This window comes from Acomys russatus, chromosome 10, assembly GCF_903995435.1.
Source record: "Acomys russatus chromosome 10, mAcoRus1.1, whole genome shotgun sequence".
NCBI lineage: Eukaryota > Metazoa > Chordata > Mammalia > Rodentia > Muridae > Acomys > Acomys russatus.
The window spans coordinates 74,739,551-74,967,050 of NC_067146.1; the positions used below are offsets into that span (position 1 = coordinate 74,739,551).

At 43.5% G+C, this 227,500-nt stretch overlaps 2 protein-coding genes and 1 pseudogene across 5 annotated transcripts; 2 read left to right on the plus strand and 1 right to left on the minus strand.

The window, feature by feature from the left end:
- The first annotated feature begins 61,159 nt into the window (after nt 1–61,159).
- Nucleotides 61,160–61,458, plus strand: LOC127194315 (60S ribosomal protein L37-like; annotated as a pseudogene).
- Nucleotides 61,459–64,692: 3,234 nt separating this feature from the next.
- Ezh2 (enhancer of zeste 2 polycomb repressive complex 2 subunit) lies at nt 64,693–127,899 on the plus strand. The gene is made up of 20 exons (XM_051152454.1): nt 64,693–64,739; nt 82,829–82,952; nt 83,819–83,947; nt 100,833–100,949; nt 102,793–102,913; nt 104,065–104,205; nt 105,885–105,987; nt 106,449–106,612; nt 111,612–111,703; nt 113,130–113,370; nt 114,379–114,548; nt 116,231–116,325; nt 117,348–117,388; nt 117,800–117,925; nt 118,903–119,081; nt 123,491–123,586; nt 124,367–124,448; nt 126,106–126,186; nt 126,351–126,435; nt 127,567–127,899. Exons 2-20 carry the CDS (start codon nt 82,836–82,838, stop codon nt 127,625–127,627), a joined length of 2,241 nt encoding a protein of 746 aa, XP_051008411.1. The 5' UTR covers nt 64,693–64,739; nt 82,829–82,835; the 3' UTR covers nt 127,628–127,899.
- Nucleotides 127,900–132,254: 4,355 nt separating this feature from the next.
- Cul1 (cullin 1) lies at nt 132,255–202,711 on the minus strand. Of its 4 annotated transcripts, none has more exons than XM_051152457.1 (22): nt 202,440–202,711; nt 175,156–175,456; nt 161,335–161,509; nt 160,527–160,694; nt 156,586–156,636; nt 155,958–156,048; nt 155,198–155,361; nt 150,552–150,714; nt 149,863–149,993; nt 145,373–145,480; nt 145,186–145,292; nt 142,537–142,585; nt 141,809–141,940; nt 140,689–140,806; nt 139,998–140,074; nt 139,425–139,556; nt 138,250–138,342; nt 135,528–135,575; nt 135,366–135,448; nt 134,797–134,902; nt 133,633–133,746; nt 132,255–132,668 (listed from the first exon to the last, which is right to left on the minus strand). In XM_051152457.1, the coding sequence occupies exons 2-22, from the start codon at nt 175,293–175,295 to the stop codon at nt 132,588–132,590; spliced, it is 2,331 nt and encodes a 776-aa protein (XP_051008414.1). In that variant the 5' UTR covers nt 175,296–175,456; nt 202,440–202,711; the 3' UTR covers nt 132,255–132,587. The 4 variants fall into 4 exon arrangements, with proteins under 4 accessions (XP_051008414.1, XP_051008412.1, XP_051008417.1 ...); XM_051152455.1 differs by lacking the exon at nt 202,440–202,711 and adding an exon at nt 201,943–202,106; XM_051152460.1 differs by lacking the exon at nt 202,440–202,711 and adding an exon at nt 179,529–179,551.
- Between the last annotated feature and the right edge of the window lie 24,789 nt (nt 202,712–227,500).

Here is a 227,500-nt window from a genome sequence, read left to right on the forward strand (position 1 = left end):
AGCAGTCCTCAGTGGGGATGATTACTTGCTTTGGCGCAGTGATTATCAAGAACAGTGTATTCAGACCGCCGCATGTAAAGCAGCGGCTGGGTTCCACAGAGGAATGTGGATATGTTAGCAGGCATGGGTTTGTATACTGAACTTAGTGCCCAGATACAATATGACCCAGCTGTGTATGCGCAGATTGCAACTTGCGCCCGAGGGCTTGGAAGTCCTTGCCTAATAAGGGGGCAGGAGAACAGCTGTCTAAAGTGGTCCAGGGACCCTCGAAGCCCTTCCAGGAATTTGTTGATCGCCTTATCCAATTTGGAACTCTGGGAATGAGCTATAATAAACCCCTGCTGCGGCTGCTGCTGTGGCAGCTGCTCTCTTAGCAGGAAGGACCCGCTGTGTTACTGTGTGTGTGTGAGTTAAATCCGCAGTCCCTCGCCCTCGACTCGGTATCGCGTTGGCGCGGGCACCACAGGATCCACTCAAGGCTTAGGAGCATTTGTTCCCTCTCTCCCTTGGAGAGCCTGGCCCTGGCCCTGGCACATCCCAAATGCTTGGTGCAAGGAAAGGGCCTAGTAGAAGGCCAAGGGATGCCGTAAAGTAAGGGTGTGAAATGTGGAGTACGCACAGAAACACAGACACACACACATAGACACACAGACAGACAGACACACACACACACGCCTGGACATGCCCCTGCCTTCCTTTCCTTAGAAAGTCCCTTAGCATGTCACCTAGCTCCCTCTTTGGGGACATGGAGGGTCCCAAGCAAGCCCTTTACTTCACTCAGCTGGGCAGTTCTGCTGAGCTGAGCTGGCCATCAGCAGGATGGGCAGGTGAAGGAGCGTTCCCCTCCCCCATAAGTGTGTATTGGGTCCCGGCTAGCGGTGGCGGCGGGCAACCTGTCTGTCCTCTGCAGAGGGGGTCTGCTCGCTGACGACGGAGTTACCCCGTGCGCCCGAATCGCCCTTCTGCTAGGACGGACGGACGGACGGACGGACGGACGGACGGACCGACGTCTCCTTGATCTCCAGGTCGCTCTCTCTTCCTGACTCGCCCAAGCAAAGCTGGGGTGCTGGTCGTCTAGGGCGACCGCTGGAAGCCCGGTCTCGTCGGGTCTTCAGCTCCGGCTCCGGGGCTGGCCTCGGCTCTTCGCCCCGCGGAGCTGAGGGGTCTCGCGGAGTGTGGAAGACACGTGGGCTGCTGAAACCAAAAAGAGTCCTGCTTTCTCAAGGCCACATGGAGCCTCGTCCTAGGCCCGCTCCCTCTCCGGCTCCTGGGCTGCTCGGGCCCACTGGTCTTCTGCCGCTGCCCCTCTGCTCTCCTGCAGACCTGTCGGGACCAACAGGGCTGGGCGGGCACCCTTTCTGCTCCCTGCGTTGGGGTCCTTGAGGCCCGATCTTCTTGCTCACGGATCCCTGCGTCCTCCCAACGTCGGCAGTCCTGTTGGATAGATAGGAGATCCTCCATGCCTTTCTTGGCTTTTCTGCTTCTTGCCCTCTCCACAGGCTGGGCCACATTGCTCTTGCCAGCAGCTGGCAGGGCAAACTTCTACCAGCTTCGAGTCCACTCCAGGCTTAGGAGCATCTGTTCCCTCTCTCCCTCAGAGAGCCGGCCCTGGCCCTGGCACATCCCAAAAGCTCGGTGCAAGGAAAGGGCCTAGTAGAAGGCCAAGGGATGCCCTAAAGTAAGCGTGTGAAATGTGGAGCACACACAGACACACACACTCACACACATGCCTGGAGAGTATGCCAAACACCTTCGAAGGCACAACCCTGTTGCTTGAGTTCTATCTGTCTTGTTCAAACCTCCTAGGTTATGCCTTGGGAAAGCCAAGGCAGAAGACCGGAATTGTATGGGTAGGGAAAGACACCTTCACAACCACAAGCTTTTCCATGAAGAAAGCATGGGAACAGCTTTCAACCGAAAGATGGGTGGATGGATGGATGGATGGATGGATGGATGGATGGATGGATAGATGGATGGGTTTATGTGTGTGTGTGTGTGTGTGTGTGTGTGTGTGTGTGTGTGTGTGTCAGGGTGGATGATGAGTAGATGGGAGGAGCCAATGAGGAGGTTAGGTCAGTCAAGATGTCAGTCAACGGGCTGCTGTTGCAGTCCAGCGTAGGGGCCTCCGTGGGTCTTGGTGGACGGCTTGCCAAAGTTTAGGTACTGGCTCCTGGCTCTTGGCCCCAGACACTGGCTGTGCCGAGGGTGGTCTTGTGGCCGACGGCCCGGGGCTTCTTGCAGGAGGGGAAGAGAGAAAAGCAGAGCTGATGGGTGCTTTCAGGCCGCCATTCTCTGAGCGGGAGCAGACTAGGCAAGAGGCAGGGAGTGGCCATCCTAGTGCCCAAGCTCTCTGTCCCTCTGCTTTTCCTTTTCTCCTTCCTCCTCTTCCTCCTCTCCCATCTCCTGGTCCTTTGGATTGGGGTTTGGTTTTGACTGAAGGTCCCAGTGGGTCCTGTTGGCCGGACTGGATCTTGACGGCACACCGTGTAGACCCAGTAGGGACGGAAAGTGAGCGGATCCTCCAGCCTCTGCCCGGACTCGTGCCTGCGGGGATGACAGGTGTGAGACATCCGCCCGCCCGCTCCCCCTTTCTCTCCTTGGGGCCTCTCTCTGTCTGTCTCTCAGTCCCTGTGTGCCCTTCCTCTGCCCGTCGGTCGGTCGGTCGCCCTCCCTCTGCCTTTCCTTTCGTGTGTTTCCTGACTTTCCCTGGCCTTCTGTTGACTTTTCTTGTCGAGATGGCCATCCCATCTGGCCCAAGGTGTCCTCAGGCAAAGTCGGCGGTCACGGGTGAGCAGAAATGAATAGAGGGCTTCGGCCAAGACAGGCATGGCGCCAGGGACGACACGTCGGTTGGGCTAAGGTGCAGCAGGTGTGCTCCGGTGCAGACAGGGCTTGGAGCCTGCTGTTGAAAGTCCCTGCCTGCCCTGTGCCAGGGGGTCTTGAGCCTTGGGCCACGGGTCAGGTGTCCGGTGGAGAAGAAGGCCAGCTTTTCATTTGAGGGTCAGTCGCCAAGTGAAGGAAGGGCCAAGGAGGTCGCTGTGCAGCTGCAGCAGCAGCAGCAGCAGCAGCAGCAGCAGCAGCATTGCAGAGGGGCAAGAGCTTCTCCTGAACCGTCCCCAAAGGTGGCTTGCGAAGTGGATATGGAGAGCGGCGACCGAGCAGGGCCGGGGGAGCATCGAGTGGAGCCAGGCGCCAGCCTAGGGTGCTTGGTGGCCAAGAGTTGGGAGCAGAGTGGGCTCCCGGAGGGAGTGAAGGGAGGCCAGCCAGAGCCCGGGTGGCGGGCGGCCGGCGGCGGCGAGTGTCATTTCCCGTTGCGACCGCCAGGGGGCAGGCGCGCGCCGGGGTCCCGAGCGTCCCAGGCAGCGAGCGAGTGAGTGGGTGAGGGAGTGAGTGAAGAGGGTTCGCGGGGCGTAGGGCGTTGTTCTTTGTTGTTTCGGGCTGTCGGTGTGTGTTTGGAAGTGTGTGTAGGGAGGCGCGTGTGCGTGTGTGAAGTGGAAGCGGCGAGTGTTGTGCTGTGTTGTGTTGTTGCGGAGTGTGTGTGTGTGTGTTGTCGTGCGTGTTGAGAGGAGGCGGTGGGTTGTTTTGTGTGCGCGGTGGAGCGGGCGAGGGTGAGGGTGGGTGAGCGGTGGTGTGTGGAGTGGAGGGAGCGAGCGGAGGAGGAGTGTGTCGTCATCGCTGGGTAGGTTGGAATAGGTCCGGGTCGCGCCGAGCCAGCGCCGGTAGTGGTGGCACACGCCGGTAGGATTTGCTGAAGGAGGCAGAGGCAGGAGGATCACGAGTTCGAGGCCAGCCTGGGCTACACAGTTTTTTTTCCCCCTCCTCTCCCGCCTTCTTCCCGCTTACACTCTCCCCACACCACCCTCCTTCCTTGCCCACTCCTACACACACCCAGGCCCTCATCACACACCATGCGCGACAACACAACAACAACAACAACAACAACAACAGCAACAACGCTCCCCACACCTCAACTACCACCTCAACAACTCTCACACACCCCACCTTTTACAATCACCACCTGACCTCCTACGCGCCTAGCCACCTGCAGCCTAATGCACACACAAAAAAACACGACACGGATCGAAAACTCAATACCACAACACGCCTCTCTTTACACCCCTCACTTCGAACACACACTCCTTTCACTTTCACACCCTCCCCTCACCTTTGCCTGCCTGCCTGCCTGCCTGCCTGCCTGCCTTCCTATTTTTCTTTTGACAAAATGAACACTTTCAATGTCGGCTTTACTGCCAGGAAGGGCCTGTCAACCTTGCCTTGTCTGCTTACTTCCCCTCGGCCTGTCTGTCTGTCGGAGGACTGACAGACACACCCACCAACAGCGGGGAGTTGGCAGAACGGGCCAGCCTGTCTACAAGGAAGCTAGCTCACCACTGCGGCTCACAGGCATGGAGCTAGGCTGCCAACCTATGGAGCGTCTGGTAGCTTTTGGAGACCAGGCTCAACTCTGATGGGTGTCTGCTTCTATCCTCGTTTCTTTGTCTCCTTTCCTTCGCCACACAACGCCTTTGGCTTGAATTCCCGGCTTGAACTTTCAGTTCAGCCTGTCACCAAGAGTCCTTGGCAGTGCTGAGGCGGACAGGCAGGCGAAGAAGCCTTCGGTGTGTCCCCTGCTCTGCACTAGCCTTGCCTCGCCTCGCCTCCTCTGGCCCAGCTGTGGTACCCTTGTTCTGTGTTCCTGCCCGCTGCCTGGCCTGGAGGAATCCTGGCACTGGAAGGCTGGCAGGGGTTTGGGCGTGGGGCATGCGAGTGGCTCCGGGTGAGATCTTGGCCAGCCAAAGACAGAGCCACTTGCCACCTACCCTCTGAGCCAGGCCCATTCTTGCCTTTTTATCCTGCCGCTCCATGGCCTGCATGATGAGGACTGCCTGAGGGGCTGGCGGGGGGTGGGGGGGGGAGGGGGAGGGAAGCAGGGGTGGATGGCACCTGGTGTCACCCTTCTTGGACCAAGTTTATTTACTTCAGGGTGTGGCGGGGGCGAAGGGTGGGGAGGAGGCAGCAGAGGCCATTGCTGCTGGTGATGGGTGGAGTGGTTGCCTGGATGGGTGGGTGGACGGATGGATGGACAGCTGGGTGAGTGTGTGGGTCAAGGGCCAGTTGATCGACGCACCAAACCAGGAGGCTCGGGTCAGAGGAGAGGCGAGCCTTTCCAGAAGTCCAGGCTCATGGTCGTTGAGATCCCAAGAGCAGCACTCCTCCTCCTCCTCCTCCTCTTCCTCCTCCTCTTCCTTCCTCCTCCTCCTTCTCTCTCCTCCTCTTCCTCCTCCCCCTCCTCCCCTTCCTCCTCCTCTTCCTTCTCTTCGTCCTCTTCCTCCTCCCCTCCTCCTCCTCTCCTAGTCTTCCTCTTCCTCCTGCTGCTGCTGCTGCTGCCTCTGCTCCTGAGCACACTCCAGCTCCTCTTGCTCCTGCACATGCCCCTGCCTTCGTTTCTTAGAAAGTCCCTTAGCATGTCACCTAGCTCCCTCTTTGGGGACATGGAGGGTCCCAAGCAAGCCCTTTACTTCACTCAGCTGGGCAGTTCTGCTGAGCTGAGCTGGCCATCAGCAGGATGGGCAGGTGAAGGAGCGTTCCCCTCCCCCATAAGTGTGTATTGGGTCCCGGCTAGCGGTGGCGGCGGGCAACCTGTCTGTCCTCTGCAGAGGGGGTCTGCTCGCTGACGACGGAGTTACCCCGTGCGCCCGAATCGCCCTTCTGCTAGGACGGACGGACGGACGGACGGACGGACCGACGTCTCCTTGATCTCCAGGTCGCTCTCTCTTCCTGACTCGCCCAAGCAAAGCTGGGGTGCTGGTCGTCTAGGGCGACCGCTGGAAGCCCGGTCTCGTCGGGTCTTCAGCTCCGGCTCCGGGGCTGGCCTCGGCTCTTCGCCCCGCGGAGCTGAGGGGTCTCGCGGAGTGTGGAAGACACGTGGGCTGCTGAAACCAAAAAGAGTCCTGCTTTCTCAAGGCCACATGGAGCCTCGTCCTAGGCCCGCTCCCTCTCCGGCTCCTGGGCTGCTCGGGCCCACTGGTCTTCTGCCGCTGCCCCTCTGCTCTCCTGCAGACCTGTCGGGACCAACAGGGCTGGGCGGGCACCCTTTCTGCTCCCTGCGTTGGGGTCCTTGAGGCCCGATCTTCTTGCTCACGGATCCCTGCGTCCTCCCAACGTCGGCAGTCCTGTTGGATAGATAGGAGATCCTCCATGCCTTTCTTGGCTTTTCTGCTTCTTGCCCCCTCCACAGGCTGGGCCACATTGCTCTTGCCAGCAGCTGGCAGGACAAATTCTACCAGCTTCGAGTCCACTCCAGGCTTAGGAGCATCTGTTCCCTCTCTCCCTCAGAGAGCCGGCCCTGGCCCTGGCACATCCCAAAAGCTCGGTGCAAGGAAAGGGCCTAGTAGAAGGCCAAGGGATGCCCTAAAGTAAGCGTGTGAAATGTGGAGCACACACAGACACACACACTCACACACATGCCTGGAGAGTATGCCAAACACCTTCGAAGGCACAACCCTGTTGCTTGAGTTCTATCTGTCTTGTTCAAACCTCCTAGGTTATGCCTTGGGAAAGCCAAGGCAGAAGACCGGAATTGTATGGGTAGGGAAAGACACCTTCACAACCACAAGCTTTTCCATGAAGAAAGCATGGGAACAGCTTTCAACCGAAAGATGGGTGGATGGATGGATGGATGGATGGATGGATGGATGGATGGATAGATGGATGGGTTTATGTGTGTGTGTGTGTGTGTGTGTGTGTGTGTGTGTGTGTGTGTGTGTCAGGGTGGATGATGAGTAGATGGGAGGAGCCAATGAGGAGGTTAGGTCAGTCAAGATGTCAGTCAACGGGCTGCTGTTGCAGTCCAGCGTAGGGGCCTCCGTGGGTCTTGGTGGACGGCTTGCCAAAGTTTAGGTACTGGCTCCTGGCTCTTGGCCCCAGACACTGGCTGTGCCGAGGGTGGTCTTGTGGCCGACGGCCCGGGGCTTCTTGCAGGAGGGGAAGAGAGAAAAGCAGAGCTGATGGGTGCTTTCAGGCCGCCATTCTCTGAGCGGGAGCAGACTAGGCAAGAGGCAGGGAGTGGCCATCCTAGTGCCCAAGCTCTCTGTCCCTCTGCTTTTCCTTTTCTCCTTCCTCCTCTTCCTCCTCTCCCATCTCCTGGTCCTTTGGATTGGGGTTTGGTTTTGACTGAAGGTCCCAGTGGGTCCTGTTGGCCGGACTGGATCTTGACGGCACACCGTGTAGACCCAGTAGGGACGGAAAGTGAGCGGATCCTCCAGCCTCTGCCCGGACTCCTGCCTGCGGGGATCACAGGTGTGAGACACCCGCCCGCCCGCTCCCCCTTTCTCTCCTTGGGGCCTCTCTCTGTCTGTCTCTCAGTCCCTGTGTGCCCTTCCTCTGCCCGTCGGTCGGTCGGTCGCCCTCCCTCTGCCTTTCCTTTCGTGTGTTTCCTGACTTTCCCTGGCCTTCTGTTGACTTTTCTTGTCGAGATGGCCATCCCATCTGGCCCAAGGTGTCCTCAGGCAAAGTCGGCGGTCACGGGTGAGCAGAAATGAATAGAGGGCTTCGGCCAAGACAGGCATGGCGCCAGGGACGACACGTCGGTTGGGCTAAGGTGCAGCAGGTGTGCTCCGGTGCAGACAGGGCTTGGAGCCTGCTGTTGAAAGTCCCTGCCTGCCCTGTGCCAGGGGGTCTTGAGCCTTGGGCCACGGGTCAGGTGTCCGGTGGAGAAGAAGGCCAGCTTTTCATTTGAGGGTCAGTCGCCAAGTGAAGGAAGGGCCAAGGAGGTCGCTGTGCAGCTGCAGCTGCAGCAGCAGCAGCAGCGGCAGCAGCAGCAGCAGCAGCATTGCGGAGGGGCAAGAGCTTCTCCTGAAGCTTCCCCAAAGGTGGCTTGCGAAGTGGATATGGAGAGCGGCGACAGAGCAGGGCCGGGGGGAGCATCGAGTGGAGCCAGGCGCCAGCCTAGGGTGCTTGGTGGCCAAGAGTTGGGAGCAGAGTGGGCTCCCGGAGGGAGTGAAGGGAGGCCAGCCAGAGCCCGGGTGGCGGGCGGCCGGCGGCGGCGAGTGTCATTTCCCGTTGCGACCGCCAGGGGGCAGGCGCGCGCCGGGGTCCCGAGCGTCCCAGGCAGCGAGCGAGTGAGTGGGTGAGGGAGTGAGTGAAGAGGGTTCGCGGGGCGTAGGGCGTTGTTCTTTGTTGTTTCGGGCTGTCGGCGTGTGTGTTTGGAAGTGTGTGTAGGGAGGCGCGTGTGCGTGTGTGAAGTGGAAGCGGCGAGTGTTGTGCTGTGTTGTGTTGTTGCGGAGTGTGTGTGTGTGTGTTGTCGTGCGTGTTGAGAGGAGGCGGTGGGTTGTTTTGTGTGCGCGGTGGAGCGGGCGAGGGTGAGGGTGGGTGAGCGGTGGTGTGTGGAGTGGAGGGAGCGAGCGGAGGAGGAGTGTGTCGTCATCGCTGGGTAGGTTGGAATAGGTCCGGGTCGCGCCGAGCCAGCGCCGGTAGTGGTGGCACACGCCGGTAGGATTTGCTGAAGGAGGCAGAGGCAGGAGGATCACGAGTTCGAGGCCAGCCTGGGCTACACAGTTTTTTTTCCCCCTCCTCTCCCGCCTTCTTCCCGCTTACACTCTCCCCACACCACCCTCCTTCCTTGCCCACTCCTACACACACCCAGGCCCTCATCACACACCATGCGCGACAACACAACAACAACAACAACAGCAACAACGCTCCCCACACCTCAACTACCACCTCAACAACTCTCACACACCCCACCTTTTACAATCACCACCTGACCTCCTACGCGCCTAGCCACCTGCAGCCTAATGCACACACAAAAAAACACGACACGGATCGAAAACTCAATACCACAACACGCCTCTCTTTACACCCCTCACTTCGAACACACACTCCTTTCACTTTCACACCCTCCCCTCACCTTTGCCTGCCTGCCTGCCTGCCTGCCTGCCTGCCTGCCTTCCTATTTTTCTTTTGACAAAATGAACACTTTCAATGTCGGCTTTACTGCCAGGAAGGGCCTGTCAACCTTGCCTTGTCTGCTTACTTCCCCTCGGCCTGTCTGTCTGTCGGAGGACTGACAGACACACCCACCAACAGCGGGGAGTTGGCAGAACGGGCCAGCCTGTCTACAAGGAAGCTAGCTCACCACTTCGGCTCACAGGCATGGAGCTAGGCTGCCAACCTATGGAGCGTCTGGTAGCTTTTGGAGACCAGGCTCAACTCTGATGGGTGTCTGCTTCTATCCTCGTTTCTTTGTCTCCTTTCCTTCGCCACACAACGGCTTTGGCTTGAATTCCCGGCTTGAACTTTCAGTTCAGCCTGTCACCAAGAGTCCTTGGCAGTGCTGAGGCGGACAGGCAGGCGAAGAAGCCTTCGGTGTGTCCCCTGCTCTGCACTAGCCTTGCCTCGCCTCGCCTCCTCTGGCCCAGCTGTGGTACCCTTGTTCTGTGTTCCTGCCCGCTGCCTGGCCTGGAGGAATCCTGGCACTGGAAGGCTGGCAGGGGTTTGGGCGTGGGGCATGCGAGTGGCTCCGGGTGAGATCTTGGCCAGCCAAAGACAGAGCCACTTGCCACCTACCCTCTGAGCCAGGCCCATTCTTGCCTTTTTATCCTGCCGCTCCATGGCCTGCATGATGAGGACTGCCTGACGGTCTGGCGGGGGGGGGGGGGGGGGGAGGGGGAGGGAAGCAGGGGTGGATGGCACCTGGTGTCACCCTTCTTGGACCAAGTTTATTTACTTCAGGGTGTGGCGGGGGCGAAGGGTGGGGAGGAGGCAGCAGAGGCCATTGCTGCTGGTGATGGGTGGAGTGGTTGCCTGGATGGGTGGGTGGACGGATGGATGGACAGCTGGGTGAGTGTGTGGGTCAAGGGCCAGTTGATCGACGCACCAAACCAGGAGGCTCGGGTCAGAGGAGAGGCGAGCCTTTCCAGAAGTCCAGGCTCATGGTCGTTGAGATCCCAAGAGCAGCACTCCTCCTCCTCCTCCTCCTCTTCCTCCTCCTCTTCCTCCTCCTCTTCCTTCCTCCTCCTCCTTCTCTCTCCTCCTCTTCCTCCTCCCCCTCCTCCCCTTCCTCCTCCTCTTCCTTCTCTTCGTCCTCTTCCTCCTCCTCCTCCTCCTCCTCCTCCTCCTAGTCTTCCTCTTCCTCCTGCTGCTGCTGCTGCTGCCTCTGCTCCTGAGCACACTCCAGCTCCTCTTGCTCCTGCACATGCCCCTGCCTTCCTTTCCTTAGAAAGTCCCTTAGCATGTCACCTAGCTCCCTCTTTGGGGACATGGAGGGTCCCAAGCAAGCCCTTTACTTCACTCAGCTGGGCAGTTCTGCTGAGCTGAGCTGGCCATCAGCAGGATGGGCAGGTGAAGGAGCGTTCCCCTCCCCCATAAGTGTGTATTGGGTCCCGGCTAGCGGTGGCGGCGGGCAACCTGTCTGTCCTCTGCAGAGGGGGTCTGCTCGCTGACGACGGAGTTACCCCGTGCGCCCGAATCGCCCTTCTGCTAGGATGGACGGACGGATGTCTCCTTGGTCTCCCAAGCAGACATTATGCGGAGACTCAGTCCTTGGAGCACACAGCTTTGACATAGATGTCTTCCCTCCCCTCAGAGCCCAGGGGAGGCCCATGGAAGAAGAGACAGGAGACTGTAAGGGCAAGAGGGGACATAGGACACTAGGAGAACAAGCCCTTATGGATCAACTGAGCAAGGCTCATGTGACCTCAGAGGGACTGAAGCCGTAAGCAGAAGGGCTGTCACACTTCTGCACTAGGTCTGAGTATGCGTCATAGACTTCAGCTTAGTATTTTTTTTTTAGGACTCCTGGGCAAGTGAACAAGTGGGTCTCAGATTCTTGTGCCTGCACTTGGGACTCTTTTCCTCCTGGTGGACTGCCTTGTACAGCCTAGGTGTGATGGCCTTTCTTTTTTCTTTTTTTTATTATATTTTATTTTGTCGTGTTTGGCTGTTATCTTTTAGAAACCTGTCACATTCTAATGAGAGAGAGGGGAAAAAAGTGGATGCAGAAGAAATAAAAGCTGGGCATCAACTGGGAGGAGGAGAAAAAGGGAAAACTAAAGTTAGATATACTATATAAGAAAAGAATAAATGTTCAGTAAGTGGAAAAAGGCATTCTCTAAAATGATTTTCTTTGCGCCAACATTTTCAGTATGTATACTGCTTCTACAAGGAAATCTTAGGAGCCAGAATGTATGTTTAGATTGTCAGAACAGTACAGAGTTGGCTTTATGGTATCATCATGACAATGTTATATTGTGAGAAAAACTACAGGTGTGACAGGCAGACATGAGTGCTGGGATGTAATGCTCCGTCCTGTATGGACCAGATGGTTACAGAAGCAATAACGAAGCTTCTGAAAATTAAGTAACTGATTCACATGACCTCCATTATTTCACATTTCTGGTAGGTTCCAAGATACTTCCCAGTCACAGTATTTACTCCCCTAAATAGAAAAAAATCAAATGGTAATTAAGATTACATTTTCCACAAAAATGGTATTTTAAAAAATCATTTCTCTAAAGCATCCTTACCATCACAAGGCAGTTGTAGGCATAAGGTTATTGTGTAGTTTAAATGCTGATTTCTCTCTCAATGTTGTGTAAAGACTACTCCCCAATTGCTCCCTGGCATGCCAATACAGCAGTTTATAGACTGTCAACAAGCAGGGCAGAGAATAGGGCTGGACTTCCTGCCAGCCAGGGCAGAAGGAGTTAGAAGAGGAAGTAGGGGATTCAGCCAGGGGACTGCACCACAAGGAGAGGACCCAGAAAGATCAGGAGGAAGATGCTGGAGCTGAAGAAAGCTAGAAAGTTCAAGTGTCGCTGGGCCGTTTGCTGGGAGTAAGATGAATAACATGGATGTTTAAGAATAGACTTAAGTCGCTCAAGATTGTGTTGTGAAGCTTAACTTTAAACAAATATGAGTCTCAATTATTTGCGTGATGGCCAGGTTAAGAAATAAGCTAGGAGAAACAAACACAGTTATATAAAAATAACGTCAGCCGGCAGGATTGCGCATTTTGTGAAGAATAATGAAAATGGTTGAAAAGCGGAAGTGAATGAATGAGCCCCACCCATCACCTGGCCCTGCGGCTCCTTCTACTCCACTGCACATGGAGCTCAACTGCAGTGACAGTGATGTCCAATGTACACAGAGCACAAGTTGGTGACAGTGACTTTCTCACACTTCCTTTAACAGATAAAAGTTCCCATAAGAATTTTAACTGCATTACAAAGTGGATTTCTACGTAACGCATTTTCTCCCAAATCCTCCTTGAATTAACACTCGATGGAACAACTCGGTGTGTTGTGTTTTTCTTTCTTTAATGACCTACCCAGGCCAGCATTTCATGTCTATATTCTCAATATATAGAACCGTCCACTAAGTTTGGTTCAGCTTACCCAGCATCAGCACCATAAGGAAAATGGACTCTTCTTTCTGTAGAGCCATCAACTGTCAACAGCATCTCAGTCAGGGATGGGGTCAGTGAGCCCCTGTCCTTTCCAGGTTAGAACACTGAGTGGCCTGATCTCAGAGTCCCTGTGTGCAGCAGGACTGTCGTGTCCATGAGGCACTGTTCTATTCCAGTCCTCCTGACCTCTGACCCTTAACATATTTCCACTTTCTTCTAGAATGGTCTCTGAGACACAGAGAAAGGTGTAGTATAAATACTCTGTATCTGCCTGAGGGCTCCACGGATACTTGGTCTCAGAACATTGACAGTTCATCATGTGTTCATCACAACCTTCCTGATGAGATCTGAGAGCTCACTAACCCATGAGGATAGAGATGTGAATTCAGAAGGCACATGTGACATTTAACATAGTAATTGAGGTTAGGTTCACCCTGGGGCCCGTGAGTTTGGCAGCCACAGGTTCTTTTCCAGATTTACAGTATGAAGCATGCTTTTCCTTCTGTGGATAGGAACTTAATTCCAGTCAGAAAGTGATTGGCATGCAGTGTTTTTCATGAAAAGGGGAACATAAGCTCATATGGTTGAACCATTAGACCATCACTGGGACAATAGCATCTTCCCATCAATTTTAGTGTGCTGTCAAGATCAGTGGCCAGACTCTGCAGCAATGAACTTTTTAAAGTCACCAGCTGCAGTACTAACATTGCAGGTAGGTAGTACATCAAATTAGTATCAGCTTAAGTTTTAAAAAGTGAAGAAATTTCAACTTAGAAAAATTTGGAGGAAAGGGTGATATTATCTTTGATGCCCGTACCATGTCAGAAATTCAGAATAAAAGTTATGAAACTATATATGATGAGTATGTGTTCCAATAGAGTGTTACAGATTAAATAATTGACTAGAAAGGAAGGAAGGAAGGAAGGAAGGTAGGAAGGATGAAAAAAATAAATGTTCATTCTCAGTTCACTGGTGGGAAGATAATGAGCAAGTTGCCAGCACCTGGGACCTGGTTTCTCAGATACCCTGCTGACATCCTCTCACAGGTGAAGGGTGGCACATATGTGAGTGATAAACACAGTGTTCTTACATGACAGAAGGGGGCAAATTCCCCCCAACAGACACCTACTGTGGTGACATCAGTCCCCCATGAAGTTGAGAACATGAACATCTTCCCAAATCTCCTAACGATGTTACCACTGTCCTGGAGATCAAATGACAAAGACCCTACCTAACCGTGGCTACAGGGAGGCCAGGGACCTCACACCGAGAGAACACACATGGGTCTATAACTTACTTCAAAAACATGAAGGTTTTATACAGCATCTCCTGCCTCCTCCATTAAGGGAGTCAACTGTTCCCAAAAGGAATTTAAGCACAGTGACAGTCACCCCAACCGTCTCTGCTGGAACATGGACAGGTGTGATCCTGTACAGGTCTCATGTAGGAAACCAAGGTGCTGTGAGTCCAAGCATGCAGCAGGCTGGTCATGTCCAGGAGGCGCTGTTTGGCCCTGCTCCTCTCTGACCTCTGCCCTTACACTCTCATGGCTCTTCTTTCCTGGGGGGTGGGATAAAGATGTCCCATTAGTGGCTGAGCAACCCCAGGTAGTTATTCTATGCATTTTGTCCATTGTGAGTTGTTGTGTTAACCACCCTTCACTGCGCAATCAATCAATCAATCAATCTATTAATCAATCAACAAATGAGTTCAGAGATCTGTACTAGTTTGTGGTTATAAAGATTGGAATTTGAAGGCAGTTTCAAACTCTGTCCATTTAGCACAACTGTGGTAGGTTCACACATGAGTCCAGTGAGCTACCCAAATGGCTCGTGGCAATATTTACACAAGTTTTTTTTAAGTTGAATGAATTTTCATGGATATATAGTAAAAGAAATTATACACACGAATATCCTGATATTATGGAAAACACCAGGGAAGTTCTTCATGAAACAAAGACGTAGCCCCGATGAGATGCAGGATTCGCACTCCAGGGTCAGATCCAAGGACACAGAGCGAGTGTGTCAGAGGTCGGCTCCCATGCTCACTGCAGAGCCATTCACAACAGCCACGAGATGGGAACCTGCAAGTGCCTGTCCCTGGGGAACAGGAGGGACATGGAGCAGCCACACAGTGGGAAACTGCCCAGCCACCTCAACCTTCAGCTACAAAGCAAGATGCAGTGATGGTGTCAGCGACTACTGCACATGGTCTATGCAGGGAGAGCAGTGACTTGTGCTTCTCTTGTGTGTCCTAGTGACGTCCCTATTGCTCCTGTGCCAGTTCTGATGGCCATGATGCTTCCTGGGGCAGTTTGAATGCAGGTGTGCAGGGTACCAAGGACTCTTCTAGAAAATCAACTAAGACAACATTGGGTTCTACCAAGAGAGGGTGATGCTTTGGGTAGAGAGGACATTTTCTCACAGTAATGAAGAATACAAGTATGTGTGCCCAAATATTACAACATACAACCTGTGTTTCATCCTGGTTAGCCAGCTAGAGCCACAGTGAACCTGTGCAGGAGACAGCACATGCCGAGGCTCACGACATAAAAGCATCAACCCTTCACCTGCTGTAAACCCTGTCCTTCCACCAGGCACTCTAACTTCCCACAGTCTCTAAATGACACCAACAGAATCCTCATGTTCATGAGTCATGTTACAAGGGAGGCTCTCTGAATGCAAACACACACACACACACACACATACACACACACACACACACACACACACTGTGACTACATAAAACATTCTCTTGCCTGGACCTGGACTTTCTGTCTCTGAAGACAGAACCAAACTAATTCAAATTGAGGTTTAAAGCTTTTCACAATTAAACACGAAACTTTACAACACGCTGGGCCACTACATAAAATGCATGGTGGCCCCACAGGCTGGGTGTCCAGCAATCCCCAGTGTTGCATGTCTCTCATGTTTTACCTCTGCAGCCCCTTCATGAGAAAGAATAGAAACCTGGTGCTTGAGAGCATGCAGTTCCAGCACAGGGGAAGCTGGGACTTGACAGAGTCTCTGGTCAGAGTAGGGCTATGAAAGCCAGCCCAGCACTGTAAGACCTGCAAGAACACATGGAGACAGAGGCTCTGAGCAAATCTGGGCGGCATGGCCATTCACTCACACAGTTACTCTGGTGAACAGTCCCCTGAGGATGGAAATAAAAAGCAGATGCTCCCAGGAGTCTCTGCCCCTAATACTGGGCTCTGCCTGCAAAGAGCTATATTGTGACTTGTCCACACTGTATGTATTCCTTCACTGTTCATCTAACAGTTTTGAGCTGTTGCCTCCAAAACCAAGGATCAGAGATATTGCAGGCAAGCACTCAGTTAATAACCCACATTACCAACCCAAGCTAAAAGATTCATGGTGCACAAAGGGGAGATAGGACACAAGGTATGGTCACTGTTGGAGCGGACACAAGGGGCCTAGGATAGCACACTGCCCATTGTGATTCGCAGAATGAAGAGAGGCCAGGCCTCTGTGACATAACAGAGTAAGCCCCTGCTCCAGGAAGAGCAGTGGTCTTAGACAGAGGACAACTCAGAGTCCATGAAGGAGGGTTGCCCACCTTTGGACTTTGGGGATTAACCCTGATGAGGCCTAGGCTGTAAGCAGAGGATGTGTGGGCCTGGGCCCTAAGAACAGAAAGTGTGGGCCTGGGCCTATCCTCAACCCTGAAGAGGCCTGGGCCCTATGAAGAGGGTGTGTGGGCCTGGGCCTATCCCCAACCCTGAAGAGGCCTGGGCCCTATGAAGAGGATGTGTGGGCCTGGGCCTTTCCCCAACCCTGAAGAGGACAGGGCCCTAAGAAGAGGAGGTATGGGCCAGGACCTATCCCCAAACCTGAAGAGGCCTGAGCCCTAAGAAAATGAGGCATTGGTCTGGGCCTATCCTCAATCCACAAGAGGCCTGGGCCATAAGAAGAGGATGTGTGGGCCTGGACTTGTCTCCAACACTGAAGAGGCCCCCGACTACAGAAGAGGAGGTGTGGTCCTGGGTCTATCCTCAACCCAGGAGGCCTGGGCCCTAAGAAGAAGAGTTGTGGGCCTAGGCCTATTCCCAAGCCTGAAGAGGCCTGGGCCCTAAGAAGAGGAGGTATGGGGTCCAGGCCTATCCCCATCCCTGAAGAGGCCTAGGCTCAACGAACATGAGGTGCTGGCCTGTGCTTAATACCAACTCTGAAGAGGCCTGGGTCCCAAGACATGGTGTGAGCACTGGCCTATTGTGATGCATAAAGTGGCCTAGGCCAGAGGAAGAATAATGGGCCTGCGGCTATTTCTAATTATGATGAGGCCTGGGCCCAAAGGAAATAATGTGTTGTCCTGGCTGTATCCTCAACCCTGAAGAGGCATATGTCCAAAGAAGATGATTTGAAGTCTGAGTCTACCCCTAATTTTGAAGAGGTGTCAGCCAAAGAAGAGGTGTGGGCTGGGCCTATTGAAAATCAGGAAGAGGCCTGGACCTTAAGCAAAAGACGTTGGTCTGTGCTAATCCATTCCCTAAAGGGGCCTGAACCAAAGAGTACAAATGTGAGCCTGAGCCATTCCTGCAAAAGAAAGGGGCCTTAGCCAAAAGAAAATGGTGTATTCTGGAAAGCCCGGCTCTGAAATATCTGAGTTTCAAACGTGTGTGTGTGTGTTTGTGTTTGAGTTTGTGTGTGTGTGTGTCCATGCCCACTGACTAGACATCGATGCCTTGGATTCCTTAAGTCCTTGCCAGAACCTGCCAAGAAGGATTGCAGATCATAACAGCATTTCTACACAACTCTTAGAAGTCCTGAATTCTATAATCTTTCATTATCTTTCTGGTACACGGCTTGTCCTAGCTCTGTATATAATTTTAAATAAATAACGTTTCACTGGCTGCCGGGATGATCCTGAAATGCTTAATTTAACCCTTTCCCTCTATTTCTCAGTGAGCTCTTCACTCTCTGATTGAAGTCCTTAGGAGCAGGCTGACATGGTCACACACAACCAGCAAGGGTAGGAGGCTCCATGTGGAGACCAAGATCTGTGCTCAGAGCTCGTCCTCCAGAGCAGCGTGTCTCTGTCCATGGGTTGTGTCTTTGCCCTTTGTTACAGTCTTAGAAATCAGACCAGATCAAATGACCCAAGTCCCCACAGAAGACAAGGATGTATCCTGAAATCAAAGGTGCCCGAGGGAAACCCTCAAACACAAGGAGCCTGACATGAGACACCAGCCATTGAGTTGCTGGTCATTGGGGTACAAAAGACCCCCAAACAATAGAGATTGATGCTGCCATGTTTGGTCGCTTCCAAGATTTCCCCAGCAAGGCCCTATTACTAAAATCAAGTGCATGGGACGTGGGATTCAAAGAGGTGGAATAGATGGGACACTAAAACCTCCTCTGTGAGGACTAGCTTTCATAATCCTGGCAGGTGCCATGGAGTCTACCAAGGCAGAGAACTGATCATGCTACTGTCGACCACAAATCATCGACCTAGTAGGGTGTCCCAAAGGCTGCAACAGTGGCAGTCTTACCTGGTGATTGATGGTCTATGTCATGGGACTTGTTTATAGCTTGTTCAACAGGAGCAAAATCTCGCCTGGTGCTAGAATCCTAGGCAAATACCCATGGCTCCTGATTCCTGGACCTTATGGCAGAACCTACTACTGATAATTTACAGACCCAGCTTTTCCATATTTATCCTAATATTCACAGGGCAACTGTCTGCCACAATTAACATGGAAGCTGACTCAAGCAACCACAACAATATGGCTGTCTAAGACAAGGACAACACCAAGGGAAATGCTAGTGTGGGTGGGAATATCTCACGTGACTCATCCTGAAACACGGACAATCTTGTGTAAATGGGGAACCTCACAGGGACTCATCCTGGGACAAAGACCTATAAGCAACTAAGCATTGCTGAGAGAGGGAGAGAGTTCGCTGTCCCCACACAGGATCCCATAGCTGGTTATCAAATACCTACAATATAGACCTGAAAACCTACACCTTTAAGCAGAACACTGCAGATAGAAATTTATGTGGGTATCTATAAATGTGTATCAATAATAAAAAACATGCATGAATTTGAAGGAGGGTGAAGATAAATGAGAAAAGTAGAGCCTAAAGGAGGAGAGTGAAAATGGTCTGATTTCATTCTCATTTTAAAAAATTGTAAACAAGACTGTAGAGACTATTTAATGAAAGTCTTTGGCTGGGTCAGATACTCAAGACTCTGATACTGATGTAGCAAACTTTGCTGTTTTTATTTGTGACACACTTGCCTCCACCCCTACATCTCTCTTCTCACAAGGAGTCATGATAAAAACATCATATCATCATGCTGTACCTGACAGTTCTCTGGTGACAGGCAGAGCTACCTTCAAACTAAATCAGCTGACATCCAGGGTTTACTGCTCTACCCTCTCTACAACCCCCATGCCACCCACACATCTCCTCAAGCCCCATCCCTATTCTAAACTACACCCCACTGTGCTGCCTTCACAGAGGAGCAAATGACAGGCACGCTCAGCCTCTTCCTGGATCCACAGAACCCATGTCTGCCTTTGTTTCACATTATAACAGGGCATTGAGTCTGTCAGACTCCAGAAAGCCAGAGATTATCCTATACATGTGTTTTAAATTTCCCATTTCAATGACCCACAAAAAATAGATTTAGATATGACATCCAACCAATTTCCCACACCTCAAATATACTTTCAGTGATTTTGAACATGCAAATCAAACCATTTTCGATCTTTATGAAACCACTGTTAATTGGTCTGTAATGGAAGTTTTGGTTTCTTTGTAAACTCTGTTTTGTAAGCATGTTTTTGTTTTAATCCCAAGTCTGGGATTGTAGTTTGTCCTCAACTGATAATTATCTTGTGTGGGGCAAGGTCTTTGTGAGCTGGAGTTAGTTAAATTCTCAGGACTCTGGGGTGTAAAAAAGTAAGCACATATGGAGGTGGAGCTTTGGAGGAGGGTGACTGAGGACTGCCCTCTGAGTTTGCTGTTGACAGCTGAGATTGGCATTGCCCCAAAAGGAACCTCACGATCCCATCCAGCTGCCAAAAGTAGAGAGGTCTATGTCCTGTTTTCTTCCTAACTTTCTTTCTCTTCTACCAAGGAAGGTAAGGTTTAAGAACCTTAAATAAAGTAAGTTTGTGAAAAATCTAAACGTACATTGGTCCATGTCAGAGACAAAACTTTTGAAATGCATGTCATTCCCTGAGGAGAAACCAATGAAATGAGCAGCATTGGCTACATCAAGAATTCATCTATAGTACTTCATGATATGTGCCAACTAGATCCTGGAGGGCAGAATCAGAGACTTTTGTTTGTTTGTTTGTTTGTTTGTTTGTTTTTTCAGGACAGGTTTTCTCTGTGTAGCCTTGGTTGTCCTGGACTCACTTTGTAGACCAGGCTAGCCTTGAACTTACAGAGATCCGCCTTCCTCTGCCTCTGCCTCAGGCTCTCCTGGGATTAAAGGCTTGTGCCACCACCTGGCCTGATGAAACTTCTTAACATGTAGTTTCAATATGCAACACTACCAAATCTTCAATCATTCTTTTGTCCATTTCTAATATCTGCTTTGGGTTTTGTGACCCAGTACTGCTACACAGGCAGTCCTGGCCTTAAGCTTACATCAATCCTCTTGTCTCTGTACCTCAAGTGATGAGATTCAGGGACCACATGCCTGGCTCTATTCCTAAAACCTACAATAAGAGCGACTTCTACAGGTGGAAGCACATTCACACGTGGCTTGCATTCTGGACACATGAGCTCAGTGTGGAGGCTGCTAAAAGCTTCTACAATGACAAGCAGTATCAGGAATAAGTGGAGTGACATCATCAGTACACCATGAGCCAAGGTTACATTGGTGAGTGTTATTTGTGTGGGACACTGAGGAAGAGAAGGGTCAAACAAGAATATCCACTAAAATTACATGTAATTTTACACCGACAGTGTAAATTAATAACTTACAAAGTTCTGTCTTATTTATGAATTTGTTCTTAAAGTCACTCTGTACAGATGATTTTTTTACCCTATATTTTTCAAACACTCTACTGATTCTACACAAAGGGAGGCTTGTACTTGTAATTTTGCAAATCTCATCAGCAAGGGCAAATGGAAGAGTTATTAGAACAGTGTGGAGGTGACTCAAATCTCACTGTGCCGATGATGCTTCACTTGAAATAACACAGGTGTCACCTCACATGTTAGTGCTGAGACAGAGTGCTCTGTCCTTTAAGGCCCACAGGGTACAGGCAAGCAATAACAAATCTTCTTAAAATTAAGTAAAATTAAATGACTTTCCATTTTTGTCATGGATCGTTTATGTTCCAGGGTACTTAATATTTAAGATGTTTACTCCCAACATAGAAAGAAAATTAAATGGTTATTGAGATTAACTTTTCCACAAATATGATTTTTAAAAAACCATTTATCAAAAGCCTCCTTAATAAATAGAGGGCAGTATTTCACATTTCCTGGAGGAAAAAAAAAGAGGGGAGGAAATGGTTGAAAAGATAAGTGAATTACCTCGGTCTGCAACAAAATCTTCTAAGTCAGTGTGCAAACAGCTGAATTTGGAGCCATTACTTTCTTTTAAAACAAAAAAGTTTCCACAAGAATTTTAACAGCATTAAACAGTGAACTTTTTTAGAACAGTGAACTTTAAAATTACATATTTTACTTATTTTTTTCAGGAATTTCAGAATAAATATATTGATCATATTCCCATTTATTTTTCCCAAATGCTCGCTGATCTCACACTCAACCGACACAACATGGTGTCCTCATTTTAATCACCTACCTCACAAACATTTCAGGTCCAAATTCTCATGTGTGTAGAGCCATCCACCAAGTTTTGCCCAATCTGCCAAGCATAACAGCCATAAGGAAAACTGCCGCCTCCTCCTCTAGAGGCCCCAACTGCAAGCAACCTCTCAGATGGGGTGGGGGCAGGAAACCTGTGACCCTTCCAGGCCAGAATACTGACTGTCTTGCTTGGTCTCAGAATAAGATCCTAGGTGCAGCAGTACAGGCATGTCCAGGAGACACTTTATTCCAAACTCCCAGACCCCTGGATCTTAAAACCATTCTACCTTCTTCCAGATGGTCTCTGAGACTGGCTGGAAGGTGTAATATAATCTTAACATATCCCCGGGAACTCCACAGGCACTCACTCGCTTTCTGCATTTTGACAGGTTCCAATCTTAGGCACAGCTCCCTGCACTAAGAAACTTCTCTGATGAGGTCTGAGAGATCACTAAGCTATGGGTATAGACTTGTACATGCAGAGGTCAGATTGATATGACCGCGGAATAGTGTAAATGTGAAAGGTTCATGTTGGGGGCTTGTGGGTTTGCCAGCCTAACAATGCTTCTCTAGTTGTAGCTCTATTGAGGCCAAGATATCGAAGTTTGGACCATACACATTGATCTATACGGTATTTAAAAAACATTATTTGCCACCTGGCCTCCTGTAGTCCCCCTGCTGCCACTGCAGGGATCAATCAAAGCGATCCCCTCCTTCCTGCCTTGGCCTGCTGCTACAGTAAAAATGGCAGTTCCTGTCAGAGCAGAGAGGCCTCCTTCTCTTCCTTCCTCTTTCGCCACCCCGCCTCTTCTCCTCCTCTTTTTTTTTCCTTCTTCTTCTTTTTCTTCCGCTTCCGCCCCCAAAATCTCGCCCACTACCCCTGCCCCCGCCCGCACGCTGCCACCTGGACACTGCACACCAGTGCAGGCTCACTCCCACTGCCTCTACACAACTCCCATGCCCAGCAACCTTCTCTTCCCTCCCTTCCTCCTCCTCTCCCTCCCTCACCCCTTTCCTCCTTCTCTTTCTCTCAACTACCTGACCTCACCCCGACTGACACACTCCTCACCATGCCTTGCTCTGCTGCCTTCCACTTGCCTCCTTCCCTTTGCAAAGTGCCTGGCACAAGCCAGGCCATGCCTTCTCTCACAGGCAGCTCTGGCCCCTTTTGCCCACCCGGCCTTCTGGACAGATCCCCCTGCCGCTACTTTGACAAAAGTGACAAGAGGGAACACCCGCCACCCCACCCCACCCCACCCCACCCCCACACACTCACACCGGCCCACCAAACCAACCTTCTCTTGAGTCCTGACTTGCATGTTGTTCCCGGGTACCCCTGCCCAGCCCCGACCGCCCCTCCCCCCTAGACCCCCCAACCCCCACCACACACTCCCTCCTCAGCCCCTTGGTCCTCATTAGGCACTCCTCTGGGCTCTGGATTTGGGCTCTTTGGGGTTTCCCGGTTAACCCTGGCTGCCTGGAGCTTTTAGTCAACAGGAGAGCACCAGCCTCAGTTTCCTTCCTCCTCTGTCCCTCTCTTCTGTTTTAACGCTTTCATTCCCAGTTGGTAGCAACGGGGTACATTTCATGTTGCCTCGTCAGCGTGACATCTGACCAGGGTCACGGCAACCAGACATAGGTAGTTGGTAGAATGAGCGAAGCTAGGCACCAGGGAACTCACTGGCCTCAGCAGAACCCGAGTCTGACTCCATGGCAGCAGCGGGGACTGAGGTAGGGTGCCAACCTAGAGAAAACCTTTGCTAGCCTCTCAACAGAAAGCTCAAGCCTGAGGGCTTCGCGCTGCTTGGTTGGTTGATTTTTGCTTGCTTCCTTGCTGCTTCCTCGATAGCTTGGTGTGTTGGTTGAGTGGACGCTTGCTGACTTGGTGGGTTGGTGGAAATCATGTCCTTGCAAATAAAGAGGCCTTGGCTCAGAGTCCCTGGTTACTTTCCAAGTGAGCCGGTCACCAACATACCTTCCCAGTGCTCACATGCACTGCCATGGACCAAGGAGCCTGTTGTGTGTCCGCTGCTCTGCAGCAGCCTGACCCAGCTGCGCCTCCCCCCCCCCACCCTCTTGGTCTTTGCTCCTTTCCTGCGTGGCTTTGAGGTCTCAGAGCAGTGGGAGGCAGGCAGGGAGGTTCAAGCCCTGCAGGAGCAGCCATTTCCCACACATTGTCTGCTCCAGGTCCTTTCCTGCATTGGGGCCGTGGGTGGGTGTGTCCTCCTGTCCCCATGGTCTATGCTGGACCAGGGAGGGACACCTGGCTTCAACTTTCTCTTCCAGCATGCATTTTCTAGCTGGGAATCTGCCACGCCCCCTGGTGTTGCTGCTGCTGCTTCTGCTGCTGCTTCTGCTGCTGCTGCTCCTCTGCCACCTCCATGCTCTACCTGCATTTGACCCAGTCTGTCCGTCCGTCCGTCCGTCCGTCCGTCCGTCTGTCTGTCTTTCGTTGCTGCCCAAATGGTGATGCCAACACGTCCAGGGTGTCCTCAGTCAAAGTGTGCGGTTGAGGGTCAACTGAAAGGAATAGAGGTGCTGTTCGGCAAAGAAAAGCATGTCGCCAGGGATGCGTCGGCTAGAATCAGGCACTCCGGGTGTGCTCCTGTGGATCCCGATTGGATCGCGGGGGTGAAGGTCCCTGCCTGACTTGTGCCTGGGGTCTTGTGCCTTCTCCTGTCAGGTGGCCTTCTCCCTCTCGGGTCTTCCACACCCAAGCCCTCACCTCCTGCCTACCTGGCTGCGGACATCTAGCGGGAAGAGGGTGCTCCAGAAGGCGCTGCAGGTGGGGGAGTGGGGGAGAGCGAGCGGCGTCGTGGGGTGCTCGCTCACCTGGCATCCCCTAGCAGCCAGGAGTCCAAGGAGCAGGGCACGTCTCTCCCGGCCGGCACCCCAGCACTCAGACAGCCACGCAGCCACTGTCTGAGCCACGGGTGGCCAGGGAACCTATAGGTGGGGGAAAGGAGGAGTGTTTCCACTGGGTCTCCAGGCTGCTCGCTGGAAGGAGGTGAAGAGTCCTGTCCTGTCGGGGAGAGAGCTTGAGCTGGCGCTGAGGGCCGCTGGAGGAGAAGCCAGGAGTGCTTTGAGTTGAGAGTTTGAAGTTTTGGTCCTCCTGGCGGGCGGGGGTCGGGGGTCGGGGGTCGGGGGTCGGGGTGGCTGTCGGTCAGTCGCCAATGAGGGAGGGGCAAGGTAGCCCGTGCTGTGCAGGCAGCGGTCTTGCTGCGGGGCGGGGGCTTGTTCTGGTGAGCATCCCTGAAAGTGGGCTGGCAAGTGGGTACGGAGGGCAGGGGGCACCAGGGCCGGGCCAGGAGGAGCAGGCAGTAGAGAGGAGACAGGCGATGGGCGTGTGGGCTGAGCGTCAGGCAGAGGGAGAGAGGGCTGTGGCAGGAGGCCAGGGTCAGGGCGTGGTCGCGGCGGGTCTCCGCCTCAGGCAGGGTGAGTTCCCGTCCCGACCGCCAGGGGTCGGGAGCGAGGGGAGTCCGGAGAAGGCAGGGCGCGGAGAAGGGGTGCAGTAGGTGTGGAGAGGGCTAGAGAAGGCGAAGGCAACTGAGCCCGGGCGGGCTGGGTGGAGCCTTCCAGGAAGGCGTGCCAGCTGCTGCGCGTCACGTCATCGCCGACCGGCTTCGAGTAGGTTCAGATCAGGCGGCGCTCCCGCCGGTTGTGGTGGCGCACACCGGTAGGATTTGCTGAAGGAGGCAGAGGCAGGAGGATCACGAGTTCGAGGCCAGCCTGGACTACACATTTTTGCCCTAAGGCTCTTCCAAACCCACCTCCAGGCGCTCCTTTTCTCTCCAGTCTTCCTCTTCTCCTTCTCTTCCTCTTCCGCCACCCCGCCTCTCCTCCTCCTCCTCCTCCTCTTTTTTTTTTTTTTTTTTTGCCTTCTTCTTCTTTTTCTTCCTCTTCCGCCCCCAAAATCTCTCCCACTACCCCTGCCCCCGCCCGCACGCTGCCACCTGGACACTGCACACCACTGCCTCTACACAACTCCCATGCCCAGCAACCTTCTCTTCCCTCCCTTCCTCCTCCTCTCCCTCCCTCACCCCTTTCCTCCTTCTCTTTCTCTCAACTACCTGACCTCACCCCGACTGACACACTCCTCACCATGCCTTGCTCTGCTGCCTTCCACTTGCCTCCTTCCCTTTGCAAAGTGCCTGGCACAAGCCAGGCCATGCCTTCTCTCACAGGCAGCTCTGGCCCCTTTTCCCCACCCGGCCTTCTGGACAGATCCCCCTGCTGCTACTTTGACAAAAGTGACAAGAGGGAACACCCGCCACCCCACCCCACCCCACCCCACCACCGCACACTCACACCGGCCCACCAAACCAACCTTCTCTTGAGTCCTGACTTGCATGTTGTTCCCGGGTACCCCTGCCCAGCCCCGACCGCCCCTCCCCCCTAGACCCCCCAACCCCCACCACACACTCCCTCCTCAGCCCCTTGGTCCTCATTAGGCACTCCTCTGGGCTCTGGATTTGGGCTCTTTGGGGTTTCCCGGTTAACCCTGGCTGCCTGGAGCTTTTAGTCAACAGGAGAGCACCAGCCTCAGTTTCCTTCCTCCTCTGTCCCTCTCTTCTGTTTTAACGCTTTCATTCCCAGTTGGTAGCAACGGGGTACATTTCATGTTGCCTCGTCAGCGTGACATCTGACCAGGGTCACGGCAACCAGACATAGGTAGTTGGTAGAATGAGCGAACCTAGGCACCAGGGAACTCACTGGCCTCAGCAGAACCCGAGTCTGACTCCATGGCAGCAGCGGGGACTGAGGTAGGGTGCCAACCTAGAGAAAACCTTTGCTAGCCTCTCAACAGAAAGCTCAAGCCTGAGGGCTTCGCGCTGCTTGGTTGGTTGATTTTTGCTTGCTTCCTTGCTGCTTCCTCGATAGCTTGGTGTGTTGGTTGAGTGGACGCTTGCTGACTTGGTGGGTTGGTGGAAATCATGTCCTTGCAAATAAAGAGGCCTTGGCTTAGAGTCCCTGGTTATTTTCCAAGTGAGCCGGTCACCAACATACCTTCCCAGTGCTCACATGCACTGCCATGGACCAAGGAGCCTGTTGTGTGTCCGCTGCTCTGCAGCAGCCTGACCCAGCTGCGCCTCCCCCCCCCCCACCCTCTTGGTCTTTGCTCCTTTCCTGCGTGGCTTTGAGGTCTCAGAGCAGTGGGAGGCAGGCAGGGAGGTTCAAGCCCTGCAGGAGCAGCCATTTCCCACACATTGTCTGCTCCAGGTCCTTTCCTGCATTGGGGCCGTGGGTGGGTGTGTCCTCCTGTCCCCATGGTCTATGCTGGACCAGGGAGGGACACCTGGCTTCAACTTTCTCTTCCAGCATGCATTTTCTAGCTGGGAATCTGCCACGCCCCCTGGTGTTGCTGCTGCTGCTGCTGCTGCTGCTGCTGCTGCTGCTGCTGCTCCTCTGCCACCTCCATGCTCTACCTGCATTTGACCCAGTCTGTCCGTCCGTCCGTCCGTCCGTCCGTCCGTCTGTCTTTCGTTGCTGCCCAAATGGTGATGCCAACACGTCCAGGGTGTCCTCAGTCAAAGTGCGCGGTTGAGGGTCAACTGAAAGGAATAGAGGTGCTGTTCGGCAAAGAAAAGCATGTCGCCAGGGATGCGTCGGCTAGAATCAGGCACTCCGGGTGTGCTCCTGTGGATCCCGATTGGATCGCGGGGGTGAAGGTCCCTGCCTGACTTGTGCCTGGGGTCTTGTGCCTTGTCCTGTCAGGTGGCCTTCTCCCTCTCGGGTCTTCCACACCCAAGCCCTCACCTCCTGCCTACCTGGCTGCGGACATCTAGCGGGAAGAGGGTGCTCCAGAAGGAGCTGCAGGTGGGGGAGTGGGGGAGAGCGAGTGGCGTCGTGGGGTGCTCGCTCACCTGGCATCCCCTAGCAGCCAGGAGTCCAAGGAGCAGGGCACGTCTCTCCCGGCCGGCACCCCAGCACTCAGACAGCCACGCAGCCACTGTCTGAGCCACGGGTGGCCAGGGAACCTATAGGTGGGGGAAAGGAGGAGTGTTTCCACTGGGTCTCCAGGCTGCTCGCTGGAAGGAGGTGAAGAGTCCTGTCCTGTCGGGGAGAGAGCTTGAGCTGGCGCTGAGGGCCGCTGGAGGAGAAGCCAGGAGTGCTTTGAGTTGAGAGTTTGAAGTTTTGGTCCTCCTGGCGGGCGGGGGTCGGGGGTCGGGGTGGCTGTCGGTCAGTCGCCAATGAGGGAGGGGCAAGGTAGCCCGTGCTGTGCAGGCAGCGGTCTTGCTGCGGGGCGGGGGCTTCTTCTGGTGAGCATCCCCGAAAGTGGGCTGGCAAGTGGGTACGGAGGGCAGGGGGCACCAGGGCCGGGCCAGGAGGAGCAGGCAGTAGAGAGGAGACAGGCGATGGGCGTGTGGGCTGAGCGTCAGGCAGAGGGAGAGAGGGCTGTGGCAGGAGGCCAGGGTCAGGGCGTGGTCGCGGTGGGTCTCCGCCTCAGGCAGGGTGAGTTCCCGTCCCGACCGCCAGGGGTCGGGCGCGAGGGGAGTCCGGAGAAGGCAGGGAGCGGAGAAGGGGTGCAGTAGGTGTGGAGAGGGCTAGAGAAGGCGAAGGCAACTGAGCCCGGGCGGGCTGGGTGGAGCCTTCCAGGAAGGCGTGCCAGCTGCGGCGCGTCACGTCATCGCCGACCGGCTTCGAGTAGGTTCAGATCAGGCGGCGCTCCCGCCGGTTGTGGTGGCGCACACCGGTAGGATTTGCTGAAGGAGGCAGAGGCAGGAGGATCACGAGTTCGAGGCCAGCCTGGACTACACATTTTTGCCCTAAGGCTCTTCCAAACCCACCTCCAGGCGCTCCTTTTCTCTCCAGTCTTCCTCTTCTCCTTCTCTTCCTCTTCAGCCACCCCGCCTCTCCTCCTCCTCCTCCTCCTCCTCCTCCTCCTCTTTTTTTTTCCCCTTTTTCTTCTTTTTCTTCCTCTTCCGCCCCCAAAATCTCTCCCACTACCCCTGCCCCCGCCCGCACGCTGCCACCTGGACACTGCACACCACTGCCTCTACACAACTCCCATGCCCAGCAACCTTCTCTTCCCTCCCTTCCTCCTCCTCTCCCTCCCTCACCCCTTTCCTCCTTCTCTTTCTCTCAACTACCTGACCTCACCCCGACTGACACACTCCTCACCATGCCTTGCTCTGCTGCCTTCCACTTGCCTCCTTCCCTTTGCAAAGTGCCAGGCACAAGCCAGGCCATGCCTTCTCTCACAGGCAGCTCTGGCCCCTTTTGCCCACCCGGTCTTCTGGACAGATCCCCCTGCTGCTACTTTGACAAAAGTGACAAGAGGGAACATCCGCCACCCCACCCCACCCCACCCCACCACAGCCCCCCCCCTGCTTTCCAAACCAACCTTCTCTTGGGTCATTAGTTGCCTGAGGTTCCCGTGTTTGTGTGTCTGTGTCCTTCTGTCTGTCTGCTATGGAACACATGTACCATATTGAAGAGGCGATGACTTTCGAGAGTAGGTATAATTTTGACTGTTTGTCACTCCACTCTGCTATCCTACTAGAGAGAAACACTGGAGGGAAGGCCTCAGTGCTCCAGCTCCTGCTGTGGTTCTGGGTTCTGGTTACTCCAGGTTATAGGAGAGAAAACCTGCTGACTAAGCCAGGAGAATCGGTCCTCTGAACTGATATCTTTACAGTGTTGTTGTTTTGTTTCTTAATCCTCTTTTTTTATTGTTTTGGTTATTCGGGTTATACGTGACATATACTCAGTTAATAAGTTGTAATAAAAAATATTGCTTAAGAAAATTGAGACCGCACCTTAGGATGACAATTATTCTACGATTTGGGAACTTTGCCTCTCAATGTTTTATATTAATGTCTAACTTAAGGATTAATAGTTCTGAAGGTCCATGTTCTGTTTTCAGTGATTTCTCTGCAAATCCAATTACTGCTCAGGTTAAGAAAAATTCCTATCAAAATCTGTCTGGGAGCCAGAGGCAGGCGGATCTCTCAGTTCAAGGCCAGCCTGGACTACAGAGTGAGTTCAGGACTGCCTGGATTACAGAGAGAAACTGCATTTTTAAAAACCCTGAAAACTCCAAAAAGTATCTGTCAAAGTTCTGTTATGATGGGTGGGTACGGAGGTTTTTGATAGGGCAAAAGCAAATTGATAATAATGGTGCTTTCTCAGTGAAGAAAGCCCGTTTATTGAATCTGAGTGAAACCAAATAGATTTAGGTGTTGACAATGCTCAACTGAAAGACTGGATGAGAAGCCAGCAAACACTGCTGTAGAACATAATAAGACAGCAAATTCCTTTCCTATCTGGTTACAAAATTAATACTGGGTGATTCTCAGTTATAGGCCTATGTGCTTTACCTGTGAAACACACAAATAAATATGCCCAAAATTTAGGAGTCGTAGACAGGAAGATCAAAAGTTCAAGGCTATTCATTGGCTATATAATAAGATCAAAGCCTGTTTGGGTTATTGGAGACTCTGTCTCCACACACAAACAGCAACCACAACAAAAACATTATGTTTCCATTCACAAGCACTTATAGAATTACTGAATTTTTAGCAACAAAGTTTTTAATACTTATTGTGGCAACCAGGCCTGACTGAGCTGCCTGCTTGTCTTTTTGTTTCATGTCCTGTTTCTAGCAGCTTCTGTGTCTGTGTTTATGTTGGTTAGCTAGTCATGTTTACTGCTCTGAGAAAGCACCCCTCCCCTCCTCGAGACTTTGCCTCCTGTGTGCAATCACCTCTTGAGGAATTTCACCTGCAAGTGGCATTCCTGTTTTGCTGCCTATAAAGTGGATCTTTGGACACGGAATAAAAGCTGCAGCAGCTGCTGCTGCTGCTGCTCCTGCTTTCTTAGCATGAAGGACGTGCTGTTTTAGTGTGTGTGTGTGTGTGTGTGTTAAATCTGCAGTCCCTTGCCCTTGACTTGGTACCACGGTGGTACGGATGCCACACTTATTTTATATGTGTTAGTGTTTTTCCCACATGACTATATGTGCACCACTTGCATGCCTGGTGCCCATGGAGGTCAGAAGTGAGCTATGGCATAGGTGATGGAAATTGGATTCAGGTCCTCTACAAGAGCAGCCAGTACTCTTAACCTCTGAGTCATCACTAAGCCTACATTAGCTTTTAAAAATACATATTTAGTGCCTATTTAAATGTGAAAGTAAACTGAGAAAGCACTTGCCACTAAGCCTGATGACTTGAGTTCTATTCACATGGTGGAAACAGAGAACCAGCCCTTGCAAGTGTCCTCTGTCTACACTCCAGCAATAGCACGTGTACACCTACACAGATACACACAAGCGCACTAAATAAATGAATGTACTTTTTAAAATCTAGGGGTCACAGCGATGACTCCCTGTTGCAGCCAGGTGTGCAGGAGGCAAAAGCAAGAGGATCTTTTCGAGTTGAAAGGTTAGTTTGGTCTACATAGTGAGTTCCAGTATAGCCAGCATTACGCTATTAGACCTTGTCTCAAAACAAAACAAAACAACAACAAAAGAGTATTTGCTGGGCATGGTGGTACAGGCCTGCCATCCTAGCACTTGGGAGGCAGAGGTAGGAGGTGTTCTGCGAGTTCAGCCTGGTCTACAGATTGAGTTCCTGGACAGTCAAAATTACATAGAAAAACCCTGTCCCAAAACAAAACAAACCAACAAACAAAAAGAATATGTGTTGCTTCTGCAGAAGACTAGAGTTCAGTTCCACTTTGGACAGTTCACAGCTGCCTGTAAGACCAGCTCCCGGGGAAGAATTGGATGCCTTCCTCTGGATTGCGTAGACACACCCTTCCATCTCATCCCCTCCCCTATGACTACTACCATATACAGGAGAGGGAGAGAGAAAGCATTCTTTTTTTCTTTTCTTTCTTTCTTTTCTTTTCTTCTTTTTTTTCTTTTTCTTTTTTTGTTTCTTTTTCTTTTTTTCTTTTGTTTTTCAAGGCAGGGTTTCTCTGTGTAGCTTTGGCTGTCCTGGACTCCCTTTTGTAGACCAGGCTGGCTTCGAACTCACAGAGATCCGCCTGCCTCTGCCTCCTGAGTGCTGGGATTAAAGGCGTGTGCCACCACGCCCGGCCATCTTTATTTTTTTTTTCTTTTCTTTCTTTCTTTCTTCTTTTTTTTCTTTCTTTTTGAGACAGAGTTTTTCTGTGTAGCCTTGGCTATACTGGAACCCTCAAACTCACAGAGATCCACCTGCCTCTGCCTCCCAAGTGCTGGGATTACAGGTGTGTGCCACCATGCCCAGCGAGAGAGAGCATTCTTAAATGGTTAGGAATCTCATTCCTGGGGAGTTATATAAACACTGTCAATAATTTCATGTATTATCTTCAATATTTCCCCATCCATACACAATTATACAAATAGAAGTAATTTTTAAGGAGGCAGGGGGGTAAATGCTTATACAAGGAATTTAAGGTCAGCCTAGGTTGTGTAAGGTCTGTCTTATAAATCCAAACTGGAGCAAACCAAACCAAGACGGTGCATCAGGCACATAAACTCGTGCTAACAATATGTGGGAAATGTGGCTTCTCTAAGGCTGCCTCCCCTCATAATCGCTTACCACCGAAACTCCCTGCTGTTTATCAGCGATTAATACACTCTTTAGTAAATTGAAAGCTAATTAAAACACAATGATTTTTTTGCATACTTTTTTTTTCTCTTTTCAGACACTTTGAAGGTAAATACATGTGTGTCACTAAACAGTTAATGTTACCAAAATACTTGTAACAAGTAGTCTCTTTTAAAAGGTTTGTATTGGTACCATAGACTAAAAGTCTTCTTGACTGTTCCCAATTGTTATTCACAAAAGCACAAGCTAGTCAAGTATGGGTGTGGGGGGGGACAACATTAAACAACAATAACCCACAACCTTCGGACCAACTAGATAGTAATGCCAGCCTCTGACTATTTATACTTCCTGTCTAGGGTGTTTTCTAAGTAAGGAGACTTTTTTAAAGGGGGGCCTATACTATAACCATTAAAAATAAAACATAAATCACCACACCAAATGAGACGAAAATGAAACAAAATTACACTCTTAACTTTGAGAATTAGGTTAACCACCGAGCTTTTTGCATTTCATTTTTATTTACAAATGCATTGTGGGTAGAGTCTAACTAAATATGAAAGTAAACCCGGAAGACTGTGTGTGGCCATGAAGGCTGAAAGAATCCTGCTGGAAACTCCTGCCCTACCCCCAATAGGTAGGGCAAAATGAAGAAACTGAGCCAAGGGGGCAGGCAGGGCCACTTGAGAACTGGAGGTGTCCAGGCGCCCCCCATGAGAGCCTGGCCTTTGGGGGCGGGGCTTGGAGTGTGGCGCGTGAGGTCCGTTCGAGCGTGCTTGGAGAGAAAGAATCAGATCAGCAGGTGTCGCCAGCAAGGCTCTGAGCTTTCTCTTAGTAACTTCACAAGCTTTCCGCAAGGTTCCGTGCGTGTAAATCTTCTTCCTGTTAAATCAGCCCCCATATTATTCATAGCTTCTCCACACAGTGTGTAACTGAAACAGTGACTTTTCAAAAATCTAAATATTTATAACGAGAGTTAGGACAGAGGAAGAGATTACTGATACTTAAGTGTTATTCACATAAGAACTGCCAATATAACACGAAGTTATATTCCGTAAGAGAAGGTATTTCCCCTGAAGATGAGAGTTGAATCTTGGTGTTTTGTCAGGCATAAATTAAGCTTGAAACTAAAATGTGAAACAGAGCTCACACATAAACTTTTGAGGCTGTCAACATTATCTAAATTCTTTCTCAGGATTTTTTTTTGGGGGGGGGGGGACTTAGTTTGTTTGCTTGCTTAATTGTTTTAGAATTGTGAGGCTGGGAAAGTGGTTCAGAGGTAGGGTGCTTGCTAGCATATAGGAGTCCCTAGGTAAAACACACACACACACACTCCCTGTGGGGAAATTTTGGTAGCGTTCTTCCACTGATTCAAAATAAAGCAGTTTATTGAAAATATTTCTTAGGGTTTTCCTAGTGGGTTGATGTTCTTCCTGTGAAGGCAAAACCAGTAAATTATCAGAAACAGGCCCAGATGGCTTCCTCAGCCTCAACTGTGAATGCTTAGGGGAACTCCGGAAATGGGTCATTAGAGTTGAGTTGGGAATTTCAGGTATGTGAATGAAACTCTAAATTTAAATTAACTTTAAAAAGTTATCCCAGACCGGGCGTGGTGGTGCATGCCTTTAATCGCAGCACTTGAGAAGCAGAGGCAGGCGGATCACTGTGAGTTCGAGGCCAGCCTGGTCTACAAAGCAAGTCCAAGATAGTCAAGGCTAACGTAGACAGACCCTGTCTCGAAAAACCAAAACCAAACCAAACCAAACAAACAAAAAACAAAAAGAAAGAAAGAATGAAAAGAAAAGAAAAGAAAAGAAAAGAAAAGAAAAGAAAGAAAAAAAGAAAGGTTATCCTAAACCAGGTGGGGTGGCACACACCTGTAATCCCAGCATTCAGGGAGGCAGAGGCAGGTGGATCTCTCTGAGTTCGAGGCCAGCCTGGTCTACAAAGCGAGTCCAGGACAGCCAAGGCTATCACACAGAGAAACTCTCTCGAAACAACAACAGTAAAAGTTATCCTAAATAAAATGGTGGTACAGGGGCTACAGACATGATGGCTCAGTCATTGCGGTTGCTGGCTGCTCTTGCAGAGGATCAGAGTTCAATTCCCATCAGGCAGCTTATAACTACTTGTAACACCATCTCCAGAGAACCTGACACCCTCTTCTGGACCCCACCCTTCTGGATGCCCACCCTCACTTTGCGCGCACGCGCACGCACACGCGCGCGCACACACACACACACACAGACACACACACACACAGAAAAAATAAAACCACTGGCTGTTCTTGCCGGCCGAGCCAGATTCGATTCCCAGTACCCCACATCGACGCTCACAATTGTCTCTAACTCCAGTTCTGGGAGATCGAACGCCCTCTTCTGGCTGCCTCAGGCTTTGCATACATATAGTACCCAGACATTAAGCAGGCAAAACACCCATACACACAAAAGGATAACATTTAAAGTCTCTGAGGGGCATTGAAAACAAGATAGTATAGTTTTACCAAGCTTAGTTGGTTAGGGGACAAGATCGTTTTAATCAGGATAAAGAAGTTAAACTATTAGAGTTGAGATAGGATAGATATTGAATCTTGTTCGGAAATGTAGACCAAATAAGACAGGAAAGACACTTACTTCAAATTGGATGAACCCAGATGGCCAAGTCACTATGAATATAACAAGTATAGAACTCATTATTCTCATGGTTGTCACATGGTTCTCCCTGTTTTATGTAGTTTGTTTTATAAGTGTGTAATAAAATAAAAGTTAAAAAAAATGTATTATTAAAGAAAAAAAGTAAATGGTGGTGCCAAAAGCGTAGGGATTTCTGAAGACTAAGCTACTCAGTGATTTTAAAAACTTCCATATAAATTGGGCAGTGGTGGCCCACGCCTTTAATCCCTGCACTTGGGAGGCAGAGGCAGGTGGCTCTTTGTGAGTTTGAGGCCAGCCTGGTCTACAAAGTGAGTCCAGGACAGCTAAGGCTACACAGAGAAAAAAAAAGTTCCATATAATTTAGTAAAAATATTATGGATGTTGTCAAATGCTGTGTCTTAATTTCTTTTTTTTTTTAATTTCTTTAAAAAAATATTTGTTTTATTTATGTGTGTATGAGTGGGTGTATAAGCCTTTGGATGTGGAGGCTATAAAAGGACATCAGATCCCTCAGAACTAGAGTTCGTCTGGCTTTCTGTGGGTCCTGGGATCCAAACTCTGCCTCTCTTGAGTATAATCACAGAGCCCTCCTCACCAGCCACCAGATGGTGTATTTTAGAGGCAGCTGATTAGAACTGATGACAGCTTTATAACTGTGGGGATTTTTGTCATCTAACTAAAATGAGAAGTTAATACTATTAGTCATTAGTTCTTATTCACCTGATGTAATTGTTGTCTCCAAGGCTTACTGCCTCTGGCTGCTAACCTAGGTCTAGGCCTGGAAGTTCCTAGCCTTCATACAATCTAATGTAGGCCTAGAATGTTTTCAGCCTCTGGACTTATGGCTGAATAAGCTCCCCCTTTCTATCTCTATCTGAACTCTGGCTGGCTGGTTCAACTCAGCTGTTCTGGCTCAAACTCCTATCCAAGCTGACTGATTCACTCTGGCTTCTCCCTGTTTCTCACTGAATTGCTCTGCTTGGCCTCAAACTAACTCTAGCAATCTATTCTAATCTTCTGGCTCCTTCTCATTCTCTGCTCATTCTGTTTTCACCTGTGTCTAACTTGTTCTCTCTTCAACCTGTGTCTGTAAAAACGCTCCTGGTAAAACTGCCTCTGAATTCCACGAACTGAACTGCCATAAACTCAACTCCACTGCCTCGCCTCCCAACTCACTGACTCAACAGAAGTGTCTGAACAGAACTGACTAGAACTTAGACATCTGCATGCCTCTGTCTCCTGAGTGCTGGCATTAAAGATGTATACCACTACATCTGAACCTAAGCTTTTCTTTACCTGCAACTTGCTCTGTACCAGGCTCACCTTGAACTCAGAGCTCTGCTTGCCTCTCTCTCCTGGGATTAAAGACATGTCTGTATTCCAGCCAGATCACACAGATGCAGAAGGTCTTTGGATGTGATCTCTTGCCAGAGTAGCCATGTACTGAATTAAAAATTCCTCTACAATTTGCCTAATAACTTATACATTTCTCCATGTTATCTCTGTAAGTTCCAGGTCAGCCAGGAACAACAATCACCACACCACAGATTCACTATTGTGTGGCCTTGAAATCTCTACCATAAAATATTAACTTTTTTTTTTTTTTACATTGTGTGTATTTGTTTGTGTGTGTGTGTGTGTGTGTGTGTGTGTGTGTGTGTGTGTTTTGCCTGCATGTCACAAGTCTGGTGACCACAGAGACCATAAGGTAGCTTTTGATCTCATGAAACTGGAGTCACAGATGTGTGTGAACTGCCATATGAGTGCTGGGAATTGAGCCTGGGTCTTCTGGAAGAACAATCAGTGCTCTTAACCATTGAGCCATCTCTCCAGTTCCTCCTACATTACTTTTTCTCTTTTTCCTCCCCCTGCCTGTCCCCCTACTCCATTTGTTTTATGACAGTGTTTCTCTGTGTAGTCCTGGCTGTCCTGGATTTGCTTTGTAGACATGGCAGAAGGAGCAGGAAGCCAAGAGCTTACAAACAAACAAACAAAACAAACAAAATAAAGCAGCTGCAAAACCCAACAAACATAAAAACAATAAATAATGTAAACCAAAAAAAATTTTTTTTAAGTTTTTATTTTATGTGTATGACTGCTGGCCTGTGTGTATGTCTGTGCACCACATGTGTGCCTGGTGCCTTTGGTGGCCAGAAGAAGGTGACAGTCCCCTCGAACTGAAGTTACAGATGATTACGAGCTGCCATGTGGGTGCTGGGAATTGAATCCAGATCTGCAAGAGCAGCAAGTACTCTTAACTGCTGAGCCATCTCTCTAGTTCGTAATTTCTGCAGTTTTTGTAGTTGAGGGCAATCATGGATCATGGGACTAAGGGGTTCCCCAGCTTCCTCTTCAAGGGTAACTGCTTCTGGATTTCATCTCATCCTGTACGAAAATACATCAAGAAGTTGTAGGGGGCAGGATGGCATTGGGGACCTGGTATAGCTGGTTAGGAAGTAATTTTGGGCCTGGCATGGTGGCACACGCCTTTAATCCCAGCACTCAGGAGGCAGAGGCAGGCAGATTGCTGTGAGTTTGAGGCCAACCCGGTCTACAGAGGGAATCCAGGACAGCCAAGGCTACACAGAGAAACCCTGTCTTGAAAAACCAAAACCAGGGAGCTGGAGAGAAGGCTCAGAGGATAAGAGCACTGGCTGTTCTTCCAAAGATCCTGAGGTCAATTCCCAGCAACCACATGGTGGTTCATAACCATTTGTAATGAGATCTGGTGCCCTCTGAATACTGTATAAATAATGAATAAGTAAATATTTTAAAAAAGAAAAAAGAAAAACCAAAAAAAAAAAAAAAAAAGTAATTCTGAAGGCTGGGGGAAGGAGTTGGGACCTTTGGACCTTTGGTTCTCTGCATCACTTACAGCCCTGGGACTTAATGACTAAACAACATTTATCACATTCCATATTCTAGCAGTGGCTTGCAGAGACACTCTGACGGGAGTACAGATGGCTCTGTAAGTGTATACTTTTAGAGGAATATACACAATTTGCTTTCTAGCCCAAAGCCCTTAAAGTAATTAGGCAAGAGTTGAGGGAAGTGTTAAAAGGCAGCTTCTGGTGAATCCAAAAAAGCAGCATGAAAAAAAAAATCAGTTTTGTTCTCATCTAAGGCGGGCTAGTCTTTACTGTTTGTTAAACAGTAAAGCAAATGACCTCATCAGTACTAAAAGTAAACAAGGCGAAAATTCAGTGCAGCCTCCAAAGTCAAATCAAGGACAACAAAATTAGGAGAAAATGTTTTGGAATGTTCGAGTGAGCAATGTGACCCTGCCTTTTTGAATTTTTGTTCGGTCTGATTGGCAGCTCTAACATATGTCAGGCTGTCTGCTTTGTCTAGGGCCTCTTCTGCTTTGGCCTCTTTTGTCCCTGTCCAGCTGGCTGGCTGCCTTTCCTGGGACCCGAGAAGGACTTTCTTTCCCAAGTGTGTGCAAGGGTTCGGTTCTGTCCACACATGGAAATGAAAGCGCATTCAAGAAAGAGAGGGGCTGAGGAAGCCAAGGCTGGGCAGAGTGTTTACATGCCTTTAATCCCTGCGTTCAGAAGGCAGAGGCTGTGAGTTTACAAGCAGTTTAGTCTATTTCAGGCCAGCCTTGACAGAGAGAGACAGAGACAGATTAGTCACACACACACACACACACACACACACACAGAGAGAGAGAGAGAAACTAGATGCAGCTGCACAGTCTTACTGGGGATCTGAAGCAAGAAGAATGTCGGATGAAATCTAGCTTGAGCTGCATAGAGAAACCCTGTCTCCAAAAATGAAAAAGAAAGAAAAGTACAACAAAGAAGAGGGTAGATACCATTCATAATCTCATTTTTCAGAGTCATGGTCTGTTGTTTTCTTTCTTGTGATGGAGTGTGATCCATTGCAGGGTATTTGATCCTGTTGTGAACCCCGAGATTGTGAACTGTAAAACCCTGCTTCTTGTTTGATGTAGTTGAGCCCTAAAACACACCTTTAATCCAAGAACTATCTATTTGTTGCAAATAGGTGATTAAGGTTCAGCCAGCCCTAGCACACACCTTTAATCCAAGAGCCTTCTGCACACAGGATTTAGTAAAGTTAACCCTAGATCAAGACTCGGGAGCCAGGTGCTGGGGTGAAAACCTGCTAGCTCAGAGAGGCAGAGCAAGAAACTAGCTGACAAGGGGATTGAAGAGTAGGAGGGAATTTGACTTGAAGGGCATTTAAGACAGCATGAATAAGAAGGGGTTTTTTGAGCTTTGAGCTAGCGAGCTCTTTGGCTTTTCTTTGGGGCTGTCAGCTGAGCTAGTGAGCTTTTTAGTTTTTCCTCTGGGACATGAGCTGAATAGGAAGGTCAACTGGGTGCTTTCCCTGCCTCTCAGAGCTAGCAGGTGTTCACCCCAGTATCTGGCTTCTGAGTCTTTATTAGTAATATTGGATGATTGGGACTTTTTAAATTTTGTTTTGTTTTTTGAGACAGGGTTTCACTGTGTAGCTTTAGCTATCCTAGACTCATTTTGTAGACCAGGCTGGCCCTCGAACTCACAGAGATCCCAGCCTCCCCAGTGCTAGGATTAAAGGCATGTGTCACCACGCCCGGCAATTGGGACTTTTTTATTTTTTTTAAAAACAACAGTAATCCTAAAGACAAGAGGAGAAAGACCACTGGCCCAAATCACTATGGCCAAATTAATTAAAGCATGCAATTAATTAAAGTAAGCTTTTTTATTCACGGTCAGGTGCTGCCTCCTCCTAAGATGAGATTTGAGAGATCAACATTGGATGTGAGAAAAACAAATGCTTTATAGCTCAGGGGTAGGGGGTTTCCAAATGGTGGGGGGGGGGCAAAATAGGCGGAGTTACAGGAGCAGAACACAGGCAGAACAAGTTAGTCCCTCCTGACATGTTTGCAAGGTGGGCGAAACAAGGTAGTCATAAAGCCCTTTGAAACAAAGAAAGGGTTGCCAGGTGGTTATAAACAACTTTTGAAAACAAAGACATGGTTTCCCACTCCTGGAACGTACATGACCTGGCCTGCTAGGGTTTCACTAACACTTGGGAGGAGAATTCTCCTGTATAGGGACAGAACACAAGACACGAAGAAGGAGAGCAAGTCTTTGATCAAGTTCTCAAATTTTATTTTTCAGGTAGAAGGTTTTATAAGGCAGGGGGCAGGGAAGCATATTGCTATGGCAACCCAGCTGCAGGCTATCTCAAGATGTGAGGAATTCCAAGCAGGTCACAACGTTCTGCCACACCGAATATTTTGCTATCTTTATCTAATCTAACTGCGAAACTACAACAGGGTGGCTCCGTCAAACTCTTATCTTTAGTCTAACTGCCGAACCACGACAGGGTCAGCTGGTTTCTAGTAAATGACAGACTGTTGGAGAAATAGGAGCCTAAAGGTGTAGGCTCTGACAAGATGGCTGAACATTGACCATATGGCCTACTGTCCCCAACACGTGCAGTACAGAACCATTTGTAGCTAAGGTTGCAGGTGGGGCATAGCCCAATCTTTGAGAAACAGAAGCTTAATCAGAAACAGAAATGAGCCTAGTTTGCCTTTACTATAAAATAGTTTTTAAGCCTAAGATGGAGGCAGGCTGCTTCAGGCGAATGATTTAAATGCTATCCCTAGGAACAGTAACATGACAATGGCAGCTTACACTATGGCAGGGAAGAACCATAGCAGGAAGACCACTCAGGAAGTTGTTATGACCAATGTGACACATGTACTGCTCTTCCAGAAGTCCTGGGTTCGTTCCAAGCATTCATTCCAAGTGGTTCACAACCTTATGTAGCTCCAGCTCCGGAGGGTATGCGATGCCTCTGACCTCCACAGACAAACACACAGAAATGCATAATTGAAAGTAATAAATGAAGCCACATGTGGTGGCGCTTGCCTGTAATCCCTGCATGCAGGGAGGCAGAGGCAGGCTGATCTCTATGAGTTCGAGGCCAGCCTGGTTTACAAAGCGAGTCTAGAACAGCCAAAGCTACACAGAGAAACCCTGTCTCAAAAAACCACATATAACAACAACAACAACAACAATAATAATTTTTAAAAGAGGGCTGGAGAGATGGCTCAGTGGGAAGAGTACTGGCTGCTCTTTCAGAGGAGCCATGTTTGATGCCCACCTCAGCACCCACATGGTGGCTCACAATCATCTGTAACTCTAGTTCCTGCGGACCTGACGCCCTCTCCTGACCTCTGGAGGCCCCAAGGACGTACATGGTGCAGACAAACATGCAAGCAAAAACACCTATACACATAAAATCTTTAAAATAAATAAATGATAAAAAACTATGTGTGAAGCAACTGGAAATGAACAATCAGTAAATTTAAAAAAAAGATTTATTAGCCGGGCGTGGTGGTGCACGCCTTTAATCCCAGCACTTGGGAGGCAGAGGCAGGCGGATCGCTGTGAGTTCAAGGCCAGCCTGGTCTACAAAGTGAGTCCAGGATGGCCAAGGCTACACAGAGAGACCCTGTCTCGAAAAACCAAAACAAAAAAACAAAAACAAAAAAAGATTTATTTATTATGTATACAACGTTTTGCCTGCATATGTGCCTGCCCACCAGAAGAGGGCACCAGATTTCCTTATAGATGGTTGTGAGCCACTATGTAGTTGCTGGTAATTAAATTCAGGACGGCTCGAAGAGTAGATAGTGCTCTTAACCTCTGAGCCATCTCTCCAATCAATAAGTCTTTAGATTTAGATGTGGGAGGAAGAAATGAAATGGAAAATTAGCAGTGATGTAGAGTGATGAATGACAGGAGGAAACATACATACCTTGACAACCTACTATCCTGGTGGAGCTTAGGGACTAGCGAGGGGAGGCAAACTAAAAAAAAAAAAATCATCGTCTGTTAGGTGGCTCAATGTTGCAGGGAAAATTCAAGCACGCTCGCGCACGTGTGTGTGTGTGTCTGTGTTGTGCTATGGGTTGAGCCATAGACTTTGTGCTCTTTTGTTTGTTTGTTTTTGAGACAGGGTCTCTCTGTGTAGCCTTGGCTGTGCTGGACTCGCTTTGTAGACCAAGCTGGCCTTGAACTCACAGCTATCCATCTGCCTCTGTCTCCCACCTTGCCCGGCAACTCTGTGCTTTAGTCTAGCGTTCCCGCGCAGAATTGCAGCCCTGGGAGGAAGTCTTTTACATTATTTGTTTGTAGTTTTGGTTGTGAGCCTGGCCTTTAATGGCTGAGCCATCTCTCCAGACCTATTTGTTTGTTTGCTTTAGGCAGTAACACACAGGGATTTAGAGGAGAAATTTAAAATAAGAAAATGGCCTGGCATAATGGCTCAAGCCTTAGGCAAGTGGATCTCTGTGAACTCAAGGCTAACCTGGTCTACACAGAGAGTTCCAGGACAGCCAAGACTGCATAGAGAGAGCTTGTCTAAAAAACAAAACAAAAAGAACAAAAGTAATAATAAGCAGATGAAAAAATAAGTGCGAGTGGTAGTAGTGCACACCTTTAATCCCAGCACTTGGGAGGCAGAGGCAGGTGGGTCTCTGAATTCAAAAGACAGCCTGATCTACAGAATGAGTTCCAGGACAACCAAGGCTACGCAGAGAAATCTTGTCTCAAACAACAAAAAGTCTCCTAAATAAATAAGAAAACCGAGAGGGCACAGGAATGATCTGATGGTCACTTTGTGGGTGGGGTCATGCCTTAAGTGTCCCACGGAGGAAGACGTTGGGCACTAATTAGCATGACAAAGTGCTAGCAGCTCCCAATACTGCTGGTGCTGGTGCTGGTGCTGGTGCTGCTGGTGCTGCTTCTCCTGGTTTACAAAGCAAATCTAGAACAGTCTCAGCTTCCCAGAAACTGAGGAGGGTGAAAGGGAAGCAGAAAGGACTAGTGCTTCTGTAGAGTAGAAAAGGGTGTTCATTTCCTGGCAGCTGTAGCAAATTAGCACTAACTGGGTGGGTTAAGAGAGCACAAGTTTACGCTTTTACAGTTCTGAAATCAAGGTGTGGACACACTAGTTTCTTCCAGAGGGCCTGAAGACAGATTTATTCCAGGCCTCTTTCCTGGCGTCTATCTGGTAGCAACCAACAATTTTTTGTGTCCTTTATCTTGCAGGTTTTTCACCCAATCTCTGCCACCTTTCTCGAGCCATTTGTGCTTGAGATGCATTGAAATGCATTTTCCTTTCTTTTAAAGGTGCTTAACAGACTTAAGGTTCATTCTGAGTCAAGTGACTTTACCCCCAAGAGCCTTCCTTAAGTCTGAAAAGCGCCCTTTCCCAAATAAGGTCTCAACATTCATCCCATCTGAGGAGCTCCGAATGAACTGATGTGTGGAGAAAGGTCTGGTCACTCTCCAGGGTTTCACAGGCAGGTGCCCTCACCACCTCACTCTCTATAGACTTGTGAGATGGGCTCAAAGCAACCTCTCTAGAAATCCAGCACAGTAACCTTGCACCAACACTAAGACGTTTCCTCAGAAGAGAGAGAGAGCTACAGTGGACGAACCACCCCGATAGAAAAATCTATTGGTCCGGTTGCTATTTTCCCTAAAATAGGCTTTATTTGAGTGAATAAATGGTTAGATGGATGAGTGATTAATTTAAATCTAATCCGAGCTCAGTGCTACAATTCAGAAGACATCTCACTACTTGCCTCTGGAGCTGGATATGGTGGCACTTGCCTGTAATCCCGGCCCTAAAGAAGTAGAGGCAGCTGTGATTGGTCAAGAACTCATATGTAGACCAGCTGGCCTCCAACTCCCAGAAAGCCACCTGCCTCTGCCTCCCAAAAGCTGAGCTTAAAGGCATACACTGCCATTTACTGTCTCTTCTTTTATTTTAAATGTGTTTATGTGCTTGCCTGCTTATTTGTATATGTAGCACATGAGTGCCAGGGCCCACTAAAGCTAGGAGAGGGAGACAAATCTGGAGTCACAAGCAGTTGTGAGCCACCTTAATATGGATGCTGGGAACCAAACCCTGGCCGTCTGCTAGAGCAGGGAATTCTCCCAACCACTGAGGCATCTTTCCGGACCCACGATTGTTTTGTTTTGTTTTAAGGTTGAAATGTATTAGAACAAATGAAAGACCGGGCAAGAGGCTTTCACCAGTGGAGAGTAGGAGGCCCTGGCAGTAGGGTAAAGGGAAGAGCCCTTCCACTTTTTCTCCTTCGTATTCTGATATTATTCAAATATTTTAAATGAAAATGCATTTAAAAATTGCCCATGAAGAGCAAAGCCAAACGAAGTTGGAGGAAGCAGAACGTTAATGCCAAAGTGACTGGCACCGTCAGATCAATCCAAAGATACCTGGACCTTCTAGAAAACTATCAGTTTGACTTAATTTTTGGTTATCTTGGATGAAGTTTGTTTTTGTCTCATTTGCCATTATAAAAGGAAAATAACCTACTGCTCTCCTAAATTAGCTGATGCTCAGCGCTGAGGCCATGTCAGGGGTGAGCTGGCTGACTCTCTTGCGGGCCATGGAATGTTCTGCAGGGTGTGAGCCATGGGGCTTTCAATCTGTTGTTATTCTCAGAGTGCATATGGACTTGTTCCTAGAGGGAACTACTAAATGCACAGTAACAGTTAATTATCATTGTGTCCTTCCTTAGCTTGTTTTTATACTAAGACCAAAGAGACACAATGTAGGCTCAGAGTTGGGTATGCACGCATGCTCTGTAACCGTTTAAGGGGCAGCTGTCTTCTCTCTTCCTCAAAGAGCAACACTAATGTGATTCCTATTGGATTCAGATGACCTCATGTGAATTAAGTCCATCTGCAAAGGCTCTAAATGCATCATAAGCGCAGTGCTGGGCTTGAGGCTTTCAGTTGTTTTCAGGGGCACATCCATTCCACAGCAACAAGACAAGTTATTCATCTCCTGCTCAGCAAGCCAGACTTAACAAGGATTGACTTCCTACCTCTTCCACTTAAAAAAAAATATGTGTAGACCTTGGTAAGTAATACTAATTTGTGTACCAGAAAAGCTCTGAGAAGGGATGGTCTGGTGGAAGGATCTGGTAACCTACTGGGGACCAGTGCTGAATGAGTGTTAGTATTTGTTAAGTGACATCCCACTGTTTGGACAAGGTTAAAGTCTGCAGATTTTGCCAGCCCACAGAATTGCTGATGCTGTGGTTAACTTCATTTGAAATTCTATAGCATGGAGATCTCAAAAAATGGGGTAACTTCAAGGGACAAAGCCATATGGCTACACACTGGTAGGTTTTCTCAGTTCTACGGTGTGGAAACAGGCATTACTACTCGTTCTTTGCTCTCCCCCCGCCCCCTGCCCCGACCCCCGAGATAGGTCTCTGTGTGGCTTTGGCTGTCCTGGACTGGACTCACTTTGTAGACCAGGCCGGCCTTGAACTCACAGCGATCCACCTGCCTCTGCTGAGATTAAAGGCATGTGCCACCATGCCCGGCTCATACTTTACAAAGAGATTCTTTTTTTATTATTCTTGCATCAATATCGGAAGCCTTTGCTTGGCATTTTGCACATCACTGTCACTTTTCATATCTAAGGATGACAGTTGTAGGATAGAATATATAGTAGGATGCCACGTAGTCATAGAAAATCCACACATGTGCACATAAACCTCTGACAGATTAAACACAAGACTTCCTAGCAGAACCAGGGCATAGTGAGATTAGAGGGTTTTTTTTTTTTTAACCTGTGGAGTTGCATTTTCTGTGTTATTTGAGTTTTTACAATAAGCATAAATTGCTTTTGTAATAAAAAGGACATGTTAATATTCAGAACTGAAGTTGATGACATTGACAAGAGAAACAGTATTTCAATGTACAGGAGAGCAATCTAGTGACAGAGTCATCCATCACAGATGATTCCTGCTTGCATATGTGGGGCTGTGCCCTGTAGCACTGCGTGAGAAAAGATCTGCTACCTCTTGAAAGGCCATCACTAGTGAGAGAAGGCGTGGCTGAGGGGTGTTGGTGTAGATGAGGAAAATCTTATAGAAGATACGTGTTGCTGCAGACCGCCCCCCGCCCCCCCCCCCACACACACTGAGAATGATAGGATGGACTCCTGAAAGCCGGGAGCGGAGCTGCCATTCTTCTCCCCAGAAATCAAAGATGACAATCTAAGGGGGGAAGGAGAGTGAAGCAGGGGAGCTGGGCAGACTCCTCCGTCAGGGACAGCAAGCCTTTTGTTAGTTCATAGCCAGAGGGGACCCTGTGGATGGCATGTGTACACACGAGTACCGAAGAAGCACTCCATCGCCTCACAAAACTCTTTCTTGAGATGACTTCCCTTTCTTTCATCATTGGCACTCGTGGGTCATGATCGTAATCTCCCTGAGGGGACCCTGAGTGATTCTGAAATTCTGAGGCCAACCGTGAGAGGCCGCCTGTACTTGCGTTCTGAGTAAGTGGCAGGTGCCAGGGAGCCAGCTGCCCAGGGGCTAAGGACCAAAGGGCATCACCAGGTAATACAGAGACTGGCAAGTTCCCAAGCCCATGAGAGGTGTGATTGGGGAAGGGGATGTATAAATAATGCACTGCTTGGCTGGAGGACTCTGCTCTAATTCAGCATGATTTCACCTCCCCTTCCTGTGTGTGCCACTCCAGCAGCTTTACTGCTGCCAGCTGAAGGTCTGGACAGAGACTGGTCACCTTCTGTACCTGAGGCATGGGCAGACCCCAGGGAAGGGAAGAGAACAAAAAGAACTTCTCTCCTACAGATTCACAACCAAGATGGTCAGATAAACTATAAGCAAAAAATTCCCACAGCTGGGGCCAAGTGCTATTAAAAAAAAAAAAAAAAAAAAAGCTTTTATCAAGCACATGGGAACAGAGAATGAAGTTGCTACTTCTGCCTGGGAACAAAGACATGGTCTTTAGTTTCCTGTGGGCTCCTGATACAGATACTCCAAGACAGGTACTCAGCATTCAGAGCCACAGTGGTTACTATCAGGCCCTGATCAGCTGGCAAACACATTCTCAGCTTTGTCTTTTTGCCTTTATTCATATTTTCTGGTTACTACTGTGGCAGACTGTATGGTTTTAACCATGGGCCTTAAGCGAAGTTTTCTCACAATACACTATAGAAATACTTTGTTGCCTAGTGACTGCTTTTTGCCATTACCTAGCTTATATCTTATACAATGTGTCTTTCATTTCTCGAAGTAATTCATTCACATAAATGTTCCTGCCATCATTAAAGCTAGGATTAAAGGCATGTACCACCACACCTGGCTACGCTAGACATGTTTTGGGGACAAGTCCAGCATAAAAATCCAGGTTTTTTGTTTGTTTGTTTGTTTTATTTTTTTGAGCCAGAGTTTCTCTGTGTAGCCTTATCTGTCCTGGACTCACTTTGTAGATCAAGCTGGCCTCAAACTCACAGAGATCCATATGCCTATGCTTCCTGAGGGCTGGGACTAAAGGTATGTGTCACCGCATCCAGCTACAAACCCAGTTTCAAACAAAAACTTCTAACACTTATCTATAACATTTTAAATTTCTTCTAATATTCAAAGAAAATTGTGTATGATCAACACTTGCTTCCCCAAGTACTCCTCCTCACCCCCATGTTAGTCTTACTTTTTTTCCTTCCTAAATCCGACTACAAACTAGGAGTGCACACCTGTAATCCCAGCTACCTGGGAACTAAAGCAGACAAATGACAAATACAAGGCCAGCCTGGTCAATTCCCAGCACCCACATGACAGTTTACAATTGTCTGTAACTCCTGTTCCAGGGTATTAGACTCCCTCACACATGCAGGCAAAATACCAGTGCACATAAAATAAAAAATAAATAAATTAAAATAAAAAGTAAAAAGAGGAGCTGAGCATGGTGGAGCACACCTGTAATCCCAGCACTCAGGAGGCAGAGACAGACAGATAACTGTGAGTTCAAGGCCAGCCTAGTCTACAAAGTGAGTCCAGGACAGTCAAGGCTAGAGAGAGAAACCCTGTCTCAAAAAACCAAAAATAAATATGTAAATTAATTAATTAATTAAAAAAGGGGGGAAGTGGATGCCACTTTGTGGCAATTTATTGTAGTATATTCAAGGCCTTGGGTTTAAGATCTACTTCTGAGGAAAAGAAAGAAAGAAAACTATCTCTTTTTTTTTCTCTCTCTCTCGTTAGATTCTTTGCAAAAGAACTCTGTGACTCAGATTTGCCTGACTAGATATTTTGGGGACTTGAAAAATTATACACTGGTAAAGGCTAGTCAAAACAGGGTCCTTACAGTCATACAGCTCAAAGTACTACTGACAGACTTTACCCTTTGATGGTTAGGTGAATCTTTCTATTCACTGGCTTCATTGCCCAGAAGCACCAAAGTGAAGAAAATGTCGGTGACGTGATCTTGCAGTCAATATATCTGGGTCTCAGAAATGCATTAAGGTTAACCAAATGCAACATTTTCTTTGATTCAGAATGAAAAAAAATTATAAATTATAGCTTTTGAATCACTATCAGTTTAATTCTTTGGGGAAAAAAAAAAAAAACCCTAGAAAAAAAGTATTCTAAAGCCATTGCATCATTTTATAGACAAATGTGGTCAGAATGCAATTGGTTTATGACAGGGCAGGCCCTTTAAGCACCCAGGACTCAGCTACCTCATTTATAAAAAGGTGTGCTGGAGGCAGGGGTGGTGGCCCACGCCTTTAATCCCAGCACTTGGGAAGGGAGAGGCAAGTGGATCTCTGTGAGTTCAAGGCCAGCCTGGTCTACAAAATGAGTCCAGGACAGCCAAAGCTACACAGAGAGAAACCCTGTCTTGGGGGGGGGGGGGGGGGGGGGGGAGGAAAGAAAGAAAAAAGTATACTGGGGTGTGCGGACATGTGAACCCTTTTCTACCCCAAATATTCTTAAGGAGTCTAATAAATGTTGCTAAATGAGTAGATGTTCTGCCCAGAAATTCTGGTTCATCAGAAGTCACACACATAGCAATGCAAATATTGTTATTCTAAACCTATTCTCTATGAGTTTAAAAAAAAGAGAGACTAATGAACAAAATACCTAAAGAAAAAAAAAACTTGCGTATTAAAACCAAACCAAACTTCTAAGCAGTACATTTCATTTTATTTGTAAATGTATTTATTTGGCATGGTTGTTGTTGTGTGTGTGTGTATGTGTGTGTATGTGTGTGTGTATTGTGTGTGTGTGTGTGTGTGTGTGTACCTGCAAGTGCAAGCGTAAGAGTGTGCTCAATAGTGGCTATGTAGAGGTCAGTGAATAAGTTGTGGGTGTAAGTTTTCCCCTACCATATGGTGTTGGAGGTTGGTCTGGTCTGCCCAACTGAGCAGACTCATGTATCCCATGTACCCTGCCTAAGAGCTTATTCCTGTTTCACCAATAAAAAGCCATCCCACCTCTGAGACAAAAAGATTGCTGAAGGCCTGAGGCTGTTCTGCGCAACACAGTAACAGACCAAGCAGGACTACATAGTTAGACCCTGTCTCAAACCCCCCCCCCCAAACTTAACACCATTAGCAAACAAAAGCAGCGACCATTCAGTGTTACCTCGTTATATGGATGGAATATGTTCTCTAGACAGCACATTGAAGTCCTAATCTCCAGTAACTATGAATGAGATCTTAGTCAAAGAGGATGTCTTTATGGATATAATCAGGCTAATGTGATAATCATTAAGTTAGACACTAATCCAGTGTGTCTGGTGTCCTCCTAAAAAGAGATCTGAACACACACACACACACACACACACACACACACACACACACACACACACACAGAGAGAGAGAGAGAGAGAGAGAGAGAGAGAGAGAGAGAGAGAGAGAAAGAGAGAGATAAGAATGCCACATGAAGACATATTGAAATATGTTACAATTCTATAAGCTGAGGAACACTTGAGGTGATCGGTATCTGAGAGGACAGGAAGGGTGCTCCCCGAGAGGTGTCAGAGAGATCATGATCCTGGCAAGGCCTGCCTTCACCCTTCTTGTCTCTAGAGCTGTGAGAGAATAAACTTTGTTTCAATCCACACAAGTCTGTGATACTGTTTTTGCTGGTTTGGATTTATTTCGTTTGATTGGTTTTACTTGTTTTTGAGACAGGGTCTGAAAATTATGTAGTCCTGAATGACCTGGAATACGCTGTGTAGACCAGGCTGGTGTTGAAGTTGTAGCAATGCTCCTGCCTCCGCCTTCTGAGTGCTGGGGTTATAGACATGCAGTACCATTCTTGGCCACACTGTGGTTCTTTATTACAGCAAAATTAATCCAGTGCTCATGTTCCTGATTGACTGGGTTTCACTGAGTTATTTTTCATTCTGAATAGCTCAGAAGAAGGTGTAGTCTGAAATCTGGACTGGATGCTGAAGACTTGCACCATGGTAACACGCAATGCTGTAGTTGGCTGGGATATCCTGTAGTTCTGCCCAGAAGGTCTGGTTTGCCAGAAATAACACACATGGTCAGCTACCACTTTGCATAAGGATGGAATATAGCCTCCTCATGTAAGTTGCATTTCTCAAAGCTTAAAAATGCTGGAATATTCCAGTGCCACACTCCTTTAATCCTAGCACTCAGGAGGCAGAAGCTGGTGGGTCTCTGTGAGTTCAAGGCCAGCCTGGTCTACAGAGTGAGTTCCAGAACAGCCAGAGCTGCACAGTGAGAGAAGTGTCTAAAAGAAAAAATGACCCAAAACTTTGGAAGAATGGCTATTGACCATTATAACCAGGCAGGAAGGAGAGCATGCAGAGTAGGGGCTGAGGGAAGGTCTTGGTGCAGAAAAGGATGTGGATTGGTATCATGTCTGCAATATACAACCTAGCACAATGATTCCCTATGGATCCCTATGTGGTTCACTTTAAACCCAAATATTATCGACTTAGAGACACGGAGATATCCTTTCCTCTGACAATAATGAGGTTAAGCTGTAGAAAACACTAGTCTTCAGGACACTTAGTGATATGTTGCGATCCAGGAAAGCTACTGATGCCCCAAATTTTCTAATTGTTTTTCAACTTGATTTTATGTATATGGCTGTTTTACTTGAATGTATTTATACATATGTACCACATGAATGCCTGGTTCCTGTGGAGGCCAAAAGAGGGCATTGGATCCTTGGGACTTAAGTTATAGACTGTGAGCCACCATGGGGTGATGGGAATTGAACCCAGGCCCTCTGAAAAGAGCAACGAGGGTCCTTACTTGCTTAGCCGTCTCTCTAGGCCCCTGGTAATTACACACACACACACACGTACACACACAGAAGAACTAACTTTGTAAAATACATGCTCACCATGGTACACCTCCCCCATCACACAAATACATAGACAGACACACAAACAAATAAAAAATTTAATTTAAAAATTAGGAACTTTGAAGGCTTCAGTAGCTTTCCTGGCTCCCAACATATCACTAATTATCCTGAAGACTAATGTTTTCTACAGCCTAACCTTGTTATTATCAGAGGAAATAATATCTCAGTGTCTCTAAGTGGATAATATTTGGGTTTAAAGTGAACCACAATGTATGTGTTTACATCTATCCTCTCTCTCTCTCTCTCCCTCTCTCTCTCTTTCACACACACACAACCACACACACACACACACACACACACACACACACACCAAGCATCTATCTATTTATGTGTCTATCCATCTATATGTCTGTTTATTGTAAACAGAGAGATAGAGAAACCAAGAATAAACCAATATTGGGGAGTCCAAGAATTCTTTAGTTTGTTAATTTTTTTGTCTTAGTTTCCAGTTTCCAAAACAAAACCAAAACAGAACAGGTATGGTGCCTTCAACCCCAGCACTCAGGAGGCAGGGGCAGATGAATCTCTGTGAGTTTGAGGCCAGCCTGGTCTGCAAAGGAGTTCCGGAACAGCTAGGACTACACAGAGAAACTCTGGTTCAAAAAAAACCACAAACAAAATAAAACGAAACAAAAAACCCAACAACAACAACAATCACCACTAAACAAAACCTCAGAAAGTTTAATACATGGCATATAACACCTGGAGGCATGAGGAGGGCGGGGTGGGTGGCGGGGGTTGGGGGGCTGGGGGATGGGAAGTGGGGGGTGGGTACAGGAATATCTGAAGGTGTATGTGTATTGGAGTGAGTAAGGAGCAATAAAAATTAATTGCACTAATTCCAAAGAAATTGTTAATTAATCATGCATCCTAATTCTGTAGTTTTACCAACTTCTTAGATATTTTGAGAAACAACCTCTTTGCTAGTCACAAAGACGTGCAATCAACCAAATGACAACAGAAAGTGAAAACATTCTGGGGTTTGTTATTGCAATTATGAAATATATGTAAATCTCAGCTCTCAAGGAGTTCATTTGACGAATGCAGATGTAAAATCGAAACTAATAGTACTATAGTCCTCTTAAGGACCTGCATTGTTCCAGTGCTCATAACATAGTTGTGGGACATAGGACACAATATTATGATTAGACATTTAGTGGGAGGCGGAGGGAGGGGGCAAAAGTCAGACGAAGGAAAGATACTGGCTGTCTTACGTTCCTCTTATTCAGAGAGCATCCATGAGGAAAGAGCGGTGCCAACTGCAGGGCATGGACTGCAGATCTGGAAACCTGACCCCTGGAACAACTTCCTCACATGAATTTTACAAGGACTGAGACACAAATGCGGACAGAGCATGCAGTCCTGATTTGTATCAGGGAGCTGGTATCAGGCTTACAGATGATCCTCTGTGTCAAAGGAGACAGAGAGCACCCTTAGCTAGCTAGCATCTTATTACAGTCTGGCACCATCTGCTCTGAGTGGACCGCATCAGAAGACCAGATAGGGCAGGTTGTTTAGGTAACAAGTATTTATTTAATGTCTTCTATGCACAGGGCGTGGTGCAAAATCATGGAACTCAATGGAGAATAAAAGAAATAGGCTCTTATGGTATCAGGCCACTTATAGATGCTCCCAAACATCAGTTTCTCTATCTTTAAGAAAGGAACCTCCTTTCCTCCTATAATAAATGTGAGATTAAAGGGACAGATAGATGTTAAGCAAGCAGTAAACCTTTGGCATGTATCAACCCCTGGCTGTTGGTTTCCCCACTCCCACCTCTGGCTTCTCCAGCCACCTTTGATTACTTTAAATCTTGTTTACTCTTTTTGGTCAGGATAGTTCCATGGACTCCGAACCTTTGACCTTCTGCTGTTATCTTATCACAGGGGTCTTAAGAAAATCTGAATTTACCCTTTTGGAACACTTTACATTGGTACTAAAGTGGTTCACTAAAGGACAAACATTATTTGGTTAGGAAATCCACTATGTAGCTCCTTTGTCCTGGAACTCACTATGCAGACTAGGCTGGTGTTGAGCTCACAGAGATCTACCCGCCTTTGCCTCTTAAGTACTGAGGTTAAAGGCATAAGCCCATCTGGTTTTAATATATAAAAGATGGAAAATATATGTAAAAGATGAGTGAAAACAGAGATTTCAATTTGTAGATTTTTATCATGGTTGTGCTATTAAACCATGCTCAGGTTTGTTTGGTTTGATTTTTCGAGACAGGGTTTCTCTGTGTAGCCTTGGATGTCCTGGACTTGCTTTGTAGACAAGGCTGGCCTCGATCTCACATTGATCCACTTGCCTCTGCCTTCCGAGTAGAGGTTCATTAATTTTATATGCATTTGAGTCTTTGAAATGGTTAGTTCATCTGCATGGGAAAAATTTAATGAACTGCCTATTTAATACTAGAGTGAAACAGCTTTTAGATTACTGGACTGTCAGGGTTCTGATCTAAATTTGTGTAAGAAAAAAAAAAAAAAAAGGCCTGGGATGGGCAGTGGTGGCCAAGCCTTTAATCCCAGCACTTGGGAGGTGCAGGTGGATCTCCACGAGTTTGAGGCCAGCCTGGTCTACAAAGCAAGTGAGTCCAGGACAGCCAGGATTACACAGAGAAACACTGTCTTGAAAAACAAACAAACAAACAAAAAACAATAAAACAAAACAAAAAGGACTCAAAAAAATTATACAGCAAAAGAAAGAAGAAAAAGCAAATAAGTAGGGTGTGGTGGCACAGCCAGTACTTGGGAGGCAGAGGCAAGCAATGTCTGTGAGTTCAAGACCAATTCTTTTTTCTTTTCTTTCTTTCTTTTTTTTTTTTTTAAAGATTTATTTATCTATTATTATACATACAGTGTTTTGCTTGTATGTATGTCTGCATGCGAGAAGAGGACATCAGATCTCATTATAGATGGTTGTGAGCCACCATGTGGTTGCTGGGAATTGAACTCAGGACCTCTGGAGGAGCAGACAGTGCTCTTAACCTCGGAGCCATATCTTCCCCCGCCCCATCCCCCTTTTAAAATACAAATTTAGATCGGAACCCTGACAAATGAGTTCCAAGACAGTGAGGGCTACACAGAGAAACCCTGTCTTGAAGGGGGGAAAAGAAAAAAAAAATAAAGGAAAAAAATAAAAGAAATAGAGGTAAAGTCACTGTACTTTTTTACAGTGTTCAAGGGGAATTTCTTCTGTTTTCACTGAGATCCAGGCCTTTATTCATCGTGTGAAGTCCTAGAAAGTCCTAGAAAGGTTGGAGAAACATTGGATTAGGAGCAGCTTAGGAAGTTGGACGGGAGCTAGAGGCACAGGCAGAAGGTGAAGGGCCGAAGGGGTGCAATCTCGGGCAGCCAAAAAGCCCAGGCTTTAGCCTCTGGGTCAGACGGAAGGAAACTGGATCTTACAGCCTTCCGCTGAAACCTTAGCCCAACTCTCCATCCACAGAATCCAGGCTTTGCTCACCCTGGCCCTTCTGATCTGCCAGCCAGATGGATGTTTTCTGTGCAAGGGCTTTCCCTGAACTCTTTATGGGATGGCCACTGCCTAACCGAAGGCTGCTTGCGGCTTTTCTGTCTTCTGAGCTAATTCCCCCATCTGCCCTAGCCTGCAACTCTATGGGAGATGTTTCATAATTGCTTCAGAATAATATAGGTCTTCATGAAATAAGAACCAGTGCCTAAACTGGGCTTGGTGGCACACACCTTTAATCCCAGCACTCGGGAGGCAGAGGCAGGTGGATCCCTGTGTGTTCGAGGCCAGCCTGGTCTACAAAGCGAGTCCAGGACAGCCAGAGATATACCCAGAGAAACCCTGTCTCGAAAAGCAAAAACAAACAAACAAACAAACAAACAAACAAACCAGTGCCAAGAGCAGAACCCAGCTGAGACCAAGTAAAGGAGATTGTTTCACCAGAGAAGAATGTGATGATTCGAACCACAAACTTTGTTTGTTTGTTTTAAAGCATAAGATTGCACACAACATTGCTACACCATTCTTTCATAATCAAAGCAGATAAAGGATTCTTTCAACTTCCTTATTATGCTTACTTTTAAGAGTTGGGGACATAGCCCTTAGACCACACAGCCACAACACCAAAAACAAAACAAAACTAGTACTTAGTGTGTATGGTGCAGGCTGGTGTGTCTCACCAGCCTGGCTACATATTCCATTTAGCAGATGTAAGTTGAGACATTACCAGCAAGCCCCAATCTATCAGAGAGCATGGAGTTTGGACTTGACTTCAGAATTTTGCATTTTCAATAACAGGTTACACATCTAAACCTCATCATGTATTGATGTTATTGGTCTTGTCTTTCCACTTCATTTGCTGGCCCACACCACCCTAATTTAAGATTATAAATTCTTGGGAAGGGCTAAAGCTAGGTAGCTACTGGTGTACACTACTTAATAGATGCTTGCCCTTGATAATGGTTTAGCATAGGATTTGGGGGGCAGTGGAATGGCTCAGCTGGCAAAGGTGCTGTCAAAATCAGACTTGAGTTCAACCTAGGGCCCACACGGTGGATGGAGAAAACAGACTCCTACATTTCTGATGTATGCACTGTGCCATGGAACTTACCGTGCTCAGAATCATACCGGAAGATGTGCGCTGTGTAGTTGAGGTCAACAATGTGGCACTGATGACAACAGTGTCCACTTTGCTAGAGCAGAAGGCAGTACTGGTAGCCAGATGCCCAATATAGTAGCATCCGGTCTCTTACACTTTCACCGTCATTTCTTAGGGATAAGGCTAGCACTGCATGAGGTGCCTCTGCCTCTGGAATGGGAAAGAACAGAGAGCCTACAAAGAAATGTTTAGAAAGATTAAGGGCTGGAAAGATGGCCCAGCACTTAAGAGCACTGGTTGCTTTTGCAGAGGGCCTGAGTTCATTTCTGTCACAGTGGATGGAGTGACGTCCTCTGAATTCCATGCATACTAGGCATGCAAGTGATACACATACATTCACGTTGGTTAAACATCCATACACACAATTAAATCTTAAAAAGCCAAAAGTTATAAAATTCAACAACCCCCTTCCCCCAAACTCCAACTAACTAGGAAATTTGGTTTTTAATGTTTATTGTTTTCACATTAAAAAAAAAACAAAAAACATGCAAACAGTAAAATCTCCATTTTTTTCATGTGATCTCATTTTAGCTCTTTTAAGGCTCTTCATCTGTAGAGAGAAGGAAAGAAAATTATTAATCATCAGACACATCATACCACTAAAACTGAAAAGGCAGAATAGAGCCCACGAGCCATATGGAGGGCCAGGTTGAAGGTCTGAGCTGACTTTCGGCAGGCCTTTTGATATGGGTAGTTCTCAAGGGCTTGGCGGCTCCTTGATATACTGTTGGGAGTTTGGTGGTGGGGTAGGGCATTGTGATGGCTGCTCTTTGTTGTCAACCTCAGAAGACTTATAACCAATGGAGAGAGACACGGCTAGGTGGACCTCGGAGGAACTTCCAGACTCTCCCTACCATAGTATGCTTAATTCCTGAACCAAAACAAGCTACTCCTGCTTTCTGTGTGGTATTATGTTACAAGAGAAAGGTAACTGTTACAGGAGGCAGCCATTGTTGCTTATTCAGGCTACCTACCCCTCAAAATGGGAAAAAATCACAATTTCATTTTTCTGTTTCCTTGTTATACAGACAAGGTATTTAACATCAGTTAAGGGAATGTATATAGATATTTGGCTTCCCTAGACTCATCTCTCTTAAAAATTATTGTTTTAAAAGTTATCATACAGAATAATGATTTTCTTTTTTTCTTTTTTCTTTTTTTGTGGTCTTGCCAATACAGGGTTTCTCTGTATAGCCTTGGCTGTCCTGGACCCGTTTTGTAGACCAGGCTGGCCTCGAACTCACAGTGATCCACCTGCCTCTGCCTCCTGAGTGCTGGGATTATAGGCGTGTGCCACCATACCTGGCTCAGAATAATGATTTTCATTATGTCATTATTTGGATCTTCTTCTGAGCATTATATGTGTGCCGGGAATTAAACCTAGCATTCAATGTTCTTAACCACTGAGCAATCTCTCCTACCCAGTGTTATTTTCACACACCTGCTGTACTGCTCTCTTTTTGAGACAGGGTCTCACTATATAGACCACCATGCTGGCCCTGAACTCAGAGTACCTGGAATTAAAGGTACATACCTCCCACATCTGGTTTTTCATATTTTTCTTATAGAACTCCGATTTTGCTCGGATAACAGTTCTGAGTCTGATAATACTAGGTTAATTCTGAACTGAATGCTCAATTTCCCAGCCACCCTTTCAGCTGGCAGTATCTGTTTGTGTGTGTTGTGTTTTGATTTTTCTTTCTTTCTTTTTAAAAAGGATTGATGTATATGAACGCTCTGTCTTCATGTACATCTGGTAAACATGAGCACCTCTTCATGTACAGAAGAGGGCATCAGGTCCCAGTAGAGATGGTTGTGAGCCACCATGAAGTTGCTGGGAATTGAACTCAGTACCTCTGGAAGAGCTAACAGCAGTGCTCTTAACCCCTGAGCCACCGCTCCAGCCTGCAGAGTGTTGTATTTATTGTCATGTAGGGAAGCTTTTGAGGAACTTTTACTTTATTGTTGTTGTTGATGTTGTTGTTTTTGCTTTTGCTTTTTTCAAATCAGGGCTTCTCTGTGTAGCCGTGACTGTCCTGGAACTCTGTAAACCAGACTGTCCTGGAACTCACAGAGATCTGCTTGCCCCTGCCTCCCTGGCGTTGGGATTAAAGATGTGCACCAACACCACCTGGCAACTTTTATTTTTTTTTAATACCCAACAAAACGCAGGCTAATTCAGCCCCCTCCCCTTTCTTTTGTCTTGAATTCACATATGCTTCTTTTAACCGCAGCACCTATCTTACAACCCATGAGGTGACGTGTATGGGAATAAGAGGCCAGTATACAAATTCGAAGGAAAGAAATAGAATTAATAATCAGCAGACACATCACATCACTAAAATGGTTAAGGCAGAATAGGATCCAGAATCTGTATGCTGTGGGGAACCAGTCTGGAAATCTTCTAGTCCTCAACAGTATTAAGCTGGCAACAAGTCCCAATGTGTGTTAGCCCTGAGTTTTCTGATAAAAGTGTTTCATCAGTGCAAGAAGGACAATGAGTCAAGTCAAATGCACAGATGTTTCAAGTCTTTGCTTGTATTATAGTTACTGTGATGGTTTGAATGAGAGTGGCTCCTATAGGCTCATATGTTTGAATAGTTGGTCCCTGTTGGCGGAACTGTTTGGGAAGGACTATGAGGTGTGGTCTTGTTGGAAGAGGGGTGTTTGCAGGGATGGCTTTGAGGTTTTAAAAGATGTCATCATTCCCAGTGTCTTTCTTTGCCTCCTACGAGTGGAGCAAGATGTAAGCTCTCAGTTCTCCTGCCCCTGAAACAGCAAGCCCAAATTAAACATTTTCTTGTATAAGCTACTTTAGGTATGCTGTCTTATCACAGCAATAGAAAAGTAACAAAGACATACACCAACATGTTACTGGCCATCCTGAGTTACATGGCCAAGTGGGGCATCCCACAGTATGAGGAAATACATTTTATTGTGGGATGAGATTGTAAGATCACACTGCCAAAAATAAAAGAACACAAACAAACAAACAAAAACAAAAACAAAAAATCACACTGCCGATTTGACAGGAGGGAGGAGAGATGTGAAGGCAATGATGCCAAGGACTCAATAGCAGGCCCAGTTTGAGATTGCTGACTCGTTACCTGACCAAGCTAAAGATGAAAGGAACTGTCTGAGGTAGAAGGGTGCTGGTTTTCTTCTGCCATGAAAAACATTCACAGTGAGCACACTTAGAGGATTCTTAGAATATCTTGGAAATGCTTTGAAAAAGACCACCACTCAACCAGGTGGTGGTGGCACACGTCTTTAATCCCAGCGCTCAGGAGGCAGAGGCAGAGGCAGGTGGATCTCTATGAGTTCAAGGTCTGTTTGATCTACAAAGTGAGTTCAAGGACAGCCAGGCCCTCAAAGAGACGCCCTGCCTCAAACCCCACTCCCACCTCTCCCCTAAAATAAAGATCATTGATCACATCTGTTGTCTTCACCTTTCAAGAGAGGGCCTTCTAGTCTCTCTCTTGTGTATGTGCAGTGGAGGAGGCCAGAGGTACATATTAATGTCTCCTTCCTTGGTTTTTTTTTTTTACAGAGTCTTAGAGAACCTGAAGCTTTAGCCTTTTGGCTTGCCTGGATTGCCAATAACCTTCTGGGATGTTTCTCTCTAACTTCCGTCTTCCATCCCTATTGTGGTTGATCGGGAGCTACTATGTATTCAAGTGTTAATTGCTTGTCCCCTGAGATCTTTACTGTCCTAAGAGCGCATTCTCAAGTATACCAAGAGATACTTTGTAACGTTGCCTCTCAAATGATCCCTGGCCAATAAAGTTGCACCTGGCAGGGCAGGAGAGTGAGGTGGAACCAAGGTTCAGGGCTTTGTGTTTGTAGAGGGAAGGGGGGAGGAGAGAGGGTTGCAGAAGGAGCAGGAGGAGAAAGGTGCAGAAAGGAGTGTGTTGCCATGGGTTAGGGTAAACCAGAAGCACATGGCCGGGAAAAGCTTGATCTGAGGATTGGTTTGGAGGACAGAAGCAGTCAAAATGGAAAACATGTGTAAGTATTTATGGGGATTTTTGGCTGGGAAATAGACTGAACAGCCTAGGAGGTTAAGATATGTCCAGCCTGTGTTTTAAGGTTTATCAAAATTCTAAAAGGTGTAGGCCTACACATCCCAGTATTGGGGCAACAGGTACCATGCCACGGTGCCCAGCTTTATATGTTGTTTCTGGGGAATCCAAGCTCAGGTTGTCATGCTTGTGCTGCAGGGATTTTACCTATTGAGCCATGTCCTCAGCATGGAGCCTATTATTTCTATGCAATGAAGACAATTTGTCACTGTTCTCACCCTTCAGTGTGCAGAGACCGTATGTTTTAACAGTAGTAAAATGATTTGGGGGGAACAACAGGAATGGAAAGGCAGTTAAGTACTGAAGGAGGGATGGAATTCTGAATTAAGATGACGACTACATAACATTTTGTGGTCATGTGTGTCTTAGGTTCCAGTGCTGTAGAAGACACTAGGATCAAGGCAGCTCTTTTTTTTTTTTTTTTCTTAAAGATTTATTTATTATCTATACAACATTCTGACTGGTGTAGGAGAAGAGCTGTTGCTTGAGAGATGGGTTCTTGGCATAGTCAATAATCAAGCCACCAAATACTGTTCCAATTTCAGTGCCTGATCCAGTCACACCAACTGTGACAGTCCCAGTGCCAACAAACTTGGCTGTTGTGTCACAATGTCCCAGGAAATAACTACTCTGGAATTCCTGTCTGGTCACTGGGAGAGAGGAGCTGCTGCTGGAAGGCTGTTTAGATGGGGCCTCTGGTCTACTTATGAGGGAGGAAGACATGAGCCTGATTAGACCTCTGGTACAGGAGCAGATCACAACTGGAGAAACAAGCAGTGCCTTGGTAGTCTGCATCTTTCAATTTCCCAGCTTTAGCCGTTGGTCTTAGTGCTCAGCTTCCCACCCACATGTTTTTTGTATTTTCAAGACAGGGTTTCTCTGTGTAGCCTTGGCTGTCCTGGATTCACATTGTAGACCAGGCTGGCTCAAACTCACAGCAATTCACCTGCCTCTGCTGGGATTAAAGACATGTCCCAGCAACACACCATTTCTTGACTCTGCAGGCAGAGTCTCAGGTAACTAGGCTGTCCTTTAACTTGTTAGGTAATAGAGGCTGACCTTAAATTCTAGTTTTTCTTGCTTTCATTTCCCAATAGTGGGGATTATGAATGTGTGTCACTATACCTGGCTTCATTTTTTTTTACACTTATTTGGTACATATGTTCATGGGTCTATGTATGTCACAGTGCACATGTAGCCAGAGGGCAATTTGCAGGAATTTGTTTCAATTTTCTATCATGTGGTTTCTGGGGAACTCATGACTTCAGGCTTGTCTGCATGTGATCTTGCCTTGTGAGCTTCCTTGCTGGCCATACTTTATATCTTTTAAAGACAGAGTTTTCACTATATACTCCCCATGGCTGGCCTAGATCTCTGGAACTCTCTATGAGGAACAGCTTAGTCTCCAACTCATATAAATCCATTGCTTCTGCCTTCTGTGTCCTGGGATTAAGGACGTATACCACCACTCCCAGCCAATCTATACTTCAATAAATAGTTTATTGAAGCTGGGATAGGGTACATACACATAAAGCTGGGAAGCAGAAACTAGAAAATTAGTTCAAGTACTGTTTAGACTCCCTTTCTCTATACAACAAATTAGAGGTATGTGCTGGGCTACACAAAACCTATCTAAAATAATTTTTTTTGATTGTTTGCTTTTTTTTGGGCAGGGAGTGTGTTTCAAGATAATATTTCTCTGTATAACCACCATGGTTGTACTGGAACTCCCTTTGTAGACCAGGCTAGCCTCAAACTCACAGAGATCTACCTGCCTCTGTCAACTTAACAAAAAGCTCTTTGGCCTTGGCAGCAGAAGCAAGATGACAAGAGGGACATCATCCTTTGGAAATCATCACAATAAGACACACACGGTGTGCCGCCGCTGTGGCTCTAAGGCCTACCACCTTCAGAAGTCGACCTGTGGCAAATGTGGCTACCCTGCCAAGCGCAAGAGAAAGTATAACTGAAGTGCCAAGGCTAAGAGGCAAAACACAACCGGGACCGGGCAGATGAGACACCTAAAAATTGTCTACTGAAGATTCAGACATGGATTCCATGAAGGAACAACACCTAAACCCAAGAGGGCAGGCAGCTTGTTGCAGCATCCAGTTCATCTTGAAGATTTTTTTTTTTTTTTTTTTTTTTTTTTGGTTTTTCGAGACAGGGTTTCTCTGTGTAGCCTTGGCCATCCTGGACTCACTTTGTAGACCAGGCTGGCCTCGAACTCACAGCGATCTGCCTGCCTCTGCCTCCCGAGTGCTGGGATTAAAGGCGTGCACCACCACGCCCGGCTCATCTTGAAGATTTCAAGCAGTCATAAAATAAATGCTCTGGTTTCGAAAAAACAACAAACAAAAAACCCCATAAAATTCACAGAGATCTGCCTGACTCTGCCCCATCTATCTATCTGTCTGTCTGTCTGTCTATCTGTCAGTCTATCTATCTATCTATCTATCTATCTATCTATCTTGTGTTTGCATGCCACCCCACAAGTATAGAGATCAGAGAACAACTTTCAAGAGCCTGTTCTATCCATCCACCATGCATGTTCTTTTTGTTTTTGAGACAGGGTCTATGTAGTAGTGCCGGTTGTCCTGGAAATCCCTATGTGGACTAGGCTAGCCTTGACCTGGAAGGCACAGAGACCTGCCCGCCTCTGGCACCTAAGTGCTGGGATTAAAGACATGCACCACCACCCACCATGCCTGGGCTCATCGAGTGGATTCTGAGGCTTAAACTCAAGTTGTCAGGCCAGGCTAATCTTTGAATAAGAATATTCAAAAGTAAACTATGAGGTCAACTTCCAGTGCAACATTCACATTTCAGTAAGTAGCTGAAAGGGAGCCATGCTTGGATGATACAGCTAGCCCAGGAAAAGATAAAAAAAAGACTTCAAAGCAGGGAATGGTGGTACTAGCATTCTGGATGCTGAAGTATAGACAGAAAGGGCTGTCTGTTTGGGCTAAATGTAGCAAGCTCTTGTTTTAACATTCTTTTTTGAAATCTATACATAAAAATATTCTTTCTGTAGGCAATTTCCAAGGCAAATTTGTTATTGGCATCAACGTTTCTTTCCTTTTTTTTTTTTTTAAGACAGGGTTTCTCTGTGTAGCCCTGGCTGTTCTGGAACTCTCTGTGTAGACCAGGCTAGCCTTGAACTCCCAAAGACACACTTGCCTCTGCCTCCCAAGTGCTGGGATTAAAGGCATGCATAACCACTGCATGGCTGGCATCAAAATTTTCAATTCTCAGCTGGTGAGACTTTACCAGAGTCTGTGGTTGGGACTCCTTTCCTTCCTCATATCCTTTAATTTTTTTCCTGTCTTTCTATCTTGCATTACAGCCACCTAGAACACAAAACTGCTGACATTGCCTGCAGTCTGTCATAAGGAGGCAGGAGGACTGGATAGGTTCAAGAATTGAAGGCTAACCAGGATAATGTTGTAAAAATCCCATCTTAAAAAAATTTTTTTTTTCAAGAGGCCACCTTGGTGTACAGATCAAGTTCCAGAACAGTCAAGGCTACACAGAGAAATCCTGTCTCCAAAAACCAACCAACCAACCAACCATCCCCCAAACAAAAACCCCAAACAAACCAAAGAGCCTGGGTACACTTGTGAGGGATTTAACTTTTAATTCAGATCTTTTGTGGGGAAGACACAGCTCTTGTCTTCACTCTAGGTGGCAAGTCCATTTCTTCATTGACAGTATAGACTATTTCTTTGGGTTTCTTATGTACACTGAAGATCATCCAGGCTTATGGACAAACTACTAGATTCTTGGATTTTCTGTTGGTAGCTAGCCATTGTTGACTATGGACACACACACACACACACACAGGAAATATACTAGAGTGGCTTACAGGCTCTGTTCAGGCTAATACAACAATGGCTGTTTATCAATGGGAAAATCCAAGAACCCACTAGTTGTTCAGTTCACACTCCTGGATGTCTTTGGCTGAAGGAAACTCGAAGAAATAGGCTCTATTGTGTGTATATATATCTACATGTATATTTATCTCTCTGTGTGTGTGTTATTCCTTCTCTCTATATATTCTGAATATATATTTATTCATTCTATCAGTGAAGAAATGTGTGTATATATATATATATATATATTCTATCTATTCCTCTAGAGAACCATGATTAATACAGATACATATGTCAACTTCTGTAGTGTGACAAATTCTCAGTCTGAACTCTTTATTATTGATTCTGGTCTTCACGGGTTTGTGGGATTTTGCCATACGGATAGATGCATCTTATTCCATGTAAATCTGAAATACCTTTGATTCCACTACCAGATAATGAAACAGTATAATTAAGCGTATTTCTAATCCTCTGAGAGGAGATAGGTTGACTTCCAAGATGGTTTCTAACCACTGCCAAATGTTGCAATCTTCCTTACACGTTGTTGAGACAATACGAGGTGAGCGACCAGCACGCAAAAGTTAATAAACAACTGGAAACCTTGAGAAGTGCTGAGAACCCTAACTATAGCTGGGAAGTCCTTCCAGAGAAACCTGGAAATCATCCTCATGTCGCTTTTTCTTACGTTGCCAGGGCATTAGGTACCAGTTTTGCCAGCCAAAGGCACCGAGGGGCCGTAAGGAACCGCACTTTGTCTGCCCTGTGATGCTCGCCACGGGGAGCGCGGCCCACCTGGCCATTTCGTCCCCCGCGGGGCCCGCCACGCGTCTTCCCCTCCATGGCGCTAACAGGAGCCCTGGACCCTGGGCCCAGGATGTGAACGGCAAAAGGCGGTTAAAACCGTTACCAATCCGAGTTTTGAACTATTTCAAACTTGGCTCCGGCGCCCGCCGGTCTCCTCCCCCTCCCAAGAACTACTCCGAGCCCATTCCCGCCAAGAGCTGGCCCGCCCTCCGGCCGGTTCCCGCCACCTCGACCTCCCCGCCTCCTGCCCAAAGCCGGCTTCGGGTCCCGCCAGCTGCTGGGTCCCCGTCTGCCTGTCCACGGCTTTCTTGAGAGGTACCCCATGTTGGCAAAAGAACAAAGACTGCGAGCGGGGCGCTTCCACCCTGCAAGCCGTGTTTCTCAGAGCTAGCCCAGCCACTCGCGCACGCGCTGCCACCAGCGAGCCCCGCGCTCTCCGGACTGGGGATCACTCGAAAGGCTCCCAGCTCGTCGGGCTCTCTGATTGGACGGGCGCCCTCTTGCCTCCGCCAATCGGGGCGGCGCTTGATTGCGCTGGGGGGGCCAAATAAAAGCGATGGCGATTGGGCTGCTGCGTTTGGCGCTCGGTCCGGTCGCGTCCGACACCCAGTGGGACATCGAAGGCAGTGGAGTCCCGGCGGCGGTGGCGGCGGCGGCGGCGGCGGCGGCGGCGGCGGCGCGTGGGGGCGGCGCGCGGGAGAGGCGCGGGCTGGCTCGTGGGACGAAGGTAGCGATCGCGGTCGGCGGCCGGTGGCCGGCAGTCAGGGATCTGGAACGCGCCCCGGGGCGGCGGCGGTGGCGGCCACCGCGGGACCTCCGCGCGGGTGCCCGGCTAGTCTCCGGCATCGCCCAAGCGGGGCTCACCCGGGCGCCGCTTTTGTAGGCGCGGAGGGAGGGCGAGTGGAGACCTTTCTTAGGGGGTCGTGAAGGTGCGGGTGGGTCCACGCGGTCCCAGGAGTGGAGTGTGGATCCCGGCAGCTGCAGGCGGGCGGGGGCCGGTGGTGGGGGCTTCTGTCCCGGAGCCTAATTCCGCCGGGCTGGGGCGGGGGGCGTTCCTGCGGCCGAACCGGGCCGGCAGCTCCCAGCTTCAAGTCTCCTTTGTGTGGCGGGGCGGCGCGAGCGCCCGGGTGGGACGGGACACACACACAAGTTGGTGGGACCGAGCCGATAGTCCTCACTCAGACAAAGGACAGACTGTGTCTCAGGAGGGGAGGGGAGAACGCGACACTCGGGGCTCCCGCCGCGCGGGTGGGGGTGTGGGGAGGCGCGACGCGAGCGCGAGTGGGCAGGGCTCGTCCCCGCCTGGCCCTGCTCGGGGGCGACCGACTAGCGCCTGGCCCTGCAGCTGCGGGACAGCGTGCGCGATTTGGGAACTCCCTTAGCTGACATTTCCCGTAGAGCCCGGAGTCTCCCACAGCCCCAGGCTGCGAGTGTCCTCGCCTGGCTTTGTGCTAAGTTCGATGGGAAGAGTGGAGCTGTGCTTCCTTCTCTCACTTCATTGTACCACCCCCTTGCTCGCGCCACATCTATGCCGCAGGGCTACTTTTTGAAAATGGGAGAAATTGAGAAAGCACGGGCTTTCGGAAAACTTGGTGAACGCCTTGTGAGTTCCACTTTCTAAAGGATCATCATCTTAAAAAAAAAAAATACGGGCTGTTTTTGCTAACTTGTATGCGTCTGAGAACGGCGACAGGTGCTAGCGAAATCAACTGTCATTAACTCAGCGATTATTCCCCAAATCTCCAGGGGGTGAATGTGGAAGCGATAATAGAACTAGATGATCGAAATAAAATGCCCACGAGAAATGTGGGTTTAGACTGTAGGGTTGACAGTTTCTTATTAGTGGGTCGTGTTTCCCGTGAACAATACCGTTGGTGAGTCAGAAGAGACCTTTGTTTCTTAAGAAATTCGAATGTATTCTGGTCACAATTCAAAGAAACTTCCTTTGTTACATAGGCTCTGTAAAATCTAAAGTCATCTTAAGTAAAATCTGTCTTTGCTGTTTAAATTACTTTACAACAACGACACGATTTCTTAGTTTCAAGAAAGTCGTTATAAGTTTAATTTTATGGGGTTTTAATGGAACACAAAGCATTTGAAAAATATTTTAAAATCCTAATGCTGTCACAGTTGAATGTAGTTTTTATTTCTGGTGATTTGTTAGTTTATTTTCTATTACGTTTCACTAACGAACACTAGCAGTGAATTCATATTTCAAAATAAAATATAAAACAGTATAACTCTAAATAATTTACTCATAATTTTACCGACAAGACTGTGGAAATATTTGTTACATTTAATTTCCTGCTCTCTCAACTTAGAAAAGGATTTGAAGCTGGTCTAAAAAGAAAAGAATCCTGCTTTTTCTCTTTGGAAGTGTATTAGGAAATGAGATATTTAAAGTCCCAGAAACACTTTAGAAAATTGCATCCTAAATTCTTATTTTGATGGGTCTTGAATATGTTTCGTAAAAACAAAAAAACCCAGAAGAACAGACTTCTGATTGCATTGTTTCACCCAAAGTACATCTGCTAACTTAAGGGCTTCCTAAGAACGGAGACAAAGAAATGCAGTGTCAAATTTCTATTGCTTCTGATTTGCAAAGCATTGTATCTTGTACCTGACATTCTAGGTGCAGCTTTCAGTGTTGAGATTGTAAAGTAAGGTTTGTTATATTAAAATAAGGTTTATTATATTAAAATCCTATTGATAATCTCATTCATTATGAGGTAAGCTAGTTGTATAGAATTTTGGTAGGAACTTGGGTATTTAGATTTAACAATTACAGTTTTGCCTGAATATGTGATCTGTTCTGTAGTTGACACTGGCTATTTTGTACTTGCTACATATATTTCTTAAAACCTCTTTTTGAGGAATTGGTTGAAAATTTTGCCTCGTTTTGGTAGAATTGAGAGCATGTTTAGGCAGTCTAAATATAGTGAGAGGAAAGAAAGCCACTTGTTGATGTTGTGTGGTTAGATTTTTTTTGGTACTGATTTTCTCTGCTATGGTTATTGAAAGGTTTTAGGCAGATTTCCCAAATCACACAGAAATTCTTTTGCTTTAGGATGTCCGTAATCCTTTGAGGGTGGGTGCTCAAGAAGTTTGGATTTGTTTCATCATTATTAGTCTTTAAATAATAAAGAAGAAAGTTAGTGTGCTTTTTAAAAACCAACAAAGAAAATTCTGCTGATACAGTGACTTAATGGGCTAATTAGAAATTCTTTATAGATTAGCTTTGAAGTTTTTAATGTCAGTATAGATGGTGAATTTTTCTGTAAAATCCATAGAACTTATGGGTCAGTAAAATCTTTATGGTGGAGCATGGGTAGAAAGGAACAATGCATTACATTCAGAGGAAGGTCCATCAGATTGTATGTTTTATTTTGGAGAGGGTTTCCCAGAATTCCCAGGCACTCTTATGTTCCCACAGGATTGCGTTCATGCTTTTATTATAGTTTGTGTCAAATTGTTCACTTGTTTATGCTTCACCCTGTAAAGTGCCTTGGGACAGAGGTTCTGTCCTATTTTTGATTATATGCCTAACACCTAGATTGGCAGTTTCCAGAGAATAGAGATTGTAATAGTCAAATGAATTAAGGAAATAGGAAAGATATGTGAAATAACTTAACAGAAACTTGGAAAGCATAGATAAAACTGCGTGCTATGAAACCCAAGTTTGATCCTAGGAACCCACCCACAGTGTAAGAGAGAATTGACTTCCAGAAAATGCTGTCTTCCAATCTCTGTATGTTCATGCAAGGGCCTACATTTTCTCTCTCAGTAATAAAGAAATTTGCAAAGCAGACAGGCTAGGTCTTTCTCCCTCCCTAGGGTCTTGCTATGTAGCTGAGATTAGTCTTGAATTTACCATGTAGACCATACTGGCTTTAAATTTGAGGCAGTCCTACCGCACCTGGCCTTTGGATGCTGGTATTATAGACACTTGCCACCATGCCTTTCTTTCTTTCTTTCTTTGTTTCTTTCTTTCTGAGACCAGGTCTTGATTTGTAGCTGTGGCTAACGTGGAATTTGAGGTCTTCCTGTTTTAGCCTCTTGAGTGCCACATGTATAAATGTGCACTACCATGCTCTGCCTTTCCTTTTTTCTTTTTTGAGATAAATCTTGCTGTGTTGTTCAGAATGGCCTGAAATTACTGGGTTTTAATGATCTTCCTACCTTAGGCTCTGAGTAGCGAAGATTATAGGCATGTGTCACTGTACTTGGCTTGAAGGTGGCAGGTCTTTTAATTGGAAGATATTACAAGAAATTGAGTTATTTGTTGTAATAATTTCAGATAGGCTTTGAAGCTCAAGCCTAAGGAAGCAGTGACATTGTAGTTACGTCACTTACTGGGTTGTTTGCCGTCGTTCTCCGGTCTTGCATACCCTGCTGTGCAGCTCTATAACCTTCATTCTTTCTTAATGACAAAAGTAGAGACAAATCTGGAAGTATCTCAAAAGTTATAGAAATTAAAGCTGGTACATTTCTTTATATTAAAAAAAAATATTTAGTGGGCTGTTAATATAGCTCAGTGGGCAGAACTGCTTGCCGCTGAGTCTGATGACCTAAGTTTGATTTACCCTGGACCTCCACGGTGGAGAGAACTATTTGACTCCTTGCAAAATGTCCTTTGACCTCCACCATACACACACACTAAAAATGTAAAAAAAAACCACTTAATTGTGTGTGTGTGTGTGTGTGTGTGTGTGTGTGCAGGAGTTACAGGGATTTCCAAGATGTCTGGCTGTTGTCTGGGTACTGATCAGAATGCAGGTCCTCAGGATTGGGTTTCAAACACTCAAAACTGTCTCTTCAGCCCACGAAGCTGGTAAATTTCTAAAGTGGTCACTGAGTTCCATACCTTGTGCATATACCTCTGTGCACAAAAGTATGGCAGAAATGAAGTGAGCAAAGGAATTTCTGCACAGTGAGCTCAGGCAGTGTATAATGAAGGTTTGGTCAGCGATGCCATGTATATAAGCATAGTACTATCAGGTTATTGCTTAAGGACACTGTAGCTGTCTCAGTTTTGGTAAGTACACTGCAGGCATTACAAATGTGTCCCTGTCACTAAGTGATTTATTACTGTAATATTATAAAGTGTCTACGATTTACCATATTTTTTAAAATTGAGGTGATGTGTTATTTCATTTTTAATTCATTTATCAGCAGATGAAGAGACAAAACAGTAAAAGTAAGATATTCTGACATAAAATGAGTGAAATTCTGATACATGCCACATAACTTTGAGGACCTTGTGCTAAATGAAATACGCCAGAAACAACTTTTTAACTTATTTGTAAGATGTATTTATTTTTATTTGATATGTTTGCATGTATGTATGTGTACAGTGTTTCTGCCTGGAACCCACGGAGGCTGGAAGAGAGCCTTCCTCAGATCCCTTAGAATTTGAGTTACAGAGTTTCACGAGCTGCTGTGTGGGAGTGGAAAACTCAGTGTGAGTTCCACTGTGAATGGAACTCAGACCGTTTAGAAGAGCAGTAAGTGCTCTTAACTGCTAAGGCATCTCTCCAACTCATATTTATTTACTTTTTTGTAATTTTTAAAAATGAAAATATAATTATATTATTGTCCCCTTCCCATTTCCTCCCTCTAGTTCCTCCATGTACCCCTCCTTGCTCTTGGTCACTTTCATCGTTACTGTTGTGTGTGTGTATTTATTTACCTAAATATAGAAATACAACCCACTCAGTCCATTTCGTGTTACTTGCATGTACGTGATTTCAGGGGTGATCACTTGTTATCGGTAACCAGTTAGGGTGCTCATCCCTGGGGAACACTAATTTTCCCACTCCCAACATTCTTTAATTGCCTGTAGTTCTTTGTTTAGGGGTGGTTGCTGTAAGATTTTCCACTTCCAGGTTAGTGTGTTCACTGGTTCTGTACTTCAGGTCATGTTCAGGCCCCTGTATTGCGGTGTTTTCATGGGAGAATAAGCTTCCTTGTCACTCTAAGAGACATAATCTCTCAGCAGATTTCCTGGTCCTCTGGCTCTTACAATCTTTCTGCCCCCTCTTCTGATACATTCCCTGAGCCTTAGGTGCAGCCTTAGTTGTCTTGTAGATGGGTCAGCTGGGGCTGGGCACCACATGATCACTTGTTCTCTGTATTTGTGACCTGGCGTGGTTTTCTGTAATGTTGTCCATCTGTTGCAAAGAGAAGTTTCTTTAAAGGATGGTGAGATCTACACTTATCCTACTGGGCCCTGGTGCAGTATGCGCAGGAACTAGGTGGGCTGCAAGGTTCCTGGATGCAGCTACTAGAAAGGTCTATTTACTTTTTGAGACAGGATTTCAAACTATAGACGTTGCTGGCCTGGGGCTTGCTGTATCAACCAGATTGGTCTCGAATTTTGCGTGATCTTAATGTTTCTGCCCTCTGAATGCTAGGCTTTATAGGCATGCACCGCCACACCAGCCTCGAAACAACTCTCTAAGTGTGTATCGTATTTGTAGATATGTGTAGAGGCCAGTGGTTGACATCACATGTTGTTCTCAGTTATTTTTCCATCTATCTTTTCTGAGTCTTTCACTCCCTCAAAAATTGCATTATACGTAGCTCTCTGATTGGGCTAGGCTGCCTGGCCAGGAAGCACCAGGATCTTCCTGTCCTCTGGTACAGGGATTACAGGCATTTATTGCCAAACCCAAGCTTTCTTGATTTGTTTAGTGTGGGTGCTGGGGCTCTGCATGTTGGTCCTTATGCTTGCCTGGCAGCACTTTGTTAGCTGGCCTTTCTTTACAGCTTGCTTGGATGGACTTTTATGAGGCTGAGTAAGTAGCTCGATGGGTGGAGCCCAGGATGGGGTCCCTTCAGACAGCTGTGAGCTCCCTGACATTGAACTTAGGTACAGTAGAATGGCAGTTCTCTTTCTTTTCTTTTCTTTTCTTTTTTTTCAGTTCTCTTTCTTAATGGCTGAATCCCCTCAACAACTTTTATAGAAAACAGAAATCAAGTAGAGGTTATCAGTGGCTGAGAAGATAGGTAAATTAGTTATTGTTTGGTGAATAGAGTTTCTGTTTAGAATTATGAAATAGTTTTCCAGATAGTTGAACAATATATTGAATATATGTAGTCAACCTTCTAGATCCAGATTAAATTTTCTTCTCCTTAGAAATACTCCCAAGATTGTTTGTGTTGAGCATGGAGCAGACATGATTTCTAGCTGTTTTTCTCTGTGCGACACAGCATACCAGCTGCATACATAGTGGCCACATTGTGTTGGGTAGTATGCGTTATCCAAAGAAGATGTATATGGGGTAGGTAGGTATTGTGCTGTACACCTACTTGGAAAGTTACAGTAGGAGAATCCTTGAGTTCTTAAGAGCAGCCTGGGCAAATACTAAGACCCTGTCTCAGCAACAGCAGCGGGCCAGTGAGATGGTTCAGTAGGTAAAGATGCTCAGTGTGACAACCTGAATTTGATTCCTGGCACTCACATGATGGAAAGACCAGAAGCTGTGAGCTGCCTGCCTGACACGGCTGACAGGAACCAGACTCAGGTCCTTCCAGTTCTCTGCAGGAACAGTTCATGCTCTTAACCACTGAGCTATCTCTTTAGCCCCTGATCTGGTTCGAAAAGTAATTTTTTAAATTTGACAGTTCTATATACATGTGTAATTTATCTTGTTCGTATTCACCCTCTATTACCCTCTCATATCTTCCTTCCCTCTTCTTCTGGACTCTTCCCCAAAAAGTTCCCCTCTTGCTTTTGTGGTCCCCTCCCCTTTAATAGCTTACTGAGCTTGATTAGGGTTGATTGCATGGACATGGGTGTGGGATTCACTGGAGCATGGAAAATTATTAGCCAGTGTCCATACAACTGAGAAAAATGACTTCCCTTCCCTACCAGCCATTAATTGCCAAGAGCTCCTCAGCTTAGGACGGAGTCTCATGAGCTCTGTTTTGGTTTTTGAGACAGGGTCTCATGTGGTTCAGGCTAGCTAGCCTTGAACTCCTGATTCTTTTGCCTCTTTCTCCCAAGGGCTGGAATTAGAGTTATGTGCCAACATGCCCAGCTGCTTTAGTTTATGTAGAAAAAAATAATTTGGGCATTTGGATGTTGGGTTTAGTCTTAACGTTCTGATCTCCCCTGACTTCTTGTTTTCTTAAGGCAGCATAATCCAGCGTACTACTCCCTGTGTGTGCTGCCACTGTGCTACACTCCAGCCTGCAGGATGTTTTATATAAGGACTACAGAGTAAGAATATTAATGTCTTTTTTAAAAAGTTGTAAACATTGCTACCTTCCAAGGAAAAATTATGTAAGGTAGGCTGCTGTAGTCTTTGCCTACCCTAAAAGACTTACCATATAGCTCTTTACAGGAAAACTTGTTGCCCTTATTCTCACATACTGCCTTTGTAAAGCGGAGGACGCCATTCCAGCTTTTAAATGTGCCTCACTAATCCTGCCCTTTGTTTTTTTCTGATGGACTCCAAGTGATGTGATCATCCTTATATGTCTTTTGTCTTTAAAAAAAAAAAAAAACTGCGTGTAGGGCTGGAGAGATGGCTCGGCGGTTAAGAGCGCAGACTGCTCTTCTAAAGGACCCGGGTTCAGTTCCCAGCACTCACATGACAGCTCACAACTGTCTGTAACTTCAAGATCTACACCTCCCCCGCAACAGACATACATGTAGGCAAAACACCAGTGCACATACAATAAAAAGAAATACATTTTAAAAAACTGTGTATTTGTGTTTGTGTCATGGTGTGTTTGTAGGTCGAAGAATAACTTACAGTTAGTATTTTCCGTCCACCTTTATGTGGGATTTGGTGATTGGACTCAGACTGTCAGGTGTGTGCAGTAGGAGTCTTACTGGCTGAGTCACCTTAGCACCCTGCCTGCCCCCCCAGGTGTCTTTTGTAGGATAACTTTTATGAGGAGAGTTTCCTTTTCAAGGTGATGTACATTCCAAGCTTTAAGTATTGTTATGGTGCTTCCTAGAAAGGCATTCAGTTTTCAGTTAACAGTTCCACTTTGCTGAACTGTGGTTTGTGTCCAGTGCACCGGTTTGAAAGGTATAGTTTGAGGAGTTGTGGCAAATGTATACACCTGCACTACCACCCCTTGCCATCACCTGTTACCTATTATCTCATCATTGCCCCTCAACTGCTGATCACATCTCTCCTGCTTAGGAATTTACATGGGTAGAATAGAATAGAATAGAATGTGTTCTTTTTGTGACTGGCGTCTTTCACCCAGCATGCTTTTGATGTGTATCTGTGCTATAACTTACACTAGTTGTTTAAAGTGGCATTCCGCTATATGAATGTTCTTTGTTTCCCCCTTGTCTGTTGGTGGATAAATGGAAAACTGTTAGCATTTTTGTGGATCCTATATACACCTACATTTGAGTTTTTCTTGAATAACTGCCTCCAAGTTGAATTGCTGTGTAGTGTGGTAAATAGTCATAAGAGACTGTCAAACTTTCTCAAGGTGGTTGTGCCATTTGTTTCAGTTCTAGTGGAGACTGTGCAGGGGCTACCGGCTCCCCAATCTCCATTGACTTTGGTAGTGGTAGCCTTTACGTGATGGTTATCTTGGGGCTAGGTTAGAGAGATGCCTCAGCAATCAAGAGTGCTGGCTGCTCTCCCAGAGGATCTGTGTTCAATTCCCAGCACCCACATGGCAGCTAAGAGCTCAGCTATCTTAACCTGTCCAGTGCCCTCTCTGGTCTCTGAAGGCATTTCACACACACAGGCACACTGCAACATAATTTTCTTAAAAGCTGTATTTATTTATTAAGTATACAATGTTCTGCCTGCACACCAGAAGCGGGCACCAGATCTCATTATAGATGGTTGTGAGCCACCATGTGGTTGCTGGGAATTGAACTCAGGACCTTTGGAAGAACAGCCAGTGCTCTTAACCTCTGAGCCATCTCTCCATCCCCCATAATTAAAAAAAAAAAAAAGATGGCTATCTAATATGTTAATTATCTTCCTATGATATTTTTGTTTTTCTGAAGTAAGATCTTCTTCTGTGGCAAAGGCTGGCTTAGAACTTATTATGTAGCCCAGGTGACTTTACATTTCAACCTTAACTATTTGATTTTGGTATACTAGTTTCATTCTGTAAAATATCAGTCTGCTCTTTTGCAACACCTAATTTTGTCCTACAAAATTGTTTATTTTTCTTTAAGAAATGTATCACACTTCCTTCTCCTTGAGTAATGGAGCTACCTGTAGGTTATACTGTTGCTGAGCTTAATTTTGCCATGACTGCAGATTCAAGTAAGAAACTTGTAAAGCTCACATTCGCCTTACTGTACAAAATAACCATTATTTATCTCCATCAGTAAATCAGTCATCCAGTCTGTCAAGTCTTAGTACTTGTTTATAGGAAATATAGCTCCTATGAAGATACCGACGGGATGAGAAGATTGCCATGAGATAATCAATTGTCCTTTTTCTGGAATTTCAAGGTGCTTACACTTTACATTCTTCTAAAAAGCTTAGCTTTGTATATGGGGGATACTAATGAAAGATTTGACAGATTTATATTGACCAGAGCCCTAAAAACTTGACTGCTTTTTTTCTCTACCAGAAAGTCAAATCATTATTTTATTTTCATTTAAAAAATTCTTTAATCCAAGTGTGGTGGCTCATGTTTGTAATCCCAGCAGTTGGGGAGACAGAGGCAGGTAGATGTCTGTAAGTTTGAGGCCATCCTGGTCTACAAAGTTAGTCTAGGATAGAGAAACCCTGTCTCAAAAAAAACCAAACCAACCAACCAACCAAACAAACAAACAAACAAAACCAACCAACCAACCAACCAAACAAACAAAAAAAAAAAAAAAAAAGGGAAGAAAGAAAAAGTTATTTAATCCATGGATAACATTTTTTAGAAATTGAGACACATGATGCTTCACAGAAAAAAATCTAGTCCCCTTGGCCCTGTACTACAATTGCATTCCAGCTGGCTAGTATAGTCCCCTCAGTCTGGGCCTGTGCTCCCCTGGGGACCACTGGGCATCTAAGCTTAGAACCTAGAGCAATGGTCACTGGGTAACATATACCCAGGAGGCCCAACGGCCCACCCCCAAACTCCCAAATCCTCCAGGATCAGCTATCTCTTACCATCCCACTGGGGAGACTAGGACTCCTAAGAGTTAATCCGCCTGTATTGAAGGCCAGCCTTTACTGAGGTTGTTTGGATTGGCTGAGGCTCAGACAGTCATCTCCAGCTTCCAGTCATACTTGAGATAATCTGCTTACCCTGTTCTGTGGAGGGCATAGTGGGGTCAGTGGAGGGGATGGTGGTGTCTTCTAGCTTTTGCTGCTGGCTGGCAAAGCTGTAGTAGTTAGGGCCTAGCGCCTAACCTCATTTCTTGGCATAGTCTGTCATCTTTTGGGTGTGTTGAAGAAGAGAATCTGAATAGCCTCAGCAAAAGTATCAAATCATTACTTAAATAGTGCCATTCCTCCTGAAGGGAGAGTCGGTAAGAGGGATCAAAGAAGAGAATTTTACATGGCCAATCTCTATCACATACTGAATTGTAATAACCTATTTTATTTTATTTTATTTTTTTTACAAGACCTTCTTTTAAGTATTTATTAGACTGTTGATTGAAGCCAGAAAGTCTTAGAAATCCCAGCAAACAAAAAAGGAGGTGGGGTGGGGTGGAGTGTATGTAAGGAAACAAACTAACAACTCTACAAATTTACCTACAAGTGACCAAGTGCATTCATAGAAATCAAACTTATGCAAAGTGTTTCAAGTTATCTACAAAAAGTGTCAAGAAGACAAAACATTTTATCTGTTTTAGTGCTTTTTTTTTTTTAATCACAAAGTCCGAGAAGGACTGGAAACGAAACAAACAAAAACTAAGTGGGACAGTTGGTGTTCTTTAAGGAGTGGGAGAGTTGCTATCTACCATCACTGAAGTCTCTTAGTTTTTGATATCATAGTCTGTAGTGAAGTCTACATGTATTTTGTTTGTAGACATGTGAGCACCAAACATGTGCTCATAAACAATAGAACTATTATTTGTTGAACCTTTACTGTGCCTAATGCACATGAAATCCCTAAGTGAACCTCTTTACTCGTTTTTTTGTGCTTTAAAAAAACAAAAACAAAAAAACAAAAAACAAAACAAACCAACACAGAATGGTGCTGGGGATTTGGTTTGGTGATTAGTATACACAAAACTCTGTGTTTAATGCACAGTACCACAAACAAAAAACAAAACTATATTTATGTTTTTGTATTTTAGGAAAAATATTTTAAAATATTTGTATAATTTTATATGCCTGTGTGGTGTAAGAGCCTGCAAGCAGCTGGAAGAGGCTGGGCTGAAGTTGTAGGTGATTGTGAGGTGCCGTGTGGGTGCTGGGAACTGAACCCTGGTCTTCTCTGTGAATGATGAGCTATCTCCCCAGCACACACACCCTCCCTTAACACCCCCCCCCCCTTTTTGAGCAGGGTCTTACTGTGTAACATTGCCTGGCTTGGAACTCATTTTGTAGGTTAGGTGGACTTTGACTGATTTTCCTGCTTCTCTGCCTCCTGACTGCTAGGATTACAGATAAGTTTGTTTGTTTGTTTGTTTTTCTTTCTGTTTCTTTCTTTTTAAAGATGGGGTTTCTCTGTGTAGCTCTGGCTGTTCTGGAACTCACTTTGTAGACCAGGATGGCCTTGAACTCATAGCGATCCATTGATTGGCCTCTGCTTCCAAGTGCTGGGATTAAAGGCGTGCGCCACCAGGATTGGCTATGTTTACCATTTTTTAAAAATTATGTTTAATTAGGTATATGTGCATGTCTGTGTGGGGAGTATATACATGCAAGATGGTGCCTACAGAGATCAGAGACATCATATCCCCTGAGAATTTGTGTTTCAGGCAGTTGTGAGCCACCTGACATGCCATGCTGGAATTGAACTTGGGTCCTTTGCAAGAGCAGTAAGTACTCTTGTAATGGAAGTTTTGGTTTCTTTAAAAACTCACTTATATTATATAAACATGTTTTTGTTTTAATCCCAAATGTGGGATTTTAGTTTGAGCTTTAGTTTATTCAGCAGCTGATAGTTGCCTCGTGTGGGGCGTGATCTTTGCCAGCTGGTAATGGCAGCATGGAGAGAGCTGTGGTTTTTGCCAGCTGCAGTTAGTTTAAGTCTGAGGACTCTGAGGTGTGTAAATAAGAGAGCTCGGAGCAAGTGTGTGTGTGTGTGTGTGTCTGTGGTTTGGAGAGGACGGACAGAGAGGAAAGGGGGCAGCTTGGAGGAGGCAGGTGGAGATGCAGCTTCGGCAGGAGTGTCGGAGGAAGGTGCGCCCAGACAGAGAGAAAGAGACTTCAGTCGACTCTGAACAGCCTGGAGAAGTAAAGAGGTCTGTGCCCCCTCTCTCCACTAACCTTTCTCTCATACCTTGTGTTGGGGTGTTGGAATGGATTGGGGTGAAGAAGGGAGGTATAGGCAGTAAAGACCCAAGATAAACAGCATTGAAAACTAGCATCTACATACTCTGAACAGTTGAGCTGTCTGTCTGCCCTGTATATTTACTATATTCAAGTGTGTGGTTCAGTAGTGGTAAGTATATCCACAGCGATGTATAACAGATCTTTAGAACTTTTGTCTTTTGTCCACAACCGTTGGAAAGTACTTTTTTACTTTTTGTTTCTGTGGTTTTGACTCCTAAGTTAGTGTGAAAAGAACTGTGTTTTGAGCTGAATTTCAAATCATAAGTAGGCTCAAACACATTTACTAATCAAAACTAAGAACCATTACAATCAACTTTTTTTTTTTTTTTTGGTTTTTCGAGACAGGGTTTCTCTGTGTAGCCTTGGCTGTCCTGGACTCACTTTGTAGACCAGGCTGGCCTCGAACTCACAGCGATCCGCCTGCCTCTGCCTCCCGAGTGCTGGGGTTAAAGGCGTGCGCCACCACGCCCGGCTAATCAACATGTTTTTTGCCAGCAAGAAAAAAAACATTTTTTTTTTCTAGCTGTAAGACCAGGCTGGCCTGAAATTCACAGAGACCCCCCTCTGTCTCTGCCTCCTGGGTTCTGAGATTAAAGGTACGCACCACCATGCCTGGAATAGAAATAAATCTCATTCTTTCTGTAGTGTATAAAACAAAAAAACAGGGTTCCATTGTGTGGATTATAATGCATTAGTGATTAACTTTGAGTTGCCAACAGTTCACTGATGTCTCATTAAGTGTCTCCACTTCCCTCTTGGAGCTGTTTAACCAAGAAAGTGGTTATTCTATTTCATTCTGCTTCTGTCTGTTGCCTGAGTCTAAATCTGTTGGAGGGCTGTCCTATGGATCTGTTCCTGTGTCTGCTGTATCAGCTGTGTACGTTTGCCCCTAATGAAGGGCTCTGCTCTGTGTATTTAGTGAAATGCACATCACATGGGGAAGGATTAGGATGCTTTAAAGACTTCAACAGAGTTTTACAAGAGCTTAAGTCACTGGCTTCAATAGATCCCAACTGATCTAGCTAACAAACATCATTGTTTATCAAACAGTAACCTCAAGTTGTTGCTTTCAACCTTTCTGGTAGATTTTTAGGAAGTTGTTTTCAACTTGTGTTTGCCGTTCTCAGGAAATGCTACACATGCATTACTCTGGGTCAGAGACATGGAAGCAATCATAACTTAAGATTCGAGCTATACATTAGCTTAGGTTGTAAAGTTGATTACATAGGAAATCCAAGGCAAGTAAGGTTGGTTGTTACGTTGTTCTCTTAACGGCAGGTAAACAATTTGGGTGCACAGTAGGCTAGCAGTCCTAAGTCTTCAGTGACTTCAAGATGTATTATTAACTCTGGGTGTGGGCAGAAGAAGTTCCAGTCTTTCAGATTGGAAAAGTGATTTTTCAGAATGTGGCATGATTTGACAAACTTTCAGACAGTATTTTCTGTATACTGCTGGCTATGGAAATGTTTTTCCTGCAAGAAGTTGTTGAGGTACTTGAAGTAGTAGCTGGTGAGAGGCCAGGTGAATATGGTGGATGAGGTAAAACTTTGTAGCCCAATTTATTTAACTTTTAAAGTATTGGTTGTGTGATGTGCAGTCAGGTGTTACTGTGGAGGAAAATTGGGCCCTTTGTGGTCCACCAGTGCTGGCCCCAAGTGTTGCAGTTTTTGGTGTTTGGCATCGATTTGCTGAGCACACAACTAGGATGTAAGGATTGTTTCCAGTATTCTGAGAGCTGTAGTGGCTTGCATGGGGACCATAACTTTTTGGTGGTTTGGCTTTGAGCATTACTTTGCAGCTTACTGGTCCAACCATCAGCTGGTTGTCATGGCTTTTGTGTATAGTCCCCCTTTGCATATCACAGAGAGACAGGCGGTTCAGTGTTGCAGAGAGTTAGAGAGGAGAGAGCAGCTCAAAAGGACAGTCTTGATGTCTCAGCGGCTCATGAGGCTCTCACTCACTGAACGTTTGCACCTTTCCAGCTTGCCTCAGATGCAGGATGGCCACTGGGCAGTCCACACGGAGCTCTGTGGCAGCTTCTCACGGACTTGTAAGAAGTGTTTCAGTAATTGTTCTTACTTGGCTTTGTCAGCTTCCTATGGCCAGTCATTTCACTCCTCATCTTCGAGGCTTCATCTCTTTTGCAAAAACTTGTAGGGCCTCCACTTCTTCGTACACTCTTGAGTGGTTACTAGGTTAAATGTGTGTTGGTATTTTGAACTATCTTTGTTGCTTTATGACCCATTTTGACCTTGAATAAGGAAATCTCTTGAATTTGCTTCCTGTCTAACATCCTGTCAAGAAGTACAAAATAAATCCAAAATTGCAAGGAGTAAGTCATAGGTAAAGGCTTAAAACAAGAAATATACATTAGAATGATGTATAACAGAACCACACTTATTTAACAATGTGTTCCAGGAACAAAGGACAAATTTCAACAATGTAAAATTGGAAATTGCTTTTGCATCAGCTTCATACTTCAGCTATTTTGTATGAATGGAGGTAGTCTCTTTTTGTTCTCTGGTGATTGGCTTATTTTGCTTAGTATAATGTCCATGAGGTTCATCTGTGTGGTAGGTTGTGTCACAATTTCCTCTTTTTTGAGAACATGGTTTCATGTAGCCCAGGCTGGCCCCGAACTCCTTCTCCTGCCACTTGCCTTACACGTGCTGGGATTACAGGCATCAGCTGCTACTTTGCACTCTCTATTAAATGAAATAGTGGTCTCCAGGACAGTGGCTTCTAGCCTTTCACAAGGGCCATGTATCAGATGTCCTGCATATCAGATACTTACATTATGATTCATAGCAGTAGCAAAATTACAGTTATGAAGTAGCAACGAATTGATTTTATGGTTGGGGGTCATCACAACATAAAAGAACTGTTTTTAAAGGGTTGCAGCATTAGGAAGGTTGAGAACCACTGTTCTAGGAGGTTCTGCTGATAAACTATTCTCTTGTTGATGTCTTAGTTCGCTTTTTCTTGCCATGTTAAAACATTCTGATCACAAGCAACAGGGGAAAGAAAGGGCTTATTTGCCCTAAATTTTTGTATCATAGTCTGTCACCAAGGGAAATCAGAGCAGAAACTCAAGACAGGAACCTGGAGGCAGGAACTGAAGTAGAGACCATAGCTTGTTCAGCTTGCTTTCTTACACTCTCCAGGAGGGGTATCCCCACATAGTGTGCTGAGCCCTCTCACATCAAGCATTAATCAAGAAGATGCCCCACAGACTTGCCTACAGGCAGTCTGATGGAGACAATAGTTTAATTAAGGTTCCTTCATTGCCACATCACCAGCAAACACTGTTCTCCCTGAGCCATCTTGCTGGTACTTGACCTAGTGTTTTAATAAAATCAAAATTAGAAATAGAGTTCAATGGTAATGTGCTTTCTTAGTGTACAGGCAGCCTTTCTCAAATCGGGAGTACCATTAAGAACAGAAAGTAGTTAAGATGGTGTAGCTAGGTCTTATGGCTCATACATTTTTGAGGCTGGAGCAGGCTGCAGTCAGTTTGAGGTTATTCTGGGCTACATAGTGATCCTGTCTCAACAAACAAAACCTTAAATGAGTAAACAAATGTAAAAAATGTAAATTGGCTAATTTGAGCTATTGGTACTCGGTTCTTAGGTAGTTTATCATTGTACTTAAGGATTTAAAAGTTACACCATAGATATAATTTCTCCAAATTATTTATCGGGTTCCCCACCCAGTCTTTATCCATTAGGATAGTTTGAAAGATGAAATATTTCTAGAAAAAGGCATTCTATATGGACAAGCACACTAACTTTTAAATTCAGAGAACTTAAAAAAAAGTCTAGTCTGTTCTGTTGTCTGTGATTCTTAGAAAACCGAATCTAAACTAAACATTCAAACCCCACATGTGAATAAGAGTGGCATAGGAAGCAAAGACAGCATCACAGTATTTGAAGTGAGAAATGTGATCAAGTGTGTGTGTGTGTGTGTGTGTGTGTGTGTGTGTGTGTGTGTGTGTAGTGATTTATCCTTTGTTTTGATTTTTCAAGGCTGGGTTTCCCTGTGTAGTCCTGGATCTCACTCTGTAGACCAGGCTGACTTCAAACTCAGGGATCAGGCTGTCTCTGCCTTCCAAGTGCAGGGACTAAAGGTGTGCACTACCACCACCTGGTCCTGCTTTATCCTTATTATCTTACTGTACATTTTCTACTCTTGGTGCTGTGTAAACTGCCCCTTTTCACTTGTACCATTTGCAACAACAGTGGCTCTTTGATATTTGAGGGGATTGGTGGGAGTAGCCGCTTTGGTACCAAAATCCAGGGAGTCCTTATATAGAATTGACATGTAACCTGTGCACATCTTCTGTATACGTCTATCTGTATTATACCTATAATACCAACGTAGCTGCTGGGTAAATAGTTGCTGCTCTGTTTGATGTTTTGGGGAAATGACTGTTCTGGGAATATGTCTGTACATACTATAGAGGCCAGTGTCCTATGCCTGGCCTAGTGTGAGAGTGAGGTGTTGGGTAGACAATGCTCCAATTGTAGGAAATTGGTTGGGGAGTCTGTGGGGTGGCGGGGCCACAGCAGTGTGTGCTTACCTACCCTTCATTTATTGTGTTGAGCGAGCATAGTACTTGGTGTTTAGCAAATTCAAGTTTTGCTTTCCTCCCTATTTTCTGGAAATGCTTTTTCTCTCCTGAATATTTTTGATCAGAGATTTGTTGAGCTCATAAATGAGAAACCTGTGGATATGGGGGATACGGTCAGTTGTATGTTGCTTCTGTAACAGTTTTTTTTTAATGTATTTTATTTTGTATACGTGGGTGTTGTTGATTACGTATTACGCCCGCGTACTGCTTATGTGCCTGATGCCTACAGAGGCCAGAAGATGGAGTCAGATCACCTAGAAATGGAGTCAAAGGTGACTGTGAACCGCTATGTGAATGCTGGGAATTGGACCTGAGGCCTCTCGGAGAGCAGGCATTACTCTTAATCACTGAACCATCTCTCTAGCTCCTATACTAGCTTTTTAATAATTTAAAACGTAAAGAATGTTTTCCTTTTTTTTTTCCTCTAAAAATGTGAGCCTTGTGGGATTTAAAGCTAGCTTGTGGTATAGATACATAATTTCCTGTAATGAGATCACATTTCTTTAAACCTGACTATTTAGAATTATAGACTGCTTATAAATAAAAATATGTTTTAAGAGATGTCATTAAATAAAATCAGTCAATAATATATTCCCAGGATTTAGCTATATGGAACACATGGGCCTTTTTTCTACAAATATAAACAGTAAAAATGTTTTGTTGATATCAGTTTGCTTGGGATTAAAAGATCGTATTCAAGCTGGTTAGTAAGTGATTTTAATATGAAATTATTGCTTTTAGAGTAATCATGGGCCAGACTGGGAAGAAATCTGAGAAGGGACCAGTTTGCTGGCGGAAGCGTGTAAAATCAGAGTACATGAGACTGAGACAGCTCAAGAGATTCAGAAGAGCTGACGAAGTAAAGGTAATTTTATCTTTTATAAAAATGCATATATAATTGATGCTATCCCCTCCTCCCCCCGCCGTTAAATAGTTTTACTTTGAAATGGTACAAATGGTCAAAGTTATATTTACAGTAAAATCAATGATAGTCCTTGATCTGTCTTAATTAAAGTTACATTATGACTGCTTGGTATAGTGCTGTGTGCCTCCAATCCCAGCACCTGGGAGGTAGAGGCAGAAGGCTCAGAAATTCAAGAGTGGGCTGATGAGATGGCTCACCGGGTAAAAGCGCTTGTTACTAAGCCTGATGACCTGATTTTGATCCTTGTGACCTTCATGGTTGCAGGAGAGAATCATTCCCACAAGTCCTCTGGCCTCCATAGAGGTGCTGTTGCGTGTAATACACAGGCACATGAGCCAGAAGGTCAAGACGCTGGGATACAGGTGAATTTGAGGTCAGCATGGGATACATGGACCCTTTCTCAAGAAATGAAAAAAAAATGTCTATCATGTTCATGAATAATAACAAATATTTTAATCTAAGGATTATTCCGCCTGTTTGGAAACCAGTCTTTTCAGTATACGTTGGCACTGCTTGTTTAGACTCAGGGCCCAAACACAAAGGCGTTTGTTTTATGGCTTTGTGTTTCTAAAGTCATTGTGATTTCTGAAACACAAAGTTAGAGAGGACGGAAATGCTTTTCTGTTCCCTCTCGCTTACAAGGAAGTAGTGGGGACGATGCTTGTGTATTAGAGTGTGGGAAACGGTAGTTTAGGGTATGAAATCTGTGCATTTGAGGGCGTGGTACTGTTGATGATTTATTAGATTTTAACCTGTCTTAGAGACGCTGCATATTGTAACAATGAACAATTTCTTGTTTTTAAAAGACTATGTTTAGTTCCAATCGTCAGAAAATTTTGGAAAGAACTGAAACCTTAAACCAAGAATGGAAGCAGCGAAGGATACAGCCTGTGCACATCATGACTTCTGTGAGCTCATTGCGCGGGACTAGGGAGGTTGGTTAACAGAGTGTTGTAACAATTATCAACACATTTGGTTTTTACTTATTGGAATGTTTATTGTTTATTGGGAAGAAGGTGTATACTTGAGGATGTCTGCTTTGTTGCTATTTGTTTCAGTGTGTATCAGTGACAGCCTTACCACAGGACTAGCAGTTCCTTTAACAGCTCAGTGTTTAGGATATGTCTTAGCTGTTTAGGAATATTAAACTTAAAAATAACATTGAAATCAAATCTATAAAATGCTCGTCAGATGAGTATTATTTAGAGCAAGGCTTTCTAACTCACAATTGCTTTCCTCCTTGTCTCCTTAATATAAATTAGACACGTGGTTAGAAATACTTCTTTTCATATTTATGAGCCAAGAAAGCTTTTAATTATGCATTTTGTTCAGAAGCTGAGGCTTCTATGAAAATTTTTAAAAATTCAGTGTTGAGAGGTTGGTGTTTCCTACAGTTACATTTTCTGAGTGAGGTGGATCTTAATCACCATCAGACAATTTCCTATTTCCAAAGAAAGGCAAAAAAGGGAAGGGAGAAATGTTGTGATTATAATTTCAGACGGAAGTCCTATAGTAGAGTCTATAATTAACTATCTCTCCAAGCCAAGCGTGCTGGTGCATGCCTGTAATCCCAGCGTTCAGGGAGGCAGAGGCAGGCGGATCTCTGTGAGTTCGAGGCCAGCCTGGTCTAGAAATCTAGTCCAAGATAGCCATGAATATACAGAGAAACCCTGTCTTGGAAAAACAGAAACAACAACAAAAAAACCTTCACCAAAACACACTGCCAGCAAGATGAGGGAGAATGGCAGCGGCCCAAGCAGAAGAGATTCCGGTTTGAGCATTTCTGTGTACATGCCTGTTTTATGTAGAACGACATGGTATAGAATGTTAAATGGAAATAGAAGGAAAAACAAGTAATTTGGAATTAAAATACTATTATAGTAGATTATTTCTAGATGTATAAACATGGAGATCATCTGTTTCTTCTAAAGTAATTATTTCAATGAACATTTAAAAATATAACTGCATTATAATAAACAAGCCAGAATTTGCTGTCATGAGGCTTGTAGAGGTGGCATGACACAAGGCTTCAAAGGCTTGTGTGATAATCAAGTGGCTACATACATGATGTTAGCAGTGACCTTAGTGATGATGATGATGATGTGGTCTTGGTGAGAATACATGATCTGGAAAGGTGTTTAGTTCTTTTTTTTGGTTTTTCGAGACAGGGTTTCTCTGTGTAGCCTTGGCCATCCTGGACTCACTTTGTAGACCAGGCTGGCCTCGAACTCACAGCGATCCGCCTGCCTCTGCTTCCCAAGTGCTGGGATTAAAGGCGTGCGCCACCACGCCTGGCATGTTTAGTTCTTTGTAGTGCTTTAGGTGACAGATCTTTAAAGTCTGACTTATCATTTTATAAATTACATGTTTTATACTGATACCTTCTCCATTGTCTCATGCAAATCAAAGAGTAGGCATTGGAGGTAATAATAGCTTTCATTATCATTTGAAGGGCAAAGGAGTACTTTACTTTCTTTGTTTTCATTGGTTTTTTGAGACAGCGTTTCTCTGTGTAATAGCTTTGGCTATCTTGGACTCTCTTTGTAGACCAGGCTGGCCTCGAGCTCACAGAGATCTGTCTGCCTCTGCTTCCCTGAGGGTTGGAATGTAAATGGACTGTGTGGGCATGCCTGTAGAGATCAGAAGAAGGTGTTGCATTCCCTGGAGCTGGAGTTACGGATGGTTATAAGCTACCTTGTAGGTGCTAGAAACTGAATTCAGGTCCTCTGCAAGAGCAGCAAGTGGTGTTAATCATTGGACCATCTCTTTATTCCGTTCTTTGAAAGTTTTATCTGGTGACTTTTTAAAAATTGTGAGTATTTCCTTCAGGAGTACTGTAGTTACGTGGTTCATTCTTCCTCTCAATTCTTCCCCATTCCCTCTTCATTTATGAGTTCTTTAATTCTTTCTCTTCTCTCTCTTTCACACACACACACACACACACACACACACACACACACACACACACATTCTGTGAGTTCATTTAGTTGCTTGTAGATATACTAACTTTTGAATATTTTATCTCAGTAATTTTGATAAAGAATGTCTGGAAAGCGCTGGAGAGATGGCTCAAGGTTAAGAGCACCAACTGTTCTTCCAAAGGTCCTGAGTTCAACTCCCAGCAACCATATGGTGGCTCACAACCATCTGGTGTCCTCTTCTAGCATGCTGGCATAATAAATAAAATAAATAAAAAACACAATTAATAAATATTAAAAAAAAAAAAGAATGTCTGGAAAGAGTTCACATTTTGTCCTAATGGAATGACAACTGTAGATACTTCAGATCCAAGAGCTTTAGTTGAACTTAGAAAGTGTGAAGCATTTTATACATAGTTATATATACTTTATTGTTATTCAGAAATAATCTAAACAGTGCTGTCTATAGAAATTCAATTCAGAATATATTCCTTTTTTTTTTCTGTGAGGATTTTTATTTTTAACCATGTGTCTATATGTGACCATGTGCATGTGAGTACAGTACCTGGGGAGGCCAGAAGAGGGCAGCAGATCCCCTGGAGCTGAAGTCTGGTGCTTGTGAGCCACCTGACATACTCCTGGGAACTGAGCTTAGGTCTTCTACAAGAACTACAAAGGCTCTTAATGGCTCCTAAAACCACTCAAGTGATTGGAAAGAGGAAGGTAAAAATTGCAAAGAAAAAAATCCTAGTGTAGCCAAGGTGTTCGTGTTCTTCATCCCCAAACACTGCCGTTTAGCAGCATCTCAGCCCTCCGATACATCCTAAAGTTTAATGCAGTAGCGTATTTCTTGTAGAGCTTGAGATGATAAGAACTCAAGTTTCTGTAGCTGGTGTGGTGGTGCGTCTCTTCAGTTCCTTCATTTGAAATACTTCTGACTTAAAGATAGTGACAATATGTTTTGCATTCCTGTTCTTTGGTCTTCAATTACTCTTTTAAAGAATTCTCCAACATCAGGGTGTCATTAAACAGCACCACAGGATATATGCCTTATTGCTGTCATGTGGCTCTTCATCAAAATACGGTTTCCAGGTGACTTGCTTTGTCTTAACAACTAGAAAAACTTGTGAGATTTCATTTTTTCTTAGTTTTTGATTTTAGGTTTAGTAAAGAAATTGCTATTACTCTTGGTGTTCTTATTGTATTTCTTGTATATTTGTCAATTTCTTTCCCCACTGGAAACTATAAAGTCTTTTTTTTCCTTGAGTGAATTGCTGTTTTTGAGATAGGGTCTCACTGTGTAGCTTTAGCTGGCCTGCAGCTCACTGTTGCTGACCAGGCTGGTTTCAGACACAGACCCATCTGCCCCTGCCCTGGTTAAAGTGCATGCCACCATGCTTACCCTGGACTGGTGTTTTCTACTGTGAATGTCATGCTTGGGTAATCCTTATCTGCTGGGTAAATGACATGATAAGTAATTTAATAAAATAACCTGCTATGTATATTTCTAGGAAAATATGTGTTTGTAAGCATCTGAGTCTTATCGAAAAAAGTGAGGATTTTGGTATGCATTGAAATGTGGAGTTGTTAGCAATAGAAATAACATTAAATGGATATAATGGTTTTTACATTCATGAAGAGTTTTAAAACTTCTGGACTAGTAATATTCCTAGTAATATTTGAGGTGATAAAATTTATTTGCTTATTGATACTTACAAGTGATTTTTAAAAAATAGTTCTACTAAAATAATAGAATATATAAGTGCTAACTTACCACTGTTGTTGAAGAAAAGCTGGGTCTGGTTTACATATAAATAAGGACTTGATTGCATGGCTTATTGCCTTGTAATGCACTTTACTCAGGGTATTTGTAAAGAGGAAGTTTTAGTTACAATTTGCAAGGAAAAATAATTCTAGTGTAGCCAAGGTGTTAGATTTCTCATCCCTAAACCCTGCCGTTTAGCAGCATCTCTACCCTCAGATACAATCTTAAATTCAGTATTTCTTGTAAAAATTGAGATTATTTAGAACTCAAGGTTTTAAAGCAGGTGTGGTGTTACATGCCCTTAATCCCAGCAGGGCCTCAGCCGAGTGACTTTTTCAGTTCTTGTCCCTGTTGCTTCACTGCTCTGCATTTTGCTATTTCTTTCTCCAAGTTTCCAGAGTAGCTTGCGCTGCTGAACCGAGGCGCAAGGAGAGACCATTTGAGAGAAGCCTTTATTGAGCTTAATGCTGCAACGCCAGGGAAGAAGGGGCAGGAGCGTGTCCAGCAGCTCCCTAGAGCTCCCTGAGCCTGAGGAGAGCCTGCTTATGCAGATGAAGAAGGGGTTGCGATCAGTCTCAGCTGTTTGTTTTCAGCCCTGCCTCTTAGCACCAATAGCAGTCATGGAGGTTTGTGTCGCGTACCAGTAGTATGTAGCCTTGTCTCGAAGTAGACCCTCGGCTAGATGACTTGGGAAGGTGACTGCTGTCTAGGTGAAATTGGTTACAGTGCCATCTGGAGCCTATCCAGGCTTGTGATGGCAAAAAGCCTGGTACTATCTCAGACTGCCCTGGCTGAGGCTGCCTTGAGGAGCGCAGGCTGTCAGCTGTGTCCACGCCGTAGTTATTTCAAGTTGTGAAGGTGTGATCTAGACAGCTGGTACTGGCTTTAAGGCTATTTCTTTAGTTTTTGACTTGGCCCTTTTTGTTTAAGACCGTCAAGACAGCAAAAGATTGTCCCAACAACTGAGAATTAGGGAGTCAAATTGTCTCATTACCAGCTGCCTACTTTTTATAGGAAACAAACAAATACTTTTTTGGCATTTTTGAAAGAATGCACTTCAGGTTTTTTGTTTGTTTGTTTTATATTTTATTTATGCATTTATTTTTGAGTGCGTATGCGTGAAGGTCAGAGGACAACTTGTGGAGTTCGGTCTCCACTGTGTAGAGTCTAGAGATTGAATTTCGATTGTCAGGCTTGGTGGCAAGTGCTGTTACCTGCAGAACTACTTTACAGGCTCCTGATAGTGATTTTTAAACAGACTTAATCAGTGCTTAGCACCTGCTTATGAATGCCCCATGGGGAAATGGGCCCCTCTGTCGGTCTCACTTCCTTCCAGCTCTTTATGGGAATGCCCGTTTAACCTTTATTCTCAACACAGAATATTGTTAGACTGAATGATACAAGTTATGTCACAGTTTGCCTTAACTTAGTGAGGTGGACTATTTTGCCTGCATGTATGTGCAGCATGTATGTGCCTAGTGCCTGAGGTATCCAGAGCAGGATGTGGGATTCCCTGGCACTGGAACTAGAGAGTTGTGAGGCAGCATGTGGGTGATGGGAACTGAAACCGGGTCTTCTCTAAGAGCCGTCAGTACTCTTAACCACTCTTTAAGCTCCATTTTTAAAACTAACTTCCTGCCTGCCTGCCGTGTGTGTGTGTGTGTGTGTGTGTGTGTGTGTGTGTGTGTGTGTGTGTGTGTCACATGTGCGATGCACTACTAGGAGTTTTTAAAATTCCATTTTATGTGTATGGGTGTTTTGCTTGAATATATGCCTATTTACCACTTGTGTGTCTGGTGCCCACGGAGAAGAAGGGGCTTGGAGTCCCTGGTCTGGAGTTTGGATAGTTGCAAGTTCTGGTAATTAAACCTGGGTCTGCTTAAAGAGTAGGAAGTGTTCTTTACCACTGAGCCATCTTTCCAAACCTTTTCTTTGTTTTATATATTTTTTTAAAATCTGGCCTAAGTTAGAATTTTTAAAAATATAATTTGGATTGGAAATAGTAGGTTTTTTATTCTGTACATCTTTCACATTGTTTCCATTTTTATGTTATTTCTGGTATATTTGGTTACACTTTAAAGTTTTTATTTTTGTGTTCCTCAAGGGCTTAGAAAGTCTTCAGGTTTATAAATTACACATCATTTAGTTCTGTTTTTGGATTTGTATCCTAATAACCATTTAACCCATTAGACATTTTCATAGCCTGAACAGTGAGTGCAGATAGAGTGAACTGTTGTGTAGCTGTTGTGTAATTGCTTCAGCACTGTTGACTAGTCAGGCAAAGATAAAGAGCGCTTAACTATCTGTTGGCCCTGTCAGCAGAAACTGCCACCCCTGCAGGATCTGCTGTGCCAGAACCCAAGTGTTGCCCACTCCAAGGTTGTGACATCCTTGTCTGTTCGTGTTTAGTGGAATTGCTCTCTGGTGCTCTGTTTCAATCAGTTTTTGAAACAGGGTGCTGCCATAGCTGTGGATAGTGCGAACTCACGTAATATTCTGTTCAGGTTTTAGTTTCTTGTCTTTCAGTGGTAGTAGTGGTTAGGATTTCTGTCCACAGCACCATGATTGAGTCAGATACTTAGGACTGCATGTTCACATGTACACATGCCTTGGTGTCTTACTGTCTGTCCCCTGCCCTCCATCCTGCTTTCCTTTCCTTTGGGTGTTCTAATTTAATTTAGTTTTTCCCCACTGTGGTTTTGATCTTTGTTTTGAGACAGAGTTTCAGAGCCAAAACAGGACTCGGACCCTTGAACTCCTTACTCTCCTGTCTCTGTCAAGTGTTGGGATTATGGGCATGCCTTTTGAGTCTTTTGTAGTTTGTTTTAGGCCTATGCTCTGTGATCTCCAGTGTTTTAACAAAACTGGCTTTAGCAGATAATGGACACGTTTTACCCATAGTCAGATTGTTTTGGATTTTACTGTAGGGTTAGGTTTGTTGTTTATGAACCCTTCATTTAGGGATGGGCTTCTGAAGGGGCTGCAAGGAAGCTTAATTCTATTAGCCAGGATTCTCTAGAGGAACAGGACTTAAAGAATGAATCTGTCTGTATAAAGGGCACTATCGTAATGGCTATGGGCTGGGTTCCAGCTAGTCCAACAATGACGGTCTACCAATGGAAAGTCCAAGAATCTAGTGGTTGTTCAGTCCACAAGGCTGGATGTCCATATATTATTGGATGTTGATTCAAAGCATATAGCATCTTCTGGAGAATACCTTTCCCAGCCCTCCAGGCTGCTGCCAACTAATTGATGCTGTAACTGCTTCAAAAGCCACTTCATCTTCTACGGGGCCAGCTGCTTCAGGACTGTGGGGAACGTGGTAAGACCAGCGGGTTCCATGATCTTGGCTCCACTGTTACACTTCTGGCTGTGAAGTGAGTTCCTTGGTCAGAAGCAATACTGTACCAAGATGGTGGATGAGGTAGGTATTCTGTAAGTCCACGGATGGTAGTTTTGACAGAAGCATTACATGCAGGAAAGCCAAATTCATAACCAGAATAAGTATCTACTCCAGAAAGGACAAAGTGTTGTTCTTTTGATGGAGGAAGTGGTTCAGTGTAGTCAACCTGGGACCAGGTTGTTGGCTGGTCACCCAGGGAATGGTGCCATATCTGGGGCTCAGGGTTGGTGTCTACTGTTGGCACCATCTCTGCCACTTTGTTTATGTGCCCCTGGGGTGACGACAGGGATGACTAGGGAAAGAGGCTGACTGTCCAGAGGATGAGCCATCTTATCTACTGGTTATTGAACTCCTCTAGCTGAAGTCACCTTTTGATGAGAATTTACATGGGACACCAAGTATCTTCACATCCTTCACCCATTTGGAGAAATCTGTCCACATTCTACTCACCCCCCCCCCCCCCCCCCCGATATCTTTCTTACTAATCTTCTATTCATGTTTTTTCTAAGTTCCTGACTGTTCAGCCAGTTCATTGGCTACAGCCCCTGAGTCAGTGAACAATCACATGCCCGGCCATTTCTCCTGTACAAAACATACATCACCATGTGTACTGCCTGCAGTTCTGCCCACTAGGAAGATTTCCCTTCACTAGTGACTTTCAGGGTTGCCCCAGAAAGGGGTTATAATGCTGCAGCTACTGTTGCAAATAACATATCTGTATGGCTCAGGAAGCCAATAACTGATACAATGAGACTGTAATGTATTTTAAAGCGGCAAGCTCTACACTGGGCAGAATCTAAACTAATCTACTAGTAAACTAAGCTAAACTACTCTAATCCTATGGCCTCAAAACCTACATAGATCCCAATCACTTGCCAAACTCATGCTCCTCGGGCGGCTTTTCTCCCCAACTTCAGTGGGGCCTGGAAAACATTATAGAACCATCAGTAAACCATGCCATAGTCTTTTCTTCAGTCAGCCAGTCATAGGGAACATGCCACGAGGCTATACGTGCATGCTTAGGAGCAGATGGCATTGTAACAGCAGTGGAAACTACAGGTATTTGGGCAACTTCTTGGATAACTTGCTTGTGCCTTCAGGACCTGCTCAGGCCTGATCATATGTATACCACTTCCATTTGATAATGTATTGTTGCGGTGCATGTCCTACTTGATGGTATGGTGGGTCAGATAACTCCCAGCTCATGATGGGCAGCTCAGGCCACATGGTAACTTGGAGGCCCATTTTCAAATGTTCAGTTTCCACTAAAGCCCTATAGTAGGCCAAGGGCTGTCTCTTAAAAGGACAGATGTCTGCAGATGATGGTAGACTCTTGCACCAAAATCCCAAAGGTGCCTTCTGTGATTCACCCATAGGAGACTGACAAAGCCTTCAAACAGCATCCCTGTTTGTCACTGACACCTCACGTACCATCAGGTCTGCTAGGTCTAATGCTCCAAGTGGTAGAGCAGACCGCACAGCAGCCTGGACCTGTTGATCCTTTGCCTGTTCCAGACTCCACCCAAAGCTAGCCGCTTTCAGCAGGGCACCGTGGCCTGTGCCTTAATCTCAGCACTCGGGAGGCAGAGACAGGCAGATTGCTGTGAGTTTGAGGCCAGCCTGGTCTACAGAGTGAGTCAAGGACAACCAGGGCTACACAGACAAATCCTGTTTTCAAAAACAAAAACAAAAACAAAATAAAACGCTAGCAGCTTTCTGAGTCACTTGGTATACAGGCTTGACTAACACACCCATGTGATCTCCAGAATCCAAATTGGCCCCCTAAACATTTTTCTCTCTTGGTGGTGAAAGAGGTCAGGTGCAATAACTTATCCTTTACCCTCAAAGGATTATCTCTGCACCCTCCACACTCATACTGGGCTCCTGATAATTTCACTGAGGTAGAAGGCCTTGAATTTTGGTTGGCTTTATTTTCTATCCTCTGATACACATGTCTTACCAACACGTCCAAAGTGCTTGCTACCTCCTGCTCACTTGGTCCAATCAGCATAATGTGGTCAATAGAGTAGTCCAGTGTGATATTTTGCAAGATCCCTTTGAAGTAAGTTGTGAGTCAGAGCTAGAGAGTTTACAAATCCTTGAGGTAAAACTGTAAAGGTAGACTGTGGGCCTTGCTATCTGAAAGCAAATTGCTTCTGGTGGTCCTAATGGATAGGTACCAAGAAAAAGGCATTTGCTAGGCCAATAGCTGCATATGATATACCAGGAAATTTATTAAGGTACAGCATCTGTAATTGGAGTCACTACTTGATAGTCAGCTGTCATTCTTCATGATTATCTGTCTTCTGTACTGGCCAGACCACAGAGTTAAAGTGAGATGAGGGGGAACCACCACCCCTGTATCTTTCAAGTCCTTGATGGTGACATTGTTTTCTGCAGTTCTTCCAGGGATGTGATACTGGTTTTGATTTACTGTTTTCTCTGACAGACACAGCTTTAAAAGACTCCGCTTATCCTTTATCCTTTCCAACCACAATAGCACTTACTCCACAGGTCAGGGAACTAGTGTGGGAATTTGGCCAGCTTTTAAGTATCTCTTTCCCACTTATACAACCTGGGACTGGGGAAATAACCAAAGGGTGAGTTTGGGGATCCAATGGACCTACTGTGAGTCGGACTTCAGTCAGGACTCCATTAACCACCTGACCTCCATCTCTTAGAATCAGTGTCTGTTCCATTCAGAACTGTTATTTAGTTGACTCTGGAAAGTCTGATTGTTTCCTTCCCTCCAGTGTACAGTTACCCTTGTAAAAGGACATAGGCCTCTCTGGGAAAGGGCTGGAGAAAGGCTAACAGGAACACCCTTAGATATTTTATCAAGGTCTTTCCTCAGGGGAACCTGGCAATCCCTTCATTCAAGGGGTTCTGGGTCGGCAAACTGGCTCAAGTCTGTAATTGGCTTGTGGGCCACTTCCCTTTTGCCATGGTCCACTGTAGTCTTCATGTTTTTGAGAGTTTTTCCTGCTTATCTACATCAAACAAAAATGCAATAGCCTTCTTAAACTATTTCACGGTTGGATGCACCATGATCGATTAGCCAGTAGCAAAGGTCCATACAAGTCATACCCATAAAAATCACATTGCCTGTGGTCACACTGACTTTATGGTCAGGCCATTGTGGCCATTGCTTTGTCTATACTGCGTAGTGTGATAACTACAATCACCTTGCCTTTGGTGACTCAGTGCTGTCCAATTAAACCAACTGCATTTAATTTATTTAACTGAGCAGCAGCATCTCAGACTCTGAGGTCTAAGGAGAAGGGTGACAACAAAGCTCTTCAAATGTGCTGGTGCCTCTCACCATTTTACATTTTGTAGGACTAGTGAAGGGCATGCTTTCCAGGCCTTCCCACTGTGGAGGATTAGGTCTTACACAGTGTACTTTTGAGAATCTGAGGATTCAAGTTCTCAGCTTCAATAGGGTCCTCCTACAAATCTCCATCCTAGGTTTAAGTTTTTGTTTTTTTTTGTTTTTAACTAGTTAATTCCCTTACTTTAACACCCTCTGAGGCTAGGACTTGATTTGTCTTTGTAATTTTGGGGGCTTTGGTTTGCTGTTCTGTAACTAGAGCTTGGTGGCTGCTGAAGAGAAGATTCTCTTCCGGGGCATACTTTTAAACCTTTATCAGTGCTTCTCAGCCTTCCTAATGTTGTGGCCCTTTAATACAGCTCCTCATGTTGTTGTAATCCTCAACTGTAAATTTATTCTGTTGCTGTGTCATAAGTGTAAATTTGCTGTTCTGAGTTGTGATGTAAATAGCTGATACTGAGGGTATCTGATAATGCAACCCCAAAGGGTTACAGCCCACAGGGTGAGAACCGCTGCTTTAGGCTGTTGATGTGCACCTGGAGCTGGGAGCTGTATTACTGATGTGCACCTGGAGCTGGGAGCTGTATTACTGATGTGCACCTGGAGCTGGGAGCTGTATTACTGATGTGCACCTGGAGCTGGGAGCTGTATTACTGATGTGCACCTGGAGCTGGGAGCTGTATTACTGAGCTCATTGTTGTCCTTCACTATAATCTGAGACGCTAGAAGTTGGTTAATTTGATCACGAAGCTCATTTTTTTTCCTTTATCAATTTACACAGAGATGCTAGGATAACTGACCAACACCATCATTTTCCTTATTTTTCCATTCATAATTGGTGAATCAACATAATCAAATGCATTTGTCCCCTTAAGTTTGTAAAATAAGTCACTTCATGGGCTTTCCGTATGCTCCTAGCTTCCTGGAGAGGCTCCAGTAACTAGGTGTTGGCAGAGTGGAAAGCCTAGTTCAGACAAACACTTAAATGATTCATCCATATACTTCTGCTGCTCTGGAACTACTTCTGGTTATACAATCAGTCAGGGTTCATTCATTCGTTCATTCTATCTATCTAGAAAGGAGATTTGTTAGAATAGTTCACAGGCTGTGGTCCAGCTAGTCTAGCAATGTCAGTCTACAAATGGAAGGCTCAAGGATAGTTGTTTAGTCCGCGGGCTGGATGTTTCACATCTGGTCTTCAGTGTACACCTGAATCCCAAGGAAGGATGCCCGTGAATTACTCACACACACACCCTGAAATGCTGTGTACATTTCTGCTACGAAATATGTAAGAATTGACATAAGATGAAAGTGAAATCTGAGATAAGTAGGCTTTTGTTATAAGATATCTCCAGTATTTAATGGCTCTTTGACATAAGTGTGTAGCATCAAAAATGGAAGCAATTTATAATCTGGAATAGACTGCTGTTTATTCCTTAGCTTTCATTAAATACTTATATGAAGATGTGAGGCCCGCTTTTGTGTTAAGTTCTGACCCTCTTATGTGAGAGACACTTGTTTTTCTTAAGAATATCCCCTTCGAGCTGGAGAGATGGCTCAGCGGTTAAGGGCACTGGCCGCTCTTCCAGAGGTCCTGAGTTCAATTCCCAGCAACCACATGGTGGCTCACAGCCATCTGCAATAGGATCTGATGCCCTCTTGTGGTGTGCATGAAGACAGTGTACTCATATACATAAAATAAATAAATCTTAAAAAAAAAATATCCCCTTCATATTCCTCCTTTGGCCTTAAAACTGGTGGTCGTGCTGTTGAGCTTCCTCAATACGTGATGCTTCACTCCTTCTGTTTTCTTTCTTCTTCCTTCCTTTGTTTCCTTCTTTCCTTCCATCTTTCTTTCTTCTCCTTCGTTCTTTCTTCTTTCATCCTCCTCCTGCTTCACCTAAAATAGTCTTGAATTTACATTTCACATACTGCCCTTACCAGAAGGCTGGATAATTAAAAACTTGAATTTGGCTGATGTGGTGTTAAGTGGCTTTAATCCCAACACTCAAGGGGTGATGGCAGGAGGATAGTTCAAGGCCAGCATGGTCTGCAAAGCAAGTTCTAGGCTACCCAGGGCCACAGTGAGATAAAATAAAATAAAATAAATAAAAACACACCACAAAAACTTGGGTTTGCTCCCTTTCTTTCCTTAAGTCCAGAAGAAAAATTAAGGTAGGTTCAGAAATAATCTTTAGCTTCACTTCAGGGTTGATGGCAGCTGATGTCTCCTCCTCACTCTCTCCTGGGCTGATGATCTTCTTAGAGTTGATGGTAGCTGATGCTTCTCCCTCACATTCTTTTCTAGGGTGATGGTTTTCCTGTTCCTTCTCCATTGTTCTCACCTGGAGGAATAGAAGTATGTGTGAAAATACTGTCAGTTCTTTGTGTCCCAGTATGAGCTAAATGAGGCAGTGATTATCCACGAATGTGCACTTACACCGCCTGGTTGCTGGTGGTATCACTCCCATGTACTTTTTCGAAGCTGTCCTCATGCTGAGGATCGTTCAGAGGTGTGATGTCCTGCCTGAAATGGGGAATATTTACCTCCTAGGATAATGGTGAACTTTGGTAGTCTCTAGCATGGTGCTTGGCACATAGTAGGGTGTGTTAATTTCTTTCCCTTCCCTTCAGGCCATTCACCTGCCTCTCCCTCTACGATTTTCCATAATACAGTTTTTACTTGGAACCAGCCTTCTGCCAAGAGTCTCAGTTTGGTTGTTTACTCCTACAGCTACTATTTTTGGCTTGACTTCCTCTCCAGCCACACTCCAGCTCCTATTGTACCAGCTGGTTGATGTAAGTCTCCAACCTCAGAGGAACCTTATCACTTACCATCCCAGTAAGCTGTGTTTCTCTGAAAATGTGCCATCCTTGGTAACTAGTTTTTCTTCCTTTACCATTGTCAGTGAATCATCTGCAATAATGCCTTGTGTGATCCTGAAATTGGAACTAGAATTAGAATTTAAACTGCTAAGGCAGGCCTCCTAGAGCTATAACTGCACAGGTACAAGTGCCCCGGAGACTCGTGAGGTCAACAGCTTTTGCCATGCTCCTAGTGATGAGAGTGTTAAAAGTGTTGAGGGCGAAACATGTTCAAAGAAAGTAAAGTTACTAAGTAACTGGCAGTTTTGTGTAGTTTCTCTGCAAGTCACAAGCATTTCCTGACTTGTTTTACCTGCAAATAAATGCTGGGACATTTCACCATTATTTCATAAATGACAGGGGTGTGACTGCAGCATGACTAGTGGCTGGGTTGGGTAGGATCCAGAGGTGCTGCAGAGCTCAAGCTATTCTCCACAAAGGTGAGCTGGGAAGAAGCTGAACTTTTCTCTACAGAGAATCACCACAGTCAGTTGATTGCATGAACTTTTTTTTTTTTTTTTTTTTTTTTTTTTTTTGAGACCCTGCTGAGTATTGTTTTGAAGCAGACAGGTAAAACTACCCCTTTTGCTTCAGATACTTTCCCCTTACAGAGTGTGCTCCATCCCTTGGTGACTCAGGCTTGAAGTGATTGGGACGAAGAATGTGGCAGAGGTATAGACTGGAGGTGTAATTTGTGCTATAGCCCATGCTTTCCTATTTTCTGTGCTTCTGTGAGTTTTGTTTATGGTAAACCTAGCTTTTGTTTAGTATACTCAGTTTTCTGCAAAGCTTTCATTCCCCTATCTAGTGGTTGGGAAGAATACTTACTAACTTTACTCATAACCTTGAATTTACATATGCTAACACAGGTAAGTCAGAGCTGGAGAGCCAACCTGTCTCTAAGCTATTAAGACAACTTCTCTGTAGAATTAAAGCCTCAGAATTAATTTGTCACCACTGAAGCAAAAGTCAATATTTTTTTTAAGAAATGAAAATTGCCTTATATTTAAGATTACTGAATAGTATGAGATGCTTTATTGATGTAATTAAAATCACTCTTCACCCCTAAATTTACCTAGTTAGGTAGACGGAAAGGAAGACGCGCTAGGGATAGATAAGAGTTGTTGGCGATGCCTCTGTGACCTTCTCGGGTGTCTGTTCTACCTAGTAGATCGCGCCAGGCTGCTATTGGGAGTCTTTCCTGTGAGCTCCTGACAGCAAGAACACAAATTAAAGAAGTTCTTGGATATTGCAGTTACATTTAGCTTTCAAGCCTACCTTCTAACTTGTTTTCTGAATAGGAAGATATAACTTCTGGCCCCTAGTCTTATTTGTGGATTGTGATGCTAAATTTTTTGGGTTTTTCCAGACAGAGTTTCTCTGTGTAGCCTTGGCCTTGGACACTCTGTAGGCCAGGCTGCCTCTTGAACTTGCAGATCTGCCTGCCTCTGCCTCCTGAGTGCTGGGATTAAGGGTATGCACCGCCACCACCCAGCTGTGATACTAAAATCACATCATACGGTCCATAATAAGAATGATTTATGATCATTTAAGCAATTTCTTAGCATGGTGTCTAGAACATAGTATGTGCTCAATAAATGTTCCTTCCTCTTATTATTGGGTTAGTGAATGGAGAGATGAGAATCTGTATATGAAGCCAGTTAGCAGGAAGGGGAACATTAATAAGCCATCCACACCATGTTTACTTGGCTTTGAGCTTTTGGTATTATTTTTACCTTTGCCTTTTTGGAAAACAGTAGTAGATATCACTGGGTTGGTTCTTTGAAACTGATTTGACCTTCACTTTCACTTCCATTAGGAAAGAGTTGTCTTGGTGTGGCAGTGAGCTCTATGATGGTCAGAGTACCCCAGCAGCTATGTAGAGCTGAGGGCTCCACACATGAGCACACGTGCAGGTTCATGTGGCCTGTGTGCGAGTAATGCGGCTTCATTCAGTCCTGGTCTTGTTGACTTGGAAACACCCTATATAGAACTCAGACACTAACTCTGTGTATGTGTATGTACATATGTGACTGATAAAGGTTTGGTTTAACTTGTTCTATTTTTATTAGTTTTAGATTGTCAATACATATCTGGGGTATTTTTGAGACAGCCACGGAAACTTGACATTTAAGAATAGAACTCTTAAGAAAAGCTGGATTCCTCACCAGGATAGAAAGCAATGTGGTTATTAGGGTACAGATTTTTACTATATTAGAATAAAATTTGCAAACATTTTAGCAGTTTTTAACCAATGCATTTGCTGATGTCACCATGGTAAGAGGCATTACGTCACTGCATCGCCTGTGTCACAGCAGTTTTTCTCTCTGTGATACAGGAGAGACAGTATGCTATGAAATCTGATAGAGTGCCTCAGTTGTGAAACAGGGTTCCCGTGAGGTTACAGTTGGGTAGTGTGTCTTGCCGTGGGCCAACAGTTTCAGGCAGGAGAGACTGTAGGAGCCACTGTGCTACAACAGTTTCCTTATTCATAGCCCACACCCCATGCCTATAAGGGGTCACAGCTAGCTTTGGCTCCTGCACACATCTCAGTTTCTTCCTCTGGAGAGAAGCTATCCCTCACCGTGTACACTAACAAATACAGTTCTATCTGTTGGAGGTCAGACCCTGTCTTTCTGCCGCCTCAGAAATCTAACTTTAAACATTATCATCATAAATGATAATGAAATGGCATTTCAAGGGACCAGAAGATGTAAGCATTATAGAGATGAAGTGCCATGGCAGTGTGCAGTGGGCCAGAGACTTGGTGTTTACATTACAGCTCTGTCTATGTAAGGTCTTGAGGGAACTACTTGTTCTTTCTTTACCTTAGTTTTCTCAGTGTAAAGTGGGGCTAAGAATAGTGTCTTAGAGTGTGGTAATAACTGTCATGAGACATGTAGTGTGCTTAATGTAGTGCCTTACCTGTGAACAGTTAGATTATGGAATTGATTAGAATATATGTTTTGCAATTGAAACTCAATCTGTTACTCTTAAATTCGTTATTTGATAATGTTACATAAAATGATATTTTAGAAAAGAAGATAAAATATAAGAAAGGTTAGTCACACACAGTGATGTCTGCCTGTAATCATAGCATTCTCAGCACCTTGTAGGCTGGGACAGGAGGATTGTGAATTAGAGGACAGCCTGATCTACAGATTGAGTTCGTAACATGACTTTGTCTCAAAAAATCAAAGGAAAAGGTCAACGTAACATTGTTAACTTACGATTTAAGTACATAGTTGGCATATATACATTCTATTCTGTGTGCTTGAGTGGCTTTTAGAGCCTAAGATGAGTATGTTTTTTATTCTGTTAACGGTAAGTATGAGAAAGGCTGGAAGAGTTTAAAAACTGGCAACATCTGGAGAATGTTTTTACCTTAGAGAAAAGAGGAATCTTTCTGGATATCCTGACCATTTCTATCTTAAAAATTCAAAGTTACTTAGGATTGCAGCATCTGTTCACATATGATGGCCATAGCTTAAGGTTGGTCTTTTCTTTAAGAAGAAGTTTTATTTATGTTCTGTTTTAGTGTTCAGTGACCAGTGACTTGGATTTTCCAGCACAAGTCATCCCGTTAAAGACCCTGAATGCAGTCGCATCGGTGCCTATTATGTATTCTTGGTCTCCCTTACAGCAGAATTTTATGGTAAGTATTGTAGCTTTCCCTTATTTGATAATAATGTATTTAAATAAGAAACATAGTTTTTTTGGTTTGGTTTTTGAGACAGGGTTTCTCTGTGTAGCTTTGGCTATCCTGGACTCGCTTTGTAGACCAGGCTAGCCTCAAACTCACAGAGATCTGCCTGCCTCTACCTCCCTGAGTGCACATGGTAACTTTTTTCTCATGGTGATAAAGATAAAATGGAAGGTTTTAAAAGCCGTCAAAATCTTAGCACTTGGAGTGATTAAGAGTTAATAGTTAACAACCATTTCATGTTCTTTTCTGCATTCTCCACAAGAAAAATAGAAATAAACACATTTAAAAGATGAACTTTATAGTTCTTATTCTTTAAAAGTACAGTCAGTGCCCTCTGACCTCATCTTGACTCTTCCATTTTGTTAACTGAGAGCTTGTCATGAAACAGTTTGTCCTCCAGTGAGTCTTAGCCAGTCTGCCCTTTTTTTCAGAGTTAAGACTCTAAGACTAAACATTTAACCAATACCTTGGTCATGGGCCTTTCTAGTACAGGCCTGCTGTAACTTAGTTTCTTTACGCTCTTTAGAACCATCCAGTCTTGGATAGTTGCTGTCATTTTTATTCTCTTGAAATGTCTTTCTTCTATGATTTTTTTCTTTGTTTTGTCCTTTGTGTTCTCAAATATTCTAGTCTCCCTACACTTTTTTGATTGGCTCTTCCCAGCTGTTTGTTACACTCTAATGTATGACTTGTTCATCAAACAAAGTATTGAAATATTTTCTGTTGCTGTAGAATGTTCTTATTTTTGCCATAAAAAGACAGGCCATTTATGCTTTTTCATATCAGTTATTTTTGATATTATGATAAGTCACCAAGACCAAGGCAACTTATAGAAGAAGAGTTTATTTGGGCTGTGGTTCTGGGGGATAAGAATCTCACTTGGGGCTGGAGAAATGGCTCAGCGGTTAAGAGCACTGACGGCTCTTCCAGGGGACCCTGGTTAAATTCCCGGCACCCACATGGCAGCTCACAACTGTCTGTAACTCCATGATCTGATACCAACAGACATACATGCAGGCAAAACACCAATGCACAAATTAAAAAAGAAAAAGAAAAAGAATCTCACTCAGATCACCATAGTATCCCTAGATTTTTTTATTGTATTGAATACCTTAATTCCTAGATCACCAGATGAAGTTAATAATCCTTTACTTTGTTGATGAGTATTTAGAGTTTATTTTGATAAGCCACATTCATCAGTTCTATTTATAGATACCTTCCATTTTAGTATCTATAATAGGAATGCCTTAAACTTGTGATCTGATGTCATTTCCACTCATTTCCTTTCCTAGAGGTTCCTAAAGGAAGGATTGCATATTAGATTAAGCAGAGTTACAGTAGTTAAGAGTTTGCTCTGGAGGTTTGGGTGAAGACAAGTACTCATGGAAATATTTACTGGTTTTAGTTATCTTGTTGAAATTTTTGTGTGGTACTGGGAATTGGGCTTGTTCTTCAGCTATGCTGAACAGATGTACCCCACTTAATATTTGCAGTACTTCTCACATTGAAGGCTTAAAATTTATGTGTATGTATGTGTGTACAAATGTGTGTGTGTGTGTGTGTGTGTGTGTGTGTGTGTGTGTGTGTGTGTGTGTGTGTGTAGCCTGACAAATGTATGGAGGTCAGAGGACAACTTATGGGGAATTCTCTATCACATGAATCCCAGGTATTGAACTTTGGTTGTCAAGCTTGGTGGCAAGTGTCTTTACCTGCTGAGCCATCTCTCTGGCTCTCACAATGAGTTTTTAAAAAATAGTTCAACATTTAGAATACATTTTTAAAAAACTTTTAGGTAGAAGATGAAACTGTTTTACATAACATTCCTTATATGGGGGATGAAGTTCTGGATCAGGATGGCACTTTCATTGAAGAACTAATAAAAAATTATGATGGAAAAGTGCATGGAGATAGAGGTAAGCCATATGTATATTCTCTTTGGGGGAGCTGATCTTAGGGTTTTATTGTTGTGAATAGAGGCAGTGACCACAACAACTCATAAAGAGAATCACTTAATTGGAGCTTGCTAACCATTTAGATGTTTAGTCTGCATGGCAGCATGCTAACGGGCATGGTGCTGGAGAACGAGCCTAGAATTTTACATCTGGATGGGGTAGGCAGCAGAAAGAGAGTGAGGAACACCGGGCCTGGCTTGAGCCTCTAGGACCGCAAAGCCCACCCATAATTACACACTTCCTCCAGCAAGGCTACATCTACTCATTCCAAGAAGGCCACTCCTCCTAATGGTGCCACCCGGGATGGGCCTGTCAGAGCCATATCCATTCAAACCACCAGAGGGGCTTTGCTAAGCACTCAAGATACTTGGTTTCTTAAGCATAAAGTTTATTTAAAAAAAAACAAACTTTTTTAATAATAAAATTAATGTTAGCACTTGACTATAAAGAGCTAGTCTGGACTTACAGCCATAAATTCCTAGTGTTTCTTTAGTTTTTCCACTGGAGAGTCTTATTTGCCTCTTGGTATTTATCAGTAACTGGTTATGAGCTGTAGCAGCAAAAACAAGCAGATTTTTAGGAATAAAGTGTGTGTAGTTGGTGCGCTTTAACTAGTAATATTAACTAGATTTAAACTTCTGTCTATGGAGCATGCGCTTCAGAAAGCCTCCCTGCTCAGAAGTGCCTTTCCTTAGGGCGGTCATAGCTTCTGAAATTGAGTCATCAGAATCCTGGGCTCAGGCTTCTGTGTACAGGAGGCTTTCTTGATATCTGAGAGAAGGGGTCTGTGGTCGTATTATAGTGGAAATCAAGGTTTGAAGTGGTTAGTCGGTGACGTAGATTGGGAGGAAGCTAACTCAAGCACAGGTCCTGGAGGATTAGGGGATATCGGGGCCCTGGAGCAGCCGGGGAAGGGCTGATTCCTACCAAAGCACCAGATACTGCAGATAAATGCTGTTTTCTTTGCTGGCTGTGAAATTGATCCTGACTGTCCTCATCTGACCCTTATGTTACAGTGCTATTAGGCCTTGGCTGGTCTTCTAGATTAGAAAATGTATACATAAACTTCTGCTCTTCCTTTCCCCCTTCTGTTTCTGACATTTGGTTCTTAGAATGTGGATTTATAAATGATGAGATTTTTGTGGAGTTGGTAAATGCTCTTGGTCAATATGATGACGATGATGACGATGATGATGGAGATGATCCTGATGAAAGTGAAGAAAAGCAGAAAGATGTAGAGGACAGTCAAGATGGTACGTGTATACTAGATTTTGTATGGGCCTCTTACATCATCTAAAAAAGTATCAGCCTAGTAAGATGGCTCAGTGGGTAAAGGTGCTTACCGCTAACCTGCTGAATTGAGTTTAAGCTCTGGAGCCCACACTGGAAGAAAAGAACTGACTCTCCTAAGTTGCCCTCTGATCTTTACATGAATACACACTGTGGCATATATACACCCATATAAGACATGTGGTGTTTTTCACATTTATTTACATGTATGAATAGAATGCAATTTCTCCCCCCACCTTTGTTGTTGTTAAATGTTATATTTTAGTAGTATAACCAAATATATTCTCTGTAGCATTTTATTTTCCACTACAGCTTTTTTGTTTCCTTTGCCTAGCAAAAGGACATAATCATCTTTATAATAACATCATGTATACTATATATAAGTTGTATTCTAACTTCATATGGACCAGCTCACTCATCCTTCCAGAGCTCTACAGTGTAGGTGTTGTTATCAGATCCAGTGTGTATGGAAGTGGCTTAGAGAGGCTGAAGGCTAAGGAACTTACTTAAGACTGCAGTATTGGAAAGAAGTAGAACCTGAACCCCAAGGTGATACCCAGGTCTGACTGCAGCATGTGCTGTTGCCTTTGCACTTGGGAAGGGTTATTAGTTAACAGTCATCCCAAGGCAGAGCCCATCATGCCTGTCCTCTTGCTCAGCAAGCCTACGTAAGGCAGCTTAGTAGACAGAGGGAAGAATTGCAGTTTTAGAAGGCATGCATTCTTTATAACAGAAACATACCTTAGGGGTCAACTAGGTGATTGGTAGGCTCTCCCAGCTTACGGGCAGACCTGAAAGTGCAAGTGCATTAGTGATTAGCTCTGACACAAAGCTGCTAGTTGCAAATAATCAAACCTGAGGGATCTGTCTTCCAGTGCTCTTAAAACATCTCATATTTGATTATAGTTGTCTTTCTGTATTCCACAGGCTTTCCCATTAGAAGTAAGTGGTAGAGGGTTTGGTGACATGCCTGTAGCCTCAGGGCTTGAGAGGAGGAACGGCAGGAGAGTCAGAAATTCAAAGTCATCTTCAGCTACATAGCGAGTTTTATTCCATCTTGGGCTACACTAGGGAGACCTTCCCTCCCCTCCCCAAACAAAACAGAAAACAACCCCCCCACCCCCAAAACCCCAGCCAGTCATAGTGGGTCATGCTTGTAATCCTAGCACTTTGGAGTCAGAGACAGGAGAATAGGAAAGTGGGCTGGTGAGAGATGGGTCGCTGGGTCAGTGTGCTTGCTGAGCAAGTCTTGAGGACTTGAGTTTGATTTCTGAATTCCACTGTAGGAGGAGAGCATTGACTCAGAAAAGTTGTTCCCTGACTTTCACATGTGCACGATTGTGTGTGCACACATCTGTCTTCCCTAAGCTAGATGCACACAAGCACATATACATGTATACACTAAAAATAATGAAATAATCATCAAAGATTTGAAGTCAGCCTGCTTACTAGCTGCTGCCAACTAAGGCCACAAGAGACCTTGTCTCAAAGATGGCTTGCACCCCACCAACGCCCCCTGCGAATGAACCAAAGTTGACAGTTTCTAGGAAGAAATCGGCTTTGTTGAGCTACTGTGATACAGAGGAAATGAAATTGACATGTGTTTTCTTCTATCTCTTCCCTTACTGCCATTCACTGTTAGATAAAGAAAGCTGCCCACCTCGGAAATTTCCTGCTGATAAAATTTTTGAAGCCATTTCCTCAATGTTTCCTGATAAGGGCACAGCGGAAGAACTAAAAGAAAAGTAAGAAAAAAAATTTTTTTTAAATTTGGGGTCGGTCTTGGATGTAATTCATCATTTGGTTTATTTCAAACATGATCTCTCACTCTCACATACACTTTTACTACGTATTTAGAAAGTATTTAGTGCATATAGACTATATATAAGTATTCATGCAGTTTATACTAGAATATTGTAGGAAACCTTTAATGGACACTGGTAGAGATTTTTATATTTTATTCAAAACATTATAGCCACCTTCTGTGATATACCTGGATTGTGCTAATGAGCTTGAGTCTTGCTTTGCCTTGCATGGTACATGATTGGGTCTTTGTGTAGATCACTGTAGATTAGATATTTCTAGTTGTGTTTTAGATAGTAAACATTTTTAAAAATACAAACCCATGGAAACCTTTTAGAAACTTTATTTTCAAAACAGACTTTTCTTCCTGATTTACTTACATGTTTTGTTTGTTTGGCATCAGATATAAAGAACTCACCGAGCAGCAGCTCCCAGGTGCTCTGCCTCCTGAATGCACCCCAAACATAGATGGACCAAATGCTAAATCCGTTCAGAGGGAGCAAAGCTTACATTCATTTCATACACTTTTCTGTCGACGATGCTTTAAGTATGACTGCTTCCTACATCGTAAGTGCAATTATTGTACGTTTTCATTTTCTACTTCTGTTGTTGAAATATGTGTTAAAGCAACTTGAAAAGTGCTGTCATTTACCACAATTAGAATGGACTGGGCAGGCTTATAGCAACGGTTAGAACTATGTTACGTCCCAGTGCTGTTATTTGTACATTGTTTGGGGATTCCTCTGGCATATTTTGTACACATTTAACTCCAATTACTGCTTCCCATTAACTTGGAGTCTTCACAGAGCTGTTTTATAATGATATTATATCATGAAGGAGCTCAGAACTCTGCAATATTGCTGGTATTTATGAACAAGTTCTTGCCTGGTGTTAAAATATTTTTTCCTTTTGATCCTTTGAGTAATTGCTTCATAAGTACTTACATTTTAATAGAAGCAAAACATAAAATATTTTTAGTGTCAGTATAAACCCTGTCCCCCCCCCCCCCAAATTTCTAGGAAATGAGGATCCTTAGTAGAATGTCTAAGTAACTAGAATTTATTTTATGTTTTTTTGAGACAGGCTCTCACACTCAGTATGTAGCTGAGGCTATCCTTGAACTGCTGACTCTTGTCATCCTTCTGATCCTCCTGCCTCAGCCTCCTGAGTGCTAGAATTACCAGAGGATACTACCATATCCTTCTAAAGCTGGAATTTCCTCTAGGCTGGTGTGTGGGGTTTGTTTGTTTTCTGTAGTACTAGAGATTGAACCCAGGACACAGCCTCATCCCTGCACACTCTCCCACTAAGACACAGCCTCATCCCTGCACACTCTCCCACTAAGACACAGCCTCATCCCTGCACTCTCTCCCACTAAGACACAGCCTCATCCCTGCACTCTCTCCCACTAAGACACAGCCTCATCCCTGCACTCTCTCCCACTAAGACACAGCCTCATCCCTGCACTCTCCTCCCACTAAGACACAGCCTCATCCCTGCACTCTCTCCCACTAAGACACAGCCTCATCCTGCACTCTCTCCCACTAAGACACAGCCTCATCCCTGCACTCTCTCCCACTAAGACACAGCCTCATCCCTGCACTCTCTCCCACTAAGACACAGCCTCATCCCTGCACTCTCTCCCACTAAGACACAGCCTCATCCCTGCACTCTCTCCCACTAAGACACAGCCTCATCCCTGCACACTCACCCACTAAGACACAGCCTCATCCCTGCACTCTCTCCCACTAAGACACAGCCTCATCCCTGCACTCTCTCCCACTAAGACACAGCCTCATCCCTGTACTCTCTCCCACTAAGACACAGCCTCATCCCTGCACACTCACCCACTAAGACAGATCCCTATTCCTGAATCTTTCTGAAACAGAGTTTCTTTATGTAGCCCTGGCTGTTCTGAAACTAGCTGTAGACCAACTAGCCCCAAACTCATAGAAATCCTCCTGCCTCTGCCTCCAGAGTGCTAGGATTACAGGCATGTGTCCCCAACACCCAGCAGCATTACTTTTAAGCACATACTTTGAAAATGTTTGCATTGTATTAACACTTTCTCTAGTTAACATAGGGGGCTTTTCTGTTGTAGTTCGTTGTGTTTATATTGCATGGTCATACCTTTATGAGCCATTGACTCTGTGTATAGTGCCCCGTACTACTTTGTCTTTTTGAGACACTGTCCATACCTTTTTTTTTTTTTTTTTTTTTTTGAGACAAACTTTCACTATGTAGACTAGCCTGTCCTGGAACTTAGAGATCCACCTGTCTCTGCCTCTTGAGTGCTGACATTAAATGTATGTGCCAGAGTACCTGGCGAGTGGTGCTCCGTAGACCTACATCTGTCTCACCTATTTAAATATTTTTGCTTTACTGTTTATATTTGTTGCTCTTGGCTGCTTACGTTGAGTTACATACATGCATGCATACATACATACATACATACATACATACATACTGGCTAGAAAATATTAGAAAGAGAATGTGTGTGTGTGAGAGGGAGAATGGAGGAGGGGCATCAGAGATAGAGACATTATAGTGGCTTAATGATCTTAAGTTGGCAATGCTTGAAGTAGGTTCCTAGCCTTTTAGTTGCATCTCCTTGTGTTGACTGCATTCCTTATCTGAGGTGATGCTTTGGTAGTTTCAGTAGCTTGTAAGTTGGCTTATTTTCTCTCTATCCATCGAACAGTGAATGAATGTCTTAATTTGACTTGTCAGTATTATTTTTAATAGAATTGAAGTAGTTACATTTCAAAAAATTAGACTTTCGAGTCATCAACCGCCTGTGGTTCTGCACGTTCTTCAGTCTCTTACTCTTTGCATGTTGACCACTTGTAGGAGTCTATGTTAATCACTGTGTACTGCAAATAGAAGCTTCTCTGATGACGGTTAAGAAGTGCATTAATTGAAGGGTTTAATGGTGCTATTAGGAATTGGTTCGCTACTATCTCCGTTGGCAGAATAATAGTATGAGGTTCTCTCCTTCCCTAGGGGCCCACGACCTGTCTAGCCACAGATTCTTGGCCCAACAGTGGTGCCAGATATAGTTATCATCTTGTGAAGTGGGACTTAATTCCAATCAGAAAGTGGTTGGCTACTCTCTGGTGTTCATGACACTGTTGCAGCAGTGGCACGTCCTGCCAGGCTAGTCCTTATTGCATTTTGTAGTATTCACAAGATGGTGATTACTTTTCTCTTTCATTAGTGTCATAGCACCTTCCCGCACTGTGAATGCTAGCCAGTAGGGATGGAGCATCCAGGTCAGTGCCAGCTCGGTATCTTCATGTTCTGTGACTCAAGTATGTGATGTCTTCAGCAGTGGCCTGTAATGCTTAGGAGCCTATGGTACTTCACTGGTCAACAACTCCAAAAGAGATCTCCTATTCCTACACCTGGCTTTTGATTTGTTAGCCTGTGGTGTCTACTGGAGGCTTTGTTGACACATTAGAGAGTAACTGTGTAGTGACTCTGTGTGGCTTTTTGGGGGGTGGTGGTGGTGATAAAAAGTCTTATTTGTTATTTATCCTTCCTGCCTTATTTTCTGAAGCAAGATCTGGAGCTCACCTTTGTGTGTAGGTTGATGGGGTAGCAAGCCTCTGGGAAGCTCCCCATCCCTGCTACTCTAATGCAGGCTCATCCTGCCACACTCAGCGTTTACAGAGGTCCTCACGCCTGTGCAAGCATTCTACCTACTGAAGCAATTCCCCTAGTCCTGACGTTAGTTTTCTCGAAATGACTTGTGGAAGGTTTGTCTGAGAAAAGGTCCATAAATTCAAAGAAGGAATTAAATTTATCATTTGGCTTTTCCCACTCTAAGACCATAAACTCCTTCCTTTAAGCTTTTCTTTTTAACTTTTTAAAAACTTTTATTTTTATTTTTTTACATTTATTTACTTTTGTGGTTAAGGGATGTACTTGTGGAGGTCAGGACAAGTTTATGAGTTCAGTTCTCTTTTCTCATGTGGGTTCTGGGGATTGAACTCAGGTCATCAAGGTAGATGGCAAGCGCCTTTACTGGTACACTGAGCCACCTCACTTGTTTACTTTTCTTAAAACAAAACAAAACAAAACAAAACAAAATTTAACCCATATAGACTTGAGTATCTTCCTGTGTAGAACTTATTCTGGTATGAATATGAATCTAACTTTTCACCCTTCATTTACAAAGTTATCTAAATTCATGGAGAAGTTCAACTCGTTCTCTGTTTTGAGGTAGAGCTTCTTTTATTGCTTATTATCAATGCATATTTATTTCTCAGTTTTATCTTTTGTCTGTCTGTGAGCCTTTATTTACAGCGTTGGTTGAGTGTCTGATTTTTGCATGTGGGCATACATGTTGGCACATGTGTACCATGGTGTACCATGGTGTAAATGTGGAAGTCAGCTTGTTGGAATTGGTTCTCTTTCCACCATGTGGATTTTAGGGATTGAACAAAGGTCATCAGACTTGATAAGCGCCCTTAGCTGCTGAGCCATCTTGCTGTCCCTTTTAAGTATATTTTAAGAATAACTTATTTTGAGCTAAAGCAAATTCAAAACACAGCAGAACATGTGGTGTTACTATCTATAATCTCAGCATTATTTAGGCAGGGGCAAGATGATTGACAGCCTAGGCTACATACAAAACTTTGGTCAAAAGTAAACCAAAACAACAAAAACCCTAACTATTAAAAAGGCATGTTTGTGACATCTTGGGAATTTAACTCAGTGGTTCAGCCTTTGCCTAGGTAGGCCTTGGATGGATTTCTAGTACTTCAGGGGAGAAGAAAAAGGTCTTTCCAAACAAGACTACCACCAAAAAGCCCACACAATTCTGTGCATATTACTTATTTTTAGCCAAACTAAGGTCATTTTCATCCTCTGTAATTTTGACTAGTTAGTTTTAAGCATTAGCCTTTTCCATTCCATGAACACACCCTAGAACTGAGTTCCAGCGATCGGGATCTTCTCTAGAGTTTTTACAAGTTGAACTATTTTCTACTCCATGCTTAATAAATTGACCTTCTTCTAGAAATCAAGTAACACGACAGGGCCTGGTGGTACACATCTAGGATGTGTATGTGGTACACATCTGTAATTGTAGTACTCAGGAGGCAAGGCAGGAGGACTGCTCTGAGTTCAAAGTAGCCTGGGAAAGACACCACCCTCTTGTCTCATTCCTCCCTGCAAAAAAACTCCTCACACAGAGGAGTTGTAGATGGCCACAATTTTTTTTTTTTTTAATTAAATTAGGAAGTCTGGTTTCTTTTTGCACTATTTTTTTCCTTACTGAAGAGAGTAAAGACTCAAGTAAATGTTTGTAGTCATACTTTATGCCCATCAATCATACTTGCAGGCAGAAAATAAGAATTATGAATCATTCCAGAGCTTATTATGTTTTTTCCTTTCTTGGAGGTTGGAGGAAAAGTGGAGGGTACCCTGTGATAGACGACAGCAAGCTGTTTAAAGTAAACTATATATGTGAAAGATACTAGTGGATTTTCCAGCGTTTCTGGGGAAATGAAAAAGTAAACTTTTTGTAGCCATATTCAGATACTTTGTGTTTATTTTACAGCCTTTCATGCAACACCCAACACATATAAGCGGAAGAACACAGAAACAGCTCTGGACAACAAGCCTTGTGGACCACAGTGTTACCAGCATCTGGTGAGATTGAGTGCTTTGTTACCGCGGAGGGCTCTTAAGAACTTTGGTGGAGGTGGTAAAGCCAGCGCTAATGCTGTCTGCAACCATACTTACATTGGCCATATGACAGGCAGTGTTCTCACCCTCGTTTCTTTCATAGCTGTGTACTGCTATGTACAGTGTAGTCTATTAATCTTGTATTACTCTTTGTTTATCTGTGTTATTTCTTCAGCAACATTTCATGGTCCTTAGGATCAAGGACTCTCCACAAAGTTTACGAAGCAAATGAGGCATAGATAGCCCACTTAGACACCAGACACTCAGTAAGCGTGCAGACGTTCCTAAGCCTTTCGCATGGACGTATCCCTTCTGTGACTGTCTTAGGCTACTTATAGTTTAAGCTATACCGTAAATCCCACAGATTTTTTTTTTTAAAGTGATAGAGATTAGGAGTAAGAGATTAGGAAAATATGAGGCAGGAAAGTTGTTTTTTACGGGTACTATCTTATTTTTTACCATTTCCCCTCTTCGAACCAAGCCACTCCTACCTAGGAACTAAGTGGGTATATATTGCCTGTTGGATTTTGGACAGAAGATTCAATGAATGGCACCTACAGAAGGTATCCTATTTTTAAGCAATTTGGTTTTTGTAGAGTGAAGTATAAAACTGTTGGCTCCTTTCAAACTTTTCCCTTCTATTACCACTAAAAAAGTAAAAATTAAATAAAGGAATTCTTGAGCACTGTTTTATATTCTTTATAAGGCAGAACTTTATTGGCTCTTCTAAAATGTTTCTGTGGTCTCTTACAAACCATGCTCTTACCATTGTTTTATACTTTCTGAGATTGGATTGTGATACTTCAGAATGCAAAAATGTAACCCATATCTTGTTCCTAAAAGTCCTTTCATGTCTTCCTGTGGCTTTGCATCCTTCACAGGAAACACTATTGGATGTTTTAATAGTAAGACCGGGAGTGACTAAGTCATGCATGTATATGTTTTGTGTCCTTGTATTCTTTAAATAGTACCTTTAAAGAGGTGTGTATTATTTTAAGCTTTGAAATAGGAAATCTGATTTAACATACTTCAGTATGTGAGTCTTTTGATAGAGATTCTCTTTTAAATGTACTGTATGTATCCGAAGAGAAAAATACCTTTATTATTCAAAATATTTCTAACTTATTATGTTTTAATTTGACATATTTTACAAATTCCCGATGTAGAACTGTCTTGCCTGATTTTGCATCATTAGAGAGAATATTGAACCTATTTTTATATTTCTGAGATCTTGAAACTATCAAAAGCAGACAAAAGGTAGTTGGGTATGTGATAATGGATACTTGTGGTAGATTCCTGACCAACCTGTGTTATGCAATGTTGTCTTATTCTATTCCATCAAAATAAGATTTAGAATGTTACCCTGATGCCTCCATTTTTCATTTTGCAGGAAGGAGCTAAGGAGTTTGCTGCCGCCCTTACTGCTGAGCGGATAAAGACACCACCTAAACGCCCAGGGGGCCGCAGAAGAGGAAGACTGCCAAATAACAGTAGCAGACCCAGCACCCCCACCATCAGCGTGCTGGAGTCAAAGGATACAGACAGTGACAGAGAAGCGGGCACTGAAACTGGCGGGGAGAACAATGATAAAGAGGAGGAGGAGAAAAAAGACGAGACGTCCAGCTCCTCTGGTAAGACACCTGGGGACTGGGTGTTATACTGCTTCATAGGTTAAGGGTTTTCAGTGTGTGTAGGTGCAGAAGGCTGGTGGTGCAGGCGGGGTGAGCCGTCTGCTGTGGGTGCTGGGAACCAAGCTCAGTTCCTCTGCAAAAGCAGTGTGCGCTCCTAACCACACAGCCTTCTCTTGGCCCGCCCTTCTCTCCCTTCCATGGCCAAGACTGCAGAGTTCTCTCAGTGATGCACAGCTGGATTGTTTGTGCTGGCTTCCCATTACACCGCCTGTCATTCTTGACGTCAGGGTTACTGGAAGATCTGATACAGTTTGATCTTTCTGTTTGGATCATTTTCCCCTACTCTGTCTTTCTTTGACAGAACATGGTGGAACTGAGATAGATTGGTTTTCCTCTTGAGGACTGATGAGTCATTTCAGTTAGAGAGAAATCAAATGCTAGTGTGGAGTTTATATTTTATTGATAGAATTCTAGTTCTTTCAGCTCTGAACAACACCATAAATGATAACAGACCCCATTTGTGTATATTTGATAAGTCTGTGTTAAAGGGAGTAGAGCTTGGGTTCTGTGAGGGGTGTGATAGGATCTTTCTGATATTGTTTCTAACCTTACCTTGAAATTTACCTGTTGATATTGTTTTAGTTCTGTGTGTGTGTGTGTGTGTGTGTGTGTGTGTTTGTGTGTGTGCGCATGCACGCGCGCTGTGGTGTGCATGTGAATTCAGAGAATAAGTTCTTGGCCCATCTTGTTTGAGACAAGATCTTTTGGTTGCTTTTGCACTGTGCACACTAGGGTAGCTGGCCGTGCATTTCTGGAGAGCCTCCGGTCTCTCCTTTCCTTGGGGGAACACTGGGATAACATGCTTGTGTCACGTGTCTGACTTTTATGTGGCTGAGAGGCTTGAACTCTGGCTCTCATGCTTGCATGATAAGAGCTTTTACCCACTGAGCCATCTCCCCAGTCCCTTAATCGTCATTTCTTGACTAGTGTTAACATTTGGTTTTGTAGAAGCAAATTCTCGCTGTCAAACACCAATAAAGATGAAGCCAAATATCGAGCCTCCTGAGAACGTGGAGTGGAGTGGTGCTGAAGCCTCAATGTTTAGAGTCCTCATCGGTACTTACTACGATAATTTTTGTGCCATTGCTAGGCTGATTGGGACCAAAACATGTAGACAGGTAAGAGACTTACATACAGGGATGGTGTGTGTTCACTGTCAGCACAGAGAGACTTACATACAGGGATGGTGTGTGTTCACTGTCGGCACAGGGAGACTTACATACAGGGGATGGTGTGTGTTCACTGTCGGCACAGGGAGACTTACATACAGGGATGGTGTGTGTTCACTGTCGGCACAGAGAGACTTACATACAGGGATGGTGTGTGTTCACTGTCAGCACAGAGAGACTTACATACAGGGATGGTGTGTGTTCACTGTCGGCACAGAGAGAGACTTACATACAGGGATGGTGTGTGTTCACTGTCAGCACAGAGAGACTTACATACAGGGATGGTGTGTGTTCACTGTCAGCACAGGGAGAGACTTACATACAGGGATGGTGTGTGTTCACTGTCAGCACAGAGAGAGACTTACATACAGGGATGGTGTGTGTTCACTGTCGGCACAGAGAGAGACTTACATACAGGGATGGTGTGTGTTCACTGTCAGCACAGAGAGACTTACATACAGGGATGGTGTGTGTTCACTGTCGGCACAGAGAGAGACTTACATACAGGGATGGTGTGTGTTCACTGTCGGCACAGAGAGAGACTTACATACAGGGATGGTGTGTGTTCACTGTCAGCACAGGGAGACTTACATACAGGGATGGTGTGTGTTCACTGTCAGCACAGAGAGACTTACATACAGGGATGGTGTGTGTTCACTGTCAGCACAGGGAGACTTACATACAGGGATGGTGTGTGTTCACTGTCAGCACAGAGAGAGACTTACATACAGGGATGGTGTGTGTTCACTGTCAGCACAGAGAGACTTACATACAGGGATGGTGTGTGTTCACTGTCAGCACAGAGAGACTTACATACAGGGATGGTGTGTGTTCACTGTCGGCACAGAGAGACTTACATACAGGGATGGTGTGTGTTCACTGTCGGCACAGGGAGACTTACATACAGGGATGGTGTGTGTTCACTGTCGGCACAGAGAGACTTACATACAGGGATGGTGTGTGTTCACTGTCGGCACAGGGAGACTTACATACAGGGATGGTGTGTGTTCACTGTCGGCACAGAGAGAGACTTACATACAGGGATGGTGTGTGTTCACTGTCGGCACAGGGAGACTTACATACAGGGATGGTGTGTGTTCACTGTCGGCACAGGGAGACTTACATACAGGGATGGTGTGTGTTCACTGTCAGCACAGGGAGACTTACATACAGGGATGGTGTGTGTTCACTGTCAGCACAGAGAGACTTACATACAGGGATGGTGTGTGTTCACTGTCAGCACAGAGAGACTTACATACAGGGATGGTGTGTGTTCACTGTCGGCACAGAGAGAGACTGGTTTTCATTCTCTTCATCTTCTAAAAGAATTCCCCCCTTCCCTTTAAGAAAATTAAGTCAGCAGTATTCTTTAGCTTTTCTTCAGAATTTCCCCAGTTTAGAATTCAGTTCGGATGTGGCAGATTTAAATAAATAGAATTGGAATTTGGCCAGACTCTAGATTTCCCCCCATTCCCAACCTGATGGAACAATAGTGATTTCTACTGTGTATCTTACCCCCTGTTCTATATACCTGGTAGTGTCATGGGAGAGAAAAACATCTCTGTAGTGTGCACAAGCATGCCCTGGTTCCCTTAAACCACACTGTCCATATTACTTTGCCTCTCATCTAGGTGTATGAGTTTAGAGTTAAAGAGTCCAGTATCATAGCACCTGTTCCCACTGAGGATGTGGACACTCCTCCGAGAAAGAAGAAAAGAAAACACCGGTAAGTGCTGAGGAGCCTTCAGAGATGCAGTGAGATGGGTGCTGTAGGCAGGGCTTCTCCCAAGAATAGGAGTCAGTTTTCACTTAAATGATTACAAAGAAGGCTCTAAACTGCTGTCATAGACTTACAGAAATCTCATTTCTCCCTGATGTATGCTGGTAACTTTTTATATACAGTCACTTCAGCATATTTGGTATATAAAGGCATAAAAAATTTTGGTTTACCACATTCATTTTGATTGAGAAAAGCATCCTGCAATACAGGCTACATAAATAGTTCCGCTAGCCAACTGGTGTGGAGTGCTCTAATATACGTTCCTGCTGTGCTTACTGGGACCTGGATTTTCTAAGTGTGTGCCTTACACTCTGATATTTAAAGTGAGTCTCCTCCAAGTCTGTGGCTATTATCGCTCCTAAAGACTTAGAGTGAGTACAGAATGCTATGTAGTGCCAGGAAAACCATGATTGGACCCTGCACCCTCAACCCACTCACTTTTTTTTTTTTTTTTTTAATGAGAAGTGTAGTTGAGTGGGTAAGGAAGCAGTTAAGATTATGCTCCAAATATTTTATATTGGCTCATATTGTATGTGTTGCGTTGTTATTTAAACAATGAAAACTTTTTTTAAAATGTTCACACGGGAACAGTGATTTAGCTTTTACTAGATGCTTCTGAGTTTTTTGGTTGACCAGTTTCTTACCATGAAGTTCACCTGGGTGGTTAACGATGCTGGACATCCTAGAAAGTATCTGTATCCATGTAATTCAGACAAGGTGTGCACAAGGCCTTCAGTCTTAAGCAAGCAGTGTGGACAAGGCTTCTGGGCATGGCACAGCAACCTGAGTGAGCAGGGCCCTGAGTCACGGAGCTGACAAGCCAACAGGCTAGGTAGTATACAGCTAGTCGTGGCTTCTCAGCACTGTTACAGCAAATCCCAGCCAGAGCCACGTAAACGGGACTCGGTTGGATTTGTAGCCAGTGTTGTTGCACCTTCACACAGAAGTTTGTTTTTCTGTTTTTGCAGGTTGTGGGCTGCACACTGCAGAAAGATACAACTGAAAAAGGGTCAGCATCTTCTCATCTAACGTCATTATCAGCTAAAACTTCTGTGTCCCCATTTGTTTAAGAATAGAGACTGGATTGAAGCTTTGGCTATTCTGACTGACTTGACTTCTGCTTAGCAAGTTGATTTAAATGCAGTGTGTCAGTTGACCTCCAGTTATTGCTGTTTAGAAAGTGAAATGAATTGGATGAAGGGAGTCAGTGAGAAGCAGGACTTTGGAAGTGGGGCTGAAATGTGACACCGAGTGTTTAAACGCTTGGGGGTGGGAGGTGATTTTTTTTTTCCCTCAGCAGTGTGTGCAGTATTGCAGTAAAGGCCGCTCCAGAGGTAGTGGGGGAGAATGTCTTATTAACTGTGATGATCATTTCCCATCTCCCTGGATTCATTGGCTGCGTGCTGTTATCTTTACTCAGACGGCTCCTCTAACCATGTTTACAACTATCAACCCTGTGACCATCCACGGCAGCCTTGTGACAGTTCGTGCCCTTGTGTGATAGCACAAAATTTTTGTGAAAAGTTTTGTCAATGTAGTTCAGAGTGTAAGTATTTGTTGCTTTGGTGCAATTGCATGAGAACTGAATAGGCTTTTGGTCAGCAGCTAAAAATGGTGATTTAACTCATGACATAAGGCCTGGGAGTGCTCTCTTACTGCTTGCTTAAGGGAAGCTGCTTATCTTACAAGTGTTTATTGAGCCCTTACCTCCACTGCTGAAGTCAGCCACCTGGGCAGTGTGACTGTGCTCACACACCAGTCAGGCAGAGTTGGAGTAATGGATTAGTCTTCTGTTTTTTTCCTTGGTCATTTGAATTATTGTAAAGTGGCAGAGACTGTAAGGAGAATCTAGAAGTAGCTACCCAAGTCTTTTGTGGGCATCAGAAGTAGTGAGAGTTAAGAGGGCTTTAGTTTTCAGAATGAAAGAAGTAGTCTAAGGGCAGTAGGTTTTTATAAATCACTCAAGAAAACTGTACACGGAGTTTGGATACCAGCAAGTGGATTACAAATGTGGTTTATTATGGTGGTTCTCAACCTTCTTCCAATACGTTTCCTCATGTTGTGGTGTCCCCCTACCATAAATTTTTCTTGTTGTATTTCATAACTGTAATTTTGCTAATGTTATTAATTGTAATGTATATATTTCATGGAGATAGGTTTGCCAAAGGGGTTGTGACCCACAGGTTGAGAACCGCAGCTTATTGGAATGGTCAAGGACCATGGATACCATTTACTCCAAGACCTCCCTTCACCTAGTTAATTAACCATAGGACTTTACATTCCTATGCTATTTAACAAATATGAAATAACAAAAACCCTGCAGTGATCGTTCTCAGTCGTAACAGCTTCATGTCTGCTGTCCCCGATTCCTCATCTCTGCAATGGAATAGTAAGGGAAAGGCTGCGAGGGGTCAAGTGAGTCATTTGTGTGTTCAGCAAGACATTGGCTGCATTCTGTAAAGGACTGTGTATGAGGATGATGGCTGGATATGGTGGTGATGGTGATAACATTTATCCCTGAAGGTCAAAACCGCTTTCCTGGATGCCGGTGCAAAGCACAGTGCAACACCAAGCAGTGTCCGTGCTACCTGGCTGTCCGAGAGTGTGACCCTGACCTCTGTCTCACGTGTGGAGCTGCTGACCACTGGGACAGTAAAAATGTGTCCTGCAAGAACTGTAGTATTCAGCGAGGCTCTAAAAAGGTAACTAACGGTCATGTCTGGAAACTTTCTGTTGTTGGTTTGACAGTGTCTGTGTAACTGCTGCTGTCCTCAAACTCACTCTAGCTGAGAATGAATTTGAATTTCTGATTCTCCTGCCTCTACCTTCTGGGTGCTGGATTACAAGTATGTGCTATATGCCTAATTTTATATGGTGCTGTGGATGGAACCCAGGGCTTTGTGCATGCTGGGTAAGCACTCTACCAGCAGCTGAGCTCCAGCCACAGCCTCTGGAAGATGGGGATTTTAGCTGGGAACAGGATATAAAAGTAACCTTTAAAGATTTAGTCGAAGAAAGAGAAAAGTGTCTGGATATTGCAGGTGTGCACCCCTTGCCTCCCCACTCCCCAGGGTTAAGGTCTGATCATTTGTTACCCTTAAAGACTTACTTTTGGCTGGATTCAGACTCAGGAGTAGAAGCTCTCGGTGAGGACAGCCTAACGTCTCTTGGCGTTCTGTTCCTGGTGTTTTTCTTTGGCTTCCTTCATTCTCTTTGCTGAAGTTTAGCATGCTCTGCAGCCTCCTCATCTTTCCTAGTGTGCTGATGTTGTTGCATTTGTGTTGTAGGACATGTGGACTAACAAGACATGAATCTTGGGCACTTTGGGCCTGAGCTGCTTAGCTTCTTTGTTTAGGGGCCTTCTGACAATACATTGGCAGACATCTCTGTAGAGACCTACTCTAACCTCTGTAGAGAGATTGACGAGCTTTCAGATCCTGCTAGCTATTAGGACTCTGGCCACTGAGACCATATCTGTCAGTCCAAGAATATCCTTTTCTTTAAAAAACAAACAAACAAAACACCACATTGAGAACACTCATATTGGTATCCACAAACAGATTTGCACTTTTCTTCAGTTCTCCTTTGTCTATAACAAGAATGCTCTGACTCAAGGACAGGTGCACACTTGGCTGTGAGCTAAGACACCTGGCTTCATAGGAAACCCATTTCTGTTGCCCTCACCACTGATCCAGACACACATCCATTCCACTGTTCACTCTGAGCATCTGCAGCTACTTCTGTGGGCATGACCTTCTCCTAGAGTGTATGGGGTTGACATTCATCGCCTGTTTCAGTGAGTTTCTGACAGCTGCTGGCTGGAGAGCAGATAATCAACTCCTGACACAGCTCACTGCCACCCAGGAGGCACCACAGAAGGAGCTAATGCTCATCCTTAAATTTCCCATAAAATAAATGCCTTATTGGTGGTAAGGTAAACCTGAGGTTCTGATAAGTAGCCAGCAGTCAACACAAGCAGATGGCGATGTCTATCAGAATGCACAGTCCATTCTCATCGAGGTTTTCTTAGGATCCTTTTTGTACATGGTACAAGATGAAATTTCCTCCAGCAAAGTTCTGTAGGCTTTGTTCTTGTTCTTTAATGACCTTAAAAACAGGCCAGGGTTTGTGGCGCATGCCTGCAGAACCAGCATCCTAGAGACTGAGTGAGGTAGGAGCATGTATGTGAACTGTGTCACAAGATGGGTCTCAGTGCGTCCACATCCTTAAAGCCTTAAAATGACCCACCCAGGAGCTATGAATTTGAAGCCTGAGACTTGCACATAGGTGATTTTAAGTGTAGCAGCCAGGGAGAAATCACTCAGCAAAGGAAACCTGAATGACCTGTTAACGCTAGGAATATTCAGTATCTTTCTTTAACCAGTCCTTTTAGTAACAATAGCTGGTGTTACTAACTGTTTAATATAAGCACTGTTGGAATGCTTACTGCATTTTACAGGTAAGGAAATCCAGATTCACAAGACTCACTGTCTGATGACATGGCTCAGTGGTTAAAACCCAGTCAGTACTCACATGGTGGAAGTAGAGAACTGACTCCTTAAGCTGCCCTTCGCACAGTGCACCATGAATTAAAAAAAAAAAAAAAAAAAAAAAGACTTGCAAAAAACCAAAAATCTGAGGTCTTGCTGGCCCTGCCCTCTCCACACTACCACTTCTGCCCTGTGTGTGGTGTAGGCACATCTCAAGAGCCATCACATGGTCAATAGCACCCTTTTTTTTTTAAAAGATATATTTTATATGTGTATGAGTGTTTTGCCTGCATGTGCGTATGTGCACCACATGCACGTCTGATATCCACACATTTTGGAAGAGGGTATTGAGTCCTCTGGAGCTAGAGTTACAGATGGTTGTGAGTTGTATGGGAACTGAACCCAGGTCCTTTGCAGGAGTAGCTAGTGCTCCTAATCGCTGAGCCATCTCTTCAGCCTCAAGTCACCCTAAGGAACTCTCTTTGAATCCCTGCCTTAGACAGACCATCCAGCTTCTCTTCGCTTAACCACCCCCAACCCCCCCACGCGATTCCTTGGGTCTTTGAACCAACATTATTTGTGGAAGATCTGATCTGGATTAGCTGTGCACAGTATTTCTTATATTTGGGTTTTTGGATCATTTTATTTTAGGTGGCTGTATATTCATGTAGGTCATCGGATCATAATGATGTTGTTTCTAGTTTCCTTTGGCCAAGCAACCTCTTGCTGTGTCCTGGCCCCATACTTGCCATTGTAGAACAGATGCACCGTCTCTTTAGTTTGTTCATAGAGTGGCAGTGATGCTCACGCAGACGTGTCTTCTTTGTGACAGCTTTTAACTCTCGGAACAGAGCGCTGTGAACTTAGCTTTTGCCACTTTGGTTCATTTGCTTGTTTTGACTGTTTAGCTGATTTTGTTTCTGATCAGGAGGGTGGTTGGGAAATTCATCTGACAAGGGCGTTCAGAATGGGAATACATGCGCTTGGATGACCTGGGAACCACTTTAAAGGTCACAAGAAAGTTCCGAGTGAAGCATGACAAAGAGCCATGGTGGAGTTGCCATGGTGCTGGGCGGTGGTGGCGCACAGCTTTAATCCCAGCGCTCAGGAGGCAGAGGCAGGCAGGTCTCTCTGAGTTCAAGGCCAGCCTGGTCTACACAGCGAGTTCCAGGACAGCTAGAGCTATACAGAGAAACTCTATCTTGAAAGACAAACAAAAGAGAAACGTTACCATGACTAACAGTGGTCATCTTGGCCTTCTATGGGATTGATAAGTCATGATGTCCTTTCTGGTAATTTTCTGTATCCTCATGAGGAATTGCTAGAAGACATCTGTGAAGAAAATGGCAGGGTCTTCAGAGGAGTAAACACCCATGGAGAACCAAAATGTGCTGAGGGCTTAGTGGGCAGCAGAGTGTACTTTGGGAAGTGCAGGAAAAGATCCAGAGCAGAGTTGTTGGTGTGTGCACATTAAATCTGTTTCATTGCCCAGGTATGGTGGGACATCCATATTCAAGGGCAGCCCAGGCCCGCATAGTGCATTATGTCTCCAGAACCAAAAACCAAGGTCTGGAGAGATGGCACTGTGGGTAAAGAGCTTGTTGTACAAACCTGACGTTGGTATGCCCAGCACCCACATTAATAACCAGGGGTAGCCATGCACTAATGACCCCAGTGCTGGAAGCATGGCTGTGGGACTGAGACTGATGGGCCTGGGCCTTCACTGCCAGCCAGTCTAACTGAAATGAAACAGCTCCAGGTTCAGCAAGAAAGACCCTGTCTCCAAAGGCACAAGGTGGAGAGCAATAGATGTAATACCTGAAGGTGCTCACTGGCCTGCACATGGTCACACATATGCAAGCATACATGTACACACATGTATACATTATACCTACACATACTACAGACAAATAACCAAATAAAATGTGTTTTGCCACTGTGACAAAATACCTGAGAAAGGAGCTAAGATTTGGGCTGTTGGTTTCAGCACATGGTCTCTGGCTTCTGCTGTTCCTGGCTTATGCACAGGGAGGCAGAGCGTCCTGGTAGGGGAGCATGTAGCTCAGTCCGCAGCACACAGCAGGCAGAGAGAACCCAGGAAGGGTCAGGAACAAGATACACACTTGAAAGACATAGCACCAGTGACCACTTCTCCAGGAAGAACTCTCCTAGTCTGTATCACCTCCCAAAATGCCAGCAAATTGAGTCTATCAAGAGATGGACTGTCAATTCAGAGCCCTCACATCAGTCATCTCTTGGTGATAATCACAAGCTGGGGCCTAAGCTTCCAACACTGGTTGTGAGTGAGGTAGGCGACTGAACAGAAGTAAAAGGGAAACAGGCCCTGGCCTCCCTTGCTGCAGTGCCCACTGACGCCAGAGGCTTGGTTTGGTTTTCGTTTGTCCTATAAAAGGGCATTTACCCTGAATTCTGTTTAGAAACATCATTTTAGTGGTTCTGCAGACACACTCAGCAACTTTCATCCCTGTCAAATCTACCCAGGAGTTGGGTGATTGCCTCGCAGTCTGCAGTTTAACCATGGCAGCTGTTGACTCTGCAGACGCTGGCCTAGGCCTGCCCTTGCTCCTCATTCTCGTTATGTCATTGTGCTTGTTTTCCAGCACTTACTACTGGCACCATCTGATGTGGCAGGCTGGGGCATCTTTATCAAAGATCCTGTACAGAAAAATGAATTCATCTCAGAATACTGTGGAGAGGTAAGGCACACTCGTGTGTAATCCAGTTTATAGTAGCAGCTTGCATTGTTTTGGATAGATTTCATTAGATAAGTCTAAGTTAGAATGAATTTACCCTGGACTTCTTTGTATTTGAAGATGTGATTTACATAGTAACTAGCTAGATTGCTCTAGTTCTAGTCATGTTTGGCTTTTATTTACCTGGAGGCACGGGGTTCTGAAACAAGAGCTTTGCTTAATTGGCAGCTGATGGGGACCTGGAAACAGCAGCATTAGCTTGGCCCTTTTAGTTGTTGGGCTTGGGGAGAAAGCCAAAACACTGCTTCAGAAAGTCACAGTTTGCATTTTTTACTCAGCAGAAAGACAATATTGTTGTCACTTTCTTTAGACATATTGCTTAGGACATAGAAATCTCTGATTTGGAGTTCTTAAAAATGTCATTCTTTGGCCTGGTGTGATGGGTCAGTGAGTAAAGGCACCTGCTGCCAAGATGATGACCTGAGTTCAGTCTTCAGGACCTGCAGATGGAAGGAGAGCAGTGGCTCCTGTAAGCTGTCCTTTAACCTTCACACACAGCTGGGGTGTGAGCACGCAAGCGCCTTTTCCCATAAGTTAAACAGATTAAATGTAGTAAAATTAAAACATTTTTACTGTTGTACATGCTAAATGAAAAAGAGAATTTGGCTACTGTGACTCCTTGATATTCTCAAGAGGGACCAAAATTCTTTTACTTGGCTCTTTCATGTTTTAAGGGGTTGGATCACTTACTCAATACAATTTCCTCCTGTGTCTTCCTTATAGATTATTTCTCAGGATGAAGCAGACAGAAGAGGCAAAGTGTATGACAAATACATGTGCAGCTTCCTGTTCAACTTGAACAATGGTAGGTTCTGAGCTGGGAGGCAAGGCTTTCAAGTTAGAGATCAGCAAGATGCCATGAGTGAGGGCACCTCTCTACAGGAACAGCTCTGTAGTTCATGTAGAGTGGTGGCTGCGGTGGCACGGTGGGGGCGGGATACCTGGGTCCCTGGGCTGCCTGTGTCCCACACCTCTTGCCTCCAGACAGGAGCAGGCCAGACTAGGTTTCTGTTGATTGGTCCGGGCACTTCTTGTCTCCTGGCGGGAATGGATGGACCTAGATATCAAAGGTTCCGTTAGAGCACTCGGGTAGGCTTTTGGCTTGAGCACAGAGCCAGGTTCCCACAAGCAGTCAGGGGAGACGCACTTCCTGAGAGTGCTTCTCTAAGGGTGGGCTTCGGTTAAGCCCCAATGGAGCAGGTCAAAGCCCTGGGAGCCCAGTGAGTTTCAGGAGCGTACCCAAAATGATGAATCTCAGACTTGTGAATTAGGGAGAATGGGGAATGAGGATGAATGTGTTTGACTCTGTAGGGCTGAAGGGGCCAGAATATCTCATCTGCATACAGTGATACAGAGCCTTAGTAACGTGGGGCCTTCATCACAAGAAGGAAGATAGCACTTAGCTGTCCTGTGTGTGAGAGGATGGTGCCAGGGGCAGAAGTAGAGACCATTTGTTGGAGGCTAAGATCTCAGCACCGGGTGGGGTACTTCCTGGACCTTCCTGTGTTTGTTACCAGAAAAAGTCCAGCCTGTGTTTTCTATGTGATGTTCCTTACAAAATTCTGGGGTCACCAGATCAGGTGGGATGAGAGGCCTTGCTGACAAAGGGAGTTGTTCTGAGAAATTGGCTATCTGGAGAAGACCAGATCTCAACCTTAAGCAGCAGAGTCCCACACAGCTCCTGGTGTTTTCTTATCACCAGGCCTAGGTTCAGGGAAGTGTGGCTCACTGGTGAACAGATGGGAAGTCCTCCATCGAGCAGAAGGGCTGTGTGCAGGAAACAGTCTAGAGTCCTAGCCACTCACAGGTGGGCCTGCCCCAGACTTGCTGTCAGGGGACATTGTGTCTCCCACTGCTGTGGCTTGCCTCACGGTCCTCAGAACTTGAAGCTAAGTAGTTACAGTATACCTCTTCAGTCAGTGCCTCTGACCCAGGAGATAGCCAGCATTTGAAAGGATCTTGTGGCCCCAGGATGTTGGCCACATATTGTGAGAAAGAAAGCAACAGCTGCTGCAGCCTGTGTCTGTGGAGGGATCTGTGAAAACATGTGCAACTCAACATAGATTCATACAAACTTTAAGCTGGATCAAATAGAATGAACACACACACACACACACACACACCCGCCCCCATGGACATGTTCTACAGAAATAACTTAAATGTCTATGTGTTTACTCCTTGATGCTTAGAGAAACTTTCCTGGTTTAAATTATTTCATGTTTTGCTCAGTAATATATAATTGAGAAGTCATGGGACTTGAGAGCCATGTTTCGCAGCCAAGGACTCATTTTAGTGCAGAAGAGCATCTTCTTCCAAATGTCATTTCATATTGAATGAAGTTGAATGTTTTATTTGCTTTTGAAGTCAAATCCTGAACTATATTTCTAAAACCATAATAACTTTGATCTATGACTGAAATTAGTCACTGGACTATTTGTGTTTTTTTTTTTTTTCCTCTTTAGATTTTGTGGTGGATGCAACTCGCAAGGGCAACAAAATTCGTTTTGCTAATCATTCTGTAAATCCAAACTGCTATGCAAAAGGTAGGCTTTTAAGTTGGAATTGCCAGTTTGATGCAAAAATTGCCTTTTTTTCAGCCCAGTGATAGCCGACTTCAGTACCTCTGAGCACTCATTAGAACAGTCGGTAACCTCCCATGGCGTGTCTTCCCACTCACCGCTCACTGCCCCAATGCTTCTCTTTCCAGTTATGATGGTTAACGGTGATCACAGGATAGGAATCTTTGCAAAGAGAGCCATCCAGACTGGCGAAGAGCTGTTTTTTGATTACAGGTTGGTAAAAATGCACTTTTAGTGTAATCTAAAGGCTTTCCCTTCCTGTACTATGGGTTGGGGTCAGAGGCTGATGTTTCTAAGTTCTTTGCCAGAGCTGCCAGCATTAGAGGGAGCATTCTTTTAACTTGCCAGTCACTATTTGTTGTGGGCACTAGTAGAGAGCTACATGTTTTCTCAATATAGGTTCTCACGCATTTACTATACAATGCTTATTTGAAGAAAAAAAAAAAAACAAACCAAAACCCATGCAGAAAATTGCATTTAGCAGCCTGCTGTTAACTGACTGTGACTCCTGGGTTTTAATGCATGCCTCACATCACATCACGCACCTGTATCCTACAGCACCTTCTCATTGGTGGTAACACAATTTCATCTTCATTGTTTTAATTGTTAGCATCACCCTGTGGTCACCATGGATTTTCTGGGGAAGCTAGTTACTGACAGCGTAGAGCTCCATTGGCAGAGGTCAAGCTGGCAGAGTATACCACCTGGCTCTGTGAAGTTACTTAAATGTGACCTGGTAAAGATTACTAGCTCAAGAGTTTTTGTGGCTGAATGTTCATCCCACCCAGAAACTTAAGTTGAAGTAGGGGTGTGTGCGTACCCAGTTCTAGTACTTCATGCTGCACAGCTGGAGACAAAGTGAAACCTGTGAGACTGGAATAGGGTCCTTCTGGGGAGGCCACTACAAGCGGCTCTCAGTGGACCAGGGTTAGCTGCAAAACTGTCCAACTTCCCTAGTAGTGGGACCCTCAAGAGCCTGCCTTGGCATCTACTTCGTGAATCCGCATAGCTAGTGAGGGTTGCTCTTTGGCACTAGCCATTCTTTCCAAATCATGATTTTGCTTTTGCTTTCTCAGTATTAGACGCAGGTATCACAATGTGGAGTTCCTCTCAGAGCAGAGTGCTTCAGAGGCACAGGGAGGGCCAGCAGGAGCTGTGGGAATGCTTCTAGTATAGACAACTCTCAGTAGGTGACCAGTGCCAGATGCATGCTTCCACTTCATGTAGGCAGCTGTGTAGTGGGTGTGGGGTGTGTCTGTGTTTCAGTGACATCATTGTCTACCTCATCAGGCTTGGTTTTCCTGGTGTTTGACAGGTAGTCATTTCTTGTTCATATTGTTTCAGGTACAGCCAGGCTGATGCTCTGAAGTACGTGGGCATTGAAAGAGAAATGGAAATCCCTTGACATCTGCTACCTCTTCCCCTCCTCTCTGAACGTCTGCCTTAGCTTCAGGAACCTTGAGTACTGTGGGCAATTTAGAAAAAAGTAAATGCAGTTTGAAATTATGAATTTGCAAAGTACTGTAACAGTAATTTATAGTAATGAGTTTTAAAATCAACTTTTTATTGCCTTCTCACCAGCTGCAAAGTGTTTTGTACCAGTGAATTTTTGCAATAATGCAGTATGGGTGCATTTTTCAACTTTGAATAAAGAATACTTGAACTTGTTGTTGAGTCACTTGTGGAGCACCGTCAGCTGATTCTAGAAAGACTATATCCAGTAGGAAACACAACCTAGCTTTATGCTCAGTTGTCTATGAATCTCAATAACAAACACATTGACATAGTGTTTGCCCAGATACAGTGTTAGTATTGCCTGTGATCTTTAGAAGACATGAGTGAACAACACTGGCGTGGGTTCTGGGCATTCAGCAAGGAAAGTGAGTCAACAGGAGATGGCTGAGGCACATTCCAATTAGCTTGTACCACAGAGAAAGCTGTTGAACCTCCAAATCTGCTGTCCATATGTAAACTGATCACGAGTTGGACTAGTTTAGACACAGCTGCAGATGCTGTGTGCGGACAAGTACAGTGATCCATGCCAGTAGTTGGACAGCCAAGGCAGGATGCGAGTTGTGGGGGAGACCCAGGCCCAGCCTAGGCTATCTAGTGAGACCTTTCAGAAAAATACCACACACATAAATAAGCTGACCACTTACTTACAGGAGTCATTCTTCTTCCACATTATGGGCCTCTGGACTCAAACTGTTCACAGGGCCTGGCAGTAAGGGCCTTCACCCACTGAATCCTCTCACTGGCTTTATTTGATAAACATCCATTCTAGTTAGATCCAGTCAGCTTGAAGCTCCTGCATAGTGTAGGATTGGCACAGAGCTTGATGCATGGGTGAACTGTTTCTATAGTTTGTATTAAAAAGTAGTTATTTACATAAAAGCACTCCTTTTTGCTTCTTGCCCCTAACCCTTACATATCCACTGAAAGTTCTTTCTTTAAAAAAAAAAAAAAAAATTCTTCCATTTCTGCCCACGTGTTTGGCCACTGCTGTAAACACTAACATTATATGATTAAGAGAGGTCATCAAGACAGTCTGGATGTGAGCATTTTGAAAGAACTTAAGCATTGTTACTGCTGATTAGAATTAGTTGAGGAAAAAATGCTTGCTTTTATACTTAACCTTTTGTTCTAAGTGGTTCCAGTGAGGGCCATATGTAGATCTATGTGGAAAGAACTCCATGCTCACCTAGTTAGACAAAAGCATTGTTTAGTCTGCCACTGGTTAGCTGCATAACCTGAAAAGATTAAGGTCTATTACTTTGATCTTTTTTTCACCACAAATCTATTCTAAAGGAGGAAAACTAGACAGTGATGTTTTGGATAAAGAACTAACACTGTAAAATGCTTAATATTTTTAAATTTCAGGAGCCTTCTAGTCCAGCAGCCACTTAGGCCTTCTTGGAGCAGGTCTTCAAGTTCCCACAAAAGCAGTTCCCTGCAATGCTAGGCCCCTTACCTGGTGGTCTTAGGTTAAGGGTAAACCACTTCCCTTAGCCCTGTCAACTTTATGCGTAGTGTGGAGAACACAGGCCTTATCTATTTGGCAAGCCGAAGTAGTAGTTTTTCATTTTCACATATGCACTCTGCATATGACCACCCTTACCCTCATCCTGCGCCCTAGACCCATGAAAACTTTTATACATTCAATGTCTATATCCCTTTAGTGTTTCGGCCCACAATTAACCAGGGCTATCTGTGTTACTACTAGGCTTGGAGCCATCCTTCTGAGCTTAGTGGGCTAGTAAGTTACACAACTAAAGACTTTCCCCATTCCCAAGAATCTATACATAACCAATAGTTCAAACGTGAAGGGATTATAGGTGTAAGTGAGACCACATTTGCCGTGTGTGCATAGGTACTAGGGCATCCTAACTGGGTCTTAATGGCTGCACAGCAAGTGCTCCTGAGAACCACGTCTTCAGACTAGAACATTGTTTTAAAGGAGACAAGCCAAAACTGTTCTAATAGTTGCCAGTTTTGCCCCATACTTGGTCATTTTTCATGCCAGGTCTTGGGAAAGCAGTTACAAGGGCAGTGAGGAGTAGGCTAATAAAGGGACTGGGCAGACTTTCCCAGAATCTAGGTTCTGCTTTTAAACTGCCTTTTCAGTTCTTCCTAGTTGCCAAGGCAGTTGTCAACGCATGGCCCAGGGAGGTGTGTGCTTTGGCATACTTTAGTATAACCTAGATCTTAAGTAGTTTTACAGTCATCCTGTCACCATGGAATAACAATTAGTATGGGGTAGAAATCAAGGTGGGTAGGTGTATGAACTGACAACCTCATGTTAGGGTTAAAGAAGGGTTTTGTTTTGTTTTTTTAAATAGAGAACAGAACAGCCAAAGGCATCTGGAGGAGCCCAGAGCAGAGAGGGGAAGTGGACTGAATATGGCCAGGGCTAGTAGTAAGAGAGTAACAGGGATGAATAGGGAAAACAGATAAGCAGGAAGTAAGCGAGATAAAGGGGGCACATGGCAAATATGGTTATAGAGGATAGATAGCGGTGGGATAGGAAGCCTGGGAGCTAAGGCAATGCTAGCTACCATGGACTTTGGAATGTGTACCTGTGACACTGGAGGAGCCTAGAGCCAACATGAGCCCTTGTGCCTCTTCCACCAATAAGGAAGGGAAATGGCTCATTTTGGTAGAGGGGAACCAGCTTCACAAGTTCCTGAGGAATGCTGGCTTTTACCTGTCAGAAATCCTCCTACAGTTCAGGTTGAGCTCATTTCTATATATTTGGACTACATTTTGGAGTTTGGGAAATTGGAGTTAACTTTGGACCTAACACTAGGCCTTTTTTCGGGTAGCTTTGGTTTGCCTAGAACTTGCTTTATCAACCAGGCAGACCCTGGATTTAGAGATCCTCCTGCCTATCCCCCGTAGCCTCAAAAGGTAGTTACTTCTCTTGTGTGATAAAACAACCCAAAGTTGGCATACAGAACAAAGTGCTTATTTGGGTTCTAGAAGGGTGAGTCCACTGTTAGGGAAGAATGGCAGCAGAGCACGATGCTAAGTGAACACATAGCAACACTGTTCACATTACTAGCAATGTAAGATGTGAGGTTAGGTCCTACCCTAGCCCAGCCTGCAATCCAGTCACTGTGTACTTACCTAAAGGCACATTTGATCCTGGAGCAAACTTGGAGCAGCCAAATTTCCTTGTCTTCTTTCTTCATGGACTCAAGACAAATTCTTAAAGTGGGCCCATGGTATTTTTTTACAGCATATTTCTCTCAGATATAAAAAAGAACTGTTAGAAGGACAAGCAAGCTGTGAACATCAGTCAGTTTGCTTTGCTTTTTATCTGGCTTATATACTGAATCTTCGACTGAAAAGTAGACCTACTAAGAGACACAGAGGGATGCAGTTTGATGGAGCATGCATGGAATACCTGGGCTGCCCAACAAGACATCTCAAAGCAAAGAGCTAACGGGGTGGCTCAGTGGTATGGAACTTGTCCAACATGTGCAAAACAACAGCTGTGACCTTTGCCCCCCAAAATACAGCAAAGAAACTTAAGTGCATCAGTGCCAGGCTGCTCAGTGTCTACTTGCTTAGACTTTAGTGTAAGGATAACCTGTTATATAGGTGGCTAAATATTACCGCTTAAGAACCTTGAAGGCGTCCTTAGTATAGTGGAGTGGCAGTGCTGAGACTACTGGGAAGATCCATGCCTCCTCTGCATTCCTTTCGTCCTTTGGCCAGGAAATGTAGATTGAGAACAAAGGCCGATGCAGTACCTTTTGGCAGAGTCCCTGGAGGTCTGAGGATGACCTTGGGCTGGACTGGATCTGAGGATGAGCGACTTGAACCCCTGGCCTGGGCCCATCCTGGAGTGAATATGGCAGCTTCCTTGGAAAAGCTTCACTAGGAGGGACCTGAAGTGAGAGAGATTCTCAGTTCTCACACACAGTGGAGAGGGCTGACCATCCTCCCTGCTGATGCAGGGAGTTACCAGTAATTCAGATGCTTTAACCTCAGTGGGCAGCCTCTTTACAGGTTAGAACTGTGAGTGACTAGCCATCTCCTGTCCCTAACTGACGTCCGTACTATGGAGGTAGGAGAGCAGGAGGCCATGAGCCCATGTTGGTTCCACTTCCGTATTCCAGTTTTGCTTAGGAGTGGTAACACGGCCCAGCGTTGCACCAGTCTCAGTATTCACCTAGTCCCCGCAGGGCCGACAGCAGCAGTCTACAGTCATTGCCTCTCACACAACATACCCATGGCACTCAGGATGTCTCAGAAGTAAGATCAGTGCCCAAAAACATTAGGGACTTTAAAAATTAAGATATTACTTTTCAATCCACAGAATGCAGCCCTTTGGATTCCAGGAAGACACTGGGAATATACACTTGCACAATCATTAAGTCTTTTATTTACATATAGAAATTAGTAAAACTTAAAACAAAACCAAATGCAACTTGTACAGAAATCCTTTAATTTTCTTTATTTTCACACATTAAAAAAATGAAACACACTATACAAATGGTTTTCATAGCAGATTACACGTAGGTCCATTCAAACTCTCTCTCGTGTGCTGCCTCGGATGACAGCTGTTAACCAGGGAGCCAATGAATTGCTTTAAGTGCAGTAGCATGCGGCCTCAGCATGGAAGGTTCAGTCCCCTGTCCGTAAGGTAGGGAAATGGCGTTGGTGTCTGTTTACAGACTGAAATGTGTCAGTCCTGAGCAGTCCTGCTGTAGCTTGAGACCAACTGGTGGGAAACTGTGGTCTCAGCTTTAAAAAGGGAGGTCCAAATGGCGGCAGGCTGGCTGCTATGAACTTGAGTTGTTTCCATTCTATTCACTGGAACTATTTGCTTGTGGGTCACACAGACCCTTCTAGATGGGTTAAGCCAAGTAACTGTAGGTATCCTTTTCACCATCGACTCGCTCCAAATATTCTTTTTCGATGAGAATATCAATGCATTTCTGGGCATTATTTTAAGAGGAAGAGGGAGTGAAAGGGGAAGAAAAATACACATAACCATCAGGACAGAGGTCTGCCTCCCTTACCATGGCTACCCTCCATGAGAGCTCAACAGGGACCCAGTTCACCTGTCTGCCTAGCCTGGAACTAGCTGTAAAGACACTGCTTTCCTGAATGCAGTTCTTCAGTAAGCATTGCTAAGAGTGACTGGGCAACCCCCAATCTGCTCTGGGCATTAAGGGAGCAAGGGATGCAGCATAGCTAGGCCATGTTCTCCTTGTCTCACTAAGCCCAGCTGCCTCTGGGCAGGACTCTGCGCCATCACAGGTCAGCAGCAGCACAGGGCCTGAAGGACCTCAAGCACAGTCCTAATAGCTCCCTCAGGTATTTTAGGCCTCCTGACCGCTCAGGACTCACCCCCCACTGCTACCCTTTGAGGCTCTCCAGTGGCTGAGGCTTACCCAAGTAGTTTCAGAAAAAGAAAGGCCTGCTGAGTTATTGCCAGCAGTAACTAGGCAAATGAGATCATCAGTGCCCTAGATACAGTATGTCCATACAACACAATCCCTGCATGGCAATGGAGGTGGGGAAGTGTTTTCTAACAGCGCAGCCTGGGATGGTGCCCCATACTGCAAGCTCTCACCTGTACATCTCTGTACACCACTTCAGGCAAAACTAGCCAAGGCTGTGTTATGGCTCACAAGTCAGGACAGCTAACTACACAGAAATGTGAGGATAGTGGATAGCACAGAACTCCTTATTCTTGATTAGGATATCAATTACAAAAATGCATTTATGACCTGCACACTTCTATGTATTTACTTCAAGAATGAAGTTAGCTGACTTTCCACTAGTGAAGTTTTTTGTCTGAGTAAGCCAGTTCCCATTTTCATGAAACAGCCACTAATCCTTTGCTGCATGTTCCTAACATGGGAAGGGACAGCTGCTACTCTGTAATTCCTGTACCTTGATCACGGGGACCCGAGGTTTGAACCTGGAGGACAGCTGAGTGAGGACTTCACCAAGTAACTGCTGGTGTTTCAGGACTTTCCTCATTTTCATGATTCGCACGATGGCAGCCTAATACAATCAACAAGGGAAAACACACTTAGAGCTTTAATAGCTGAGCATGAAAGTTAAAAGGCAGCCTGTGCAGGCCACATCAGTTCTATTTCCATGCATGGGCAACAAATATCCTAAAGGTCAGGGAAGGTGCAAGCAGTTAGCTCTGTCATGTTTCAACCCTAATGGAACAAACATTAAAATGTTTTAGCCAAGGGGCTAGACCGATGGTTCAGTGGTTAAGGACACTAGCTCTTCTTCCAGGGTACCAGGTTTTAGTTTCTAGCTCACAACACTCTAGTTCCAGGAGATGCAACACCTTTTCCTGGTCTCTGGGGGCACCAGTCATGTACATGTGCTCTTATGACAAAACATGCATGTAAAATATATCTTTTAAAAAGGAGACCAATGGAGCCAACAAATACCGGCGGAGGAGGGGGTGCTGCAGAGACTGATGCACCAACCAAGGACCATGCATGGTGAGGACCTAGACCCTCTGCCCAGATGTAGTCGATAGGCAGCACAGTCTCCTTCTGGGTCCTATAATATGGGGGTAGGGAATACTTCTGGCATGGACTCTGGCTGACCACTTCCTTCTGGCAGGGTGGCTTTGCCAGGCCACAGAGAAGAGGGACACAGCAGTCCAGATGAGACTTGATAGGCTAAGGTCAGACGTTAGGGGAGGAGGGCTCCCCTTTCTAAGGACTAAGGGAGGGTGGGGCTGGGAAGCAAGGGGTGGGGGGAGGTGCTACAATTGGGATGTAAAGTGAACAAATTAAAGAAAGAGTTTTGGCCAACTAAAAAGCACTAAAAAATAAAGAAAAGAAATTGGATCTCTAAGGTCATAAAAGCTACCCAACTCTTGCCCGCAACTCTACTATTCTCTTGTTTCTTTCAATATGCTGTATTTATCTGTTTCCCAAGAAATGAAACTATTTTCTTTTGGTACATCAAACACTCCACCCTTCCAACACCAATGTCCTGGGCCATCATTAAGCACTTGCCAATTAGAACAATATGAGGCCAACACATTTCCCTCAGTTTACCATAGACCTGGCTCACAGTCACCTGAATCAGTAGTTTGCGGTCTTCCTCTATATTTTTGTGTGTGGTTTCTTGTTCCTGCTTCTGTTCGGTTTTCATTGGTACATTGATATTAACCCTTAATTTCTTACTGTCAAAACAGGAGAGGAAATAGGTCATTGAAAAGTCTGCTTCCTTCCTGTCTTTCAACACTGCAGGATTTGCCTCTCTAGACTGGGGTAGAAAGTGCTTCACACCCATCTCTTCTGCATCACTTCTACCACCCACCTGGGAAGTGCCCCTCCCCCAATGCTATTGAATTTTACCAGAGCTGTGACTGTTATGACAGTTGATCCCTCAATTTTGTTAAGTGTAGGAACACCAAAATAATTTGACACGAAGGCCATAACATTCCATACAAGCCACTTGAGAAGACTTAATTTCAAAATAAAGAGAAAAATCAAACTCAGGACTCAGCATCAAACAAAGCAGCCTGAGGACCACCCGGCAGTCACCAAGCCTGTGCAGAGTCGATTCCCTTGGTCTGTGCTGACACTGAAGTATGCCCGGTGCCAGGGGATAAGACCCGCAGCTGTATATTAGATTTTCCTTACTTTTTATAACCAAGATATAACTTAATTAAGGTGTCTGGCTTCAATTCCACCTCATCAACATTTGCATTTTCATCTTCCAAGACCTACAAGAAAATAACTGTTACTTAGGCAAGTCTCAGGGAAAGGCTTTCTTCTAGCTCAACACAAAATAGACAAACATACCAGCAACTTTGACTTCAGTAAAATCTGTAGGACTTGTGCCAAAATGTCCTGCAATTAGAGAGAAAGATGGTGAGCAAGAAAGAACACTTCTTTCCAGTGGCTGTCCCAGAGGTTCAGCTTACTGTCCCCCACGAATGGTCATCAACCCAAAGCAGAACCCACCCAGAGAAATTGGCACAGCTTGTTCTTTATGGCCTGAAGCACCCCAAAAATCAAAGCAAACACTGGACACAATATGTGGCCTCCTACTTTAATTAAACCTACAGGAAATGATTCACATCTTCAGAGCCTGAAGGTTCACAGTAAAGTTTTGTGGTGCTGGGGAATCAAGCCCAAGGCTTTATGTGTGCTAGGCAAGTGCTCTACTGAGCATTCACAGAAAGCATTAGGGAGCTTCAGTAGAGCCAAAATTATACTGCACTCATGAGCATGCTGAGGCTCAGTGGTAGCTGACTTGCTGCCAAGTTGGCTTTAGTGAACTCAGTGCATCATGTGACCTCTTATCTGTAGGCAGTAGCTGGTCTGGTGATTCAGGCTAAACATAACTCTGCTCTCTTCATAATGGCACCCATGCTGGTCTGAGGCTATCTATACAGGTAGGTCTGTCAGAGAGGTGGCAGCTATGAGTTGGGGCCTGAAGGAGAGCAGCTGAAGTTTCCGTAAGGCAATTTTAATACTGCTAAAGAGTAGAAAAAATGGTGTGGCCCTGAGGTAAAGCCAAGTAGAGACTAGAGAGCCAAATCTGTCAGTCCTTCCAAGTAGCCAATAAAAAAATGTATATACAACAATGTTGACATTGTAGTACATGTGTCAATTGAAAAGTAAAATGGAAGCTGAACTACTGCTTAGTTGGTAGAGTACTTACTTAGCATGCACACACCCTGGGTTCAGTCTCCTGCACTGCATAAAAATGGGTGTGGTAGAGCACGCCAGTGTTCTAGTACTTAAGGGTGTGTGTGGAGAGGCAGAAGGACAGTACAGTCAAGGCTTCTCTACCGATTTAGTGAGTCTGAGGTCATCCTAGACTTTAGGAGACCCTGTTTCAAAAACAAACAAAAATCCTCAACCAAACAAAAAATAAAGTGAATAAAAGAAAATATTTTAAAGTCCCCCAGTACTCATGGGGGAGCTTAGCTTTTCTGTAATGCTGTGGGGATAAGGGAATGAATCCCCAAGGCTTACTGGTCATGTAGCATAGCTGAATGAATAAGCTCCAGATTCAATGAGAGATGTTACCTCAAAGAAAGGATAAAAAGCACTCAACAGCAACACCCTGTCTCCAACACACATGTTTGTATGTATGTATATGTGTGTGTACATATATGTATGCACACACACATATATCCATATACACACACACACACATACACACACAAATGTGTACAACTACACACACATGCAAATGGATACAATACTGACAGCCATTAAACCTTGCAAACAGAACATACTAAGTGAAATTAGGCAAGTACAGAAAGCCACACATAGCTTGATTCCACTTTTATGCCATGTCTGGAGTAAGAGAGTCCATAGAGGCTAATGGCTGTCGGGGACAGGAGGCAAAAAGGGACGGTAGAGTTGTCCCTGCTGATGGTTATGGGTCTACTCCTAAGGGATGCAAATGTCCTGGAACTGGATAGTAGTGGGGACAATTGTTTACTGACTAAATAACACTTTGAACAGTCAGCTTTGTTTGAGATTTTTGTGCTATTTGAAGATACTGCAGGTGAATGTGACTAATGGGAAGAATAGTAGGAAAAATAGGTCTAAATTTAATCTCAGAAAAATCTAGCTGGAAAAGGAGAAAAGATTGGTTAAATTAAAGAACTGGGATGCTGGGGGAGGAGGACAGAGTTTCAGGCCATCCTGGGCTGCAGAATGAGACCATGTCTTAGAGAAATACACAAGTGCACAGAGTACAGAGTAGGAGGGAGAGAGGGGGGTAGACATACAGACTGAGTGAATGACAGACTGAGTTTAAAAATAGAGCATCTTCCCAGGCGGCAGTGGTGCACCCCTTTTAATTTTAGCATGTGGGAGGCAGAGAGAGGCAGATCTCTGTGACTTCAAGGCCAGCCTGGTCCTGAGTTTCAGGAAAGCCAGAGTTCCACAGAAAAACTCTTAAAAAAATAAAATCAAACAAAATAAAGCATTTCATAATGTCCTTAAAATGCTGACAAAACAGAGTATTTCATAACATCTTTACAATGCTGGCATAAAAATTTAAGGATTCAGCTGGAATTGGCCACCAGCATCACAAGTGCTAGGCACCATGTCTGCCTGACTATCCATCTGTTTTCTCCAAAACAATTTCCTCAAAACTGTAGTCAAAATCATTAGAGTGCACATGGAGCTTTACAACCCAGATCTTAGTGCCCCTGGTGTCAGCAACGTGTTGGATGTCCTTCACACTAGTTTTCAGATTAAATCAGGTTACCTCTTGGCGCAAACAAACCCTGCCCATCGTATAAACTTCTCTGACAAACAATGAGGATCCCCTTGTTGCCACCCAAGGTATGTCAGAGATCCCAGTGAAGTGCCCTCTGAGGATCTGGCCTGGTCTCCTGGTGCCTTGTGGTCAAAGTTTACTGGTTTTTGGTTTTTTTCCATGCTGCAAACATCTATAATGTCAGACACTCATGTCCTCTCCTCTTTCCACAACATCTCGATGAACAAAGAAATGGCAACTTCAAAGTACAAAGCAAGTGTGAAATGATAGGAATACCATTTTAATTTGAGTGCTGTCAGTCAGCTGCTGCACAGTGTAGGCATCTTCTGTGTTGTACTGAAGCAGGATCGCCATTTGGAATGTGGACGCCTTCACAGCCCGGCCCAGAAGAAAGAAAGGAGGAAGTATGAAAACACAGGCAAAGGTACAACCTACTTTCACAAAATGCATTCTTCAAAGAGATGCAAAAAAGGAAAGGGAATACAAAACGGCACAAGGCCAGGGTAATGTACACTTTCCTAAAGACACCTTCCAAACATTTAAAGGGCTTTCAGTTTTCCCATGAAATATAAATATAACTACATAAGCATCTCCACTCTTGTGTAAATACATACCAGGTATAGGGACATGAGTCATGAGTTGTATTTTTATGCACAGTAGAATATGATTTTTTTTTCCCGTATAGACAATGTATATATTATGTGTATGTGTCCAGGTTGATAGAGACCTCTAGACCAGGTATAATGGTTACTTAGGTATCCTATCAATGTAGAGGTTGGAAGTAGTTTGAGCCACCCATCCTCAAGTTTAATGCTAAAAGAAATTTATACTTATCATCACCAGCTCGCCACTGAGACCTTCTCAAGATATGATGTATTACTTGTGAAAACACACTAAGTACAGAAGTGAGAGTAGAAAGAACCTAGACTCTGAAAGAAAACGCCTGAACAGAAAAATTGGCTCTGCAACATACAAGCTACAGTGCAGTCAGTTAAGTGGACCTCAGCGTCTTATCTACAGATATCATCAGTTCCATGGCTATATAATTAAGCACTCCACAAGGTCGGATGCACTAAGCAGTCTTACCAATGTGAGGCCGCAGAGAGCTGTGACTGGAACTAGATAGTGAAGCGTCAGTTTTTAAATCTGTCACCCAAGGTGTCAGGCAAGGTGCATGCCAAACACCTACCAAAGAGCACATCTGTGGCACTGAGCACGCACACTCCTAACTCAAGGAGAAAACCGAGGGTCAGAGTAAGGAGGTCACTTGTAGCCCCAGCCAGCCAGAGAATATGAGTTCGGTCACAACGAGCATGCTTTACTCCCACACTGCATTGTCTGAAGAGATGAACTGCACTACATGGCATGAGCTGTCTAACTGGGTTCCTATGATTTGTCTTATTATCATTTAGTACTAAAGTATTTCCCCCAAATAAAAAGGATGATTTTACCTGCAAAGTGTATCTGTTTTTGAAGCAGTTAGTGACTAGTTCCCCTTTGGACAGTTGATACAACCATGTCAATTTCCTGCCACTGTGACGGCTGGCGTAGAAAGCTGTAAATCGCTGATAACTGCGCTCCAACTAGATGAAAAAACAACACTATGTGGCATCAATGGCTCTACAATCTACAGTCAGCATTTCTAAATAAAGCTCCCTGCTCCCAAATTCTGAGAACGAAATCAGTGCTTACAAAGAAGTGAACTACAGATGTCAGGCAACTGTCCTGTGAACACTCTAAGACACCAGATGGTAAAACCAAAGCATGTGTCTACTCCAGCCCAGTAGGTAGGCACATCCAGGGTTCATCATGCCACCAGTGAGCTTCTCCACTTGATAAGAGTAAATGAGCCCTGTCTGTGGTGACAGAGTTGACCAGCCCTTTGCTATCCAACCCAGGCCTGTTTCACACTCTCCACCAACACTGCTCTGACTGCTGGACACAGAACTGCAGTCAGCACACTAAATGGTCAGGCTGCCCTTTTCCCTCTCCAAAAAGAAACCAGGTAACAGAGCCACCCTTACCTCTGATGGCAAGGCAAATGTGCAAGACTGCTGAAAGGGCCACGATCCAGAACTCAGGACCTGAATACTGAAGTCCACTGGGGAATTGGAACACATTTAGATACTCTACAAATTTAAATTTCTATTGTTTTGCACATACACAAGAAATGGTCAAAATTAAAGAAAATACACTAAAAGTCATGCTTAAGTATAAAATTAAGAATTGAACAGCAAAGAGTTTCAACTTATCCAATTAAAATTAGTAAAAACGGAAGCCTAACATGTTGGTGCATATTTATAATCCAGCATCAGATGCCAAGGCAGGAGGATCGTAAGTTCCAGGCAAGTAGGCTACACAGCCTGGTACCTTGTTTCCAACACTGAAATTAAGGTTGAAGAAGCAGAAACTTCTCCTCCAGGGCAATGTTTTTCCACTTTACTGTCAATGCAGAATTCCTAAGCTGGTCTGCCTGTTCAATTTCACTTTCCCCCATGGCCTGCTCACACAGTGTGTGGTGACCAGGAATGACTTAACAGACCCAAATACAAGGAAATGGAAAGCTCAACAGAAGACACCTCTTGAAAGAAAGCTCCTGCTTCTTGGTCTTTGAAATTCTGACATCATCTACCACCCTCACTCCATAGTCTGTCACTTCTCTCATCTGCTACAAAGAGCCCCAAAACAGTCCTCCCTCGAGCCCTCAGTACTCACAGTCCAGTGGTTCTGAATTCGTTAGGTGCTTTTTGAACTGTTCGTTCAGATCTTTGCTTACACCAATGTCTTGAAACATTCGCTGAAGTTTGGAAGTGTACTCAAAACCACAAGCTTGCTGAAATAAACCCAGGCAACTGTCTCATTAATTTGCAGAGAAACATGAATGCATAGAATGCATATAAGGAAATCTTAGGGAAATCAATGTATGATATATCTTTATCTTTAGTTGTATGAAGCTACAACTACTACTACATTTAGTCATATCTTACGGCATAAATATATACTGATTACTATTATAAAAAGAACACTAAATGTTGAACAACTGAGTCTTCAATATGCAATAAGCATTTAAAACAAGGTGTTCTACCACTGCAGTAGATTACAAGTAGGAAAGGATTTAGAAACAGGTAGAGTGATACACATCTGAAAGCCACTCAGGAGTGGAAGCAAAAGGATCACACATTTGAGGTTAGCCTAGGCTATCTCAATGTCTCTTAAGCCAAACCCTTTCATATACCAATTAATCTGCTTGTCCTTTACTCTACTACTGAACTATCTCTTCTACAGTGTGCCCGCTGAGCTTAAACCTCTGGTGCGCCGTGTCTGGAGATGGGCCCTTGTGAGTTCATGAGTGTAGGGTTCTCATCACAGGCTTGGTACCTCCTTTAAGAGGATGTTCCCGGAGAGCACTCCACCAACGTGGTTGGTGGTGAGCTCGAAAAGCACGCCTCAGGAAACAGACCTAACACTGTGATCTTACACTTCTTAGCTCCCAGCATGGAGACTTAATTTCTGTGCCTAAGTCACCTGGTCCATGGTATTTTGTCTTGGCAGTTTGAGCTAAGAAAAGCACTAAGCAGTCAAAGGCAACAAGGCTGAGCATGTGGGAGGCTGGGAAGGATGTGGGACTGGTGAGCAGAAAGAACCCACCAGCTAAGGAAAGACTACACAGATCAGAAAGCCCAAAACAGGGTGGCAAAGGAATGAAGCACTGGAGGCCTGGCTGGGAAGCAGGGCTCACAGCGCACGAACTCCTCTGCCCACTGACAGCATGGGGAGATTAATAACCACATTAATAAAGCCTGAGAAGCTGGTGCTCTCCAGGGAAGAAGGGCACCTTTAACTTGGAGATCATGCTGGCTTCAGCGTCGTCGCTCGCACTGTTCTGGTGCACCAGCCTCTTGGCAAGCATCTTCGCATAGAACTTCTGAAACACATCCTTGTCCTCGATGTACTTGAACACCACCATCTGGCAAAGCCCGGGAAAGAACACGTCAGTGAAGTAAACTTACAGGCTAACTGCCTCTAGCTACCGTCAGCAGCAAAGGACTGCTTGGTTTTTAGGTGGGCCTGTGTTCTAACCTGTATTGATGGCACAATTCTCCCTGAAATGTTTACATTAAGTATTGCCGCCCTTTCCTTAAATCACAGTTGGTCAGACTAGGCTTAGTTACAAGAAACAAAGTCCCTGGGCTGGAGAGATGGCTCAGTGGACTGGAGTGTTTGCTGTTCTTGCAGAGGACCTGCGCTCCATTCCTAGCACTTGGTGGCTCACAACCATCTGTCATTCCAGTTCCAGGGGATAGAACACCCTGCTGACCTCCTCAGGCACAGGTATACATGTGGGGCATATATGTACATATAGCAGACAAAATACTCACATGCATGTAATAAAATAAATCTTTGAAAAACTAAAACAAAAAGGAGCCAAAGTACTAAAAGTGTACTAAAAGTAAATCTACAAAGTAAAATTTTAGGAGTTAAATCATAAATTCAAAATCAAGTGCCTATGACTTTGCACATTTCAGGTCCTATGTAAACAGCCTTACAAAGGACAGCAGTTACCACTTGATTGAGGGTGTCTTCTAGTTCTGCCTCTTCTGGATTCTTGGAACTGAAATGTAAAAGGGCAGCATGTTTACAAACAACCAAGCAGATGTGCGCACATGCCACTCAACAGACTGCCAGGGCCACATGTGTTTCCAAGTATTAGATGAGTTCTCAGATCAGCTGGTCAACAAAGGGAGGTCACTTTCCTTTCCTATGGCTGTGTTACACTGTACCCCCATTATGGAATATTTTATGAAATAGTCACTTAGACTATCTAAGATGAAAATCAACAGAAGTTAATTGTAAGTAAACTTTAAGATAACTCATTTAAATATCTGTAAATGAGCTTCATTCTTACAATTGCTCCCTATAATCTATATACTTTTACTTTGAAAAAATAAAAGAGCATATAATTTAACAGCCTAATAATTAAAGATAATAAAAAGGTATGAGCCATGGGTAAGATGTGCTTTCACCTGTGGTCATATCTACAAAACAATTGATTAACGTATTCTATGGATATATATTAAACAAAGGCAAATTAAGGGTAAATTGTTGCTTTTGATATATGTAAGTGTTTATAAAATGAAGAGGTTTCCTTCAACCCTAGACAAAGACAACTAAGGAATGCAGAGAGGAGAAATAGTCTTCCTCAATAACAACATACCAATTGGTTAGCTAATGCCAAAGGTTAGCCTGAAATCATGTACATACTAGTAGTATTATATAGACTAAGCAGGTTGTATTTATGTATTTAAGAATGAACACACACACACACACACACACGCACACACACACACGCACACACACACACACACACATACACACACACAGAGCCAACAACAATTAAAGAAAGAGAGACCATGGATTTGAAATTGGATGGGTGGGGCATAATATGGGAGGGGGTTTGGAAGGAGGAAAATGTAATTATATTACCATCTCAAAAAACAGAAACAAGCAAATGTAAAAAAACAAAACTGGTCACCAAACAATCTCTATAAAACAATGTTGTGATTTGTTGTTTTAAGACATCCCAAGCTTCCCTCCAACTCATGGAAATCCTTTTGCCTCAGCCTGAGTGCTGGGATTACAGGTGTGCATCATCATATCTACTATGAAAAAGTGTTTCTTAAGAGAGTTGGAGTGGTGGCGGTGCATGCTTTTAATCTCAGCACTTAGGAGGCAGAGGCAGGGGGGATCTCTATGAGCTTGAGACCAGCCTGGTCTACAAAGTGAGTTCCATGATAGCCTATCTTAAAAAATAAAAACAAAAAAACAACAAAAAAGAGAGCTGGCTGAGGTAGTTTCTCTCTCCTTATTGTTCAATGCCAACTAGACTCCACTTGTTAAAGGAGCACTCTGGGATGTTTCTATCACTCACCTCTACCAGCCTTAACTAATTGGATGTAGATAATTATGGAAACACAATTGCTTATTATGTACAAACTGAAGGCCTCATGGAGTAGCTCTGTATTTAAGTCACCTTCTACAAGTCTTAAGAGGCTCCAAGTTTAAACTCCTTTTTCCAAACCAGCAAGATGGAAAACTGAAAGGTGCTTGTCACTGAACTTGATGACCTGAGTTTACTGCCAGTATTTCACATGGTGGAAGGAGAGAACTGATTCTTGCGAGTTGTCCTCTGACCTCCACAGATGCTCCATGACACATAGCATTCAAAATAAAATACTCAAGTTTCCACTGGCCTGGGAGGATGGCTTTCTGGCTAACTAAAACAGACAGCTATTAAAAAGTAATAAAAATTTAAAAACAGAGATAGCAAGTGAACCCTAACCAATGTTTCCCCACCATGTACCAAGCAGACAGCACAGTTCTCTGAGTACAGTTTAGGTGTGCTGCTGAGCTACAACCAGTCCAAGGATGCTGCATGGCCTACATTTTGTACTGTTATTTTCCAGTTCATTGATGATGATGATGTTACCTAGGTCAGCTAGCACTTAGGAGTCATAGTGAATGCGTGTGGTAAGGGACTGTGTAGGCTCATCACCTATGTGAGTTTACTGAGGCCTGTGCCCCCGTCATTGCATTTAGTGGTGTGGTATGTGGGACACTAGGGCAAACCTTGAATATTTCCGAACTAAAAAAACTGTGAAAGGGAGAAAAGCTGAGGGAAGCTGGACACAAAGAACAGAAACAAAACACAAAGGAAGAAGCCATGCCTGACTATACCACCGCCGGCTCTGAATACAGTTAAGAAGATCAGGAAAAGTATCAGACGAGATATATGGTGACTGAAAAATGAAGTGTAAGTGGTACCAACAAATGACCAAATAAAAGCAAAACTTAAAGTATATAGAAGGCTAGACATGGTAGTGTGCTCTGTAACCCCAGTATGTGGAAAGTTGTGGGAAGGGGAACTGCTGGGAGTTTTGAGGCTAACCTGAGCTACAAAGCAGCTCTGTCAAAAGCAAAGTTTGTAGTGTAGACCAACACACAATCCACATTGTAGTACTCAGTCTTCTACTGCTCAAAAATCCAGTGGGAGCTGATACAGGCTTCAAGAAATGTGATGCAATGCAAGCAAATGTAATACAAATACTGATTCCTTTTTGTAATACAAATACTGATTCCTTTTTATAAAAACAGGGGTTTAAATAGGGGTACCAGAAAAAACAAAAAACAAAAACCACAAAACCAAGTCAGTACCTTTTCTTCAATAAGGAGTCACAGTACCTAGCAAGCAGCTCAGGGGATTTACTGGATGACTGGGCCATTTTGGTAACTGCATTGTTGTTTATGAAGCGACCACAAGCCTGTGTTACATATAAAAGACAGTTAGAGAAAAGGTGTCCTATACGCACACACTAAGCAGCCAGCACAGTGACACTCTCACCTTATCAAGGGCAGCCACAAAGCCAGCATCATTGTTGAACGCTGACATCACCAGGGCATTGTATTTTTTATGAACATCCAGCACTGTCTGTACATACATCTTGGGGTCCTGATGTAGAGGAAAAACCACAAACAGGTATTAAAGCACACATCCTCTGCTGCTGTAAAATGTTTTACAAGTTTTAACTACATCTTCAAAGAAGTTAACATGTTCAGAAATACTTTTGGGTCCACCACTGAAAACACACAGGACATTGTATTTGTATGTAAAACAAAATAATTCTTGATTAAAAATAATACTTTAAAAAAAAACTTGAAAAGATCATTAAAGTTATTTTTCAAACAACAGAAGTTCTGAACACAGAAGGGAATGCCCAATGGCAACTGTGTGGCCAAAGTTAGGTGTGAGCACCGGCAACTTGGGGGTGGGGTCAACAGAGACTTCAGACAAAGGAACATAGTGGAAGGACACATGGAGGCAGGAAAGCTCCTGACTAGCCCTTCATAAACCAAGAGCTTCAGGTGCACAGAAATGAAATATACTCTGGTAATGCCTCCAAATTCCTGATGTGCTATTTCACTGTTGATATTTTTGACAGCTTCTCTCTATGTAGCCCAGGCTGATCATGAACTGGGAACCATGCCACTTCCCCTGCTGAGACTGCAAAGGTACACCACTGTGTCCAGACCCCTTCCTGACACACTATCTTGTATGATTCAGGAATGAGATAACAGAAGCCCCTGAATATTGACATAAACACACACACACACACACACACACACACACACACACACACACACACACACACACACTCACACCTATTTTAACTTTTCCAGTTAAGATAGAGTTTTCAGCCCAAGTTTGCTGCACAGGGTGTGCATTTGAAGAGGGGTAATTTTATGGAGAGTATATTCCAAACTCTATATTTTAACTGGAAAAGTTAAAGTTGGGGGTCGTCTTATAGGCCAGAAAATAAGGTACATGTTTGGTAAAATTTGTTTTTAATCAATAATAGGTAAAACCATAACCCTACTATACAATCATTTTCTATACATTGTAACTGTCTTAAATAAAAATATAACAGATGCAAAATTATGAAAATACGGTGTGATGGTACAATTTCACTAAGATGGAAATATGGTCTTTACTGATATAATCAGATAATCTGGTCCCTGTCTCACGGCAACTATTCCTGTATGTTACAGAGATGGCACTACTCTAAAGAAAGCATTAGCAAGCACCTACAAGTCAAGCAAGTACCTTACTTCTTATGGGCTCTTCTTTTTTAAGGAATACATTTTTTTTCCACTTTGCTTGACTTTGAAAGTGCTATTCAGGATAATTAAGTAAGACAAATTAAATGTTAGCTGACCAACTCATGGTAACGTCAAATACTAGTCTATTTTTATCATAGGAATATATATCCTAGGTTTAACAGATATAATTCTATAGATAGATAAGGTAAAATAGTTAAGGTCTTCAAAAACCTCAGAAAAGGGCCGGGCGAGGTGGCGCACGCCTTTAATCCCAGCACTCGGGAGGCAGAGGCAGGCGGATCGCTGTGAGTTCGAGGCCAGCCTGGTCTACAAAGTGAGTCCAGGATGGCCAAGGCTACACAGAGAAACCCTGTCTCGAAAAACCAAAATAAACAAACAAACAATAAAACAAACAAACAAAAAAAAAAAACAACAACAACAAAAAACCCCAGAAAAGGTTTCTGAATTGATCGTAACTGGAAAAATGAGACTTGGTCAATTAGCTGGAATAGATTCAGCTGAGATTGTGGTTCCTTTTACTAATATTGAGATTGCCTCATTATGGGCAGACAATGAACACTAGCAGAGAGCTTGCAGTGATGTTTTGGGAGAAATTAACAACAGATACATGAAAAGCAAGTGACTTCAATTCATAAAAAGTAACTAGATTCCTCATCATATAGTAAAGAAGATTGCAATTTCTGGTGCTCCTACATTTTATACTGATGCCAATAAACCACAAAGGGCAGGTTATAAGTCAGAAAATATAAGTGAGGTGGTTGAGAGTCCTTATGATTGAGTTCAAAAGTCAGAATTATATGCTTGTCTTGTAGGATTATGTAACAGGTTTTTTTTTAAAGTTTCATTTTATTAGAGCTATATAATGGAGCACTGTCAGTCTTAATTTGTTTAGGTATACTCAGAATTGCCATACGTCTAATAAATGCATAATAACAGAACCAGTCTTTTCAAAACTTAAAACTGTTGCCTGTTGAAGAGCTGAATACGTGTCTACAGCACGGTGCACATATTTCAGTTTACCAAACTCTGTAAAATGAAATACATCCATTTGCCAAATTTCATTTCTTTGACTACCTTTTGGGTTACTTCCTACGGGTAATGGAGTTTGATGAGACAAACACCAGTTATTTAAGACACACTATTTATTCTCATTATTGTAACTTGTTTGCTTCCTTTTGCTCCTAACATACATGTTTTGCCTGTCAAACAGCCAGATCTAAGAGTCAGGCTATAGTGAACAAAAATCTGAGTTTGTTTTTTAAGACAGGGTTCTCTAACCTTGGGTGGTCAAGAACTCACCAGGTAGCCCAGGAGGGCCTTGAACCAACAGGGGCTCACTTTAGTACTTGTCACTGTACAGCACAGTTTACATTAGAGTTTAGTTTAATGTGGCATAAAGACTGGTTTGGAAATGAATTGTGTCCACAATGAATTTATTTACAGAAGAATTAAAGTCTTCTTTTTGTTGGAAAAAAATGGTGTAGCCTATCTGGTTTTTCCTACTTGTGGGTTTTTCTTTTTCCCACCCTTTATCTCCTCCCCTCCCCGTTTCACCCCCGTATCACTAGATAGAGAAAAAAAGGTAGATGAGAGAGAGAGAGAGAGAGAAAGAGAGAGAGAGAGAGAGAGAGAGAGAGAGAGAGAGAGAGAGAGAGAGAGAGATTCTTGAATCCGATTTCTTTCTTCTTGTTTCTTTTTTGATCACGACAACTAACAAACCACAAACACCACCCTGCCCCTTGGGGACCCTAGCATTTATATACCCTCTGGTTCCCAGAATTTCAAATATCACTCTCAGAAACTGCCTGCACCTGGCAAAACCACACCTGCTAAGAGCTGGAGGCAAATCATAGTCAGCTGCTATGGACAATCTGAAGCAGCACCACATCCCTATACCTGGAACTAAAAGGAAAACACATTCTTTCAATATTCCCGTGGGTTTTGTTTTGTTTTCTTTTCTTTTTTTGTTTTTTGAGACATGGTTTTTCTGTGTGGTCCTGGCTGTCCTGGACTCATTTTGTAGACCAGGTTGGACTCAAACTCACAGATATCCACCCGCCTTTGCCTCCTTGAGTGCTGGGAGTAAAGGCATACACCTTCCATGTCTGGCTATTTCTGTGTTTTTAAAGAGGTTTTTTTTTTTTAAAGCATTTTATTTAACTTTTTTAATTTGTGTGCATTGGTGTGAGAATGTGAGATCTTGGAGTTACAGACAGTTGTGAGCTGCTATGTGGGTGCTGGGAATTGAACCCAGGTCTTTTAGAAGAGCAGGCAATGTTCTTAACCACTGAGCCATCTCTCCAGCCCCCTATTTCTGTGTTTTCAAAAGAAACCAAAATTCCAGAATTTTCAAGAATGTCACCACTATATCTTAGATATAAAATGCTAGATTTAAAAAAATTATTGTATAGTGTTTTTTTGTTTTTGTTTTATTTTTGGCTCCATAGCAAAAGAAGTTAAACTATCCTTGTTCTCCTGAGGTTATAGATCTATCATTCATAAACTTATGTCATCTTAGGTGATGGCTCAACAGTTAAGAATATGTATTGTTCTTGCAAACGACCAGAGTTTAGTTCCAAGCACCCAAGCTGGGTGGGTGGGTGACTCACAACACCCTCTTCTGACTTCTGTGGGCACAAACCTATTTTTGACACAGTGAAAAAATATTAACAAACAAACAAAGTTTAAAAAAAAAAAAAAAAAAAAAAAAAGAGGCTAGAGAGAGCACTCAGCAGTTAAGATCATTGCTTGTTCTTCCAGAGGTTCAGGGTTCAGTTCCCAGCACCTACACAACAGCTCACAACCATTCACAATTCCAGTCCCAAGGGCTCTGAGGCCCTCTCTATTCTGACCTCATCAGGCATACATACATTCAGACAGAAACACTTATACACAATAAAACAAGACAAAATTAAAAAGGAGTGGTGGTGCAAACCTTTAATCCCAGCACTCAGAAGGCAGAAGGGGTAGGTGACTCTTTGTATGTGCAAGGCCATCATGGGCTACATAATGAAACCCTGTCTTTAAAAAAGAGTGCTGGAGTAATTTAAGGATTTTGTGGACTTTCTACTTCCAAAAGCCAAAACAGGTTCTCTGTGAGTGTCAGTAAGACCTTAACTGCACACAGTTGCAAACAAAGGTGCACTGTACACGCCTCCAGTTGACATATGTGGAAATGATGCCTCAACTGCTTTTCAGGCAGGTACTACTTACATTTAGGGCAGCTTCTCCACACTTCTCAATTGCTGCAAGACCCTGATTATGAATATGTGTTTCTAGTAGTTTTTTCAATTCTCCTAAGCCATCCTGAATTCTAGATACAAGATTATACATGCGGCCCAAATCTGAAAGAAAAAAGGAGCCAAATTTATGCACTGAAGCCAACTGCACATCCCTATTCTGCTCGTAATACACCTGTATCAAAGTGAAAGAGACTGTGAAATAGAAAACCATCTTCTAGATCTGGTTTTCTTTTTTTCTTTTTAAAGTGACAACAGTCAGGCAGGCTATTAGAAATTTATTTCTCCTCTACCATAAGAATACGCTAATGTAACAGAGAAAAAGTACTCAATGCTTTCTAAACTCCTGATGAGATATTTATGTCCCAAAAGGTACTAAAACATTAAAAATTAGACAAACATAATACAGATATCTATTTCAACTTTAAGTCATGAAGGGATTGCTCGAATTATTCACTTCATGTATGTGTTCAATCTATGATGGTTAAAGATGGGAAATCCTAAATCCCAACAAAGTGACTGAACCACTAACAGTTCCCACTAGCATACATGACAGGCAATTAAAGGAAGAGAAAACAAAAGCATCTTTTCAAAGAAAGAAGAAAGAATACTCAAACACAAAACAATCTGCCCAAGAAAAGTATATGGAACAATTATATTCACCTTCATTCTTGTCAGCATCCAACAAATTCTGAAACTCTGTGTGGAAAATTTCCAAGTGTTTTTCAATGAGGACCTGCTCACATTTCCGTGCTAGTTCATCTTGTGTACTCTCATGGAGGTAAACCTGAACCCTCCTCTGTTCCTCAAGCAAACGAGCCTCAGCCTGCAGAGAATTAAATAAAATCAAAGCAATGAATGGTTTGATTTACTTTTAAAGAACTATTATGTGAACAACAAAATAAATTTACAAATCTTCTAGTAAAGTAGGATTAAGAAAAAGGGAAGAGGAGTTTAGACTACAGGGTGACTCCCAACCATAACATTAGAAAGCCATTGGTATGTTCTACTTTCTCTTTAATACAATGCTCTAATCCTTTTAAGAGTCCTAAGAACATTATCATAAGTAACAGTTCAAATGTCTTCATATCATTTTTCTTTGGGTAAATGGTACTTTACATTTTGGAGGCAATGATCTCCACTCCTGTGGGAGAAACCTACAGCTCCTCTCCAGATGTGGACATTGAACTAAGAAGTTCTAGAAAAGAAGGAAGGGAGGGAAGGAGGGAGGGAGGGAAAAGGAAAGACAGAGGGAAGGACAGATGGATGAAGAACACTGCAGCCCTCCCTTGTCGATCACTGAACATGAACTTCTAAAGCCCATTTGGACTTAGCAATTTAGGAATCTCAACTTCTTGGATTTTTTTTTCCCAAGGAAGAAAGGCTAGCAAATAATTTACACAACAGAAACCCAAGTAAAAAACAGTGTATTTTAGAATCTGTCACCAGAAACAGGTGGTATAGAGTAACTGAGGAATTCCTATTATTATCAGAACAAGGAAGAGATTTTTAACGATAGTCTCAAATTACTCAGATGATCTGAATAAAAAAAGACAAAAGCTTATTTTACTCTCCACACAGACATCTCATATTTGGTATAATTGTGGATGTATCTGGAGAATTACCATTGGAATTTAATAAACATTCAATACGAAGAAAACAGCTGACTAGGCAAAGCTTGGACCAACAAATGTGACAGGAGAGCAGCTAGAGCCACAGCATACACTCACACTTGGCAAAAAGCTAAACATGCAAAGTAAACTTAATTATAGCAAACCACAAAGTCCGAATTCTAAACACAGAATAACCTCTAACAAACTAGTAAGTATTATCTAAAAACTGTAATGAGGGAACAGATAAGGCACAAATAAACATGAAAGCTTTGAAGTTAGTAAAGTTCTAATAAGAAATTTAAAAATCAAAATATGCCAAAATAACTTATAATATACACTTGATAAATGAAATATTATCCAGTAAAATATACGAAATAATCAAAGTAAAACAGCACCCAGCTTGGGGGAATAAAAGGCCCACGCAACATTCCAGTCTGGTAAGTGTCCCAGGCTGTGGGTCTGTCCCCCTGTGTATTCCAGAAAGTCTTTAATTTGTACTTTTGTTTCTTGGATTAAAAAGTTCTTTTAAGACAATAAATTCTAAGTTTCAGGCTCTGCTGTTGAATTCAGGGTTTCATTCCATCTGATACTGAAGAACAGAAGCAGATAAATACTGAACTACCACTCTTCCTGTTTAAGTTACATCTGTTTCTTAGAACACACATATTCCTGGTCAGGAAAACAAACTCATCCTTCTCAGAAGATAGGCTAACTTTGATGTCCTTGTGGATTTACTCTGGAGACAGACTCTAGTGGCAGTTTACAGAGCTTCCTGCAGGGGCCAGATGGCAGGAAAGAGGAAGCAGGTCTCGAACTTGGAAACAATTTGTGGCAGCAATTATCTTTACTATCGCTTGTGTTATGTACTGATCAGGGAATATCAAAATCATATTTAAATGACCTAAGTGCCCTGAAAAGCTCATGACAATGACCCTGATTAATTCCATTTGAAGCAATTCTCAACAAAAGCAAAACAGAACCGAAAGGTTGGTAAGCAACTTAATAAATAAGGCATTTTCTTTCCTTTCCCTCCCTCCCTCCCTTATGCATGAAGTACCCAGAGAGGCCAGAAGAGGTTTCTGGATCCCTCAGAAGCGGTTACAGACGGTTGTGATCCAACATGGGGGTACTGGAAACCAAACTCAGGACCTTTCCAAGAGCAATGCCCACTCTTTACTGCTGAATAATCTCTCTAGCCCATATCTTATTTTTAAATAATAAAAATATTAGGAATTTAGAATATTCAAACAAGTTCATTTTTTGTTTTTTTAATAGGTCAGATTAGTCTTAATCACATTAGGTTGATTTTAAATTTTAATATGGCTTGTAGCTGTTCAGCCAATAAAGCCAACCTTGAATGGGGCAATGTTTACAGTGAAATACTCCTAATGACAGCAACCCCTAGGGACTGTGAATACCTGGCCCAAGTTGGCTGTTGAAAGCAGGATATTTTCTGAAAGCTAATCTTTACTTCAATATTATTCCTCAGATGTTGTATTCTACATGGTTGTTTTACTATAAATGTAATTTCTCCTCGAGTTACTAAAACTGTCATCTTTTATCTGGTGGTCTTATACTTGCCCAGGCACAGGCTGGAGACTCTGAAGAATATATATATAAGACCAAAGTCCTTCATCAGATTTGCTTTGCCATACATTTCTATAAAGCCTTTAATACAAACATCCAATGCATACATAGTTTCAAATCCCCTTTCACATTATTCTAAAAGTAAAGCTTGCTAAATCTTCAATACTACAGTACTGTTATTATCCCTCTTTCACTGGTGAGTAAACTAAGGCACAGAATGGTTAAGGTCATTCTTTAACCTTTAAAACTAATGGCCCAGTTTGTGATACAAGGATCTAAGATTACCTCTATATGAGGGAAAGTGTTCATGTGGCTAAATTTATACATTGTTTATGGTTTTTAGAGTCTGAATTATAGATTTAAGGAACAAGATAGGAAGTCATGTTTGGTAAGACTTCTAAGTGGGTCAAGGACCAAACCTCTAAAGCTTTTAGAGAGCTTTCTGGATACTGGGGCAGGCTGGATTGTAAACACCCTACCCACCAGGCACTGTTATTCTCAAAGCTGCCAAAGTCTAAGAAGTAGATTTCCTTGTTTAGAGTGCATGTAGCACTGACCTAAAAGCTGCTTTCCTTGGATTACTACTACTGTCACCTGCATGGGCAGCAGACATCACCATAAATCATGAAGAAGTCTATGAAGGGCAGGCTGGCACCACAGTGATGTGCAACATGGGGGAAGGTTCCACTTTAAAGATAGTTTAAGGAAAAAACTACTAGGCTGGCAAAATGGCTCAGTGGGGCTAAGGGTGCTTGATGCTAATCCTGATGACCTGAATTCGATTAGAACCAATCTAAATGTATGCTACCATGGCTCACATACACATGCTATGTATGTACACACAAACATACAAAGTAAATAAATAAATGCAAAAAATATTTCAAACAGTTCAAGATACCTGTTTACAAAAAATAGTTATACTACAAAATTAGATAATGAGCAATACCAGGATTCAAAACAGATTATGTCTCAAATACTTTTAAGAAACTGGTTAGTTTTCAGCTACATACAAAACACACATAAAGAGCTACTATTATCCCACATATTTAACTGTATAGTTCCATTTCTGTTGAATTTTGAGTCATCAGAAATGTGTAAATGATTTTCCATTTAAAGCTTAGAAGGCCCATTATATTCACAGCATAAGTGCACCATATGAAAATGCACTCTGAACACAAGCTGGGCGTGGCTTTCTCTGTGTCAGAAGCAGGGTGGTTGAGCTTAGGTTTTCTTTCTTTGAAAATGGAAGAAATGACTTGGCAGTCCACTTCCTGCCCACGAGAGGGCAAAGTAGGCATTAGACTTGGTATGAGCCAGACTCTTGAAAATTTAGTACATGCAGGCAAGAAGGTCACCAAACTATGGTCTGTGGGAAAAATCCTGCTGCACCTATTTCCTGCTTATTTGCACACTGCCATGACTGCTTTTGAGTCATAACAGCAGAGTTGCACAGTGGCAGAAGAGATCATATATAGCATGCAAAGCCTCGATATTTACTGCCTGGCACTACATATAACAGAAAACTTGTTGACTCCTCACAGTCATTCCGCAGACCCTACATCCAGAATCCCTGAGTGTCCAAGAAAGAGAGCAAAGAAAAATCCTATTAGAAGTTCATGGAAGCATTGTGTAGTAAAATAAAGCAAGCAGAATACATGGCTTCACCTTTGGATCTTCTCCCAAGTCAGAATTTAGATCCTTCCTTCTAATATAATCTTGAAGGCTAAGCTATGATTCTTAGGGAATATTTTAGGAGAAAAACAGAAAAAAACCGGGGGGTGGGGGAGCAAATCTGGAAAATCTGCTTCTTATTATTTTCTTTCTGACATAAAATTCTGAGGCCTGTCTACTAGCCAGATGCAGGTCAACAGGAGACGATTCAAAAACATGGAAGGCATGCAGCTATCAAGGCACCTCTCTGTGCAAGGGGAATATTCACTCGTGATTATCAATTTGTAAAAATCCCTTGGAGAGTTATAGGAGCTAGGCCTGCTGACATGCTGTGACAGCAGTGCCAAGACTGACTTATGAGGAACACTGCACTACCAGACCTCACTGGAGGAGAAACGACTAACTTACATCTACTTTACATACTATATTTAAGCTTACCTTTTTCATATATTCAGTAACTGGGTTCTGCTGCAAGAATTCAGTACTTTCTCTGGTATAAAATCTCTCTGTGTCAGCCAAAAATTGAGATTCAAAGGATTCTTTATACACTGTTAACGTAGGGCCCTTTGCAAATGCATCATCTTCATTCAGCCCCAATTCCACTAGAAATAAATACAAGCTGTATTTAAATTACCATATTTTTTGTTATAGTCCACAGTTAATACTTTGGTGTAGCATTCAAGTTGAGTTACACTTAAAAGATCAATGTGAAACTAAAGGTTGTAAGGTAACTGTTAATTTACTAGTACTCAAGTATGCTTGTTTCAATAAAAGAAAACACAAAACAGTAAACTCCAAGATGAATAACAAACAGCAAAATCATCTCTACCTGTGCCAGGGACACTTCAAAATGACCACAAGTTCAGTTAGAGAAAGTTTACATTTCCAAAAGCAATCTAAATGTTGCACAACGCAAACCCATCTGAGCTTGAACTTAATCAGTGTCTCAATCTCGTTTGTCAGGCTAATATAAGGCTAATATATCATTTAGCTAAAAAACTTACGTAGTAATATATAAACGTAATTCCTTAGCAAAATGTCCTTAAAGTACAAAGATTAAATATGTTTTATGATTTGTAAACTTACTACTTAAAAATACTTTAAAGATGGATTAACACTTGATAAAATTTAGATGAATGTTAAAGCATTATCACAATTACCATGTGATACGAAAAGTGAATAAAAGTAAATTATTTACCATAAGATTGTACAACTCCACTTATCAGTCTTGTATTGATGGTTTCACCATTTCTTTCCTTTTCAATCAGTTTTAAGACAGCATTTGTTACCTTTAAGAACACACACACACACAATAAAATATTACAGGTCAAAATGTATCATATATATATGATATATATATATCCCTTAAACATTTAAAGCCACTAAATAACACAAGGTAACAAGTATTTTTGAAGGATGGGTATCTGCATGTGTGTATGTGCAGACCAGAGGACAATCTCAAGCACTGTTCCCCAGGAGTCATCCACCTTGTTTTTTGAGACAGTCTCACTGCCACAGAGCTCATTTAGGAGGCAAATTTGGCACTGGCCTCGGAGCCCTAGGGATCTGCTGGACCCTACCTCCCCATTATTGGGATCACTAGGGGGCATCACCATACCTGCTTTCTTCTATGGGTACCCAGGTCTACTCATAGATCCTCAGGTCTATCCCGGGTCCTCATGCTTGCATGGCAAGCACTTTATCAACCGAGCCATATCCCCAGCCCAACAAATACTGAGATAGTTCAAAGGCTTGAGAAGACAAAAGTGGGAGGTTTTTGATTTTTTGTTTTTGAAAGGAACACACATACATTCCACAGTAGATACCTGTTTATTCAACGGCCTGAACAAACAATCTCTCCATGTCACCAATGCAAGCTGGATGAAAAAGGGGAAAAGATGTATTAAATGTCTGTGATTTGCTACGGCTTCCCCAAACTGGTCATATACAATAATTTTACTTCTTAATTTTACCAAAATTCTTAGGTTACACCTTAGTAAAAAACTACTATCACAATGAAATCAGAGCTACCCTCTCGTAAGTTAATCGCTTTGCACAATATTCACAAACTCACTTTTTAACAACAAAGTCCAGAAAGAAAATTCTGATTTAAGGAGGATAGTTGTATCAGTTTAAATGGCCAGCAATAGATTGAAACTTTAAATGTATTCCCTAGGTCCAACAATTTTTGACCAGATAAACCTGATAAAAGTAATTCCTGTCACTAACAGTTTCCTGACACATCAAGATAAAGAGATAATAATCTTCCAACTTTTATATCTTGATTGTATATTTTAAATGCAGCTTCTTATATATAAATTAAAACCTCCCATTGTACTTTGTGTCTTCATGTGACTGTGTGAGACACATGTTTTCGTGTGAACATGTGCATCTGAAGATGTGCACACATGGATGGAGACCACGAGAGGATATTGGATGCCCTGATCTATCATTTTCCACCTTATTCCCTTGAAACAAAATCTCTTGCTGAATCTGAAGCTAGGCTGGTGGCAGCAAGCTCAGGGAAAGCATGGCTTTTTATGTAGATGCTAGGTATCTGAACCCAAGTGTTCTTTTCTGAGCCATCTCCCCAGCGTATGATATATGCATTTTAACTTGAATGATATCATGGTCTACTTTCTGTTCCTAAACTTCCCACAAGTATTATACTGATTAATTACTGTAAAGATGGTCTCTGAAAGAAAAAAAGTTTAAATTTAAGCATAAATTTTTAAGCTTATGTTGGGAGAGATTACAAAGTTAAAGCAAAGTTGAAATTTACAACACTTTAACATATAAACTGTAGAGAACTGTTTTTTTTTTTTCCAGAACTGTTAATTAAAGATAAATGTCAATAGTTTTATTTTTATTTTTCCCCAATTTAACTAGAGATAACATAAGTTTGTAAAGACAAAACACTATATATATAATTTTAATCTATGCAAAGTATTTTCCAAGTAGTGTCTCCATAAAATAAATGCCATAAAAGCAACATTTAAGGTGGGTTTTTTGTTTGTTTCTTTCTGTCTGTCTGTTTTCCCCCCTATGTAGCTCTGGCTGGTCTTACTGAGATCCACTTGCCTCTCATCCGAGAGCTAAGATTAAAGGCCCAGCATTATTGGGCTTCTTGACTGTGGTGTGCCACTGTGCTGGAAGGCTCAGCCTCAACTGTCCAGGAGAAAAGCAACCTGGAAAGGTTATGTAGCCCTAGTCCCTCTTCTTCAGCCCTCAGACAGGAGTAAAGAGGCAGTGAAAATATCAGGCTATGGTTATTAGCTTCTAACAGAACCCCTATACTTTAAAAAATTATTTTGTTCTAACTACTTTGTAAATTAATTACCAGCCCCAACCTTAGACAATCTGTCACGTCCTTTGAAGTGATAAAGTCAGAGAGCAAAAGAAGACAGAAGCTGTGAAGGCAAACTAAAGAAACTTCAGAGCAGGTTAGGGGAAACAAGTGTGCTGGCAGCACTTCAACACACTAACAATGAAAGCAACTTATATCCTCTGGGTGACTTGGAAGGAAACCAACAATTCTCTCTAATTAAAAAGAAAAAAAGAGATTATAAAAGAGTTAAAGCCTTATAATTTGTCATCAAGTCACTACATGACAAAGCAGTCACATTTGTTGGAGACTCTGGGCCTATGACAAAACCACAGGTTATACTGCTCCCCATAGCTTTGACACAAACAAGTGAGCAGGTCTTGAAGCAGCACACTTGTTACATAGATGAGAATACTGTGTCTAGGTGGGGTCACTGATTGTCCTCTGCTGGAATTTATGGCTGCATATTGCATTTCCAAACAGTAGCTATGCTATTGGATGCCACAGAAAGTGTGGGTTATGAAAGTAGATTTAAAAAGTAATGAAAGTGGTTGACTCTTATCTACTTAGTTATTTGAGACAGGGTGTCATTATGTAGTGCTGGCTGGCACTTCTAAGTAGTACTGGCTAGTCTTGAACTCAGAGACATCCTCCTGCCTCTGCCTCCCAAGCACTGGGATTAAAAGTGTGTGACCCCATGTCTGGCTGAATCTTGAGAAACAAAGTATACTAGTACTTTTTATTTAACTTGTGGATAGTGAAAAAGCAGGAATAATCTTTAGGAGCCTGTAATGTTGCTGTAAAGCATACACATGGAACTCAGGTCAGGAGGTTTCCAAAAGGAAATCAACCACACCGAGTCCCACTCTGCAAACTTTAAAAGAGGGAAGCACATTAGCCATTCCATGATGGACAGAGTTCAAAACATGTTCAAAAGGATAAACATACAGTTTTTGTCAATTAAGATGTATTAAAGAAAGGAAAAATACAAAAACTTCAATTCAAAGAACAGAACCTAGAAAATGTTAACACCACATAATTAACTGGGTAAGGTGGTACACACCTTTAATCCTGGCACTTGGGAGGCAGAGACAGGCATCTCTGTTTGAGGTCTGATCTACAAAGTGAAGTTCCAGGCCAGCCAAGGCTACAGTGATACCTTGTTTCAAACAAAGAGAAAACCAAACCAACCAAATAAAAACCTACCTAACTCTAAAATAAAGCGTTACTATGAAGTACAACCGGTGTACAGAGACTGAGCTCTGTGTTAGGAAGTCCTGCACCTATTTGTCATCTAATTTTGTCACAGCAAAGCAACAGACTATTGCTTTTACAACACAACATCAGGAACTGTCATTTTAATAAGTGACCCCAAAAGGTTTGGATCTGACACACATCCATGAGCAGACTTACGTTCTCAATGACTACTCCCTCAACTTCTATAAAACAGTGACTCTCCATGACGCTGCTTACATGGAGAAGTGCTTGTTTGTTCATGTATTTATTTAGTGTGTGAGCATGACTGTGGTGTGTGTAGACCCTAGAGGACAGCCTCTGTTGTTGATCCTCGGACAGCCTCTGTTGTTGATCCTCAGGACTATCCACTCTCGGCCTGTACCTGTCAGAATGATAGGCTGGCTGGCCTGTGTCTGCCTCTGCAGCACTGCGGTTACAAACGTCAACATCATGCTCTTTTTACACAAGTTCTGGAGACTGAACTCAGGTCCTTACGTTTACAAAGCAAGTATTTTATTGACTACACTATCACCCCAACTCTGTGGAGTTTTTCATCTTTCTTTATTTGTTTTTTCAGACAAGGTCTCATTTAGTCCAGGTTGTCCATGAATGTGTTACATAGCAGAGAATAACTCAAAGGTATGAGCCTCTTATCTCTCCATCTCAAGTGCTAGGATTACAGGTGTATGTCCAACCCCCCTGACTTGTGCAGTACAGCAGACTGAACCCAGGACTGCATACACACTAGGCAAGCACTCTGCTAACTGCCCCCACCACTGGCTCCTCTCTAAAGTCTCAAGCCTAGGAGGTCTGAGAATCTGCATCTCTACCATGTTGCTAGGGGACACTGATGATATAAATTTAGAGGTCATACTTGAAGAAACCAGAAGGCCTAAAACAAGAACCTTGAAGACTAACGTAAAAATTAATTCAGGGTCCTCTCTCAAATACAGAACTCTCAGATCAAGAAAGTGTATGAAGGTCCAGTTAAGAGCTTAAGCTTAATCCTAATTTGCAGGCCAGACTCTAGTGCTAAAACACAAGCAGTTCCAGGCAAAGCATGAGTTGGCCAACTAATGGAAGATACTTTAAAAGCAAACACAGAACTGTTTGTTTTACAGTATTTCCTACCTCTCTACTTTCTTGACACAACATATTTAAAGGTTATTTATCCTTAAAAAAAACAAAAAACAAAAAACAACTTACTGAATAGATTTCATATATTCCTTTCCGTCCTTCGTCACATTCACGGCGAACCCAATGTCTATTGAGGTAGGCACAGATTCCATTCAGCACTTTGCTAGAGAATCGGTAATCTTCCCACTGCTGAGTGTAGAACTTCAGAACACTCTCATCCATTAAATCTTCTCCATCCTAAACACAAGTTCACTAAGGCTTTAATATGAGTAGTTTATCACATAATCAAGATAAAACTTATTGGAAAAGCTACTGCAGCAAGACACTTCATGAACATGAAAGTGGTACATTAGTTACAACTTACTAGTCAGTCAACTACAGTGTGTTACAATAATGTGTTTCCATTTAGCTTATAAAATAATTAAGAAAAAAAACATTTTTTTGTAGCACGCACAAAACATTGCGTATCAGCTAAATAAACTTTAAAAATATAAATTTTATACATATAAGAGACTATGAGAACTTTCCCAGGTAGAGAGTAGAAATACCTTCAATAATTGAAGACATCATGTACAACACCAGATGAGGGAACTACCTGACCACCCAATGGCTGAGTGTAAGGGAACCCACTTCCTTTGTTACAGAGCAAACTACTAAAGGTCAAAGGCAGATGCACTGCTCAAGCAATGGTTTGCGCTAACAAGCCTCTAACTCACAGGATGTGGATAGCTGTAGCAATAGGCAACCCGGTCTAGGCACTGTATCGATCTAAAGCAGCGAACATGACAGAGATGGCAGTCACAGCAAAATCACTGCACTTAGGGGGAAAAAAAACCCAAACGTTTGTGCATGCTTTATTAGCAGTGAGATATCTTACCTTAAGAAGATTTGTCAAGTAATTCTTCAAAAATTCCTTCAATCGCTTGTACAACTCCAAGCCAACAAACTGAGCTCCCCCAGGAGTCTGCCCCTTTTTTGACTTGGAAGGAGGGACTCCAGCGCCCCGGGCTTGGTTGGACTGATGCACACTAGTACAGTAGTTATAAACATGACTTGGAGAAAGTTAAGGAAATTAACACATATCATAGATGCTAACAGTGATTAATGTGAATGTATTTCCTTCTATTTACATATCAATATATTCCTAATATATTGATCAAAACATGCTATAAACTAGAATGGAAAAAGATGCCAATCATACTACTGATAAAGTTAAAGGATAGCAAGCCCAATCACAAGGATATCCCACAGGCCTGGAAAGCAAATGAACATTCTTGAAAGACTGCCAAGAAAACCCCCCAAACCTCTAAGATTGCCTAACATGATTGACTTTGTGGAAAATGTCCTAAAAACCCCAAAAGGTTGGAAAAGTTGCAAATGATACGGAAAAAACAGCTGCAATATTAAAAGGAAAAAAAAAAAAAAAAAAAAAAAAAAAGCTAATACTAATCCAAGTCAACGATGTTTGGCTACAAATAACATATCCAGAAGCATACATTAGAAATACTGAAATAGCCAAAATATTATTTTCAGATGACTCAGAAATACATTCTGTGACTGAAAGGAAAGGACATGCAGGAGAGTGACATCTTCATACAACAGTCATAGATGTCTAAAACTGGACAACAGAGGCATGGAAATTATAGAAATAGAGTAAAAGGCTGAACCAGTTTGTCTCTAGATAGGAGCATGACAGGACTTGGGATGGGGAGGAGAAAGCCAGAGAATTGCCTCTGTAAGGACCATTTTGACAACTACTACTGTCAGACAGGGAGAGCTTTAAACAGGACACAGTCATAAAACATACTGTTCTTCTGTGCTTAAGAATTTACTATATAAAGATACTTCAAAAATAAATGGGTAAAAGATTATTTAATAAGTGACATTAAGAACACTTCAATATAGATCACAATGAATCAACAAAAAAATATAAACTAAAAGAATAAAACCAAGAAGACACAGGAATACCACTTACCTGTTCTCAGGCTAAAGATGACTTTTACAAACAAAACCACAAATGTCTAATCTGAAAATCTGAACAGGTTAAAGTAAAACTACTTTCAAGGAAGAGTTTGTTTTTTGTTTTTTGTTTTTTGTTTTTTTTTAAATATATATTTATTTATTTTATTTATTGCATATGAGTGCTTTATCTGCAGAAGAGGGCATCAGATTACATTATAGGTGGTTGTGAGCCACCATGTGGTTGCTGGGAATTGAACTCAGGACCTCTGGAAGAGCAGGTGGCGCCCTTAACCACTGAGCCATCTCTCCAGCCCTCAAGGAAGAGTTTGTATCTTCAGCAAATTCAAATTTGAGCTGGGGCTATACAGCTTAGTGGTAGCCCACTTGCCTATAAAGGTCCTGCTTAATACCTAGCACCATAAAAAACATAAATAAAAACAATGCGGAGGTGGGGCAGGGCAAAATATACTAGAGACAAGAGAAACTGATGGTCAAACAGTTAGTAAAATACCCAACTGCAGTTTTTTACTTAAGAACCACAACTTAACGCAGCAGATCATTACATGTTGCAGTGGTTCAAAAACTACAGTAAGTATCTTCTGCTCATGATGCAGTAGTGCCGCACACAAGCAATCCCAGCAGCACGTAGGCGGTGAGAGCAGGAGGATCAGAAGTTCAGGGTCATCCTCAGTAACTGCTAGTTGAAGGTAGTCTGTGTTACAGGAGACTGAAGAGGAGTGGGAAGGGAATGGGAAGAGATGGGAGAGGAGAGAAATTTTCAAGTAGTCCCAGAGGAAGAAAAACATGAAAAAACAAAGGTAAGAAAAAAAAATGGCCTAAAAAAAAAAAAAAAAAAACAAAAAACAAAAAAACCCTATTCGTTATAATTGAGTTTATCAATAGACTACACTACAATCAAAGGCAGAGGGTCAGAAGGGATAGAACTGTGAGACCACTCACTGTCCATACAAGACATAATTTAAATAAATGTCACAAATACTCAAAGTATATGGCTAGGAAAGACCGCCACATCACCAAACAATGAAATCTCACAGACCTTAAAAGGGCTGTTCCATGATAACAAAAGTAGTAATTAATTGAAAAGACCTAACTATAAGCATTTTTCCTAGTAACAGCTTCAAAATACATGAAACAAAGTCTGTTAAAAAGAAACACTTCTATAATCATGTAAGGTTTTTTTTTTTGGGTTTTTTGTTTGTTTGTTTGTTTTGTTTTGTTTTGTTTTTTCGAGACAGGGTTTCTGTGTAGCCTTGGCTGTCCTGGACTCACTTTGTAGACCAGGCTGGCCTCGAATTCACAGCGATCCGCTGGCCTCTGCTTCCTGAGTGCTGGGATTAAAGGAGTGTACCACCAGATTCTAATATGTCTCAGCAACTAGAGCAAAGAAAAAGTATCAAGTGAAGGATAAATGATCCAATACCACTACCAATATCTTTCACTTAACGCTACATCCAGCAGTATGTTGGTAAACTGGCTTTTGTGCTGATTTTTTTTGTGAAGTCTCTTCAACAAATAGTGCTCAGACAACTGAATAACCACATACCCAAAAATTAAGCTGGACCCTAACAGAGGTGGAAGGAGGGAGATGGTAAGTTCCATGACAGACTGAACTGCACAATGGGACAGCTGAAGCATCTACAATGCAGACTTGGGTTCCATTTCCAGCACCCAAATAAAAAAGGTCAGGAGTGGTGGCACTGTGCAGGGGTATACAGGATCATCCTGGGGGCTGCTAGCCAGACACTTGAGCCAAATAATGGAATCTGACACCAGCTTAGTCTCAAAAGATAAGGTGGATCGTGACTGAGGAAGACAAATGACATCAACCTTTAGCCTCCATACACATGTATGTATGTGCACCTATAAACGTGAGTGCGTGAGCACGTGCACACACGCACACCCAGAGATATGTATTTAATAAGATAAACAATTTCAGAAAACAAACATAACTGAGGAACTGGAAATATGGCCCAGTGTTTAAGAGCACTCATTGCTCTTCTAGAGGACCCAAGTTTAGCTCCGAGAACCCCAGTCAGGTGGCTCACAACTGCCTATGATTCTTGTTCCAGGGAATTCTGGACTCCATAGGCACCTGTAATGTGGCATACACTCACACAGAAACACACAAAATAAAACAAAAAACAAGTGGGGGCTGGAAAGATAGTTCAGCCATTACTTGATTGAGAGCACCAGTGGCTCTTTAGAAAACCCAGGTTTGATTCCTAGCCCCCACATGATGACTTAGCCACATGAAGTTCCGGTTCCAGGGTATCAGACATGTTCCTCTGGCCTGCATGGGCTCCTACATGCATGTGGTTCATATATACTCACTCAGGTTCGTGCATACAAATAAAGCAGTATTTTTTTCAAATGACCCACAAAGTAAAAAATATCTATAAGCCATAATCTGAGAACGAGCCCTTAAGTAAAATATATAAAGAACTCTTAAAATACAGTAACAAAAAGATAAATAATTCAATTGAACATAAGCAAAAAAGATCTAGCAGATATATTAATGGCCAATAAACATATGAAAAGATCCTTAATACTATTAACCTCCAGGGGAGTGCAAATCAAACCACAATAAGCTACTACTTCGTGTTCACTAAAATAGCTAAAATTAGAAACAAAAGTAAGAACTGACCAAAATGAGAAGAAATAAGAGCTGTCATATATTGCTAGTGGGTAAGCAAAATGATGCAGCCACTTTATAAAAGTCAGTTATGCAACTGTATCAAAACACACACACACACACACACACACACACACACACACACACACACACACGAACAAGGGGGGGGGAGAGAAGAGAGCGCGTGAGAGAGTGCGCACACACAAGCAAGTGTGCGGGGAGGTGGGGTGCGGGGGGAGGCATTATTCATAATAGCACCCAATCTAAAACAACCTAAATGTTCACCAACACACGGAAAGACAAAATGTGATATAGTCATGCATATTGGAATAATTCTACTGTAAAAACAAATGGAATGCTGATACATGGTATAAAATGAGTATTTAAAAATAAACTAAGTAGAAAAGAGCTGGTCACAAATCACTTTTAAAGCAAAAGTAAAGTACAATGTGACCCCCCCCCCAAAAAAAAGAAATTCAAGAATAAAGAGGAAACATAATGTTTAGTCGTAAAAATCTAAAAGCCTATAAAACAGACGCTTTATGTTGTAAACAATGGGCTGACTGTATACTACTGTCAGCCACAGACCATAACAAATCCTTACACACTGACTTTTTAAACACTGGATTGTTCTTTTCCAAGAATTCCCTCAGTTTCTTTCACAAAAAGGCAGACAGGAACTTCAGCAGCAATCTACATTTTCCTCTCAGAAGTTTGTTAGGGTTTTCTATTAGCAGAGGGTGGGAAATGCTATGAGACAGCGTGGTTATGTTACAGAGCCAAGTTGGATTCAGGCTCCAAAAGTGACCCTACCACTTTCGTAACATCAAAGACATGACTCATTTACCATGGGTTCTTCAGGATTAATAGGAATTAAAGTCTGTAACAGGATCCTATTGGTGGCCTCTTGCAACAGGTACTCCCTGAGGCACCTGCCTTATGGACAGCCACAAGAGACACTGCCTGCCCACAGTTCATCTCCAGCTACCCACACTTCACCATCCCCTGAAACGCGGATGAGTGCAGTGTGTGCTCTACACCCATCAGCGAGGAAGGAAGGGCTGGGCGTCATCAAGTCGCTGCTACCCACAGCTTCGCATATTACTTCTCATTTCCATACACTGGGCAATCAGTGTTTTATTTCTAATTATTACAAAACTCAAATCACTTCTATTTTCTAACAAAATCCAAGTAAAGCAACACAACTAAACAGAACCACTTTCTACGCATTTCTCCCCCAATTGAAATTTAAAAATTGAAACCTAAACTATTTCTACTGATATCCACTTAAAAGACTGCACCGGACACTGTATAAAAACACTTCTTGGAACTGGAGAGATGACTCAGAGGTTAAGAGCACTATCTGTTCTTCCAAAGATCCTGAGTTCAATTCCCAGCAGCCACGTGGTGGCTCACAACCATCTGTAATGTGATCTAATGCCCTCTTCTGGTGTGCAGGCACACATGAGGACAGAATACTGTATAAACAATAAATAAATTTATTTTAAAATTATTTTTAAAAACCCACTTCTTGTTGGGCTGGCAATAAAACTCAGTAGCAGAGGGTTCAATTTGTAGCACCACAAACCAAACCAAACCAAACCTGCTTCTTGCCTTCATCAACGAGAGGAATGCTTGTGCAAAATGGCAAGAGCGAGAGGCAGACTATCATTGGTATAATAAGACTGGCAAGTCATAAAACAGCTCGTTCTGTTTTGCAATTACATTCATTTCTGAAAAGAAATATCCCACCAAAACATGTAACACATCTCATGGCATATTTCAAAAGCAAAGTTTATTTGCACTTGATTGTGATAAACTATAGAATTTTTTTCTTTTTTAAATGTAAGTACCTGAATGTATATTTGTGCAACAAGTCTATGTCTGGGGCTTGCAGAAGACAGAAGAAGGTACTGGGTCCCTAGAACTAGAGCTGCAGGTGGCTGTGAGCTACCACATGGTGCTGGGCACAGAATCCAGACTCTCAGAGGAGCAGTCTGGACTGCAGAGGAGCAGACTCTCAGAGGAGTCATTCTAAAACCTGTTTTATAATGTTTAATCTGTACATAAAGACCATGCATTAAGTTTTAAAGGAAAGTAGGGCCGGGCATGGTGGCGCACGCCTTTAATCCCAGCACTCGGGAGGCAGAGGCAGGCGGATCGCTGTGAGTTCGAGGCCAGCCTGGTCTACAAAGTGAGTTCTGTCCCGAAAAACAAAAATAAACAAACAAAAAAGTAGTAAACATGCCACACCTACACTGATAAAGAACAACAAGAACAAAAATTGTGCATTAGCCACTTACGTGGCAGTAACTTCTGTGGAGTATACTGTATCAAGAGTTATATAAGAAAAACAAAAACCTATTTTTAAGTGCATGTTTATACTGAAAACATACAAAGGAAGAGAACTGTTTAAAACAAAACAATCTCCAACCCCAACACACAGGCAGAGCCACTTTCTATCCAGTATAACATATGTACTACCTGTTTCAAAGGCAGAAGAGTTCGTGCAAGGTATCATATGAGCACTAGTCCATGCCAAGTAACAATCTTCAGGGCATCCTTTTAGTGGTGCTGGAGTTGAAGACAGCACTTTGTGTAGCTTAGTACAGACTCTACTACTGAGTTACACATCCTCACACATTTGATGACTAAATATAACAGGTAAGACTGAAGCAGTATTGATGTTTTTGATTTATCAAAATATGAGGGAGTCAAGCTCATAATTTAGTTACTATTTCTTTAAGGTAGAGATAAAGATAAATTGATAAGCCAGCATATATTTTTATCTTGAGAAATGTGTTTCTAAATTTCTCTCCAGAAAGATCACAGCAATGCTCCCATCTGCACTGTAGGAGCTTATCCCACCTCTCTCCCTAGTATCTCCAGCACTGGCTCTAAACATTTCCTTACGCTTTCCACATGACTACATTTTCTTTAAAAAAAACAAAAAAAACCAAACCTCACTATAATCCCTCATTTCTTTGGAAGTCAGGAGGCTGAATATTATCCCATGTTTACTAGCTACATTTCTTTATATGAACTAGTTACTCCCGTTAGAGCCTTAATTTGTATCTGTAGCACTCAGATTGAACCAGGGCCTCACCACCCACCCATGCTAGCAAAGTGCTCTACCATTCACTGTGCTATCTCTTCAGCGCCTTTGTATTTACTTCACAGATAAGTCCTCACTAGTTGCCAAGGCTGGCTTTGAACCTGTCAGAACCCTACCTCAGCTTCCTGAGCAGCTAGAGTTGACATGCCAATAGACTTGGCTGAGCCATTCAAAACTCTGGACAAATACAGATCTAATAAAATGGAAGATTGCACTTGACAAAGTTTGGAAAACTTTCCTCTGTTTAGGCTCATCTGATGTAAGTCGTGCTAGCAAGTGATCAATGTCAAATCAGTGTAAGATTCCTAAAGCACAAGATGAAACACCCAAATATGCTTGTTGGTTTAGATGGTTATTATAAAAAAGAATGCAGATAATCAACAATCTGCTTTGGAAACAATCTATTTGTTCTGTTTGATCTGCTTTTCTGTAATTATTTTCTACAAAGGAAAACAGAAACCTGTGGCAGGCAGGCAGAAATAGAAAGCTGTCACCTACAATACTCTTTCACACCTAAGTGCCTACCTGAGTAGCAACAGTGGCCAGCAGTGAGAAGGCAACTGTCAGGTTCTGCAGGGTTAGGGACCAGCATGTGCTGCATGTACAAGAGCAGACTGCACTGGGTGAGTAATTAGTTATACTAGTCCTAGCGGAACAAATGACCTGCTAAGGTAAACAGCCAGGGCTGAAACACAGATCAGACTCTTAAGAGTTGCTGGGAAAAAGAAGACTTTAGAAAATCCAGCTGAGAAAACTATTTTCAGTTCACAACACCACTGAGAGAAAAGTAGGAAAGGCAGAGTTTTGAGAATTCATTTAATAGGAAAAGGAAGGACATCAGCACAGTGCTGCCTCAGATGATGCTCAGCAAGCCCAACTGCCATATTAAGAGGATTTCTTTCTGAATGCTGCAACAAAGGCTAGGAAGTAGCTGAGCTTTTTAACTTTTTTACATTAGAATTTTTAAAACTAAAAATTTCCTCAGCCCAGAACAGGGCACAATACATAATAACCCTAAGAAATGAACATAAATTTCATTATTTAATTCAAGATCAAAAGGAAAGAATTTTATTTACTCACCTATTTAGAAAAATACTTTTAAGTGTACCATTGTGATTTTATACATCTAAGACAAAATTGATTAGAAGTGCTAAATGGACACTCAAGTTGAAAACAAGGGCTCAAGGCTAAAACTTTTCAGATATCAGAGTAGCAATAAATTATAATTATCTAATTGGCTGTCCTAGACTTGCTCTGTAGATCAGGCTGGCCTCAAACTCAGAGATCCACCTGCCCCTGTCTCCCCAAGTGCTGGGACCACAGGCATGTGCCACCACACCCAGCTCAGTAATTTCTTTAAGCATAGAAAGCTCTACTCCCTCACAGCCTTATAAAAGCAAAAATATTTACCAAAATCAGATTTAGTGAAAAATTACATATGAAGAAATGTTGAGCTGTTGAAATATAGACAAAAGCCTATCAACTTGAACTTGATCCCTGTGAAGGTAGATGGGAGAAGTACCTTCATGAAGTTGTCTTCTGACCACCACAAGCACACCAAGGAAAATATCCTTCCTCATATCATGCATGTACACTTACACAAATTAAACAATCAATTAAAATAATTCCCCAGGCCCAGGCACCTGTAATCTTAGCACTTGGTAGCTGAGGCAGGAGAATCAAGTTTAAGGCTAGTCTGGGCTATCACAATAATGACTTCATCTCAACAAGCAAAATATTTAAAACAAACAAACCCACAAATAGATCAGCAATGAAGTTTTCTTGGTCTCCAAAGTAATGCTGGTCTGCTTTTGTGCACAGCAGAAACCCAACCAGGTATCCTGCTTTACACTGAAATCAGCCTTTTATCTCTATTACAAATAAGCCAGCCACAAGTCAGACCTATCAAGCCAAACCCTGTGAGCCATTTATCTACTCACTGGCAGACTCCATTTGCCTTTTCTCGCCTATCTATGACTCAGCAAGTCTCGAACAGGTTTCTACTCAAGAGAATGAGTGAACATATGGTCACTCAACAACTGGTACTGGATGTGCATAGCAATGTGTATAAACAGCAAATACATGGAAATAACAAAGGCAGAACCGATGAATGCAAAATGTCCATACAGTCAGCCATGAAGGAAATGAAGCTCCACAATGCTAAGTGAAATGAGCAGGCACAGAAGCCATATACTGTATAAATGTTCACAGGGAAAGCCTAGAATAGACAAATTCATAGAAACTAGGTATGTGGCTGCCAGAGAAGGGGGTGGAGTATGGAGAGTCAACTGCTAATGAGAGCAAGGAGCCTTTCAGGGCTGATGAAAATATCCTAAGAGGGCTGGAGAGTGAGCTCAGTGGTTAAGCGCACCTTCTCCCATAGGTTCTGGGTTCAATTCCCAAGCACCCATTTGGTAGCTCACAGCTGGAGTCTGTAATTCCAGCTCCAGTGGATCTCAGACATACACAGAGGTAAAACACACACACACAAAATAAAAGTTAAAAGAAAATATCCTAAAAGTAGACACTGATGATTGTGAAACTAAATATACTGAAAATTACTGCACATTTCTAAAATGAGTTCATTTTAAGTGTTGTGAATACTTCAATTAAGCTGTTACTACTTAAAAAAAAAAAAATTGTATTATTTGTATGTGTGTGCCCATTGGAGGTCAGAGGAAGGTGTTGGGATCCCCTGGGGCTGGAGGTACAGGCTATTGTGAGCTGCTCAATATGGATGCTGGGAGCCGAACTCAGGTTCTATGGAAGATCAGAAAATGCTTTTAACCACTAACCATTTCTCTAGCCCCAAGCTTTTAATTAACACTATTTTCTTAAGACAGGGTCTCACTGTATGGTCCTGACTGGTTTGGAATTTGCTAGGTAGACCAGGCTGGTCTCAAACTGAAGAGAGGTTAGCTTGCCTCTGCCTACTGAATGCTGGGATTAAAGGTGTGCACCACTATACCTAGTAGTCCATAGTTCAACTATTTTGTGTTTATTTTAGTAGAGGTAGGGGAAGCGTGGCATACATACTTCAGCATGCCTATAGAGGTCAGAGGGCAATTTACAGGAGTTGGCTCTTAACTTTCACCATGTAAGATCCAAGGACTGAGCTCAGGTTGTGAGGCTTGGTAGCAAGTGCCTTTATATTAACTGAACCATCTTGTCAGCCCAAAGCTGTTTGTTTTTAAACTTCTTAAATTTTTAAATTATGTGTTCATCTCTGTCTGTATGTCCATAAGAGTGGGATTGACTGAGAAGATCAGAGTCAAAGCCCCTGGAGCTGGCATCAAGTGGATGAGCGCTGGGAACTGAACGCAAGTCTCTGCAAGAGGACTACTAGCTCTTAACTTTGAGGTATCTCTCCAGCCCCTGAAAGCTGCTATTTTTAAAGATGTCCTACAGAATAAATGCACTTAAATATAAAAATATGTATATTATGCATGTACATACATTTTAATTCGGATACAGTTTCACCTATATTTATCTATCTAGGTTATTTTAGTATTCTAAAATTGAAATATTTAAAAATCACATAACATATTTTGGTAAGTACTGATACATAACATATTTTGGTAAGTACTGATACTAACTTTTTTTTTTAAGATTTATTTATTATTATGTATACAGTGCTCTGCCTACATGTACATCTGCAGGCCAGAGGAGGGCACAGATCACATTAGAGATGGTTGTGGGCCACCATGTGGTTGCTGGGAATTGAACTCATAACCTCTGAAAGAGCAGTCAGTGCTCTTAACAGCTGAGCCATCTCTCCAGCCCCCCCCCTTTTTTTTTTTGTTTTTTTTGAGACAGGGTTTCTCTGTGTAGTCTTGGCTCTCCTGGACTCCCTTTGTAGACCAGGCTGGCCTTGAACTCAGTGATCTGCCTGCCTCTGCCTCCCGAGTGCTGAGATTAAAGGCGTGCGCCACTACGCCCGGTTTATACCAATATTTTAAACTTACATCCCAGTATAATGTGCAACTGTAAAGTTCTGGAATCAGTATCAATCTGCTCCATTAAGTTAGCTGAGATTTATTTATTTATTTATTTATTATGTCTCATGTAGTGTATGCAGCCCTGGCACTTGCTATGTTGAAGATGGCCTTCAACTCCTGATCACCCTCATTCTACCTCCTTAGTGCTGGTGGGATTACAGACTACTACTAAGCCTGACTGGTGAGTTCTAATTTAAATTTTATATTTGTATAGAAGAAACCACAAATTAAGGCTCAGTAGTGCACAACACTTGTAGCTCTTGCAGAGGACCAGGGTTCAGTTCCTAGTGTAGAGGAATTTTAATTCAGAACATGGCTGCTCTGGAAAGAGAGCACATCCAAAGACCTAACTCTGTGATCTGGCTGGAATATAGACATGTCTTTAATTCCAGGAGACAGAAGCAAGCAGATCTGAGTTCAAGGCCAGCCTGGTATAGAGAAAATTACAGGTAAAGAAAACCTTAGTCCAGGTGTGCTGGTACATGGCTGAAATCCCAAACAATGAAGGTAAAGTTAGTTTGTAGAAGGAGGCCTCATGTTCAAAAGTGATGTCTAATTTAGTGGTAGACAAAGTAACCGAATCAGAGAAGATGAAACAGAATAGGATATGCCCAACTCTCAAGAGAATAGGGAAGCTGCTTAAAGGAGTAGCACAGAGAATTTGGGGGGGGGGGGGCACGACACACAGCATTACAGAGAGGTTGACGAGAGAACAGGCTAGACACAGGTGAAGATGGAATGAGCCAGAAAATGAGAAGGAACAAGATTAGAACATACAGGGCCAAGCTGAGAGAAGCCAGCTGGAATCAGTCAGCTTGGAGAGAAATTTGAGCCAGGACAGCTGTGTTGAACCAGCCAGCCTGAGCTCAGAAAGAACAAGAAAGGATGAGTTTATTTAGCAGTAAGTCTCAAAGGCTGAAAACATTCTAGGTCTAGATTAGATTGTATGGAGCCTAGAAGCTTCCAGGACTAGGCCTACCTTAGCAGAGACAGAGAGCTTCGGAGACAATTACATCAAGCAAATACAAGTTACTTTTACATTGTAGCATCATTCACTGTGGTCCCTCACAATCATCTATAATCCCAGTTCCATGAAATCAGATGCCCTTTTCTGGCCTCCTCAGGTACCACACATGGATGTGGTGCACGTTACATACATGCAGGTCAAACACTCATGCAGTGAATAAAAAGAAATCTTTAAAAAACTAAAGTTAACTATGCCTGAATGTTGTAACAGCAGGAACTATGCCTTTTATAGCCACATGACCTTTGCAAGAGACAGACTAGTGCTTCACATGCATCATGAACCAAATCCAATGCAATGCTTTTTGAAATGGTTAATCTCTGTCGTGGACTGGCTGAGGACTCAAGATTACCTAAGAGAAGCACCTCTGGGTGTCTGTGAGGGAATTCTGAAAGGATTACCTGAGAAGGAAGATCCACCTCATGGGGAGCAAAGCATCTTTAGACTGAAGGGAAAGAGAAGCAAGTAGAGCACAAGCACTCACCACACTGCTTGCTGTGCACACTGCTGCCAACAGCCACACACTGCTGCCATCACAGTGCCACAATACAAGGGCCACATCTTCCCTACTGTGATATACCTGTGAACTCTAGACACATACAAACCCTTCTTTAGTTACACTGTTTTGTCAGAGCAACTAGAAAGTAACTACTGGGCTCTCTTAGTACTGTGTAATGCAAATAGGACCATAACAGTCAAGCATTTGTTCTTACATGTATCCTTCAAAACTGGTAAAGTCAGATAGGCTTTGTGGATCAGACTATTTCTGATACAACTACCCTACTCTCCTGTAACATGACAGCAGCCACAACGATTATTTAAACCCATTTAGGCCAATACTGCTCATGAAACTTTCTGGAATATATTTTATTATTTAGCCATTGAAAACTTAGAAATATGGCTGTTATCGCTAAGGAGTTGTATACTATAGTTACTCCTCAGTGTTTTTAGGTATGGTGGTTTGAATGAGAATGGATCTCACAGGCTCATATAGTCCATTGTTTCTTCAGTTGGAACTGTTTCTGAAGGATTAAAAGATGTGGCCTTGTTGGAGTAGGTGAGTCAGTGGGAATGGGCTTTGAGGTTTCAAGAGCTCGTATCAGCTCTCCCTGTCACTCCCTCTGCCTCAATTTGTGGGTAAGATATGAGCTCTCAGTTACAGCTCCAGCACCATATTTGCCTGCTTGCTTCCCATCATGATGGTCATAGAATCAGCTTCTCAAACTCTAAGAAAGCCCTCAACTAAAGTTTTCTTTTATAGTTGTCTTGGCCATGGTGTCTCCTCATGGCAATAAAATGAAGAGTAACTTATACAACAGGGTGCACATTACAGGACCTCCCTGAAAGGAAAATCTGAAGCACTACACTATAAAATATGACAATGAATTTGCATAGAATTTACCTGCGTTATACTTTAAATCATCTCTGGATTACTTATAATGCCTGATACAATGTAAATGCTTCACAAAGGTTGTTATACACTGATCAGGGAATAATGACGAAAAAGAGCTACGTGTGTTTTCAAATATGTTCAATGAATCTATGAACATAGAACCTGCTTATCTAAGGGGAGGCTATAAAGTTGGCAAAAGCCCTAGCAGGTAGAAGTGCTTGCTGCCAATCCTAAAGACCTAAGTTCAATCCCCAGACCCACACTGTGCTGGCAGAAGAACTGACTCTTTAAAATTGTCCCCTATGTGTGTGCTGTACACATGCAGGCACACATGCAAGCACACACATGTAAACATCTGCAGGTACTAGCCTGCACCACCATAAATATCTAGCCAAATTACATCTGCTAAAAAAGAGAAGGGTAAAATGAACTTGTGATTTTATTACAGATAAACAAGGAAAAAAATATGACATAACATTCTTAATAATTTAAAGAGCATACCACTAAATTACCAAAACTCTAGACACCAACTGAAGCCCAAGCAAGAGGATACGTGTAGAGCTCCATGTATCTGGACTTTGCCATGCTTTGTCTGGTGTACACTTGCTGAATTCCGGCTCTGAGGTCATCCCAGATCTGGTCAAGACCGATCTGCTTCAGTCCATGAGGATTCTGACTCCTGTTCGATGACATTGTGAGTAATGTTCTGAAGTTGTCCAGTATAGCAATCCTTGTTCAAGATACAGCTAATTCTCCATTAGTTGAAAATAGACAATATCATTCCAAATTTATTCACAGTAGCTCAGAAAGAATGTTCTTTAAGTGTAGAGAGTAAAACCTCATCGCAGGCAAACCTGAAGAAGAAATAACAGAGGACTGATCAATTCTACTTTCTGGGATCAGTAACAGGGCAACACGCAATGTGTGGCTTCAAACGTTCTACTTTCTACATGGAAATAAACTCACTGTATGGTATGGGTGTAAAATATGTTTAGACATTTCATCCAAAGTTATGTAACCATTAATGTTCCTGAAAAAAGTTGAGAAAAACAAGCATAAGAGACCACTGTCATTCTTTACCTTCTAAAGTCAAAGGTTGAAACACAGCACTGGACCTATATAATAGTTAGACAACTCTAAAGAAGACACAGTGGAGAACACTTAGGACACTCCCAGAAAGACAGGAAGAGCTAGCTAACAAGTAGGAAATGCAGTGCAGTCTCACTAGTTGCTTGTCAGTTTTAGGAATCTTTGCTTAGCACTTGGCAAGAAGCTAACAGTGGCAATAACAAAGATGAAAAGGACACAGGGCTTTCTTTTTACAAGGGAATTTAAGAATTATAAAAATTTATAATGTACCTTGGATTCAAGAGTACTGGCTTTGGGCTGGAGAGATGGCTCAGAGGTTAAGAGGGCTGCCTGTTCTTCCAAAGGTCCTGAGTTCAATCCCCAGCAACCACATGATGGCTCATAACCATCTACAATGAAATCTGCTGCCCTCTTCTGACCTGCAGGTGTTACATGCATACTAAATAAATAAATCTTAAAAAAAAAAAAAGAGAGAGTACTGGCTTTGAAGCTCAGCACACACCTTACTAAGCTTGAACTTCCTAGCCTGCAAAAGGGGGGCAAACTACTTTCCTTACATGGCTGTTGTAAAATTTAAAGAGAACATATATAGAGAATATTAGACAGTAAATGCTTACAAAATGGTTATGGCATCATTAATATGGAAGTATTGTAATAATGTGGTTATTATTTCTAAGTGTATGGCACTACTTCAAAACCTAGTTTGTAATGCTTCTGATGTTGGACCAATATTGGACCAATTAAGGGCCTTATGAAATATCATACTGAGGCCGGGCGTGGTGGCGCATGTCTTTAATCCCAGCACTTGGGAGGCAGAGGCAGGCGGATTGCTGTGAGTTCGAGGCCAGCCTGGTCTACAAAGAGAGTTCAAGATGGCCAAGGCTACACAGAGAGACCCTGTCTCGAAAAACCAAAAAAAAAAAAAAAAAAAAAAAAAGAAATATCATACTGTATTTAGCTGGTACTTTACAATGTGCACACACTTTGGAATTGTTTATGCGCAACACATTAAAATATAGAGGTTTTAAATACATATTTCTAAGAGCAAATCAAAAAACACTGAATTCTTTTAATGGCGTCATAAAATAAATGTCAACGAAATAAATGAAATAAGATATGCCAGTACAGGCTGCCAGTCTACAAACTGAAGCCTGAGATTCCTCAAGTCACCCAGCACACCACTACTCCTCATCAAAATTACAAAGGTCCATACAACACAAGGCCCTTTTAAGGCCCTAGTTGGTCAAGCATATAGGTTAAGTGTGACTACTGAAACTTCAATCATCTCTAACATTTATATTGTGAGCTAAAGAACTGAAGTTTATGAAACCACATCATCATTCCTATCCTAAAAGGATTTTCATATATTCAAATGTGTGTGCTCAATTATGAAATATAATGCAAAATTCCTTCAAATATAAAGAAGTGTTTCCTACACAGCTTCAACCTTCCTTTTACTCACCTTGGGGGAATCACAGTCACACCTCCATTTGATGATAGTCAGCATTAGAGCATTGCTACCATCTAGCAGCATCAACTCCTACACCGGGATCCCCCGTCACATCTCTACTATTTCCCCATGGAGAACTTAAATTTGTCCAAACTAGAATCAACTGTGTAGTTACTTCTAATTCCTACCAGCAATGGAGGAAAATATTCTTTAGCACCTGAATTCATTCTGCATGAGTAGCCCATCTTATAACTGGGACATCTTTCAGGACTCTTGCAAGGATTCTGATACAGGAGGCTATTAATGCAGTCAAAGACACTTCACAGCAATTTGCTCTCTGCTATTTCCTCTTCCAGTGACCATCACCATTTCTCTAAACTGGACTCTCATACATCTGTCCATCTGTACCCAGCTGTCTCTTCTTAAAGCAGCAGAGCCTGAAACTGTCATCCTAATTCCAAATAAATGGTCAATCCCCAGAACCACATGGTCCTGGCAAACTTGCCTGGCACACGACACATTTTCTATTCCAACGTAAACAATATGCTTGGCACATGTATACTCAATGCAGTGTTTTGTACTCTTCCGTGTGTATGTGTGTGTGTGTGTATTCTGTGCCTTAATTTCTAACTACCTGTTCCCTTCTCTAGTTATTCATACTGAGTACTGAGTATCTAAAATTCATAATTAGTCAGAGGTCCTCAAAGATTTCCAAGTCAGTACCTGTCTAAGTGGGTAAGCGTAAAGAACAACCTTATCTTATACTTTTTTCTATCCTTCCAGAAACCCAAACCTAAGTCTGAAAGGAACTGTAAAACATAAGCACACTGCAGAAATGTCTAAAGGGCAGATTACAAGTTGGTATGCTGCCAGTATAGGTAAACAGACTCAAGCTATAGACATTTGTGAAATAAAGAGCAGAAAGCCAATTGGGTTGAGAAGGTGACTTGTGATTGAGGCCATAAAAGCCAAGGCCAACCAAGCAATGAACTCTGTCATTTCTTCACTAGGCCTTCAAACTTGCAGGGACCAAGAGAGTAAGGTAGCTTGCAACTAAAGCTAACCCTGTATTACTTAACTCTGAGCAGTCTCTCCACACAGGACACCTCAGCAAGTTAGGGCTACCCACCAGACGGCTCCAACAGCCATAAAAGACTGTGGCTTTAGAGTCTGCCAGCCTAGATCATGTGTGTGCAAATTCAAGTGTGTGTCCCTTAACCTGCCTTTACACCACCCAATGCTGGTGAGATAAACTGACTGCAAAATTAGAGCAGTAAAGTAGAATATTGGTATCCACAAATGACTGGCTTATTGTCACTGTTAATTTTTCAGAAATACACTATTTTACCAACTACACACCCTCTATCTTGTAACTAAGCCATCAAAAACCTGAAAATTTTAACAGATTCCCTAAGTCAGAGTTCAGACAGTTTTAAGAAGTAAAAGTTTCTTATCACACATCCAGAAGGCTTGAGAACTCTCCAAAATTTAGTTAATTTCAACTAAATCTTAACAAGACACACTTAGGAAACAGGGCTGTTTTCAAGCACTGCTGGCATGATAGGATTACCAAGGTGGGTGACAAATTTCCACAAGTTTTAGAGAACACATCATCTGCAGATCTGCTACATAATTTGGGAGTGTGTTCCCAAGAGCCTACAGATTAGGTTGCCAGTGAGAGAAATGATGCCAGCTAAGGCAGCTATAGCCCCTTACCACTTCAGTGTTCTCCAGGAACCCCAGCCATACAGGCTCCTCCAATTCCTGGAAGATGCACAAGTCACATATTCCTGATAGGCAACCAAGGAACAAAACATCACCAACCAACGGCAAAGATAGAAGCGGAGCGGTTATACCTTCATACACGGCCACTGGCGAATGAAGCCTATGTAAATTACACTAGCTTCCAGTCTTCACTCTTGTCCAAGAACAACAGAATGGAACACAGCAGTAAAATAAACAGGTCTGGGCCAGGCGTGGTGGCCACACCTTTAATCCCAGCACTTGCGAGGCAGAGGCAGGTGGATCATTCTGAGTTCAAAGCCAGCCTGGTCTATAAAGTGAGTCCAGGACAGCCAAGGCTACACAGTGAAACCCTGTCTTGAAAAAACAAAAACAAACAAACAACAACAACAGGTCTAAGAGACGAGGCTGTATATTCATGGAGGAGTCCACTCTGTAAGACCTGACTATCTCAGCTGCATTAACTTAAAGGTCAGAACGCTGTGTGTGTTTCTTCATTACTCCTCTGAAAACTAAGCACCAAAGAATATACAATCTTAAGACTTTTTAGTACATCTCTACTCAAAGGCAGAATTCATAAACTTTAAGGAAACAACTCTTTGCTTATCTCAATTTTCCCTCAAGCATGCCAAAATGTGACATACCTGCCTTCATTTCTATAAACTGAGACCAAAAACATTTAGCAGATGCTACTGCTGAAGCCAAAGCTGAGAAGTGGTAAAGTAAGATGATTCAGAGTTGTAACCGGAACACAAGAATTAAAAGTTTTCACAAAAAGACTATAACTGCTTTAGTTAGGTTGATTGCTGCAGAAAAAGAAAAAGAAAAAAAAAAAAAAAAAAACTAGAAAGACAAAAACATTACAGAACTTTCTGGGGCGGGGGGGGAGCCTTAACTTAATGAAAAGTACATCTAAAAATTTGCTTTTAAATTTAAATAAGACTAAATTTATAGCTTTTCTAGTTTGGTCATGCATTCCTGGGTGTAGTGTGCACATTTGTGGATGAAGGCCAGAGGTTAATGTGAGATGTCTTCCTTAACTGTTCTCGATCATACACACCGAGACAGGCATCGTCTCTCACTTAAACCCAAAGTTTGCCAATTCAGCTAGTGTAGCCAGCCAGCCATGCCTCTGTCTTCTGAGTGCTGGAATTACAGGTGAAACACCACGCCCACTAGCATTTACTTGGGAATAAGAATATAAATTCTGGTCTTTACTTCTGTGTGACAAGTAACCTAGTAAGCCATCTCCACAGCCTTAATACAGTAACATTTTAATATGATAAAAATGTAGATGACCCTGAGCATTACTCTATAAAATTATTACGCATTTCCTATCTATTGGTCAAAAGTATGCACAACACCCTGACTAGTATAGTACTTGCAGTGTGGCACATACTTCTGAAATGTACAGTAAAATTATCCAGACCTAGAGGAACTCCAGCATGTGTACACCAGTCAGGTATTCTGTTACCTGACATAACTTAAAAGAACAAGAATTAATGCTAGTCACAGGTTCAGAGGTCTATCATGTATCAGGCAGGTAGGGGAGGCTCAGTGCCAATCACCTTCAGGGGTGGTCTTTTCCCCTTGGTTAATCTTTCCTAGAAAGGCCCTCGGAGGTATCTCAAAGGTGTGCTTTCCTAATGTCTCAGGTTCTTCTCAAGCCAATTAAGCTGACAATCAAGATTAGACACTAGAAGTCTACTCCTTATTAGCCTGACACCCAAACATATCTTCCCTGGCACTCGAAACACTTGTACCTATCTCATATGTAAAGTGCATTCAGTCCTTCTCCAAGATTCTCTAGTCTTCACAGTTCCAACACTGCTCAAAGTCCAAGTTCAAAGTTTTCTCTGACCCTCAAAGCAAACTCAACTATGAGAACCTAGTAAAGCCAAAAACAAGTTATACAATTCTAGACTACAATGGCACACAATAAATACTCCTTTTCTAAAAGGTAAGAGATGGGAGACAGAAAAGGATAGGACCAAAGGAAGATTGTTATCTAGAAGAGGAGGCAAACCTCAGCCATGCCCAGCTGTGTCAATGGGCTTCAGCAGCCCTATCTGGATGACCTTCCTACTGCAGTCCACCTTGCCTGTGTTAGTGTGGTTTAATCTGTGGCTTCAACCCTTCCTGACAATGTTCCATGTTCCTGTCATCTCCAACAAGGTTAGACCTCACTTCCAAGTTTTATGCCCTGTAGGAGCTTACTGAAGGGTCTTCACATTCTGTCACTAGTTGCCTGGCCTTCCAAGATTTTTTTTGAAGTGTGGGTGAATTCTCCAAGATCTCATCCTTTGGCACTCTACTTTCTACTGACAGCTCTGTATTCTTGGCTCAAAGCAGCCCGGAGTACCTCAGTGACAGCCTGAATCTCACCTGCCTTGAAGTGTCTCTGCCAATTAGTCAGTCACCATTATACCCCCAATCTCAGGACACAATAAAAATGCAGGCAAGTTCATTACAAAACTGCCATCTGAAACCTACTAAGCAGTCTTTCCTTCCTTCTTCCTACCTGACTTTCTCTCTTAGTTAAAGGAAAGCTATGTTGGTCAACTCAAAACTGGGAGAGCACCACCACTTTCTTCTTTTAAGCTGATTACACATCACACCCTTCTTTTTCTCCCTGGGCCCTGAGAAGGTTTTTTTTACAGGCCAAGTCTAGCCTTCAACAAACATTACTTCTGTTTTTCCCACCCTGGCAAAAGAAATGGCTTTGATTCCTTTTGTTCTTATCAACATAAAGTCAGTTTTACTAATTTTAGTTTTGTGTTATCTCTTAAATCCATTCAGTTCCTTTACACTCATTACTACTATAGGCTGAGCATTATCTCTACCTAGGTCATTAACTAAAGAGTCTTCACTACTCTCACTGTCACTAATCTTGCCCTTCTAAACTGCTGCCCCAGGAAATCTCTACGGTACAGAAATACACATTCTGTTAAATGATTTAATCTCATCTTCTACAGCCTGCTTTCGATGTACCCCACCCCACCCCAACCACTCCCAGACCATTCCATCATGTAGAACTGTTACATGTCCATTATCAACCACAGAAGGAAGAGAACTAATATTTACTACACGGGACTACACTTTACTGGCCCCAAACAGCACTTTTTGTTTTGTTTCAGAGGCAGGGTCTTGCTAAAGTCAAAAAGCCTCCCGAGTAGCAAGGTTTGCAGGTATGCACCACCATACTCCAGGTTCTACTAGAAGCTTGTTTCAGCTAATTTAATCCTTACATTAACTATATTCTCTGCACGACACTCTCTACATTTTACCAACAAAGAAACTTGGACTCAGAGACATTAAATAATTTTCCCAAATTAAAAATATACATATATATTTCCCCAAAATATTACTGAATGGATAAGGATTTCAACTTAAAACTTGAAATTCTGTTATCTATTTTCTATCCCCTGCCACATGTTGCTTCCTTAGGAAGGTGGGGCCTCTTATTCTCCTTCCTCAAAGAGCCTGTTTCGAAGAGTTACTCTTAATTCAATACTATAGCAGCAGGTGCTCCCAAAAGAACCATACAAAAAGACAGCTTAAGCCGGGTGTGGTGGCGCACGCCTTTAATCCCAGCACTAGGGAGGCAGAGGCAGGAGGATCGCTGTGAGTTCGAGGCCAGGCTGGTCTACAAAGTGAGTCCAGGATGGCCAAGGCTACACAGAGAAACCCTGTCTCGAAAAACCAAAAAAAAAAAAAGACAGCTTAAAGGCTTTATGGTACATGTGTATGGTGACAAGTCCACACTTCTGCCAAGTGAGCAGGTCAAAAAGCTAGTAATTGCATGGCCTTGACTTTTACTGATGCTTCCAAAACTATACAAAACTTGTTTGATTGTTCATTAATCATTTTTAATTTTTGCCATTACTGTAAATCCACTTAAGCATACCAGAACACAGACTGGTATGTTGTAAATACAACCTGTGTATTCAAAGCTCAGCATCCTTTCTGTATATCCAATGAGGACAGCATTTACTATTTTATGTTTCAGTATTGAAATTCAAGGCTCACAAAGCTCTCACTTAAAATTTAAATTATTCCTTGAACAACCAAAATTAAATATAAATACTTGCAATGCCTTATTTTATCTCTTTCCAAGTGAGCAAATAGCTACAGAATTTAAGGAAACACCTAGTTAAAGCAAACTTAGCATGTGGTCTGTCAATTCCAATAAGTTATCTACTCCCCCCAAAACCCCAAAAAACATAAGTCTATACAAAAATGTTTACATTAATGTTCGTGGCACATTAACAGCCAAAGAGTTAAAAAAGTTCAATTCAAATAACCATTGATCAACAAGTGAATGATAAGCAAAATATAAGGCAGTTCTACTATTAAAAAGTACTGATAATTTAAAACATGAAGTACTAGGAACTGGTGAGATGGCTTAGTGGTTCATAGTTCTTGCTCTCTGGCAGGGAACTCAGGTTTAGTTCTTAGCATCCATAGGCAGCTCACAACCACCTGTAACTCCAGTTCCCGGTGATCCAATGACCTCTTCTGGCCTCCAGGGGCACTGGAACACAGGCGGTACACATACATAATTACAGGCAAAACACCCACACACAAAATAAACTAAAAAAAAAAAAAAAAAAAAAAAAAAAAGACATACTAGCTGGGCATGGTGATGCACACACTTGTAATCCCTGCATTCAGGGAGGCAGAGGCAGGTGGATCTCTGTGAGTTTGAGGCCACTCTGGTCTACAAAGCAACTCCAGGACAGCCAGGGCTCTGTTACACAGAAAAAAAACCTGTCCCCCACCACCACCAAAAAAAAGTACTGATACAGCAAGGATGAACCCTAAAAATATAGCAATCAATTGGATGTGAGTTAATGCCTTGTATTATGTAAAATGTCCAGAAGAAGCATCTCTAGACAGAAAGTATATTAGTGAGTGTCTAGGTCAGAGGTGGAACGACTGCAAACAGGCAGAGAAATCTTTTAGGCTGTAGAAACATTCTGAATTAGATGTAGTCTTGGCTGCATAACTCTAACTTTCTTAGAGATAATGTAATTATAAATTTAAACAAGTGTGTTCTATTCTTTTTTGTTTGTTTGTTCTGTTTTGTTTTTTGAGACAGGGTTTCTCTGTGTAGCCTTGACTGTCCTGGACTCCCTTTGTAGACCAGGCTGGCCTTGAACTCACAGTGATCTGCCTGCCTCTGCCTCCCGAGTGCTGGGATTAAAGGCGTGCACCACCACACCCGGCCACAAGTGTGTTCTATACATATATAACACTTAAAGTTATTAAGGGGAAAAAGGGAGACTAGAGAGATGATGGCTCAGCGGTTAAGAGTACTGGCTATTCATTCACAAGACCTGGCTTTGGGTCTCTGCGCCCAAATGGCTCTCACAACCATCCTTACCTAACTCTAATTCCAAGGAATCCAGTGCCCTTTTCTGGCACCCTTGGGCACCAGACACAAATTAAGGCAACACACTCATACACTAGAATAAAAATGAACTTAAACATTCTAGTTTTAAATCTGTATGAGTTGTTTAGTTCATTCACAGAAATAAGTATATCTCTACAAGATGCCTTTGGTTCTACAAATATGTGTTTTAACCTACCACTAAGAGTCAGCTTACGGAGTCCTCCAACTTAAAGCTTACTCTATTAGCAGAGGTGCTTACTCTGCCCTGCAATAATATGTAAGAAGGCAAACATGCAATGTCAAAGATTTGCCCAAATACACAGGTCATGTGGAGTATATAATTCATTGCCTTACTAAAGACATTGATAATAATGGCAATACAAGTTCAGAAGGGGAAGAAGTGTTGTCTGGCTGTAACAATCAAGGAGGAAGGTTTTAAACTGAATGCGCTCCTTCTTTTAGCAAGGGTGACTATCATGTCAACAGCATAAGTACAAACAGGGAAGAGCAGTGAAGGGGGAGGGGGATTCTGCACAAGTTGAGAGAAGAATGTGTGCAGAAAGCCAGAAGAGGCAGGGAGGGTATATCCATGTTAAGTGTACACAAGGCCTGAGTGTGCAGCTATGAGTAGACAAGAGGTTTTACTAACCTGAGGTTCATAAGTGTTAGTCTGACACCTTTGTTAAGTTTACCTGAGAGAGGACACAGGCAGCGAAACTTGTAGGAATTTTAAGAGAATTGAAATAATGGCTCAATACCCACAAAAGCAATGGAAAACAAAAGCCAACTGAGAAAGACAATGTAAACCAGTAACTATAAGTGAGCTGAACGGGTAAGAGTAGCACAAATAAGGAAAGAGCAGAAGATAACAATGGCTGTCTCAAACTTGTACTTGCAAACCTCCAACAATTTCCCTTTCAATTCCAGGACAGACAATAACACACATTCAAGAGGCTGGAGAGAGGGCTCTGTCATGAAGAATGTTCGGGGATCTTGGAGAGGACGAGTTCCCACCAAAAACGTCAGGCAGCTTACAACTACTTGTAACTTCAACAGCAGATCTGACAATGTCTCTTCTGGATTTGGAAGCACCTGTGTGCAAAAACACCTTTTCTCTATATACACATAATTTGAAATAAAAATGAATCTTTAAAAAGTTCAACTTAAGCTAAAGCTTGAAGAAATGTTCAATGATGTAAGTTGTTTGTTGCTAAAAATGGAAACATTTTACCTTTGGCCCAGAAATCCACTTCTAGGAATGCCTCTCTCAAATAAACAAGTCAAAATCATAAGTTGTTGTAAATTCAAGTCTAGTCACTGCAAAAGACCGGCAATTGGTCAAAAAAGATTAATTAACAGGGGACAAGAGGACCTAATTCTGGTATGTCCACACTTTGGTGGCCTACCCAACTATGTGAAGGAATGAGGAGTGCCTCTGGGTGGTGACCACTGATGGCATTTCTCAGCAGACATTAGCTGATCAGAACAGACCTGTGTGTAGGTTGTTTCTATGAAGAAAAAAAATAAAACAGCCACCTTCACGGGAGGAGTGAAACTGGCTGGAAGCAAGGTGAAATGAGAAAAACCTCAGTGGGGTTCATGGATAAAACTCATGGGCATGAAGCTAGTAAAAAAAAGCTCAGCGGTAAAAGTGCTGAAAGCTTGATGGCCTGAGTTTGGGGAAGGAGAGCGCTGACTCCTGAAAGTTATCCTGTGACTTCCATATGAACTCACCTGCACCCTTTCACACACATAAAAAGATAAATTCAAGGACACTGTGAATGAAGAAAGAAAATGACTTCTTTATTTTCACTAACCTGTCTGAAATGTGACAATTTCTGATTATGAATGCTGGCAACAGACCACAGTAGTGTTTCTTCAGTAAGAAACTACAGAGAAGGCCAGCCAGTGGTAGCACACACCTTTAATCCCAGCACTCAGGAGGCAAAGGCAGGCAGATCTCTGTGAGTCTGAGGCCAACCTGCTCTACAGAGTGAGTTCTAGGACATCCAGGGCTTCACAGAGAAACTCTGTCTCAAAAAACCAAAATAAAGAAAAAAGAGGGAAGAAGGGTGAGAAGGGATGAAGGGAGAAAAGGAGGAAGGGAGAAAAGGAAAAAAAGGAAAGGAAACTGCAGTGATTTTCTTCATTGTCCTGTTAGTTAATGCCAGTATCATTTATACCAATATTGAGATTACATTAGTTAAAGAAGCCATTCTAGCTTTTAAGTAGGAAGTATATTAAGTCTCAAGTGGAGAGGTCTGTTTCACTTGGAACAGTTCTTACTATGGTCCAAAACAAAAACAAAAAAACTACAAAAACAAGCAAACAAACAAATATTGGCAGGAGATGGCTCAGCAGTTAAGAGCACTGACTGTTCTTTCAGAGGACCTGAGTTCCATTCCCAGCATCCATATGGAGGCTGACAACCATAGGAAACTCTAGTCCCAGGGGATCTAACACCCTTTTCTGACCTCAAGCACCAGGCACAACTGTGATGCATGCACATACATATATACATGCAGGCAAAACACTCATACACATAAATAAAAATTTAAAAGCTATAAAAATGGCCAGGTGTGGTGGTGCATGCCTTATTTAATCCTAGCACTCGGAAGGCAGAGGCAGGCAGATCTCTGAATTCAAGGCCAGCCTGGTCTACAAAGCAAGTCCAGGACAGCCAGGGCTCTGCTACATAAAGAATCCCTGTCTGAAAAAAACAAAAAACAAAACAACAAACAAAACAAAATGAAAAAGGCTATAAAAACATGTTCAAACAATAGCTGTTTGTATAATCTCAACCAATTGCACCCTGTTTAAGCAATCACCTAACAACAACATATTGTAAACATACATGGAGTTCAAAAGTATGCTATTTCACAACAGTTCTGGACAGTCTAAATGATTATTTAGACACTTCAAGTGTGCTTCTGTGAAACTTTCTGTAGTGCTAAACTGAACACTTGACTCAAAGGTTCTCATGCTGCAAAACCTGAAAAACAAAGAAGCCTGAAACAACCTCATATGGGCAGTAATTGTTGTGAAGACTGACTTGAAAATGGAGGTAAATGGTCTTAGTTTTACATGTTCAAAAGCATGCCAAAATGAAAATGCCAAAGTAGACATATAAAACTAAGCCAGTAAGACAGCTCAGTGGATAAATTTAAAGGTCCTTGTCCTGAGCCTGATGACCTGGGCTTGACCACCCTTGTGCTTGTAAGGTAAAAGGAGAGAACCAATTCCTGAAAGCTGTCCACTGACCTCTATGGGTGTACAAGATGTGCATGCTGGACACTGCCCCCATAAATGTCTAAATAAATATCTGTAAAAGAATAAGATATAAACCTGAAGCCAAAAGGAAAACACACCTGAAAAAATAAATAAAAATGCACAAGTACAGGCATGAGCCTGAAAGATATTCTCAAAGTGTTAAAAAAAAAAAAAAAAAAAAAAAAAAAAAACACAGAGATGAAGACTGGCATTTACAATATAAGCGCTGGACATAGGAGCTCCTATGTCACACTGGATACAGTGTAAAAAGGTTGAACACCTATCAACAAAAAAGATCTGTTCTGAAAAAGTCATTGAGGGCCTCAAGTGTCTGAAGATTTTTGATCTTAAAGAATGTTGCTTCACGTGAATAGCCAGTGGTAGAGTACACAGGTCCTGGGTTCAATCCCCAAGGCTCATGGGGCAAGCAGGGGCCTCTACTAAAGCGGGAAATGAGCCCAAAGAAACCAGCCCGAAGCCTAGTAGAAATGATAATCAGCCACTCAAAACAATTCTGACAAAAGGATGGTAGATTCCTGTTGCTAACAGAAACAGACAGTGCCTTTTCTGAGACCACTGTCACAGCAGGACCCCAGAACACCTCAGCTGTGACAGCTCATTCCCGTTCCCCACTACATCAGGGCACTAGAATGAGTTGTGTGTCCTAAGTTCTGAAGCTAGAATGTAAGTATAACTTAGAAATAAATGGGTAGCTAATACAACTATCATGCCTCAATTACCAAAAATACCACACACCTTATTCAAAAATATAACCAACCCTTTCTGTATGTCTCACGGCTGAATTTATGTGACCATGAATTCACAACCTAATACAAACCATCATATTCTGCTACAGCATGTTTGTGTTTCTGCTTTCCACTCTCTAAAACAAGTCCTTCTGGCAACCTCAACACCATGACCCCAACTCAGCTCACTACCAGACAGCATTGAACACACACACCAATTGCTGATGAGAAGAGATCAACACAGCAAAATGTAAGCGTAACTAGCAGATTCACCTAGAAGGCAACCACAGTTGGGTCCTTCCATACTGACAATTCTAATTGCATTCATTCATGTTAAAGTAATCCTTAAAAATTAAGAACAGGGTGTGGAGGGGGATAAATTTCAGTTATACCAGCTATGTTTCAGTTTATACTAGGTAAGCTCTGGAAAGCTAGTGCACAGCATAGTGACTGTAGTAAATAACATATTGAATACTGGATACATGCTGGGGGGCGGGGACGGACAAGAAAAAAGAGACAAGTGCTAAGAGGAAGCCCTCAAAGTTCTTACAAAAGGATATGTGAGGTTATTGAAATTATTTATAGCTTGATCTTATCATTTAACAATATTTAGGGGATCTGAGGCCTAATATCTCATCAGTAAGGGCTCTGTCTGGCATGCACAGGCCCAGGGTCCCACCCCTACTACCACAAAACAAAGAATGCGTTATCGTGCTGTAGTCATAAACAAACAAGTTTCACATTAAGTATAAGGGAGGGAAGTTAAACATCAAACTCTCAGAATTGATGTAAAGATTAAGTAAGACCTTGAAGGTAAAAATACAGCTTGGATACAGTGGGAACCCTCCCGGCAAATGACTGCTTTCTCCCTTTTAAAACTTAGAGTGAAAGGAAGGTGATGTAACTTAGAACCCAAAACCTTCTAATTCATATGCATTTACTAGAAAATGCTTAAAAGCCATTAAACACAAAGGCAATCCTAGGATGAACTTATTCAGGTAGTATTTCTAGAACTTTCCTTAAAAAGAAAACTAAAAGTTTACTGTTGATTTCTTTCCTTTTTTTTTTTCTTTTCTTTCTTTTTTTCTTTTCTTTCTTTTTTTTTTTTGTTTGTTTGTTTGTTTTGTTTTGTTTTGCTTTTGTTTTTCAAGACAGGGTTTCTCTATGTAGCCTTGGCTGTCCTGGACTCGCTTTGTAGACCAGGCTGGCTAAGAACTCACATCAATCCACTTGCCTCTGCCTTTCCAGTGCTGGGATTAGAGGCGTGTGCCACCACGTCCAGCAGATTTCTGTATTGTACTTGTGAAATACACATGTATTCTACAAGGCAGAAAACATCAGTGAACAAAAGACACTAATATTAAATGTTATACTTATTTTCTTAATTCAAAATTAGGCTATTTGGGTGATGAATGTTTTACTAAATAGGTTTTACATTTATACCTGTTGTTCTGACAAAAGCAACTCAAGGAAGGCAGCTTTATTTTGAATCGTTTTAAGGGTAGGTACAGTGCATCATGAAGGGGAAGGCATGGCGGCAGGAGTCTAAGGCAGCTGGGCACACTACTTCCATAGTCAGCAAGCACACAGAACTTTGCTCAGGTAGCTTTCTCCTTTTTATTGAGTTTAGGATTCTAGCTGGTGGAATGGTACTGACCACCCCAACCTACTCTAGACAATTCCTGATGGATGTGCCCAGAGATTTGCTTCTATGGTGACTCTAAATCCCAAATTATCAAAGCTAACTATTACGTGTACTATAATGAGTATCTGTAAACAGAACATCTCACTGTATTAGAGATTTCACAAAAGCAAAACCACTGATCCACAGGTTCTATGGCTAGAGTTGGTACCCACTTGACAGTTTGATGTTCAGCACTCAACAGTACCCTGGCACAATACAAATGTTCTAGGAATATGGGTTAGGTAAGTACTCTAAATATTGTGGGGACACATTTGACTCTGAGGATACTCTGTAGAGGGCCATGGTTCAGTTCTCGGCACCCATGTTGGCTCACAACCATCTACAACTCCATTTCCAAGGGATGCAATACTTTTCTCCTGGCTACAACAGCATACACGACACATACATATGCAGGCAAACATTTACACACATAAAAATAAATCATTTGAAGATTTGAATGAAATATAGTTATTCAAATAAGCTGTACATACTATAAAAACTGATGGTATTACAAAGCAGACAATGACCCACAATCTTGGGGGAGGAAAAGAGCAAAAAATTACTGTCCTGCTCCCACCACTCTCCGAAAGCTAGCAGAGCTCTGAAATCAAATCAAGTTTTTACAAAATCAATACAGCTGTGTCCTCTCTCCCCAACCGTTCTCTTTTGGTTTTTATAGTCCTGGCTGTGCTGGACTTGCTTTTAGACTAGGCTGGCCTTGAACTCACAAAGATCTGCCTGCCTCTGCCTCCTGAGTACAGGAATTAAAGCATGTGCTACAACACGCAGCTCTACAGCAGTCTTCTTTTGATCATTTCTGTTGTTCTTCTGATTGTAGAGTATAAATATTAACATAATCATTCTGTCAAACACACTTTTTTAACCATGAAAAATCTCATATATCACAGGAGCATCTAGTAATTAGTAAATAATTTTGGTTCTCTTAGAACTTGTACCAGAATGATTATTAAAAGAATGTCTCCATTAAAGCATTAAAAGTATTAGTTATTCAATTCATATTGAAGTTTAGGCTCAGCCAGCCTCTATACCCTTCCTACTTTATTTAATTACTATGATTCCAATAGAGTACCATGAGCATTTAGAAAACTTGAAAATTTGCCAGGAAACATAAGTACATTAGACCCCAAAGGTGTCGTATAGAGCTGGCCTGTGTACCAAAATCTAGTTTAAAGTGTTCTATTATAGTTATTTTCTTGTGGGGTAACGGAAGCTTGCATGCGTGCATGAGAGAGAGAGAGAGAGAGAGAGAGAGAGAGAGAGAGAGAGAGAGAGAGAGAGAGAGAGAGAGAGAGAGAGAGAGAGAATATGAGAGAATATGAGAGAATATGAGAGAATATGAGAGAATATGAGAGAATATGAATGTGTGTGTTGTGTGCAGGTCAGAGGACAACCTGCAGGAGTTGGTTCTCTCCTTATACCATGTGGGTTCGACCTCGGGTGGTCAGGCTTGGTTACAAGCATTATTACCTGTGCTAAGCTATCTATCTCATCAGCCCCCAAATAGCCTAGTTTCAAGTGCTAAGAACTAAATTTTAAATATCAGTTTCAGGCCAATACTTTCAATAATCTAGTTAAATCATTTCTCTAATGATACAGATTGGTAGTCTTGTGTATCTTATTGTTAAGCATTTTTCTTTAAAAAATAAAGAGAAATGAAATTTTATCTTATCACAGTCATCCACCTACAGTATGCACGTTGTTCAAACTGAGAGCTATAATCCATTATTTATTACAGGTCAGGAAATCAATTTAGTATCTAGCAACTGGGACTATTTTTTAAAGAGTAAAATAGAAACAAACAAACCTCATAGGACTTAACAAGGTATGCATTACAGGTATTCAATTACATTGGAACATTCCTTATCCAAAGGCTCAGACCAGAAGTGTCTTTTTTCCTCCCAGACTTTAGAATGGCATAGGCACATATACGGTATTTTGGGGGTGGGATTCAGATCTAAACACCAGCTTCCTTTATGCACATACTTTACACAAGCTGAAATGAAGGTGGTTTCAGATAACATTATCAGGATGTCAGTGTTTTGACAGTGACAAGTCACATGAAATTTGCTGTGGTTTTTCCACTTAGAGCATTGAGCTGGTCCTCAAAGTGTCTGATTTTAAGCAGTTCAGATGCAGTACTATAGAAATAATACAAGTGTATTTCAAAGACAAAACATACTTGTTTATGGGAACTTGCAATCCTCCCTCCACAACTTGCTACAGATGTCTCACTGCTAAGCCGTCACTGGCTAGAGGCTGAAAACACTGGGTTCCAGGTAGAGTCAAGTGCATGAACGCTCCTGTCAATCCCACAATAATGCTGATACAATGGTACCGGGCTAGCAGTGCCCCAAATTCCAGCAGAGGGGTGTGGTAATGGTTCCTCGTTTCTCTCCCTCTCTCACTTAGGTTTGCGCATGAGAACTGCTTCAGCTAAGATGTACAAGGATTTGATGACTGTGGCAATGAACTCTACTTCAACCCATGGTCCCCACAGGCCTACTCAGTCAGTCTCCAACAGTCTTGTGCACATGTGAACCCTTTGTCCTGTAGTCAGTTGATACGAGGGCTGAGAAGCTACCTGCTCAATAAGCATGCAGCTATTCACCATCTCATCATCGGGGTTGCAAAAATAACTCATCTAACCTTGAGATGAAACTCATCAGCCATGCTCCTCAGCTAGACCATTATCATTCAAGCAGTCTTCCCATCCTATTACAAATTAGCTGAAGAAAACGGACATTTCTTTTATTTCAATGCTTTTGTTTTCCTCTTTTTAGCTTCAGTTATATATCTTCACACAGACCCAACTTGGAGTTCTACATTGTTTAATTTGAAGACAACTTACTACTGCACTGACCCCAAACGAGGTCACGTTGTACACCCCACTCCCATTCTGGTGAGCTCCCTAGAGAATAAGCTTGGGTGCCCAAGGGTTCACAGTTTTGATGTCACCTCCTGCTGCCATCCTTGTTCTGGGCATGTGGTCTTGCTACACACTCACAAAAAGCCATCGTGTCCTGTGTATCTGTGCAAGCTAGAGGCCAACCTTAGGTGCCCCTCAGATGCCACCAACACACTTTAGGTTTTGTTTTTGAGACACGGTCTCCTAAGTCCTACAATACCAACTTCCCCTAAGAAGATGGTTTTCAAATAGGTAAGCCTCCAACATTTTGTACATGCTAGAGATTTTTCTAGAACTGCCTGCTCCCAATCAAGATACGTGAATTTTTTTTCAATTACAAAATCTTTACAACTTGCCTAACTTGCTTTTATCTGTCAAAATATAAGAGTAGTAACTAGGGTTTTTAGCCTTTGTCTTCATACCTGGCCACAGGCTGACTTCACATTCCTGGGCTCCAATGATCCTCCCACCTCAAGCACTCCAGAAGCTGGGGTGGCAAGTATTGTTGAGAGGCAGAGAAACACACTAGCAGCTTATCTGCCATAACTAAAGTCTGGCCCTAGATTCAACCCCCAGTACCAAAAACCAAACTAAGGAACTCTGGCGTCTGTATTTTAAATAAGCATAAAGCAACCTGCCATGTGAAGGTGTGTTCATGGCCTTTATTCTTACACTGGTGTTACACAGAGCCACCACACACTGTCTTTACTGCTGCACTCTAGTGTAAGAGGCCTCAAAAACAAAACCACACTGATGACTAAGACTAATGACATAGACCTATAATTTCAGCTACTAAGGAGGCTGGGAAACTTTCCCAAATCCAAGGCCAGCCTAAGCTGAGAGATAGTTCAAGGCCAACGCAGACAATCAATTCCTAAAGACATTCTGACAACTCAAAATGAAAGAAAGAAAGAAAGAAAGAAAGAAAGAAAGAAAGAAAGAAAGAAAGACAGAAAGACAGACAGACAGACAAAAAGGCTGGAGATAAAGTATAGCTCAGTAGGCATTTGGCTACCATAACCCTAGGCCTAATACACCTAACAACAAAACTACCACACTGTCTTATTTTTGCTGACACTTAACTTGCTTTACTTACTTAAGTATTGCTCAAGAATGGCTTTCAAGCTTATCTTCAAGTAGCTTATTTTTAAAAACCATTATTCATGTTTCCAGGTGAAAATACACTTTTTTTGTAAAGATAAAAGTCACTAAAACTACAAAATCCACATTTTCCCCACAGTTTTAGCAGTACTGAGATTTTAGACACAAGGGTTAGTGAGAGCTCAGGAGATGAAGGTATTTGCCTCATAATCTTAGATTTTTCAAAGGAGAAAACCAACTCCTCAAAGTTGTCCTGTCAACTTTGTGTGTGGCTATGCCCTTGGGCCCACAGACAAGGAAATCTTTTTTTTTTTAATTCTGGAAAAGCAGTTAGCAGGTAGAATGAATATATTCATCATAAAATATTAGAATCAAAACAAACAAATCAAAACTTTAGAATAGCCAAAGTGATCCTATACACTAAAAACAAAACAGAAGGGGCTAGAGAGATGGCTCAGCAGTTAAGAGCACTTGTTGCTCTTCCAGAGGACCCAAGTTTGGTCCCCAGCACCCATGCGGTGGTTCACAAGCAACTGTTAACTCCAGTTCCAAGCCTCTCCTGGCCTGTATAACACCAGGCATGTATGTGGTACACATGCATTGTCTTAGTCACTGTTCTATTGCTGTGAAGAGACATCATGACCAAGGTAACGCTTATAAAAGAAAAGCATTTAACTGGGGGCTTGTTTACAGTTTCTGATGTCCATTATCATCATGGCTGGAAGCATGACAACGAGAAATACTGAGAGCTACATCCTGATCCACAAGGTGGGGGATGGGGCACCTTTGTGCTCTGTCACCTGGGCCTGGTGTGGGCTTTGGAAACCTCAAAGCCCACCCCAAGTTTGGACACACTTCCTTCTACCTCCTAATCATTTCTAAAACAGTGCAGTGCCACACCCTGGTGACTAACATTCAAATATATGATACTATGGGGGCCATTCTTATTCAAGCCACAACAAACATACAGGCAAAATACTCATATACATTTTTTAAAAAGTCTCTGTACAAGCCAAAGTCAATTATACACAAAACATGTACAAAGGAGCTAACAGGCAAAATTGCTCCACCCTATGAATCTTCAACATCCTTACGCCCTCTCTTCTTCCTGTATCTTTTGGGGACCCTGGTAGTAGTGACCTACCTCTCTCTACATAATTTTCTGAGGTGGTCTTTCATCACCATACCAAACTGGAAGTCCTCAGGATGAACTTCAGTAGACTATATGATGATAAGCATCAAACATTTCTGTGACACATGTCAAAATCTAGTTTCAAACCGGAGAGCAAAGATGGGACTTCTTCCAATATAAGGCGTTTGCAAGATGGAGAAAGCTGAGGGGCAGCAGCCAGTAAGTAAAAAAGCACTTAATAAGCAAGTCTTTGGCACGAACATCAGTGAGGAACCTGTAAGTAAAGCTTTTAAAGACTTTTAATCCTTAAGATGGGAGAAGTCCACCACCCTGTACTCTCTTCCATCTCTCTCCCAAACCAGTATTATACTTCCCAAAGGTAAGCCTGGGATCTGAACTTATTCCTGGGATTCCATTTGGGCCTGAGGAATCTGTTCCATGGCTTATCAATGTAAGATCCCAAACCTTTCCTTCTAGTCTGACCAGAGAAGGCCTCTCCCCAAACACCAGAAAGGAAGGTCTAAGTTCTCTTACCTTTTCTCCATTTTGTGAGTTTAAGATGCCTATCAGGCACAGCTAACTATTTTATTGAGTAAATAATTAGTGTATTCTGTGTAGCAAAGGCAATTCCCCCTTGATGTCTTGGTGACAATTTCTGTACATTTTATGCATAGTTCTGTGTGCCTATCATCTCAATTCTCACAATATTTCTAATTTAGAGATCTTCCATATATAACAGATTTTTTTAAACCCACCAACTTTGTTTTCCAACCTACAGCACAAACTATGTCAAGTAATTCATTTTCCTAATTTTTAGTAAGTTTAATTACTCTGCACGAAGGCATTATCATTTAAACATTCAACTTAAAATGTATCTCCTGTTATCAGGAGTTATGAACTAAGCAAAACAGCGTGGGAAGTTCAATTATCACCAAGGTAAAGTCAGCTGCCCAGATGGCCCAGCTGGGAAAGGCATCTGCCTCCAGGCCTGGTGACCTGAGTCTGATCCCAAGAACCCACATGGTGGAAGAAGGGAAGTTGGTGTTACAAGTCTGTCCTCTAACCTCCACAACTGTGGAACAGCATGTCTGTGTACATGTGTGTACACACAGTTTTTTTTTTTTTTTTAGAGGAAAAGAAAGAAAACCTCCACTACAAAGGTTATTTTAAATAAACAATATCAACCACTGGAACCAGCCTACCCAATCAGACATTTAGCCATAGCCATTACCACATGGAAAGGAGAGGTAGGTAAATCAAACACCCTCTGCACTGAGTAAACAGAATGATCTTCCTTGACAGTGGTTCTTATATTGCTATTTTCTTAGGATTTATGCTTTTGAAAATTATCTCGCTGTGCTGGGAGTGTAGCTCAGTGCTGGAGGACTTGCCTAGTATACAAAGAATCTGAGGCTACCTGGGTTCTATCCCTAGCACCTTGCCCCAAAAAACTTCCAAAGATGAAACAATTCACTATACCGTATTTTCAGTTGTCTATGTGCAGTATAGAAAAACTAGCAAAACAAAACAAAAAACCTCAAAACTAAAGAACCACTTCTTAAAGATAATCGCTACACACATGAAGTTATTTTCCAAAACTACATACATTCACACACTAAAAACTTTTTATACATATTAATTTTTAGTATTTTTGCACTTTAATATTCAATACAGTATTACAGAAATGTAAAGATTTACCCAAATAGTATTGAAATGGTCATCCGTAATAGCCCCAAACTGAAAATGAATACATAAGGTATTAAGTCATATACAAGGGCGAGGGGAATCATTAAACTATTAATCACAGGCTGGAGAGATGGCTCAGCGGTTAAGAGCAATGGCTGCTCTTCCGAAGGTCCCAGGTTCAATTCCTAGCACCCACATGGTGGTTTACAACCACCTATAATGAGATCTGGTGCCTTCTTGTGGTGGGCAGGCACACCTGTGGGCAGAATACTGTATAAGTAATAAGTAAATCTTAAAAAAAAAACACTATTAATCACTTCTTATATTGTTAACAAAATCCTTAAAAGTTAGTTAGCTATTTCAAACTATACATCAGTTTGAAAGTTTTTGTTACACATTTTGCTCTTGAAAATTATACTTAGTTGGGGAAAAAGATGGCTCAGCACATAAGAGCATTTCCTGAGGACCCAGGTTTAGTTCCCAACACCAACTTGGCATCCCATAACTCAAGTTACAGGGGATCGGATGGTCTCTTCTAGGCTGTGTGGTGACCAGGTCAAATAGTTCCCAACACCAACTTGGCATCCCATAACTCAAGTTACAGAGGATCGGATGGTCTCTTCTAGGCTGTGTGGTGACCAGGTCTCTGGGCACCAGGCTCACATATGCATGCAAATGTGTGCGTGCACTTGCGTGCACAGACACACCTTTTAAAAACTTGTATTTACTTATATTCTTTCTAGCAATGAGTAGGCACACTTCTCCATCTTCTCAACAAAAGCGGTTTACTTTAAAAACATTACAGATTTCCACTTCTGGGAATACTGCTAGTGAAGATGAGTATTTTTCATGTTTCCTACTCTGGTTTGCTCATTTTTTGCCATGGGAGGAAATCTTTTTTTCCCATTAGTTTATAAGTCCCCCCTTGACAGTATAAAAAGTAAATCTGCTTGTAAAAACATTTTCTCAGTTTGTCATTTGCCTTTTATCTATTTACAAGATTTTATCATAAGGAAGTTTTTAAATTCTGAAGTAACTGGTGCATCCTTTTAAAGTCTACAGTTTTGGTATTATTCTTACGTTTCTCCACCCTGAGACTTGAAATTGCTATTTTTTGGCTACTAAAATTTTTATTAAAAATTTCAGAGCACACAAGTTCACCTAAAATCACCACCATTTTACAACTTTACTTATACCAGTGCATACTTTTACATACTCAAATTGGTATTCTGTTTTCTAAAGTATTTTCTGACACAGGCCTTTTAAAAAAAAAGCTTATTAAATGGTTTTAAGAATTTTTGCAAGGCCAATGAGTCATAATATCACACCCAATTTAACAGTAGCCCCAAAGTTCTAAAGCTGTTCATGTCTACACCATCACTAAGTACTCTCCAGCGTTTTCTGAAAGATCGGGAAGAATAAACTCATTCTTGGGAGCCAACCATAGTTATGTATGATGCATTCTGTTGTAATGATCAGACATCAATCCTTAAAGACACTTTCTCTTTAGTCTCTGCTAATCTTCCTTCACTTTCATATACATCAGACTTTCAGGGTGAGCCCTTGGTTAAGAGTTCAAGCTCTGGGGTCACCAACTTGCTCTAACCCACTACCTGGGGATTTACTACTTCACTCCCTAGACGGAAACAACACGAAGTCCAGGACCCTTCTATTTTCTCCAAGGAGGGTTAAATGTCAGTACTTACACTTCAGAAAGGCTTTGTAAAGATTTGACAAAGGAGGACGTATAGTTTTTTTGTTTGTTTGTTTTTTGTTTTTGTTTTTTTGGTTTTTCGAGACAGGGTTTCTCTTGGCCATCCTGGACTCATTTTGTAGACCAGGCTGGCCTCGAACTCACAGCGATCCGCCTGTCTCTGCCTCCCGAATGCTGGGATTAAAGGTGTGCGCCACCACACCCGGCCAGGACGACATATAGGAATGTTGACATAAGCATTGTGCTAGGTACTAGAGTCAGATTAGTTCCACCCTGCCCCGGGTAAAGGTCAGTCTAGTAGAAGAAACCACCAAGTGTCATCAGAAGGTTAAGCACTGAGATAGTATCACAGACAGGATATCATGAGGACCTAGGAAAAGGTTCTAGAGAGGATGGCAGGGCCAGCTTCCCTGAGATGGAGATGCCTGAGCTGCAAGTGTAAGAAGAAAATAAACAGGCATGATTTCAAGCCAGAACAGAAATGCAATCAAACCGAAGCATGAGTGGAGGCCAGAGAGCAGAATCTTTCTTCTGCCCATGTTTCTCAAGGGAAAAATTAAATTAAAACTCTGGTGGTCAAACATGAATGGTATATCATGTTCAAAAAAGTAGTTCTCCAATGTCTCACTGCTTGTGGTTGAAAGCTATGACATTCCCATGGAATCCACCTTAGGAGCTTGCTGCCAAGTCTGAGAAACTGAGTTGTATCCCTGGGACCCACAAGATAGAGAACAGACTATGAAGTTTGCCTTCTCGCCTCCTCGTGTGTGTCTGGTGCATGCTCATGCAAGCATGTGTGTGCGCACATTTTTTTAAAGATGAATTTAGAACTATCCTTTAAAATATTTGGCTAACAGCCCTTTCTCCAAGCATACCTAAAAGATAAGTTCAAAATGAAACCACTGATCCTCAAAGACAATTTATCCCATGATTTCATTGCTAAGGATAGAAAGACTATGTTTGGGGATATATGGAGAACCCAAACTGCAAAAAAATTCCTGACTTTTGGGGACCTTAAAACATTAAAGCTGAAGAATGCCAAGCAACTTGGCATTGGCTTGACTTAAAGTGTGTTCGTTTTAACTTAACTTTCCATGCTGAAATGAAGGTGTGCTATCCCTTATCCCTCCCACAGGAAATTTTGGTACAACTGGGCTAACCTATTTTCCCAGCAGGGAACAGCCTTAAACACTAGCCCGCTTTACTTCAAAGACAAAGGGGTAAACAATCTTGCTTCACAAACAAAAACAAAACAACAAAGCTAATACAAAAAGTCTAAAACACTGACTCTTTAACCTAGAATTAATAATTTTACCAATTGTTTGCATTTCCACAACTAAAGAAATCCTCGACACCCCCGCACCCGCCAGGACATGGTAACTAGTTATAAGGGTAGAAGGATAAAACACAAGAAAAATGACAAGTTACTACCTAGCCAAGCACACAACATAATAATAAACTTGCGTTCTTAACAAGCTCAACAGCAGCACTGACTAGGTTTTCTGCAGCCAAAATTAGGGAGAGTAGTAAAACCCCAGAATTAATTTACAGTTAGTTAAAAAAAAAAAAAAAAAAATCATTCAAGGTATCACCAAAATCACGTTCTATGTTATTATCTGAGGGATACAAAATAAAGGACTTATTCTCTGTCTTCAATGATTTCCTAGTTGGATCCATGGGAAATAAGCCTGTATTGTAGAGGAAGAAGGTGGAGTTCCCTAGAACCACAGAGTCTATGTAGTATCTAAAGACACCTGGCCAAATTAGCTCACACTTCAGATGTATGTGACATACTGGGAATTTGGGCCACACCTACCAGGGCCTGACACACCTACCAGGGCCTGACCATAGGCTCAGGAAAAATATAACTTACAAACTGATGAAACATCCTAGCATACCTAAAAAGTTGGTTGGCTTTTTGGCAAAATAGTTTTTTAAAGACGATGCCAATGGTGGCGGTAGAGGGGAGGGGGAGGGGGTAACATTTTTAGGAAGCACTTCAGCCTGTCCTCCCAGGCTTAGTAAGTGCTCCCCCAAAACCTCCAAAAATGGGCATAATAGAAGATAAAGCAAGCCAGTCTTGTGCTTGCATATTCAGAATCTAAAATGAGATGTTTCAACTTACTATGGGAAGCAACAAATAAGTTTTAAGAAAAAAACCAAAAACAAAAACTAGCATCTTGAAACCTTTTCAAAACAAAGAAAAACCTCTTATTTTTTCCTAAACTACAATCGCTTCATCCGTGTGTGTTAGGTTTAGGTCCTAGAAACTTAAAGTAAAAAGAAACTTAGTTCCTCTTCTGTCACCCCAGTAAGTACCTTTCTAAAACTGTGATCATTTATTCCATCCCTAGCTTTTGGCTGTGTTAATGCTACTCCAGCAAAGAGCAAGTACACACACAGCCAACTAAAAACACCTGAACAACTTGAGACCGCATTTCAGTACGCGCGTGCCCTTACCACAAACCCCCAACGACTGCGAGCAAACAAGCACCAGCGGTGACCTCGTCGGAAAGCGGAATTCTCTTTTTGGCTGGCCTGGCTCCCTTAACTTTGGAGATTAGGCTCAAGGATGAGTGTGTGTAAGCGTCCCTTGCTTTCTCAATTGTCCCCTGTGCCTCGCAGTGCACAGGTGACAGGAAGAGGGGGGCTTTCAAGGCCACGCGGGATTTAAGAATAGAGGCGCGCGAGCCCCGGCCGACGGGACCCCGAGTCGGTCCCTCCTGGCCCGGCGCCCAGTTACCTTGGGGGGGGGGGGTGTCAGAACGCGCGCTCCCGCCGGGCCCGGGGACGCGCCGAGGTCGCCGCGCTGGGCCCAGGCCGACTGGAGGGAGCTGGAGGACGCCTCGGGGCTCCGTTCGTTTGGAAAAGCACACCGCATCCCTGCGCGCCTGCCCGGCCACGCTCCCCCGAGAGAACGGAGCCCCCGGGCACCAGTTACCAAATAATCATGCCCCGCACCGTCGCAACAATGCGTGCCCCGGGCTCCCCGAGAACACGAGTCCCCCGGCCCAGAGCCGCCCCGGCCGAGCGGAGCCCGCAGGGCCGAGGGGAAGGGAGGGGTGGCGCGTGAGGCGCAGAGGCCGGCCGGCGCCACAGGCCGCGGTGAGTCCGGCTTTTTCCCAGTGCGTAGCCCGGGCCTGGCCCCGCGAGTCCCGGCCCAGGCCGAGCCCAGCCGGCCCGGTGACTCAGGCCCGGCCTGCCGGCTCCGCTCCGCCCTCGGCGTCCTACGCCCACGACTTGTCCGGCCCGGCCGCCATTCCGCCTAGCCGCGGCGGGGCGCCTCAGGCCTCGCCGGGCAGCCCGGGCTCGGACGCCGCGGCCCGAGTCACTGCGACGTCGCGGCTCCGCCGGGGCCTGCGCTGCCTCCCGCCGCCGCCGCCGCGGCCCGAGCCGCTACTCACCCGCATCTCCGGGCGTCCCCCGACGCTCGGGCGACGGCGTGTAGTGCTCGCGGGGCCCGCCGAGGTCTGGCCGCGTCCCTCAGCGCCCGGGCTGCCCCGCCTGGAGCTGCGTGCGACACGGCGCCCGCTCCTCCTCCTCCTCCCCTGCCCGCCTGCCGGCCCTCCTCCTCCTCCCGCCGCCGCCGCCGCCGCCGCCGCCGCCTGCACCACGCAACCTCCGCCCTCTCGCCGTCCCTCCGCCGCTCCCCGCCCTCCCGGCTTCACCGGCTCTGGCGGCCGCGGGGCGAAGCCGTGGGGGAGGGAGGGAGAGGGCTGGAACGCACCGCCATCGGCGTCCGGGGCGGGGGGGGGGAGGGGAAAGGAGGGGAGGAGAACCAAGAAACTGTCGCCGCCATCGCCGGGCCAGCGGCGGCGCGGGAGGGGTCCCGAAACCGCCCTCCCGCAGGCCCAGGTCGTCCCTTGGTGGCGAGGTCCCGCTTCGCGCGGGCAATTTCTACCTGCTTCCCAAACGCCGAGCCGGGCCCCTCCTGACGTGCCGGATCCTCCGCCAGGTTTTCCCGCCGCCCTCGCGTCGGGGCGGCCTCTCTCAAGTCCCGGCTTCCCGCCACTTCGGACTTCTCGTTGGACGCTGAGCTGAGGTTGGGGGCTCTGGCCTCTGAAGAAACTTCCGGAAGCGGCCGTAGGAGAGAGGGGGGCCTTGACCTCCCTTGCCCAGCTCCTGCGCGCACATCCCGGGAGCTGACATGAACCCCCCACTAGTGTGGGCCGGGTGTATCCGGTCCTGGAGTTGAACCAGAGGCAACATCCCCCTCCGCCAGATGATAAAGTCAAATGTGTAGGCGGCCCCCAAATCCGCGTAGACGCCAGAAAACGTGCAGTCGCGTCTCCGACCCCTTTTCTACCTGCAGGTCTCGGAGATCCCCCCCCCCCCCCGCGGAAAGTCCCAGTGTGTCCACATATCCACGTGCATGTGTCCCCCTTTTTAAATACTTTTCTCCAAACTAAAGTAGGTTTCCTTCCTTCTTTAGATTCTTTTCACTTTTAGTCTCCGTAAGGTTCACTTCTGAAGAGTTGGAGTTTGCGATTCCAGCCTGAGATTACATCTAGAAAACTCTCGCTCATTGGGAATCATCTGTCTTGTGTTTATAAAATTCAATTGTAAATTTGGCAACACCCCTAGCCACAGGTGAAAGGCTGGAGGGAAAATTGATTTAGCCTACACCTAGTTAGAGGCAGCTGTTTTGATAATCCTGCCTTAGATCTGCCATTTAAATCTTGAAGAAGCAAGGAAACATTTTCAGTTAGCCCATCATCTGGGCAAAAGGTGTATTTAATGCAACTTCCTGTTTTCACCAAACTAGAGCACCACGAAGATTCTAATGCAGCACTTCAAGGCAGAAATCCTCCTGACAGTCCCAAGTCCACAATTTAAGAACGCCTTTAATCCCAGCACTTGGGAGGCAGAGGCAGGCGTATCGCTATGAGTTCGAGGCCAGCCTGGTCTACAAAGTGAGTCCAGGATGGCCAAGGCTATACAGAGAAACCCTGTCTCGAAAAATCAAAATAATAATAATAATAATAATAATAATAATAATAATTTTTTAGTTGGAGAGGGTCACCACAACATGAACTGTGTTAAGGGGTCACAGCGTTAGGAAGGTTGAGAACCATTAGTTTAGTCCCTTCTGTTGAACCGCAGCTTTTTTGTCAGCACCTAGTAAGCATTTTTAGAAGTGTTGGTAAATGTGTATCCCAAATTATGTTCTATCCTTACATTTGTCTGGGGAAAAGATCTTTTTTTAATTTCTTGTTTTATATCGAACACCTCAATAATTCAGTCTAGAGAAACTTAGATGTGTTTAGTAACTTTTTTGTAGACACATGGTAGTGACGAAGGTAAAAAGGGAAGGTTTGTCCCTCGTATATTTTGGCTTTCATTTTAAACTGGATTCCCTCCCATGTGTTCGGGGATAAGAATTTACCACCTCCTCTCCATAGCTGTCTTCAGTCTCATCACTCTGAATGGTCTCCTTTTCTGTGATTTTCTACCTCTAGATATGAGTTGTATATGTCAGCTTTGAGCGTTTCCCCCAGCCCCTTCTGCAGTAAGAACAAGTATTTAATCTGGCGGAATCCACTCTCCAATCCTCACTACCTCCGCTTCGTGTTTTACAGTCTCTTACCTGTCAATACTGTCATCACTGGCTGGATTAGTTCATTTACCTGCGTCCACTTTGCAACCAGGTGGCATCTATTCTGAGCAGATTAACCTTACCTAACAGGACAAAAAGAGATAATAGTAACTTTCCTGCTCAAAGCACCCTTCATCTTCTCTGTCTCAGTAAAGCTGCTATCTTTTCTCAATGAGCCAGTTTGGAAAGATAGTGACACCAGAATCAAAAGTTCAAAATAGTCCCAAAAGGAGCCGGGCATGGTGGCGCACGCCTTTAATCCCAGCACTCGGGAGGCAGAGGCAGGCGGATCGCTGTGAGTTCGAGGCCAGCCTGGTCTACAAAGTGAGTCCAGGATGGCCAAGGCTACACACAGAAACCCTGTCTCAAAAAAACAAAACAAAACAAAACAAAACATTCCCAAAAGGCTTTATCAGGCCAAAGTCAATGAGATTAAAATATAGCTTTGTAAATTAGAAACAGTAATGCAGTTGGAAAAGCTCAAGTTTTAGATTTATTAGGCTATTTCTTAAGTACCTCGTTACCAGCTTCCCATGCGTGCCTTGGGAACAGGAATTATTTGTTAGTTTGCCAGTTCTTTCAGCATTTTGCTGGGAGAGCACTGAAGCCTGCCCACAGCATGTTTAACTGCTCAGAGGGAAAAGCACTGGGTCACTTGAACAGCCTAAGAACTGGTGTTTCTAAGACTTGGACAAGGAACTAGCCGTCTGTGGAAAGTAAGATGGCTTTCACAGGCTGCTTCCTGAACTGACTTGCCTTCTGAATTACCCAGAGATATAGTTAACTAACTCCGGGGGCCCTTCCAGATCTAAGACGCAAACCTGGAAGGAAAAGAGCAAAACCAGAAGCTGAAAACTAGCAGTGTTTATATTTTGTTTTAACCATTATTAGCTGGGTGGGTTTGAGCAAGATATTAAACTTCTCAGCATTTCGTCTTCCTCTGATATGGGGATGACAACAATAGTAACTCATGGAATTGTAAGCTAAACATTGACAGATGTTACTGGTCATAATTCTTTTTTTGTTTTGTTTTGTTTTGTTTTGTTTTTTTGTTTTTCAAGACAGGGTTTCTCTGTGTAGCCTTGACTGTCCTAGACTCACTTTGTAGTCCAGGCTGGCCTCGAACTCACAGCGATCCGCCTGCCTCTGCCTCCCGAGTGCTGGGATTAAAGGCGTACGCCACCACGCCCAACGATAATTCTTTTTTTAAAAAATAATTTATTCATATTACATCTAAATTGTTAGCCCATCCCTTGTATCCTCCCATTCCTCCCCCCTCCCGCTTCCCCCCCTATTCCCCTCCCCTATGACTGTGACTGAGGGGGACCTCCTTCCCCTGTATATGCTCATAGGGTATCGAGTCTCTTCTTGGTGACCTGTGATCCTTCCTCTGAAAGACCCAGAGCCTGAGTTTGGGAACCACAGATTTAGCGAGCCACTCTTTGTTCCTTCTGTCCAAGTTTCAAATGTTAGAACCCTAAAATTTCCACTACTAAGCTTCATAATATATTCTAACAAACCTCATATGTTTTGAGGCAGTGTAGTTTTTAATTTTTCGTGTGTATGAGTGTGTTGCCTACACGCGTGTGTACTGCCTGTGCATGTCTGATGCTGAGTGCAACCGGAAGAGGATGTCCAAGCCCCTGGGACTGGACTACAGTTCTGAGCTACCATGTGTGTGGGATCCCAGGTTCTCTGCATAAAGCAGGTATTCTTAATCCCCTGGGCCACTTCTCCAGCCCTCAGAGTAATTGTTATAAAAGGAATAGGCTGGGTATAGTGGCAAATGCCTTTAGTCCTAGCACTCAGGAGGAAGAGAAGATGTATCTTTGTGAGTTTAAGGCCAGCCAGCGCCACAAAATGAGACCTTTAAAAAGAAGGGAAAAGAAAAGAGAAAGAGGTCAGTCGAGTAAATCAGGTTTTTTAAAAAATAAAAAAAGGTTTTTGTTTTTTTTTTTTCATTACTTATATATATGTTGGGGGAATAGGAGTAGGGACATGTAAGCGGAGGAGTGTGTGGAGGTCAGAAGAGCTAAGGTTGTGAGCAATCCAGCATGGTATCTGGGGACTAAACCTGAATCCTCTTCCAAGTAGTACGTACTTTTAACTGCCATGCCTTCAGCCCCATGTTATTTGAGACAGGGTAGCCCAGGCTGGCCTTAAACTCCTGATTCCCCATGCCTCTGAGTGCTAGAGTTACAGGCAGGTAGTAGGTGTCTTTAAAACAGGGTGTGGCCTGACTGTGTCACTCAGGCTCCTCCCCCACTCCATGCTCTTGCTGACTCTGTCTTCGCATTCTGAGTAGTTGGGGACAAACCACTCACAGGTGCTTACCTTTGATCGCCTCAGATTTTATTTATTTTTTAAATTTTTGTTTTATTTTGGTCTCTCAAGACAGGGTTTCTCTGTGTAGCTTTGGCTGTCCTGGACTCGCTTTGTAGACCAGGTTGGCCTCCAACTCACAGCGATCTGCCTGCCTCTGCCTCCCAAGAGCTGGAATTACAGGCATGCGCCACCACGCCTGGCTTTAATTTTTTAAATTTGTTTTTATTTAATGTGCATTGGTATTGTTTTTAAAATTACATGTATTATCTATAGGCCCAGCTAGCAATCAATCAAGACACAGACACTTGTTGTATTTTAAAATAGTCTTAGTTAACCTGTGGCAGGGCAGATATCAATCCTTTAAATTACCTCTCATAGTGGGGCAGGCATGGCATCCCTGCCTCAATCTCATGTCATCTGTTTCTAATAAGTTTTATCAAGTTACCTCTCATCCATAATTCCAAATACTTGTTAATGATTTTTATCTGGGCTGGATTTTCCATCCATGCCACAGGCCATGTGTTTTTCCTCCAGCTAACCCATGGCGGCCTTCTTCTTTTTTTTTTTTTTTTTTTTTTTTCTCGTGGCGGTTCTTTTTTTCCCCAAAATTCTACTCTTTCTAAGCCCCATCTTTCTCCTGCCCTGCCCAGGTGGGATGGCTTTTTATTAAACAAAAGGTGGGGCAGACAACAAGCAGCAATTAGCATCAAAATACATCAGATTATCCCAACACATTGGTGTTTTGCCTGCATGCAAGTCTGTGAAACGATGTTGGATCCTCTGGAACTGGAGTTAGAGACAGTTGTGAGCTGGTTTGTGGGGCTAAGAATTGAACCTGGTTCCTCTGGAAGAGAAGCCAGTGCTCTCAACTGCTAAGGCATCTCTCCAGGACTCACCTCAGATTTTTTAAATGTATATAATTCTATCAGAATTAACAAACAAAAATGTAAGAGTCTGAAAAAAATTCAAAATATATTGCTGGTGCTAACTTGTAGGAAGTTGTGCTACCACACACTACAAGAAAAGAAAAGAAAGAAAAACAACAAAAGACTAGACAAAGCCCTCAGACCAGGAACATCCAATAACAGAAGCTGCAGTCTCTGTAGCCCTCACAGAGCTATAACCTCTATTTTCAAAGAAGCTTACCAGCTCCGCAAACATCTTGTTGAGGTACACTTGAATTCCTGTTCTTAAACAATTGCCTAAAGCACACACTCCTCACACATCATCACAGGACAACCATTTATTCATCTTTCACTCCTCTTTTCCTCCTTTTTTCCACTCCTCTTCTTACTCGCCCTCATTTCTGTTCTTGATACCCTTTTTATATTTCTCTCTTAACTATGTTCTCTGTTCATCTGGGTATTTTTGGCTAATTACTCATATCGCATTTCACCACCTTTTTGAAGTGTTCCCAATGGAGGGACCTAAGTGCTTTTTATGTTTGGGTGATGTTCAGAGCAAAACAGGAAGAACAGAGTGGTAGTCTTTTATGAAGGGTAGGAGTTTTGTTTTGTTTTTTCTCATTACCTTTGGGAGGTGCTTAACTTTTCTCTCTGGCATAGTATGGTAGCCACTTTTCTATTGCTGTGAAGAGACACCAAGGTGACTTACCGAAGAAAGTAATTGGGGGCTTGCTTATGGTTTCTGAGGGTGAGCCCATGATCATGATCATCATGGTGAGTAACACAGCAGCAGGCAGGTAGGCATGGTGCTGAAGCAGCAGCCCATTGTGGGGATTTGGGAGAGGGTAGAGGGTGTGGCCTCACTGGAAGAAGGTTGTGGGAAGGATTGTAAGCTTTGTCCCAGATGAAAGCAGTTATGGCGGGTTTTGTCTTTGGACACACCACGAATACTCCTTGAGATTGACTGGGTGGAGCCATCCTGGGCCTGGAATTCAGGAAGCGGACCAGGGGACTCCACCTGGACTATTGTGTTTCTAAGCGGCCCTCCATGGGAGAGAGAGGCCGCCCCTTACCTGTAACAGACAGGCGGAGAGGACCGAGAAAACAACAGGTTCAAACCGGGCTTGAGCACACGTGGATCGGGAAAAAGATCAGCGAACAAGCCGGACCAGTGCACAGACCAGAGACACCTAGGAACCCGTCCTGTGGAACGGATGCCGGAAGGTTCACTCTTTTTTCCCTCTCGTGTAAGCTAGCTGGGTTGTATAATAAAGTTTAATTGTTAAGAAACCGAGCCAACAGAACTGCATCACTCAGGGTGGGCTTCCAGGTCTCAAAGCCTCTCGTCACCCCCATCACTTGCTCTGTTTCCTGCATGTGAATTGTCAGCCCTTCCTGCCACCATGCCTGGCACTTACTGCCACAGTCTCTGCTGTGATGGTAATGGACTCTAATCCCTCGGGAAGTGTAAGCCCCAAATAAACCCTTCCTTCTCTAAGTTGCCTTGGTGACAGTGTCTTATCACAGGACTAGAAAAGCAACTAATTACTCACCACCACTATTTGTATGTTCTAAAGAATGTCTTTACTATTTAGAGAATATGCACAGAGAATTCAAGAAATCCCCATGACCTAAGAGCTTGGATTTCTTGGTCTGTAAGGTCAGTTGCTTTTAACTCTACGGCTACTTTAAGAATAGAAAAATAAGACACAGGGAGCCCGAAGACTGGTGTCCTCAATAACCAGAGGCTAAGCAAAACAAATAGGCAAAATTAAATTTTTCTGGTTTTGCCAATAAAGACACCTCTTTGGGATTTGTAAGTTTTTTCTGACTTTTAAAGAATACATTTTTGTTTGTTTGTAGTTTGAAGAATGTCTATTTAATGCAGAGTTAGAATCTGGATACTTACTCTGCCTAGTTCTGTTGAGTAAACTTAGAAGCCAAATGACCCTTCTACCAAGAGTGCTACATATTATTTTGCCGATCATATCACAGAAATTTAAGGTCATGTCATTAACTAGGTTGTTGGCAGGGGTTGATTTCTCTGAGCATGAAAATGCCATCAGCCTCAGTTGTGTGTGTGTGTGTGTGTGTGTGTACATCAACAGTTAAACATTCAAGGAAACATGAGATAGGAACAAGTGTGTAAATGTTGCTTGTGAATAACCTGGTAGGCTGAGCAGGAGATAAGAAGAGTTAGGTAGAAAGTCAGCAACTCAATACACAGCACCCAAATTTAGCCCCTAGTTAGTAAACCTTCCCATTCTTCTCTGCCGTATTTCCCCAGCCCCTCTATGCTAGGTACTTTTCTCCTTGTTGTGACAAAGCATTTGGCAAGAAGCCGCATAAGGAAAAATTTATTTAGGCTTACAGTTCCGAGTTTGACAGTCCAACATGGTGAGAAAGTGGCAAGAGCTTGAGGTGGCTGGTCTGTTTGCGTCCACAGCCAGGAATCAGAGAGTGACAAAAGTTGATGCCCCACTTAAGCCTCCTTTTTATTCAGTGTAGGATCCTAGGTCATGGAATGGCACTGTGTATAATCAACGTGGATCTTCCCATCTCAATGTGAGCCTAATCTAGATATTCCCTCAGGCATGCCCAGAGGCTAACTTGTGTGCATGTTATCTCTCACCAGTGTGCCCAGAGGCTTGTATCCTAGGTGATTCTAAATCCTGTCTTCTTGAAGACCTATAGCAACCATCACACTCTCTCTACCTATTGTGTGCGAGTGTGTGGTGCTGGTGTTCAAACCCAGAGACTGCTACCTGTTAGACAAGGGCTCTACCACTGTAAGACACACCCAACCCTTCACTTTTAAAAGATTGGTACTAGGTAATCATCCAGTCACCTAGTCCCTAGCTGTTGAAAGACTGCTGGCTGGCTTAGTTGTTTGCATTATTTACTTGAATACTGCAAAATGACTTGTGAAGGTTCTAACACCGCAGGAGGGAAGAACTGGTTAAAGTTTACTTTGAGTCATAGATGCTTAGGACCTAACCCTCCTGAACAAATTAGGGGAGTAAATGTGGAGAGTAAATATAAGGGTGTCAAGACGATTTTTTTTTAAAGTCCAAGGATGTCCTGTCTTTCTAAAATTCCTTTCTATGGACAAACGTAAAATAACATCTACTGCTCCTCCCACGGTTCTAATGAGAAATAGGCACAGTTCTACCAAAATTCACTCAGGGGAACTAATGAGTTTATTGGGCTCCCTTAGAGAGCCTAGGTAAGGGATTACTTACAGGAATGCAGGGAACTCCTCCCTGAAGTGGCAGCACCTGAAAAAGCCTTACCTAGCAGAGACAAGGCCTTCCCCATAGCTGCATAGAGGGAGTCCCACCACAGTCTTCTCTGGCCAAGGGTAGAGTTGCCAGGTGATGGGGAGCTATCAGATACTGCTCCAACACCCTCCCCCCCCCCCACCCGTGCGTGCATGTGTGTGTGTGTGTGTGTGTTCGTGTTCAGGAGGGCATGGCTGTGGCAGTTGCTTGGCTCAGTGGAGAGTCACTGTAAAGCATTTGCTGAGATTTATTTCTTGAGTAAACACTTTGTGAACCCTTTGCTAACTGATCTTATTTTCCTTTTTCTCCTCCCCAAAGTGCAAGGTGAGCTGTAATCCCACCAAGGCTGGGCTTCAGATCAGCCCTTCCAGCTGTAAACAGAATATAAGAAGGAAAAGGCTTTTGTAGGCCAAAGATAGGCTGGGGTATCCTCGCTTACACCTTACACACAAGGCAGCTCAGCATCCTTTTTGCCCTACTCTGTGTATCTACAAATGGGTATCTAACCAAACATGGCCCCTAACCAAACAACCCCATTCTCCTGGATGCCCAGAGATCACATCTATCAGCTGTGTCTACACCTCTCATGGGATTAAATGCTTTCTAGCAGTCAACCATTTTGGAGCAGGTCTATAGCCCCAGTATCAGTTACATAATTTTTCCTGTGTCTCCTTTCCTGGGCTCTTTTCCCTCACACTGTTACCTGTGCTGGGCAGAGCACTTTAACAACAGCACTCCCTGCACTTTCCTTCCTGGGAGGTTTGCTCATTCTGTCTCTCATATTCCTTACCCTCATGAGTCCATCCATCCATTGCATGTTCTTGTCCTTCAAATCCTAGGTCATTTCTCATCGTGTCAGACTTTGAAGAGTTCCTGGGCAGATGGGACTATCATCTTCCCTCAGGACCTCTATGAGAGTCTTATCTGTATTTCTGTCTTGCTAATCACTGAACTTCTTGTCTGTTTATCTTATATTGTCTTTCACAGAGCAAAGAGTTTTAATTTCATATTATCCATTTTCCCCCTAGCTTTTCCTCTTATTCTGTCAAGTTTGAGAATTGTTCTTCTCACCCTAGACTTTGAAAATGGTCTAAAGTTCCCTCTAAATATGCTATAGTTTTTCACTTGTTTATTTACCTGTGTGTATAAATTTGCATATGTCACAGCACACCTGTGGAGGTTGGAGAAAGACTTGCAGAGTCAGTTCTTGCGTTCTACCACTTGTATTCTGGGGATCGAACTTTGGTCATTAAGCTTGGTAGCAAGCACCTTTTCTACTGAACTATCTTGCTAGCCCTATACTTTTATGTTTTACAATTGGCTGTGGGATCCATTTTGAGATAATTTTTTTAAATGTAAGATATCGGATTTAGGTCAAGGTTTGTTTGTGGATATCTGATTGCTACATCAGCATTTGTTGAAAAGCTGTCTGTCTTCCATTGGATGTTCTTTGGAAATGTGTCAAAACAAAACAAAACACAAACCAGTCAAACACATTTATGAGCTATTGTTTCTGGGTCTTCTAGTCTTCTCCACCGAACTGTGCAGGTCTAAGGGCTTTCAGGACCAGATCTCTGTCTTCTCTTTTATTACAACTTTGTTGTATTGCCTTGCCAGTGGTAGCATCAAACTCAATGCCTGCCACATAGTGCATAACTATTTTGTTGTTGTTGAAAGACAACATTCAATGACTTCTAGGCATTGTACAATTACTCAGTTAGCTTTTAAGACTCTGAAAAGCAGACTTTGGTGGGTTTGCATCAGCCCTGCATGTAACCTGATGACTAGATAAATGACAGGAAAGAGGTTTTTGTTTTGTTTAAGAAATAGAAGGTGGACAACAAGAAAACAAGAAAGAGAAGATTTCTCATGAATTTATAAGTTTATCATGAAGCTTTTGTCTAGCCTTTAAGTTTCCAATACTTACATCTTTACATACTTATTTACTAGACAGTCATTTGCTAATAGGTAATACAAAAAGGAAGCTCCAAATGACAATGCAATATGCTATCCAGTGTCTTGAGATTTTCTCTGCAAAACATTGCATAAGGTATATAAAAATCATTTAGTGGGGTTCTTTGAAAACAGCATTTAGCTGAGATGAGTTTTATGAACACATCCACTTCTTACCCTGACCTGTATTAAAATTATGTTTTGCTTATAACTTAGTTACTGTCCTGTTGTGTGAGGAGACACTATGACCAAGGCAACTTATAAAAGAAAGCATTTAATTGGGCTTGCTTACAATTTCAGAGTGTTAATCCATCATGATTATAATCGGGTGTATAGTAGCAAGCAAGCAGGCAGGTTACTAGAGAAGTAATTGAGAGCTGACATCTGTTCTAAATGTTGTAGGCAGAGAGAGGCAGGAGGGAGAGGGAGAGACTGGGTCTGACACGGGCTTTTTAAACTTCAAAGCCCACCCCAGTGACATTCCTCCTCCAATAAGGCCACACTTCCCACCACCCCAAATATTTTCACCAACTGAGGACCAAGCATTTAAGTATATGAACCTATGGGGGGGGGGCACACATGTTCAAACCACCACAGCTTATTTGTTTAGAGTCTGTAAAGTCTGAAACAATATGGGGAGGCAAGCAATCCCAGGGAAAAGCCATGCTGCCTCTTTTGACCAAGTCTTTTGAAACTCAGGCCTCATGTCCACTTCACTCTGTTGGCTGGAGAGTCATTAACCACATACTCAGAAGGAGAGAAAAGAAAGGGGAAAAAAGCAAACTACTGGCTCCACTTAAGAAAAGTGTCGGAGGCAGAGGCAGGCGGATCGCTGTGAGTTCGAGGTCAGCCTGGTCTACAAAGTGAGTCCAGGACAGCCAAGGCTAACACAGAGAGACTTTGTCTCGAAAAACAAAACAAAACAAAACAAAAAAAAAAAAAAAGAAAAGTGTCTGCGTACTAAAGCCACCATACGATATATTAACATCTGGACGGCCACAGTTTGGAGGTGGAGTTTTTCTTGGCATGCTGCACACAGATTGGACAATTTTACCTATACAAATCATGCCTTTAAAGAATGATAGCTAATTTTCTTTTCTTTTTTGGCTGTCTTGGTCTTTGTAGACCAGGCCAGCCTCGAACTCACAGCGATCCTCCTGCCTCTGCCTCCTGAGTGCTGGGATTAAAGGCGTGCGCCACCACACCCCACCAGAATGATAGCTAATTTTAACATAACTTCATGCCCACTTATGGTCATATAGTCCTGAGTTCCAGGGATCAGCCTGTGGACATCTTTGGGTTTCCAGTGTTCTGCCTACCACACCCACTGTTATTCACAGTCCAAAGTGCGGGTCTAGATGGCTCACTGGCTTCACCTACTTACAAAGCACCACTTCTCTTTACTCACTCTATCCAAGGGACTTTCTTTTTTCTTTTATTTTATTTTTTGGTTTTTCGAGACAGGGTTTCTCTGTGTAACCTTGGCCATCCTGGACTCACTTTGTAGACCAGGCTGCCCTCGAACTCACAGCGATCCGCCTGCTTCTGCCTCCCGAGTGCTGGGATTAAAGGCATGCGCCACCACGCCCGGCTCTCTTTTTTCTTTAATTATTTATTAGATTTATTTATTTGTACATGTGTATGCCTGCTTGTACCATGGCACACTTAATGGAGGTCAGAGGACAACTTGTAAGAGTCAGTTCTTGCCGGGCGTCGTGGCGCACGCCTTTAATCCCAGCACTTGGGAGGCAGAGGCAGGCAGATCGCTGTGAGTTCGAGGCCAGCCTGGTCTACAAAGTGAGTCCAGGACAGCCAAGGCTACATAGAGAGACCCTGTCACGAAAAAAAAAAAAAAAAACAAGAGTCAGTTCTTTCTACCACGTGGGCTCTGGAGATCAAACTTGGGTGTTCAGATGTGACAACAAGTGCCTTTACCTGCTGCACCATCTTACCCATTCCCCAAGAGACTTTCTGTGTTTTTGTTTGTTTGTTTGTTTGTTTGGTGGTGGTGATGTGACAAATTCCTCATAAAAACAAAAGAAAACTTTATTTTGGCTCATAGTTTGGGTCCAGGGTCAGCATTTTGAGTTCCAGTCCTGGCTCCCTTTAATGATGGACTACAATGTGGAAATGCAAGCCAGACAAACCCTTTCCTCCCCAACTTGCTTTTTGGTCATGGTGCTTTATGGCAGCAATAGAAACCCTAACTAAGACACCAGTTAAACGCTTTCTTTCACAAGAGTTGCCTGGATCACAGTGTCTCTTTATAGTGATAGAATAGTGACTAAGACACCCAGAGTCTTGGCATGGGGGGCGGTTGTTGGCCTTTTCCATGGGGAGACAAAGAAAGCAAAAGTAGAACAACCATAGCCATAAGGCACTTGCCGATTTTATCCTTAGTGGGTCAGACAATGTGGTGCCATTGCCCTTAGTAACCTCCTTCAGCTAGGCATGGTGAATTCACAGGGTGACACTGTTGATCTTCACTGCTGAGGAGGTGCTAAGGACCATAGGATATTAGTGTCTGGGTTGGGATTTTTACCCACACAAGGTCATCCATCTGGAACTTGTGGGAAGTCTCAGACACAGGTAATAGCATAGCTTCTTGAATCATCTGATGAATAAACTTCTGAGCTTGTTGCAGGACCTGTAGGGACTTGAGGAGGGACATCTCTTAGTTTGGGGGAGTGATACTCCAAAACATCATTTCAGTGGGGTGAAACACTCTGGACAAGAGGTGCACCTGGCTTTTAGGAAGGCAAATGATAGGTTGGCCCAATTTTCACTGGTTTCAAGGACATTTTTAGTTAAGTTTCCTTCAAGGACCTGTTTATCCTTTCTACATGGCCTGAGTTTTGTGGCCTATATACACAATGTAAGTTCTCATCAACTTTTTGGACCTTTGACAGATTTTGGGAAACTTTGATTATCAAGGTTGGGCCATTTTCATACCCCAGTGAGAGGGACAATCCAAAGGTAGGAATCAACTCATGGGGTTTCTTGGTGACCACCAAGGCTGTCTCTGTTGAGTGGGATAGGCGTCCACCCACCCAGAGATGTTATCTATGAAAACTAATAAACATATATACCCAAGAACTGTGGGTTTCATCTCTGGGAAGTCCACTTCCAGAGTTCTGGGAAGTGCTTCCTTGGGTGTAGATTCCTTCTGGGGTTTTTCCTTCCTCCTCTGGGGTTCACGTGTGTAGATGTGGAACAGCTTTGACAAGATAATTTAGTTGAGGGAGATAATATCTGTGCCTGAATACTTCGGCAGTTTTAGATGTCCCAAAATGGGTGGTCTGGTGGAGTTTGATAACCATTTGTCCTCCAGGAAAGCAGCTGAGAGTACAGGCCTCCCATCCAGCAAGAACTGTTACCCCTTTGTACTCTGCTTGGCTTCTTTTCTTTCTGTCAATTTGGTTTCTTCCTGTATATAGCTTTAGTTTTGGAGCAATTTGGGTTTGGACAGGGTAGAGGGCCCTCTGGCTCTAGACTGCCCTTGGGTGCCTAAGTCTGTTATCCTGTTTCCTTGGGCCTCTGGAGGTTGCTTTTTTATGTCCTTTGAGGTGGACAATAGCTGCCCCTTTTGACAGTCATATGGCCTCTAATAGGCCAGGATTTCGTCTTTGTTTTTGAAGTGGATATAAACATGCTTTTGTTTTGATCCTAAGTGGGGGTTGTGAAATAGACTTATGTGAGGGTGTGTGATGTTTGTTTGCTAGAAAGGGAACTGCCTCTTGCAGGGGTATTCTCTTTGGCACTTGAAAAACATCTAGTATGGACTATGGGAGAGTATAAATAGTCCAAATAACAAAGCTCAATAGTTTTTGTATTGCTTTGCATCACTTCACATCGCTTGGCTACTCATCACTCTGCTTCTAGAAGCTTCTAGAGAGAAATGCTGCAGAGAATGCTTCTAGGCTCTGGATGCTGCAGTTGCAGTTGCTTTGGTTGAATTGTGGGTTTGCTGTTTAATGGGTCTGCTAGAATATTTACTACAACTAGAGGAATTGCCCCAAGGAACTGAGTCTACAAAGATCTACTTCTACTGTCTCTACTAACCTCCTTTCTCTTCTATCTAGTAGGTGGGTTGGAAAAGAGGTAGAGACATTAAAGAACCCCAAACAATGTAGGTTTTAAAAAGATCAAAGCCTACATGTTTTTAATTTTCTTTCTAGCTGAGGTGACAAGCCCCCTTTCCCCTTAGAGGGCCCCATGGACAAAGGCTATTGCAAATGCATATCAACTCTCTGTATATAGGGTGATGGCTTTGCTCCCAAAAATACATCTCAACCCCCAACCCCCAATCCTCACAAAGTCCCTGACTTAATGCCAGGAGCTCAGTTGTTTATACAACTGATGATATCCCTTGACTGAGAGACTGGGCTCAAACTGTCCTATCCAAGGTGACAACTGCAGCCCTGGCATACCTGATTCCATTCTGAACAAAATGGCCTCTGTCAAAATGGCGTCTCAAACTTGGCGAGTATTGTGCTAAGGACTTGGCGCCTGCTATCTTTCCAAGGTTGCTCCCACCAAGTTTTTCACTCTTCTGTCCTGACTACAGTACGAGGAGAAAAAAAGATATATCTGCATGGTCTGGCCTTGGGCTCCCATTTCCAAGCTATTTGTCTCTGTGTTGGTTAGTGTTTGTCAACTTGACATGTCTGGGAAAGGTTCTCAGCTGAGGAATTGCCTCCATTAGATTGCCTGTAAGCAAGTCTGTTGGGGGCATCTTGATTAGTGGTTAAAATGGAGGGCCCAGCTAACTGAGAGTGGTGCCATCCCTGGGCAGATGGTCCTGGGTTGTGTAAGAAAACAGGATGAGCAAGTTGTAAACAAGCAAGATGTAAGTGACACTCCACCATGGTTTCTGCATCAGTCACTCGGTCCAGGTTCTTGTGTTGGCCTCCATCAGTAGACTGCGACTTGGGATATGTAAGCCAGATGATGCACCCTGTCTTTTTTTCTTTTCTTTCTTTCTTTTTAATCACAGCAATAGAAATCTAAGACAGTCTCTTTGCTCATTGTCATCTTCTCTTGAGAATCATGATGTAACCCCCTTTTTTAGCCCCGACGTTTATCACTCATGTCTGCTATTTCCCATTTCTTCCCTCAAGTTCAGCATTTCTATTCATTTACCTATCTTTCTGGTGGGGGAGGGGGGGAAGCTCTAGGAGCATGATGCTTAGTTTCCCCCATGTGGTGTCCTGAGTTCACAGCCTCAGCTCCAGTCCCTTCACCTCTACTGGCAGGGTCACTACTCTGGAACTTTCTTCATCAAATTACCCAGAGCTGTTTCTCCTAGGAAAGCTGAAAGATCTGTCCTCCATGCTCTCACCATAACTTCCATTTTATCCCTTATTCCTCCAATATCACATCACCATCACCAAAACAATAATACTAAAGTTTCAATAGTTTAAAACCCCTTTCTTCTCTTCTAAAGGTTAAATGGAGAACCATCAGGTGATTCAGCAGTTTTGGTACACACTCCAAAGAACTGAAAGCCAAAGGCTCAGACACACACTTAGCTCTCCTTGTCCATAGCAGCATTATTCATTTTAGCCAACAAAACATTTGACCCAAGTGTTGACTGACTCATGAATGGCTAAACAAAATGTGGCTGATCTGTACACTAAAAGGCAAAGACATTCTGACACAGGCTGCAATGTGGATGAACCCTGAAGAGATTGTCCAAGGTGAAACAAATCAGACATAAAATGGCAAACACTTGCTCCTACTTATGTGAGAAAGTAAATTGGTATTGCCAGGAAATTTAGGAACAAGAAACAAGTTATTATTTAGTAGGTACAGAGGTTCAGTTTGGAAAAAGGCACAGCTCAGCTTGGCATGAGGGTGCACACCTGTGATCCCAGCACTCAGGGAGCAGAGGCAGGTGGATCTCTCTGAGTTCAAGGCCAGCCTGGTCTACAAAGGGAGTCTAGGCCAGCCAAGGCTAAACCCTGTCTCAGAAAAAAAAAAAAAAAAAAAAAAAAAAAAAGCGAAAGCAAAACTCTGACTATGGATAGTAGCCATGTTAAAACAATATGAAAGCATCTTGTGCCACCAAACCACACATTTAAAATGGTCAAAATGGTAAATTCACATACCTCCCTATTTCAAATACACATGCCTCCTTAGTCTGGAGGGTTTTTTGTTTGTTTTTTAAGAGAGGTTTATGTTCTATTTTGGTTTTGAAACAGAGTTTTATGATTTTTACTATGTAGACTGGCTGACCTGACATTTTCTATGTAGCCCAGGATGATCTTGAACTCACAGAAATCTATTTGTCTGCCTCTGCCTCCTGAGTGTTGAGATTATCATAACCAGTTTATATTCTGCATATAAGTACCAGGTATATTTACTGTAAATATTTTCTTCCACTCTGCAGCTTGTATTTTGCTAATTTAATTAAATTACCATAATAATCAACTTATCTGAGATTTAAAAAAAAAAAAAAATACCTTCCTGTGTTGCCCAGGCTGGTTTTAAGTTCCTGGAGCTCAAGCAATCAGCCTATCAGAGTAGCCTCAGCCTCCCAAGTAGGTAACTTAACTCCCTTTTATTGTTTTAAGCATTTTTCTTGTTTTTTAGTGCGGAGAACTTCATTAAAATATACCTGGCAAAATGAGGTTTTAACTTTCTTGAATGATAACAACAAAACCTTAAAATTGTCTCAATTGCAAGAATACAATGGGTGTACAACATACATTAATACATGTCATTATTTTAAAATATAATCTGAATTTTTCACTGAGGACATAAATTAGGTTTGCTAAGATTCATCATAGGGTGTCTTTTTTTATTTTCAAGACATGGTCTCACTCTGTAGCCCAGGCTGACCTTGAACTCACAGTACCTGTGGCGGTTTGAATAAGAATGGCCCGCACAGGTTCATACATTTGAATGTTTAGGGAGTGGCACTCTTTGAAAGGATTAGGAGGTGTGACCTCATAAGAGGAAATGAGTCACAGAAGATGGGCTTTGAGGTTTCCAAGGCCAAGCCAGGCCCAGAGGCTCTCTCTCTTCCTGCTGCCTACAGATTGAAAGTAGAACTCTCAGCTCCTTCTCCGGCATCATGTCTGCCTGCATGCCACCATGCTCCCTGCCGTGATGACAATGGACTAACCCTCAGAAACTGTAAGCCGGCAGATCTAGACTGCTCATCGAGTTCCAAGGCAGTGTGAGGCCGAAAACAAAACAAAATAAAAACTAGATTGTTCCCAAGAAACAACACTAAGCTGGGCGTGGCATGCATGCCTTTAATCCCAGCACTCCAGGTGGCCTGAACTCAGCCATCATAACAGTAACATTGTTAGCTATGCAATGTGAGATTCCAGGTGGCTTGGGCCGAGCCATCATAACAGTGGCGTTGTTAAGCAAGTTAAGAATTGCAGGGCAAAGTTAAAATTTCTCCCCTAGCCTCCATCTCCACCCTGCCCTCACAATTTACTGCCTCCATGTCGCGCTATTTGGAATTTACTACCTCAGACCCCCCATTCACCTAAAAGGACACTTATTGTTAGCCTATCACTTGATAACTAACCACAGGGGCTGATTTCTGCTTCTGTAAAGGGTATTTAAACCCTCTGCTTTTACGGAATGAGGTCTTCCAACTCTTCCGAGCTTGGTGGACCCCGGTGCGTCAGCTCAATAAAATTCCTTTGCTTTCACATTGACTCTGGACTCTGACTCTCAATTGGGCTTCCAGGAATAGGCTCTGACGATCCCAGTCTAACACAGACAGATCAGAGGCAGGGGGATCGCTGTGAGGAGTTTGAGGCCAGCCTGATCTACAAAGTCAGTCTAGGGCAGCCAAGGCTACACAGAAAAACCCTGTCTCAACAAACAAGCAAAAAAACAAACAAAAACCAAAAAAGGAAACAACACTAGAAGTTGCCCTCTGGCCTCCATGACCATGTATGTACACGTGACTACACATGCCCGCACACACGAAATTCTGTTACAATGTCTTATTTATCGTTATGCTATAGGCCGCCACCCTGAAAGCTCTTCTAGTATCTCTTGCAGTTAGGGTGGGTTAAGTCTTTCAACTTTATTTTTCTTTTTGTCTGTTCTATGCTTTGACTAGCAACAACTTTTTTTACGTTTCCTTATCCACTTTTTTAGGCACACTTCTGGGATTTTTAGTTTCTTTTAAGTTACATTTTATTTGTTTGCTTTTTTGGGCATGCTACAGTGCATGTGTGGTTGTCAGAGGATGACTTGAGGGAGTTGTGGTTTTGTTTTGTTTTGTTTTGTTTTTTTTCTTCCACCATGTAGGTCCCAGGGATCAAACTCAGATCCTCAGGGTTAGCAGCAAGGGCCATCTCCCTGCCTAAGTGTTTTGATTTTGACTAGGATTTCTTCTCTATGTTTCGAATCTGTTTGTTTCTCTGCATCTTTACCACTGTCATCATCTTAATAAAGCCAGCACGAGTCAGTTGCCAATTGGTCCATCTGCCTTTTCCTTAGATCCTCCCCAATGTCTTATCCACCCTGCACTTGGAGTGCTAGTCTCCAAACATGTATCTGATCATTTCACCTACTCCAAAGTGTCTCATTATTCTTGTCAAAATATTTAACGACTATTAGTGCACAGGTACTGACTCATCAAAGTAGCTAGCATCTCGGAGAAGCATTTTTAGCTCTCCTACCAGGCATCGTTACTGTGTTTGCTAACTCCCGGGGAAGTTCAAAATGGGGACGAACACCTATGGTAGCAACCGTGGGGTGTAGAGAGTGAGGGGGACAGTGACACTAGGGACTGCTCAGTCTAACAGATATCTGTCAACTGTTGTATTAGTTACTTTTCCTTATTTAAGTGACCAAATACCTGACAAGGAGCAATTCAATGGACAAAGTTTATTTTGGCTTACGGCGTAAAGAGACACAGTTCGTTATGGTAGGGAAGGGTAGATGTAGGAGCACAAGGGATCTGGCCACGTGGCATCCACAGACCGGAAGTGCAGAAGGAATAGGGGGTGGGCTCTAGTCATAACCTCAAGGCCCATTCCTAATGGCCCACTTTTGCCAGTGAGACTCCACCTCCAAAGGGTTTCACAACCTTCCAAAAAGTGCCACCAACTATTCAAACACATGAGTCTATTGGGGGGGGGGACACACATACTTTGTACTCTAAGCACATGAATCGATGTGGAACATCATTGCCACACTGGTACATACTGGCAGCCCTTTAGATTGCTTCCATAGCCTCTTGTGATTTAGTATCCATCCACTGCTGACGCTCTTTTTTAAAGCTCCATTTTATTTAGGGTATTGAAGCCTCTGCCTCCCTTCCACCAACACAAAGACTGGGAAGGCTGATGGTGCCTGTGTAGCTCCCTCCAGACAAGGACTCTGTTGGCACACTTGGCTCAAGATTAGCCCTTCTGGCCCGTAGGCTTCCTGTTCTTCTTGCCCCTTGTGGCACACAGGCGCTCTGACACACAGAAGTGTATTGGACAGGGCGGGGCAGCAAGATTGGGGAGTTCTTAGTTACTGGGTCTGAACACTTTTTTTTCTCCCTTTACCAGCAGCGCTATTTGCTTCCCAAGTGCTTCAGCCTCTATGTGTAGACTTCCTAGCTTCACAGCCAACTCTGAATTCACTTCAAAAAGGCTAGAATTGAGTGACACATCTGGTTTTCCTATGTCGTTCATCCACCTTTTGTTTTTCAGACTCCTCCTTATCAACTCATAACTTCTGATTGTTCAGTAATGTTTCCAACCTTAAAAACAAAACAAAACAAACAACAACAACAAAAAAACAAAACAAACAAACAAAAAACCAGGATGCAGGAAGAAGACAAAAAAAGAAATAGAACATCCACCCTGGGAGTAAAGCAGGGGAGAACCCAGCAGCAGAAGCTGCACTAAACCTTTTGCTTGCATCCTGAAACAGTACATTCAGTCCTTTGTACCCTGCTATCTCCTCTGCAGCATTAGAAACCCTGTTTCCCATTATTCCTATTTTAACTGGTTTCTTACCAGTCATGCTGAGTACCACCTGTTGAGATGCTCTTTTTTTTTTTAAACTCTATATTATCTGGGTCATTGAAGCCTCCCTTCCCTTCCACCAACCACTCAACCCTGAGTATAAGAAAAAAGCTTAGTGGAGAGACAGGGAGCAGACCACTTTACTGTTCCTGGCCTTTTAGGGTCAGTTGGGTTCTTTTGGGACAATGCCAATCTCTGTCAACAGCAAACACAGCCAGGAGTCTCCTCTGAGCCACCGCATTAAAACATTTCTGCCCCTCTGCTGCACTGTCTCTGGTCTCTCCAAAACTGCTACACACCCACATGCCACACTTCTCTCTCCAGGCTCTACTGTTTATCTTCCTCAGAGTCCTCAACCACACCACTCTCGGTGCCCCACAAGGCAGGCTGTTACCCGGTGGCAAAGACCACACCCCACAAGAGACACTTATCATCTGTGGACAAACTAAAGCCCAAACTAAAATCCCAGATTTGGGATAAAAACAAAAACATAGTTACATAACATAACTTAGTTTACAAGGAAACTAAAACTTCCATTACATTTCTAGTTTTGTCTCCTACCCTCTCTGCTACAGTCACACTGGCTTTCGCTAAGTTCCTTGAAAATACTTCACTTCCACTACACAGCCCTGGACAGTGTCTCCACCCTCCATCTCTAGGCTCACACTCATCCTTCCTAGCTCTGACCCAAGACTGACTCCTCAGGAAGCTTCTTTGACTCTCTTAAAAATTAGAACCTCTCCAGTGGTTTTACTTAAAAGCCCCCTCATAGCCCCATACCCTTCTCCTTTCTAGAAATCCTCTCAGCTGATGTATTTACATGTATATTTGGAAGATTAATCAGCAAATCCTATTTTGTAATTCAGGTGTTGAGGAATTTTGTCTCTTTCCTTACCGTTGTATCCCAAGGGCCAGTGTAGTGACTGACATATCCTATGTGGACGATAAGTACTGATTGAGTGAGTGAATAAAAAAATTAACTTCAGAGTCTAGGGTGCAGTGATACATATTTATAATTTCAATACTTTGGAGGCTGAAGCAAGAGCCATATGAATTTGAGGTCTGCCTGGGCTATACAGTGAGAACTTGTCTCAAAAATAAAACAAAAAAATCCAAACAAGGCCCCCTTCCCCTTTCCCTGGCAATTCCATTCTTTCCAAATTTCCCATCATAGCTCATGACATCATCTACCCAGTTTTCCCAGCAAAAGACTCAGAAGCCTTTCCTAACTGGTCCTTTCTTCTGCACCTTTTCGATGAACACCAGGTCAGTTCTACCTCCTAAGTCCATTTCTACCTTTGTTCATGTTGCATCACTTCTTCCATATAGTGTGAACTTGTCTCAAAATTTAAAGAAAATTCAAATAAACAAACCCCCTTAAAAAAAAAAAAAGATTTCAGTATTTTCCCTGGCAACTCCATTCTTTCCAAATCACCCCCTTTTGATTTCCATGAGCGCAAGGCACACACAGGGTATGCATGCAGACAAAACATGCATGCACATAAAAAGGATTTCAATGTTTTCTCTTCTTCCTGGCTCTGAGCTCCCCTTTGCCAAGTGCACTCCTACTGCCCTTTGGTTAATTCCTTGAGTCTGATCAGGTCTCGCTGTAAAATACTTCAGAGTCATGTCAAAAGTCTCTTATAATCTGATTCTTGCTCACCTAGTAGAGGCCAGTCGTCTTGGACCTCTCACTGTGCATTGCCTGTGTTCTCATGTGACTTCTGTAAGGATGGGCAACTCTGGAAACAGGACCCACGTTCCATTCATTTCTATTCTTAGGACCCAGCATCATGTCTGGCAATGAGAGAGCAAATGTTTGTGGTAGTGAAAGGAAATGAACAAGTCTTATTTCTGTCTCATTGTGCTATCTATAACAAATATGTTGTCTAAGGGACATTGTCTATGAAGATGACTATCATGAAGTGGATTAAATATTTATACATTTAATAGACTACATCTTGAAAAGTATTTAAGTAAGAATGATTATAGTTTTAAAGGTTTGGTTAGTTTTAAAGATTTATTTATTTTTGTTTTATTTGCTGTATGTTTTGTCTGAATGTATACTCTGTGTGTGCCTTGTGCTCATGGGAATCAAAAGAGGGTATCTGGTCCTCTGGAACAGAAATTAAGGATGTTTTTGAGCCATGTGGGTGCTGGAAATTGAACCCAAATTTTCTTCCAGAGAAATGAGGGCTGTCATTGTGTCAACTCTCCAGCTACAAAAGTTTGATTCTTAAAGGTATAGTTGTTCAGCTGTGTGAGAAAGCCAGCTATGCAAAATTGCATCTGTGAATCTTTGGGATATCAGAAAGATTTGGTGATGGTCTAAAAATATTCTATTTTGCCAGGGACAGTACCGCATACCTGTAATCCCAGCACCTGGGAGGCAGAGGCAGGTGGATCTCTGTGATTTCAAGGCCAGCTTGTTCTATAAAGTGAGTCTAGGATGGCCAAGGCTACATTGAGAAATCCTATCTTTAAAAAACAAAACAAAACAACAACAACAATAAAAAAAACCCAGCCAACCAACCAACCAAAAAAACCCAAAGACCAAAAACAAAAGAAAACAAACATCTATTTCTGGAGCTGATGAAAAAAATGACTTAGAAGTTAAGACACTGGCTGCTCTTGCAGAGGACCCTGGCTAAACATCCAGCACCCACATTGGGAGCCTCACAACCATCCGTGCCTCCAGTTCCAGGGGATCTGATGTCTTCTTCTGGCCTCGCCAAGATACTGAATGCATGGGGTTCACATATATACCTGCAGGCAAACACTCATATGGCCACATAAAATAAGTATTTTAAAACAAAAAATTGCATTCTTTTTGTATATAGGTAAAGGAGAGATTTAACCGTATTGGTGAATATGGCATATCCTTTCTGTTTCTTTACTTTATGGGAGGTGGAATAGGGAGAGTGCGTGGGCATGCATGTGCGCATGATCAACTTGTAGGAATTAATATTGGTCCTCTCTACTGTATAGGTCCTGAGGATCCACCACAGGTCATTAGGCTTCATGAAAAGTGCCTAGGCATACTCCTTAAATTCTATAGTTATGCCCTTTCCCCCCTGTTCTCCATATATTGTTATACTAGGAACTTGCAGAGTTCTAATTAGGTGTTTATATTTGCAATTCTGAGAGACTGTGTTTAGAATGAAAATTAAATTTAGGTGTAATTTAAGGTGTGGCTGAAGAAGCCTGCAGGCAAAGGTATCTGCAATCCAACACAAATGGGAAGCAATGATGTCAGTGGGTACACAACAGACACAGACTATTTAAGGGACCAAATTCCCATTTGGTTATGGCAGCTGGCCCAAAAAGACAGGGACATAAAAATCAAAAGGAAATACGGTCTAAATCTCCTTTAAACTGGGGAACTCTAGCCGGAAGCTATTTTAGCAGGGTGTCTAGGGAACAGCTGTAGTACAGAGACTGAATAAGATGCCATAATTACAGTATTAGAGGGTCTGACTTTTTCTAATGTGTGGTGTGAACAATTAAGATGATTAAGTGATAACTGTTTCAGCTTTCTAACCAGAAAGATGACTTGGACTCTAAAGGTAGGTGAAATGATTACTGACTTAGTGCTGCTTTTCACATTCAGCTTGGAAGGAGCTGCTAGAGCTAATGTCTGACTTCAAGCTCTGTGTTAAGAAACTGGTCACCTGACTTGCAGCCATCAGCAGAAAGCATGAGCTCATCAAGGCCTTTCTTCCTTCCCTTCCCTCTTCCCACCTCTCCTCCCCCAACTTATTTTTTATTCATTTTTTTCTTTCTTTTCTGTTGCTGTTAAAGGTAGGGTTTAATAAATGTATATTATTAGCCCTGTAATTATTATGGCAGTATTTTCTAACCTGCTATCAATTAATAAAAGCACAGACACCTGTTATAATTTAAAGTAGCCTTGATTCACCTGGGGTAGGGCAGATAATAATCTCCTTAACTACCTTCCATAGCTTTCTACCCCCATCCCACACCATCTGCTTCCAATAAGCTACCTCCCATCCATAATCCCGAATACTTGCTAATGTTCTTCATCTAGGCCAAATCCCCATCCATGCTGGTCATGTGCTTTTTTCTCTATCTAACCCACGGTGTGGCCTCCTTCTCTCACCTCTTCCTGTCCTGTCTCTAACCAAGATTCTCTCTGTCCTCCAAGTCCGCAAACCTTAGCCACACCTATTCCATTTGCCCTACCCAGGTGTGTTGGCTTTTTATTGGTCAAAGAGGAATAAGCTTTTAGGCAAGGTTACTACCATCATTTTGGGATACATGAGTCTGCTCATTTGGGCAATAACCAAATCAACCCCCAACACCCACCCCTCCCTCCCTCCCTCTCTCTCTCTCCCCCTCACTCCCTCTCTCTCTCTCTCTTCCTTTATGTGTATCATTAGTTAACCCAGGACAGCATCAAGCTTGAGATTCTCCTGCCTCAGACTCCCAAGGTCTCAGTTATGGTCGTATGCTTCTTTAGCCGGTTATGGGTCCATTTTTTAATTATATGTAGTGGCCATAATGGACTGAGAGGGACAAAGTTGTCATCATTAATTTTATCCTCCATGAAATCTTGTATATTGGCCCAGATGAATGTAATTTTGATTTAATTTGGGTCTAACATAGTTTACCGGTTGTCTTAGTTGCTTTTCTTTTGCTGTGATAAGATGGCATGACCAAGGCAACTTAGAGTTTATTTGGGTCTTAGAGTTTCAGAGGGTGAGTTAATAACCACCACGGCCTGGATCATGGCAGCAGGCAGGCAGCTATGGCACTGGAGCAGTAACTAGAAGCTCACATCTTGATCCACAAGCATGAGGCAGAGAGAGCTAACTGGGAACGGTAGGGGATTTTGAAACCTCAGATCCTACCCCCACTGACATACTTTCTCCAACGAAGTCACA

Excerpts from the sequence above, each read along its gene's own strand:
- Ezh2 (XM_051152454.1), top strand. The coding sequence starts at position 82,836 with ATGGGCCAGACTGGGAAGAAATCTGAGAAGGGACCAGTTTGCTGGCGG. Across the intron at positions 82,953-83,818 it reads GAAGAGCTGACGAAGTAAAG|ACTATGTTTAGTTCCAATCG; the intron begins GTAATTTTATCT and ends TGTTTTTAAAAG. Across the intron at positions 104,206-105,884 it reads TGTAGAGGACAGTCAAGATG|ATAAAGAAAGCTGCCCACCT; the intron begins GTACGTGTATAC and ends ATTCACTGTTAG.
- Cul1 (XM_051152457.1), bottom strand. The coding sequence starts at position 175,295 with ATGTCATCGAACAGGAGTCAGAATCCTCATGGACTGAAGCAGATCGGT. Across the intron at positions 142,586-145,185 it reads GACTCCTTATTGAAGAAAAG|TTCCAAGAATCCAGAAGAGG; the intron begins GTACTGACTTGG and ends TTTACATTTCAG. Across the intron at positions 134,903-135,365 it reads TTATATCTTGGTTATAAAAA|TAAGAAATTAAGGGTTAATA; the intron begins GTAAGGAAAATC and ends CTGTTTTGACAG.